Here is a 288,358-nt window from a genome sequence, read left to right as displayed (position 1 = left end):
ATACATGCATTTCAATGTAAATTCTGTTCCCAGAACAGTGTTCAAGAGATACAAATATCCACAGGAATTCCAGTAGCATATCTTAAGGGTATTCCTCTATATATTGTCTTTTATTAAGAAATTAATTGCTGACAAATTTACTAGATGTCATATGCAGACATCTTTTTATCATCTTTGGCTGTGTTTCTTGGTAGTCTTTTCTTCTTGACAATATCATAAAAGTCTCTAGGGGTGCCAATAATAATAATGCTTATGCAAATTTCTTGGCCTGAACTGAATGTCAGCAGAAAAAAAAAAAAAGACAGGTAAACACTTTGTTAGTAAAACACTGGCTTTGTTTTCAAAGGAAAACAATATAAAACACAAAGAAAAAAAAAATAAGAAAAACAGACTTAAATAATTATCTGTTTATGAAACGCTGAATCATGGGCCCACATATGCCAGAAACCTTGCCAGGTTATGTTTTCTATCCTGCTTGTCTGTTTTTTCCAGTAGGGCTTCAAGGACTGATAGAAATGAATTATTTCTCAAAATCACCAACTCTTTGGGCAGCAGATATGAGAAAAAGATTTATCACATGATAGCAAACCCATCTCCACTTAGGAAATTACAGTTTGCCAGCCCTCTCACCTCCACAACCCCCAGTCACTCTACGGGGCTGTTATTGCTCAAACACAGCCAGATCCCAGGGGCAGCAACCCAGCCAGGAGGTAGCTCTGGGAAAAACAAAACAAAGCAAAACAAACAAACAAACAAACAAACAAACAAAAAAACCACCCTTTGCCAAGCCAGGGCACCAGCAACCTGGTAATGCAGGTGAGGCGTGATTATGTGGTCAAGTAACACAGTGAATTTGTACACTCCTCAGACAGCTGCAGGGTTTTAGTAGGGCATGTTCTGCAAAATTATTGCTCCTGGTTTCTGGCAGATACCCAAGGAAAAGCAGTGCCTGCAGCAAGGTCGGGGAAGTACTGGATAGGAAAAAAACTTCTGAAACACCTCTGGTTAAAGTTTACTTTTATGGCACAAAAAAAAAAAAAAAAAAAAAAAAAAAAGCTTTTCTGCAGACTTGAGGTAAATCACAAGTCACTCAGCACTTCTTTTCCCATGAGGGCTCCAGGAACAATCAGTACATTTGCTGCAGGAAAGTATAAGCAGGAACATATTCACAAACAGTAGTTATAATTCCTGAAATGTCTCTGCTGCCAGCACGGCTTTATAACCTCCATATATTCAGTTTTTAAAGAACCTTCTCTTTCACAAGAGCCAGAATTAGTATGAGAATATTAAGACTACCTGGTGCCTATTAAAGCCATATGCAATCAACATTGTTGAAATAAATATGCAATAAAATCTGTTCTTATCTTCCTCTGTTGTGTGCAGCAGTGCTAGCTCTTACCTTATAATCCAGAAAGAGTAGTGGAAGTTCAGCTGAGCTAGACAGCTGTTGTAGAACATGGGATGGTATCTTGCACTGCTTTAGAAAGATAGCTTTCTGGCTAAATAATACTGACAGTGCGAGTTGGTTCTACATGGCCAAAACACAAGAATGGGAATAACCCATGGACACAATAAGGTTTTGTTTTCTTCAGTTTGACCAACCTGTGCTGCTAACACTCTCCTGACCCAAGGCTCATTTTTAACTGTACAGAGAGAAGAGTGTGCTAAATGAGGCAGGCTCCTGGCAGACTTAATACTAAAACCAGGGAATATAGTGGTTTACAAAACAGTAATCTAGACAAAGCTGGGAATTTTAATGTGGTTTTAATGGTTCAGAGGGGGAACATATGTGCTTTCTGTCCTATTCAGGACACAGGAGCATCCCCATAGTAATAGGAAAAGGCCTTATTTTTCCCCTTCTAACTTTTTTTGGAGTATAGGTAGGTTGTTTTTTTAGACGTTTCCCATTGTGATGCTTTGATAAAACAGGAGGTACTATTCTGCTCATATTTACCAAATACTCAAAAAAACTTCCTAAAATTTCTAAAGTACTCCTCTCCTGATATTCCCCAAGGGCTAAAGAGCTTTTAAGTACATGTCATTTAAATGTGTATTCCTATGACAACTATCATCCTTTGCCATTTGCAATTTTGGAGGACATACATGTAGTTTAGTTCCAGTGCCCCTGCAGAGAAGAAAAAAAATCTGTTTTTCTCTAGTTCTGAAGACTGAAACCAATGCAGCTATGCGGTTCTCTCGTGTAAGAGCCCATTTCTATAATGAACATCTGGAAAACAAATGAAAAACAAACAAAAAAAAACTTTCATCACTGTGAATGTATTCTAGAATAAGCAAACAGGTTTTATTTCACATGTTATTTTAACTTCACAAACATCATGGATTCAAAAAGTGAGGTAGCTGGAATAATCAGGAAAAAAAAAAAAAAAAAAGAAAGTGATGAACATGGAATTGCACAAAGATTTGGAGAAAAGTGGAAACAACCTCTTCACCACCCAAAAGTGCTGATTCCTGTTGTCTGGATTTTGGTACCAGAGGTGAACTTTCCAGCCTTGCATGGGAGGCCAACGCCTCGCCTCCTCCCTATGGACACCTCTGCCCACTCAACCCCTCTGAAGAGTCCCACTGCATCCATGCATCCACTGCTGCTAGAAGGCTCCCAAGATGCTCGGGTGGGGTCAGCCTGCAAGGACATCACCTCCAGGAGGTGAGCAAGGGGCAAAAGCTTGCCCCATAGGGCATAACTTCAGGTAAAGTTCTTGATGTGCTCTTGAGTAAACAGCCTGGCACCCACTGTGCAATTGCTTCCTATCTGCCTGCACGACAAGGACTGTGACAGTACCTTTGGACAGTGACCCAGGATCTTCCCCAACCCACAACAGATAACGCAAACACAAAGCTGTAAGAGATTACATTTCATTTCCTAGCTTCTGTCAGAAACTGAGATGAAAGGTAAACTATAAGTGCTTGTGTGTATATACACATGTACATAACCTCCATGCTGTAAGGAACAGTCAATATCTAGGGATGCTGGTAACTGCAGTTTCTGTTGCGTTTCTTAACAAAAGCACCAGAAAAGAGAGAGCACTGAAGCATAATTTTGGTCTGATGGGTGTAATTACACACTTACGCTTTTTTTTTTCTAGTCAGTAGCTTTCTACCAAGTTTTAAAAGAGCTGTAAGTTATGCCAAATCAATAACACACAGTTGTGTATATGCTCCTTTGAAAAGTGAAAGAAGCTATCATTCCTGATCCACTTGGTGTAACTGAAATACAAAAAGTAATTGTGAAAAACAAATTGTGCGGACTGTGCAAAACCAGACTTGCTGCTATTAAATCTCTAAATGGTCTATTAATTTTCATTAATCAAAATTATACAATTAAGATCACAGATTTAATCGATTAGTTTTCAGTAATTAGGCTAATCCTTTCTGAGACCATCACAGAATGCTTTGAACAAATTATTACTGCAAATGCTGTGTGTGTACTACTCAGCTTTCCCACTTCAATCTTTTCATATAAGTTGACATTTATTAATTCATTAAAAAAAAAAAAAGTGCTTCAGGAGTCATGAATACTCTGAAATAACATGCAATTATCTTTCAGAAGAGGTCAAAAAAAAAAGTAGAAAAATAATCTGCTATTTAACATTTAATTAAAATGAAGCTATTTAATGAATTGAAATTAAATGTTAATTTAATTAAAAAGAAACTATTTTTAAAAAACATAAAAATTACGATACCCATATCAGATGATTATCCCATGGCCTACTATAACATTGTATGATTCATCAGATACAAAATAGTGTAGAGTGGAATCAATCTCATGCTGCCAGATAAACTGTCATGTGTCATACTGACACATTACTACATGCTCTCTTACTGCCGTTAAACAAATGTTCCTTTGAAACACAGTATAAACTACATTCAAAAAAAAAAAAAAAAAGAATGTACAAACGCATGTATATATATTTTGGTGGCATTAGTCATGGCTCAATAATTAAAACTAAGCTGAATTTTGCATGAAAAGAAGGAATCCACTTAACCTTCAATATTCTTCAAAAGTAATGTTAGCCTGAAAGCATTAGTACTGCAGTCTTGTGGCATAAGCTCATAAGAGAGCAAGAGAGATTATGCCAGGGATTTAGTTGGCCCTTAATTTATTTTCACTTTATTAAAATAATTTCCTTAATTTGAAGTAGGCATCCAAACAAAGAGAAAGATTTCCTAACAAAACAATGAAGTAGCTTTATATGTCTTTACCAGAAATCTTCCTTTTACTATATGGATCAGTAAACATGGCTTGCTAGGTTACAATTGTTTTCATTAAATATTAACAAATATCATGTTACCTGAGATGTTATTCACTAAACACATACTTTAGAGTTTTATAGGCAATAGCTATTGGATTATTTCTTTAAAACCATGCTTTTCAATAACACTCATTAATTTATGAGTAATGAATGTACATAATGAATGTACACATTCATTTATGTGTACATCAATGAATTCAAGAATAACAAAGAATAATTGGCTTCAATTTTTATTATCCTTTCAAATTTTTGCCTATTCATCCTCTTTTATTTCTGAATTCACTACAGCAACCTATTGAGTCACTGTTTATACTATACAGAACAGCTTACAATCACTTACCTCCTTTTAGAAAAAGCTTGTTTTTCTTACCATTTTCCTATTCAGTGCTTTTTCGTTGTTGTTGTTCATTTTAAATTTACTTGAATTGTTCATTTCAAATTTTCAGATTACCTGTATTCAGTTTTCACATCTTTTATGTCGTGTTTTCAAACCAATTATTGAAAGTTTCTGATTATATCAACACCACTAGCAGGTGTTGAAGCCCAGTTTGTTAGCACAATGATTGTTAGTAGATCATACCACCCTTGTGATAATTCCTGCAAGAAAGCCAGACTGTCTTGTTCTTATTCAGAAAGAAATAGAGGGTTTTTTTTTTTTTTTTTTTTTTGTCATAGATCAAAAGTAGTTTTTTAACATAGTTCATTGGTTTCGGAGTACAGATACGACAGTCCCTTTCAGCCTTACTTTCTGAGGTTCTGTTAATTAGGATCTGATTTTTTTTATGTATGCATATACATGGCTTGCTCATTACTATTAAATAAAGAAGAAGATCACAGAATCACAGAATTGTCTAGGTTGGAAGAGACCTCAAGATCATCGAGTCCAACCTCTGACCTAACACTAACAAGTCCTCTACTAAACCATATCGCTAAGTTCAACATCTAAATGTCTTTTAAAGTCCTCCAGGGATGGTGACTCCACCACTTACCTGGGCAGCCCATTCCAATGCCTCACAACCCTCTTGGTAAAGAAGTTCTTCCTAATATCCAACCTAAAACACCTCTGGTGCAACTTTAGCCCATTCCCCCTCGTCCTGTCACCAGGCACATGGGAGAATAGACCAACCCTCACCTCGCTACAGCCTCCTTTACTGTATTTATAAAGAGCGATAAGGTCGCCCCTGAGCCTCCTCTTCTCCAGGCTGAACAAACCCAGCTCCCTCAGCCACTCCTCGTAAGACTTGTTCTCCAGGCCCCTCACCAGCTTCGTTGCTCTTCTCTGGACTTCTTCGAGCACCTCCATGTCCTTCTTGTAGTGAGGGGCCCAAAACTGAACACAGTACTCGAGGTGCGGCCTCACCAGAGCCGAGTACAGGGGGACGATCACCTCCCTAGCCCTGCTGGTCACACTGTTCCTGATACAAGCCAGGATGCCGTTGGCCTTCTTGGCCACCTGAGCGCACTGCTGGCTCATATTCAGCCGACTATCCACCATCACTCCCAGGTCCTTCTCTGCCTGGCAGCTCTGCAACCATTCCTCTCCCAGCCTGTAGCTCTGCTTGGGGTTATTGCGCCCCAGGTGCAGGACCCGGCACTTGGCCTTGTTGAACTTCATGCAGTTGACCTCAGCCCATCGGTGCAGCCTATCCAGATCCTCCTGCAGAGCTTTCCTACCCTCGAGCAGATCGACACACGCACCTAACTTGGTGTCATCTGCGAACTTAATGAGGGTGCACTCGATCCCCTCATCCAGATCATCGATACAGATATTAAAGAGGACTGGCCTCAGTACCGAGCCCTGGGGAATGCCACTAGTGACCGGCCTCCAACTGGATTTGACTCCATTCTCCACAACTCTTTGGGCCCGGCTATCCAGCCAGTTTTTAACCCAGTGAAGCGTACACCAGTCCAAGCCACGAGCAGACAGTTTCTTGAGGAGAATGCTGTGGGAGACGGTGTCAAAAGCCTTGCTGAAGTCAAGGTAGACCACATCCACAGCCTTTCCCTCATCCACCCAGCGCGTCACTTTGTCATAGAAGGAGATCAGGTTCGTCAAGCAGGACCTGCCTTTCATAAACCCATGTAGACTGGGCCTGATCACCTGGTTGCCCTGTAAGTGCCATGTGATGACACTCAAGGTAATCTGCTCCATGACTTTCCCTGGCACTGAGGTCAAACTGACAGGCCTATAGTTCCCCGGGTCTGCCCTCCGACCCTTCTTGTAGATGGGCATCATCTTGTAGATGAGCCGCCAGTCAACTGGGACCTCCCCCGATAGCCAGGACCGTTGATAAATGATGGAAAGCGTCTTGGCCAGCTCCTCTGCCAGTTCTCTCAGTATCCTCGGGTGGATCCCATCCAGTCCCATCGACTTGCACACATCCAAGTGCCGTAGCAGGTCGCCAACCATTTCCTCATGGATAGTGAGGGACACATTCTGCTCCCCGTCCCCTTCCACCAGTTCAGGGTACTGGGTATCCAGAGAGCAATTGGTTTTGCCGTTAAAGACTGAGGCAAAGAAGGCATTAAGCACCTCAGCCTTTTTCTTATCTTTTGTAACTCCTTAAGTTCCTCCCCACATCCAGTAAAGGATGGGGATTCTCCTTAGTCCTCTGTTTATATTTTACTTCACATTTTGAACTTCTCTTATTTCACATAACTGAATGTCTGTGTACTCTAATACAACTTCTGTTAGCAGGTTTCCCTCCCTGGAAGCTAATCTGAGATAAATATTTAGTAGTTCATCTATCTTCATACAGGAGTAATATTTTCCCTGTCACGTAATTTTCTTATTTTCCAGGCTACTGGAAATAAACCATTCTAATGGCACTAGCCATTCAAACAATTCTAATTGCTAAAAGGCATTGAATTCACCTTCTCCAAGCATCACCAAGAAATCTATTTGCAATCACAACTTTATTTTTAAGGAAATACAGAACTTCTAGTGAGCATGGCCATTGCAAGACTTTAGTGCCAGTGGATTACATACAGAAACACATCTTATCCTAGCAATAGGATACTTTACCATTGGTGGCTATGCTGTAAAGCTCTACAATAACATAAATTTGCTCAAAATTCACATTGCAGTTACAAAAATATTCCACTAGATGCCGATATATTATAGTAGAAATTATAATGGCAATCAAATCATACCAATTCAGGTGTAAGAATAATAATATATTTTTTTTCATATATGTGCTTGTCCTGATTTGGATTAAGACTTCTACAGTTGACACTTCATCAGATTTGTGCTTCTTAACTGAAGGCCATTATGTCTAGTGTCATCTGGACATGGTCCCAGGCAAGCAGTTCCAGGTGTCCTGCCTTGAGCAGTGAGATTGGACCATATAGCCTCCTGAGGACCATTGCAATCTCAACCATTTTGTGATTCCATGATTAGAGAGACCGTCTAACTTTAGTAGGTCTGGTTCTGTAAATTTAGCAAATACCTGGTTAGATGATGCTCTGGAGCCTTCTGAACAACCCATCAGCCTGGTCAGTGATCCTTGGCAGAGCTGGAGCAGGCAATCACATTTCCATCCTTCACACCCATTTGATCGGCTGTGATCACAGGTGTACCATATAAATCATGATGAACTGTAGATACATGATACAGATAACCAGTGAATCAATGCTTGCCCAACGCTACTTACATGCAGCACCAATGAGGAAACCTCAGACGTTTTGTACTTGATATTTAGTAGTGATTATAAATTTTGATTCCATGATATCTCATTGTACTGGAAGATGTGCAAATTTAAGAGCAACTTATAACCTATGCTGATGAGCCTACACACACACACACACACACACACACACACACACAGAAAAAAAAAAAAGACTTAAAATATCCTTTGGCAATTTGAAGTATCCTGTTAACCTTACAAAACCATGGAGATGATCCTTATAATTTTTTTCATTCTACAAACTCGATTTCATTTCTGATACATGACTAGTAATAATGCAGTTGGGAACTATGCTTTCATTATAGACCAACATGCGAAAGCAAAAACGCTACCTTTATATTGGGTACATGTGAGGACTTTAAAGAGCACAATGCATATCAAAGTCTCTGGAATTGCTTGCTGACTGCCATTATTTGGGGATGCTGTATTGTCCCTAGCTAACCATCAGGACATTAGCGCTGCACAGTACTCAGCATTAATCAGCTGCCACTCTCACCCTCTGACTCCTCTTCAATTTCTGCTCAGTATTTTTCCTGGCTATGACACTGGCTGGCAGTGCCCTGGCTCTGGCAGCAGCACCTCCTTTATCTCAGCATGGGGTAGGCGGGGAGCACCCCCTCACTCTGGGACCTGGCTTCAGGCAAAGGGCAGCGCATCCCACCTTCCCCAGCCTCAGCTCCCAGCACATGGGCTGCAGTGACCTCCTGGTTACCGGGCGTGGGACTTGTGGGCTGCTATACAGAAATCAGTGGGACATGTACCAAGGCCCTCTTAACTTAAGTTGCTTAACTGGAGTTATTTTTAACTCTATGATTTTTACATTGGAATGCAATGGTTATCTGGATTTCAAACTCAGTGTGGTAAAGCTAGACTTCCTTCCTGCTTGGTGTTGTGCTTACTATCCACTGTGCCATTTAGCCATTGCAATTTCATTTTTATATCAATTCAGCAATTTTATTGTGATTTCACTACTTCTTATGTAGTAAAGTTCTCCTTCCCCCTTCACTTTTACATGAGTTTCATTTGAATTCCTTTGAATGAGAGCCCTGCACAACACAAATCAGACTACAGCCTCATTAATTCATTCTTAATAGTAACTTTCACAATCATGGTGTTTTGGCTGGCTCTGTAAGAGAAGTTTTAACAAGCAAAAAAGAAAATCTGCAGTCACACAATCCTTGGTAAGGAAAACCAAGATAGCAAGACAAGCTGCTAATGGATAGGTACTACTTTGGAAGTTTTCACTCTTATGACATAACATCAGGATCCTTATTTTATATGACTGGTACTTTCTTTCTCTTGGTATAAATATGTACTACACTGAATTTGGGACTCCTAGATTTCATAGATTAATCACCTATCATACATTACAATCATTTCATTTGCTTAGTGAGCTGCCAAAGTACTATTGATCATACTGTAGTTACACCTATATATATAATGGACATATTGATTATCTATAACTACTGTTGATATCCAGATATGCGTTGGGAACCAGAAAAGCTTCTCACATAAATAGACAAAAAGTCTACTTAGAATTTTTGAAATGCAATAGTGACAAACGTATTGCCTGGCAATATAGAGCAGATATGGAGATCTATGCAATACAATAATAAATAGAATATAATTTTGGGATAATATGCATAGTGAGAAAAATAAATACTGAAAGAAAAATCAGTATTTCAAACTAAAAGAATATTTTGAAACTTACTGGATTAGACTTTCTACTTTAACATAGGTCAAGTGCATAAACTAATTGCAGAAGAGTATTTTATAGCATCTGTAAATGAGATGTTCTGGGAAAGTGCACCCTTAGCCTCAGAGAAACACCAGTACTGAGGCTGCATTTTAGTCACTGGGGTAATATAAGTTAAACACCCTCCTTCACTACTTTTAACTGCTGAGTAGGACAGCTGATATCTCCCTGCCTACAAATAAATTATTTCCCCATGGATCTATTCTTTCAAAAAGATCAGTACAGCTTCTGGTTTCCCTTTGCCACTTAAAAAAAAAAAAGAGGTAGCCAATAACTATACTGTTATATTGTCTGACTCTTGGGCTCCTATGTTTTTTCCCCTTCTCTTTTTAAAGACACATGCTGAATATATCACTTATAATTTTTTTTGGCCTTTTTTAATAAAAGAACAAATAAGAAGATATATTTATCATTGAAAATGAATTTACTTTATGATTTCACAATATTTATACACAAATAATCTCTGGAAAAAAAAAATGTCTTGGTATTTGGCAAAAAATTTCTCCATTGCCAGACAGAAAGTTATTTTTACTTAACAATTAAGACAGTTGCTAAGATGCTTTCTCAAATATATTTCCACCCACACAACTACTCTGTCATATGATTGCTAGCATCAGAAAAGCGGATAATTGCAATGTACTGGCTCTTAGAGGATGTTTTTGATAAAACAAGCTGACTGAAGAAAAATCTCAATAGATTTTCAAATTGTTGGGTGCTAATAATTGGATGGATATTTTAAATGCAATTGAGTGCTATATAATGTTCCAGTTGTTTGCATTACCTGTTAATATTAGACTTCGATTAAGTTTTAGTCATGCCTTACTTTGTTCCTGAGCTCTCTTTATAAGAATCAGTCATAATTTATACAGCATGTAAACCTAACAAAGCAGCCTGAATTACAACTTTGTTCAGTGTGATTTAAAGTGGCACTGTGTACATACAAATGTCAATATTATTCTCTATATGCAAATATTCCCTTTGTTTGCACAATCCTCAAGAGTATCATGTTTCAGCATTTGGCTGCTTTTCACAGACCAAAGGGCAAAGTGGTGGAGCGACCTGCAGTAACACATATTAAGAGAAGCCTTTGACCAAAAGCTCTTCAGTCTTGGCAATACCAAAGTTACCAAATTTAGTCCTTAGTTATGCAGAGGACTATGTTTTATGTGTGTCACGTGAAATTTTCAGGAGTCAAATAAATGAAATGCTGCTTGTCCCACCCTTCTCCCCAACACGACGTTGTTCTAAGCACAAAGGAAGCCCTGCAACAATTCTGCCACAGGGCATGATACAGCAAGTGTTTGCATATCCGTACACACAGCCCTTCTCCCAAATAAATAAGAAAATAAGAATTTGCAGTAAAGAACATATCTGCCGTCTTAAGGATTTTATTCCCATTCATCCTTTCACCCAGCCTTTGTTCCTTCTTCATGCTGCCCATTGGATGCATTAGGCACCAAGCTCAGACCAAGACTAACATCACACACAAGGCAAAACTGCCATGGAGCCTCATGGCATGACAGCCTGCTTTGCACACTGTGCTGAGCAGCCAGCAGCCAGTCATTGAGCACAATAATTTAATTTTTGTTTAGATCCTCTTGAGTAAACGGTAAGTGGGGTACTCCTCTTTCACGCACACACACATGTCAAATCCTGAAATCCCCTTCCACCTCATGCCCAAAGCAGAGTGGTTGTTGGTTTGTAAAATATTTCTCTGATGTTCTGATGACATAATAATCAACAGTTTTCAGAGCAAAAATGAGACTCCTGTTGCTTAATGTTGTTGATTTGAAAATAAGAGTATTTCTATACTTTGCCCAACGTATACAATGTAAAAGTTTTCAGTAATTTCTCATTCTTATGTACCTATAGGTCTTCATGTGTGCAAACCTCTGCATTTGATGTCGGATACCTCTCTGACTCAGAAATCTCCTTGGAGAAGCTGTATGTTTATTCAGCTAGGTTCACATTCCTGGTATAGTATTCAGCTTGAAATTCATCTGTTCAACCAGCACTAGCAGCCTACCAGCTGGCCTTGTTCAGGGACACTGACTTGCCAGAGGAAGTAGAGGTTGCCCCATTTTAGCCCTATCATTTTGTTATACCTCTGGCTTTTCTTTCAGACCAGTTAATTTAGTCTTTTTTATTGCTGTTGATTTCAAAACCCCAAGTCATTCAGAAATCCACTATCAAACACAAACGTATTTTGTAAATGTTTTTTTTTTTTGTTGTTGTTGTTTTTTTTTATTTATTTTTATTCCCATGAGCACACATATTCCTACAAGGTCCTGGTCCTTAGCTTTACAAGTTCAAAAAGTATTCTTACCTTTTACTGCACAGCGAGGTGCATATTTAATTTCCAGTCATTCCCATCCCCCCACCCTGGTTTGCCTCCTGCCTCTGTTGCTTCAGATATACACCACAATAAATGTAGATGAGGAAAGGCTTTTTTTTTTTTTTTTTTTTTTTTTTTTTTTTTTTGGCTAGTTATCCAAACAAGGCAGGGCAGTGCGACTCTTTTTAATGCCATAGCAGAATTTTTTGGCACTGCTAATAATAATAATTCCTTGGTGTAGCACCTATCAGGTATATAGGAAAAAAAAATAAATTAAAAAAATGCTTTCTGACTGCAGTTTCACCGGATTAGAGCAGTTCCCCGGCTGTTCCGAAGTGTTTCTCTGCAGCAGCTGGCTTGCACGGAAAGCTATTACAAGCGCTTCAAGGATGGGTTTAGGCTGTGTTGTTTGGCAGGCTTTCTTGCTGACATTTCAAGACAGTTCTAGCTCCCCCTCGTGGATAATTAACAACAGGAAACGTTTTCCTTATTAACAGGCTCCACTAGTTACACATTGATGTATAACCTGGACCTAAAGTGTGGATGCCATTGAGATAAACTTTTATGTAAAGCAAATTAGAAGGACGTCACTCTCTAATTTCTAACCCTCATCAGCACAATTCCCCATTTTCCCATGATGATCTCAGCGAGGTTTTGGGAGGACTCTCCTCTCTCCTTTCCCAGCTCTGGCTGTGTGACACCCACCTTGCTGGCCACAGGATGGAAGATGCTCTTCTTGCTACTGCTCTGCGTCAGCTCTTGGCACCCAGCCAAACAAAAACTTCCTCCAGGAGAAACAAAATCCACTGAGCTCTTCTGAAGACAGTATTTGAAATTCTTTATTATGGTTCCTTTCTGAGATGTTTCAAATATTTTTATAGTACCTGCTGTAAGATAATAGATGATGCCACCTACATATAATACCCATTTCCCTGTGCTTCTTTCTGATTTCCATTCAGCTGTCCATAGATGCATAAAATATGAAGATGACATCACCTTGCTAAGTTCTCATGATTATTTGATGGTTAATCATGATCCCATGATTCTTCATTAAACAGAAGAAAAAGCCAAGTGAAACAAGGGAGAGGGAAAAAAAAAAAAAAAAAAAGCACCATCTAGACTCAAATCCTTACAAGGTGCTCCCATGTTGTGTATCACTGGTTAGAAAATATCTTGCTGCTTCATTTTCATATGAAGGCTTTGATATGCTATTCATATAAGGTACGAACTGAAACAGCATATCAAAATAAACAGCATTTTGTTAAGCTCAGAATTCTACCATGTGATGTCGCGTTCATCACTACATCCTCACAGACCGTATGTGGAAGTCAATGGAAAGTGATTGCATAACAATAGTGTTTGGTAGCACTTAAAATGCCATTCACTACTCCTGTTGTTCATTAATAAACTAAAGCAAGCAATTTTTATATCATGTAAATGTTTGGGTTTTGTCTATATAGTGGTAATAGGTATTCCAGCTGAAAAGTAAAAAGAATCACCCACAAGACTGCCATAATAAGCAAGCTGGGTGAATTTACACATAAGTACCCCTCAGAAGAGAGTTCCTTGCACTTTTCCCAGCCTACGCTGACTTTCAGTGAAGCAGAAATGTTTCCAGCACAGCCAGGTGCTGCACTTCACCTTCACGCCTGCAAATGGAGCAAATATGACAGCTGCTCCCTCAGAAACTGCAACCAAAATAAGTAATAATGATGTTCCTGGAGAAACAGTGGAGACCTTGCACACCTCCCCCATGAAAACGCACACACAGACCAGAACCAGTACAAAAATAATTCTGGTCTGAAACTTCTGTACTAGAGAAATCTGACAGCATGTAATAAACATCTTTTTCAAATTCATGCTCCTCATAAATTAAGGATGATACAGTGGCAATATATCTTCTCTTTCCTTTGTTATGTATTTTACTTTCACTTTAATTTTCAGAAAAACAATTATCCTTTGGAAAGGATCCAATTTACAATGACACGAATCTGCAGAAGCCCAAACAAATCTTTGTAAATAAGAACAACACAATTTTATTGCATTTCTTGTGACTTGTCTTTTCAATGTCTTATTTCATTATTTTGAGGGAACTCACAATCAGCAAATTCACATCCACCAGGAATTTACTCTCCTGTTCAAATGAACTGAAATAAATAAGTAGCAGACAACTGATTCTGCCAGTGTCAGTGATGCTCAGACAGCTAGGGTTCACAGCAGAGAACACCTGCACAGATTTTATGTTTATTTATTTATTTTCACTTGGAAAAAAAAATAAATGTATTATAGGATAAAACCAAAGCTAAATCAACCAAACAATATCTCCTTATTCTACCCTTGAATGTAATTCTTCCACACATTAACTATGCAAGAGGCTTATAGAAATGCCAAAAACAATGTACGTCTTGCTTAAAAATCTCAAAACTTTGATACAATCATAACTTTAGACTCATTATGCGCCAAGACAATATTTTATCTGTACACAAGAAATCAAATTATAGTATAATTGCCTGTCACTAGGCAACCATTGATTTTTTTTTAAGATGAGCAATCAATCCTTGGAGACAAAGAATAAACCAAACATAATAGTAGTTACCACTTAGCCCTTTAGATAATCCTTAAAACCAAGAGCCACTCTTTTCTCTCTTCTGAAAACTACTCTTTTTATCTCACAGCATCAAAGAACCATGCCAGGTACATTTGTGCAGTTTTTCTAAATCAGTCCCTGCTGTTAATTACATAGGGGATGTAAGGATGTTTGTGTCAAATAAATAAATAAATAAATAAATAAAAATTAAAAAAATAAAGTGAGCCTGTGAGACAGAATTTAATGTGTTAAATCTTTTCTAAAGCATAGGGCTGAGAGGTAGTGTATTGTTGGACCATTTTACCATGTCTTCAGCAACCTCCTAGCCAGAGAATTTTCTAAATTCCTAAACCCTTCTTCTAGTGGAAGCTGCTCTAGCAACTTGTTTTCTCCCTTGGTCAGCAGCCATCTTCCGGCATGTAGCCTGTAACCTATTTACATGCATTTGTTCCAGCATCCACCATCCTTTAGCTTATTTAGCTCTTTACAATTTTGTTCAGCTGCTAGATTTACGTACGAATAACAATCCCTTTCTTTGTCTTTATTTTGATGGGCAAAAGAGGAAGCCTTTTAGCTTCCTTTTGCACCAGAGGATCACCGTCCCCTTTAATACCAAGTGTCTGCATTGATTCTTGTCAGCTTTTATTTTTCCTGTATCCTTCTTCCACATCTGTGTTTCATCAGTGCCTTACGACTAATATTTCCTCTCTTCACAGGAAATATCTTTCCTGATGACCTGCCAATTATATCTGCCTTTTTTTTTCCCCCCAACTATACAACAAAGGCTATTCTCAGTAAGAACGAGTAAGATTACCTAGAACCCTTGACATGAACCCAAACATGTTATAACTACATGAGCCTGGGCAGAAATGGAGCAAAGGGAGACACAGGAAGAAGTGAGAAAGTTGACAATGATTATTCCTTAAAATAAGTCATACAATATAGCAAGAAAACAAAAACAAACAGTCCATCTACAGAACACTTTAGACATCTGTACCAGTGAAAGAAAAGTGGGAAACTTAATAGAAGAGCCTGAACATGTTAAATATTAAGTGTGATTATCTATGCCAGTTAGCATGAGAATGGATGGGATAATTCATACAGGCTGCATGTGCACAGAGTAAGTATGTTGAGAAGACAGCTGGGGTGGAGGAGGAGACAAGCTGCTGCTCCATGTCAGAGGACCACAGGCTCTGCATTTTGGCTCCACAGGGATAGTAGAAGGTGCTCAGCTGGAAATTCTCAGGTAAAGGTGAGAATAGACAGCACCCTGTCAGAAAAGTGACCTGTATAGTTGTCTGAAAATCTCTCTCCTAGAGCTGGGAAAGTAAAGAAAATTCTATTAATGATTTGGGAAGGCCAGCTTTGAAAGGAAAGATGAAGAAATCAGCTAGAAAGGGAGACCATCAATGTTCAGTAATGCTTCTAGGAGAACCAGCTGTGCATGCAAAGGCAAATCAAGTAGCAGAATTGTTACTTGATAGTTTAATATATCTAGGGGGAAAAAAAAAAAAAAAAAAAAGAAAGAAAAAAAAAAAAAAAAAGGAAGAACAAGAACAGTTGACATGAACACAGAAGATACCAGATTCAAGGAAAGGAAGATATTTTACTGGCAAAAAAAGTAGCACACTTTAAATAAAGAAAAAAAAATAAAGCCACTACACCATTCAAAAGGCAGAATAAGAAAACTTAAAAACTTAAAAACAGTTCAGCTTGACAAAGTCATGGGTCCTCAATAATTTGAATTTACAAAGCATACAGCAGGAAATGAATGAGAAGCAAAAACAAGTTTTGAAGCATGACATACAGAATGAGGCTGGGCAAGCCACAAAGGCAGATCCAATAGACAAAGAACATACAGGAAATAAAAAATACTCTATACACACATACTGCACGGGCAAAACTACAGAAAGAGATGGTACAGAAAAAGGTAATATTCATTCATTGTCTGCTTTAGAAGCATATCCACACATTTGTATTTTGCTTTTGCATTGTCTTACTCCTACTAGCAGCAGATCTTGCACATCTTCCTATTGAAATGCTTATTTCTCTGTTCCTGTCCCCCAAACTACCTTACCTCATCAAGATCATTTTCAGTATTTATCCTGTCCTCCAGCATGCTTTATACCCCTTCCAGTTTTGGCAACTCCACAACTCCTCCACATCTGAGAACTCCATCACATCCTCTCTAGCATCTAGGCTATTGAAAAAAAAATACATATTAGTATCAAGCCCAGAAAAGACCCTCAGACCCTCACAGGGCTCCCCAATACCTTTTTTTTTTTTTTTTTTTCAATACAAACTTCGTGGCAAGGTTTTTTGAAATCTGAATTCAAAGTCTTGCACTCAGCTAGCTATACATTTTCATTCCTCTAGCCTATTTACTAAATTAACATATCATAAGAAACATAACAAAAACCCTAATAATGCCAAGGCAAATGAAATTTGCTTCTCCCCATCTGTCCAAAAGACCCATTATCCTATCAAAGAAGGAAATAATATTGACTTGACAAGACTTTTTGACTGGAATTCACCTCATTTTAATCTTTTGAGTGTTTACAGGTGTTTGGAACTTTTATTTCAGCATTTATTTGAAAATCAGGATTACTTGACTAGTTTAGAGGTATGCATCCTCACCTTCTATTCCTCTTTTCTTTTCCTGTCTTCCCTTCTACAAAGATTATTTCCAAATAGTTCAGAGTCAGTAACAGAATAAGATCAAAAAAACAACCCCCTGTTGAAATTAAGACTGTTCACGTGATATCTAGAAGTTTGCATCTCACATACAGCAAATATTTAACATGAATATGTTAAAATAATCAGAAAAAAAAAAAGTTTATGTTTTATGAAAGAGTGTATCAAATTCCCTAGTTTAAAAATGACTAGAAAGAAGAGTGGAAAGAGAAAGTGAAAAAGATTACTATACTACAATATCATGTTTAGGCTAATGAAGGTCATAAAAAACACATTGAATGCCATAAAACTACATCTTGGCATATTTTTGTTTTCTTTCCTCATTTCTGAATAAAAGTACTGGCATAGTCAGGTGCTTCTAATCACTACAATTCCAAATGTAGACCTCAGAGTAGTCTGAGAAAGTCTTGGCTGAAATAAAAGATGAGAGAGAAATACATATCTCATGACAGATGTCTAGTCTTTGACATTTAATTTTTTTGTTCATGCCTGCTGATTCATGTCTTGATTCTCTCTTTCCTGGAAGTCTTTGCTACTCATTGTTGTACCTTTCACTCCTGTAACTTTTGAATAGGAACACAATTTTTATCCAGTGCTGACAGCTTGTCATCTTTCTCCCAGTAATTTATCATTAGAGATGCTTATCTTGTGGTATGTCCAAGACTGAAAGAATCTGCTTTTGGTTTTTGTTAAATAAGCTAAAAACTACATGTATAAACAACTCTAGTGAACGAGGTTTCACTGAAGTACTGAAATCCATTTTTGTTTACGCCTTTTTCTTCTCAGTGCAATTCTCTGTTCTTTAATCCTTTATTTAGAGGAATCTTGTCAGTGATAGAGGGAAATCCTTTCCTGTCTGATGAGAACTTGGAGGATTAGAGCTCAGGGTCACAAGGACAAGAACCCATCCTCCCAAAGCTCTGAAAAGAAAGGACAAGGAGAGTGTATCCCCTCTGATGGATGCGAATGGTGAACTGGTAATGACAGACATTAGAAAGACCAAGGTACCCAACAACTTCTTTGCCTCAGTCTTCACTGAAAGTCATGTTTTCCTGAACCTGTAGATGGAGACTGGGGGACCAAAGTCCCACCTACTGTAAGTGAAGAGCAGGTCCGAGACTAAACAGGTACAAGTCTGTGGGACCTGATGACATTCATCCCAGGGTCCTGAGGGAACTGGCTGATGTAGTTGCTAAGCCTCTCTCCATCATATTGGAAAAGTCCTGGCAGGCAGGCAAAGTCCCCAGCAACTGGAAAAATGGAAACATCACTCCCATTTTCAAAAAGGTTACAAAGGAGGACCTGGGGAACTACAGGCTAGTGAGCTTCACCTCTGTGCCTGGCAAGATCATGGAAAAGATTCTTCTGGAAGCAATGCCAAGGCATATGCAAGAAAAAGAGGTGATCTGAGACAGTCAGCATGGCTTCACGAAGGGCAAATCATACCTGTCCAATTGGGTGGCTTTCTACGATGGAGTGACTGCATCAGTTGACAAAAGAAGACAGACTGATGCCATCTACCTGGACTTCTGCAAGGCCTTTGACGTGGTCCCATACAACATCCTGATCTCCAAATTGGAGAGATGGATTTAAAGGGTGGACCATTCAGTGGATAAGGAGTTGGCTTAAAGGTCACACCCAGAGAGTGGTAATCAGTGGCTCTATGTCCAAGTGGAGGTTGGTGATGAGTGGTGTACCTTTGGGGTACTGTCCTGAGACTGGTACTGTTTAATATCTTTATCAATGACCTGTACAGTGGGATTGAGTGCATGCTCTGCAATCTGCAGATGACACCAAGCTGAGTGGTGTGGTTGACAGAACAGAACGAAGGGATGCCATCCAAAGGTACATGGGCAAGCTTGAGTAGTGGGCCCACACGAACCTAAAGAGGTTCAACAAGTCAAAGTGAGTACAGACTGGGAAAAGAAATCACTGAGAGCAGCCCTGTGGAGAAGGACTTGGGGGTTCTGGTGTACAAAAAGCTCAACATGAGCCAGCACTGCATGCTTGCAACCCGGAAGGCCAACTGCATCCTGGGCTGCATCACCAGAGTGGCCAGCAAGTCAAGGGAGGTGATTGTCCCCCTCTGCTCTGCCCTTGTGAGGCCTCACCTGGAGAACTGCATCCAGGTCTGGAGCCCCCAGTACAAGAAGGACGTGGTGCTGTTAGAGCAAGTCCAGACAAGGGCCACAAAGATGATCAAGTGGCTGGAGCACCCCTCATAAGAAGAAACACTGAGAGAGCTGGGGCTGTTTAGCCTACAGAAGAGAAGACTCTGGAGTGATCTCATTGCAACCTTTCAATACTTAGAGGGGACTTATAAAAAAGATGGAGAGCAACTCTTTGCTCAATCAAATAATGACAGGATGAATGGTAATGGATTTAAACTAAAAGAGGGGAGATTTAGATTAGGAGGAAATTCTCAATCAGAGGGTGGTAAGGCACTGGAACAGGTTGCCCAGAGAAGCTGTGGATGCCCCATCCTTGGAGGTGTTCAAGACCAGGTTGGATGGGGCCCTGAGCAACCTGATCTAGTGGGTGGTGTCTCTGCCTGTGGTGTGGGGGAGTTGGAACTACATGATCTTTGAGGTCCCTTCCAACCTAAGCCCTTCTATGATTCTATGATTCAAGCTCAAGCTTCTCTACTAAGAACTCTGATTTGCAAAGCGGGTGCACACACAGAACTTGTACAGGACTACCCTACTTCTTCTAGCTACTTGTCACAGTACTGTTTGACTTTCTTTCAGGAGTCATCTGCTCTACCTATTGCTGTTCCTCCTTCCCTGTTCTTTCTCCAGTGACAGGTTCAGAAAAAAAAAAAAAAAAAAAAAAAAAAAAAAAAAAAAAGCTAACCTACAGAAACTCTGGCCTTACATTATGCCACCAGCTTTCAAGCCTGAAGAATTGCTGAAATGTACCACACCACTCAGACATGACTCTATAGAGGCAAAAACTCAGCAGCTTGGAGTTTTATTCATATAAAATAATCCTCACTAATTATGCTAGGGAAAGCATATTAAAAATTATTTCATGTATTAGACCACAGTGATGGCATGCCACCTCTGAAGGAGACTAAATAAATTTAATAAATAATTAAAAAAAAACACCTGAGAGTAGAGTGGCTATGTGAAAGAGCAAATAAAAATAATACAAAATAAAATAATACAAAATAAAATAATACAAAATAAACGGTTTGTTCAGGCTTCTTTTGTTGCTTTCTTATTAAGGAAAAAGCTTTGGGTGGCTATATTTTACTGAGGTGGAGAGGATTATCCTTATTTAATATTAGAATATAAGTTCTCAAATGCTTTTATCACAGGGGCTGGATCTCAACAGAGCTCACTACTTCCATTTACAGAAGATCCATATCTGCCCTGCAGAAGCACTTGAGATACCATCCTGTAAGCACTTAGTGTCTGGAGCAGCGCCTGCAGAACATGATCAGCCAGCTGTCTTAAGGCCACCTACAAGTGCTGTGCAGACCAGCGATCCCAAAACTCTTCAGTGAACAAATATTTAGAGCATTTGTGTCTACAAAGATGCTTTCTTAGTACATTTTTCAAACCCACATAATAACTCTCTTGAAAGAGAAGTAAAGACTGAAAAAGGGCTCCAGAAAAGACCATTTCAACAGCAGTAGACCTTTTAAGCTCTACAAAACTTACACATGCATTATCCATACTTGCACACTCATACATATGCATACATGATTATAGATGTAATCAATCATAATTCATCAGGGCAATACAGACCTGGACACAAAACCATGAGAACACTATAGCACCATTCACTTTTGACCCTTCCTGTTTAGCAAAGGGCAAATGACTTCTGCTCCATCACAAAAAAAAATAAAATAAATAAAATAAAATAAAATAAAATAAAATAAAATAAAATAAAATAAAATAAAATAAAATAAATAAAATAAAATAAAATAAAATAAAATAAAATAAAATAAAATCAATGCAATTCCGATACAACAGTTCAGAACAGTTCGCTAAGCCCTGCTTTTGCATGTAATGGTTGCATTGCACCATATACAGAAAACAGAAGCAGATGCACGAGGAATAAACCATAAACCATGGTTTGCTTTGTGTATCTGGTTTGCTGTGAACTGCCAGGTTTTATAATTCTCTTGTGTCAATTATCTGGTGCATAATATGCAATTTCATGTTAAAGACTCTTTTTCAGTCCAGGTATTGGGTCTCTTCTACCCAACCACCTATTTTCACAAATTTTTCAGGAATTGCATCTTCATTGATGCATCTTCAGTTGCTGTCTTGCTACTCACATCAAGCAATTAAATCACCCAACATGGTGGGGTATAAAGGCGAAAAACCAGTGAGAGCACTGCTGGACAGACAGCGTTAGGCTAGGAAGAGGAGGTTGCAGTGACAGTGTAGTATGTAGGGAAGGACTCCTTGCACAATATATTTGCTTACAAGCTAAGTACTAACTGGCTCTAAATAAGCTCTCTTTAGTAAAGTACTGTCATCTATTAAACATTTCCAAAATTGGTTTAAGTTGATTACAGTTCTAAGGTTTGGAAAACTTGATTCTAACTAATCTTATTTATCCTATTGAGCCTTTGAATTTTTTTCTTCTGACCACAAGAGCTAATATCTCATTTATTTTTGGCAGAGAAAAGGGTAGATAATGGGTGTTGTTTGATTTCTTATATAATCCTCTTACTGAAAAGGAATAAGTTTTAAGGGAAAAAGTAAATATAATAGATGTTTTATAGTCTGAGACTACATGAAAAATATTGCTAGTACTCTGGCAGTATTGGTTGCTATTGGTTTAAAATCAACTGTAGAATAACTTAATAATATATATTATATATATATAAGGCATAACAGAATACTAGCAAATAAGAAAAAAAAAAAAAAAAAAAAAACAGTGCTTTTTAAAAGGCACTGAAGTTCAGCTTTGTCATATTCAGACAGTAGGTATTTTCTACGGTCTAACTCTGAAAGAAACTTACCCAACTACATGCCGTAACTTCCACATTAACGTATGTACTAGTGCTACAAAAAAGTCAGCTATTCATGTTCCAATAATTCTTGGTACATTCGGGAAGTCTGGTGTATTTGGAAGGAATTAGTATATGTAAAGCTACTATAAAAAGTCATCTAATCTGTTCATGAAGCACATAATGTTTCAGAAAAGAAGTTAAGAAGCTCCATGCAACAAGAGGCCACAGTGCTATAACCACAAACAGCCATAGCTATAGTTACCAAAACTAGTACAAGTACACAGCTTATCTGACTGTATTAAACTGGGTATCCATTAAAGACATAGCCTCTGCCAGTTATCTGCTATGGGGAAAGTTTCATACCTGCTTTAGTGCACAGATTTGCTGTGTGAAACATCAGCCACTTCAATTTACAAATCAGAAAGAAAATACAGCTGCATTTATCAGAGCACTGTATTTGATGTAATCCCCTGAACATGTTTTGTAGCTAACAAAAGGTAAACATGTCTGCACAGAATTTATGTTCACAGCCTGCTTAGACTGCCAAGTTTCAGCTGGTATGTGTTGACCAAAATCTGTTACACTAAACAAGCATTATGTAACACGTCTCTCTCAACCACTGAACTTGGCTCCTCCTACCTAAATTAGGAGATTGAAGATAAGGATTGGCAGGCATTCATAGTTTTAGAGATGAGGATGAGGATATATTCTCATTTATGCAAGTTGCTGAATTTAGGCAGCTTATTTGTTAAAGACCTACTCAGATCTTTCATAGCATTGAATTGAGACAACTCAAATATGATTTTAGTAAGATCAAAGCTGCATTCTGCAGAGGAGATGGAGGTCAAAAGCAAAAAGCCTATTTATTGCATAAATCTTTCCTTCTGAGCTCAGACAGTTTTTGTTCTAGCAAAGCATCTGAAATGACATGGCACCTTGTACAGTTATTCACCTCAATTCAAAAATACCAGATCCTTTAAGACTCTCATTGTTACTCAATACCTCGGTGGCAGAATTCAGAAGTTTTGGGCTTACTGACCTGTTAGACTTGAACCTCCACCGAGTATCATAAATAATTCTTCTAGTTTCTAACAGGTCATATCCTGTAATTACTTTTTACTTTGTGAAACAGTGAACCATTCAGTGAAGCATTTCTTTGCAAAACTGTAGAGCATTTTTGGGGTCATTTTGTCAGGGTGGGAGGCAAATGACCTGTTAGCTAAAAAATAACTGTATCTACGTACTCCTTTTTTCATCTCAAAGGATGACTGTGGTAATTCTGCACAGGTAGCCACATTGATTGTAATGACAGTAGCAAGTGACAGTGGCACTTAGACAAAGTAGTTAACTGCTGTGTAATTGCTGTAAAGTGTAATTGCTGTGGTGCATGCCATTGGATTCAGTCAGTATCACACTTACCAGTTCATCAGTTTATCATTCTGCAGATCAAATAAACCATCTTCCAACTTTGGCACTCTTACCAATACTATCATTTTTGCATATCTTATTCAGAAGTATGTACCTCTGAATCAATCTTTACTCATGTCCCTATAAGGACAGAAATGTGGTTGCATGCCCGATTGCACAGAACAAGGAAAGAAAAAAAATCTTCATCAGTTATTGAAAAGGAGAAAGGGTAGTGAGATTGCTTTTTGATACAGGACAAAATACATATTACAAGCAACAGCATGCAAATGTTTTCATCATATGCAACACCTTTTATTTTGTCACTACCTATGCAGAGCAATGAAGTACTTTTCAACAAGCCTTGCCATGTGCTTTCCATGCTGATCAGGAGCAGAGATCTTCCCTTCCCATCCTATTGCAAGCATCCTCAAACAGTGAGGAAACTACACTCTTAAACATTTGTACATGCAGGCAGAAACAGCAAACACTGACAAATATCGGCAAAAGCCAGCACAAACATTTTCTACAGCTGACAGATCATACCAAGTTTTAACTGGAACACTAGAAATGCTTGGTGTGGAGCCATGCCAGTTTTATTTTCCTGCTTGTGGGCAGACAGAGTGAACAAGTTACATACGTCTTAACAAGTATTTGTCTTCAGCACTTGTCTTCCTTTCAGAAGTCGACTATTCTGTTTTACTTAACTTTTCCTAAAATACCCTATCAATAATATTGTTAGTCTGGGAACAGACACGCCTTTATTCAGTTTAAAAATTAAGGGATACAAGAATAAAGCAGAAGCCAAGAAGCTGTTGGGTCATCAGTTTCACATAAAATTAAAACTAAGCACTACTGGTGTCCAGCCTAATGTGCTCTAGTCCACTTCCTCCCCTCCAAATAAAGTGTTGGACTGGAATCAAAGCCCTTTAACCTTATTTTTGGTAAAGACATTTTTTTTTACTAAAGAATGTTTTGCAAAATATCCTGATAATATTAAAAACTAGATACATCCGTCTTTGTGAAACATGCTTTATTCACTTTTCCAATGTGTGGACTACGTAAATTTGTTTTACATCCTCTAAATCTTCAGTGCTTATTACAGAGATTTCTTTGAATAATAGAAGTTACTGTGTGAGGAGATACTGTGTGACTCACTTACAGGAGTATTTCCAAATTTTAAGTGGACAATTTATCTTCAAAAAGCATGGCCACTGCAGGGAGCACCAGCAACCAGGTCTCTCCTTGTGATCAAGGTATCATATAATTTGATTCTCTTGGGGCCAAAGTATCCTCCATTCTTGATTGCACCTTCAGCTTTTTGAGACTGTATAGATTATAGCCTTGTGCCAGAAAAAGCCACGTGATCCACAGAAGAGTGCAGCAGAAACAACACCTTTGCATGCTAGGAACCCCTTCCCAGTCTTCCTCTTCTTCAGGTACACCTCACACCTGACTTACCATTTTGTTTAGCTGCTGACTGTTGTATCAACAGCACTGCTGGTAATAGGTAGCTTGGCACTCACCTCGCATAGCACAACCAAAGCCTGTCTCACCTCCAGAGCAACACGCCCAGAGCTGCCAGGCTGAGAGATAAGGGTGACTGCCACCCTCCTGCTCCAGTCCTCCTCCTGTTTGTCTGGTGCCCTTGTTCAAACTGCCAGTCAAAATTCAGAGATGTAATTTACTAAGCAAAAACCTATGCAGAAACTGACTGGGGTTGATACCCATGATGCCAGCCAGCACTACACGTACACGCATGTTAATGTTTTATTCTTAAGCAGTGACTTAGTGATAGCAATGCACGGGATGAGGGCAAGGTGCTGAGCAGTGACTCAGTCCCTGATAGACATACGTACTCCCAGGTGTTACCCGCAGCGTTGTCAGCACAGGCAAATCATGAACTGACCCCACCTCTGTCCAACTCACCTGTGTCTCACGCTACCTCCACAGATATCAGCAGGCTGATTAGCTCTGGCAGGCTTCTTAGGGAGAGATAGGAAATCTGGCTAGTGCAAAAGAAACACAACAGTACTCAAGTATATTCAAAGAGGATCCCCAATCTCTTTCTAATTACCATTGCAGAGAGAAACTCAGGCCCACTTTACCTTCTTGCTATTCATCAGTTTTGTTTTCTTTTGTTTCTGGTTGGTTGGTTGGTTTGGTTGTTGGGTTTTTAACACTGTTTTAAAGGAAATATGTCTGTCACCTTTATGATTTTCATTGCTGTAGCCTTCTATCTCCCTGTGCCCAGAGATCATGTTGTCACACCTCAGTTCCCTATGAACACCAGTCACCTTAGCATTCATCTGGAGCTGCTTTGTTCTCAGCACTCTAAGGCTGGCATACGAGGGCATGCATCCCTGGCATGCACCCCGAGTGCAGCGCTGAAGAGGGATGGAACGAATCCATGACTAATCAATTAATGTTTGTTTACTAGCTGTTCTGGCCCTGCCCTGTGTTTGCCTGCTTCCCACAGTTCTTCCTTAGGCATTCATCCAACCTTTGCTCCAGGAGTTAGTAGCAGTGACTCCAATCTTGACAGCAGTGAAGCTTTTTGAAGTGCTTCTAGAAAAAGAAGAAATTTCATCAGCACCAGAAGGATCTGGGAAGTAGGTATGCCATTGAAGCCTGAGAATCAAGGGTTGGAAGCAGGCATCCCATTTGAAAGGAAAGTGTCTTGAACACTGTCTGAAGCTCGTGTTGGAAACACCGCCTGGGCAGGGACCAGAAGGATGTCCTCCTCTTACCCTTACTTTCTTGACTGCCTGGATAGCAGACCATCTTGGATCTAGACAAGCTTGAAAGTTCACTGGAAGATGCAGATTCGCTGGCAGACTGCAAAGTGGTTTGCCTACCAAAAGTTACTGACAGCCAAAGGACTCTTTTTGGAGAAACAGCTAATAAGATACCTTATGACAGAGTGAATGAGAGGCAGGTTTCCAGCAACGTAAGCCTGATTCTAGCAACTGCTTTCATATTATTCCAGTATCCTTCCTCAGGTGGCTTCTAGATGAAAAGAGGATGCTTGTTACAAGGGGAACGTGGACTGTAATGAGTGTGAATGCAAAGGACAAAGAGGCAGAAGCTGATAATTTTTCAATCCGCAGAAGTGGAAAAGCTGATGATTGCTAGCACTTCCCACATACTCGGCAACTGCTGGTAACTTACACCCATATGTCAAAGTCCATGGAGACCTAGCCCAAGAGAGATCAGTTTTTGAGAGACGGAGTCCAACCGGTGGTGGTGACAGTAGTGCCCATGCGCCGTTATACCTTCATGTTGTACTTTATGCAGTCCAGCTTCAAGGAAAAACTTTCTGATATCGCAGCCTAAACTTGTTTCACAGCGTCAGTTGGGACAGACTTGGCTTTTTAAGACTTTTGTAACCTGGTCATGCAGCACAGGGTTTGCTTCTGCTACTTTACTGAGCCGTGGTGAGGCAGCAGGAGAGGCATGCTGTAGACAAGGGGTTCCAGGTCCCAGGCTGCCATGGGGACAGTGGGTTTCTCTGTACCACACTGAAACCTCCAGTGTTACTTTTTATGGTTAAATTACCTGTTTACCACCTCCAAGTGCTAAGAGCCAAGGTGTCTTGATTTATATAACAATAGAGATTTCACTTTTGCTTTTATTAGAATTAAAGCATTTGGTGCTTTCTTTGCATCTTGTCTCCTGAATCACTTCCCTAGAACTTCTTTTCCTGAAAATACAAACCCAGGAAGTTCCCGTACCTTCTGCTTGCCAAATTAATAATGGTGAGCTCTGGTTATAGCCTAGAGGCTCTTCCTAGAAAGAAGGAGAGTTTTACATGGCAGGGAAACGAAGGGGGCAGCAGTTCTAGCTTGTGCTCCAGGATTCACAGCTAGAAGAAGCTGTCCATGCTGCTCCTGAATGCCCCACTCCAAACCCACGAAAGCAAATGCTTGAAGGTTTGACCTGCCAGTATATATGCCAGTAATAGCTGGGGAAACCTTTCTGCCCAGGTTCACATGCTGTGTTATAAGCACCATTGGGTAGTGTTTACATTTGTACAAGACCATTCATAAGTAGCGTAGGTAACAAGGAATATTGGGCTGGAACAGGATAAGTGCAAGAAGGCTGCAACATAGACCTGAGACTGCTGTTTTGCTCAGAAGTATCCTATGTATGGGTACAACAGAAATACCAGGAATGCCTTAAAGGATCTTAGGAATATGAAAACATTATGGCACTGAGCTCACTTTCTAGGGTGCTCCTGAGAAGCAACTGAAGAACATGTGTATGATGCCATGATATCTATAGATATGACATCTATGCCATGACATGGATCTGCCTCCATGGAATATGCAACAGTTCTACAATTTTCAAAACCCACTCCTGATTTAGGGGCACAGGTTGCCAGTGATGGACAAAAACTCCCAGAGGCCCATGTTCACCCTGCTACAATGCCCATTCATCCATCCCCTTACGTGTCACAGCCACGTGGTCTTACCTAGCCCATCTTTAGTCAGTTTGCTCGCAGCCATGCCCTAATCTTAACCATACACAGAAGAAGGCACTAAATTGCATCATCTGCTTCAGAGGAGATAACAGACAACACTGGGTGTGACACACACTGACAATGACACAGCTTCTCCCAACCCATATAAAAACACATTAAATAAAATGTGATAAAATGGAATTCTGCCTGAGAAATGGCCTGTGAATTATGAGCATGATATTTTTCCTTCTAAAACTGTATGGCCCAGAAATTAAACAAATAAAACAGGGATGAGAAATAAGATGAATATTTCTTCAGCATTTCTAGAAAACAAGAATCTAAAACCTGCTGATCCAGAACACCTGTTTTACAGGACACTACCTCAAAAGAGACTCAGATCTTCAAAATGAAGTGGTACATTCTGGAGCATTTCCAAAATCAATTCTTATTAAAAATGTAGTAATTGCGGTGTGAGGGAAAGAGAGCTTGGGCAACCATATATAGCCTTGCTCATTCACAATCATTTTGAAAAATGCAACTGTTGAAAACTTCGATAACAATTTTTGAATATCATGTAAAAGAATAAAAAGGTACTGTTGGTCACTCATTTCTTCCTTTTAGTTTTAGAGTCTACATCACCATTTAATCCATTTCTGCAGATTAGAACAATTTACAGTTCTTCACATGTTTTCACTTCAGGTCACTTGACGTCTGTGAGCACCCATATTATCTCTACTGAAGGACAGAGCATAAACCAAAGACACCAAAAGTCCCAAACAGAACAAGCACACATATCCATTCACCAGTTCAAAGTCAGTCCTTTAAAATGTTTGAAATAAAACAAAAATTGTAGTATCTGCACACTGCTCTTATTATGAAATGTGCTTGCTACATCTTCAGGTGATATTTAAATGTACTTTCTCTGTTAAAAAATATATAAATAATAAGATGTTCAATTCCCAGCATGCGCTACCAGCTTTGATTTGCCAAGTGATGTTTATCGGATAAATTGCATTAACACTCCATATTTTGATGGTAATTTTGCTTCTTTCTTAACATCTCCCTCCCACTCTATGCACACATTTATCTCCCAGGCATTACAAATGAAGAAAGGCACATTTTTTATCAGGATATTCAGAAATAAATATGTGTTTGCAATATTCAGTGGAAATTGCAGACAGCAGCAAAAAAAACCTCCAAACTAGAGAATCTCTATTTTCAGCTGAGCTACAAACCTATAAACTAATATTTTGCTTAAAAATAAGCATGCAAGTCAGGCATGCTGAAATAAGGGCCAAACAGGCACATGTTTGCAGGATTAGGCCCACAAAATCCAAGTTTACAATAAGTAATCTGTTTTATTATTATTATTATTATTATTATTATTATTATTATTATTATTATTATTATTATTATTATTATTTGTTTGTATCAATTGATTTTTTTTTTATATCAGCCTGAAAGATTTATATCAATCTGAAGGAAAACAGATTTCCTCTTCATTATTTACTACCATGCAATAAATGCAGCTGCTTGGTAGTAAAGAGGTCATTTTGTAAGAATTTTTAAGTGCGTGGATTTAAGCATGCTGCTGGGACTAAAAAGCAAGTCAAGTAAAAGCTGTGAGGATGGGGAGGGTACAGTTAGCAAAAGAAAAACAAAACTGGAGTTCACAGAAGCCATAACATTAAAATTTATTTTTACCCTTGAAGAAGTTCATTAAAAGTCAGAATTTAGTTTTTTTGTTATGTGTGAAAGACAGAATAACCTTTCCTAAAATAAACATTATTCAGAGAAGTGATTATACAAAATGCTACTAATAAAACAAACAGAAAAAAACAACCGTCAGATGGAAAAAAAAAAAAAATCAGAATGCTTGTAATGGGACACACACATTTATTATTATACATCCAAAGCATGAAGAAAATAAACATTAGTTCCTTGCAATTTATTTCCAAGATTTAAGGCCCAACAGTTTTTCTTAGGGAAGACTTTGGTTCTACAAAATTGGAGATATTTTATTTTATCTCCTTCCACTGAAGTTCTTATCATGTCTCCTCCCTGCCTTCTTTCAACATCAGGAGAAAGAATCCCGGTTCCCTTTTGGAAAGAAAAAAAAAAAAAAAAGAGGAAGAAGAAGAAAAAGAAGAAGAAAAGAAGAAAAGAAAAAGAAAAAGAAAAAGAAAAAGAAAAAGAAAAAGAAAAAGAAAAAGAAAAAGAAAAAGAAAAAGAAAAAGAAAAAGAAAAAGAAAAAGAAAAAGAAAAAGAAAAAGAAAAAGAAAAAGAAAAAGAAAAAGAAAAAGAAAAAGAAAAAGATGGACAGGTTGTCTTGGGTATTAACTACATTATCTTAAGGATGGATGGCAAAGCAAGTCAAGGCAAGTCATGGCAAGTCACGGCAAGGCAAGGCAAGTCACGACAAGGCAAGGCAGGGAAAGGCAGGGAAAGGCAGGGAATGGCAAGGCAAGGCAAAAGGCAAGGCAAAAGGCGAGGCAAAAGGCGAGGCAAAAGGCAAGGGAAGGCAAGGAAGGCAAGGAAAGGAAGACAACAGAAAATTAGAAAGAAAAGTTAAATAAATGCCCTTTTGTACTCATATACATAGCATTATAAAAAAGAGCCATCACTAGAAAATATGTAAGTTTGCACCAATAGTAAAATATAAATGATTATATTTTTAGGAAAGCACTCTTAGAAACACAAAAACAAACCTACATGAACTCCCAATGCATTGACATTTTCATAATTTCAGTACAGGTGAATATTTGCAAAGACCAGTGCCACTACCAAAAGGAAAAATAAAAACAAACAAACATGACATTGTACTTTATAAAGTAGGAAAAGCAAGAGAAAATGCATTAGCTAAGCCCTCCTGCTCCAATCCCTTCTTTTTTTTTCTATGGCTCACTGAAGCAGAAGTCAGATTTGCAGTTTGCCGCATCTGGAATGTTTTTTTTTTCTCTCCCACTCAGCCTCCTCCAAGGCACTGAGACAGGCAGAAACCAGCTCGAAAACTTCCACTTGCTTAACAGGATGACTGCACCAAAGCCCGTCACTGCAACACAGGGCTCAAGCTGCTCAAGACCCATGAAAAAGAAATATCTCCTGCCTCATGGATGCTGCCCCAGAGTCCAGGAGCAGGGCCACATCCTGCCCCAGCACCCAGCCACTGTGAAGTCTGTTGCCCAGCTGGGTGAGCAGGGAGTGTGAGCACTGGGAAAGTTGAGGCTGCCCATTTGAAGAAGTTTGGGGATGTATTTCTGAGGCATTTTGATAATGCCCTCAATGACATGCTTTAATTTTTGTTTAGCCCTGAAGCGGTCAGGCAGTTGGGCTCAATCATTGTTAGAATCCTTCTGACAGAAGTATTCTAAAAATAAATAAATACAAGAAATGGAGCCTTCCCCTTGGTGAACTGAACCAGCATCCCTCTTCCTATGGGCCATCAAATAACAATCACAGCAACTCAAGAGCAAAGAACTTTAGCAGAGGGGCAAGCAGAGCCTAGAACCTTCCAAGTACAGGTTTGAAGCTACGAATTCCCATTCCAATTTTTCCCCCCCAGTTTCAGCGCTTGTCTTATATCCGAGGTGAGGATGCCCTGGTGGGGCACCAGCATCCCCATGCCTGCTGGACACCCTGCGCCTGCCCGGCAGCTGCTTCCCCATCAGCACTGCCCCGACCTATGAGATCTCCTCCACCTCTGCACTGCTGCCCTCAGGAGGTGCCCCCGTCCCACCGCTGGTTTGCTAAAATCACATTATTTGGCATCTTGTCCTTGGTGCTAAAATCTTTATAGGCATCTTCCTGTCCTGCAAAACAAGAAGATAAAATGATTGCTACCTTCTGTTGAAGAAATAGGTTTTCCATAGCTTGATAACAAAAATTTCCTGTGAGCTTCACATGTTTCCCTAACCCTTATCTTAATAGTTTTCCAGGAATATTTTCTTTTCTTTCCTAGCTTCCGTTGATAAAATTACCTTGAATTCTCACACACACCAAAAAAAAAAACAAACAAACAAAAAAAAAAAAAAAAAAAAACAAAAAAAACAGATAGCCACCTTACAGTTGAGTGCATGCAAGTCACAGCTCTGCACTGAAGCACAGTGTATCAGCCATTTCGTGTGTTTTTCCAGTGATTTGTACAGAAAAAGTAGCAACTGCAGTGCAACAAAATGGGAGTTCTGGTGCAACACAATTAGGTTGCTTGCTCTTGTTTAAATATATCAGAAGACTTGAACTTCCCAAACATGGATACCAGGGGAAGTTTTGGGTGCACAATAAACTCTGAACTGCGGTTCATCCAGGATCCTTTTGTGGTTTGGGGTTTGGGAGGAGATAGAGGTAACATACTTCTCCCCCCTCCCCTGCAGTTAGATGAGGATAACATAAGTACCAGACACATTAACTTTTAAAAATAAGTGCATTCACAGCAGTGGCCACACTTCCATGAGTTGCACGAAGTCATGACAACTATTGCATTTACATTTTACTCCATAATAAAATAAAAATGTTCTAACTTTTAAACTATCTTTTCCCAATAATAAAATCATTCATTAATGGTAGTGCAACTTTGCAAGCAGCCTGAAGTCCAATCTAAAGGCACAAGTAAAGATCTTCTCAAGCTGACAAATAACAGCTGTAGAAAGCCAGCAACATTCCCAGAAGTACTTAGTCTTACGAGAATGGGATCTTAACAAGAAATCATGTGCTTTGCAATCATGTAGTTATCCAGGAATATTGGTATTCCAGTGGATATCAATATATAATGCCAAAATAGCTGATTGTCCAAGCAGCAGATTTTACCAGGTCAGGAGACAATTAGATCTCCTTTAAAATCAAATTAGCTTTGAGAAGTTATCCTCAAAAAATGTACGGAACAGAACCATGAAGTATGTTCATCCATGAACAGATAAAATTACTGGTGCCTTTCAGTTGTTAGCAATGCAATTCAAAGTATCTTCTTTTACTGTTTTAAAAGTTATTCCAGAAAGGTGGATGAAGGAGAAAACTGCACACTTTTGCACTAATGCCCTGCATTATACTGCATCCTTCCAGAAGTCATTTATTTGGAATTTTGCTCAGTCAAATAATTTACATAGTGAACCTAGCATGTCTAAATTAAAATAGATAGTTCTATCAACTGCCACGGTATTAAAAAGAAGTAGGACACTTAATGTATGAGCAACTTGACAGGAGTGTTTCAGTTTGACTCTCCCTCCGAAGGTTTCACCCACCAAGCCACAGCTCTGTCCTGCTCCAGAGAGAGAGCTCGCTAGCTACAGCTCGGCACCAAATACATTTTGCAAAATGGGCAAACCACCATCACTTGGGCTCAGGTGAAAAAAAAACTTTTATAGCAGTCCCTCAAGACTCCTTTCATGAGTTCTTGATTAAAACTGGCTGGTAAGATGATACTTGGATAATCAGTCAAATTCTTTCTTTTAATATTTCAACTCGGTGGTGTCCATTCTTAAAAAAAAAATAGGCAATTATATTTGCTGAATATACTCTTCTGAAGATTTGTATATGATCCTTTTGCAGGTAATCTTTTCCAAAAAAATCCTTACTACATCACTGAAAGAGGTGCTTTGAAAACAAAATCCATATAATGATTCCAAACATTTAAAAAAAAAAAAAAAAAAAAAAAACACAACACAGACACACATAAAAATTAGTCAAACCTTGAACCCACACAAATACATCAAATAACATCTGCATCATAAGTGTATACCACGGTCTAGGGCTAGGGCCAAAGCACAGCTCACGCCACTTATTCCTCATTTTGACTAAAGGAAAAGTCCCACATCCATTCAGCACACGGACTCCTCATCTTACAAAACGGCAAGACAAGACCCTGCCACTACCAAAGAAAACAGCAGAACTGCTATTAAACTCCGGCATCACTATTTAGAGTCATCAATATGTAAAGCTACTATGCTGCCTTTTCCCATGAATCACAACGAGCTTTGAATTTAAATTGAAACAATTATCGGTCCTTCTGATGTTTCAGGTAGCCAGTAAACTAGCACAACCAAACCAGCTAAAGAAGTCTTCCCGTGTGTTTTACACCCTGACAATTTACTAACACCTGCATAAAATACCTCGTGTCACATGTGAGCACACATGTACAATTACAAGAAATCAGAAGGAGGATGTACCTGGAATAAAGTTGATCTTGAGGATATACTTTTGCATGTATAGAGCTTTATTCTGAAGCTTTTTCAAAACCTTTGAGTTTTTAAGTGCCAGACCACAAAAATAGTTAGGCATAAATTTACATTGCACAGCAGCAAATTTAAATGTGCACAGAGGCATGTCTGCAGACAACACTTGGCAGAAGAAGACTTAATAAACAATAATGAAAAGAGTGACAACTTAGGAAACATTTAAGAACAAGATAACTAAGCTATTAGTGGGGCAAAATCCTTGTCCAAATTCAAGATCTGACCCATCTGTCAAATACAACCTGCCACGCATTAAGGGAACAAGCAAAGCCAGATGCGTGCTCTTTGTATGGAGCTATGTTGGTACTCATCACCACCGTCCCTTGACCAAACAGTACATTAGTGGCATGAAATTATTACCAAAGTCAACTCGCTCAAAGCTGAAGGGGTGGAAAACATCCTCACTCTTCAATCTTGTCATAATACTTATAATGAAGGACTAAAACGTTTTCCACAGAAAACCTAATGAGAAATGTTTACCCAATCCAAAGCAGAGTGCAGTCTAGAGACAATCACCCTGAAAGTAAAAAGTGCTAAGTACTGGCACAGCACTTCTACATGAATGAAGTGGCACGATTCCAGTGAGCAAGAATGGGTGGAAAACATCCTGAGGAGTCTACACCTTTGCCAAGTCCATGAATTCATTCCTTGGTACTCATGCCCCACTCTTAGATAAGCAGCCTTACGAGAAGACAGAGGGGTTTTGGAGTCAGCCTTCTCTGCTGAGGCAGATGAAAAAGGGACAGAGACCTCAAACCACAAAAAGTATGTTGGTGGGAGGCAGTGGGAAGGGGACACTACAAAGACATTTCATACATTTCATTTCACTTGCAACAAAACATCACATTTTGCATTTATACCTAGGGAAAAATCTAGCTACAAGAGTGTCTGTTAGAGTTTGAGCTGAGTCTACACTACAACACCTTCCCGAGCCATTCACTGGTTTCAGTCAATCCTGCCAGATTTCTTCCAATGCTGGGGAAAATACAAAGCCCCAAGAAAACCATCCACCTTGCTCTCCCGAGCTGATGCCAGGCACCCTGGGTGAGCCAGCACCTGATGGGGAGCCCCTTGGCAGTCCCTCCTCCCGACCCACCCAGGCACCAAGCTCTCGGGAGAACGCTGGGCAGCCAAATCCTCCCACAGAGCCACTCCAGAATCCTTTTTTTTTTTTTCTTCCCTCCTTTTTTTTTTTTTTTTTTTTTTTTTTAGGATTTCCTCCCCGCGGATGAGCGGCTCTTTCCACGCGCACTGCCAAGGTCCATCCTTCCGTCCCTGGCCGCGCACCCGGCACTGGGCGTGTAACCGGGGCCCTATGTAACCCCCCGCCGGCTCTGCCCCGCCGCAGCCGCCGCCCTCGGGGAGCCCCGACGGCCTCTCCCCGCTCCTCGGGCTCCTTCTCCTGCCGGCCCGGGACCTGCCGCCGACCTCCCCCGGGATGCCTCCTCCCCTGGCGGCCGGCCAGCCGCCCGCACCCTCCTCTGCGCGCTGAGGCCGCGGAGCCCTGCGCCGCCCGCGGAGAGCCCGACGGCAGCTCCGGGAGCAGAAAGCGAAAGTACCTGCGGCCGGCGGAAGCCCCATGGGAAAAGCAAAGCCCAGCCGAGCCGCAGCCGGGTCTGACAGCGCCGCGCCCCCCGACGGCAGCCGCCCGGGGTGCTGAGCTCCCCGCTTCTCCCGCTCCCCCCCCCACTCGCGACTCCGCTCGCCCCCTGGCTCGCCCCCTGGCACCATGGGCACGACGGCGCCGCCACCATGACCGCCGAGCCGCCGCCGCTGCTCCCTGCCACCCCCCCGGCGGACCATGTCCCATGGTAAGGAGCGCAGCGCAGCGCAGCGCAGCGCCGCGCCCCCCCCCGCTCCGCACCCGCGCACCGCTCACCGCTCCGCCGGCTCTGCCGCCTCTTCGCCTCCTCTGTGGCTGCGCGGTGCCGCCCGGTGCCCTTTTATCCCCGCGGTGACGGCCCCGGGGAAATTCCCAGTTTTGCTTTTCTTTTATTATTTTTTTTTTTTTTCCGATTTTGTCCTTAGAATGAAAGTAAAAGAGCCCCGTTCCCAGCCCGGCCGCTGCCGGGAAAGCGGCCGGAGGAGAGTGAGGGGGGTGAAAAAGGGGGGTGAAAAAAGGGGGTGGTGGTGCTGGGGGAGCCCCGCGGAGCTCCGCGGGTACCCGCGGTCAGCCCCGCGGGGGCGCGCCCCGAGCAGGTGCCGCGCAGAGCCGGAGGCTGCAGCCGAGCCCCGCGCCCCTTGCGAGGGCCGGGGGCGGGCGGGCAGAAAGCCCCCGCCGGGCCGCTGCCGTCGAGGGTCGCTGCGGGTGTCGGGCGGGCGAGCAGGGGCACGGCTGCCACCCTATAACGCGGGAGGTTTTGCGAGGGGAACCGGCAGCCCTGGGGAGCGGGAGGGTCGCTTGCACAAAGCAGAGGAAAAGGGGATTTTTAGGACCATAAAGAGGGGCTTTTTTCCATTTGGAAATACTGGAATGCTGAGTCTTCCCGGCTTTCCTTGGAGAATTTGCTGGGGGTTTCCACATAAAACTTAGGAGCTTTTCAGGAGTTTGCTGAAAGAGTGGGGTTTACCAGCAATGTAAGATTCCTTTCTTCGGAAGAGCTAGCCAAATGGCCACTATCAGCTCTGCTTCTTGGGAAGGTACTAAATCAGCCCAAAGCTGCTGGAACTCGTTAAGATGCTCATCTAACAGAGGACTCGTTTAGGAACGTCTAAACTGGTTGCATTGGGATCCTGCTGTGGGTCAAGGGGCTTGGTGAGTGTGCAGCATCCCTTTCAGAATTAACTGCTCTAATTCTGGCATTTCCTCATTTAAAAGATTTGCCGCCTGACCAATACAGAGAAAGTAAAACGAGAGGAAGAGAAGTGATTTTGCAGTTTTCATCTGTCACTCCATTCTTACCGGAAAAAAAGAAAAAAAGTTTTAAAAGTGATGGAATATGTTACAGTGACTTTAATTTAGAAGGTTGTTATTTGTGTCTCCGAAGTGTCCTTCTGAAGCAACATAGCTGAGTTGTTTGTATCACTTTTTTGGAAGTGTGTATTACAGTTCCTTTATTATTATTATTATTATTATTTATTTGTACTGGAATCAAGAGGTGCAGTGGTATGCTGGAAAAAATGTTGTCCTGTAATTGACTTTTAGCATGCTTCTGCAACATCTTTTTGATATCACAGTCGTACAAATCCCTGTCCTACAAACTGATAATTCTCTTGGAGTAGAGGTAGCTAGCATAGAGATTTACAAAAGTGAAGCTCTGTGGAAGTCAGATCTCCATCTGGAGGTCCTATCTGCCTTGCGTAGGCACTATTTTTTTGTATTTACTGCCTGTAGGCTAGATTTCTTGAGATCCTTATAGACAGGTCTGATGATTAGTGTCTGAAAAGGTTAGATCATTCGGTCTTCAGCCAAATTAATTTCCCATCCAAAATTGGCAGGCAGCTTGCCACAAGAAAAAAAAAAAAAAAAAAAAAAAAAAAAAAAAAAAAGAAGGAATTGTATAGGTGAAAATCCTCCAGTCCTGTTTCTAGGACAGAGGTGCCTGTTTCTAGGACAGAGGTGTACATCATAGCATGTTCACAAAGTACTCTGTCAGAAAAAAAGGCTTTGGTAGGCAGAAAAGTGATACACATTCTTCTCTGAAGCAGCAGCATGCAGTAGGGCTGGGCTGGGCTGTGAGGGACTTTCTATGAACAGCAGACAGTCATGGCGTGACCCTGGTTCTTGCATGTTGGAGGTTATGTGGCTCAGTAAAGATTACGGTCAAGTTTCACTGCTTTCTTCTTTGAAGCTGTGCAACCAGAATAAGTATTTTAAAAGCATATTCAGGGATACATATTTTACTTTCATCTCTAGTGTTCTGCGGTTATTCAAAGTTTCTTTCTGAGTCTGGAATTCACAAGTGATGCCCAAGTCCAGAGATGCCCAACTCTGAGTGTCTGGCTGTGCCCAGTGCTCCCATCCTCACCAAAGAGGAAGGCAAGAGGATGTAGGGTCAGGGCATTCCTTCTGCCTTTCCTGGCAGCTCTGGTGTCTCTAGTTACCCTGTGTAGGTTTGTTGCTCTTACTGAGTAGCATAGATGGGTAGAAACAGCTCATAATACTGCAGAAATTTGCTTTGCTGAAGGTCTTTGATCATCCTCCAACACGTTTTTTTTTTTTCCGCCTACAAGCTTCCATCATCCTGCTCAGTCCAGCTGTAGGTCAGTGCCCAGATACTAGCTTCCTATTAGCTTCCTCACTCCCAACATTAGGCTAGTCACAAACAGCCTCTAGTTACCATCACTCCCTTCAGGTTGACCTGGTATTTTGGTCCTTTCTCTCTTTGCCCATCCTTTCAAAGCTCCTGTTTTCCTGGATGTCATGCAAGGAGAGAAGACCAGTGGTTTGAGCAAAGAAGGATGGTCCACTGAGGGGAGAAACAGCAACAATGAGGCTTGCTCCAAAAGATTGCAAAAACTTGCAGAGAAAGTTGTATTGCTACTTTGTCTCGTCTAACAACTAATATGGGTTTCTACATCCAATTAGTCTGTGTCATCATTGTTTGTGTCAGAGTCTGTGAGAATTTGTAGGATTCATTGCAGGAGAATTCACTAATTTAGGTGGAATTCAGCTGCAGACACTTAAATGTCTACATCTGTTTCACTAGGGCACTCGTTTGTCTACATATGTACCGATAGGTGGTTATGGCCCCATTATGGTCAATAGAGAGACCTCATCAATGCTTTCTACAAAGACTGGAGAGGAATTCAACCCAAGTTGACATGAAGTGGCTGGTCAGCTTAATAGCTGAAGGCTCTCAACCACACTGGCTAAATCACCCTTCAGTGTGAGGAAGTTTTAGACACTCAGCTAGAGTTTTACTCTGGAGCTGAATCTTTCCTTTGAGGTACAAGTCATTTGGTTGTACAGAGGTTCCCTTTAAACTGTTTTAACAGATTACAGAATATATTTGTTAATACAGGATATACTCTATGGCATGCAATGTGTACTTAACTGCTCTTGTTGTAATCCAGCCTTTTTTAGATCTATCTTTCGGGTTCTGCCACTACTCCTTGTTCTGTCACCAGTGAATTCATCTAGTTGTACAATGGGAAATAAAACAGTGGAGATCCGTGTGAAGTATGAGAATATACTAAGCCATGACATCGATGAGCTGGTAGGTAATAGTTTTTTGGCTTACCTGAAACATTAATTATTTTTAGATGATAGCAAATAATAAAACAAACAAACAACAAATAACCAAACAAAAAAGCTCTAATGTTAACATTTGATAAAAGACAAATGTAAAATTGCATGTGGTACTGGGTTTGTGGCTTTATTTGAGGACATGCTGCCTATTTGCTTGCACAAATACTGTGATACATGTGTTTGTGTTTGTACACCAAGTAGTTAGACACAAGTACCATTTGGACCTAAGCAGTATAATATACTTAAAACAACAACAAGAGCAACACTTCTCTAAGGTAGTTTTATTACTACATGTCTTTTATTTTTTTGTCAAGAGAAAAAAGCATTCCGTAAGCTGCAATTTGCTCTACTAATTGTAGGCTTCTTGACTAAAGTTTTAAAGTCCATTGAATACAAATGAACAGAGGCACAAAATTCAAGTCGCCGATTTTCAAAACAATTTCTATTTTATACTCCAGCCAGTGAGCCCATTCACTGACCATTTTAAAGGTAAAACCCTGCTATTAAAACTTTAGATAAGTAGGCTTGTTTGGATATTTATGTGTATTGAAACATTTTTTATGGAGAGTGACTGAAATCTTTCATTTTTCAACTGTTTAAGACTTTTGCTTAATTAACAGATGTTATTATCATTTTAATAGTCCTAGATATTCATATCATTATCATCATAATCATTCAGCATTACTAAGGTACCTTTCTAAAGGTTAAGTAGTAAATTATTACAATTGTAGTTAATGTAAGTGATGTAAAATTCACCCTTATTACAATAGAAGTTTATTTCTATTTTACCTATCAATACATTTTATATAACCAACAAAGAATCAAGTTTTCAAGATAGCAGCAGAGAAAAAGTTAACTTTCTTAGTTGCAAGTAGCAACCTCTCCTCCATCATGGCTTTATCAGCCACAATTATTACAGCTATACAAATGCGCACTGCTAGAGTTTACAGATTCATGCCCCAAACTTACCTTCATCAAGAATTATTAACAAATTAATCTGCCAAGAACGCTTTCATGGGAGAAAGCACTTTCCACTCTTGGATTAGCAGAGGCATTTCTATGAAAAGGGGATTTTTCTGACAGTTTGTCACTAAAGTAGAACTCACCATTCTGTTGCAGTCATAAATCAAGATCTGTTTGCATGAAGTGTGAGTGATAGATGGTGTTTTTCCAAAGGTGAAATCGAGAGCTATTATATTTCTTCACACTTAGCATCCACTACCATCATTCAGAGCATTATGCTGGTGGCTTCCAACCTTTCTTTACCAAGACGCATCAACCCTTCCCTGAAAGCGAAATGCCTTTAGGTTCAGGGAAAGATCATTTAATCTTCAAAAACATTCTGATCATGTGTGTGATAATCTTGAGACTACACAAAGAGAAAGGTACTGCTTTTCTGTCTTCTCTGTAGAGAAATCACATTGTCCTCAACAAGGCACCAAAGACGGGCAAAAAATCATGGCCATGTTAGTACAGATAGCATCTTTAGTCTGTCATCATTTTTTTTTGTGACAAAGACAAGTGTTTCCTGGATAACAAATAAAAAGCTCTTGGTGAGCAGTTATCAAATAGGTGATCTATAAGAGGTACCAACATGACAGGAAGAAGAGCCTCTGGGAAGCAGATTCTGCTGTCTTCCTGCAGTGGAGAACCATGAGGCGCTGTCCTGGTTTCAGTTAGAACAGAATTAATTCAGTTAATAACTGAAACCAGGACAGGCACATCCCATCTCTGCTGGAGCTGCAGGACCAGGGAAGCCAGGAGGATGTTTTCTGTTTTAATAATAATAATAATAATAAACCTTCAAAATATTAGGGATGTTGCCCTTGGATCATAGCAACTCTTTACTAGGAAGTTTCCTGCAATTGTATAGGCAAACTCAGTAACTTTCAGTCCCTCAATGTGATGTTTGGACACAGTCATGGACATGACTAGTGGGTTCTATACTAGACCTTCAGAAATTAATTTGATTTTCACGAATGTCTTTTTGAGGCCAGGATTTCTCTTGAGTTGCTTTAGCCACAGCAAATAAACTGCCTTCAGAAATGGTTACTACAATATGCCACAGATGGAGTCAGTGACTTCTTAGTGGTTAGAGAATGAAGCCACAGATAAAACTGAATTTCAGGATGATTTTTTATTTTATTTTATTTTATTTTATTTTATTTTATTTTATTTTATTTTATTTTATTTTATTTTATTTTATTTTAATCTTGGTGCTCTATGACTGCAGCAAAATTTCAGTCTGTTGTGGTACAAGTAGAGATGAGCATTATATTCATAACGCTTTTTTGTGTCAGTGAATATTTGGCTCCCTAAACTCCTGGGTTTGGAAACCCTTCCTGTAGAAAGTGCTGTTCATCTTGGATGAGCTTCTGAAATACAGGCTTTATGCAAAAATCTGTAGAAAAGCCCTGCATATGAGGTTGGCTAATGTGTTCGTTCATATGCACACCTAAATGAGGACAGCAAGTATAGTATTGACAGGAGCTGTCTTCTCTTTTAAAGCTTTTTTTGGTTGCATTAAGTTATTTGTGTACAGGCTGAAGAAGAAACAGAAGGGTTTTGTTGAGTTAGATTCAATTGTCATCTGGATGACAACCATGAATGCAGAACAAAAAGCAGAGAGAATAAACTACTGATAAAATATTATGGCCACACAAAGGGAGCAAGTGTACAGTCTTTGGATTATCTCAAAATACATATTCTGTTAATCCATGTTAAGTTAATGCTAGAATATGCCTAGGGCTTTTTATTAAGGCAAACGTTGACAAATGTTGTGTTTGATGTCTGTGGAAGATTTAAATATTCCTGTAGTTTTTTAAATGCTAAAAGACCAAGTGATTCAAGGGAATATGAAGGTTTAAAATGAATAGACTTGCATCCAGTTCTGGGCTCTGCATTACAAAAGAGATAGAGAGCTACAGGAGAGAGTCCTGTGAAGGGTGATGAGCAAGGGACTGGAGCATCTCTCCTGTGAGGAGATGCTGAAAGAGCTGGGACTGATCTGTCTGGGGAAGAAGAGGCTCTGGAAGGATCTCATCAGGAGGGATCTCATCAATAAATACCTGAAGGCAGGGTGCAAAGAAGACAGAGCCAGGCTCTTTTCAGCGGTGCTCAGTGGCAGGAGAAGAGGCAATGGGCGCAAACACAGGAGCTTCCCCTGAACGTAGGCATGTAATGTGCAATGAATATAGCACTTCTTTACTGTGCTGGTGACAGAGCATTGTCAGGGAGGCTGTTCTACCTCCTTGGAGATCTTCAAAAGCTGCCTCCATGTGGTCCTTGGCAACCTGCCCTCAGTGTCCCTGCCTGAGCAGGAACTTGGACCAACTGACCTCCAGAGGTCCCTTCCAGCCTCACCCTTGCTGTGATTCTATGTGACTCTGTGAGTACCTTTGCAAATTGTAGCTGTAATTGGGGTTTTCTTTGCTTGCTTGCCAAGGGAAAGCTCAGAACTGTACACTGACCCTGCTACAACAGAGATCTTACAGAGCAATTTAGTGTTAAGGTCACCAACTATAAGTGAGAAACTTGGCTCATTTGATTAAAAATACTTTCGTGATTAAACACATATTATATTTTACAGGTAAATATGTCTGCAGAGTATCGTGACAGGTGCTGCAAGAATAAAAAACATGAACATAGCAAGGTGTTCTTCTGCAATGATACTCAGGTAAAATTTAGCTTCTCAAAAATTACTTTAGAGAATACGAACCCCAAAGGATTCTTCGTACAATCCACTCCCTGAATAACACATTGTGATAGTGAAGAATGTAACATTTTTTAATTGTCAAATCATGGTGTTCAGGAATATTCCTTTTAGGAATTTGGAATCATAGAATCTGTCCAGTAAACAGATATTTTTTCAATCGAATCATTAAACAATACCACATCAGAAATCTTTTTTTTTTTTTCTACTGCAACAATTGCTTTAAATTTGTAATACAAATTAGTACAGAACGCTGATTGTATTTTGACAGTGGAAGAAAACAAAATTTTTCCAACATCTGTTTTTGTTTTTCTACAGAAATCATGTTAGCTAAGGTTTCCACTTACAATCTGAGAGCTTAAAAAAAATAGTCTGGGCAGATCTTAAATAACTGAAAGCAATTGTCCGTTGTAGCTGTGGATTTTATCATGACTTGGTAAAAGGACCGAGTTCAAAAATTGGTCAGCATTTTCCTGATTGCGTCAGCTGCTTTCATTAAGGCTATGATTTATCCCTAATATCCTTGCTAATATTATTGCTAGTATTATTATTGCTAATTACAAATTGATGTTTTAAATATTTTGAAGAGATGGCAATTGGGTCAGATTAGTCATGATTTATTGGAACAGACTGTTGTTATGCCATATAAAGAAACTAATGGTTACTGATGGAGCTTTTGTTTTAAGACAAACAAACACTACATGGAATTAACAGTGCACAGACTTTTCAACAAGTTTTTTTTTTGTTGCTCTCTTCACAGGAAATAGAATCACTACAGAGTATGGCATGCAACATGCTCAAATTCTTTAATAAGCAAAAAATCATCAAAGAATTTAGATGGAAAGCAGCATTAGTCTCATGTGGGACATTACAAGTTCTACAGTGCAAATGTGAAAGACATAAAAAAGAAAAGGTGAGTGTTAGTGATGGTCTATAGTTTGCTGGAAGTATGTGCCTTACTCCTCAGAGCTCTTCAGCACAGATTATCACATCTACCTCTCAAAGGTACATCTATCATGCACATGTTACATGCATGACAAATTTTGCTCTGTATAGCATGTCTTGTAACAGACATTAAACCTGGTGCAAAGACTGTTTAAGTCAATGATCTGGATGTCTGTAGTCAAGATATGTAGTCTGGTTTAGTAGTGAAAGACTTCAATTAATTCTCCAGTAAAAGACAAAGATCGCACTTATACAAATATTGCCTTTAACTTCTATATACATAAAATCACACTTGCTACTTCACATTGGATTTCTACCCTGAATTTAATGTTTAAGGTGGCTTATTTCAACAAATAATCAGTGGGAGTTTCTCTCCTTTCCATAATCCCTTTGATTATTGATCTTATTTTTATCCACTATATCTCAAACTCAAAAAGAGTAGTTAGATATGAAAGTATTTAGATTTTTAGTTATTGGCAGCATCAGCTCTTTAGTATGTCAGTCAAATTTAGTGCAGTGCCACCAAAAAGCTTTGTGGTTGGCTTACATAGGTGGATTGAAGGCTACATTTAACTCTTTTTTTTTTTTTCTTTTTTTTTTTCTTTTTTTTTTTTTTTTCTCCATAATATGGAGAAAGCTATAACCTAAAAACCAGATCTTCAAAGTAATCATTGGTGTCTATATTTTGCTTAGACAACTCTGGTGAATCTAACATTTGCCTAACCATAAAAAGACTCCTAGTTCAGTAATAGAAGTGAAAGAGTGTCACCTAACTCCGTGGATGCCTGGTTTTATTTAAGGAGCAATTACATAAAAGTCATTTGGTAAAAGTCTGTGACAGTCTGTAAAAGTCTATAATGTCTTATAAAAGTCCATAATATCTACTATTTCAACCTGGATAAGAGGAGGCTCAGGGAGGATCTTATCAATATAACCTGAAGGGTAAGTACCTGAAGGGAGGATGCAATGAAGATGGAGCCAGGCTCTGTTCAGTGGTGCCCAGAGCCAGGACAAGAGGCACTGGGCACAAACTGGAACACAGAAGGCTCAGGAAGCACTTCCATACTGTGTGGGTGACAGAACCTTGGCACAGGCTGCCCAGAGAGTTTGAGGAGTCTCCTTCCTTGGAGATCCTCAAGAGCTGCCTGGAGAGTCTGCTCTGGGCAGGAGGTTGGAGCAGGTGATCTCTAGTGGTCCCTTCCAACCTTAACCCTTCTGTGTGATTCTGTGAAGTCACAATCATAGAATGTGCACAAGAATCCCAGTCTGGTGAGACCCTGACCTTTAGGGCCAGCATCAGGAACGGGACTGTTTGGCTCCATCAGCCTCAAGGTACCACACATACGGGCAAAGCTTTTGAAGTTTGGCTCACAGTTTAATTGGCTTTGTTATTCGTGTCCTTAAATTAATTGAGAATAGATTTTAAACCGCTGACAGAAGATGTAGGTATTCTCAATTGCACAGACTGGTTTCAGATGCCTTTACTTGCAGAGCATTAAGGCTGCGCTCTCCCAGATCAGCAGGAAGTGGTGGCAGTAGGGCTGTGTTCACAGTGAGAACTGATGCAGGCTGGGCCCCACCACAGCACATTTTGTGAGGAGCCCAGCATTCTGGCTAAGTTACCATGTAAGATACCTGCATTATTTATTGAGGTGTAATGAAATTAGTTTGCTTTAAAATACGTCTGTATAAAAAGAATTAACACTTCTCAATTAACTCAATATAAACTATTGTTTTTCAGGTTTGCACGCAGATAAATACACATAATAAGGAAGATAGAGAAACAGGTGAACAGTCAAAAAAGAAATGTAACCACGAATTTTGTGAACTGAAAGAGAATATATCTAGCCTTCGATCCTGCTGGAATAAATTTGAAAAAATAATTTCCAGGTGATTCCAGATGAATCCTGCTCTTTTCTATCAAAGTGGCATTACTTTGTATCTTTGCATTTCATATGCATCCTTTGAGTAACTCTGTTCACTTACATGAATACCGGAATTCAGATGGAAAGCTACTGTACTTTGATCCTGGAGAAGGAATAAACAGAAACAGCTAAACCAAGCTGCTGAACTCCAAGAAGAGGAAATAGAGACCAGTGTTTGAAACAAAAAACTCCAGAGAATGTTGTGTCCCACCTTCACACTCTGGAAAGTACTTCGAATTTTCTGATCTTCTGAGTGACTTTATAATACCTTCCTATGAAAGCAATCCAGTTAGACGTCTACTGCAATTTATAAAAAAATCTTAGAAGCTGCAGGCCAAAAAACAAACAAACAAACCTCAAAACAAAAACAGTATGGAAAACCAGCTGATTTCTTTTTTCTAACTGTAGAAAACACATCAAGAACCAAAACGAACAATTTACAAAACAAGCAGCAGCTCCTGAGTTTGTTCTGCTGATGCAATAATGTTTTCAGTGTGAGCATCTAATGGGCTTGCAAATTGATTTAGGTCTGAAAAATGGGAAAAAGGTATACTATTTTAAAAGCCTTGGAAGGGTAGTGATTTTTGAGAGATGTAGCACACTTCTGCTGGCTGAAGCAGAGGCAAGACAGTAAGGCATATGGAAGGCGAGAATTGGGGTGCCTGAATGTAAGTTTGCTCAGCTGACTGGAAACAGCAATAGCGTTATGCATTTGGTTATTGGAGTTAGCTGACAGAGGACCTAGAATTTCTTACCTTCAGATTGTGATTTCTTATATGCAATCGTTTTATATAACGTGTTTAATGTGTTAGAAAAACGTGACTCAAAATGTGTGAATACTTTCAGAGAATAATATATTGGCATTTAACTAATAAAGTGTTCATATTTAATTTTGGATAAATAGAGGTATTTTTATAGATGTTTATAACTCTTTTGCAGTTTCTTACTTTGATATAACTCCTTTGATAATAAAATATTTGTCTTCTATGGAATTGGGCTGTTGGCTTTTTGAGTGTTATTACTCTTTTCTTAGCTTTTTTTTTTTTTTCCACAGCTGGTCATTAAAATCACAGTGGCTTTTGTAAGATCCAGCTGCATGAGTTTTCCTATTATAAAGTATCTGTTTCTTAATTGCTTATAACCATATAATTTAGGTACACAGTTCCAGACCAGCTGTCCACCTTGGACTAAATATTTTGTGAAATCGTCAACTAAGCCTGTTCTTTCCTGATTCAGAGTGAAATTTTTCTGTGGAACTACTCAGAGAAATCTTTGCTATTCAAAACACAAGATTGAAAAAATGTTGGGATGTGCTTCAAACAACTGTATGTACCTCCTCTGACTGGAGTAAAATCTGCTGACTGAATCCATTAAACCCAGTGTGCCCTATTGCTAATGGTGAGGGATCTGTATCTAATCATAGCGAGGAAACTTCTTGAATTTGTAGTATCTTTGAATTGGATCTTTGTAAATATGTGACTGAGATTTTCAGACTCTCTTTAGCTCTTGATGTAAGGGATTGCAACTTTAAATTCAAACAAAAAAAATAAAATAAAAACAGCCATTAAAAAAAATCAGCCCAACCCACAACCCTTTTATGTAATAGGAAAAGGAAACAGATTTCCCAATGTTGTACTGCAGCTCAGAGAACACAACTATTGTAGGGACTTCTGAGGAAATCACTTCTACTGAAAGAAGTCCGAGTTGGCTGAGGAATGACTGAAGAATACCAACTGTGTTTTGGAAACTCAGGAACAATTGAGAGCCAAGATTTATTTCCTAATAACTGCTATCACTTGGCAAGGAAAGGGCAGTGTGAGTTAAAAGAAAAATACACAGGTGCAATATTAGTTACTACAAAATTGAAATCACAAAGTTCAGTTGGCTTAAATGACTTAAGCAGCAGCTCACAAATCTTGAGGCCAATCAGTTTCTGGCCTATTTTGAGGAAAGACTGCACAGAGAGAGATCCAGAACAGAAATTTGAATTGAGTGGTTATGAAACTGTGGTTTTCCTGATTGCTTCTCTTAATAAATATCTTGCCTGCCTGATTCTTCCTGCCAAGTTTCTTGAGTCATCACTTTTATGTAAAGACTAACTGCTAAACCCAGTGATTTGTGCTCTTTGATTTGTTCCTTCTAATTGAGAACCTTCCCCAGCTTCCACTGAAATTAGGGATGTGGTAAAACCAAACTGCTTTGCAGGAGATGGGATAAGGGACGTTGCAAGGTATCACCACCACTCCTACCTCCCTTTCATTTTTTACCATCTTTTTCTTAGTTTGTTTTAAAATTATGACACTGTAAAAAAGGAATATGAGTAGGTCACACATACAATTTAGAAATTGATGGAATTTATGGGAAGGTAGCAAAAGAAGCAAGGGAAAACAGGTATTAAAATTAGTGAAAATAATTTTAGCACTGTCGTTATGAGGGACTGTGAATTGAGCAGATTAACCCATGTGGGCAAGATAATGTTGCACATTTGAATAATTTCTAACAGCAAGTTAGGTGCTCTGCTGAGAAGAATTTCTGGTGTTCAGGAAATAGATCAAGGAAGGTCACTGGTTTGACATCTTACTTTACACTTTTAAACTGCTGAAGTTCCTCAGCTACAGGTCACTCCTGGCTGATTTTAATTTTCCTTCCAGTTTCACCTCTTCAGCTTTGTGCTGAGCAACAGAGATGGTGGCTTTATGATAGGATTCATGAAGCATCTGCTTGGTTCTTCCTTTTTTTTTTTTTTTTTTTTTTTTCCTTTTTTTCTCCTCCTGCTATCTGACTGGGATAGTTCATGATAAACTAAAACTTGGAAGCAAACTTGGTGGCTGGCTATCATGGAATCTCAGCAGTGATAAGATTTTGCAGCCTTTTGGCACATGAGTTTTATCCAGAATGAATGGAAAATACATCTGTTTTCCTCTGAAGAGGGTGTGGTAAAGTAAACAAAAGAGACATCAGGAGGAACTTACCCCTAAAAAGATGATAGAAAAGAGGAACTGGTCTCTACTCAGCCCTATTTAGCCAATAAAATGAGGAACCCAAGTCCTTATTACAATTTCTGGTCACATAAGTGAACTTTACAGGAAAAATATAACTTCTTCTTTTTTTTTCCTTCTTAATCATTTCATGAACAAAGCAGTGATTGGTCCTCACAAAGCAGAACAAACCTAGATCAGGTTTAGTTACAGGTTATACCTTTCAGCCTAATTAAAAATAATAATAATAATAAATAAATAAAACAATGACTTACTACAGGTTATCACAGTGATAGGCTCTATATTAATTAAGCACTCCATATAGTTGGGAAAGGAATAACAGAATTAAATTTACATGAGCAGCTCTTACTAACTTAAATATCTGGTAAAGGTTATTTTTCAAGGTGACTAAGCAAGACAGATCTCACCTTGCAAGTCAATGAAAAAACAAAAAACAAAAAACACACCCTAACCTTTGAAATGGATAACTAGGTGGTTCTCTACAAACCACTAGGAGTAGACTTTCGATAAGTTCCCCCATTAGGTATGGTTTCCCTGAGACCAAAGACATGACAATATTTACAAGGTTAAAATGATTTTACCTATCCCTATTTTATTTTTTAAAGACAATTTCACATTTGGCTACAAAAAATGCATGGATTTCCAAAAGTTTTATTGGCATATTTTCTTTATTGTTAACAAGTGGCAAATTAGCATCAGGTAGTGATTTACATTTATTAAAACAGAACTGGTGGTTTAAAATAATATATCAAATAAGGTGGAAACCCAGGTGTTCTGAAAAAAAAAAAAAAAAAGAAAAGAAAAAAGAAAAGAAATACTAGATGGTCACAAACACAAATATTCAGTGTACTGAAGGACAAGGCAAACATAATAAATGTAATGCTGACAAAATTAATCACCTCAAATACATGAATGAACACTTCATTTAAAAACATAGAATATCAATAAATAAACTTATGAAGATATATACTAAGTATCATATGAAGGATGAACACCTAGAGAGTTACAGCAATTATATAAAGTAAGTATTGTAACAGACATGGAATACTTAACACTTTACAAGATCAGACCCAAATCCATCTGCACTTCTGCCAGAAATCCAAATACAAATATAGAACAATGAAAAACCATGCACTTGCATTTAGACCTTAAGTTCACTATTCAACAATATCAACCTGAATATTTGATTTACTGTCTCAAAAGCTACTGTTCATATTGGAGAAAACTGATTTCCCTATTGATTACTTTTGTGAGAAAGTACTAGCTATTTAAAAGAATATATGAATAGGTTGTTTTCTGGAAACATGAAATGGGGATAAATAGGATCCTCCAGAAAATGGGTATTCTGAACAATACATATACAAAAAGAAAATAAAAATTCCCATTAATATGCAAGATTAATCCCTTATCTTGTGAATAGTGGAAGGAAAGCAAGGACCGAATAACTGCTGAATACAGCTAAGAATCTTTTACTTAACATTTCTTCCAACAACACAACTAGGTAACTCAAACCTTACTCAGCAACTTAGAAAAAAGAAATCACAAGTTGGAATGAGCTGTACTTATTCCAAGGCAATATAAATATTTTCACCAAAGTCACCAAAAACAATTTCAAAGATGGAAATAACACTGTCTCATACAATCCCTATGATTACCTATAGCTTAGTCATACTGAAAAAAAAAATAAAGTCGTAACAAGTACTCTCACAAAACACAAATTTCTGTCAAGATATAAAAAAGATTTGTTCATTGCACAGATGCAAAAGTCATGTGACGGAAACCAGCAGTTCTTGAGAACTTTATAATATGTTGACAATGCCATTTCATTTTATACTCAAACTACTTACATAGCCTACATCAAGGTGCACTGCTATATCCTTGATCCTTAGTGTTTAAACTACTGCAACCATACCTCCTCTCGCTGACTTTGATAAGCGTGCATCATGGAACTGTTCTTTTCACACGCTTCAGTTCAGACACTAACTCTTAGTTGCAATGGTGAAGTAAGAGCTAGTCTCACCCAGATGACAGAACTTCCATGATGGGTGAAGATTAGCTCAGGTCTTAAAATACATTTTGGATTTCCTAGCCTGTGTACCTTGCTACCTGAGGGTCAGTGTTAAGAGCACCATGGAGAGCTCCCCAGGCTTCCAGGCTGCCTCCCAGGCCAAGCAATCCCTCAGGTCAAGCTTTTCAAATCTACCTGTGGGAGGCTAATGGCTCTTCAAGTCTCTTTGGCAAATTTGAAAAATTCTGCCTAGATGTTCACTTCATAGGTATAAGTTGAAATGATGCTAAAGTTTGCTCCTCCTCCTGCTGCCCACTTTCCTGTAGTGGTGTGGGAGACTAAGAGTCTAACTATCTGCATAACCATACATTTACGTTGCTGTGCGGTTAGAAATACCTTAGATTGTTTTAGACCTGGAAACAGTATTATACATAAACTTCTGAAAGGTATATTATATAAATCCTAGGCCTTCTACTACGCTGCTTTCACCTTTGACACTAGTATATTTCCATTGCACTTGCATCACTACAGGCCCAATACTCCTACACTCCTTTCTGTTACGTAGACTGCCCTAGTAAATCATGTATTCGCAAAAGCAAAATAGGAATGCATACACAGTCAGCCAGGACCACAGCAACAGCCTTCTTGCTTTTTTACCACTGACCTTTTTCTTTTTCTTTTTCTTTTTCTTTTTCTTTTTCTTTTTCTTTTTCTTTTTCTTTTTCTTTTTCTTTTTCTTTTTCTTTTTCTTTTTCTTTTTCTTCCTTATTCCCTTCCCCTCCCTATTGTTTTCTTCTTTGTTGATTGAAAGACTCTTAGCAAGCAATTTAGGAAGATATAGTGGCAAACAACAAAAGAAAGTCTGACATATGATCAGACACTGATAGTAGGTAACATTAAAATCATGTTAATAAATTTCACTTTCAGTATACAGCAAGTACATCAGTCAGCTGTTTGGGGCTTCACAATCCCCTAGTAGCATTCAGTACAGTTTTGTATTAACTCTGCTTTAGTGAAACCACTTTTTATTTGTATAACAAGAGTTCTCACAAAATACATGTGCACACACACAAACACACAACTGGAAAGACAGATGGTAAATGAAGCAATAATATCATCATAGATTTACACATTAAATCTAAGGAATTTAGGCTTTTAAGTTAAATATCTTTCAACAAGGCATCCAGAAGATGACACTAGCTAAGTTTAGACTCCTCAGTGAAGTGCATCAGGGCTATATAGTTTATCTAGGTGTTCTATCTTAACAATTATCAAAATTTTGATTCTTGAGGCATTCTGGAACACTACCCTTTCAGCATCTGTATTCATGATTTTTATTCTCATGAAAAAGCAAGGCATAAGGGCAGTGGGAGGAGGAGGGCACAATGTTTTGGACCTAGGTCTTGTTAATAAATTGAATTCAGGAATTTCTTCACAAATGTAATATACCTAAAGATTCAAAATTCGTAGTCTTTACTGTCTCCCTTACCTGTTTATATTTTCCTTAAATGCTATAATCAATTTTCCATATTCAGTTCTGCAGGGCATTATTAAAACAAATCTACTGGCAAATAAATATTTAGATGGAATAACTGTGATCTATTCTGATAATGTGTGTAATGTGTGTACTGTTGTTAACAACACCTGACATTCAGTGACATAACCAACTGAAAGTAGAAATATGCCAGCTTTCTGGTAGTCTCACTATACAGTAAAAAACTGCATAGTCAATTATATTTTCATTCTCTGCTTATCTTTACCGTAGATTCTATTGCATACACATTACCAAATGTTACTATCAACAGTCATTTACACTTCAGTAGATCTTTCTGTAAAGCCAAATTAAAAGTTCAGGAAATCTTTTTAAAGTTTTTCCTTCAGTTGAGGTTAATCGCCTGTCTAGTTCTTGCCATAAATCATAGAAGCATAAAAAAATATAAATATGTCACTCAAGTAATTTCCTAAATGCTACGTTGGAAGCAAAGAGTTACACAAAGCTCAAAAGGCAGAAATTATCGTTGTTGTATGTGAATTGGTTTAAAATTAGGAAACCTAAATGGTCAATATTATTTTTCAACCATTCCATCAATTCTTGAAAACCTGTAATATATATATTTCCTTAAAACATTTCCCTTGTAGAATGCATTTTCAGTGAAGGGTGAAAAGCTTTTTTTTTCCAGCAGAAACAAACTGGAAATTCATCAAGTCAGATAAAGGAAATGATTCTTTGATGAATTCACTAACCAATCAAACCTATGCTAGATTTCTATCTTTTCTGATGGACACTTACAGCTTCCAGTAATTCAGTCTGCAGACCTCCAGACCTCAATGGCCCAAGTCCAGGACAAATTTTCGAAAGCAAACTTATCTATGCTGAAGATGCAGGATTGTAATTTTTCCAAGTACAAATATGAATGTGCCAAAAAGGATCCTAGAATCTAAATTATGCAAAATATAAACTGGCTAGGGTTTGTCAGGTCTCTTATTAACAGCCATCCATCCTATCATGCTCAGCCATCAACTTCTGTAAATTACAATAATACAAGACTACACTGAATGAAAAGATAATTTCTAGAAATAATTTTGTATAAAAAGTATAAGACAATTTCATATAATTCATATTGTATGAATTATATTATTTCTATGGAAATAGTTCTGAAATATCAATAGTTTACGGCCTGCATGATGACTACATCAAGCCTCTTAAATCTCTTATCCTCCAGGACTAGAACCTGTTTTGGAGATGCACGTCTTAAATCATGGTTTCTCCATAATAGGCCCCATTGACAGTAATCACATGTTTTGAAAATGCAAACAACATTCAAGTTGCTATAATGCAACACTGCAGCAGATTTTGCAAAAACTACAAAGAAAGTATAAAAATCAATTCTAACGGTGAGCTCAAAGTAACCATTTCTGACAAAAAGAGTGTATTGTGGGAAAGGCACAGTTAAGGTCTTTCAGATTGTTCTTCCACGCATAGCTAAGATGATGTCAGTATTTCAAAATAAAACTTCACAAAACAAATTACTACATTCAGATACAAGTTAAGTGATTCAGCTTGTGAATGGCTTTAATAGATTGTGTCATTTATTTTAAAAGAATGAAAAAAACAACTTCCAGGGCCTGACTCTTCTAACCAATGAACTGATGTGAAGTCTGCTACTAACTTTAAGAGGCTGATTTCAGAGCCCATGAATATACAGAATTGAAGAGAAAAAAGGTTAACTCCAGAAATATGGACCTGCTGTTTGCACAGGGATAAGTATAAAAGCAGTTGCTACTTATATCAATTTCTACTCTTCTAATAGCATACATTTTATGGATGTCTTTTTGTATTGGATACGTCAAGAAGGTTGTTTTTAAAACAAGTTCAACACTTAGGTACAGTAACTACAGATTCTCCTTCAGGAGACAAGGGAAGAAAAAAAGAGTAGGACTTTTGGAAACCTTTAAAGACAAAAGCAAAGAGCTTTTACACATGCTAGTCACGGTGAAGAACACAGGAAGACAAAGACAACTATTTCATAACAAAAGGAACTGATATAATGAGGATATCATATTTCTTCTTATAAATACATAAAAATATTAACAAGTTCTAATTCAAAAACAGAATGGGGAAAGCTGCACAAATTTTGTTTTTCTTATATGTGAATGGAATTTTCAGACTTTCCTCTTTGAATAGTTAAAAAAAATCATTGGAAGTAATTGTAAAGTCCAGTTAGGATATTACTGTGAAGTAATAGTTTAAATAGTTTGAAGGGATCCTGTCTTTTTGCACTTTTAACCAGAAATTTCTAGGGAGTTATTTATGTTGTTTTCATTTAGAACATAGATAACATGTACTTAGTATTACATATGAAGGAAATGCCTCCACAAAGAAACTTTTGACACAGAAGTTTTTCATCGTTAGTTCCCTATGGGTGAGTTAACCTACATAAGTGATTTAAATAATGCCTTATCTAGTAGGATTATATAAGAAAAGTAACACTGAACCACTTCCACAACCTAAGTTAATTAACATGTTTTTATACTTTAAAATATTTCCAGCAGAGATTAAAGAATATTTCCATGAATGGCACAGTTTAAGGTACCTGCTATTTTTATATACAGTATATATATTTATATATAAATTACTACGTAACCGGAAGATTGCACTCAGAAAATTACAATTTGATGTTTCAACACGTTTGCAGCATGAAGTCTAACTGGAAGGAGTGCTCTAGCTTTCCATGCAGCAGTACATTGCAGATGCTTCCAATTTCTCTTTTTCTCTTTGCTGTTAAGTATGTGTTCACACAACCATTCTTCGAATTCCACACTCACAGCAAAACTTTGCCCATTCCACTGGATACCTTGTTCCACATTCATGGCAGAATTTAGATAACTGTACGGGTGAATTTCCTTCACTGCTTTTTGAACTTGCTCCATTGACTGAGTAGTCTCCACTGTCATACCCTATTTTACCATCAGGCCTGAAAAAAAAAAAAAAAAGATAAAAAACATCCACTGTAACTGAGTTCAGTATAACTTGATGCAAAACTATTTAAACCCTTTTAGGGAATTACTGCTATTGTTATTGTCATTTTCATGCTTACACTTTGCATTTATTTGCCCTTTACCTTGTAAGTTTACCCAGATTCCCCAATTTTTAGCAGCACAATTAAGTGTTTGAGTCACTAGTTAGGTTAACCAGGTAATCTGGAAACATAAAAATTAGCTTGTCAAAACAGGAAAGGCAAATAGCCTAAAAAAGAAATATAATTTTCCCCCTGCTCTTTAAAAGGGCATGTGCTGGACAATTTCTTTTTGTGCTGTGGATGTAGATTTCATTTAGCTTCAAGTGAACCACTGGCCATTTGAATGATCATTCACCCAATTTGTCAATGACTAAGAGGTTTTTGACATTTCTAAAAGTCTTCTGTGCCCATCTTATCTGAGAGTGATATTCTATTAGATGGCAAACAAGGAAAATACATTCTCAGCATCTAAAACGGGACAGGTAAAATTGACCATGAATTATCCACTAACTGCAGAGAACAGCATTTTCCCCTACTTATTTTGCAGTGAGTACTCCCCTTAAATGAAGATTCTACTGCTGGCAAAAAAAAAAAAAAAAAAAAAAAAAAGCTACCTTGAGTAACTGTCTGAATTACTTGTTTTTCTTTTGTTTGATAGAGCACCCGTGCTCATGGTTCTTGCCACACTAGGAGGGGTTGTCCGTGCTTTTGTTACACCTCTAAAACAGAATAAATATCCAATTAGTTATATAAACACAAATTTACGCAAGGAAAGGCATTTTTAATTTATATACAAAAATTAATTTAACAATACATAACAATCAATTCATTGTATGAATAATACAACTTACTTCCTAAAATACAGAAAAGCTTTGCCATGAACTTGCCTGCATTGGACTAAATATGATTCAAATCTTACACTGCCAAGCTAAATTGCACAGCCAGTCCCTTCCTGTTTCACTTTTTATCACACCAAAATACGGGTAGAACCTGCACTATTGATCATTTAGTATATTCTAAGGTCTTCTTTGACAGACTACAAGTCACTTTATAGTGTTGTCAGGGCTTTCAGAAAAATACAGGGTACCTGAATGCAATGCAAAAAAGAATTTACAAAAGATACCATATTTCCAATATTTTGTGACAAATATGAAACAAGTAACATTTTCTTAATAGCCACAGACTTGACATAGGACGCATAATTCTCAGCTTGGCAGACCTTCTTTCTCCAAAGCATATGTATGGGAGGGGGAAAGGAGGGGAAGGAAGGTCTGTCCAGCTGGACATTAGGGCCTAGTTTTTTTCTAGCTTGCCACAGTGTTTCAAAGTTGGCTTCAATAGTACAACCACAGAGCTGTGAAAGCTACCTTCCTCAAGACTCATGGGTTTTATAAGTCATTACGCAATTAATAGCACGTCCTAAACATGCAGAACATTTTAGTGCTTGTTCTGGTCAGTGGTAAGAACACCAGAATCCCCTGCAAAATCTCAGAAGTACAAGGAAAAAAGATAGGAAGGGGCATTCTTTTATCATCAGTGATCAAGGACAGAATTTTTCTTCATTGCTCAAGAGAATTACCATTCACCAGTATTTATTCTTGTTTGGCAAGGCATCGGAATGACTATGACATCTTGTGCCTGACCACCAAGTTTTTCTGTTCACATTCTTGAACGCTGATGCATAAATGAAATTTAAGTTGGGACAATCTCATGGACATTACGAAATATTAGAACAACATCTCACAAAAAGTTAGTCACCAAGAGCCCAATCAGCAACAAAAACCCCAATAGTGATTTTTTCCAGATGAACCTAACTGCTCCTTTCAAAACTATAAACAGCTTACTCTTGGCTTGCTTTTCAAAATATACAGAAAATTATTCAGTTCCAATAACTTCAAATACAGCAATGACACAACTGACGATCAGTGTCATAACTCCTGAATTTGAGACGATTCATTTCAAAAAGCCCATTTTCCTTCATGTTGTGAATATAAGTTAAGGATGATTTTTCAGTTCCTTCCACTAAGAACCAGTCACTTAAACACTTCAGTGGAAAAGTGATCAAATGATTAAGAATAAAAACGGAAACCGGGAACTAAATTTAAGAGTAAATCAAGTGAAAATTATATTTAGAAAACGTGTTCAAGTTTAACAAGAATGGCTTTTACTTTCAACGGGTAAAGTGGAACTACCAAAAATTCTGTCTCACTGGGCAGAACACCAACTTTCTCCTTCAGTTCTCTTTTGAGCCCTCTTACCTGGCAAAGAGATTCTAAAGATGATTTTATTTAAAACATTGTGTAGACTGAAAAACACTACATAGGTTTTAATTCTGATATAACACTAAAAGTCATGTCAGTTTTTCAGAAGCTACAGAATTACAGGATAAAAGTTCTAAGTGTAACTTACATTATGATGTTACAAGGACACACAACAGTACAGACACTAAAAAAACTATCATGCATTATTTCCTCCATCTCATTTTAGATTGGAGGCAGACCGTGCTTTAAATACTGGTAAAATTCATTAAAGCTCAATAGTGCAGAAAAATATACTGGACTTTTACTTTATTTGTTATGGAAGCTAGAAAAATGTATAAAAATGTATAAAAACTTAACTGCAGACACAGAAATGGTAGATCTCATGAATCAGTGATGATCAAACAATGTGGACCAGAATTATGTCCCAATTCCTGTTTAGACAATTCCAAATAATTTAAACCAAACTTTTCTAACCTATTAATGAATCACAGTTTTCTTCAGATTTCCGAATTTGGAACCAACACACTACTTTTTCAAAACTGAGAGCATTAATATCTTAAATTGAAATCTGTTCAGGATACATCTTGAATCAATTATTTCCTACATAATGAAAGGAATATTTATAAAAAAAAATGTCCTAGATATTTGAAAGAAATTGACGTGAAAAATAGTCCACTTCTCTTTCCTGTATTTCAGCTGTTCACTTCTTTAAAATATGTATAATAATATACCCTTACTCTACTAGGGTCTCTAAAAAAAGTCAACTGATACTTTAATAATATATGTATATTAGAGAAGTTTCCCCAAAATCAATGTCTTAAGAATATAATTTGAATGTATAATATGACACATAGGTTACCAGTGAAACCAGGAAAAGTAAAAAAACACAAACAAACAAAAACCACATTGAAAGTGCACTGTTTATCCTGTCTGTTGAGCAAGGCAGTCACATGAAAAGTCAGAACTTTACTAAGGTTTAACAGGGCATCCTAACTCCTAAATACTTAAAAATAGGTTTGCTTATACACAGATACATTTTTCTTTCTAAAAATGCAGGGGAAAAAAAAAAAAAAAAAAAAAAAAAAAAGACCTATTTTCAGACTGCAATAGAAGCTTAATATTAGTATTATAGTTAACTGCAATGATTTTTGCTATTTCAACAAGTAAATCAATAGCAGAAAGCTGCCACTGTCTACAACTTTATGCACCCCAGATCTGGACTCTAGAATTAGCATCAGGTTTAGTGTGTATTTTATTATAAATCTTGAAACTGGATCCATAATTTGCAATCTGATCTATGGAGACAGATGTCTTCCAACATTGCCTGACATTCTTGATTATCTCCGTTTCTGCCACTATAGCTTGGTCTGTCCAACTTCTGCTATTTCTATCCATTTGTCCAGTAGGTATAAATACAAAACTACATACATAATTATGTATTCTATATACTATATAATGTATTATATATATGTGTGTATAGTTGTATACATATGTAATTATATATAACATACATGTATATATACACCTGTTCAAAGTTGTATAATGAGAAATAGTGATGGAGCCTGACAGCAGGTGAAGCTGTCACAGTGCTATCTTTAATCCTTAAAGTTCTGACATACCTTTACAGACATTTATTATCCTGTCGCAATTTCAGAAGAATTAAGACCGAAGGTGACCTCTCTTCCTAAGCAACTTATGTTATACATCTAGTTGAATTGCTACTGCATGCAAAATTGAAAGCTTAAACAAATTTGTATGAGAAGCTTACCTTTGCCATTCACACACTTGCAATTTGGTTGTATTTGCAATGAAATATCAACATATCAAGTTTGCTTCTTAGACAAGGCATTTTCAGATATTCTTGATAGCTATCACCATCACTCACAACTGCTGATACTTCAGTGCAAAATCCTTAAGTATGTCTCCAATGACTAACGACATGCATACCAAAGTCCAAGAACCTCTACTATAAACTGTCACCATCTGCATGGCTATGCTGAATTTAACAATGGCTAGTAGCTATTCGCATTTGTCCAGTGCTGTCGGCACGTAATATGCTGAACAACCTCCTTCAAGGAAGACATGTTCAATCCACAATTCCAGTGGTCCTTTGAATAAGTACAACATAAACAGTGAGGATGTGAATAGGAGATTAAAGGCATATACTTCTAAAGAAATTCTGTCAAGAAGAAAAGTCAAGTCCCTGCTCTACAGACAAGGGATACTTGTAAGCACGTTTAGGAACTCACCAACCAGAATTTTCAACATCTTAGTAACGAATTGTAATATGAAAAATTGACCTATTTTTGAGGGTACACAGACAGGATTCATGACTAACCAACTATAAAAAGGAACACACACACACAAAAACTCTCTCTAAAAAGCTACCCATTCTCCTTTATTCCTTTTGCTTAAAATAGGAATCCAAGTTCAAACATTCTTGCCTTGTCTACAAAATATCTCGGCTTTGGTTACAACACTGCCACAGCATTACAAGATTTAGACATGTTTCTATCTCTTAAACCACTGTATTCCAAATATGGGCTATATAATTGGAATTTATAGAATTTATTTTAGTAATTATTCCTAATTACACTTCTGCAGTATATTTTGAGGTATTATTTATGAAGAATCAGCCCATTTGAATTTGGCACCTTCCAAATTACATGGAAGTGTTAACTACAATACAACTATTTCCTTTTTAAAAGACTGGAACACCTTTTCTTTCAAAGCAGCTTTGATTTTAATCTTCCATCATAAAGTCCGTCTTGCTTACATTCTCGGACTATCATAGCTATCTTACAAAAGGAGGGGAAGTAAATATTTGACTTTAAAAGCACAATAAATTCCCTTTGTCATAAAACACTTGCCTGTAAGGCAAATATTTGTACCTTTATCAGTGGTTCTACAGGCTTAAATGTTTACTTCAGCTCTGCATCATATAACTTCATTTTCATCTCAGGTTTACAGGCTATATTACTCTTAGTCTAGAATCAGTGACAGAAGAAATCAAATCTGAAAAAGGGGTTTTCATCATCTTTCCATTCCCACAATGAAGCAGTTTACCTAAGAGATACTTATACTAATTATATTCCCACAACATCTATACTGAAGACATACTGGGTAGCAGGTATCTTTCAAGGTCACACTTTTGCTATTCAAATGGTTTTGTGGAATGTTTCTGTAAAGCATAAACCAAGCAGATTTGTAATACCACTTTATAGGCAGTAACTTATTTGGTCTTTTGATGGTATTGTTTGCTTTTTCATCAATGTCATAAAACCTTTGCATATCTATATACAGAGAGAGGATCTCATCAATGTGTATAAATACCTGAGGTGTGGGAGACAGAGGGATTTGGCCAACCTCTTTTCAGTGGTTTGTGGGGACAGGACAACGGGCAATGGCCACAAAATGGAGCCCAGGAAGTTCTGCACCAACAGGTGAAAGAACTTCTTCATGGTGAGGGTGACGGAGCACTAGAACAGGCTGCCCAGGGAGGCTGTGGAGTCTCCTCTGGAGATATTCAAGGCCCGTCTGTAAGCCTACCTGGGCAGCCTGCTCTAAGGAACCTGCTTTGGCAGGGGGGTTGGACCCAATAATCTTTTGAGGTCTCTTCCAACCCCTACAGTTCTGTGATTCTGTGATCTCTTCCAGTTTGCAGTGGTTGGCCTAACTTGTCCATCTTACTATTAAAATAAATGAAGGGGTACTCATAACTTACACAGCAGTCTGGCAATCTCCTTATCACCAAAAACAAACAAACAAAAAAAAAGTACTTACATATTTGTATTTCCAGAGAATTCCTATTTACTAAAAAAGACATTTACCCGGTACAAATCAGACTTTAATAATCGAGCAAGCAAATGGGGTGCGTGTGTGTTCTTACATTAAAAAGAATAATATTTCATAGACTTATAATTGTATTAGGTCTCCAAAATATATATTAAAAAGCAAATAAAAAAAATGTTGCTAGTTTTCCTTACAGTCTGCACAGCACTCTCACATTTAGGCTTTTTTGTTTTAAGAATACCATTTCTAATGTCAAATTCATCACACTGAGAAAAGGAGGCTCATATTTACAACATACACCAACTTTATTAAGATGTCAGTGTTGCGTTAAGGGGTGTAGCTGATTAACTGTTATGGGCCTGCTAGGATTCAGGGTACTGAACTATCACAATCACAGAATTCACCAATAACACATTAACTGTTAGGGGGCTGGTTGGATTCAGAGCAGTGAACTATCACGGTCACGGATTCACCAATAACATATAACCACCCTTACTCTAGTCTCGTTTAATGAGAGCTATCACTGCCAGGAACAATGCAATCAAGTATGATTTATTACAGCAACAGGTACACAGGTTCTTTGGATTGCTGGCGATAGTGACTGTCTGCAAAAGCAAGCTAGTATGCATGAAATACACAGGTGACACAGGTGTTACAGGTGTTACAGGTGTTACGGGTGTTACGGGTGTCACAGGTGTGCAGCCCAGAAATTAATGTGTTAAGAGGATTAAAGACTCTAGAAAGATTGATAACCAAGTGTTCAAATCTCACCCAAAGGCGTCCCAATGGGGGGGAAGAGAGGCTCAGCCTGCGACTGGTCCCAGGAGTCAGGAGGTCCTAAGGATGTTGTATTCCCTGGGGATGGTATCTCCCCTGACCGTGGTATCAACCCTAACATCCCCTCTCTCTTAGGCCAATTTATATTATTTTCTATCTTTTAGGTGGAGCTTGAGTGACTCTAGTCAAGCATATCTTAGTTATGATTGGTAAAAAGTTCTCCTGTCTCCGTTTAAAGTAATAGGCTCTGAGAAATTCAGAGCGCATGCTCAGTGAGGGGTGGTCGCACCTTGGAGGCGGGTAGCTTTTGGAATGGAGGTATGTTTTGGTATTATAATGATATTATAATGAGCAAAAGTACACCAGCGTACAGCATTTGTCAAAACATGACAGGTCCTTGGCTCAGAGTAGCAAAAAGTGCAGCTTATCAGTTTCGGTGTGCACAAGAACAACCGAGTCCCCACCTGGTCACAGAGTCTAGCCGTGGTGTCTCCACTCTACTCGATGCTCCGTACTGTTCCTTAGAGCCAGCACACCAGGTTTCCCCAGCGCGATAGCATCTAAGGTTGGAAGCCTAAGGAACACTCACGTAATGCAGCTACACCCTACCCTGAAAGCCTCTTCAATGCTGTACAGTTTCTTTAAAATGTGAATGTTAGTTTTATTTTCCTAGTTACTTTAGGTAATTGGACCACAGGCAGAAAGTAAAAGAAGTAAGTACAAGTCTTGTGGACTTTAGGGTTAACAAGAAGAAATATATATTTTTTATATATATATATATATATATATATTTTTTTTTTTTTGTAAAGGCTTAATGTTGTGCCAAAGGAGACTAATATGCCTTCCATTCTCTTTTATAGAGGTTAAAAAAAAAAAAGACTAGAGAAAACCTGAAAGAAAAACAATTGTTTTAATTATCAAAACACCCACTCACAATAGACAAACAAACAAACCAAAAAAAAAAAAAAGACAACATTATCCCTCCCTCCCACACGTGATCGTAAGAAAAACTGTATCTCTTGAGAAATCACAGCTTATATGAGGAAGATCAGGACTTCATGTGAAATTTTGCATTATTATGTCAATACAGTAAACTTGCAAAAATTAAATTATATCTTCACTCCCATCTTGGTAATGTAATAAAATGTTTCTTCTTATTGCCAAAAAATAGTATATAAGCCCCAAGTGAAACATGATGAAACAATCTGAGCATTTTTATTGATCTTTCTGAAATCAGAGAACTATAAACAAACAAACCAAAGTTGATGGAAATGTCTAGGCAGCTGAAGATTAGCTTTTCTACAAGTTTTCTACCACTCAAGGGAAGTTATAAGGAAAACAAATGAACAAAAACAATAATGAAAAAGCTATACTTTTATACCAAGAGAAATAACTTTCTAAACTTACTGTGGAGTTCTCTGACTCTTATTATATAACCTTAATAAACTGTAATGCCAGGAAAATTATTAAACAGCTAATTACTGTCAAGGAAGCTCACTATTTTTGATATAGCTTTTAATATCTAAAAAAAAAAAAAAAAAAGGAGCAAAGGAGCTTGTGTACCTCCAACATTTATATCATACAACTTCTCATGTTGCTTCTGCAATAACATCATATTAAAAGTCACTGAACCTATAAATTTTGCAAGGTAGTTTGGGTTTTGGAAATTTCTTGGGAACCTTGCAATTCATATTACATCTGTAAAGAATCAAAGGAAACCTCCTCATAAGGAACAAAATTCAACAACACTAAATGATATTCCTTCATTATGAAACCAGAAGGGAACACCGAGATTTCGGTCTGACAATTTAGCCCCCAGACAATGTGGGACATCAGATAAATTCCCCTACTGTTCCTCTTCCCACTGCTCCTCCCAAACAGATGTTCTTGTTCAAACCAACTAACTCCGGAAATGCTTAATCAATTCCTGTTTGACCAAATACATATTTCCCAAGGATTGAGAAGCAGAACCAAGATTTTTGACACTGCATGACACTTACTCCTACTTGTCATGATTTTCTTAGTTCTTTCTGAACTTTAAATGATTAATGTTATGTGGAAACTCTGGGCACCCTCAGTGTAGAATACTGTAGACAGTAACCTAGCAGCAGTCACGACTGCCAAAAGGAAGAACTGTAGTATCCCTTCCACACTTAAAGACACACACAGAAAAAAAAAAAAAAAAGAATCTCCTGAAATGCAAATACCACTATAACATTTATTTACCTTTATTTCACTGAACAAAGCTGTGTAAATTATAGTCTTATTGAAAGGAAGTGAACTACTCTAAAGATATGTTGTTTTTAAAGGCTGTACATGCTGTATGCAAACATAAGTGGAATTTAAAATGTATTGGCACTGGTTAGGTGAGCAGTTCACATTGCACTTCAGCTGTACTGGGTATGCCACTGACAGACATGACTCTCAGTCATGGGAGTGGGCTTAACATCAAATAGTAAAATTCATCTGAAAAAATAAAATAAGTCATTTCTAAGGGTACACTTGCCATACTGAAAAAAAGTAACAATTTTCCAAGCCACAATAAAAGAAATATTACTGTTCACATATGAAATGTACAGAGATGAGAAATTAATCTGTATGTGCAAAAGATCTCTGGCTGGCCACAAAGAGTGTGTTTTTGCTATGGAAAACATGGGCAGGGGGGTGGAGTCTGTCTGTTTGCTTAGCCTTAGGAAAAATTGGGTAGGCTCGTCCTATCCTCCTGAAGTTCAGATTATTTCTGACAGTTCACAAGAACTGCCCTAGCCCTTAAAAAATGCAATACATGCTGCTAGATTCTGTGCTCTTATAAAATATGCATCTAACTTTGGATTTTAACATCACTCACTGTCAGAATATAAGCCCAACAATTTACATAGAATTACCTTTTCTTTTCCCTATTCTTCAACATGAAAAAGATGAAATCCTGTATTCACTCAAGTGAATGGAGGTTTTCCTACTGATTGCAATAGAGACCCATTACTCTTGCGCTCTCACTTGCCTCTCCAGGACGCAAAAATGACACAGTGTGACCCTTATGCCACACTTCCATTCATATTTATTAACCAGACATGTTACCCTGTTCAGGGAGAAAAAGAAAACTCTTCACAGCTGAGCTCAGCTGACCCATCCCGACCTACATGTACCAACTCAGTCTCACTAATGCTAACCTAGCTTATGCTGATGATGTTGTAGTGTAGTCCTTCCTTTACTTGGGGAGAAAAAGAAGAGAAATAGTATTCAAAAAAGGAAGTTTATATAATCTGGTTGCATTTCTATTCCTATAAAATAAAAATTAGTAGTGTAATATTGGAGTTGAATTTCATATTAAAACAAGCTACAGAATTTTTCCTTTATAAAGCTAAACACTTGAAAGACCCAGTTTGTTTTAGCCTTCACCTTTAACAGAAGTGCATCAATAGCTTTACATGCCCGTCACAAGTTTCAGACAGCAGTTCAAGACTGCCACCTAAAGAGCAAGAGGAAAACTGCATGCCTGTGTATTTTAATCACATGTGGTCGGTTGTTACATTAGCCAGCAAAGTTGTTTCTTGTCTCTTCACATATTCATCACAATGAATTGGTGCCACGATTCTACAGAAAGGAGCAGTGTTTGATTAAACTGCCCACCTTACTAATATCGATCTAATTCATCCTTGACATTGCACGTTATAACTGTAATTCTATAAGCTTTACTACCTCTGTGTCAAATTTGGAATTACAACAATCTAAGCAAAAAATTGAAGATTTCACTTCATACATAAAACCCCACAAAATCAGGGAGTGAATATACTTCAGGAGCTCATTTCTTATACCTAAGACTAGAATTCAACCAAGTCAAAACAAGTATGTAGGAATACTGAATATTAAAAACAAACAAACAAACAAAACAAAACAAGTAAAACAAAACGAACAAAAAAGCATTGTCTCTCAACGTTCTGAACACCTGAAAAACTGCACTTACAACGGGATATTTGAAACACCACGCTCAGTCACTCAGATCATTAGCAGCTCATAAGGAAGAGCTATTTTCATTCTGACTTTAGGATACTGACTGTTAGTCTTTCAGCCCCTACTCTGATGGAATTTTATCAGAGTATAAACGCTGTAAGTATAAACGCTGGAGGTATTTCAGTAGAACCCTAAACATTTCAAACCTCCCTTTCTCTCCCAATACTGAGGGTGAGAGGATTAAGGCCAAAATTGTCACTAGCAACCAAACTGAGACACCTAACTTTTCCATGCTGTTGGTACTCCTACATCTCTTTGCTTCAACAGAACTCATGACAAATTTATTCTCAGAAGTGAATACAGCATAGCCAAAAGAAAGGGAAAGAATCATAAGGTCTCAGAATGCTTAGGAAAGGGACACATTAAATTGCCTTCTATCGATGAGAAGGCCAGTTAGTATAATGACCAAGAAATCACATGGACTGCTTAGCAAAGACAAAAAGATGAGAAGTTTTTTGCTGTTGTTGTTGTTTTGTTTTGTTTTGTTTTTAAGAACAGGGAAGTGAGAAGGACTGCAGGCAGAACACACTAATTGCATTTATACTTGTACTGGGTCTGACTGAGACGTGGAGATAACTTTCCCTGCAGCAGCCCATACAGTGCTGTGCCCTGCATGTGTAGCTAGAGCAGCACTGGTATCACACCAGTGTTGTGTCTGCTGCTGAACAATGGCGCAGCATCAGGACTCCCTCCAAGCCCCAAGAGCCAGCAGGCTGGGAGTGGGCAAGAGGTGGGGAGGGAGCAGCTGACCTAAACCAACCAAAGGGATATTCCATGCCATATGGTGTCACACACTCAGCAATAAAAGGTGGGAAAAGGGAAGGAGAGAGGGGGCTCTCGTTATGCAGACATCTGTCCTCCCAGACAACCGCTACATGTATTGAAGCCCTGCTTCCTAGGACATGGCCGAACATCACTTGTTGATGGGAAGTAGAAAATAATTTCTCTCTCTGTACTTCTGTGCAGCCTTTGCTTGTGTTCTTTTTTGTTTGTTTGTTTGTCCCCTCTTCCTTTTCCCTTTAATTAAATTATCCTTATCTCAGCATACGAGCTTTTTTTTTCTTTCCAGCATACTTTCATCTCCGCCTCTTCTGAGGAGGAGGTAGGATAAGGGTGGTTGTGGTGGAGCTCAGCTGCCCAGCAAAGTAAAACCACCACAGTCTTCCACCACAGCCTTTTTTGGCACCCAATGTGGGGCTTGAGGAATTTGAGATAAGGATGATAGTTCAGAGAACTAATGGGCAAAACATGGACTGGATGTTGTTGATGAATGTAATAGTTGTGAAGAATTTAAGAAAGTAATACTTGTGAAGAATGTGTTGTAGTAATGTGGTGAATGGACAAGGGGTAGAGTTAGTGTAAATTGTCAAATTTGTGATGGTAATATGTCTCTTACAGCGTGGGGAATTTTTTCTTTTTGATGCAAATGAACTTTGTGAAGACTATGATGATTATGATTATTCTTAAATACACTTTTCACAGAGATGAGCTGTGGGTTTACGTGGCAAGGTTTTGGTAGTGGGGTGGCTGCAGGGGTGGCCTCTGTGAAGTTGCCCTATGTTAGATAAAGGCCAGTTTCAGCTGGCTCTAAAGGGACCCACTGCTGGCCAGAGCCTAGCCAATAGGCAATGCTGGTTGTGCCTCTATGAGAGCAAATTTAAGAAACGGGGGAAAAAAAACTGCTGGACAACAGCAGCTGGGAGAGCGAGGACTGAGAAGCAGCCCTGCAGACCCCAACGTCAGTGCAGCAGGAGGGCAGGAGGTGCCCTAGGCACAGAGCAGCAGTTCCCCTGAGGCCTGTGGAGAGGCCCCTGGTGGAGCAGGCTGTCCCCCTGCAGCCCATGGGTCCCACATGGAGCAGATCTCCACGCTGCAGCCCATGGAGCAGGTGGATGTGGCTTGGAGGAGGCTGCGGCCCATGGAGAGCCCCCGCAGGCGCAGGCCCTGGGAAAGAGCTGCAGCCTGTGGAGAGGAGCCCACGCAGGAGCAGGGGGCCTGGGGGGAGCTGCTGCCAGCAGGGAACCTGTGCTGGAGCAGTTTGCTCCTGGGGGATGGACCCCGTGGGACAGAGCCTTGTGGGAGCAGTGCTTGAAGAGCTGCTGCCTGTGGGCAGTCCCCGCAGGCTCAGTTTGGGAAGGACAGCATCCTGTGGGAGGGACCCACATGGAGCAGGGGCAGAGAGTGACCATGAACGAGCAATGGAGACAAAGCATTAGGGACTGACCACAGCCACCATTCCCCTGCACTGCTTGGAGGGAGGAGGTGGAAGAGGGTGGATGAGAGGAAAATGCTTTTAGTTTCTGTCTGTTTGTTCTTGTTTCTCAATGCTCTAGCTTGTTAGTGATGGGTAATAAATGTCTTTAATCTCCCTATGTTGAGTCTGTTGTGCCTGTTACAATACTTGTTGTGTGATCTCCCCATCCTTGTCTCAACTGTCAAGCCTTTTTTGTGTCTTTTCTCCCCCTTCCCTGTGAGGAGGGGGAGTGAGAGAGTGGTTATGGTGGAGCTCAGCTACCCAGCTGAGTAAAACCACCACACTCCCTCACAACGATCTGAATCACTTCTACCCAATTTTACTGTTCTGAAGGGAAGATATAGGAAAAGACAGCAGCAAGAAGAGAAAAGCAAAAGTTTGATGCAAGGCAAGGAAAACCAAAGGTCTCACAATACAGGACAAAATAAAAACCCTTTTCCTTTTCCAGTTCCAGCTCCAATGTGTTTCTTCATCTAACGCTAAGAATAACATTCCTCTTTGATTTCCAAGGCTTTCATCCTGACCTCTCAGTGTCTCCCCTTCGTTTTCCACAGTTCTGATGTTCACGAAATGTCAATTTAATCTTCACCATGCCCTGTCCCCTCTGCTAAGACTGCTGTTCCGAACTCTTTCTACAATCAGGAAGGCCACCTTGCATAAGCTTGCTGTAAGGGTATGAACAAGGAGTGTTTGCTCCTTTATGAGTATCTAGTCAAGGAGCTTTTCCAATGCAACAAGGGATAATAAGAAAGGGAGGCAGTGATAGGAATCAAGTCTGGTGAGTCACATTAACTTAGTAGAGCAGGTGAGAATGTAGGAATGTTTATTCCAGCAGGGTTATCTGATTAAGGACTTCTAAGTTGGTAGACAATCACAAGAAACAAACTTCTCAGTCAAACTATTTGGTGGGCTAACAAGCTACAGGCACCACTTGCAGGAAGGATGAACGTTGTAGCTGGTAAGAATCACAGGGCCCCAGACTGGAATGATGCAGGAAACTGCAGAGCTCTGCAAAGGCATAAGGGACGTAGAAGGAGAAGAGCAAACAGGTAGAACAAAAGGGGAATACATAGGAAAGAGTATAAAAGGGCTGGCTGGCTGCATGTAAAACAGGGCCAGTCACACTTGTCTGGCCAAGCCCTACAACTGAATCATTAAATCTTTTCTTAACTCTGTATTCACACTATTTTTCCTGTGTGTGTGCTGCAAGGCAGGCCTGGGATCTGGGCAGGGATATTGGGTGTACAGAGGGGCCAAGCTGGTACTCAAAGGATCAATGAATGTGTGTGTTTTGAACCTTGACAGTGCTTCATGTGTGCCTGTACTAGTAAACTCCCTTCACTACCAGCCAGAGAGGAGGAAGGGATCTTGGCTGCCTACATCTGTTTTACGTGAGTCTCGCTGAAGGCAACCCTCGGCTGGGCAGCCTGTGTGAGCAGCTTGTCAACGTCCCATCTCTGTGTGTGCCTGGGATACAAGCTCAGCTTTACTGCGGGTTGAACCTGAAACATGGAAAGCTGCAGCTATACTCCAACCCAGCAGGGCAGAGATTTCAGGCCCACAGGTGACAGGCTGGGCTGCAGGTGACAGGAGAAGCAGTCCTGGGCCAGAGCAGCTGGAGGAGGCAGCCGCCGCCTTTATTCTTTACCTCACTTAATGTTTGCCTTTTAGTAAAACCATATCTCATGGTTAGGACACTTTAGTTTATTGGGACACTGGAGAAAAAACCTCACAGACATTCACTCCCTCAGGCCTGCACCTCAACCACACAGTTTGAGTGGGCAGAGCAAAGAAGCACAGAACTGCATCCTCATGCTACATGGTGTTAGGATTGAAGGTTAAGAGCTGTAATTTGCACTTGTGAATAACTCTTAAGACTTGAGAGTGATAAATGAAAAATCACAAATTTTATGCAATAACTAAAGCTGTTCATCCCCATGAGTTATTTCAGAATGTCTTTTCTTCTTCACAAACTTAAGCTGCTGTTTTTCTCCATCTTATACAGAGTTCATCCAAATTGATACTCATAGTTTATAGGAAGAAATCATCTCCAATCACCAATGATATAACTGCAATCAGTTTCTTGTTTATTTTTATGTTTTCTCTCACTGCTTCTTGGGAATCCTCAATGCTCTTCAAGCTTCCTGAAGCCAAGAAAACTTTACAGAATATCCTTGCAGGGTTTCCAGTATCACCAGCAAGTGAAGAGAGGTGATCCTTCCACTCTACTCAGCATCAGTGAGGTCGTACCTGTAGTACTGTTCCCACCCAGTACAAGAGAGACCTATACATAATGCAACGAGTCCAGCAGAGGGCTACCAAGATCATCAAGGGACTTGAGCACTTTCCTTTGAGGAGAGGCTGAGAACTGAGACTGTTCAGCCCACAGAGGAGGCTCAGGGGGGATTCTCAATGCCTATAAATACCTGAACAGAAGTGCAAAGAAGACAGAACCAGTCTCTTTTCAGTAGTGTCTAGAGCCAGGACAAGAAGAAATGGGCATAAACTGGAACACGGGAGGTTCCGTCACATTATCGGGAAGCATGTCTTTACCATGCAAGTGATAGAGCCCTGGCATAGGCTGCCCAGAGAGGTTGTGGAGTCTCCTTCCTTGCAGATCTTCAACAGCTGCCTGGTCATCGTCCTGGGCAGCCTGCTCTGGGTGCCCCTGCTTGGGCATAGGAATTGGACCAGAAAGCCTCCAGAGGCCTTAAACACATTACCCATAATTACCAGTCTTAAATCCGCAATTTTAGGGAATTCTAGTAATGTACATCTACCATTTTGTGTTGCTGTCATAGAGCACAGGATTCTATTGCGTTACTTCTACTCATTCATTGGTTGCCTCATGTATTTTAAGGAGCAGGTAGGAGCGAAGGTGTGCATCCTTTTGTGTTAAGGGGAAAGATCCTGTCACAATTGGCTTGTGGTCCATGGCAGAGACCTCTTATTTTATTTTCATGAAATGAGAGAAGTAGTAACTTGGTAGTATGCCTGGTAGTTTTCTCCTTTTCTCTTTAAGTCCTTCCACTTTTAGAAAGAAAAAAAAAAACAAAAAAAAACAAGACTCCAACCATTTTTGTCTGTTCTATAACTTGCTATTTTTCATATCTAGTTTTATCACTTTACCTCCTTTCCTGTTATTTTAACATTACAAAATGCATCTTTGCCTTCTCCAATATTCCTTAATTATTAATTGCATTTATAAATAAAGGATGAATTCAAACCACTGCACTTTTGAAGCTTGCAGAAAACAGAAAGAACACATAACCCACAGACACTTCTAAAACTAGCACAACATAAGTATAAAATAAGCTACAAAAGACAACGTTAAGTAGGAACGTACCCTGCTTGTGGGTTCACCATTCCCAGTGAGTTTTTATGCGCTGGTGATAATGTCTGAATTTTGCTCCCACTGGACCCAGACGAAGACAGTGCTTTACCTGAAGAGGCACCTTACAGTTTAAAGTAATAAGGGAAATACAAGAAAGCATAAGATCCTGTTACTGGAATGATACTTTTAACAATATATTTATTGTAAAATTCAAAACAAGAGTTTTAGAAATATTATACATTATACACATATAATACATACTTCTTGTATTAAAAAGTAACAAAATACTAGCACAAAACAAGTATGTTTCCAAAAGTGTATAGCAAATATGTAATTGGGAAAAAATATTCTAATAATTGAATCTGTTTCTTCAGAAAGAAAAAGGAAAGAAGTCTAGAATAAGTAAATGTACATACTGAACCTTATTGTATCAGAAAAAAGAATAAATCTGCAAAATATTTTTATAAATTTATGATTACATTCAGCGTACAAATTTAGTAGAGAATACAGCAATAGAAAAAATCTGATGTAAAAAGACCAGAAGTAGATACAATCATGCATTACTTCACAGAATGATTTTGCAGGTGAGCCCTACATGCTTAATAGTCTTGTTGGATAGGGGCCAATCTGTGGCCATTCCATTTGTTTACTTATTTTGCAAACAAATGCTTACAGTTCAACAATAAATTTGGATGGGGCTTTGGCCAACCTGTCTAGCGGGAAGTGTCCCTGCACATGGCAAGGGAGTTGGAACTAGATGATGTTTAAGGTCCCTTCCAACCCAAAGCATTCTGTGATAGACATCATATACATAGTTAAAAAAAAAAAAAAAAAAAAAAAACAGGTTACGAAAAACATTGATATAAAAATGGTATCTTTAAAGACAAAAGCCATCTTATCCTGTCATGAAACACTAAGCTCCTCCTGTGAAATTTTTACTCCTTCATTTTAAATCACTGGGCAACACTGTAGAAATCCTTCCAGCTATTATACAATTTTCACAACATAGTTTGATAGCTAGTATTTAGAAAATAAATGCAAAATTGCTAACATTAATTTCTTACCTACAACTGTTTTGCTAACACCACTTGGCTGTGGTAAGCGTGATGATGATGGTGTTGATCCTGCAGAAGGTGCCTTCTTAACTGCAGCAGGCTTGTACTGTAACAAAATACAGCCTAGAAATTTAAGCAATTAAATCAAACTATCTATGTAACATGATAGGTAGTTATCTTAGGCATGCTGAGAAAGCAAACTATGATTACTTAGTAACTAACTTGTTTCTGGTACAGGGGTCACACAGTTTCTGCTGGTCTGGTTTATTATAAAAGAAATTATACTAGTAGGAAAGATTGTCCAACTTACTGGTTTTGTTTTTTTTTTGTTGTTGTTGTTGGTTTTTTTTTCATTTAACTGCATGTTTTGTGTTTTTTTTTTCCACTTTTCTACTGCTTTTACTTTTTTCCATACATATCTCACAAGCTTATCATTACCACCTCATAACTTGATAATTTTAAAAAGAATATTCAAGGGCAAAATCATTTTTGCCTGCTCTCATGTGTGCTCTCAGCCAGTCCAACATACTTCAGAATAAAGTGCAAGAATCACTGGACTAACTGCTTTTGTCTGTTTACTCTTCAAAGCTTCCAGAAAAAGTTTCGCCACCAACTGAAGACACACACACTTTAATCCTTCATTTGTTTTAATCACAACTTAACTATTGCAATTCTTACCCTGATTTGCTTGAATTCTCTAAACCTCTATTTAGACAAAAATATAATAATTCTGTACCTTTATTTGTTTAGTTTGGAGAAGAGAAGGCTCAGGAGAGACCTTATTGCTCTCTATAAACTACCTGAAAGGAAAGTGTGGGGAGCTGGGGGTTGGCCTCTTTGCACAGGTAACTAGGGATAGGACTAGAGGGAATGGTCTCATGGTCTCGAGTTGTGCCAGGGGAGGTTCAGGTTGGAAACGAGGAGAGATTTCTTCTCAGAAAGAATAGTCAGGCATTGGGACGGGTTGCTTAAGAAAGGTTGGATGTCGTACTTAGGGACATGGTTTAGCGGGTAATATTGGTGGTAGGTAGACTGTTGGACCACATGATCCTGGACACCTTTTCCAACCTTAATGATTCTATGATTTTTATTTGTCCACTTAAGGAACAGTATTGAACTGGATTCAGAAGACTTGCACAACAGAAATTAAACTCTGTCAACAAAAACTACTTTTACGCTTCCTGCTGCTACCCTTATCTGTCATTTTCACAATTACACTTCCTGCTGTTACCCTTACCTGTCATTTTCACAAATCTCCAAATTACATCTATGACTGTTTTAAGCTTTTCAACTGCTGCCATCTGATTTACAAATCTCCAGTTGCAACTCTCATATGAAACAAAACACCTCTTCCATGCTTTGATTCTAATAAAAGAAAATTTTAGTGTCTAAAACAACAACGTTACACAATAAAATAGTTAATTTAAGGGCAACAAACTATTAATGAAGTTTGATTTTATATCCAATGCAAATTACAATTTAAGAAAAATGTTTTTGTTCACCTGAGTTCTAGTAGGAAGCTTCCCTTTGGTATCAGCTGCCAGTTTCCCCTTATTAGTAATACGTGCTGCTTGTTCCTTACAGAAATTGATGTGTCTGTCGGCTGCATTTTCATTAAATCTCCTTTGACAATATGGACACTGAATGTAATCTTAAAAACATAAAATCCTAACATTAATAATGTGTTTTAACAAGTGTCATTTAAAAACAAACAAACAAAAAACACAAAGTATTTTAAAGACTTCTGAAGACCAACATCAGCCCCAAAGAAAATCAGTATCGCTTAAATCTGAAAACGAAACACGGATTACTAGGGAAAAGATTACTGTCCACATGTAACACACCAGGCTGATGGATAAGAAGGACAAGAGTGGTTGAGAATCAGAAACAACTTATGTAAAATCAGAAACGCATTGAGAGATGCTACTGAGCAAGGAAGGTGACCAAAGAGGTAGGTGGACATGGCTGGGAATTCAGCTATCAGGAAGTAGAGAAGAGAAGAGGTTTAATAAAGAATCACAAATACAGTTCAGTTTGTTCAAGATATGAAAGTACGTTAAAACCTTTCCCATACAGATAAGCTAAAGAAAACAAATTATCTTTCCTCTGGCAATTTTGAAAGAACTGAGTAATACCAACTGAAATACTGGAAATGACCATTTAAAAATAAATTAATAGAACCAGAAATATAACAAGATGACCTGAATCAAAGAAAACACAGCCAAAATTAGGAGACAGGATAATTGGTGTCTGCATTATTTTTTCCCCCGAGATAAATTTAGTCATACTATGAAGAGTAATGCTTGCAGGAAATATTAACTTTGGGGGGGAAAACAAAAACAAAACGAAAGGCTAAGTATTTAAAATCCTAAAAAATCCCTCATCTGTGGGTTGGAAATGTACCCCTTAAAACATACTGCCTGTCAACAGTAAAGTATTTGGACTGCAGTTTCAGATAGACATTTTACTGCTTAGAGATATGAATTTTGAATTAATTCCTCAGAATATGGTATTCTAAATCATAAACATCAACTTTGGAAGAGCTGAACACAAACGCAGCAGTTTAAATTAGTATGTTCCCAGGTGATTTTAGAAATTTATTAAAGAAAACAAAGATTCAACAGTCATTGCCTCCAGAATGAATTAGACATTATACAATCCAAAATAAGATTGAGATTACATGTTACTACTCCATATACAGCTGATCTAGTTTAAATAGTTAGCCCTTACAATAAACAAAATTTCAAATAGGTCAAATGTTTAATGTCTGGCAAACTATGAATCATGACTCAAGAAGGCCACGGGAAGAACACAGCCTTCACAGAAGCGATGGCATGGGAACCTCATATGATAACAGCAATCGTTTATTTTTACATAAACTCCACTACCGTCAGAACACTCAAACATAAACTGTACCTTAATAGATGGAAAGTCAGAAGTAAAAGAACTAATAACCATGATCAAACTATGACAGGCCCAGACAGAAAATAAAAAAAAGTAATATTAATAAGAAGAAATCCATGAAGCAAGCAACTATGGAAGCCCCTAGATTATAAAAAAAAGGCCATTTGTAACTAGGGCAGGGCTGAATTCCCACAGAAGACCTCCAAAGCCCACTGAAGTAAATAGATCAGACAATAAAGGATTAACATGTACTCTTAAGTATGAGGATTTTATGTTCATCCTCTGTAAAATGCTTAGCACCAGACAGCCACCTGGCTATTACAGTTGCAGTATGGTTGAGAATGGAAGTGGTATCTGGAGATATCTGGTCCAACCCCCTGCTCAAGCATGGACACCTGGAGCAGTTTGCCCGGAGCCAGACAATACAGTCAGTACAGAAGAACTGTTAAGATTCAATATAAGCATTATACAAACTAATCAAATTAAAAACAGGCAGTATACATATACAGCCAAGTTCAATGTAAATAGGGCTGAACGTTCTCAACATCTTCAGGCTATTCTGCACTATTTCTATAGAAAATCCAATCCAGTGGCCTTCTCTGATGGAGTGACTGCATCAGTCAACATGGGAAGACCAACTGAATTATTTTATGATTATCCCTAAGCAGATGCTGTCTTGTGACTGGCTAGCATCCTTTGTAGTTTTCAGTACATTGCAATGAAATACAATAATCTTTATGAACTCACTAATACTGTGTTCCAAAAAAAATCCATTTCAATTCAAATTTTTACGAATTGTTTAAATTACAAAAAAGTCTTTAAGAAACTCAATTGTTTTACATACCAGGGTCATATGATGGCGGAGGTGGTGGAGGGAGTTTTCCACCATCTTTAAGATTAAGTCCTTTGGCTGCTCGTATAGTTGCTATGAACTCCTCATGCTTTCGTCTCCAATTGGATGGTTTTTTGGGAGGTTCTGGCTAAGAAGCCAAAAAAGAAAGAACTTAATATGTTTGAAGTTCTTACTGTATACATCCTTTATTTTAATACATAATATTATGGTTAAATTTCTTCCAGATCCTACTTGATTTATCATAAATTGCCAGCAGAAACAAACCTTATTATAAAGCATACATATTTTGCCTAAAATGTTCACATGCAGAGTAAACAACCAGAGTAGTTTACATATAGAGTGTAACATACCCGTGGCTTAAGAGGTTTTACTGTGGGAATGTCAGTTCCTTCTGCTCTCTGTCGGCTGGAATCAAACGTCTTCCTTTTCTTTGCAGAAGTTTTTTGGCAAATTGGTCCATGCTTTTTCTATAAGCAGAAGAAATAAAGAAAAATGCAGAATTTTCTCCTGATGAGTACAATCAGACTGCTTTCACTCAAATACTTATGCCAACCATTACTTTTTGAACAGAACTACAGGAATTCACAAATGCATATACATGATCACAAAAACTCAAGAACTGAGGAAGAAAAAAAGGGAGGCACCTGTAAATGTTCCTTGCAAATAAAAAACTGATGGTAGGTAGGCAGCATTTGCATTTTAGGGGCAAAACAGATCAGAGTGTCTGAAATTCATATTAACATTAAGGACAATCCATCTTCTATTGAGACTGAAGAGGAGGGCATTCTGAAGACAACTAGCAGAACACTTCAATTACTAGATAAGATAGCATGATGCTCAGGCTTACATTTGCAGAGACCAGGAATAATTCTGTGGGGCCAGAGCAGATACTTTTATAAGGACCCTAATTTTCAGAATATGATGGGATGCTGAAATAAAATTCACCTTCTTTTAAGGAACTTAAGAATTCCAGCTGTCTCGGTTTTTAAGTATTTGAAAAAACAAACATCTAGATTTACTTTATTTAGCTATACTAACCATTGCTTAACTCTTGTTAACTTATCAGACCTGGAAGCCAACAGTACTCATGCTACTTACCAGTGCTGCTGGAAAGAAAGTCCTTCCACAAATCCTACATGGCAACAGATCTCCAGTCTGCACTGTAACCTCACCTTTAAAAAAAAAAAAAAAAAAAGGAGAAAAAAATGTAAAAAGCATACTTCTACAAGAATGTTTAAATTTGCAGTAAAAAAAAAAAAAAATCTTCCTGGATTGCTAACCTCAGCTGTCACTGTAAAAGTACGCATTCTTTGAACCATGCAGAGGCTGTGCAGATCAGAAAGGGAAAGCTAATATGCAAGTCCTTACATACTTTTCGAAGCAGTCAGGCCCAGTAACAAGTTGGCATGAATTCTAATGATTTACAACATGACACTCTGCACTTTTAAAGAGATGTCTGCATATCAGCATGCATATGACTGATTCACTGTGTGTCATATCGACAGCTCAAACAGACATGGAGAGCAATGATACTGGATATTTCTGGGTCTTTGAAAGAGAATCACCTGTTACAGCATCAAATGGAAGCCACATCCCATTACTTATTTCTATTAAGTTAAACTATTTCACTTGCTCTTCAAAAGAAAAATTCTTGAAGGCTCTTTTTACAATCCACTTTATACGGGTTATTACTGATGGTTTACATAAGCATTTCAGAAGTGGCAATTCAAGCACTGGTACAAAAATGTAAACATTATACTTGACATACAACTGGTTTATAGAAATAGATAAAAGACTAACAAGCCAAAGTATCCGAGTCTAGGCAAGCAGGTATATTCATATAGTATGCATTAAGCAATGGAATTGTGTAAGAGATGAAAACTGCATAGTTTCCAGATGACAGGTATCTACTATATTTAGTACTGTACAAGAGCTGTAGAAATATTTTTATACCATGTGTATACATCTATCAAGAGGCAGTAAATCTGGATCAAGTTTAAGACTGGTTAGACTGAGTACAGAGGAAGAAACTGACATTTGCAGATGATACAGCTCTCTCTATTTATCCTGGAAAAACAGAAGCACTTTCTATAGACTTGTACTTCAGGCAAACTAATGGTTGAAACTATAAAAGTTAAGAACATCGGGAAGTTCAAAGGTTTGATCATTTTTTGTTCCCGATTCCTCAGTGGAAAACCATTTTCCAGCTAAACATACATACTTGTCAATTAACTGTAGAACCAATCCTAAAAACAAACAAACAAACTAACTAACTAACAAAATGTTGCAAGGCAAGCAAATGCAGATTCAGGCAGCCATGGTTCCCCAGAAATACATTTTTTTCCCCAAATTTGAAGGCTAAAATTGAATAAGATTTCTGGTACTAATACGTAACTATTACATCTATTCCTGTCTTTTTCAATTACTCAAATGAAATACATTATCAGTATGTAAACATGCATGATGTATCAATTGTATCAATATAGTACAACAAGTTTTAAGAACAAGTCATACAAAATGCGTTCTGCAGTTTAACACATTTCTGTTCATACCATATTTTCATTATTTATACACCTTCTCCATGTAGACATGAATAGGCTCCTATCACACCGTAGCAGGACTGCACTGACAGCAATTTTGAGTCCTAAAGCTGAAGTCATAATTAAACTTCCTTTTCTGTCATCTAAATGCAAGCATATTTACGTGCACACAAGTAAGGGGAAACTAGGAAAGAGAAGACATTGCAGATAAATCTTGATTTCCTTCTGTTCTTGCATCTGACTTATATTTTCATGTTAGCAACACTTAATGGGAACTTCTTTTTTCCCCTCTCTATTTTAAATAATCATGTCTGAATTTTTTTCCAAAGGCCTCTTTCTTTAAAAATCTCAAACACGAGCACATTAGTCACAAGTAGTAACATGCAAGTTGCTCGTACATAGTTCAGATGGCTGGAACCTGCCCTCATCTTTTTTTTTTTTTTTTCCAAGGGTGAAGTTGGAATGGCATAGGCTTTCCTCAATTCTCCCAATCAAAAAATACAAGGTATGTACTCTTAATAATGCTAGCAGACATCACTGCAAAGTCTTGTTAAAAAGAAGAAAAAACACAACACCTTTCTATTATCACATTATTCTAATTTAATTCTCAGCTTTGCAGAAATTACCAACAAGTAAGAGATGTATTTCAGGGAAATACAAAGTGATGCCACTTGCGACTTTAATAAAGTAGCTGAAATAAATCACAAATAGTGATCTTAAAATCAGGTCCATAATACAAGTTTAACAATTTGAAAGAATTATTTCAAATATCTGCCTTAGTAAATGAAGAATGGATTTCCACCCCATTCTTCTATTCACTCAACTCTGGAATTCAAGTTTGCATTTAAAATCCCCATGGAAAAAAAAAAAAAAAAAAAGGTAAAAAAAAAGAAAAAAAAAGTAGTGCTCTAGGTGATCCTGCTTGGCAGGGGAGTTGGACAAGGTGATCTTCAGAGGTCCCTTCTAACCTCGGCCATTCTGAGACTTGATAGACGCTCAGTGCTCTAGCAGTATTTACACACGACATACCAACACGTAGTAAGGAAAGCAAGTTAGCACTCCCTGCAGCTACAGTTACAGAGCTGTACTTCCCTGAAGCATTCCATGCTGCCAGGCAAAGCTATGTTTTCCAGGAGCTGTTGCTACTGCCACCCCTTTCCTCCCCATAGTACAGATCACTGACCCAAAACCAAAAGGAAGTTACTTTAAAAAAAAAAGTTGAAGCTGTACTGAAAATGGGAAGCCCACAGTTGCTTAGATCCGCACACTCATCCCTTCATTCCTTTCTCATTTTCGCCTTCTTTAAAGTAAAAAAAAAAAAAGAAAGAAAATTCATAAAATCTTAACATTTCTCTCTCCTGGGCTCCAAGTCTTCCCTTACAAAGAGGTGAGCTACAACAACAAGAAACGTGGTAATTTTAAAACAAAACATGGGATTGAAATTGTTAAAGTTGGAAAAGAGTTGGTAGAAAGCTTTTTTTTTTCTGAAGACATTCATGTTACATACCTAATGCAGTCAGTCTGTATACTCGTTACACAGAAGCTATGTAAGTAACGAGTGACACAAATGAACAAAATAAAGGAGAGAAAAATGCTTACACATTTTTTCAGTTAAAAGTTACTATTTCATACACTAGCAATAAAGAGGATAATCTGGCACTTAGGGACATGGTTTAGTGGGTGATATTGGTAGTATGGCAATGGTTAGACCAGGTAATCTTGAAGGTCTCTTCCAACCTTAATGATTCTACGATGATTCAAAATAGTAGTGTGTAAGCAATTACAGTTGGCCAATTTCTTATACTAGGACTGAGTTTCTGTATCCGAGTAATTTTCTGTTATTACAAGCAACATTGTGTGGTAGGTACCACCCTATTCATTATTATTATTTTAACTGCAAAACAGCCATTTTGGTACACGGTAACTTCTGTGCGCACCTACCTGCTTACACCAGAAAGCACATGGAAATTAGGTCTGAAGATGCATCTTGCTTCTGTTCTTTTCCATAAAGAACAGAATGAAATTACCTCAAAACCAGTGCTAAAAACAAACCCAGAAAACAAGATAAGAGGTGGGGGGCAGTCCCTGTCACCGAGGGGCAGCCTTTCTCTTTCCTCCTGTAGTCAGCTCTGGTGAGACCACACCTCAAGTGCTGTGTTCAGTTTTGGGCCCCTCACTTCAAGAAGGGCATCGAGGCCCTGGAGTGTGTCCAGAGAAGGGCTAGCTGCGAAGCTGATGAAGGGCCTGGAACACAAGTCCTATGAGGGGCCACTAAGGGAGCTGGGGTTTTCTAGTCTGGAGGCTCAGGGGAGACCTTATTGCTCTCTCCACAACTACCTGACAGGAAGGTGTGGGGAGCTGGGGGTCAGCCTCTTTGCACAGGTAACTAGGAACAGGACTAGAGGGAATGGCCTCAAGTTGCACCAGGGGAGGTTCAGATTGGAAATGAGGAGACATTTCTACTCAGAAAGAGCAGTCAGGCACTGGGATGGGTTGCCTAGGGAGGTGGGGGCATCACCGTCCCTGAGGGCGTTCAAGGAGAGGTTGGATGCTTGGGGACATGGCTTAGTGGGTGACAGTGGTGGTAAGGGATGGTTGGACCAGATGATCTTGAAGGTCTTTTCCAACATTGATTCTATGATCTTTTTCATTGAAATTAATTATTTTTGGCCATAGTTTTCCAGCACAACTATGATAACAAAAAAAAAGCAGTAAGAACATAAAAATCTTATCCTGAGTGTTTTTAGCCTGATAAAATGAAAAAGGAGTAAACAAAGGTAAAAAAATGTATAGCTGAAAACTTTGGGATTTCTAGGAGAAAAAAATGAACTGATTTATTTCTTTTATCTCCCTAATCAACAGTTAGAAGAAACAGGTTGTATTGAGATCACTAATAACTTCAGGAAAGTATTCTCTGAAGTGGCAACTGAAAATTTAGCAGTGGATGGTTGAATTTAGAAGTCTTAGAGAACTCTTTTCCTGATATGCCATTCCTCAGTACATATAAGCCTCCCAAATGATAGCAAATAAGGATAAATCATACGAGCAACAAATTTGCTAAGGAGCACTAGCTTACTCTTCTAGTACTTCATACGTCCTCCGGGTTGTATGAGGAATACAACCCTGAAGATGAATCAGGAATTCACTAGCCAGCTTCATGGCTGTGCCTTGGAAATCCCTCCTGCCATGGCTACTTTCCAATGCAGAGATTGCCCTTATTTTGGTTACACAACCACAGAAGACCCAAAAACCAAGACCCAGCAGCTACATTTCCCTTTCCTTTCCCCATTTGTAACATCACTTATCATGAGCAGTTTACATGCTGGTGTTAAACATGAATAAATTTAGGTAACTTAGAGAAGGACATAATTATTACCGTTTAGATAAACACACTTCAGGAGAAGAGAATTAGGTTCAGAATGGTTATGTCTATACCAACTCAAGAAGTATTTCTGTTGAAGTGATGCCAGCACTATGATGCACAGTTTTATACCCTACTCTCCTACTGCCTGTCTGAAACCAGCTCTTAAAAAGAGAGTTCAACTTACTAAGATGTTGGCTGTCCAAATTAAACAAATTGACTGGGAGTTTTATTACCAACACTCTTTACTTAATTCTCAGACTCTTACCACCTGTATTTCTGAACTCCTTGTCAGAGCTCTGCCTCCATGAGCTAATTGCTGAGTACAATGATCTTTCATTTTTTTTCCTAACCGCTTGTGGGGAAGTTACTGAACGCTTTCCTTTTGAATATGGTCACCCATATAGGGCTGTGGGGCAACATATAAGGTTGATCTGATACAGTCAAAGCTAGCACAATACTAGCTCCTACTATCAGGTTTTAGATTTAAGAAGTGTAAACAGACTCCACACCTGGAGGGAGCAGAAGCCTTCAGTACTGCTGAACAGCTATTGACTGAAGTTTCGTCACAGTTTTCTCTTTTGGAAAGCTTCGTGTTCCCATGCTATGTCTGTGCTTAGATACAAAATGCAGAATGCTCCAAAGAAGCAAGGCTGCAGAGATTAAAGCAGCGCTTAGCCTTAATAACAGCATTTTGTCACATTGTGAAAACTGTTTGACTATCCTTCAAAACCTTTAATTTATCTGCAGCAATGACAGTACTAAATGTCTTTGGTCAGACAACTGTGATGTTCAGAACCACCAAGCCTCACTGCGGTCAAACTTGCAGAAACACTCCAGCACAATTTCCAGCTTTAAGATCACCTACTCAAACCCCAGTGGTTTATAACTGTTGAAAGTCAGTAGTCAAAGAGTGCTCGCCAAATTTTTCTGCAATTTTTCATTTATTACTTTTAGCACAACTCCCATCCCATCTCCAAAAGCAAATCATTTTTTCCGCTTAGTTCTGTACACTTCAGGTACAAAAAAGTTTCAGTGCACACCAAGCACCCTCAGTAACTGCGGAACTGCATCATCAAGCCACAGCATCTACGCTGTCATTCTCCAATCTATGTCCTCTAATCAGCACTGACCGGGTTGTATTTTTTTAAATCAACACAGTAACTAACAGCATTCATCACAGAAAAGACCGGTGACAAATAGCATAAACAAGACTCATCCCCAAAAAATACTGATGCAGTGATACAGGTAGTGAAACGCTTGTCCAAACAGCTTAGTACACAAATTTTAATGAGCACCGAATAACAAAAAGATTCATGTACAAAAGTATAAAAAAAGTACACCAACGGTGACTGAAAACAGGATGTTCTGTAAGTTTTTGATATTTTGATAAAGTTATTTCTGAGGTAAAAAAAAAAAATGAAAGAAAAGGACATCAAACTGCTTAACAATGGGCAGTACTTGCAATACATTGCTGAAGACTGTTTGATGGGAATGATTTACCCACCAAGCCAATCCTTCGTAGTCCATGCTAGTTTGTAGGAAGAGTCAGAGAAAGGAAGAGGAAATCATAGTAAGCTCTCTTCCTATTTAAACTTTTTGTATACTTTAAAGTTTTTATGCAATCGGGTTGTTCACAATAAAGAGCAAACCAATCTACTTCTGTCTAATTCTATCTGCACTTAATTTTAGAGAAAAGACTGATGAACTCTTCATCTAATTCTGTATTGACAATGGAGTTTAATCTTGTGTAAACCTGTCACTTCTGCTTCCAAAAGATAACAAAAAGCAGCAAAACTTCAATTTCTTCAAGCTGAAAAGCTTCAGTAAAGCTTTCATAGTACCTCGTATGTTTTTATGTCAGCTCTCCAGCCTGACAATGCAAGTATACTATATTTGTCAAAATTGCTGTTATTGCACTGAACACAAGTCTGATGATGGTAAGTTCTGTATTACTGCCTTGAAAATACTATCAAAGAGAGCCCCACTGCCTCAAAGTGACAACCTGGAGGAGGATTCTATGAAGAAGTTATTTTTGTGACTGAGAAATGAATTGCACGCAGTCAAGAATGGTTGTAATAGCAGCACATGCACAACTCACATCACGGTGTGTTTCCTTCTTCTCTGTCTACCCTGCCTTCTTCCCTTCTTTGTTCGAAGTGTAACTTCTGATGTGAAAACATGCTGATGTCATACTAAGTATCCTTAAAAATAACCAGCTCTCCTGGATCCTCTTCTGTCTAGGACTGTATCTCATGGGATTCTTCAAAGCTGATCCCTAAACAGGTCAGAATCACCTGAAGTCCAGGTTTGTGATCCTGCTTTTTGCCCCACTCACTCTTTTCAGGATCTTTCATTGAACCACCTCATGGTCCCTCCTGCAGGCAAGGGTGCCCCAACTCTCACATCTTGAGCAAACACTTCCTTGTTTGTGGCTGCGAGGTCCCTCAGGAGTGCCTCCTTTTGTCAGCTCCTTGATCACCTGGGTCAGGAAGTTGTTAGCAACACACACCAGAAGCATTGTGGACTGTTTGTGCCCTGCTGTGCCACCCCTCCAGCAGGTAACAGGGTGGGTAAAGTCCCCCATGAGGATCAAGTCCTGTGAATCTGAGGCTCCTTCCAGGTACCTGAAGGAGACTTCACCTTCTTCCTGACCAGGTGGCTTGTAGCAGACACACACGACATGTCCCACATTGGTCTGCCTGCTAACCCTGATCCATAAGCTCCCAGCTGGCTCCTCGCCTGTCCCACAGTAAATCTCCACGTACTCCCGCTGCTCTCCCACATAAAAGGCAGCCTCCCCGCTTGCCATCCAGCTGGTTCTTCCTGAAGAGCCCGTATCCAGCCACCGCAGCGCTGCAGTCGCAACCACCTGCGTGTGATCCCAGAGAGACCGTAGCCCTGTAACTGTGTGTAGACCTCCAACTCTCCCATCTTCCATCATCCTCCCTTCCATACCACTCCCCACGCTGAGTGCTCACATACAGGCACTTGGGAGAGGCACTCAATCATGTCACCTAACCAGAAAAAATCTCTAAGAGCTTCCCCTGTAATGCATACGGAAACACAGCAAAGCCCACAGCAACTAAATAGCGCTATTTGATCGATTTGACTTCTGAATACGTTATTTGGTCTTCTGTTAATGAGCTTTAACATCAACCACTAGCAAGCACGTGACCTGCAAAAAATCAATGTATGGTTAAAGAATTCTGTTTTGGCATCATGAGCTCACTGCCCTCCTGCATTCAGCTGCAAGCACCATGACAGCAGAGCCAGACTGGCCTTCTGGCTCTGACCTTACGCCAAGGCAACTCAGAGCAGCTCCTACTAACTGCACGCATTACTACTACTCAAAAGCACTTGGACAGAACAGTCCCTATCTAAGTCTGCCTGTTTATCAGAATATTGCCTGGTTAACAGACTACAACAGTGTGGTAAAAATAGTGTTGATAATAAGCTCCATCTATAATAATAATAGTACTCAGTATATTATTTTTAAGGAATTTCTTTAAGAAGTAAGCTCTCCTCCATCACCTGTTGAACTCAGCCTTAGAACCAGATTTTAATGAAATGAAACAGTAGCTTTTGATAATAACCACATCATAATGTGCAGGTAAAATACACTCTTTTTCCCACTTCATTTAACCCATTGAGTTCAATGGCGAGATCACGCTAGTTTCTGCAATTTAAGTTAAAAATGCACAGGGATATGATCCACTAGCTCTAAGATGCTAAAGAAACAATAATGTGAAACAGCCGAAGTCCTGTATATGCATTTTACTTCCCTTCCTTTAAAAATGAAATATATTCTTATAACACACTTCCCCCATCACTTCCCCTATCACAGAAGCCTACATTTAGTTTTCAGAATTGTTCTTCAAGTAAAACACTTTGTTTCAGTTTCTACTCCTAAACAAATATTAACAGAAAATATAATTGCCTTGGAAAAAGTAAAAAATGTCCACAGTTATTCAGCATATTAAATGTAAAAATTAGATCACTCAGCAGAGGTGCAATTATCTGTAAAAGAGCAGTTTGATGCAAAGTCATAGTTATAATTGTGCTTTAATAGCTACCAGAGTAACAGATTCTTAAAAATACACATACCTTTTAAAAATATATATACCTTAATAATAGTTTTACATTTCAAAATGTCTTTAGTAGTTTCCAGCTTGCTTATTTCAGAACAGTACCATAAAATTAATTCTGCCTGAAACACACTTTCAGGAAAAAAAAAAAGTAACAAAAAGGCAGAAAGCTCTCTTAAATGCAGCTTCAGAAAATGGCTGCCAAAGTAAGGACACATCCAGAGAGGCAAGACAAAGATGTACACTAAAGGGAAAGCAAACTCACGTTAATATTTTGTTTTCAAACAGAAATAATTTCCTGCAGTATGACAAAAAAAAAAAAAAAAAAAAAAAAAAAAGGAAAGGAGAGTGGGCACTGGCTCTTTCAGAAATTCTGTGAAAGCAAGCATGTATGAGTAAAACCAAGCACACAAAACCCCACAGCAGAACGCCTGAACCATCTGGGGTGGGGCACATCAGCCACAATCAGGGTAAGCAAAGTGTCCAGAGGCAAATGCTATTTCAGCACAGGTCCCAGCTCCTGGGAGACAGTGCTGTACAGCAAGCCTTATTCTTAACAGACCTCCAGGGCACACCCAGATTGCTCAGAGACTAAATGCTTAATCACAGCAGTCCCTGCTTGGCACCCGCAAGGGAAAGCTCTGGGCTGGAGACTGCAGGCTATTTCCTGAGCAAGCAGCCACCCGTCCCTTTCCAGCCACAACCAGCCTGCCCCAGCTGCAGCAGCGGGGGCTGGAGGTGGCCACTGGGGCTGGGCAAACACAGTCACTACCTACCACAGGGAGCTGGACTTTCTCCCTCGGACACAGCTGCCCCGTGCCCTTTATTCCTCAGGCAGCAGCAGCACTGACCGGCTGAGACGGGCTGCGAACAAGTGTGAGAAGAGGCATTTCGTCAGCTCAAGCAGCTGTTGTCGGCATCCTCCCAGAAAAAAAACAACAGACTGGAGAGCAGTCAAACATGCCGATGTGACAGTGACAGCTTCTTCCCTGCCAGCCAGCAGTGACAGCCACAAGCACATGCTAGCCCGTCAAAATTGGTCCTGCCATTCAGCACGTGCTGGACTGCCCAGGACAGGGCTTTTCAGCTCACCTTACTGTATTTTGCAGGCACAGAGAGTCTACCGCTCTAAGCATTTTCACCAGTAAATTAAATTAAAATTGAGATACAGCCAAACACTGAGAAGGTGACAGAGTAACAAACGTCACACTAGGAACATGAGATTTAAGGTTTGAAGTATACATCAGACTTGTCAATTGTAATGACGTGTGCACACTAATTCCTTTTTACAAAGCTCACAATCCTAAATTTCACTTTCAGTATCAGTGTAGTAATACAGCAATGCTGGTATACAGAGAAAATAATAAAGCACACTTTGAAAAAAAAAAAAAAAAAAAAAAAAAAAAGGTGAATTTGGAAAGATACATTTAAGTCACACAGAAACTTACTTTGCTATTTCACTGAACATTTAAACTTGCACACTGCAAGAAAAATGCAATCACAACATCAGAAATATTAATCAGCTTTTAAATGTCACCAGTGCACATCCACAAACCAATTAATACACAGTCAACTCTCCACATTATGGAAAGAATTGTTATTAACTGGGTAAAGTTATTTCTTATTAGAAGCATGCTTGCACAATCAGAAATAGATCCCACATCTATATTGCTGAGCTTCAGAAAATTAATGCACCAGTTCTGGAAGGCTGAAAGCCCAGGCCAAGCATCCCCAGCCTGAGGGGGCCTTCCACAGTCATAAAAACATGCCAGCAGGCTGCAGCCAAAAGCCCAAGTCCTGCCCCCCACCGTAATTACATCCCTCACACTCAGAACTGCCAGCACCAGCTGTACAGATCAGCTCTGGGAATTCATTTTGCTAAGCCCCAACCCAAGACAGGGAATGGGCAGAGACAGATTTCAGGAGCAGCCCATGCTTCAACATGCAATAAATATGACTGTGGAAGTGTGCTCCTAAGTACAGACTTAATCTAAAATGGCAACCAGCAGCAACATTCTGCTGATGCCAGTAAAGCAATAACAACAAAAGCATGATGTCCAAGTGAAATAATTCATTATTGCTATTGGCTTTGCCTTCATTTTCCTTTCTTGAGGCTGCCTCCCTACACAAACCACATTCAAGCCCAATCTTTGTGCAGAGACAGCTTAAAGTGAAAAACTGTGCAAAAGCCCTGTTTACTTATGTACACTGCAGCTCAAGCAACACCGATAAATCATGTTTTGAAGAGGAAAAAAAAAAAAAAAAAGTATTTTGTGTTTTGGCAATGTTTAAAGTAAGAAAAAAAGTACAAACTGACCCACAAAGATACAGAGAATTATATTGCTCAGTTTCAAGAGCTTTAATACTTAAGGACACTGAATAACAGGGTGGGATGCGAGTCTTCACAACCAAAGGTCATCTCGAGTTTTAGAAACGTATTATTACCTAAGCTATTCTTAAATTAATCTTGAGTGTTCAGAAAGAACATTCCACATCCCGGAAAACACCATTACTTTGATAAGCCCAGCTTCTGAAAGTACTTTGAAGAAAAGCATCAGAGAGCAAACATGAGTTAGCTCTACAATTCAACATTCTTCCTCCTACCACTCCCTGTGCCTACTGAAATACAAAGAGAAGGTAAACCAGCTCCAGAAGTCAGAACAGTGAGAAATTCTACCCCAAGAACAACATTTCTCAGGCTTCCACTGTAACCTGTAGATCATTTTTCTTCCCACTGTCTGTTATGAAGGTACCAGAGCTTATAAAACACAGCTGGCATAGCTGGCCTTGCTAAGCTAGCTCACAGCCAAACCAATTGATTGATGAGCTGCAGATGATATGCAGCCCCAGCTGCAGTCAAACACATTGCTGACTCAAAATTAAAACAGGCTTTCCCTTTCTGGACAGGCAGCACAGGATTGTCATCAGTCAGAGACAAAAAAGGAATTATTTGATACAGCACTGGACACTGCCTTTCAGATTTAATTAACAGGCATTAATAGTAAGCAAGGCATAAGAGTAAATTAAATAAGAGAGAACCTTTTTGGATTTGAATGCCAAATCATGTCCAGATTTATTGCCTTGCTGAAGTCACTAGCCATATGAACAGTCTGACTGTGAGCTCTATTAAGGAAAGAAGACAGGTATTCATTGAGAATTACCTCTGTTCTCCAACTGCGCTAGAAGGGACACAGAACAAAGGCCAGCTGGTGCTGCCTCCTATTTAAACACTCAATTACCTTTAGTGAGGCACAGGGCGGAAGCCTTAATAACTATTTTGCGACAGCTACTCAGAACAGGCCTGCATTTTTTTATTTTTTTATTTTTTTTTAATATGGCTAAAGCAGCTCATAAAGCACCATAATGACAGACCTACTGACATGTCCTGAAGGCGAGCTGCAACTTCTGGAACCCCAAACCGATACCGACGGATACTCCGCAGAGCAAGGACCCCTGAATTCACCTGGCACAGCATAAAGTTGCTCATAGCATCGACAAGCACACAGACAGCGCACTGACCGCTCCCCCAGCGTTATGAGCGCTCCCTGACACCCAGCTCAACCCTCCGCCTGCAGAGATAACAGGGCAGCGGCTCCACGAAGCCCCCCCGGACCCCAGCGGCCCGGGGGCTCCCTCCCCACCCGCGGCCGGGCTGCGGCGGCGAGGCAGGGCCGGAGACAAAGCGGGGCCCTGCCCGCCGGGCTCCGCGCGGGGCCGCCGCCCCTTCCCCTGCTCGCCACCCCACAGCCACCGCTCGCCGCCCGCCTCAGCCCCTCACCTTCCAGCCCCTCCATGGCGCAGCCCCGACCGCGGCCACCGGCGCCCAGCCCCGCCCGGCCCGGCCCGGCCCGGCCCAGCCCAGCCCAGCCCGGCTCGGCCCGGCCCAGCCCCGCCGCCGCTGCCGTGGCAACGCCGCCAGCGCCCGGCCCGCCAACATCCGCCGCTGCCATTGGGCAGGGCGGGCCCGGCCCTCGGGGCTGACAGACAATTTTTTATTTTTTTATTTTTTTAAAGCGTTATTTATATTTAAACCTTACCAAAATTACCATTGTCTTTATACACTTAACAGCCATTTCTCTGGTTGTTCCAGACGAGTCAGTCCATACAGATTTTCTTGTCCATAAAACCCTGGCCACTGTCACAATCACACCTGGGAATGTAACTCAAAGCCAAACAAATACATGAAAACTTAAATTCCACCTGAGATTTTGGCCACGCTGTCTTCCCTGCATTGCCTTAGCACAGGACACACATCCATGTGCTGCATGCCAAACAGCCAGCATGCAAGCCATGATAAACATAGGGTTTAAGTCGCCCTTTGAGACAAAAAGCTTGAAGATGTACAGTAATGCTACAATTTTTCATGGTAGTTGAGAACCATGCTGAAAATACATTTCAAATTTGCCTTTGATCTATCATGCTTGTAAAATTACAGGCCCTGCTAGAAGGAACTAGTTTGCCACCATGTTGCAGAGTCCTAACTTTTGCAAATTATCTATTAAAGCTTTGACATAAAACTTAAATGAGCCAAAGTTTGCCATAGCTGCCTGCTTACCTAACCATGATGGTAGCACTGCAGAAGTTCTCTTCCTTTCATGATATTTTCATATTTGGACTGCAAGTTCAAAAGAAGAGGCCTAGGATAATTTCATCTTTCAGCAGGAAAATTCTTTGTAATGAAACCATAAGCATAACTTTTATCTTGTGTTTGCAATTTAGTGAAGGGTTTTGTATGAGAGAAGTGTTTGGTTTACTTCGATTCCTTGTTTCTCTTTGAAATTTGTGGTTATTTTTATTAGAAATTAGGGCAGGAGGTAACTTCAGCTCACCCATCTTTAAGTGTCTTCAACGTGGTGAGCTAAGTTAATTGTTAGATTTCCCATTATATCCAATAAAGTTTTGTCTCTGTAGTTTATGCAGTCTATGGGAAGGAGGGTGAGATCTGTCTAGCCAAACATAACGCCTGTTTCTGGAGGTGATGAATCACAGCCTAAGCTCCAGCCAAGAGGAAAATTAGCCTTACTGACTAATTCAGCACCAACTATAAAGTGAACAATTGTTAGTGTCACGTGAGTAGCTCAGTAGACAAATAAACACCCATGTTAGAGTAGTGAAATCCTAACCTAGATGTCTTCAGACTGAATCCTGTACTGGAAACAGACGTACTGTTTAGTTTTGCTCTGCCAAGGTGCCATTGATCTATTTCATTATCTCATTACTCATCTGAGAAGTGAAGGAAATAAGATCTGGCTTATAAAGCTAGTGGGCAAGTGACGGTGCTACTGCAAAGTTAAGAGATTCTCTGGGCTTCTGTGGCTGGTGTATGAACATCCATTGTGCAATGGACAGCATATCTTAAAAGACTTCTGATGATGGGTCTTTCAGTTGTTGTGAACATACGGGAACTGATTGTGAACATATGGGAACTGGTTCTCTATTATCATTGCTACTGTGCCACATGAATGCCTTCATAAATTTACCTTAGTTCCATATTGAAACAAACAAACAAACAAACAAAAAACAACAACAACAACAAAAAACACAAGCCTTTGCTATTTTGCTGTAAACCTACTACTCCATGTCTCTTCTACAAAGACATTCCTATAATATTCAGGATTTCTTATCTAAATTCTTTGATAACTTTATTAATTGCTAGTTTGCAGTATGCATTCTTGTGCCAATATGGGTTTCTGGCTTACATGTTTTCCTCATTGTTTATCTCTTTCATGTATTTATAGGCAATTAGCATACATTCTGTTTCAGTATTTGCCTTGTTCAGCTAAACACAAAGTAGAGCTCTTCTAAGGTGTCTTCATAAACTGTGTTTCCCATTTCCACACTCATCATGTTACCTTTCTTTTTTTTCACCTATTTCTCATTAGTTCGTAATTCGTATGTGATCAACACGTTAAACCATCCCTCAGAGGTGATCTTACTGTATCACTTAGAGTTTTCACCTCTTCTGGGAGTATTTGTACTCAATGCATCTCACGTTACATTTGCTATGTTATTGTAAGCTTGTAGGCACCACATCTATATTTAGTTCCTTTACCATATCAGTTCTTTAACAGGGGCAGCAAGGGTAGGATTTTTTGCTTCTAGACAGTCATACAGTCTGAACAGTGCCTGTTCAGAATCTTTGGTATCTCTGAGGAAGACCAAGTAAACATAGCCCAAAGTGCAGCAGCCACATCTTTCTCAATCATACTTTATTAGAAGAGTTGAAATATAAACACTAGCATAGACACAACTAGACATGGACAAACGCCAGGAGGAATTCCAAAGAAGAGAGATAAGAGTTACACTGTGGTAAGCTCAGACAGGAGTGTAGAGGTACCACCTTAGCTTCAGATTCAGTTTCCAAAAAGGCTCAGGTCTCTTTCAGTAGGTCAGTCATGAAGATTTCTCAGCTTTAGTTGATATAAAAGAGAGGGCTGCTAACAGGAAGAAGTCCTGAGTTTGTGACAAATTTGTGAAGGCCCAATTTCCCTACCAACTGGGGGCATAAATGCAAATCGCAGCTTAGTCTGTATTTTTGGTTGCATAAGGCAACACTTTCAAAAGTGACAAGAGACTGGGAATTTCAGTCTGAGGTTTGAAAGGGTCCTGAATTTCAAAATTCACAGGGAAGCTGTGATACCAAATCTTTCTACCAGAATCTGTCAAGGCCTCTTGAGGAAGAACCTGAGGACTGTATGCACAGGTCCCAGGTACATTACTAGTACATGAGGATGTCTCTTTGCTGCTTGTGTGTGATACTTGTGACTGATCACACAAGGAACTCTAGTCCTTTCTTTTGTGCCGGCCCTATTTGTCATGGAGATCCTCATGTGATAGAGATAACCAGATTATGATCATCTAAAAGGCACATATTAATCACAGAATATATTTAGTAGAATGCAATGGGAATAGGATTCTGGGCCTTTGAACAATTCATATGGGCAACAGTCACCCCAGGTAAAGAAAGCTGCAGGAAATGAACTGTGAGTCTTACAAATAGTTTGGGCAGGCCAATAGGAGCTGTAGAATAAATATGGTTTCCTGTATATTTTAATATGGAAGATCATCTAAAGTGAAGTACTCAAAACTCGTCAGTCACTTCAGAAAGTACAAATCCTGGGATCCAGAGTTTGGCAATACATTGTCCTAGATCTTTGCAAAGCTTTGCAAATCCTTCATTTTGGTCAGAAGTTTTATAAAAGGACTAAGTCCTGTAAAATGATCAGAATTTCATTGACATTTCAAATGCCTTTCTTCACCATTCTAATCCTTTTCATGATGACTAAGATCTTCATAGAAAATCAAAACCCGTTCACTATCTTTCATGTTAATAATGAACATTGGATAAAGAAGGATTTCCCAAAGTGGCACTTTAATTAATACACTTTGCACTAAAACTAGCTTCTGGGAATTCAGATATGCTTGCACAGGGGGACTTTAAAATTTAAATATTCCTAATAAGCTTTTTCTTACAATTAACATTAATTGAGGACTGCAGACAAGAATGATTACTCTCCTACTAAAATAATTCCTCAATTGAATTACTACAAGAGTGCCTTTTGTTCTTCTTTTGTGGATTATAGTCCTGATTTATATTCAGAACTGGAGTATTGTGATTTTGCTATCAATCTTTTTAGAAACCCAGCCTTTTTTCAGTACTCTTTATGGTTTTGTTTGCTCTGGGACTCCCACATCAGGAAGAACAAGACCAGAGGCCACAATGAAAATTGGTGAGCATTGCTGGAGTGAACATATTTTGCTCATGAATTCCTCAAACATGAATTGCTCAATGTATAAAGCTGCATCTAAACTTGAAGCATTAGAGCAAATGAGATGTAATAACGCCCAAAACACCAATAAAATAACAGTTTAAATTCTGGAATGCCATGCTGTTAGATATATTTTGTTGAACCAAGTAGCCAGTAATAAGAGGAGGCCAAGGACTGTGACTTTATCTGGGGATGTAATTCTTCAGTTGGATACCAAACGACAAAAGAAAAACTATTTTCTTCCGTCAGGCTGTCTATTGCTGGAGAAATGCCATATGTTCACGATCAGTAAAACAATACCACCACCAAAAACAGTTGTCCTCTGATGACCATCGTTTCTCAGCTCTTCATTCTGACCCTAGTGCTGGCCCAAGTGTTGATGTACTCAGGTGGTTTGGGGATTTATCCAGTTAGGACTGGGTAAGTGACACTCAACCATCATCTGTTCTGTGCATTTCTCTGATTACCTGCATGGCTAAGTGAACTGCTGTGCCAGCACAGGGAAGGATGTCTGCATCAAATCAGAAGGGCTAGCCAGAGACTTAGGGGAAGACAAAACTGACACTTCCATTGGTAGTTTGTGGTGGTTTAAAAAGAAGATAGTATAGAGGTTTTCTCAGGCAATAAGCCTGCAAGTTTCTCATCTCCTACCTCAGATGTTACATATTCTTCCTGATCTCTTTTTTTGTTTCTCAAAAACAAAAATGGCCCTTCCCCATTAAAATGCCACTCTTTTTTTTTTTTTTTTTTTTTTTTTTTCTGATCCAGAAGCACAAAAAAACAAAGTAATTGAAATACAGCCCCGTGTGTAGGGTAGGGCTAAGCTGTATCTAAAATGCTATATGAAACTTTAACAGGCCCATTATACAATCAATCTCATAGGACTGGTTTTTATTTTAATTTTTTTAAATGATTTTTTTTTTCCAATTATTTTTTTTCACGGTTTTGTAGCAGCTACTTTAATAGTTGAAGGGACAAAATGACAAGCAGGCATTTCCGTTTCTTGCTTCTCAGTCTGGCTAAAATACAAACTGTTGGATGTTACCTGACAGATGAATGTTTAGAGGCTGGACCAAAACAGCAGCAGTGGAAAATCCTGAACAGTTAGAGCAGTAGCAAGTTTTAGAGAAGTAATTTTCCCAGACTGTGCTTCTGCCAGACATGTTCTCTTATCAGTCTTTCTGCACTCCTCAGAGTACCACCCAGAGCAGAGTGGAGAAACCAGAGTTTCAGAATACAGCAAGACCAAATATTTGGTGTTGAGAGATGCAGTTCAGGGTATGGTGTCATTCTTCCCTAGATACAATAATAGTTTTCTTCTCCTACGCAAGATGTGCTTGTGGTGTCTATAAAGCTGGTAGTGTAAAGCCAAAGTTTCAGAATTGAAGAAACAGGAGGATTCTTAAGTTCTTTGTTTGCAGATTGCTTATATTTGACATATTTTCTTATATTTTCTCTTCTAAAACAGGATTGCCCTCTCACTCCCTCAGATGTACCTTTCTATTTCAAAGAGCTTTATTTAGGCAGTAAGCATATTTATTTATTTTTTTTACAACTCTGCATTTTTACATTCAACTTTCAAATAACACAATACACACAATTTTCTATATAATCTCTGCTTTTAAATTCTGTTTAGAGACATGGTTAAATTTTCATAGCCTATAGTAGCTCTGCCATTTTCTTTTTTCTATGTATCAGCATCTGCAATCTATGTAACAGTCTTCAAATGTTGGGGTGTTTGTTAGTTTTCACAGTTCTACTAGCAGGGTAGTTCTTAAAAAAATGAGTGGGAAAATCAGAGTGCAGAATATGTAAGCCAAACAGATTGACTTTTGGTAAATCCCCTGCACCATTTGTGTTTTATTTCCAACACACTTCCACTGCTGAGCTTGTTGCCTTAGGATATGATCTTGTTTTCTAAGGCATGGCACGAGCCAGAACTGAGATTACTGAGAAGAAAAGCAATGCTATAAAGCTGATTTAACAAAGCCATTTTATATGAGTTTCTGTGAAAAGCACTTTATGTGTTTCTGTTCCTTAAGTGTTTGCTTAGAAAACTGACTTTTCTGGGAAGACATGTAAAAATTGGTTGCATTTATGTATTTTACAAAGCAATTGCCCACACAGATGGTGAAATATTCTAGTCTTCTGGAATTCTCCAAATGTCATACAAGGCAATTAAAGTTAAAATTATATATATGCATTGTGGCCCTGTGGATAGAATGAGGTAGTTTCACCCTTTTATGAGATATGTTTTAGTTGATAAGTTAAACTGGGCACTTTAATCCTTGTTTTTAATTTTTTTTGTTTGTTTTGTTTTGTTTTGTTTTTGTTTTATAGTGTTCTTTTTTTCTATATTCAAAGGAAAATGTTGTGTTAAATCACAGTAACCAATGATAAAATCATTCAGAACTGGACTTGGATTTCGTTCAAAACACATATTTTGCTATATTTATTTATTTATATATTTATTTATTTATTTACCATTTAAGATACTCAGCTTCTTGCAGTTTTCTGTCCCAGAATTTGATCTCAAGATTCTTCTATTCTTAGACAAAAAAAAAAAAATAGAGAAATTATACTGTGCATATCATCCCTCATCACCTTGTGCTATGTGACTAAATTTACACGTTCACAGTTCTTCTCTTTAGGAATGTAGTCACAGATTTGGTGGTAAAATTCCCTCTTAAAACAAAACATTTTTACATAGTGCTTTGGCAAAGAAGGGAAAAAATAAAGCAATCATCTAAAAGCACATTTAGTTTTGTCATTACATTGGATGTGCTTTCCTTATATTGAACAGGAAGAGACAAACCGATGGATTCTCCAGGCCCTCTCTAGTTGTAGATGACCTCCTGGTGATTGTCTCTCATGGTATTTTTCCTTTCAAGGCTACAATCTCACTCCATATATGTCTTTCTATCCTCTGTCCTTCTGTCCTTCTGTCTCTTCTTCTAAGAAACATTTGATACATTGCCATGATGAACATTCCTTCCATTTTATAATGATTTGTGGTTTGTCTTGTTTATCCAGTTTCCAGATATCCACATTCACCATGATGTTTTTCAGTACTAAGAAGTACCATTGAATACACCTACTTATGGTGCAGGGTGAAAGCTGGTTCTTCAGCCTTCCTAACAGCAAATCAAGGCATTGCAATAAACTGCCTTTTAGGTGTAGATCAAAATACTGAAAGCTACCAAGAAACTGACAGTCAGTATGGTGACTTTTGGTCTGACCTAGGTTGAGATGGCTTTTTCTGTACAAGTCAACTTTGCCATGTAGTTAGACACTTGGATAAAAAAAAATAAATAAATCACTATATGATACAATACTACTGATACTTCCAGATTCATATGAATATTTACTGAAAAGTCTTGACACATTTGGCACAGACTAGATTTTACAACAGTATTCATGTTGCTCATGAGTGACTTGAGTAATTCCTGTACGTTCTAATATAAAGAACACATACAATGTTGCACTTTATTTTTAAATTTAGATTTACCTTATGGTGTGGAGTTTTGTTTTCCACAACTTTATAAGAAGTCACCAAATATACATGGGCTACAGGAAGAAACACAGAAATATTAGTCAATGCTTTCATTTTGGGCAATGGGTCCACCATACCGATGGCGTTATATTGGACCAATTCAACAATTTGTATTCATTTTTCATCATAGATATCAGTAACAGGAGGGACTCATGTTAGTGAAAAATAATTTTCAGAATGTATTCATAGATATTTTGTGTCATTTGATCAAATTTTAGAATTTAGAAGTACAAAAATCTTTGACTATTTGTTTCACTGAAGAGTATTTGATTAGTTGTAGCTTAAAGTCTCAGTCTGTCCAGTGAACTGCGAAATTTCATATTGATTTAAAAGATTTACATATATTGGTCTTGAAACTGAAATCAACTGAGGATTTCTATTTTTATTCTGTACTGTAAGACATTGAACTCAGAGCCTGAATTAAACTGATCTTTGGTCTAAAATATTTAGTCTAAAAAATAAGTATTTGGATATAGAAGCTACTACTTACAAAAATAATGGCCAGCAGTTAAGGAGATTTTTTTTGATCTCAAAATATTACCGAAGTTGGCAGTGTAAGACTCGGAAAGGGGAAATGAAATCACACACAAAAAAATCCACATGCAGTGTTAAGAGTCGAAATTATATTCCCTGACTCCCACTCTGTGTCCTGGCATCACAATCATCTTTCTTTTTGCATAAAGAAAGATGAATCTTTGTTGTAAAATAAAAAGTTAACTATGTGAGTTTGGCATTTATTTAATTCTAAGTACCAAAGGAGATTTTGAGAATACAACCCTACACATTGGTTGTAATGCTTTTAATAATTACAAATCCCAAATGTGCATTTTTGGATATGATTTTTATGTGTGTGTAACAACTCCTAAGACGGTACAAAATGTTTACAGCTCTAGGATACTGACTTGTTACAGCTCTTGAAGAAAAATCACAACACAGTATTCTTACCTGCAGCTCCAGCTGCCTTCCTTTTCTTCTTGGGACCAATTCATCTGTTTTCTGCTGGGTTGAAATTCTTGCTTTATTCACTATCTTAATTAATTGCCTAAATTCATTACTGATAGAACAGAAATACATTGTTTAACAGTGCCTCTCAACCAACAATTCAGGTAGAAACCCCACTGAATTCTATTACACCTTTAAAAAGCTTGAAAATATTCTCTTGTGTTTCTTTCCTGACTTGACTTTCTCTGAATCTTTCAGGCCCCTTTTAGGTACTGGAAGGCTGCTGTAAGGTCTCCCCAGGGTCTTCCCTTCTCCAGGCTGAACAACCCCAACTCAGCCTGTCTTCACAGGAGATGTGCTCCAGCCCTCTGATCACCTTTATGACCCTCCTCTGAACTTGTTCTAATAGGTCCGTGTCCTTCTTGTGCTGGGGACCCCAAAGCTGAGCACAGCACTCCAGGTGGGGTCTCACCTGAGCAAAGCAGAGAGGGAGAATCACCTCCCTTGACCTGATGGCCATGCTTTTATTGATGCAGCTCAGGATACAGTTGGCTTTCTGGGCTGCAAGCATTGCATTGTGAGAGATTTGGAAAATTTGGGGAGAGCAGAGTCAGCAAAGACTTGACTACATTTATCAACTTTATTTCCTGCTAATTAAATGAAGCTAAAACTGCATACAAGTGTGACTTGACCTTGTGAAAGGAGATTCTGGGGCATGTCAAAGTACCCCAGCTTCTCACATCAGTCCAGTGTCAAATATAAAAGCATCATGTGTACTTGTGATACATGGAGTCTGTTCAACAAGGCTTTGGGAGCTAGGGCTATTTGCACTTCAGATAAATATGTGACTATATAGGTTTTAAAATGCATGCAGTAAATGCACATATATGCTGAGTTTTGCTTTGGCTGAGTCACTGTCAAGCAAGTTCCATTGGTGTTCTTACAAGTCAGCAGTCTGTACACCTACTGAATTTAGCCTTTAGCCTATACTTAAATGTAGATACATCCTACCTACTGACCAGTCCTACAATATCAAGGCACATCAAGGCTTGGTGCCTCATTCCAAACAAGTCCAATAAAGAGTGTGGTAGAGTCTGGACATACCCTTACATTAGCATTTCCATGCTAGAGCTACAGTGAATTTGGGGTGGATATATTTCTTTTAGGTCATCCAGTTTTCCTACATTCAGACCCAAAATGTATTGTAGTTATAGTCCAGACAAACATCTTTGGGTAACTTGGACCTTGGATTTGAACTACCACTTTTAGCTCTTCCCAATTATGTGTTTCTATATAAGTCCTCCATAGAAACCTCAAATGACATTTCCATCAGCCATGTTTAATCATCCATTATCTTAATCAGTCATTTTTTTGTGTATTCTATAGTTGGGTGTATGCCAGTTCAGTTAACATGCCTGCTGCGTAAACATCTGGTAATTGCTAACAAAATGATTTTTTTTTTCTGTAAACAGAAACAAAAATTAGAACCACTGTTAGTGCTGTCACTAACATTCTTTGAGGTAATTGTTTTGTTTTTTTGTTGTCGCCATTTGATGTACAATTACTGTGTAGATAACACAGTAATTACTGTGTGATATTTTTGTATAGTACGAAATATACAAAAGAATGTATATATACAAAAATATCAGCTCTAGCAGAAGGGTTGAATTCCCTGTCTTATATCTATGTGGATCCTATATGGATACAGGCATCTATGGGGATATGGATACTGGACACTGATTGGCATGCACTCCATATCCTTGCAGTAATACAAATTACTGTATCACTTGATATATTAATTTGCAGGAGCTCTGCATTTTTCTTACTTGCACCTGCATAACTATTGAAAAGACATATGCACACCCTTCAATGCAAACTCTCCTTTTTTGTTTGCTTAAAATAATATATTGCTTTCCAGGTCCCATCAGAAGCCTTGTGTTTGCAGTTTTTGAACTCCAGCTACTCCCAGTCTGAGAAAACACAATATTAATATAAAATACTGTTTAGTTATGAAACATCCACAATATTCCTACGAATCATTAAAGCACTATGAAAACAGCAGAGGGGCTGAATTTGTATGCTGATGTGGCACAGATGACTAATGTCCTAATCCCGGTATCAGTAGTTCTTTGGAGAGTGATACTGACAGGAATAAGGCTTTCTACAGGTGTAGGAAACAACGATCTGATTGTAGGATTTGGCAAGGAAATTATTTTGTCTTCATTTTCAGAAAGACAGGTACTTCCTTTTCCAGTAGTCATTTTTAGCTACAGTTCTTTTAAATAAACAGCAGAAAACAGAAGAATCTTTTCGTGAATGGAAGCACACGTCTTAAGGTATAATTAACTTTGTGGTCCAGTTGAATGCTAAATAATAAAGCCTGTAGAGTACTGTCCAACCATGAAGCAACCCTTGGTGACTCAATATGGACATGCACTGTCATCAGCACAGTAAAACAAGTTTATTCTGCTGCTTTCTTACAGCAACTCCCTAATTCCAGTAATATTAATACTAAGATGTTATTCCATGCTTCAGAGTAGGTGAGAAGTACCGGTTTTATAAGTCTTGATCTCCCTGTTTCTGGCTATTCATCTATTTGCCACAAGGCAGAACAACAAAGACAGAGATTTGGTTTGCCTTTTTTTTTTTTTTTTTTTTTTTTTTTTTAACAACATGTTACCTCTGTGTAAAAGAATTGAATACATACATATATATATATATATAGTCAAAAATACAGAAATGCTATGACATTAGGTTAATATATTTGTTAGAATTTTATTTTATTTTACTTCCTGAAGAGTGAATAACAGAAAAAATCATAGAATCACAGAATCACTTAGGTTGGGAAAGACCTCTAAGATCAACCTTTAACTTAGCACTGCCATGTCCACCATTAAACCATGTCACTGAGCTCTACATCTACACTTTTTTTGAAGACCTTCAGGGCTCAGCCACTTCTCTGGGCAGCTTGTTCCAATACTTCACAATCCGTTCAGTGAAGAATTTTTCCCTAAAATATTAGAATATTAATCTATTATTTGAATCTGCCTTTAATTCTGTAAGAAGGCCTTTTTTTTTTTTTTTTTCTTGTTTAATAATTGAACAAATATTATTTGTATTTAAAAGATGTTGACCTCAGTGCTTGACTTTCTGGCTAAGGAAGGTTACACCCATGTAATTGGTATAGAAAAATGTGACCCTTTGTTATTGGTAGATGCTAACACTCTCTTTTATCCTTTTCTGTGTTCAGGACATGCTTCCAAAACCCTCAGAGATCTGACCTCGCATTCTTACAGTTTCTTACACTGTTCTTTCTTCTTCCAGCTGGAATGCAAACCCCACCTTCATTTCAAAGATATTGCCTGAAGAAATTGTACATAAATGCCCATATGCTTTAATCAAAGATGAATTCCTAAAGGCTAAATTGAAGGTTAGGAAACTCGTAAGTAGGAGCTGAGAGTGAAACATAATAATGTGGACAAATGCCAGTACTGCTCTTTACCTAATAACCCTTCCAAAATTCTCGACTGGTCTTGATAGAGTATTTCTTTTACCTATTATGCAAGCTATTATAATATTATTTTAAACAACAAAGACATTCTCTCCCAGAGCTTTTTAAAAGTGCAGGAAGGGATTGCTACACAGTCTTGTCCTGTTTCTACACTGTTTAGTTAACCAGTAAGACATAATTACTTAGTGAAGTTAATTATTCTGTTTGAAAATCTCACTAAAATGTGCTGAGAAGCATATATCACCAAGTACAATTATTATAATTGTAATATATATATATATTAATTAGTCGGTCCTTCCAAATTCATTAGCTGTGAGTCAGGAAATGTGAAGGTAATAGAGCAGCTTTTTACAAATTAATACTTACAAAAGTGTCAATGGCAAAACCTGTGCCACCAGAGGGGCTGTGAAGTCTGGTGTCTGCAAGCCTACACCTTGCGAGGACATGTCTGGCAGTGCTGCTTCTGCTTTCTACTCTGGTTCCTAGAAACTGAAGTTGCAGTTGTTTTGGGCATTTTCAAAGAAGGTACAGAGCAGTGGCATACAGGAGCAGCTTTGTAAGTATTCTTTCCTTGGTGCAATACAGTCAAGCAAAATGCTATGTATTAGACTGAGATGCCTTGAAAATAAGCGTTTATCTTAAAAGAGAATAAAAAGAAGAGTCAGTGTCATGACCCATGACTGCCTTATTAGTTATCCATCCACTAAGTAACAATAAAGCACACTATGCAACATTTCGATGCGTATAGCTACATAGCATGCTACCGTCTGCTATGTGACTACATAAATGATGACTACAAATGGCTTTTTAAAACTCTTACAGTACCTTGCTCTGTAACTCAGCCTTGCAGGACTTAAAACATGAGCTGGGACAAAGTGAAATGTACATGGGGGAAAACTCATTTATGGTTATTCAGGAAAACAAAATTCCAAATTAACTGTATAATTCTTGGCAGATGCTTCAGTCAGGGATGTCTGGCTGCTTCACACCTACCAAGGTGCTGCAGCAGAAAGCCAAAAGCCTGTGTGCTGCTGTTGAGGTCCAGATGCAGCAGAAGTGGAGAGGACACATTCTGCACCCAGCAGGATCAGAGATAAAATTCAGCACTTCTAGAGCTGGAGTTGCTAACAAGAGACACTTCAAAAAGAAGAACTAGGCGGGGAAGTCTGAGGTAGGGTATTTGCAGAAATGCTAAAATAAATAAATAAATACATAATAATCTAATTGTTCTACTATATTTTTAATAGTACTGTAATCCAGAAATCAAACCAGAAACATGTTGTATGTCAGGTTTTCCAGATCTCTGCACACACTTTCTAACTGTGTTCTCTGACCTTGTGAATTTCCAAGCGTCCTCTGTCATCACTCTGAAAGCATTCAAATTATGAAGTATTCCTCCAAGAGATCTCAACTAACTACTATGACTGTGTTCAGCTGGGAAGTGTTGACAAAGTTACCTTCCACTTTACATACGCAGAGTTAAGAAGAAAATGTCCCGCAGTGTACCAGATACCATATCTAAGAAAGGATCTTTAAGGGTCTAGCAAGCGTGGGATGAACTCACCTAGAATACAGCACTGAATGTCTAAGTTGGAGGACCCAGACTTATGTCCTTGTGCCCCTCAGCCCCACATAGAGGCAAAAATTTTGTGTTTACCAGCTCAATGTTCCCTCTACCTTGCTGCACTGTGCAGATGACTTCCATTAGAAGGAAACTACATTTTCTGGCCTAAAAAGCCTCTGTTCTGGGTGATAAGAAAGTCAGGTGTTCTGCAGTAAAGAAAAGATGAGGGTGAAGGAGAGAGGTAGCATCACCCAGTTTCATGGATTTGTCAGTCACCATGTGAATATGTCCTAAGGGTAAAACTTGGAGGCATGAAGAAGATGTCTGTTACTGATAAATACAATTATATTAAACTAATTACATGCCATGTAATAAAAACATGCATACAGTGATTTTATTTTTTCTCTTATGGAGATGACACAATGTTTCTATTTAGGTAAATATTTTGTGAGGAAGTCTGGCAGACATGATAAAAAAAAAAGGAACTCAGTATTGTATTATTTATTATACCTTAGTATATTAAATGTTCATTATTATTATTGTTAGAATTAACAATCAATTATCATCTAATATACTGAGGTATAACAATACAATAATAATAATTGTATTCCCTCCTCATAACTCCTCAAATAGTGTCTCAAAGCTTAATAGCAAATAAATACAAAGGGAATAAAATAATCAAAGTTTTGTCTGGAGATTTTATGTCAGCTTGTTTTTGTTTCCAATTTATTCCTTGGTCTTCTGAACTCTAAGAACAATATGCTATTCTCAGATGGTGCTATCTGGCTGTGACACTGTAAGCAATAATGATACTGTGTTCATATGCTTCAGGAAAGAACTGAGCTCTGAAATATATTTGAAGGGTTCTGCTGAGGATAATTTTTTAGGATAAAAACATTTTGCATATGTGGTGGTTTTACCCTGCTGGGCAACTAAACTCCATTATAGCCACTCTCTCATTCCCCCTCCTAAAAAGGAAGAGGGAGAGAAAATAAAATGGAAAGGGCTCAAGGGTTGAGATCACCACCTACCGTCACAGGCAAAATAGTCTCAGTGTAGAGAGATTAATGTCATGTATTGTGTATCACTAGCAGACTAGAGCAGTGAGAAACTAAAATCAAATTAAAAACACTTTTCTTTCCCCTCATCCACTCTCTTCTGCCTCCTCCCCCTGAGTGGCAGAGGTAAACAGTGAATGGGGGCTGCAGTCAGTCCCACACTAGGTCAGAAATTGTTTTGTTTTGTTTTGTTTTGTTTTGTTTTTTTCTTAAATCTGCTCTCACAGAGGCGCAAATTGGCTTGGGTCTGGCCAGCAGTGGGCTGGCCATACCTAACATGGGGCAGCTTCTAGATTCTTCGCACAGAAGCCACCCCTACAGGCCCCCCCACTACCAAAACCTTGCCACATGAACCCATTACAGTGGGGTCTACAGAAGGCATGTGCTGACAACTGAGCTACATGAGTTTGTGAAGAAAATACACAGGGGGTGCTTCAGACCTGCTTGTAAGGGATGTAAATCTCTCCCTCTGGGCTTGGGGGTGCCTTTCTCTTCTTTGGCTTGACTGCTCATATTAAGCATGTAAATCTCTTTCAGTACTTTCCTTTGAAGATCAGCTTATCGATCCTGCTCTTTTTACTCTTTTTCCTTTAAGAAAACAACCAGTGTAGTTTTGGAGCAATTGTCAGGTAGTCTTGTGATTAGGGTACTCACCTGGGAGAAGGTGAAGCCTTTCATTTCTTTTTATGTAGTGGGGAAAACCTTTAAAATGAGGGCTCGGAAGTCTCTGCACTAGAATAGTCTCTTGCCTAGAAGGTAGATGGTGGAGATTCAAAGCCTCAGGCAAAGGATAGGATTTATTCTAAACCTTTGATGTCACGGGGGTCAAAACTTTAATCTTCAAACTGTTGGAAAAAAGGACTGGAGAAAGAGGCATTTTTGTTGCAACCTTTGATAAAATGGTTTCCTAGGAAGACCAGTATTACTGAATGTTAGAGTAACACATGGTGTACTGTCATGATCATCTGGTCCTTATTTTGTTTCAAGCATGCTTGACATACTTTCTTCAAAAAGTAAAATGCTGCAAGGCTTCTGTGGCTTTCAGCAGGAAGGGGTAAGAGATCTCACCTTCAACCACAAAGAAACACAGTATCCAGACCTGCAGCTTTATTCAGATGCCTTATTTAAGGTTTTGAGTTTTGGCCTTAAAAGGTCAGCTGGGAAAAATTATTTTATTATGAATAGTTGTCTAAAAGAGAAGAACCCAACTTTCTGGAAGAACGAAGATTTTAGGAGGCAGTTCTTATCTCAGTAGGCTGATACTCAGAACTCGCATTTAGAGCTTAGTCAAAAGCAATCTCTGGGGAGAACTCTTCCCTCCCTTCCCACCCCCCAACATTTATTTCAGCTTTCTGGTAAGGAAAAATGATTATGTCAGCTTATGGCTAAAAGATAACTACTGAAAGAAAGGGTTGACTATTTTAGTTTAGTTTAGTTTAGTTTAGTTTAGTTTAGTTTAGTTTAGTTTAGTTTAGTTATTTTTTATGTGTGAAGCTTCACGGGTATGTACTACACCTTTACTTCATGTACTTCCTAAATGGTGCATGTACTTTGTACTTCCTAATGGTGCAGCCTGACAGACTAGTTCATAGAAATCGCAGATTTCAAAGCCTAAGCTGTCAAACTACAGCATAAAAGCTTTTAAGACAAAATTGCTTACTTTCCTGTGATGTATCTGAAATAGGTGTACTATCTTTACTGCAATATACTTGGTAACATGATGTTACATCTCCATAGTACACATGTGATCATACATACCTTTGAATTAAATAGTTTATCTTTTTAAACAAAGACAAAAGGAATCTCAGCCTGCCTGGAGTAGTAAAGCATTGTAATGCTCGTGAAAAAACGTGTTCTGCTTTTCCTTTTGCTGAAATTGAAAAAATAATGACTGAATTACAATGTGATTTTAGCTGGTGAGTCAAGTGACTTTTCCAGTTGGAGAAGTTGTGCTGTTCAACTCATTAAAGATGACAAAGATATGCAATACATAATGTATATCTATAATCTCTCTATATATACAGTTACATATATATGATAAAGATGTATATGAATGTAGCTAGTATATCTCTAGCTATATCTAATAATCTTTCTTGCATCTAATATCTATATCTAATCATATAGATAATAGATTAGATAGATATAGATATAGATATAGATATAGATATAGATATAGATATAGATATAGATATAGATATAGATATAGATATAGATATAGATAGATATAGATAGCTGCAGATGGATAGCTGTTGATGGACCACAAGATTCAAGAAACAAGTAATAGGAAAGGGAGCCTTTCACTCTTCCGAACTCATTCAGCTCTTAAGCGGGCAAAACCTATTACTCCTGGCTGAGTAGTAGAACAGATTGATGTTCTTAGTTGGCAAACCTCCATATAATGTAAAAACCCTCACTGAGATATTTCTGAAACTCTTCCTAAGTGTTCTCCGTGCTGTAGACAAAACAGAAGAATAACAAAATCTGAATTTTCACCTTGAAGCTGTTAGATACAGTGCAGACACTTCCCTGAAAGAGTGTGTTCCTTGTGTGAAGATAAAGTTCAAAAAGGATTTTTTTTTTTTTTTTTTAAACTAAAAGAGGCCCTAGTGGGCTAATCTTTAAAGTATTAAAAGTAGATACCTCAGACTCAAAGTCAATGTATTCAAAGTCTTCAGAAAGTGGAAAATAAAGTAAAAAGGCTGAAATTTACCTACAATGTATTCAAGAAAGGAAACTACAAACTGTGCTCCTCTCATTTAGAGTCTCAAGTGAGCTGTACAGTAGATCTTTGAGACTAGCAGAAGTCTTTTAAATGAAATATATATTTTTGTATTTTTCCGTATATGGTAAAATGAAATGCATGAATGAGTATATATTCCAATGCAATTTGAATTGTAATAGAAGATGGAAGAATAGAAAATAGAAGTATTTCAATAGTTCATTGACTTCTAGGATTTAAGGAAAAATTAAAGGATTTATAGAGAAATCATACAGTTTCTTTCGTAATTCTTCATTTCTTCATCAAAGAAGATGTTGGCAAAAGATCTGCAGTTTTCAGGTAAAGTTTTCAGGTGCACTGGTTTAAAAAAAAAAAAAAAGAAAAAAAGGCAAAATACTTTATCACAACGTGCTAGATTGCTCTGGGAATATCAATAGGAACAACAGGAACATTACAATCTAGCAAACAAAGTATACCGTATAAGCAGAGGTTTCAAAGAGTCTTGAAACTAAGAATGCAGAATAGAACAAACTAAAGACTGAATCCTAGCTTGTGGTAAAATCATTCTTGTTAGAAGTACTCTTTCAGTTTTCTCTGCCCATAGAAATGGTTGTGGCCAAGTTATCCACCATGACAAGTACAAACTCGCATGGTGAGTATTGAACATAATAGGTTAAAAATAAAACAATTGCTGTCTGCAGTGGGGCTATTGGTGTTCAACTCGCTAATGCATGATTTGGTAGAGAAAAGAAGAGCAGAACAAAACACAGAAAATCAATGCTATTGAGGAAAAAAAATATTTACTCATTTTTTGTGGGGATCATATCAGGGACAGATATATAGGTGGCACAATGACAAAAATAGAAGTAATGACAAAAGAAGTTATTGACAATACAAGTCAATTTACAGCACAACAAACCATTCTGATGTCTCCTGTTGTTTCAGGGTTCTGTAAAGCATACCAAGAAGAGAGGAAAGTGTCTATATGAAGATCTTGGAAAAAGCAGAGAAAAATGTCCATATCTGGTAAATAGCCAGGAAAAAGATCACTTTACTCATATATAAAAAAATGGATTGGTAAAAAAGTAATAGATTATACACAATTATATTGAACCCCCACACTAAATACTGTATTCAATTCCAGACATTGCCAGTGATCTATTTAGTTATGATAGTTGATATGTTATATTCACTTTGCAGAACTATTCAGGTCTTAAAATAGTAAGGAACATGGTGGTGAATGGAAAGAAAATATGTTTCAGTATGACATACATCTCCCTCCTCCTTCTACTGTGGAAGTGCAGAGAAATGTAATATGAAATACAATATTCTCATCATGACCCTATACATCAAGTAAGTGGCACAACCCAGTCAACAGTTTTATCATACATGAAAATGATTTTCCAGTTTTCATATAAGAACAATTTTCATGTTCATGTGCAATATCATTGAAGGTTTAAAAGTAGAGACTTGTCTGCTACTACTGAAAACACTTAACTGGAAGCTCAGTTGCATACTTTTATGTGCAATATGGATGCTAAAGTGAGCAGACTCCAGATGCCTGTTACCAGAGATATTAATATTCTTTTTTTGACACCTTGCATGCCTGCTCAAATGAGTGTCTTTTTGGGGTACTGCTCTGATTACATCTTCCAAGATTTTTTTTTTTCAGCTCAGTAGATTCCTATGTGTTGAGTAGTAGTTTCTGTGTGCTTATCAACTGCAACTGCATTGTAAATCATCCTTTTTCAATCTATGCAAAGCCTCATTCACCCAGGGAGAAAATGCAGTAGCTCCCCTTTACATATTTCACAAGTTCAAGTGTTATATTCACCGTGTGGCTATAGTGAAACTGGTGTGTATTTTTGAAATAGCTGATCCACTTTTGATATGAGCCCTTGCTATCTCACTTCATGCAAAAGGATAAAATGAATAAAAAATTAAGATGAAAAGACAAATTTTGTGAATTTTCTGATTCTCTATTCTGATTATAAGTGTAGTGGCATATTCATGCCAGAAACGGAAGGCTGGGCCAGATCGTCTCCCCAGAGTCTTTTTGCAGAAGACAATTCAGAGAAACTAATCTAGATTTTTTTTTTATTTTTTTTTTTAATTATTCCCTGGAGAAACCTCTGTCTCCCTGTTGACTGGGCACCCATGCTGGAGGTAGGAATTAATTGTTTTTGAATTGGGGCAGTTTATTTAATGAAAGCTCAGGGCAAAATATACTTCCTTAATTTTCCTTGTGATTGAAACCCTCACCAAAGATGGACTTGCTGAATCTGCTGCTGGTAGTCACTATTACTCCACATGAGCTTTATACTAGTCTATTATAATAAGTCTATTGACTTTGATAACAGGAGTTTTTCTGATATTGCTTTATAATCTGTACAAACCAGATCCCCCCTTTTTAAAAAAATGTGTTATTTTTGCAGAATGTACTGAGCACAATCTACCTATTATTTTTTGTATTTGTGGTGTAGTGTAAACCTCAAAGTAGTTATTTGCTTCTTTTCTAGCTTGAATTTAGCTGCTCAGTTCTTCTCATTCACTCACATTCAGCATTCTTGTGAAAATGTTTAGCAAACTGGAATATCTACTGGATAGTCTCAGTTGCCCTAAAGAAATAAAAGAAATGGAGAAAAACCAACATCCAGTTTTAATGTGGGACATATAAGTCATGTTTTAAATGTCTTCTTCACTTCACAACACATGAGTAAAAATCACAGAAGTATTTCAAAGAAACAGAATAATGCTTCAGAGAACAGAGCATGAATATTTCATGGAAGACAGCAGGGAGGGACAAACAAGAGCTTGTGAGCTCTTGGGAAAATGATGACTGGCCTCGTGGGTAGCTGACATGAAAGCAGGTCTCCTGCCAGTCAAACACTTAGAGAAATATTATGTTGGGATGCATCTGTGTCCAGTCTTTGCATCAACATAAATGATACTTAGACCACTACTAAATAATAAATTCAACAAAGACAATGTCTTCAGAGAAATACATTTACAGGCAATAAAAACAACTGGCAATTACATCAGGTATTTTATCCCCCAAATTTGGTAAAAGAATACTGTTTAGTAAAGGGTGTGGATTCTGCCGTATTGTTGAAAATGGGAACTTGCTTTGCTTTGACATTGTTAGGCCAGTAACCAGTACAAAACACACTAAAAAAAGGTATGTGCGTCTATTTTTTCCAGTCCTTGAATATTTTTATATAAACATTAGGATTGCACATAGCTTTCATCTGGGAGATTTATTGTTTTCAACTTTCAAAAAAAATGGAATAAAAGAAAAAGGAAAAGGGAAAGGGAAAGGGAAAGGGAAAGGGAAAGGGAAAGGGAAAGGGAAAGGAAAAGGAAAAGGAAAAGGAAAAGGAAAAGGAAAAGGAAAAGGAAAAGGAAAAGGAAAAGGAAAAGGAAACAAAGTTTTAGGGAAGCATGTGTTCCCAAACAATGAGTATCCACAATTGATAAGGTAACAGGTTGCTACGTACATTTAGGTATGCCAATAACTCCATTGCAGAAGGCTGTGTGTGTGGCAGAACTGTGCTTGGAACAGTTAAACAGCAATTTCTATTCTTCGGGTGATAGAAATGTAACGTTTTGCTATGTTTGCAAGTACTATTGTATAAGAAAATACAATCACTGGCATAAATGATAATATTATGATCTTCTGGGCATCCTGAGTTAGTGAAAGAATACATATTGAAGAAAATGTAATTTTCTATGTGCCTTTGTCTCATTCAGACTGTTTCATAATCCTAAAAGTTATTGGCCTAAAAACTTACTTTTGAAGAGGGAACATGTTATAGTCAGGGTAATGAGAAATTTGTTAATATGAAATGGAATTTCTGATGAGAATGTTGCCTAACATGGGGTCCGCTGTAGCACCAGGTCATTTTTCAGACATCAGGAGAAAAGGTAGCAAATAGTTTTACTCACCAGAGTTGTGGCAATACTGACGGCATGTTATCATAAGCAAATATTTTGTGGTTGAGATGAATGGACAATCCTGTCACTGACAATTTTTAGTTTGACATGTGTTGCCTTTAGAAAGTAGTTTAGATTTTAGGCTTCTCCAAAGATTCTAATACCTGCCAAACTTTCTTGAAATGTGGTGGCATTAACTCTGAAATGAAGCTAGAAGCTGTCAGAGAATACTGTGGTTTAAGGGTGATCTGCTAGAGAACTACTTTGGACTGGAGGCAGTAGGAAGCTTTCTTCTTCTTCTTAGCTGTATCTGTATAAACGTGCAGTGGTGTTGGTGGAGTGAAGAAGCTTCTCTCTGAAATTTTTTAACTGTCTGTTCCATTTTAGGCATTTGAGTTTGACAGACCATCTCGGGACAGTGAAGTCCTTTGTAAAAGCATTTTAAAATGTTCTATTTCCCCCTTTGAAGAAAGAAAAAAATAAAATTCAGATGTGAGACTGTCACCAGCAGGACACAATTTGGCAGGTATGGTAGAAAAGGTGGTAGGACTCTCAATTGCTGCTTTATATTGTTAATCTGGAGAAAATAAGCTTTCAAGCTTTCTGAGACTTCTGTTCTTGTATATCAGAGTAACAAGCAAGTGTGTATTAGCAGTCTTTTCTGGTATCATGCCTGGAATTAGTGATATAATTTACTAGCACATTGTGTCCTTTCCTATCTTCCAACACTAAGCCTCTTTGTGAGGAAATGGCAGGCTTGTTTAAAGATTACTAAAATGAAGTGGCTCCTTATCCATCTTTGCATATGATTTTTTTCTATTTTTTCTCCAATAAAAAGCTCTTGTGTTCCTTTTCTCCTTGAAGCATCCTGGGCTACTTATGGTAATAGCTACCAAATCCCTTCATTACTGGCCTCTTTAACATCTAGTTGCTTGGCCCTGTTCATGGGATTAGTACCAGGAAAGAAAGGTCTATCAGAAGCACCCTGTCGTGCTTTGGAATCTCCCTTCTTGTTCTGAATTTGCCTTGATGATATTCCTGTATTATTATTAATTTGTTTTTCAGGAATTCCAGTAAGCACAAACTTCCCACAATTGTCAGAAGAGCATTCTCTGCTGTACTGACTTCATTTAATTTAAAACTTATTTGATATATACTAAGATTCATATTTTTTTGATAGTACAGGTCACCAGGAATGTACAATTTTGACTGTGCTGTCAGATTGGTGAGCCCAGGCTGGGATTCTGTGGGCTGTCCTTCTAGCAATCAAAGGCTGCATGAAGACAAGGGAATACTGCACTCCTGATTTCTGTTCATCAGCTGGAATCAGCTGCAACGCCTGCTTTACAACCCGAGGTTTATTTCCAGCAGTTATGGAGATTAGTTTTGAGGGGTATGGATGGTTTCCTGGGAAAACTCTGAAAAATAATATCTCTTTTAAGAGGCTAAGGACAAAAGTCAAATGTCGTCGTTGTTCATTCCTCCTCCCTCCCCCCCCCCCCTTTTTTTTTTTTTGTTTTTCTTTTATCTTCTCTCTCCTCAATGCCTTCATCTTCCCAGCTCCACCACGGCTGTTCAGACCTCTGATCTATATAGGTCGGTTTAATTTCTAATCCTTCTTTTTAAAATACTATCCAGTGCCACCAGGAGGTGTCCGTGTGCTATTTATCGGTTACTTTCCATGGTGCTTGCATTTTTTTTAGTTACTTTGTTGAAGGGGGCTCCATAACAACACCACAGTGGTAGGAGCTTCTGTGGAATGTTTATTATTATACAGCATTGGTGTTTGTACTTCCAAACAAATAAGGATATCATGTTTGTGCTTGGAGAGAGTGCTTAGTTCTTTCCCTGGCAGAGGAAAATTATAGATGAAAAATACCTGTTAAGTCATCCTTTTTTTTTTTTTTTCTTTTTTTTTTTTTTTTTTTTCTTCCTTACAGCATACACTGTTCTTTGAAATATATTGTATAATGTATTGAGGATATCATTCTGTTGCTAGGGAAATGATGACTATAATGAGATGTTACACAGTCTACATTTTGACTGCATTGCAGGATCAAAGATGATGCTGTGGAAATGAAGATCTCTCAAGGAAACATGTAACATGTCATATCTGCATTTGTGTGCAACTTCTATGGTTAGTAAAAAGAGATGAATGTGTAAATAAATGAATAAAGCTAAATATCACAGCATTGTTATGTTGCAGATCCCCATTTTTTCTTTGATATGTAACTGGAAAATATCTAATGTATTTTTGGTGTAAAAATGGGAATAAAATATGTAGAGAGGTGTAGAGTTACCTTTAGGACATTATAAATTACACCTACCTAAAGTAGAGCCAATATTTATCACCACATGAACATTTACAAACATACCTTAGAGTAAATCTGATTTCATTTAAACATCAGATAGGAAAAAAAAAAAAGTTGATAAAATATGATCAGCCCTGTGTATAATGTTGCCATAGCTTCCATAGCTTCAGATCTAGTTGACAGTCTCCCTTTCTGAGCCAGAAGTTATCATTCAGTGTGTTACTACAGTTGCAAGCACTACCTGCAGAAGTGCGTAATGGGGACATGCAGGACTGACACTTTTTTAATGCCTGCACAGTCAGATTGGCTATTTCTGCTTTCTCTTGCATCTTGGAATTAACTTGGTTTGATAAAGTGCATTCTATCTTTGCTAATGAGAAATCAACTAGTCTAAGAATGGTTTCCAAATACAATGGTTTGTTGTATGGGTCGTGGCCAAACTTCTTGTTTTATCTAATTATTTGTCAAATTTAATTTAGTGAAAAAGTTAACATTTCACTGAAAATTTGGCTTTCAGGGTACCTGAATAAACCTGCAACTCTGCCACCCCACAAACCCTTTCCTTCCTGAATTTACCTATATTCTTGGTCCTTTCTATTTGTAACTGTAACACCCTTCCACCAAAAATGTATCATGGCTCATAAAGAAGTTGTTATTGGATGCCCATCAGAAAAGGCAGACCCAGAAAGTTTCCGAGTAGGTCCTGACACCAATGAGTCATAGATGTCCTGTTCGATAAAGAGAAATATTAAAGCAGAAGATAGGTATCATTACTGTACGAGCTTTCACAGTGTGTGTTCCTATATCAATAGCCAGTTAAATAACTGAACTGAGAGGAATGCAGACAGCAGAAATCATTTTACAGGCAAATGAGTTGACTGAACTAGTAGAAAATGTGGTGAAACTCTAATGAAAATGAATGATAAAGCAGACTTGGTAAATACCTTGATATACTTGCAATTTGTGGTCCCATGTGATAGCAGAACTCTGTTAAGACAAATGTATGGTTCTGCTGATGCACACAGTGTGATACTGAATTTCTTTGCCCAATTATATGTATCCTCTTATAAATAAATAAATAAATAAATGAATAAAATGAAAGTAATGAAACAGACCTGTCAGCATGCTACATGATGATTGCTTTCTCCTTTGCTGCCTTGGAAGCCACGACCTGTTCATACTTAAAAATTGGCTCTGTGCATGTTTGCAATATCCATGTTTAATGAACACAATGAGAGTTAATTTACTTTCTACTGCAACACCAAAGATGTAGAATAAATCAACTCACCTGCAAATATACAGTGTTCAGGCAACACTAGTACTGATTGAATGGCATGTAGCTTTACTCCCCTGATACTGGTTTGCAGAGCTGTTCAAAATCAGATGTCCCTACAAATATCCCACTTCTGTCTCTCAGATGATTATGTCACTATTTGCTATAAATTAGTTGACTTTTATTTCCCCTCTCATCCTTTTTTTTTTTTTTTTCTTTTTATTCCATCTTAAAAATAGTGATTGATTTGTCAGGATATATATATATAAATGAAAGCAGATTTAATCATTAACTGGTTAGTGATCTATACAATAGATTTATTATTTAAAAGATACAAAACACTTACTTTCTGCCTGCTAGTGAGAGAAGGATTTTTGCAAACATTTTTGTCTCAGACATTCTGGAAGCACTCAAGATGATCTGACTTGGTCAAGTCTGTATTGGGATATCAGCTGTTATAGCTGTTACACTATACTCATGGACTAACACCAGATAATTTCTTAATGGCAAATAGGATTTAATATGTATACTGATGCTAATTTGAAAAAACAGAAACAAAAACAAAAACTTACTTAAGAACCTGCAAACTAGACATCACCAGCATCGGTCTTTTTATATGACACTGAAGCATAATGCCTGAAAATACCAAGAGATCGTTTGCACATGCACACATAATGAGTTGACAAGGCTTTCCTGCATCCATCCTAAGAACTCAGCAGCTCCAATCCATAATGCAAACATCAATATAACAGGGTAGAGCATGAAGTTCTGCTACTTTCAGAAGACTGGGATGCTTCTTGACTTGTGCCGTCAAGAAGCTTTACTCTCTGCTTTTAAGATTCGTTCACAATTTGTTAACTCAGAATTAGGCTTGGTCACATACTTAGGAATCGATTCAGTACCCTGCTATCCTCTTTGACCAGAATATTGTGTTTGACTATTATTTACTCTCAGCAAGATATTAGCAGTACTTAACATAAATGATAGGTACTAAACATCCGTATGGGCCATCTCTGTCCTTAGCATTCAGCATAGTATCCTTTATCATGATAAAAGGTCAGAAAGTCAGCCTGTGAGCCTGCAGAGAACAGTGAGAAGGTTCTGGCTACTTTAATTTCTATCATCTTCCTAGGTGTTAAAGTTTCTGCCTTTCAGAGACTACCCTGCATTCTAAATTGTCCAGGAGTCTCTCATTCTCTTTCATCAGAACCTGTTGATACTCACTTGTCTCCATGGCAAGAGCCTCAGAATTATGTCTGATTCTTTTCTAGTGTATGGCTGAAAATCTGAAGTTGGTTCTGATGTCAAAATGCCACCTAAAATTGAACACTTTTCCTGTTTGAGCTAGAAACCAGCACAGCATGACTTTCCACTGTGTGATAAAGGAAGCTCTTTTCTGCATTGGTTTCCACCTGTCTTACTATTATGAGATGTTGTCCTCCTAATATTGCTGGCCTGTCTTCCTGACTTCATGCTTCCTTCCTGGATCTTTTGCTTCTTTGGCATTAAGAACTTAGTGCATTGATCAAAATAATAAAGAGAAGCATCCTTTCCACTACAAGACTTTAGTCAGTTAACTATACAGAAAATCCAATACAGTATTCCATATCCATCTATTTCTCAGGTATTATTTTACTTAAGGGAAGCAAAGAACAGAAAATTAACAGGGTACAATGAGAAGCAGAGAAAAACAAATGAACAAGTCAGGGCAAAAATACAGCAGTTTAACAGGAGTCTACTGCTGAGGTAAAAGCAAACTATCAAAGTTCAGCTTATATTCCTGTGCTCAGATTTGACCGCAACTTCTATTCTTCTGTGAAAACATCATTGATGTTTCTAAAACATTAAATATAAACATTAAGCACACCTGGAGTTCTTCAGTGTTTAGGAGGAAGAGATACATACAATGAAGTCACAGGTTAACTATTCTGGTACTCACTCCCTCCTGGACACCAGATAATTTCATTAACCATTTGCATGAAATTTAACTCCTCAGGAACTGCCACTCATACCAGGGTACATTTTTTCCACTTGAAACTTTAAAACTATGAAAGAAAACAGTGACAAGGGAAATACCAGGGACAAGTAGCAGATATACTGGCTGATATTTATTTAATAATTGTTGTATAGAAGATCACAATGAACTTTTGGCTTAAAATTATAATTTGATGAAACCATGGTATCTTTTAATAAAAGTTTAAAGCCCATGAACACACTAAAGGCAGTAAATAGAAAAAAATGACAGTATCTCTGCCCAATTCTAGTTTTATGTCCACTATGTTTAAAGCAGATTTAGAAGGTAAAACCTCCAAGTATGGTTGCAAACATAGTCATAAAATTTACCACGGGCAACTATTTTTTTGGAGTGATGATTCTGTCAAGGGGAAGGAAACACTGAAAATATACACCTACAGAGACAGTGAAGTAAATAAACAAAAACCAACAACAATAATTAAACAACCAACCAACCAAAAAAACCTGTAAGGTGTATTCCTTTAAACTGATAGTCCAGACCTAACTCTGCTGAGTTTATTTAGCTTTTGGACAGATTTTTCTAGCATAATTCTGGATTAAAGAAGCATTTCAACATTTTACCTATCATGAGAGCAGTAAAATACGCAGAAGTCAGATTGGAAGGTTTACTGAAAAAATTACTAAAAAAGGGAAAATAACACAATCAAAGTCTGATTCTACCATTAACATCCCTGTTATGTGGTGCAATTACACTGCAATAGAGATGTAACTATACTTGAACCAGTGCTATTGTAATTGCTTGAGTAGTAACAGTACTCAAGATACAGTAGCATAATTTGGAATGGACGAACTCCATATATAAATATTCAGGGGGCTCTGAAGGATGTTACTGTGCTGGTAAAATAAACATTCCTAGGATCTGTTCTCCAGCACTGAGAATAGGCACCAAAGAACGATCTTTACCTACACTAACAAAGAGGACCTCCAAAGCAGAAAGGTCACATGCTAACTACGTATTGAGAACCTTCTACAGTTTATGAACAGTCCCAAGCCCTGAAATTTTAGCTGGCATGGGTCAAATACATGCTAGTGTGTTTACTTTAATAATGTAGGGGCATAAACAACAAATTCCAGTGGCTAAGAACATTCCTTAAAAACTTTATAGAGCTGTGTATTTGAACTGGATCACATGAAGTTAGCCTACTTTTAGATGCTGCAGAAAAAACAAATAAAGAGAATGAGCAGAATTCAACTGATAAAGGAAGCACTCATATACTTCTCAGGGAATGAGGAACATAAGTGGCCTTTTGCTCTACTAAAATTAACAGTGCTATTTTCCATCATAAAGAGATGCATCAAAAAATAGTGAAGGCCTCCATATTTGCTTTGAACACAAAGGAAAACAAGAAGAGAAACAGAAGGAATAAGCAGGTGGAAAGCAGAGAGGAAAACCTGAAATGTATTTTATTTCACAACAGAAAAGACTTAGGAAGAAGAGAAAGAAAAGTATGTAAGGAAAATGAGGAAAGACAACACTTTAACGTACTGTATTACTTATTCCATTATTAACTTTTTCCATGAAAGTTTATTGATGGTGTTTCATGTATATAAAACCCCAAGATCTTATTTCCTTCTGGTGTTAGTGTTAGATTGATGCTAACCAGCAATTCAGGACAAAAGGACGACCAGTTCTTTTCTCTGATCAGGTTGAAGACCTGATTCAGGAGCAAGGTAGAGTTGGGCGGAATCAGTAATAATGTGTTAACTTTGAAAGGAACACCAGGAGAAACAAATGAATAAATAGTTCAAGGGTAACAATATTTTCAAAGCAAATGGACAACTTCTGTTACCAAGAATATAGGGCACTTGACAGCTAATAAGACAGCAAGGCATTCAGCTTCCAAACTTTAAGAGGTGAGAATTAATATTACACTAATGAACCACAAGCATACTGCTTGGTTGTTTTTTTATTAACATTAATAAATGAGCTCATAATACTGATCAGAAGTGTTTTGTTTTTTTTTTTCTCCACACATCTCACAAAAGAATTTCATGTGACAAATACTATGATACATATGGTAGAAACAAATAACTGTGGCCACAAATATGTTTTGTTAACTGATGATTAATATATTCAGGAAGCAATCACACTATTCATTAGTAAAAGTTTACAAACATTAAAAAGTGCATAACATTTGAAACCAACAACAACACAAAAATATATATAATATATATATAATTATATATAAAGAAAGTGACATCACCTCCCGTTAATAAAAAGAAAAAAATTCTTCTGACTTTGCAATTGGTGCTTATGTGATTGCCATGGTTTACTAGTCAGTCACTCTCTTTTCTCACCTCAGTCACACACAAGTATAACTTCCCCATTTTGCAGAGTTCAGCCTCATGTATGGCTTTGTCTGCTGGGGCAGGGGTAGGAAGGAAACCAATCAGCATAGCTATGGCAGAATACGTTATTAATTTATAGGTTATTAATTTATAGGTTTTAAGTAGTCCCCTGGATGGACAAGCTAACCTGGTATTTCAATAAACGTCCAGTTCAGACTGCCATTTTGGAATAGCTGAAATAGGAAAAATCTAGTATTTTGGGTGCTAGCTTCCAACTCTTTCAACGTCCTTTTCCACAACTCGACCAAAAGGCTCCTGGGGCAGCTTCTAGCTCTTGGCTGTGCCTGGTACATCAGTAACAGGCTAGTGGATGTGCAAGCTCAACAGCCTGATTAACTGAGGCATAGCCAAGGAGTAGAAATAGGTAGTTCCCCTGGCTGGATCTGGTTGAGGATCCACTATTTGGACTATCCTGCAATCTTAAACTCATTCCAAAATAGATAATTGGCCATAACCTATGCCACTTATTTTCCCATGTGTATACAAGGACCATCTTTAACAATGTGAACCAGAAAAATCTCTAGCACCATGGAATTTGTTTGAATTTTAACCCATATAAGGTTATAAATGTATTCTTAAAACTACCATTACAATAAAATACTTGGACTAACATTTTAAAAAAATAGCTTGGAGAAAGATTAAGAAATTGGGAGTAAAATTAGAAAATGGGGAAGAATAACATCAAAGATTCAGTCTGAGTCTCTGATATGCAACTAACTACAGGCAAGTGGCAAAAATGTACCAAGGACACAAAACACACCGAAGTATTCACATTAATGAATCGTTTTGAAGGCTCATCTAGTAACAAATTAGAGTGTTGCTGAGTCATTTAGGTTTAGGCATAATCAATTTAGCGGTTGACGTTTTAAATCTATCATGTGCACATCACCACATTATGCAAAAAAAACAGCCCTTTCAAAACGCGTGGTAGAAAAATTCACAGTAACAGAAATATTCTTCATAAGCAGTTGAGAAGGGGCAGTGTGGAGCATCTAAGTCGTACAATACAAAAACCATTGTAAATAACAGAGCTGTAAAACAGACGCAAAGTTCTAAAAACAGTGCTTTCTTTACAGTTCTTTTAATGGGTGAACACTTTGGCCAGAGAATTTTAAACTCTGAGGATCACACAAGCCTTTGCTTAAGATACACAATTAGATCCTCTGACGTTTCAAAGGCCATTTGCTACAAGATTTACCTGTTTGTTCTACTTTCTAAAAGTGTTCCCATCAAGTAGTCATTATGAAGGGATCCATCTGATGACACTATCCCAAAAATCAATACATGTTCAACCATTGCTAATGACAGAGGTAGAGAAAATTCTGTCTTCTGCCACAGCTTGTACCCCCATTTTTAGCATTGTGTTGACTGGGTTCCAGCAGTGAAGACACATGCACTTGCTTTTCCACCAGCTTGCTCATGGAAACAAATTTGTTCCAGCATGCTCTTGTAGCCTGAAAACATCCAGCAGTTGCTCCAGTCGGTCAAAGTCGGATGTCAGCTTTCTTGCTTTGCTGCCTCCCCTTGGGCCTCCCCCGTTTGCTCACTTGGATTTCGTTGTGCATCTCCTTCTCCTTCTAAAAGATACAACAAAAGGATGAGTGATCCACCCTAGAACAGAGAGATCTTGCTTCCAGAACCCCAACTGTTCTTCCACCAGTCTCAAAACAAAGTAAATCGACTGAAACAAAACAAAAATCTTGCATTGAATATAAAACCTTTTACTGCTACAATACTCATACTATGACTTCAAATACAAATCCCTAGCTCCATCAGCCGCTATCCTACACCTAAAGTGGTTATAAATGAAAGAAGTTAAAATATTTGTATATTTTTGACGATTTATTTACTGTGGTACTATGACAATAGTACCACAAATAGACTAGAAAAGCCTCCTCACACCAAGTTTGAACAGAGTTTACTAAAAAGAGGTATAGCTTCAATAGGCGAAGTAGTTTGCTAAAGCGCTGTTCATCCTTTGCCTTTGTTTACAGTGCCATGCCCCAAGGCTTTCAGCCCAGCTGTCTCACTGCAAACCACAGAACGATCTGAGGAATAGAAAACATCCCACAATGACACAGTGAGCAGACAACTCAAAGCCTGTCTACAGAAAGCTAATCGGTGCCTTGACAATGGTCTGTAAATACCTACATGCAAAGTACTGTATTGTACCCTATCTTCTGCCTAATGATTAAAGACCAAGCAGGTCCAGATGGCTGAAAGCTATGTACTAATATGCCACAGATCTCTGAATGCTACAATAATTAGGTATCAATACATAACAGTAAAGAAATCATTTTAAGATTTAGATGTACCCTGTATCTTGGAGGAATTCTGAATCATTTGCATTGATCTGGCTTAGCACAATAGTTAAGAAAAGACAGTTCCAAGGACAAAGTTGCAAAGAGGTCAAAGAAGAGGCATTATTCCTCTTAATTTTTAAGTCTCTTTCATAGGTTACTCCACTATTCAAACCCAGGTCTTTAGAATAAGGGCAGGATTCTCAACACAGATATTTATCATTTCCTCATTTTAAATTAAACTCTGCCTCTACAGCCTTATTTCTGTGTATAGAAACAAACCCTCTAAATACCTTCTCATTTTTACACAGAAGAAATAGGATATTGGTAATGGAAAAGAGAACAATGCAAAACACTCAGACTTGGTAACTCTGTTTTGAGCATGGACTGAATACTTATGCTGCAAACTGCCTCTGAAGTTATTGGTTATTACTGAATTCAATCTGATGAGAAGTTGTATTGAAGGTTGATTAACCCACTAAAACAGTGATGTTTGTTCTGTTTGCTGAGGGTTAAGTTATAAATAACAATTTGCTTCGCAATCCATGTTCTCAGAAACCTCTCCTTATTTCTCCTTGTCTCCCACATTACAGAGGTTTCCAATAGGATTGATCTACACACTGTGATTTCCTATTGGATAGAAACCCCTTTTGCCCAAGTTGTCCAAGTACTTTTTACAAAGCCTCTTATACTTGTTCTGATACTATAAAAGAACAGATGAGTGGAATTTCATTTTTTGATTCCTGTTTGCCTGCTCTATCCTCTATTGATACTGACAACTACAGAGTTTTGAATACCCCTCATACTATCCAGGCAACTCAAGCTTTCCTGAAAGGATTTTTATTTAAAAGCAAAACAAAAATACAAACAACAACAACTCAAGAGAAAAATACTTGCATGTATTTGTGCTTAAAAGAAAAATCATCCTGGACACAAAGTCTAGATATTTCACTAACTAAACATTAAATGTAGTGCACAAAATTTTAAAGAAAGCACTAGGATTTTAATCTGCCAGTTCTTCAAATTTACTTCTCACAAGTGAGCTCTTATAAACTCACTGAAAAACTCACAAGTCTACATCTATTTAATCTACAATACACTTTCTTGGTACTACAAAGTTTGTTTTCTGCTGACAGAGTTCCCTTGCTAAAAAACTTAAAATAGGCTTGGAAAATCCAGAAATTGATGAAGAACATTCTGGAACTATTCTTCCTTCAAAACATGATTGCTGTAAGCTCTTAGAAGTAAGAGTTGTGATTTTAATGCAGCATTTTGATTGCAACAGGTATTATTAAAACAAAACAAAATCATGCCAAATAATAAAATATTTTTAAGCCATAATACAGTTGTAAGAGTTGGTTAGCTAGCAACAGTTATTAGTTCTGTTAATGTCCAGCTTTTTTTTTTTTTTCTTCTCTCAGGTTACACTTCAAACATTTCTACCATGATCTAAAATCACTTTTAATGACAAACTTCTGCAATCAGTCCTTCATTCCAGTGTGGTACTGTAACACTTCCACTATCCCCATTTTATGTAGATGGCTGGACCATCACAGCTCTTACAAGGAAGCCTCCTTCCCACTTCTGCACTGAATGTGTTCTCTGGCATATCTTCAGACACCAGGAAAACTAGCAGCTTGTTTTAGAGGTTAGACTTGCAAAGACTGGTCTTCATTCTTCGTTATATTTTCGCCTTACTACATTTTTTAACTATGATCACCTCTAAGATTGTCTGAACATAAAGTTCCTTGGAATTGTACTGTATACCAAGAGTGAGAGATAACCAGGTATCTGGGTTACCTGGTGATTTCCATACTGAAATCTTTCTCTTCTTAGTCAAGACTAAGGATAAAGACATCCCATGATTTTTATTTATTGCACTTTTCTACTCATGAGATGTACACCAGGCTTCTAAGTTCAGATAAAATACATTGCCAAAGAGAATCTGAAACCTGTATTCTGAAGTACACGCTTTAGTAGATATGTTCACTCCATGAATATGAATATTAGAAGGTTGTTAACTTATTATGGACAAAGAACACTGGAATTGTTGTTCTGAAGTGAGAATATTATACAGACATTATATGCAGTCAACTCTTGTTTATCTTTAGTTGGCTTATCACTGAGGGGATCACCACCACTCACTTCAGGTATCAAATAGTGCATGACAGAAAATTCATTGTCTTGGAACAAGGCCTCACTGCCTATTGTTTTTCAAAGCTGTTTCTGGTCTTAACAGGAAATGTACCTGCATGCTTTTCAAAGTGGATACACTAAATATGCTTGGGTAGCTTAATTTACATATATTTTATAATACCTTTTTTTTTTTCTTCTTTATCTGCATTATTCTACTCTGTCATTAATCTGTGCAGTTGAAAATTGTGCAATTGTGCTTGCATTTTTGCAAGAAGATGTATATAGCTGTAATAAAAATAGGATAAAAAGAAAAAAGAATCAAAACTTGGTATATGTATTTGTATAATGAGGTACCACTTAGCATAAGGTGTTTGATTGACATACACCTTGAAAGAAATAAGATGTAACCCCTAAACATTTGTTTTTCTCTTAATCCTATCAGGTGTGATGCAAATCTACATCCTGCAAGCCCTAACATGATCTGAACTGGAATTGGGGATGCAAAATGTTTTTCATCCTCTCTTCAGTTTGGAAGGACATGACAGGATAATACAGTAATACTCACAGGAATGATAATGCAATGCATTTTCCAATATTTGTGGTTTGGAGGCTTTTGTCTGGCACCAAGGTGTACTAACAATACAAACGTTAAGTATATTTTCATTGTGTCTAATTAAAACTGCACCGCCAAAGAACTATGCTAGCATTTTTGTGCATCTATCACCTAATGTAACTTTATGAGCAACTCTGTATATGTTTCTGCAATGATTAACAGTTACCCAAGCTGCAAAAGAGGTCTCCTGAAAAGATTCCTGAATTATGTATTAACATTTAGGATAACAGTTATTTAAACCATTCTCAATGCTACAGAGCTAGCTGCATGTGCAAAATGCATACTGACATATATTACAAGTACAAACTGACATTCTTTTTATAGCCCACAAAAGAACACAGTTCTGGCTAATAATCAATCCCAACAGCTAACTGAAAAGTAGGAATTGTGTATATGTTTGATCTTGTCCATTTAGAAAATAATTTTGATAAGTGTAAATTTGAGACTGAACAAATGAAGCAAGGGGGAAGGTTGACACTATGCAAGTTAAATACCACCTACTTTGTGTATTTGTCCAACATTTTAGACATATCCCCACATTAGAACAAATAGACACACATACATGCATGCTCATGTATTAATAACACTTTTCTTTTTAAACAGAAAGAAAAACAAATGCTTTGCACAACTAGAAGCGCATGCATCTAGAAGCTACAGGCCCAAAGCTGGCAACACCAGAAGGAATGACCTAGGATGTATGTCTGGTAAAGCCAAAAGAGAACCACCACCCAAACAGCACCACAACCACCTGAACATCTTACTGCCACATCTGATTTTCCAGTGATGAGATCACCTCTCAGAACTCTTGCCCTTTTCTCTCAGACAAATATGTGTACAAGAGAGGACGGCTGCTTATCAACACTGTATTTTTGCTGTGTCTACATTCTTCTGCTGTTATTAAGTGTAAGACTCCTTTCCCAAAATCTGAAAAGGCCTTTCAAGAATTTATGAGATCTGTTCATTAACCTCCACCCAAATAACATTATATTAAATACATAGCCATATTACTATTTTTATTTAATGTAAGGCCCTTCACCATACACTGTCCCTCCTTTCTCTCAGCTGAAGGTGTACAACCAGCTAAAAATTTTGTTAACATCAGAGGTTGAGTAAGATTTAGGACTGCATTAGTGCTAATTGCCTTAAAAGAAGGACAAAGCATCAACATAATCTGGAAACAAAGATACAAATGAAAGAAACATCAATGCATTGCTATTGAGCTGTCCTCTGGCAGATGAAAACAAAACTAATCTCTGCAAGCATTTAAGCAGACACATGGCATCTTCTACTGGCTTCAAACCAAGGCGCTTCCTTTAAAGGATACTATGAAAAGTTGGGTATTAATTAAGACTTTGTTATTTTCTTTGTTGTACTTAATTTTCTATGAAATTTATCCTAACATGGACATGCGCTAGGCACTCACTGCACAAAGTGTTTTCTTGTTTTACTAGTATGTTGCGTTTGCAGATAGGTTCCCTTTTACGAAAACTGGACTTCTTATTGCAGGCAACCCCTGCTCATATTAGTTTCAGAAAAAAAAAAAAAATGTTGTTGAGGGACAAGTGAATAACTCGTGCACATACGCCATTTTTTGTGTACTACTTTTTTCATTTTAAGTTTTAAATAAATACATTAGCAGACCAAAATGTACTTACCTGCTTTGTTTATATCAAGCTCTGATAACTTTAAGGCTAGTTCACTAGAGTTCCCACCTGGAGAGGACACAAGTATGTCATGGAGTGCATTTCTTCTACCTGTTCTTCCTGAAGCAATAAAGTCTGCATATGTAGATTCCACATCAGTCATTGCTAACAAATATCCACATAGCAGTACCTGGATGTGAGAAAAGGAAACACCAACACTCAGAACACCAGAAAAACAGATAGTATGAAAGGAGAATAGAAGAGCTAGAGGGGTCTCATTGTGGAATAGACTGGGCATATGCAGTACTCAGCAAAAGGAGATGCCTCAATCTAAACATTTGGAGAAACTACAGCAGAAACGGAGTGAAAAGAAAAAAACATCTGTGGATTTTATACAGTCCGTATTCAGCAGTACTTTAAACAACTTAATTTATCATACTTCATAAAACACTGGTGAGTACTTTATAAAAGCAATGACCTCAGCAACATAATTTCTCTATAGAGTTGTCTCTGCTTTTAATATTAGCTGGGAACTAGGAGGTAGGTAGGGGGTGGAACAAAGTTCTTTTCTGCACAAAAGCAAAGCATAAGGATTAAGAAAGTACAAATCAGTAACACTTTGCATGTAGACCTGCATGCTAGTGCACAGGCACACAGATGTTTTGTGCATTTTCCTTTCCTGTAGTACAGTTAATTTCAGCATTGTACATACACCCCTTCAGACTCAACGAATTTATTTTTGTGTGGTTGCTGCAGCAAGGTGCATGTATTACCATAAGGTTACTGTGATGAGTACAGACAGGCTAATCAAGTGCAAGAAGAGCCAAACTAATGCAGGATTAAAAAGCTAGGCTCTGTAACCTAGTTATAGCTCAGAACCCTTTTTCCACTGGAAAATAAATATTTCTCATGTCATTATGGAATAATGTGATGATACGCCTTCATGTGAGCTCTGCCAAAGATACAAGGAAGCTTGTGTTTCACCCTCAGTAAGAGAAAGATTTGTAACCCTGCCGGAACATCTGCTATAGCTCTAACCTGCTACATTTATTTATTTATTTATTTATTTACTTATTTTTACCCCCAAATTATAGAAGCATAACTATAAACCTTGCAGGGAGAACACTCTCTTTTGCTGATCCCACTTTTACTGTTAGTTCCATTTGCATTCATCTAAGGCTTTCTGCAAAAAAATAGATTACCATGCTTCAAATGCAACATCCCTCACATTTTATGTTTGGATGTAGGAGGGAGATCAGGGAAGCTTTCTGGTAGCGCACTACTCTGAAGAAAAGCAGCACTAGGGAACCATGGAACAGAAGCAGCTCCCCCACAGCTATATGCTGCCTTCATTTCTAAGCAGTACTTCTCTGTTTTTTTGTACTGCAGAGAGAGAAAATGGCCATAAGGGAAACACTGCACGCAACTGCATGCAGTGAGAAGGCTTAGCTGTTATTTCCAGAGAAGCTTAATATTTACATTTGCATAGAGTGTACAAATGTTTTTATCCAGATCCTACCATATGCACTCGCTGGACACTGAAGAAGCCCCTAAAGTCATCAAACACTAGCAGCAGCAAAAGATTTGACTTTCTTTCAATAAAAAGACAACTTTTTTTTTTTTTTTTTACACTCTTGTTTAAATAGATACATGACAACAGCCAACTCATTCCCACACTTAGTTCTGAACAATCTTCACAAATTCTGTCCATTCTTCATCCTCATTCTATTCCTTACCTCCCCAGCTTCAGTCAGCTGTCTGAGGGTGTACAAAGGAGTTGTCTGAGAAGTCAAAAAAGGATTCTAAACCGTATTTTATTTAGACTAAATATAACTATATCATATATCATTGCAAGAGTGATGTATTTACAAAGAAGTTCGGGGCTATCACGCTTTGGTGTCCCATGTCAAACACCGGATGGCCAATGGGATAATTTTTCTCCTATGAACAATCAGTATGAAACAGGAAACTACTTTAAAAAAATAAAAAGCTAAAACCTAACAACAAGCATCCAGGGAAGTGAAAGAGGTCAGCATTGACTGAAAGCATGCCTGACAAACATAAAATGGTGTGGCGCCTCTCAATTAACAAATGTCTTCATGAGCATGAGAGTATGCACATTTCTTCCTGTGCAGTGCTCCCTTTTTGAAACACTGCAAGAATACTGAAGGAAATGAGACATCTACCATTTGTTCTTCCCCCGAGGCGCAGCAGACACCAAATATATCAACGATGGGGTAATGAAGCACATAACATCCAAAAGTGAAGAGTAACAGTGAGGACCTGTTCCCTGAAAAATATCGTCCAGCAAGATCAGAATGCAAAAGGTCTGAAGTGAAACTTACTGGAGGTATCTTTGCTCATTCCTGTTATTGCAGTGGGCTTGCATAAAAGGCGGTACAAGACCTACAAGTCAGCAGTGTGCAGCTTGGATTTTGTCAGTAGTAATAGCATGAGTCCAAAGTCATCACTGCTACCACTCCTGCCAAGTTACTGATTTCATTTAGTGAGGGCGAAAAACAAACAAACAAAAAATAGAAAGAAAGAAACAAGACAAAACCCAAACCAAACTAAACAAACAAACCCACCACAGAAGAATATTCTTTCATAACTTTGGCAGCTGCGTATCAGCGCATCAGGAACAGAATGAGCAGAGAAGTCTATGGCTGAGATGAAACAGGCTATACAGCTGTAAGGGCAGCAAAATGAGGAATTCTGTACTCCGTGAGCAATTCCCTGGACTGTACAAACTTTGCACTGCACAGAAAACTCTTCAGAGAGATTATATTCTTCATGAAACACTCCATAAAACTAGGAGAGCACCTGGGGAATTCTCAGGCTTGCTAATTTAATTTTAGCCATGAAACAAGCTATAAAGCCATGCAAAAATGTGCTTGCAAAGAACCTTTATTTTAAAGGCTTGTTTTCTATAGGCTCAATATGGCATTACTAACAACATTCAGATCAAAAAAATAATGTTACCAAACACACATTTATTAACACTTCCAAGTTTTCCTGTCTGCATCTTCTCTTAAATGTCAAACACCATTCTGTTATGTATTGGCATTATCTTGAGACATTACTGCATAAATATGGAACTCCACTGACATCAGCCGAGAGCTCCCCTTCCAGTGAATGGCGCAATGCCCAGCAGTCTCTAATACATTCACTGAACCAGTCATTAAGGAATTACCATTCACTCCAAAAAACCTTTTTTGTTTATTCTCTGTGGAAGGAACAGAGTTTGCTAATAATTCTGTGAAACGTAATTTGAATTTCATAATTTTATTGACAGATACTCCTGCGTAAAAGATTGTGGTCCTGGTCCTGTTATTTCTAGTATTTATTTATTTGAAGTTGTAAAAACAGTATTTTCCTGCATGGTATTGAACTGAAACAAGAAGGCTGCAAACTTTACCGCTTCTGCCAACTGAACTAGCAAGCTAAAGAAAGCAGGAACTAGAACAAGAAAGCAGTTGTGTGAGCATAAAAATTAATGAAACCTGCTACCACAGGGTTGGAAAACGTGGTGAGTGGTAAGATACCATCTGAAATCTGCCACAGCTGTGCTTTCCCTTTCCCCCAGCATTCTGCATGACAGAAGTTTAGAATTTGAACTGCAGCACTGGAGATTTTCATATAGTATCCTTCTTTTCCTCAGCTTCCTAGTTTCATAAAACTTTAGAAATATGTGTATCTTTGACTTCTGTCAAAAGGAAGTCGTGTTGAAAATTTCTTGCAGGCTCTTAAACAATTATAGAGGATGAGGAAGAGGAAGAAAATAAACAGGCATAGCATGATCACAGGAGACTTGCTGTCTTGGATTTTAGCCTGTGTAATAAGATATCTGTTATTTTTAAAAATAACAAGTAAACCTGCAAAGGACATACTTCTATGTCCTACAAATGTATAGCTTTTACTGGTAAGTATCATGAGGAGTGGAATTAGTAACCGGAGAACTTGGGAGGAGTAAGGAAGGACGACAAAAACAGTGTAATTTAATACACACAGAAAGAATCAGAATTTGTGTTTTCAGAAAGCTCCCTGAACACTCCACAATCCAACTCCTGTGTTAAGTTTTCCATTTCCATGCTATATATAACACATCCACCAAGTTTCTTAAGGTAACTGTCAAATTTCTGCAGCTGTTTTCCTTCTTCTATGTACTTCAGCTCTGTTGAAAGAACAGTCAAATCTAAAATTTAGTGATAGCTTTCACAAATTAAATCCCAGTTTGACTAGATCCCATAGTAACTCAATGAAACAAGGTTTTACACGGTGACGTTGTTATCAAGAGTTTTGAAGTGAAAGAATTATGTGAGATACCAACATAAATTAAAATAGAGCCTCTGTAGTTTGTGGGCTATAGGTACCTAGGGTGGTTGAATTTTAATACTTTTAAAGGACTAACTACCTAGAAGAACTACAAATGCATTTAATAGAAAAATATAAATTAGCAAGGATATTTTATTTTAAAAAGGATGACAATAAGAATGAGCATTTGACACATGGCTTGTCTAGAGGATTGTCATATGTTGCCCGCTAGCACAGGGGGGCTGCCATTTTCTTGGTGAAGCTGCAGTGTAAGACTAAGAGGTACAATCCTTCAACGTTTACTCCTCCTCTTTCTCCATACGTGCTTAATGATGGGGTTGAATAAGGGATTTTCAAATAAAACTCTCTCAGGCTTTGGCTGCTAAATGTTGTATCACGATCAGCACATTATTTAAATGTAATTATCTATATTCAGCTTTCATAAGAGAACAAAAAAAGCCAAGAGAACTTGTCATTTAATAGCATGTCTGTTTTAGAGAAGGTGTATAATTATGCTTTTAAAATAAATTTTGGTTCCAAATCTAGCCTTAGCTTAGAGACAGGGCTCTTTCCAGTGAGGAGATAGTTCTAATCCCCAGCACCTTGCACACTTTAAGATTCCCATCTAATTCATGGCCTGCTATGTTGAAAGCAAATGAAACAGAGCAACAATTAAATAGAAGTACACTTTCTCCATGAGAGTTTATATATCTTGCTATAGAAGAGCACTGTTTTTGCACAGACACACAGTTGAGCGACCAGTGTTAACTCTTGAAAGCTAAAAAAACTTTTAGTCAGAGGGGTATCACGTAAAGGAAATATGAATTTCCATGCCACCTCATGAGCTTCTCTTGAAGTTTCCCTTGAATTTCCATTTTCCCTTGAGTTTCCATGAGTTTCCCTTCTGGGAAAGTAATGTTTTAGTATAGCCTGCCTAAAGAAGTCTACAGAACAATATGCCAGATATTTCAATACTCTGTGTATGCTTGAACAAAATCCATGATGCCCATGATCATAAGGACTTGGTCTCTCATCTACCACTTAATTTCAATTCGATCTTCCTTTCTGCAGAAACAAGAGTAGATGCAGCAGGACTTTCACTGAAGGGAAGAAAGTCACATGGGTTTTGTTCATGAAGCGTCTCTGTATCTTCCTAACCTTGCCTTTAATGCTGCAAGCAAGTTCTTTCTCTTGAACACACAAGTGCTAACCTGCACAGACAGTACATTAAAGGTATTGACCAACACAATTCTCATTAGAAAACACAGCTGAGTCTCTGATATCTGTTCTTTTCAAGAACTTGTTATAACACTGTAATGAGTTTTTTTTGAAACAGCCACATCTTCTCTATTCACTGCTACATACACCAGCATCTATATGGCTTTTTGAGGAAAAAAGAACAAAAAACCTGAACTGTCTTGATCAGTAGTTGCAATTTTTTTTGGTCTAGACTGCTGTGAACCACTGTAATCCTTACAGGCAACTTTCACTGTTTATTATTATTTTTATTTTTTTTTTAATTTAGCCAACTTTTAACTGAAAGTCTAATAACAAAATAACACTGTGAATTACCTGCAGACTATTATGAATTTTTAAACAACCAGTTTATTAGCAATAATGTGGAAGCCACTCAGATAAATGATTTGCTATCAAAGTTAAACTTCCAATTTTTGACAGAAGCGTAGTACTTTGGAAGGGACAAAATGAAATTTACTGACAAATTTTAAATGCCTGTACATACATATGTAGGCAGGTACTTATATGAGGTGATTCATTCAATCCATAATAAGCATTTGTTTTAGAATGAATGCAACTTAGCATCTTCAATGTGCTTATCTCTTCCTACTGAGTAGAAAAAAAGTCCAATAGGTAAGCCAAGATCTTTACTACCTATGCAGGTTAAATTACATTCATTCTACTCGAGATGATCTAAAAGAATTCTTATGGTCTGTTGAGTTTTTAAATGTTGCACATTTAAATGCTTATCCACAAATGACCTATCCCCCTTGATATCATTTTCCTCTGCAGTTATACACCTTGCTAGTTGTTGCTTTATTAGTATGCTTTTAAATTTCACATGAGAATAAATAAATAGACTATTTGATTCTCATTGAAAAAAAAATCAAACAACAAGTGGTACACAGCCAATATGCAGCACACTGTTGTGTACTTCTCCAGTTAAATGGGACCTGGCTGTGCTTTTTAAGAAATAGTTCCATGGTGCAAGAAAATGTCAATTAATTTATGAGGGTTGAAACATGCAGCTGAATTGTAGATTTGAATAGCTGAAGATTCCAAAGTAACATCCATCCACTATAGTTGCTGCAAATCCTAAAAGTCAACAATGAAACTAGCACGAAGATTCATGATCTTTATCTAGCTACAAGCCAAATAACAGACCGCCTCTGCCATACTAACATATACTCAAACTGACCAAATACCTAGCTTTGCTATGCAATGGTAAGAACTAACGTGAACCTTGCTCTTTGTTGTTTTAAAATGTCAGTAAAGGTAATGGTTAGCAAAAAGATATTAGCCAGCACTGCCAACAGTTATCTATGTATCTGCTGGGTTGGGGAAATATGGTGGAATTACAAAACTCATGATATGGGTGTGAAGAATCAAACTTCAGGTGGGAAGATACCATCCAAAAGGGTACTCTGTCTGAAGGACAAGGCCAGGAAGACAAAAAGCAGGTGGAGATGTAGGGATCAGCAATTGCCTTAGAGAACTGAGAGTTTGGTTAAAGAAACCAGTCAAACCTGAACAATCAGGAAGATAGCTTCCACCTTGGTAGATCCCTCCAGCTACCAAGGTTCCAAGAGGAACCTTGGGCTAATTTGAGTCAAGGACTTCACACAGGGCTGCTGATTTGAATGAGGGGACTGTATGTATTTTAGGAGAGAGGAAGCAAGGGAAGAAGCTTCAGACCTCTTACAATAGGAGGATAATGTGGTCCGGTGCCTACAGTATTTAAAAATAATTCTTTCTATGGCATCCTTCTATTGCTACTCAAGAAAAAGACTGTTTTTAATATCATGAAGCCTATTTGTTATGAAAACTGATATTGCTCTCCTGCTCCTGTATGACTCTGTCTTAAAAATACCTTGATTATCCTTCCCTGGAATAGACTAATTCCACTTCTCAGCACTGGACAACAATCTAACATACTTACAGCAATATACTGTATTTCCAGAAAAATACAGTATCATTCCAATGCCGTTTTCCTCTAAGACAATCTCATTCAATATAATTTTAGAAAGCCTTCTGCCTTTTAATCTCACTGCAAGAGATTTCACTTAATAGAGTCATCCTTCTTTGTTACATTGCTCCCATTCCCAAGTGAATCAAAGTTTGCATTTTGTGATGTTCTGCATTCTGACAATTTGATTGATGTGTTTACAGCATCTTACAGTATCAGCTTGTAGATAACATAAGAAGAAAGCATTCAGTTAGAACAACAAAAAGAAAGTGTCTAAATACCAGCATCATGACAATATTTAAAACAGATTATGCATTGGTCCTGTGTGGAATGGAGGATGTATTGACGCTTTTAAGAGGTTTCTTCCAGACCTATTTACTCTGATTCTTTAATGTTTCAGTGCAGTGTTTAGTCTAGCTAACAGTATTCAAGATACATAAATGCTCCAGTTCATAAATCCTTAAACTCTTTCTTAGTATTTTAAAAAACAGTCCCCTTCCAAGACACTTTCCTCAAATCTTTAATACATTAATCTACTAGAGAGATTTGTTATATCACTAATCTTTTCAGCAGGTTCTGGTGCAATAGCTCAACTGCATGTGACTACCTTTTAAAATCATGCAGTCATGACTCACCATCAAAGTATGTGTTGCAGCATCCAGAACAGAAGAGCTTCAGCTTATTACTGTATCTTCTAGGGCAGTGATAAAAACAGCACTGGAAGGAAGGAAATTTGTCTTTTTGTTGGCACGATCATCCACAACTGTATGCTACCAAATATTAAATACTGGCTCCTTTATTTGCTTTTAATAAAAAACAGATTACCTCTTGCAAAGTTGCTAAACTACAATGTGCTTCTGCTGAGATCTCACATTTCACATGCAGGCTTGGAGTTTGCCAAGAATACACTCAATGACACCGTACTTCTCAGTATCTGCTGAGATAAATACCATAGGCCAACTTGGAGACCTGTGAACGTCAGACAAATAGTTTTTTAATAATAACCAATTTGTGCCACAATACCTTAATCAATATTTCATTCAAAGCTTATTTCATCAACTTCTGGCTTGTCAATAAAAAAAAATCCAACATCTCCATGCATTTTTTTTTCTTGTGGTAGGCATTTAACATCTACTTTACATTTGAATTAGCTTTCCCAGCCAGCAGACATTCTGCTGTTTTTTAATGACTATCTAGAAGCTACAAAAAGAAAAAAAGAAAAAAAGAAAAAAAAGAAAAAAAAAGCCCAGTTTAGCTGACAGCATTTCAGTTTGACTTAAAAGCAGTTCAATTTATTATTTCTCCCACGGTACGTTCACATTCTATATTGCATATCACTTCACTTCAGTCTCCCTTAGTCTCAGCCTTACATATTTCAAGGTTTCCATCATTTCTGCATTCTGCTCCCATGTGTCCGCTGACTGCTTTGGAGTCTAAGGACTGCCTGCTTCTGTTGCTATGCAACAGCATAGCCTACTTAAGGCTTCCTGAAATAATCGTCTCACATGCGCTTTTTTTAGACTTGTTTCCAGCAGGAATACTTTACTCTTTCACTATAGTGGTCCACTGATACTATTGCCATAAGATTAGATGACGGTCACCCGGAAAGTTTTGCTAACTACCTTAGAGGACAGAAAGAACGATATTGCTTACAAAATTGATGACGTACCTCCTGCATTGGCCCAGGAAGGTGTAAATCTCAAGCATTGCTATATTCTTGCCAGATGTTCTCCAGGTGTATTAGAGCCATATATATCTTCACTGGGGTAAAAATCCTAATTGCTTTCTTTTTCCTACTCTATTTCATTCAAAGGAAAAAAAAAATTGCTACCTACTGTAGAATAAGTCACACGACAGGAAAAAAAAACACACACACAAAAAACCACCGTGCTTGTATATGAAGTCCATTATAAATTTAATCAGATCAAGAGGAAAAACCTGTATGCGAATATTCCAAGTTGTCATTCATTACAACATAAGCTGATTTCAGAAATCCCTAGGGCAAGACTCCACGTATTTAATATCATGTGACGGATGCCATGCAGTGGGGCTGCATTTGCTTTTTGAGGTAACATTGTGCTGCCCTTGAGAAATTGTCCTGTGAAATACTAAGTTTTTCCAGCCTCGGACGGCATTTTTCTCATTATGACCTTCTAGTGTTGCTGCTGCAAGGGTAAACCAATGTGTTTTGTTTTCTCATTGCTGGCTCGTTTGGGAAGCTTAAGTTAATTTATTTCTGTAACAATATGTAGAGCAATATAAACAGAGGGCTCTTGTTAAAGCCTTGTTAAAGCATCAGTCAGTCAACCCAAGAGGGCCAAATGCACCAGGCTGAGGGGACAAAGGAAGGTCTAATAGTACAAAAGCGATTTTATTGAAAGGAAATATCTTACGTCATACCTTTTTTTTTTCCCTTGTCTGTTTTAGCATGCTCAGCAGCAGTTATGTCTATAGAGAGCTATGTGTCAGGCCAGCACTGATGCAGAAAGAGGAAAGATGCTTCCCAGCCCCAGAGAAAACAAGGTATGAATTAAGGTCCCTGCAGAAGCAAGTCTGCCTGTGGTCTTTTAAAGGAAAGTGGGAAAGAGAGCAGCAATTTCCTACTGTTTACAGTACCTTCAAGTCTTAAAGACAGCTTTTTCTTTTAATAAAGTTCCGTGGAAGGCACAGGAATGGCCTTCTCAACAACAAACACATGAAGTGGTAAACAGCAGTAATTTTCCATATGCATATGCATAGCCACAGACATGCAGTGAAGCCAAGCTATTCAAGAACATGATTGTGCAAGGTTTAGTGAGCATGACTCCCCCTGAGTGATGTATTTCAAGTGTTTATTCTTTAAAACCACTGGTATTAAAAAGCACATCTCAGACTCAAATCAGAATCAATACTATTTTGAAAGCCAAGAAGTTGAGACCTGAAGAGCAACATCTAGAAGGATGTCCTTTATCATAAGCAGTCTCAAACCTGAAAATGATGCATGAGCATCTGGAGGAAAGAAGGGCATTAGCAGGAAAGTCCTACTAATATCCAATTTGCATTTCCAATCTGCATTTTATATTTTGTAGTATTTATAGGCATTTCTGTTATAGGACAGTTTATAAAGAATTTCTAACATAAAAAGACAAAAGAAAGTCCTCACGTTTGCCATGGTAAGTTTGAAGACAGGAACCTTAAAAATAACGTTTGCAAGTCCGAGTGCAAAAGAAGAATCTAATTAAGCAAAGACAGAAAAAAAGCAAAACAAACAACAGCCCCTCTTCCTGAAGAACCCTTCAGATCCAGGAACATTTTGAACAGTTGCGACTGAAAAAAAAATCTGCATTTTATAGAGCAAGATCCTCTTAACAATGATGACAAGTTTCTGTGTACTGGTACCAGATGGAAACTAAAAAAAAGCTTGCATATACTAATATTTCATTAGCAAATGTGCTGCATTACAAAATCTGTCCATGGCACTCTGACTTAAGATATATTTGTAGACGCCAACCCAGGTACCCAGACAAATATGACACCCCACAGCAACTGAAGAAAACAGAGGCCCCACAAACCACAGCTACATAAAAACTCTGTGCTAGTTACAGCTTTAAATATGAGTGGGCAATATTGCTTTTGTCCCCAGTTTCAAGTCAAACTAAAGCTCAAGTAACTTGAGTCTTGTGCCTCCAGTGCCCCAGTTCTTCATCTAAGAGAAGAAAGGCCTAAATGAAGGAAGAGGTGCTTACAAGCAGGGATGGTGGAAGCATATAAACAAAGTAGAACTTCCTTGACTCTTGCAGAGCTCAGTGATTTCAGCCAACTGTAACAAAATACTCAAGCACCTTAATATATGGGCCATTAAAAAGCAGTGGCACACAGTAGATATTTTATACTCATGCCAATAAAAGTTATCCAACTAAACTAATAAATTTTCTGCAGCCCAAGCTCCTAATTCTAGCTCACAACAATTTCACAGTAGTTGCTGAGTACTTAGAAATGCTAAAAAAGCCTACAAAGAATCTGAACATGCAATTCTTAACCAAGTGCATAAAAACAATAAATATAATGAAGTGCAAGGCATGTTTTCTGGATATGAGCCAAGGCATAAATATATAGGTATGAGCAGAGACTGAAGAACTTACTGCTGCACTAAGTTCCCAGTTCATGTTGTCAGAGGACATGAATACTTTCATACTTGACCTGAGACCATGTAAGCACAGAATCCCTCCTTCCTTTCATCTACCTGTTGGTGTAGGGTGGATAATGAAAGAAGTACCAGCTGTCTGCTTACAATAACAATATATACGTGGGCAGAATATTTCTAAGGACTTCCATTTCTGAAATCCTGGCAAAGGGAAGAAAACCTCTCAAAAATAAGAATCACCCACAGAAGTGAGTTCTTGGATACCATTTTTTTTTTTTCCATAGGAGTCCGGTTGTCTGTATAACCTCAGAGATAGAGGGTAACTGTATAAATGGGTTTATGTTACTCCAAATCTAAAGTAATAGGAAAATACATAGTTGTTAAAGTCACTACAGAAGCACAGCCTTGCATTGTTACGTAAAAAATAAGCTTTAGGAATAAGAGAACAAAAAACAACAAAAAAAGGAGTAACGGATAACCAATGAAGAAAAAGAACAAACAAGCAGACTGTGGCAAGTATATAAAAATAAACCTAGATGGTTTTTAAGACTGAGCAGGAAGAAACAATCAACATCAAGTGCCTCCTGGCAAAGAGTAAGAACCACCTTTTATAACTACTGTTCTTTCTTGCAAAGACTTTGGGATACTGACAACCAGCTGTAAGCCTCTCCCTCATTCTAATTAAAACTGTCTATCTTTAGAGCTAGATGAACATGCGAAGGTTCATATCACCAGAGGAAAGCAGTATATACCAGTAAATATTCCTAAACAAAAATTTGAACTGTAGTATCAAGGATTTTCTCTATCAATACAGACAAGTATTAATAGTTTTGTAACTTAACTATGTCTTGTACTTTAACTATTAAATTTTTATTTCACATCAGGTATGTTTCCCTTTTTGCTGGTAACATAGCCAAGAGTCATATAGCCCTTCAAAGGAGTTGACTGAACTGCAGGCAAAATTTAGGAACTGTAATGCTAACATCCCCAAGCGAACATTTCCACTCATAGAAGTGGAACAGAGAAAGTTGCCTTGGCTCCCACCTAGCTCTCCCTACTACCATGCAGCACTACAGCAAAAGAAAGAAAAGCAACTGAAGGGAATTGTGATTACAGGGAGCCTTTCACCTTCTGTTAAGAGATAAAGAACTGTATTTTGTCACATACTGGTCTATTCTCCTTGATCTGTATGTTAACAGCCTGCATTCAGCTTTCTGACTGGCAGAGACCAGCAGCTGCCCCATGTCAGATCAGAGCCAGCTCCAGACAGCTCCAAAAGGGGCCTGCTTTTGGCCAGGGCCGAGCCATGAGCGATGCTGGTTGGAACTCTGAGAAAGCAGATTTAAGGAAGGAGGGAAAAAAACGTGCTGGGCAACAACAGCTGGGAGAGACAAGTGAGAAAATGTGAGAGAACCAGCCCTGCAGACCCCAAGGTCAGTGCAGCAGGAGGGCAGGAGGTGCTCCAGGCACCAGAACAGTTCCTCTGCAGGGAGAGGCCCCTGGTGGAGCAGGCTGTCCCCCTGCAGCCCATGGGTCCCACACGGAGCAGATCTCCACGCTGCAGCCCCCCCGTGGGTGGAGGAGCCCCCGGTGGAGCAGGTGGATGTGGCCTGGAGGAGGCTGCGGCCCATGGAGAGCCCCTGCAGGAGCAGGCCCCGGGCCGGAGCTGCAGCCCGTGGAGAGGAGCCCACACAGGAGCAGGGGGTCTGAAGGGAGCTGCTACCCACCCATGGGGAACCCGTGCTGGAGCAGTTTGCTCCTGGGGGATGGACCCTGTGGTACGGAGCCATGTGGGAGCAGTGCTTGAAGAGCTGCTGCCTGTGGGCAGCCCCCACAGGCTCAGTTCAGGAAGGACGGCATCCCGTGGGAGAAACCCCACGTGGAACAGGGGAGTAGAGTGACTGAGAAGGAGCAGTGGAGACAAAGCGTTAGGGACTGACCACAGCCCCCATTCCCCTGTGCCAGGGTGGAGGTGGAAGAGAGTGGATGAGGGGAAGCTGTTTTTAGTTCTCACTGCTCTAGGCTGTTATTAATTGGCAATAATTGCCTGTGTGACATTTTTTGTCCCTTCTTAAAAAAGAAGGCAGAGGAGGAGCGAAGAAGCGAGAAACAGCAGAAGGAACCCTAAGGTCAGAGAAGAAGGAAGAGGAGGAGGTGCTCCAGGCACCAGAGACGCCCAGTTTTCCTGTGGGCAGCATCAGCTTGGTGGATGGGTCCATCTGTACCCAGCAGTGGGGCTGTTGTGGATCTGGCTGGAACCATCTACATCCAGCACAGGGCAGACCCCAGCCTCTTCATCACAGAGGTCACCCATGCAGCCACCCCATTACCAATACCCTGACACCTACACCCAGTATACCCACAGACAAAATTTGTATTTATCACAAGACACTATGCAGATATAAATGGCCGTGACAAGCACTAAGTAGGCTTTCCAGTGTCTCCCTTAAACTTCCCTAACTTGCTGAGACTGCTCTTCAGTCACTTTCTTTCCTCTTCAGACTAGGAAATCACAGGCACATGGTAAACTCATTTGTTACACATCCCTAACACCACACAGCTGATGTGCGACAATCTCATGCCAAGCAAAGGCTGTGCGTCAGGTATGTTAATGCCATGAGCAACAACTAAGGCATTATCCTCTACACACCAGACTTTATCACCATATACCAAGAAATTCTCAATTACCGTCATGCTTATCTTATAGCCATGATTTCTATAAACAACAAAAGCAACTTGTTTTTCCCAAGATTGAAGCTGTTGTTTTACATGGGAAAGGATGAGGTACCTTTTCTCTGACATTTTCAGGTTTCTGTACCAGAGGAAAAAAGGTGGAAGAGAAGTATATACTAGTTTTTCAAACCTGTATGTTGCTTCCAAGAAAATATTCAATATAGTAACAAAATTATATAATTATTATTATCATTTTATATCACACCACCTTATTCAGTTGAATTAATGCTGGTCAGAAGAGCATGAAGTACCAAGAATTCAAGCATGTTACACGAGGTGATATGCTTGCTTGTAGGTTAACTCTAACCATTTACAAGTTCAGGTGAATGAACAGCGTGTAGGACATCTCCCATTAAATTTGAAGATACAGTGCTAACTCTAAGACCTGTTCACACTGATGAAAACACAGTACAATTTCAGTTGAGTCAGAATTACCAATACTGTAAAAAAACATTAAGGGAACAAGGATGGAGGGGAGACATTTTTCTCTCTACTACCAAGCACTTAATGCCCACTTTTTCTAACATGACTATATTGGATTAAAAACTTCAGTGAATATGTGCTTCATCATCAACCTTTAGATAAGTAGATTTTAAACTTTTTGCTCAATGTCTTTGAAATATGCCATCCTAAACTAACACCAAAAATGATCTCTTCTGCCCTTATCCTAAACAAATCTTTCCATTACCTTATAGCTCAGCCCTGCTACCTATGGCCTTCTCGTGATCCAAGAGAAACAGCAACAGTATTTTCAAACAAATAAATCTGTTGTTTGTGTAACAAATAATCCATATTTATGCTTTCATCAGACTGCAATGAAATCAGAGCTGAACTAAATATGGAAAAACCATGAAGCATCTTCATTTTAGAAATCTTTTCAGTACAGTGTTATTGAAATAACCTTCAGGTAACAGTTCTTGGATATAGACTGCTCAGCCTCAGTGTCTTTCTGCTTTAAATCTTTCTTTCCAAAATGCTCCTCTTCCCCCTAAGCAATTTGCTCATTCATGCTTTGTCAGGAATATCTTTGACTTTCGGAATCAGGCAATATTTTGCCCCTTTTATATTTTGCCTCTCTCTTCTTGCTCAGCACCCTACAGGGATTATTGAAATACTACTACTCAAATATTAAAAACAATGAAAATTTAAAACCTCAGTTATAACTACTATTATATTTTTTAAAAAAAGTACTAATACCTGAAACACAGAAAGTAAAAAAATATTCAAGATTCCATAGGCTAAGTGAAATAGAAACCTCTCTTTCCCCTTAACTGACCTTTGGATGGACATACACTGAACACTTTTATGTGAAACACAGCTGAATCCATGTTTCAGCATGTGTCTCCTTTCCACAGAGCTATTTAACATGATGTCATTACTGGAATAATGATGTTGTATCTAGACAGCCGTGATCTACACGTGCCAAGAAATTTTCTGGGAATCACAACAAATCATTTAGTCATTTGATACATATACCAAATGAAGCAAACTTATCTGTAAAGTCAAAGGGAATCTGACTGTTTACTTTAAACTTCACGTTATGTGATATGACGATTTCTTAGGTATGTTAAAGATACTACTAGGTGAATTATTATTCACCTCCTGCTTGGTATACCTCAGTATACTGGTTAAGGGACTACCAAAACCAATGGGTTCAACTGAAAGTGAAAGAAAACTTTATCTTTCCCACTAAAAAGTAAATACAGAAGAATTCTTTCTTCTTTAAAAGTATACAAGTAGTTTGCAGAGAGTAAGTGTAAAAATGCTCGGAGTCTCTGAGTCTGACAATCGAAGACATAACTAGAAGACAAAAAAATTAAAGCAAAGAGCTATGCCATTCCTGAATAGCATAGACAAAGACAGCCATCTTTACACACCTTAGGAATATAAGCAGAAAGGAGGTTTATGTTAAAACCAAAAAACAACCAAAATAAACCCCAAACCCAAACAACAACCAAAAAAACCCCTATACCACACCCACAAGGAAAACAAACAAGTAAGGGAAAAAAAAAAAAAAGCCACAGCCAAACCACAACACTCCTGCTTATCACGCACATAACCCCAAACAAAAATAATTCTTCTTACCCCATGAAGCCTATTTGAGAAATCTTCAGTTGACTTTCCAGTTAACTGATAACTTGAATAAAATCAACAAGAACAAACAATGAAAAAATACCATACAAAAAGCATATAAACTACATAAACTAAATCAAACAACCCTCCACCTCTGATTTGATGAAATATAGATGGTGATCAGGTTGCCAAAGACAAACTGTTTTAGCCTGATTATTAAGCATGTAACCAAATACTACAGTGATCTCTATTACTGCATAAACTTTCTGTGAAGCTGCATAGCATTATACCTTTTAGATGTAACTACAGAAGCAATCAAGTATCACAGAACTAAACATTACCACTTTGAGACAATTTTTGCTCTGCTCAGATTTAGATTTGTTTATTTCTTCTGCATTTCTTCTTGTTAATCCTGGGCACTCTGAAACAACAATAATAGGACAGGATCTCTGTAGACAGAAACACACCTGATGCTAGATTGAGAAGGTTCTTAGAAATAGGGGCTGACAAGATACATCTAGAAGAATAAGTAGCTTTTAGTCAGCTTACGTCTTTCATTAAGAAAACTACTCTCCTTACACTAATAGAAGGGTGAGTATCTTTTTCCTCAAGACACGCAAAGAAAAAAAAAACAACTTCCAAGGGTATTGCTGTGACAAACCCTCAAAAATACTGTCTTAATTACAGTTAAAATCAAGTAGATCAGCATAGAATCTAGTAGCTATAATCCTATACTATTTTTCTTCCAAGGAATCAAGAATCATTAACAATTAAAGACAAAAGATGAACTAGAGTTCCTTACAATTAGACTAAAAATCAGTGCTCTATAAAAAGCAATTATTTTATGTTATGACACTATGGACCATACCAGCAAAAATAAGTTATTTTCTAATTCTTTATCCAGAACAAGTATTTTTCAGTAGCTTTCCTTAACAAGCCCGTGCAGTAAGTTGTTCACCTTCAGTTTATTAAAGGTGAATACCCTTCAGTAGAGGAAGCTACAAGGTCTTCTGGAACTGTTCTGGCACCTTTCACAAACAAACAAACAAAAATAGCCATGAACTTCTACTCTCCTTGCTTGATTTTTGTTGTTTCTTGTCCTACACCAGTATTGTTTGAAAGCTGAATGATACACAGGTATTAAGTGTACTCTAATTAATTTAATTTACTTCTGAAGGTTGCTTTAGATTTTCAGATTTCAGCATGTGATGGAGCTTTTCTTGAATATCTGTGTGGGTGGACTTGATAGAAGAATAAGTTTAGTTTGCAATGCCTGTTGTCACATTATCTGTATTTTTCTGCACCAGCAAAAGTACATTAAACAATGACAAGCTCATTAATACAGATTTCAAAATGCTTACTTGGTTTGCTTCCCATTGTCTTAGTATCAATTTCACTTGACATGGCAGCTTAAGTAAAGCAAAAACACTCTCTTCACAAAGATGTTTTACAGGTCCAGAACACCAGCTTGCCATAGAAGCATGCAAACCACTTTGCCATGGCACTTGCATATTGTTCTGCTGGATTTAGAGGCCTTCTGTGGGGGAGTCTAACTGAACCTCTGTATCTTGCATGATCTACATAATGCATGATCTAATGCATTGCATGATCTAATGTACATATTCCTGTAAAATAAACATCTAGTGACAAAACAGCTTGTTTTGCATGTGGCACCTAAAGCTAGCAGGTCTTCCAGGGCTGTTCATCTATTTTACTCTAGAGGCAATCAAAAACAACAAAAATAATCTGGGGAGCAAGATTCTGAAGCAGAGGTTTCCTGTTTTGCAGCAATCATATGACAGCCAGGCATCCTCTAATCTGCAAAAAGGCACAGAACCAGGAGAATAATTGTGCCTGTACACAGTAAACCAGTTTCAACTGCTGATGAAGAATCAGTATGCTGATGGTTCTGTCATCTGCTGGGACAGAGGATCAGGTCCTTTGAGCTTGGGGACAGTCTGCAGGACAGGTCTCCTGCTTCCTTTATATGGGGATACTGTATTGAAGACAAAAAATGCCATTCTCTCATTCCCTGTTTCCATGGAGAAGGTATTACCTTAAACTTAAGTCCCAACCCTGAATCAGGACTGCTAGGCCTCTACAGGCACACGTAGTAAATCAACAAAGTCTCTTTGAATCATAGAGAAACTTTGGCTGGAAGTGACATCTGGTGGTCATCTAGTCCAACAAACCCCAGCTCCCTTTCATGCGGTTAGAATTTCTCTCATTGCAACTTGACCAGTGACTCTTTTGTTGAGCACCTCCAAGAAAAGTCTGTCTTCTCCATAACTGCTCCTTATATATGACAATTTCTTCTCCTTGTACTGTCTTCCCCAGATTGTAGAAAACCAGCACCCTCAGCCTCTCCTTGTACATCATGTGCTCCAGCCTCCTAATTGGTCTTGGTAGCCATCACTAGACTTGACTTGGCATGTCAACATACCGCTTTGATCCTTGGGGGTCCAACATAGGCGACATTATTTTACATGACACTTCAAAAGGCATCTGTATGCATGTCTTTAAATAAAAAAAATCTATACATACATACATATATATATATATATATATATATATATATATATATATATATATATATAGTGTCACTTCTCTTGATCTGCTAGCTTCACTCTTTTTGCTGACGAAGTCCAGCTTTTTTCCTGGATTGAGAGTCCAGATTCGTTAAAAGCAATGCAGAAAAGCAAAGGATATTAGTTGACAGAAATATTATTTAATCCATGCTTATTACATTTAAAAAGTTGTCACTATCATCAGCATCATGACAGAGATGAATCTAGCCATCTACTTACACATGGAACTGAGTCTTGGCACAATGATCCCCTTAGTCTGGCCAGCTCTAGAGTTTCTTGATCCTGATGCATGCTTCAAGTAACTAGGAATTTACATTTTGAACACCTATGCAAAGGTTTATAAAACCTTTTTTTTTAGCTCTGTTGCTGGAGGGCAACAGCCCAAGTTCAGACTGTAGTTGACTCTCCTTTGCATCCTGGTGCAATTCAAAATGTTAACATTACAGGCCAAAACCATTAATCTACAAAGGCTTAATCTACAGCCTTAAGCCACCATGGATGAGAGTTTTAGCTCTTCACAAAGCAATCTGTCATCTCAGCTTGTGCTCTCGGGCAATGACTACCTCAGTCTCTGCTCACAGGCTTACATCTTACATATTCAGACTGCCTGCAAGAACCAGTCACTGGAAGATCCAGCTGTGAGATCAAGACAGTTTGTTTTAAATTACAGTCTGTGTAACCAGGCACAGTAGAGGCCACCTTCTCTCTTGTAGAAAGACCTGTTAATTACTTTGCTGTCTTCATTCTGCTGCCATTTCTTGTCCTCAAGGACAAGCTGACATTTACCTCTTTCTTTTTTCCCCTGCTCATACCTCAAAGTCTATTTCTCTTTTGGAAAAGGGGACCAGTGTCTACTGCTCCCCTCCCCAGATCCCAATATTCAATTAGGAACATGCCCCTTGATATTTTTAAGCCCAGAACACTGCTACAGATTGAGTAACCATTAAGTTTTGATTAATTAAGGCTGCAGAAAGTAAAAGTATAATCTGATACAAAATTAATGCAAAGCGTTCTCAGGATACCAGCTTTAATTAACTTTACTGGAGAAGTTTTGCTGGTTGAATTCTCATCAGATTCTACCCACGCAGTCAAAAACATTTAATTTCTCAAGAGAAGATGAAGATTTGCATATTTAACTCCTAAATTTGCAAGAACACACAAACTTTGGCCTTGAGCTTGGTGATAACTGGAAGGGACACACTGCTATGTATTTTACTACCAATACATCTACATAGTCTATAGAATAAAGTCTAACATATGCATCTTATCTACAAACTGGATAACATACTACAGGAGACAGAATGATGATTTCCATTATGAACTGGAACACAAGAAACAGTCTTAGGAATACACACGGCAAGCAGGCATTGAAATAAGATTCTGTTTTGAAATCAATTTTTGAAGTAGTAAAATAAAAAAGCAGTAAGAAATTTCATCTGTTAGCATCTGGAAGAAGGTACATACAAAATGCTTCTTTGCAGTGAGGTTTCCTCATTAGTATATTGCAATTATGAACTTTTAAACCTTTGAGTTTTTTTTTTGTGTTTTTTTTTTTTTTTAAACAAACAAACCAGAAGATATATAGTGTGAAGCAATCACTCTGACATACGGTCCAGAAGCACAGAGCTGACCTTCATCTCTGTCCTTTGTGAGAAAACAAAAAGAAAGGGGAGGAGTACCAGAACAGAGTGAGCTGGAACAGCTAGAGGCTGAAGACAAAGAATTCCACAAAAGCACCTCTCATACAGAGCTCTGGCCACAGCAGTAAAAAAACAAATAGTTTATAAATTTGTTTGTTGTTGTTTTATGTTTGTAAAAGTTGCTTCCCAGACACTCTTTGAAAGATCATACTCATTTTAATTGCTGACATTTTTTCCTAATTTCTTCATCTTGTGTTTCTCATGCCATTTTCAATAATTAATTTGAAAGACCCAGCCAGAATCCTCTAACTGCAACTTATACAAGAGGTTCTCTTCATGCTACTAGATAGCACGCATATGGCACAGCTGGCAGTCTTCTGTTTTCACAGCAGTCAGGTTTTCATTTCACCTACTGCAAGAGAAATAGGGAAGATAATGCGACATTAAACTCCCCTCTTCATCTTCAGGCAACATGCTGATGATGTCTGGAAGAATGTCACTCTGTTGTAGATGGAACAAGGAGTTGCAATGGAGAACAGTCTGTACCAAAGTTCAAAACTCAAAAATATATTTGAAACAAAGTTCCTATTTTCCAATACAGAGTAGAAAGAACCAAGACACACAACGTAATTACAAGGGATTAATTAGGTATAAAGCATTAAAATGAGGCAAGCAAAGTAATGTCTCATATGGAAAGAAACAGAAGTGCCCTGTTTCAGTGTTTCAACAGTTTCAAAGGTTTCTACCAAGAGAGGATCATTTTGGTGGATTTATTACATGAATTTATGATGAACATGAAGCCAGATGGTTGTAAACAGATTCATAAAGGCCAAATTTCAACATTTTTACAAGCAACCTTAGAATTCTGCTTATTCTATTGGTTAAACAGAACAACAACAGCTAAAAAAAAGTCTTGAATGTCACAGAAAAAAAAAAAAAAAGGGCTTAAAATGGATTTTTCAGAAGCTTTCAGGCCACTAAAGCACTGTCCTTCCCAGCTTTTTATTAAACTAAGGCTCCTGTAAAATTACTGGTAGGAGGCTGCACAGATCTTTCATCAGCTTTGCAATGTAGCCATCAAACACACTTGGAAAAAGTGTGGTCTATATTAAACATACAAAGTTAAAAGAAAAAAGAAAAAAAAAAAAGCATGACATAGAAGCCTTTAAGATGGCCTTGGAGAACGTTTAATTCTGTTTGTGCTGTCCTTGAATTCATCTAACAATTAAACATACTTAGCAAGCCCTATAAAGACGTCTGTTAGGATACTATTGATATATTTGCTACATTTAAACAACATCCTGGATATCAAAGCTTTTGAACAGCTAATTCACACTTCTTTGGCTTCAAAGTTTTATTTTAAGAGAAAAATGGAGTGTCTGTGTGCCAAGGTAAATTATCAATAAGAAAACAATTTTAACATTGTGAAACAAATACAGAAGCTGTACAAAATCATGCAGCTCTCCAAATATTCAGAGCTCAACTCTCTCAGAGTACAACTGAATTCTGTTTCAACCTTCTGCTGTAGGAAAAACCTCCCTCTGCTTTTCTTTCTTAGGGTGAATTGGGAAGTCAGGGAGAAGAAAGGTAAGTAAGGAAACACCTAACAATATTGCAGACCATCGCAGAGACTGAGCAAGAAAGGGAATACCATTTATCACTCAGCAGATATTCATCAGGTAGGTATGCTTTGGTATTTTCTATGCAGGTAAAGAATCCTGTAACTACACCATTTTTTAGAAATCTTTTTACAGTGAACCTAGAAACAGCTGCTTCATCTGGGTCAGCGCTGATCTAAATGCAGCCACGGACTTGCTGGGAAGACATTCATCACACCTCTATGACAGGCACAAAGAAGTTACAGTGAGTAAGACACAGGTGTGAATGTAACATCTATATTTTGCTTTAACTATCTGCCTGGCATCTGGAACTAACTAGCAAACCTGGCAGATAACGTGGTAGAGGTGTTTGAGTTGGCAGACACAAAGTGGTATTAACCACAGATTTCACTGAATGAAATACACTACTAAGTCTACTTCCTTTACCCAAACTTGCAACCTCCAAAAACACATAGAGCCAGCATATCACATCCTCTTTCAATCCTAGAACAGATTGGGTTGGAAGGGTCCTTAAACATCCTCTAGTTCCAACCCCTTGCCATGGGCAGGGACACCTCCCACTAGATCAGGTTGCCCAGGGCCTTGTTCAGCCTGGCCTTGAACACCTCCAGGGATGGGGCATCCACAGCTTCTCTGGGCAACCTGTGCCAGGGCGTCACCACTCTCTGAGTGAAGAACTTCCTCTTAACTATCTAAATCTCCCCTCTTTTAGTTTAAGCCATTCACCAATTCCTGTCATAGTCTACCCGAGCAAAAAGTTTCTCTCCATCTTTTTCATAACTCTCCTTTAAGTATTGAAAAGCTGCAGTAAGGTCACGCTGGAGCCTTCTCTTCTGTAGGCTGAACAGCCACAGCTCTCTCACCCTTTCTTCATAAGAGACGTGCTCCAGTCCTCTGACCAACTCCACAGCTCTCCCCTGGACCCACTCCAACTGATCCACATCCTTCTCGTGCTGGGGGCCCCAGACCTGGACATTGCACTCCAAATGGAGCCTCACAAGGGCAGAGCAGAGGAGTACAATCCCCTCCCTCAAGCTGCTGGTCACTCCTCTGGTGATGCAGCCCAGGATGCAGTTGGCCTTCTGGGCAGCAAGCACTCACCGCTGTGCTCATGTTGAGTTTTTCATCCATCAGAACCCCCAGGTCCTTCTCTGCAGGGCTGCTCTCAATGTGTTCTTCACCCAATCATGCCTGGGATTGCCCAGACCCAGGTGCAGCACCTTGCACTTGGGACTTGTTGAACCTTATTAGGTTCACATAGGCCCGCTTCTCCAGCTTGTCCAGGTCCCTTTGAATGGCATCCCTTCCTTCTGGTGTATCAACTGCACCACTCAGCTTGGTGTCATCTGCAAACTTGCTGAGGGTGCACTCAATCCCACTGTCCGTGTCAATGATAAAGATATTAAATAGTACTGGTCCCAGAACAGATCCCCTGAGGGACACCACCCTTTGACAAGGCATTTTTTTTTCTTTTTTTTTTTTTCTTCACTAACCATCAGTGATTGGCATTACCTACAGTATTATCCTCCAAAGATTTAAGTAAAAGTAATATCATGGTTCCTACTATTTTGCCTGGTATCAGACTGATAGACCTTGGAAATTTTAAGTCATTCTATTTATCCATTTTGAATAAAGACAACATTAGCTTTCCTTTTCTTGGTAACTGTTATTTGTACTGTTCCAAAATAGTTGAGGGAAGAGTAGAAGAGCATGAAAGAACGAATGGTGGGCAGTTCCATTTAAATTCGGGTGGCACTGCTGTTTTTGAGCAAGCTGTACCCAACAATGTGTGACAAACAAATTCCACTCTTTTTGGTAGCTTGTATAAACATAGCTACAGAAACAGACTAGCTAATGGGTCACAGATGGCCCTTCCATTAGAAGATTAGAAGGATGCGGTAGGAATTCCACAGAAATGAATGGACTTCAAAAGCTTTTAAGAAATATGCCTTTGGAGATAAAAATTTCTTTCTTGCCTGATTTTTCTGCTAAGAAATTTTGGAAAGGACTCAGAATTATTTCAGTGGATGATATAAAGTATCTTGTCATAAAGGCACTTCAAATAGTCAAGACTATAAATGACAACTTGGCAAAGACATTTTAGCTCCCTCACAGCACCTGGCAGAATGTTTGGATGTTGAGATAAGCCTCACATGTGTAAGTGTGCACTTTTCCTTTGGCTCAGAGTAGATGAGAAAGCACATCCTCCTCCAAGCAACTGCAGAAATAAAAATTACTTGCCAAACCGGGTATTTTCCATCAGAAGGCTAGGAGTAATCCACATCATCTGAAAGGTCCTGCTCCAGCAAACAAAGGGGCTGGAGTATTGCTCAGTGAAGTAGTAGAGTGACTTCTGTCATTCTGAGATGAGAAGAAACTCAGAAGAAACAAACAAACAAAAAGCTTGCCTGTAGAAAAAGTAGCATAACATGCTGGTCAGTGAGACTAAAAAAAAAAAATGAGATCCCAGTAACATTACAGTTGCATCCTCCATGACTACTTTGCAGATTTGTCATAATTAAATGTCAGGATGAAACCGAGACACTCCCATTCTCTCCATCACCATCCCAGTTTCCATGGAAAAACAGGCATCCACTTGAAGTAGGTGTGTTGTGGATGATCCAAGTGCAGACAGTGAGGCACTCAGATGGGTGTTTTAGACCTTATTCCAGTCTCGTATTCCCCTTGTGTTAAGAGATGCAAGGATTTTCAGAAGGTAACAAAGGATCCTTTACGTGCAACTGGTTATTGTCAGGTATTGCTGTGTTCACCTTTCCTAGGTGAAACCAAGCAAGTGACTACAAAAGCCAGGGTGTTTTCATCAAGTTTTATGAGGGGATCTTGAGACACTCAGTAAATAGGAAAGGAGAGACAAAGAAAATGGTCGATGTTCAGCTCTGGTTAGGTTTTGAACAATAAGCAGTGTGTGAAGGAAGAAGACCTGGATTAAACTTGTGGGTAGTCCCTTCAGTTAATGGACAAGCGAGCAGTCAGCAAGGCCTTACATGCAATTTTATTTACAGAAGCATACAGATAACTGACTTCATCTGTGTCTCACTCTCAGATGTCATCCATGCCACCTTAAATAACCAACAATTCTGATCAAGTGTCTAAAACCACACACTGGGTAGGAGGGAAGACACCCTTTTCATAGACAGCTGGCCCTGGGGAGATGTATAACAGTTGCTTCATTCAACATTTTTTCTTTTTCCTATCTTTAATAGGCTTCTTCATTATTTCTCTTTATATTTGATCACATGTAAACTTGTAAACTAAAGACCTCCAATTTAATGCTTTTAATAGATGAAAGAATTTGAAGAACCTTCTCTTAAAATTTCTATGTTATATTTTAACTTCCCTCAATTAATGCTTTTTTCTTTTTCTTGCTTCTAGCTTTGAAACACTGCTCCTGCAAGGAATAAACACTTTCACGTTGCTATTTAATCCCACTTCATCTTTTCATGCTTCCCTGAATACTTTTTCATTTGGTGATACTTCAGCTAGGTTAGATGCAAACAGCCTCCTCACCAAGTGTAAGATTTTGACTTCAAATGATCTGGCTAGTTGTGGAAAGCAGTAGGAACCTAAAAGAAAAAAATCTCTAAGAAAGCTTTAAGCCAAAACTTTAAGACAGAAGCATCTGACTTACATATCTGACCCAAATACATACAAAAGCAGAAAAGAAAAAGAGAAGGACAGCTATAGAGCAGAGATCACAGCCATGTTTACTTTGGATTACTCCAAATTGAATAGAGTGACCCAGCAACACGTCTCTCCTCACACTGTCAGGTGTGGAACACTCATCAGTTCCACAAAGAAGGCACTGCCTATGGAGGGGTAGGGAGAAGAAACCTCACCCATTGGACAATAATCAACATAAATACTAACGTGTACAATTAAACTTTTTAGTCCAACATTTGACTTATCCAGAAAGACTCTCAGTAGATCCACTCTTGCATTCCTCTGGTGACAGTTAACTCCTCTATTTATCTTTTCCAACCAGTCCACATGCATGCCCTGACATACATTAGAATCTCTTAAGAGAAACAACCCTTGGTAAAAATGAAAGCCTAGTATTTTGGCCACTGTTAACAGAAATGGCAATAACTTTTGTAAATTACTAACACATAGCGGGAAACTGATAAAGTCAAGGTGCTAAAGCATAAGTTCTCTTGAAATTTGCTCAGTGCCTAATGCTCAAAGAAAGCGCAGCATTCAGTGGTCAGCTCAGATCACAAAAGCTTGGCAAGTGGGGGCAAACTGCTCAGATTCGTGGCACCTTCTCTTTTTCCTCTCACTCCTGTGGGAAATGAATGCAACATACCACCACATGTGGCGGTCATTTGGGTGCTGATCCCAGAGCAGTGCTTCAAAAAAGTTCTTCCTCCTAATTTTGTGCCTTGCAGTTTGTTTGAGCAATCAGATGCATTTTCAAGTGCTAGTCTCCAAAAAATTTACAATATAGTAGTTAAGAACAAATATTTATAAAATAGTGTGCTGCCAAGATAGTCCCAACTATAAACTCAAAAGGCTTATCGACAAAGTAAAGAATATACTTGGAAAATGAGTATCAGTGCCTGGCCAGACCAAGAAGAGGGGAGAAGGTGGAAGAACATAAATTATAATGAAGGGTGGACTTGAAGAATCAAATAAACCTACACAAAATACATTTGCATAGTGTGCTGTCCCACTGGAAACACTGCTTAAGAAGCAGAGCTGCAGTCAGTAACGGATGAACAGCCTTCAAAATTGCTTACATGAGGCATAAAAGTGACAGGAAAGAATTTTCTGCTTGGGAGGAAATAGTATGGTTCAGTGTGCTGCAGCAGTCATCAGAAATCAGTACCTTTTTCTGGAGATTAGCATAAATAACTCCCTGCAGTTCTACTGGCTATACGACTGGGGGAAAACAATGTTTAAACTACACCTTTCATTCCCTGCTTGTCAATGAAAGTGGAAATACTGTGAAGTGTTTTGAGGTCTCCGTGATTAAAAGTATATAATACATTTCCCCAGTATCTGAGAAAATGAAAGTAACACAAATTATTCTTCTTGCTCTTTGGTTTGTAAGGTAATTGTTTCAACATGCAAAGAATGTAAAATTGAAAAGTATCCACTTCTGGAGTGACAACTAGCTAGTGTATCGTACCATGCTAAATATCTTCATGCAACTCCTTCCTTAAGCACTAATCAGCATCATCAGTTTTTGATATATTAAAAGCTTATTACTGTATCCACATGCAATGAATGCGAAAGTATTAGTGAGGAAGTGATGTCACATGCTTATATTTATTTATTTATTTATTTATTTATTTATTTATTCTTATACACAGTATCTGTGTTCCTCTGGATGCATGGCTATCATGTTTGTCTTCTATAAATACCCTCGTGCTGTATGTGTCATGGGGGTGGGTATGATACTTTCTGTGGAAGCTGTGCACCTCATTCACCATTTATCAGTGTTTCTGCCTCTGTAAAAATTCAGTAGAACATTGCCATTGCCCCAGACAGGCCCTTGTAGTATCAGACATGGTATAGCTATAACAATTACACTCTAAAAAGGACATGCAGGGCTGGCAATGCCCTTTTTGTACACTGTCACTCAGAGTGAATGACACTGGCATTATAGAATTCTATTTTATGCCTTATAATGTTTCAGCTGCCATTCAACAGATCAACACCTGTACTCCTCACAGGCAAATTTACACACCAAAGAAACATTCAAGAAGTCCTCTAGTTATTCAGATAACTCAGGGCACTTCCTATTCATGGTATTCTGCTTGGAAAACGTTCTGGTGTTTGCCTAAGAAATGAATGTTAACATTAGTTGCCTGTCTAGAAGCAAATATATGATAAAATACTCTTACCTCACTGACAAAAAGCTCTGGTATCCTTAGGCTTTTAATGCATGCTGTAATCAAAATTGATAAGCCATGTCTTTCTCAAGTCACGCAGCTTCTATATTCATGCGTACTCCATTCACATTTCTTATCACGCTTTGACTCCATGAGACCTTACAAATAACAGTTACTTAAAATGCAGCAGTCTATTCTTAGGCTTTATTTATTTATTTTTCATTAATAAAGTGTTTCATGTTATGTCTGCCTTTCAGAGTACGTTTTTTTTTCCACATGCTCCAATTCTCATATGCGATAATGGATCCTATTCACTCATTTCCAGCTCGCCATGTCTAAATTCACAAACATCAGCCCAAATCCGTAACCTGCCATCATCCCACTATTTTAAAACATAAGAAATATGAAACAAAGAAATGGCTGAACTTCTCTTGTTCTGTAATGCTACACACTGCATTTTTTCTTACTTACATTTTTAAGACACACTTTTTTGATATTTTTATGCATTTGTAAGAGACACATTTTGAGATCCAGCTACCAACATCCATGCCTCCTGCTAATGACACTCAATTAATTCTTCCAGACTCATTGCAGACATATCATTGCAGTGATCCTACAGTGAACTTCATGGGGATGCTGGAGATCAGTTCAAATGAAATGCAGAATTAATAACTGTAGGGAAAAAAAAAAAAAAAAGAAAAGGAATAGAACAGAAATAAAAGTCACCACACCACTAAGTGGAGTTCCTACATTGTTACCAGTGCCTAACAGAAATAAAGTTGTAGTAAGCATATAAATAACGTGATGAAGAATCAGATATGAAACAACAGTTTCATACAGGAAGAGTAAATAAACCAAGAAGACTGTTTTTGAGGAAAAAGACAATGTGATAGATAAAATGAAATCATGACAGGTGAGAAATTTAAAAGGAAATGCTTGCTTAACAGTTCTCACAACATGACAATCTAAAGGGCACCAATTAAATGATTAGGCAACAAATTTAAGGCAAAATGGAGACTCACACAAGCACGGCATCATATGCCTGCCACACTATGGAGGCTAAGAACATAAATCAGAGCAACTGAACTCATTCAGTGAGGACACTATATCTCCTGCAATTAAATACAGTAGTGCAAGTATTACTTTGAGCTCACAAAACTGTTAATCAATGCTGAGCACCAAGTGCTGGAAGACTCCATCAGAAGAATGTTACTGAATTTATGTATTATTTCTCCATTATGTATTACTTCTCCAAGCATCCTTTACTGAAAGTTTGCCAGCAGTTTTATTCCAATAGCACGTTTCTATTATTACAGGTTAGGTCTATACTGATATAATGCACAACTTTTCTAAATGAGAAGAGGTTTATGTCCATCCTAGACAGTTTGAGCAGACATCTGACAGTTAATATTCTGGTGTGAACAACTATTTTTGTTTATTTACTAGCTATTCTAAACCGCACCAGTCAATGCCATCTGTCAAGCACCATGGGAAAAAAGTCTCCATGCATATTTCATTTAAAATATTCATAAAATAAAAAAGACACTCACTAATAGTTACTAAGAGGTTTTGCTCAACTTAAATAAGATGTATCCTTCATTCCTTTTCTTGCTATGTATTTTTTTGCAGTGTGTAACAGTGTTTTCTTGGAATTCATAAACAACATACAAACATCAAGAACTTACTGCACCTTAAGCAAGCACTTCAGGAAGTTTGAAAGCAGCACAGTCTGCTTATTCCGATCACCCTTTTAAATTTACATCTCAGTGAAGTGAGAATGGTAATAAAATACCACTTAACATAAATAGTTCTTCTTGGCCCCCTTGTGGATAGATGATTGATTTTGAAGTAGAAATGCATCTAATGCATTTTTAATTTCTACTTTGATCAGGTTGAACAACAAAAAAAAGCAGCAGCAAGCAGCAGCATTGAACTACAACTCTGGAAACTCTTTGGAAGAAAAGTTAAGATTCCAAGTCACTTGTAAGAAAATACAGAATTGATGGAACATTTAGGTACATAATTTAGTCTAGTCAGTTTAGAAATTACTTTTCCATGAAAGGAAAAAAATATATAAAATACAATAAGGAGATGATCAAGTGTCAACATTTCAGTTTATTCACTTTCCCTTGCTTTGGTGAAGACTTTGTTCTTGAGCCTTGGCCTGAAGGAGTTCAGACTAACTGAGCTCAAGACTTCTGAGCGTAGAGAAGTTGTGTACTCATACTTTTTGCAGTTCTTTGTGTTACTCTGGCATTCAAATAGCAGCAGTCATTTTCACGTAATACCTTGTACGGGACTCACTGACATGTTTCTCACTGGGGATCACAGCTTTGAGTCTCCCATTAAGTTTGCCTCTGTCCTACCTGTGAGCAATCAACAGGTTAAGTAGAGATGCTGAACAGGAGCCAATTTAAGGCTGCTACTGAAGTAATAATATCCTTTACCAATATGATCCACAGTATTTTAAGGGAGGTTTAACATGTACTATAAACAGTATCATGGAAGGACCATTAATAAGCATCTGTGCTATTTTAAAACAACAGGTGGTGAGATCGTTTCACCAGAGTTATGTGCTCACCATATGTGTAAATGGAAATTCTGTAGGAGGTAGAAGGCAAATGAGTGAATAGTTAGCAAATACATATATTATATATTATATAATATATATATAATTATATAGATATATTAAGATGTATATGATCTCATTAAAGCTGCAGCACATTTTACAGGCTAGCTAACAGCTGCCAGGATAACTTCAATGTATCTTTGAGTCTTTTGGAACAGTTTCTAGAACAAAGATGTGACAAAAAAGCAGTCAGAGAAACAAAGACCATATGTTGGAGTTAGACCTATTTGCCTATCACTTCTGATGAATCACGGGGACATTAGTGCAGAAAGGGATGCATAACTGTGCAGAGACCAGCATGTTGCTTTGAAGTACTTCTGAAATGGGACAGGTTAAACTGCCCATGAATCCCATAAAGCTAAAGAACAGCAACATAGCCTATTTTAAAACTGATTTTAATAATGGTTAGAAAACAAAATACATTCCACTAGAGACAACTACACCTGGGAAGACATCAGAATTTGTCCACTGAAGTTCTTCTCCAAAAAGGTTTGGGGAAAAAAACAACAACAACTTTACACTTGGTTCACCCAGGGTAGAAAGACAGAGGTACCGTGGAATCATTTTACTGCCAAAGAAAGTCAGGCAGCTCAGAAATGCAGTATATTGGCAGCACGCTAGGGAGCACAAAGAAAACCAGTGTAACTCATTGGTTCTTCTGCAAACTTTAAGGGATGAAAAATGAGACTGCCTGATCTGGCATTTGGCTAGGACATTTCCACCAACACTCCTATAAGAGATTCCGTTTTATGTTTCTTTCTCCCAATAATTTTATATTTAAAGACATGGATACATACTGGAACCACACAGTTCTTATACTATAAGATAATCTATTTTATTATGTTAGACACTTTTTAAGAGTATAAACCCAAAGACTGTCTTGAAACTAGTGTATCAATGCATCATGAAGTTAATGCAAATAAATGGATTCATGCTTGTGTTGCGTTCACATAAACCTCTCTTGAAGAGGACCACAAATCAGATTGCTCCTGCAATAAACATATACGAACTCTGTTCTACATTCCAGATACTAAATTCATGGCTTCAGTATCTTGGTTGTGAAGTTCTGATGTAGGTCAATTAGGTCTGTGTACAAAGGTACTTAATGCCTGTCTTGTTCCCACCACTAGATATCAATCAATTGAACTCTTAGTTCTCCTTAACAATTGTTACCTTTGCATTTGACTGACCACTCACATGCAGACTTTCTACTGACAGTAATTAAAGACTCCAGCAGAAGATTTTACTATGCAAGTGGGTTTGGATGAAATTTAGATAAAACTGATAAAATTTAAGTCAATACCTGGCATTTAGTTCTGATGGAACTTTTTTCTCATCTAGAAATGCTAGTTACTGCACATACAGGGCATGCATTTCAAGCATTAATACATTTGTTGTCATGAAGAAACAATGGTATCACTACCTTTAAAACACTCCTATTTGCTCATGTAGAGTGTGTGTTTGTATGTATTATATATAATTTAATGTCTGCTTGCTCACACTCTGCTCATCTTCCTTTATTTCTTGGACTCTAGGGAATTCATAGATGGAGAAAATAATTCGACTGAAAGCCTAGCAACAACATAACTGGACTGTTACCTGCTTGATCTAGAAGGTGCTTACTTCAGTTGGTTCAAATAGCACTTAGAAATATCAGCCTCAAACATTCTCATAGTAAGGAAAACGCATTAACTGAACTGTTTCATTTCAGCCTTGGAAAGGAGCATCAAGCCTCTGTAGCTTCAAGAGCATTCAAGGTTACTAGGTTTTCCAGTTTGTTCTCCTAAGGAAACAAGCTTTATGCAAACATATCCATCTGGCCCCTGCTCATAAATTTGGTTAAATGAACCTGCTGGTTCAAAGGCTGGCTGTGGCCTAGAAATCTCAGAGATAATTAAGGTCTTACATATTTGCAGAACTAACCCAGATGAAGAAATCCAAAATAGCAGACCCTCTGAGGAAAATGCAGCTAAGTCTCAGCTGCCACCCAGTCTGTCTGGCATCATCCAGCTGGGCAACTGTGCTGTTCTTCCAGGCAGTGGGGCTCTTGCCCCAGATCAACCACAGCAAAGATCCTTTTCTTTGCCTGGTAGAGGTAAGGAACTTACTGTAACAAAAGGAGTAAGAGGAGTTAAGAAACAAGTTGATTTACACCATTTAACTAAATCCAAACTGGTAGTTACATATGTACTTTTCCTACAGACACATGCACTCTTGCATTTGATATGATTATACCGTCTGTCTTTGGAGTACACATAAACAACAGCAAGTTTCCTGTGTCAAACCAACCAGATGTATGTGCACATCTATAATAATGACTCTTGGCCAACTAGTCCTTCTTCCCTGGCACCACACTGTTTTAGAAATTACTGACATCCTTTTGAAACCCTCTTTACATTTGCCAGGAAGCACAAACAGCTATATTTACTGTGGTAATGTTTTGTCAACATTAGCAAGTACTCATACTACCCCACATTTACAACAACAGAATGTGAAACCCTTACTTGATGCTCTCTTCAGCAAAGCAATGGACTCAATATAGAATGGGTGGACTAATATGAAAAGTATGTGAACTCAGCTGCATGGTTTCTTTTTCCAGCCAGAGGCCATTACAGCAGAAATCAACAGATGACTGCAACATTGCAACTGCTGAGACAGACAACCACGTTCTTTTCTGACAAAAAAAAAAAAGAAAAAAAAAAGAAAAAAAAAAAAAGTAGAGAGATGATAATTCAGGCTCCCAGGTGTTTTACAGGAACAAGGTATATGTTTGGTAGATGAAAAGTAGATTTGATGGAACGTGTTATTACTTTTTCTGGCTTGAAATGCATACAATGGATGTGCCATGGAGTGCTTAACGGGGTTTATATGGGGCCATAGTTAATGACTATAATAGCTTATACAGGGTCATACTTAATGACTGTTGTTCACAGTAAAGATCTGTCTGTTGAACTGATTTCTGACAGTGCAATTCACCAGTCACGCTTTGTTTCAGCCTTGTGAAGCCTCAATTGTCCTTTATATGCATTTCCTGCCTCCGTAGCCATCATTCGCCTTCTGCTTACCCAGCAACAATACTGAGGCAAACACATGAATTTAAACATCTTCCCAGAAATAACGACAAGAGACCAAGCATCTAACTGCCTGTTACCTCCATAGGTATCATTTTTATCATTCCAGCACTGTGGCCTGGGGCTTTGGCCACGACCGAGGAACCCACAACTACATGAGCTGCTCAACGAGCGCACAGCATAACAGGATCCTTTACAATGAATGTGTAAGTAAATAGACATTGAACAAAGTAACTTTCAGGTTCCGGTATCCTGCTTCCTTTTCTCATTAGTACCTTATCCTTCCTCTCACCGGAGGCACAATCATTCTTTTCGCTTCCCAACCAAACCATATAAAGCCATTAACCATTACCACATGCAAACAGAGCTCATGCTAATGATCTGCCTATGCATGCCAACCCTGGCCTCCTGCACTGACATGCCATCTCTTCAGCATCCTTCCTGAGAGCAGAACAAAGGAAAAACAAAACCAAAACCCAACAAACATACCAGAAAGGGACACAGGCCAGGCAGATTTTTCCCCTTTCGCTCAACTCCAAGCGACTACTCGTGTACTGCCAGGACCCGTGTACATACCACGAGGAAGGCGCAATGTCAGTGGCCAAGCTACACTGCTGTGTGTACTCCTGTTTTCCCACTTAGATGTTGATACGATGGCGACACAACTCATTAATTCTTCCATTTAGCCAACGAGGGCACTGGGAATTTCGCCGGCATTTCTCATCCCAAACCTCCCACCGGCCGGCACCAATGGAAAAAAACGAACGGAGCACGGAAAGGAGCCCGTGAGGAGCCCGCAGCACCCATGTCGGTGCGAGGGCCGGTTCTCCAACTTCTCCCACTCTCCCTTTAGTTCCCTGCGCGGAGAGCTCCGGCCGGGGGTGGTGTACGAGGCAGCTCCGCTCCCCTCATCCCCCCCGGCCCTAAGATGTCTCCCTGCCGCCGGCGGGAGCAGCAGCAGCAGCAGCAGCAGCAGCAGGAGGCGGCCCGGAGCTCGGCCCCGCACCTGCCGCAGCCCTTGCGACCCCCACACCCCGATCCGTGCCGCCGAGCAGGGAGCGGGGCAGAAAGCAGAGCGTGAAGGAGACGGAGGAGGCGGCCGCGGCCCCCAGCTCCCCGCAGCCCCCCGCAGCCCCCCGCTCACCTTTGCAGCGACCGGCTCAGCGCATCTTCCCCCCTCCCTGCCTCCCGCTGCTGGCTCTGGTGGTGGCGGCGAATCGGGGCGCCCCGCGCAGCCCCTCCCTCAGCTCCCGCTGCCTCTTCACCCCCACATCCCGGTGCCGGCGGTGCCGGCGGCAGCTGCTCCTAAATTCACGGCGCTCCGGCGGCATGAAGTCATCCTCTCCGCCCCCTCCCCGGGCCGCCGCACTCCGCTCTCGCCGAGGACGGGGAGGGGGGGTTGAGGCCGCCCCGCTGCATCCCCCCCCCCTCCCGGCTCCCTGTCCCTCAGCGCCCGGCCCCGCGGCACCGTACCAGGGCAGGGCAGGGTCCCGCGGCGCTGCGAGGCCGGAGCCGCGGGGGGAGCCTTCCCCCCGGGGTGTGCGTGTGTCTGTTTTTCAAGGAAAATCCGCTGTAATCCCTCGTGTGGGCGCCCGGCTCCCCCCTCCTCCTCCTCCCGCCGGCCTCAGGGCGCGCAAGCGCTTCGCAGCCTGCGCCCCCAAAAAAACGCCTTGCGCCCCCAAAAACGCCTTTCCCTGGGGGGCCGTGGGGAGCTGCTTGGCTCGGGGGGTCCTGCTCCGTGCAGGGGGTTGGAGGGTAGAAGGAGGGCCTAGTCCTCCACCGTCCTGGTTCAAGGTCACCAGGACACGCTTCTCCCTTTTACGAGGGTGTCCTGATATTTTTAAGATCCACCAGTAGGCAGCACATCTATTTTTGTTATTTATAGAGCGCCGTGCGTGCACTGGGGAGCTGGCAGGCTTGTACAGAAAGAAGGCTGGACTACAGCCACAGTTTACAACCCCACGAACCAGCACGGCCGTGTCACTGCACAAACAGCACCAGGCGGTCCAGTGCAGATCAACAGATAGGTGTGTGGCCAAGTCACTTGGCCCGAGAGCTCTTGGCATTGCCCAAGCCAAGCAAACAAGGAGAAATCCTGATGGAAGAGCTCCCAGGGAAACACAGATGCTGTGAGCACAGGTGTTCCCAAAGCACTTGGTCCTATTGACCAGGTAGCCAGTGTACCAGTGAAGTTCTGGAGTAGGCAGGAGTTGGAAGCACTGCTGTTAGCCATGGTGGTAAAGCCTGAGACAGGAGCAAAGCTCTCAAGAGGAGCTGCTTCAACAGCCCCAGGAATAGCTAGGAAGGTTGTCTGTAGTGGCAGAGGAAAGCAGATAAGGGGAGAAGAGTCTCATTAAGGTAAGGATCTTAATCTCGGTCTCTCAGATGAAATGGAAAAACTAAGAGCCCGTGTTCCTGTTTGGAAATTCCTTGTATTTATATTTCCAGTGGTTATGAAAAGGCTTTTAACTGTGCTGGGATCTTTGATTTGATTCCCAGTGCCTGTGCAGTTCCACAGTTGCACTAATTTGGGGCAGCTCCTGTTTACTCCCTGCCTTGAGACTATTATATTGATTGGCATTGTGGATCTGAATGTGCAGAACTGGCAGCATTTCAACACTGATGCTTAATCTCTGTTTACAGTTTGTTATGTGATTAAGGGCTCATCTCCGCACACACAGGAGCGCAGAGGCAGGTGGGGCTGGCCCAGGCAGCCTCAGCCCCATGGGGCTATAGGGACCCAGCACCAGCAGGCAACTGAAAGGATTTCTGGATCACCTCACTGACTGCTGGGGCAGGGGAGGTTATGGGGTGCATAATAGGAAAAACGTTTGGGGAGTGTACAAAGTATTATTATGGAGTGTTTAGGGGAAGAGTGAAAGGCCAGGGGAAAGGGAGATACCAAGGTGATTTGGAAAACGGTGAGATGAGGGGATCAACAGTGTTAGTTCTGTGTAAATAGCCGGCTGGTTAGTACGCTCGTCTGTCTGTGCCCTGCATCTGATCACTGCAGTCTGTCCTGTCTGTTCATTAAACTCTATTTCGCTAGCTGAGAGGGCTTCCTGGTCTCTGTGTGTATGAGGTGTAAATGCCAGCAATGGGAGTCAGACCTCAGGTCATAGGGACCCATGCCAGAGAGGACAGTGTTACACGTCCCACACCATCTCTGTTTGCATGAGTGTTTGTGTCTGTGTTGAACTGAGTGACTGGCCAAGTGCACATTCATAACTTTACTGTATACATACATAGTGTGTTTTTGCCTATCAGGAATGCATGCTCAGACTTGATGGAGGAGAGGATGGACCTCAGAACATGGAGCCATGGCAGCCTTGCTTACTATCTGGTTCAGCAACTAATTCACTAAATGATTAGTGTCCTATAAAATACTTGATCTGTGCTAAAATAAGAATTAGTACTATTTCTCTAGTAACACTAAATTGCAGAGTCAAGAGAAGTAAATGCTCCTGGCCCAAGAATATTAATTACTACTGTTCCACATGATTACAAGAAAAGAGGTAGGACACAGGGCAAACACATACAAAATTTGATTTTAGTAGAAAAACAATCATCTAGCAACATTCAGAGAGCCCATACTAAGGGAATATAATATTGGATTTACTAATCGTGGACTTAGTTTCAAATAAATGGAAATATAAATTCAAATGATCATAAACTAAGCATTTTAGCTTTAAAAGGGTAGTCTGCAGGGAAATAAAAAGAAGAAACTAGTTAGTGAAATCAGTTGAAAAACTCAGTGTGGGGAAATCTTGGGAATTTTTCTAAGATGTGAAAAGAACAATGTGTAAGGAATAACTCCAGACAACTGAAAAGAGAGTGACTTCAAACAAGGTATTAGAATTAAGCTGTCAACTCACAAGTGAAAAGATATTTGTGGCTTAAAGGTTAGAAATAACCAGGGTGATGTGACGTTTGCCAACACTTGAATTAGATTGTTAAAATAAATACTGAAATAAATAGTAAAATGTGTATCACATGTAAAAATATAAAGAAAACCTGAAATGAAGAAGCTGAGCTCTCTTTCAGTGAGGATGGGGTGAAAAATGTACGCTTTGTCCCTCAAACTGAGTAGTTTGCTTTTCTGGTAATTGCTGGCTGGAACAAAGGGTGGAGCAAATGGAATAAATGTTTAGAAATTAACGTTACTGTTTTCACAGTGAAATTAAAATCAAAAGAGTGTCTTCAAATCAGAGGAATAAATCTCTGTCTAAATGTAATGAAAAACTAGTGTACAAAATCGCAAAAAATGTTTATAAGTCAGGGTGGCACTCTACTCCTTGGATACTGTCAGACAGTACCAGTATTTAAGATATGAGAAGATAAAAGACCTAGGGAACTTTAGTTACTTTAGCTAGATGTTGGCAGCATGCAACACTGAAATCTGCTGATGCTTTGACTATGGAAGCCATTTTGATAAACTGCAGAAAATAAGGAGTGGTTAAAAGTAGGTAAAGTACATGTATATGTGTAATAGACCAGGAATGTGGAAGATGTCAAAAAACAAAACAAAACAAAACAAAATGACTGTTAGGAAAAGATGTCAATCTGGAGAAAAGTTAGTGGTAGCATTTCAAAATGAGCAATCTTGGGTTTTATTTTGTTTATTATTTTCAGTAGTGGCCTTGGCAAGTAAGTACCAAGAATTAAAAAAAATACTGGCAAGAATTAAAAGAAACCTTATCAATACAGAGTGGGTTTGGAATAACCTACTAATTGGTTGAGGAGTGAAATCACAGAATTGGGATGATGTCTTAATAGCAAAAACACAAAACATTTTAACTATACACTAGAGAATCTTTGTCTAAAAATTGCAAAGGAAAAGAAAGAAAAAAATCAGAAGTACTAGATGATCATTGGATGACTCTGAGCTAGTGGTGGTATAAGATTTGAGAAAGCAAAATGTATTTTTAGCAGATACCAACTGAGGCTAGTATAGATAAGGAAGTTTGCCGACTGGGTTGTATTTCCCAGTCTCTTGGTCCACCTTCAGAGTAGATTAGCTCCCATTGACCTTTCATGTCAGTGATACCTAGGCATATAATGCATCAAAAATCTGTGCACTAGATTGTATAGCAGTATTTAATAATTTATGGGAGCTATTTAAGCTCCTCTGTAAGGAAATACTTCTTCATGCTTTTGCTCACATATACTTTGTATGTAAGTGTATGCCCACCTATGCACATAAGACTTTTTACAAGCATTAGGATGTTCAGGAAGTTCTGAATGAAGTCTCCTGGGCTTAGCTTTTGCTTGATATGAGTGGTAAAAATGGTTCAAACCACAAGGGTTGGTAAAAGTGGATCTGCTTTACAATGTATCTTGCTGATGAAAGTTTATATTATATGGAGAACATATGAAGATACAAGTACCACTGCACATAAGCATCTTCAAAGCTTATAGTCCTCAGATTAGGAAAACTGATTTTATTGAGTATAAACAAGTATAAACAAGAACTCTGATCACCTGTCTGAAAAAAATCACCCTGATTTTTTTTGATCTAAATAGCCTACCTCCTACCAGCCTGCTTATGTGGCAGTTATCCAGGGTAGGTTTGGTTTGTGGGCAGTTATCCAGGGTAGGTTTGGTTTGTGTGTGCCAGAATTCTAAAGATTTTGGAGTGTATGCAGTGCAAGCCAGTAAACTTTGTTTGTTTGTTTGTTTGTTTTTATTTCCCCCAGGAGAATAGATAATACTTATAACCAGTTTATCATACTTTGTCATAAGCTTTATTATTATTATTATTAAACTTGTACTACATTTATTAAACTGAACTATATTTCATATTAAACTAAATGCTATACACTTAAATAACAATTGATTATTTTTTTTTCTTGGATTTCTTCAGACTATGTTTAAAAGATAGGAATACAATGAATAAACAGTTCTTAGGAAATTTCACCAGTTTTTACAACACCTGTAGGCAAGAATGTTATGTAATATTCAGAAAATGCCAGGAAAAACAATTGCCAATTGTCACCAGCAATGTAATATAAGATATCAAACAAGTTTTTACAGTTCCTCTGGAGAACATTGGAAGTGCAGCCCATATTGTGTAGCAAACCAGTTTTACTGGTGTTGTTGAAGAATAATGTAAAAATGCATTGTATGAACTCTTTAACTGTGCCCAGTAAGTTACTGTCCTTCTGATCCCTCTGACACCTCCTAGATGAAATGATTTCAGGTCCCTGAAATAAAATTATGCGCAAAAGAAAAATTGCTGTAAATTTAGTGCTAAGAAAATGCAGTTTTTCTTTTATGCTTACAAGAAGGACATCGAGGCCCTGGAATGTGTCCAGAGAAGAGCTTCAAAGCTGGTGAAAGGCTTGGAGCACAAGTCCTGTGAGCAGCAGCTGAGGGAACTGGGGTTGTTTAGACTGGAGGAGGCTCCAGGGAGACCTTATTGCTCTCTACAACACCTGAAGGGAAGGTGTGGGGAGCTGGGGGTCAGCCTCTTCTCACAGATAACTAGGGATAGGACTAGAGGGAATGGCCTCAAGTTGTGCCAGGGGAGGTTTAGGTTAGAAATTAAGAGACATTTCTTCTCAGAACGAGCAGTCAGGCGTTGGAACGAGTTGCCCAGGGAGGTGGTGGAGCCCCTGGGGGTATTCAAGGAAAGGTTGGACGTGGTACTTAGGGACATAGTTTAGTGGGTAATATTGGAGGTAGGGGGATGGTCGGACCAGATGATCTTGGAGGTCTTTTCCAACCTTAATGATTCTATGGTTCTATGATTGTTTTATTCTGTTTCAGCAGGTATTTAAAAGCAAATGGACTAAGTTCTCTCTCCAAGATCACAATTTCAATTCCTTTTCATTCTTTCATTCACTCTTTCTTTATTCCTTCATTACCATTATTGCTTATTATGTTTAGTTATGCTTTTAGGTAAATGAACATATTTTGTACAATTGTTTGTGTTTATGGGATGTAATGTGTATTGCAGAAATTTTTAAAAGGGACACAGAAGTAATGTGACATTGAAAAAGAACAAAAGAACATTGCAAGACAAACTGCAGTGTCAGCAACACTTTCTTACAACCAAAACCATCATCAATAAAATATATTTAAAATAGTGATGTATATCTGCAATCATTTCCAAAATGGGGAGGGGGGGGTTGTGTGTGTGAATGATTCGGGGATTTAAGTAAATTCTGCCTGATTGCTTGATAATTCTATCAAAACCATATGAATTAAAATGAAAACAAGTCATGCTAGAGCCACTACATTAGTTTCTAATCTTCAGCAGGAGGAATTTTAAAGTAAAATGATCTGCCTCTGAAAAGATTAGAACAACCAAACTCTGGTTGCAGACAGCCTCTGCCACTGTCTCTAAGTCTCCTTCTTTTAATGCTGGCTGCATATTTTCTTAGACTAGGATTGTCAAATTTTCAAGGCAGCGATGTCAGTGTTTCAGTTTGTACAATGTTAGCCACTTCCAGAATGCACTTACAGTAATTTATGTCACTTGTCTCTTTAATATGATGGTTTGACTTTTATGCATAAGACCAGTTCTGCCCTAAGTTACAAGTTGTTTCAGCTGAAGGTAATGGAAGTTGTACATGTACAGGGGTAGAGCCTGGCCCTTAGCCTCCTGACGTCAGTGGGAACAGATGTGTTCTCCTTTTTTTTTCCCCTTGTGGCTTCAAGCATTGTCTTAGTACAAAACAGTCTGATTTTCTTAACGCTTTAATAGCAATGATGCTTGTTTTTTCTCATTTTCCACCATCAACTTCATTGCTTGATTATACATTTTCTAAACTTTGTAGGAATAATAGGCCCATAGTAGCATTTTCTGTGCTTAAAAATGCATTACTGACATTGTAATATAAAGCATCCTTCCAAATGGGAAGAACAGCTCATAATAATATAATGCTGTTACAGTGTATATGCTATAAAAAAGAGAAATTAAGATTGTACTGTCATTCTCAGTTCTGGCATTAGCCATAATTCTTTCTCAGCGCTTGACTTGTCAACTGTAGCTTTTTCACATTTTCAGATATAGTACGTGGAAACTATTATTTTAAGGAAAAAAAAAAAAAAAAAACAACACACAAACAACACAGTCTGTCAGTGACAACTTGGATACCAACATAGTTTTTTGGTATGCTTACTTATGTGAATGGATATTAAAGAGATGTAGTGCTTTGTCTCTGGATTCCACAACTCTTTGTCAACAGTAGAAGAGCAAAAATTGGAGGATCTTGGCGTACATTGTTCATGCCCTCTTCTAATGCCATCTTTGCATCCTCCTCAACATTCAAACTAAGTCCCACCTTCAGGTTTTTCATGCCAGTCCCCAGAGATGTTAGTCACTAAGAATCTTCATCTTAATCTGCTAACCTAGTATTCATTGTCTTTTCTCAGATTTTTCCACCCATTGCCAGACTCTGTGTTACATTATGTCCCATTTTACTCTTTGTTCAGGTTTCTCTTTCTCTTCTACATCCTGCTGCTTCTATTTTTTTTTTTTTTTCTTCTTGAATTCCATTTTGCTTTCCTTCCCCTTTGTCTCATAATGTAACTTGTTCTTCATTCCTTCTGCTGGTATTCAACAGAGGTCCTCTCCAGATTGTGGGATTTTCCACTTCCTAAAAATTCATAGTGGAGCAAATATATTAAAGACTCTGTAGTTAAGTCTCACTTCATCTCTTCCCAACTGCCAAATGTCATTTTGGCTCATCACCATACCCCTCCATCTCTTTCTGAAAAGCCTGAGCCAGCATACGCTTCTTCTTACCAGAACCCTCTCCTAGCTCATATCCCCTCTGCATTTTGAACTCCGCAACTTCCTTTTCCATGCATCTGAAACCAGATGGAGTAACAAAAAGAGAACACAGAAAGTGAAACCTTTGGATTTCCAGAAGTGGTACCCAGGTAAGTAGTTAATGAAAAGTCCTACTGACTCTGCTGTGGGGTGTGCTTTGTGAGTGGTTTTTCCTGAACTCCCCAGTTCTCTCAGAGCATATGTAGTTTTCAGACTTCTAAGGATATGAATATGTCTTAGTCTAAGTGGTTAAGTTCCTTATCCAAACCATGTGGACTAATGAGCAGTCATCATATTTCTTTTTACCCAGGTTGGATTTACCCTGACAATATTTGGAAAAAACAATTTTTCTTACTGACATTTAAGTACATTTTGAAGCTGGCACAGTACTGAAATTTGTAGGTCAAATGATTAAAGTCAGTAAATTTACAGCAAAAAGAGTCTAGTCCAAAGCAGTGAGTAACTCTTATAACAGGTAGGCCCTTTTCAGTATATACCTGTGTGCAGTGGCTACCATTTCATTTTTAGTTTGATGTCCTTCTGTCTTACTAATACTCTCTGGAGTTCAGCCTGCAGTGACATCTAGCATGTAATGTACAGCCTGTATTTCATTGACTGCCCTGGTACAGATTTAAAATTATGTAAAATCTTAATCTTGATTTTCTTCCAGATTCTTTCTTTTATACCTGTTTTAGTGATCTGGAGTCAGTGAGTCAGTGAGTCCAGAAGTTTATCACTGTACTGTCCTTTAAAAAGAGATTTATCCAAAAGATTGTCATCTCAGCTTTTCAGTTTGCAATGCAGCAGAGATCATCCTGCAATGTATATAAGATAATTAATTTAAATTTAATAAATAAATAAATAAATTACTACGTGTGCAGTGCATAACAAGGAGGAGAGAAACAAAAACCATGAGAGTGGCCAAAACCTGGTGCCTTTGCAGATACAGAGAATTTGTCAGCAGAAATGAGCCAGAGTCATCCTATGTATTTTAGGTTATTCACTTCCGAAATAGTTGAAAATAGCCAAGAAACAAGGAAACCCTATCAGCCTGACCAAAGAAAATATAGCTTTTCCTAACCCCAAATCTAGCACATCCCATGGCCAAGGTATTAGACAGACTTCTCAGCAACATGCCTGCACTTCTAAAACGTTGTCTAAAGCTATTTTTGAAACTGAAGAAGGCCCATTTTCATTCTCTGTGTTAGCTTTGCTTTCTGTTTCCCTTTCTGTATTCCTTCATGTTCAGTATTCTTTTCAGTCCAGTATTCTATTCGGTTTTGGATAGTGTCTAATCTTAATTTTCTAAATAACAGAAGCCTGTGGGTTTATTGTCATTTTTTAATTGTTGGTGAGTAGGTGGCAGTTAAACATACACAGTTCTGATTTTCAAGACACTTGCAATTCTCTGTTTTTTCTTTGGGTACCAGCTATCAAAACTAATTCTTGGTCCCTGCATTTGGGTTGGTTGGTGGTCATCCTTAGGACTTTTTTTTTTTCATTGGTTAAGACATTTGCCTGTTTCCTAAGGGACCTTTTAATTTTGTACAGATCTGTATATTTCATGATATGTTTTTTTTTCAGTAGAAAAAAGATGCAATTTCGTTACTGGTAAGTGTTGTGCCCAAAGCTCGTCAGTGTTTTTGTTTAATGATGTTGGGGGTGTTGGGGCTTTCTGCTTAAAACTTAATAGTTTCTTCTCAAATAAGGTACTTTAGTGATTCTGTATCAATACCAGTGAATCTTTACATCCAAAACACTTAATTTTATAAAAAGTAATTAGCTTGTAATTGTTTTGTTTTAATTTTACTTTAATTTCTGAGTGTATATTGGAAAAAAAATCAGCTGTTCCTTGTGTCTATCCATTCAGAAACTCAAGGCATCTATAGTAATCCCATATTCAAGTCAATCTTCTGTTGTGGTTGAGGATTTCTCTGAGTCTGTTTATGATCCTAGAGCAAACTCTGTCAGTCCTGAAACAGAAGGAACAATAACCTTTTCAGATAACTCTCTCAACAATAGGGTAATAGGCCATTTGTTGTGTAGGATGGGAAGAAAGAGGAGACTGGAAAAATAGTTCAAATTCCAGCAAGAGCTAAGTGGAAGGTACAGTTTTACAAAAGCCTCCTGCAAACACTTTTTGCAGTCAAAAAAAAGAGGATTAACTGAGAAGAATTTGTAAGGCATTTAGTTGCTGTTCGAATGAGCTCAGATGTTACAAATGGGGGAATAAAACTGTAGAATAGGTTGAACACTGACATTTTATAATGTGTGGAGTTTCATTGTATAGATAGGAACACTTAGACAAATAAAATTGTATAAAATGAGTCCTGAAGACAGGCAGTGTCTTCCAGAGTAGTATTAAACTACATGACGCTGGAGCAGCAGAGCATGCACCATTTCCAAAGAACCTTTGGCCAGTGTATGCTAACTATCTCAAGGCAATAAAAGATTACTTAAGTGGATAAGTAGCTGGATAGCACAGACTTGTAACTTGCAATTTGTAGGCCAAATGTGTTTGACCTCTACTTTTATAACTCAGACCTCTGCAGCTGATTCCAAGCACTACAGTTTCATTCACTTTAGCCTTGTAAGCAGCTATACTTTTTACCAGTCTGAACAGAATATAATCCAAAATTAATCTAAACTACCTCTTTCTTGAGACTGGAATTTTACTAGAAGTGTCAATAAAAAGTGTCATTTGAATTACCATAGCATAAGAAAGCTTTGATCCTAGATCAAGTTCTGATTAGACTAGGCACAATACAAAAACAGGCACAAAATGAGACATGTCCAAGTGTAGTTTATGTTCAAATGATCAAGATGCTGGATAGCAGAATACAGCTGGGTAAATCTTTCTTGATCTTCTTCAACAGACAGGAATCATAAAACAGGAGCAGCCTGGACACTCGGTTAAAAACAAAACAAACAAACAAAAAAACGCATAAAGGGAATAGGAGTTGGCTATGAGATAATCCCTTTGGGATATGATATGTCTCATCTCAGATCTCAGGCCTAGAAGCTTTGCATGTGAAAACACAAATATGTTTGCACTGAAACTGTAAAAAATGGCCTGCAAAATGGACCAAGCAGGAGTGAGAGTGGATCTCATCATGTTGACTAAGAAACAGTATTTGATGAAGATCATTCTAAAAGTGGGTAAAGCAGCTTGATGTAAAGAGATAGAGAGTTCTATGAGTGCACAGAAATTAATTCTGCAATCGGTGTGACAAGATAGAAGGTTCATTGTAGTAACAGTGTTGAAACTTTGTACAAGCAAGGCATTTGCCAAAACCAAAAAGGACACTGTATTAATCCATAGAAATTCATAAGAATTTAAATGAGATCATCAATTGCAAGGCTAAATAGAAAAACAAACAAACAAAAAAACCAACAAACATTTTTGAAGTATTCTCTAACATGGAGACTGACTTGAAATACTATATATAGAAAGACAACAGAAGGAGAGTTAAGGACAGGACTCTAGAAACCTGAAGGCAGCAGTTAAGACAGATACTTTAAAGACCACAGTAAAGGAAGTGAAGTAAAATCAAGAACACTGCTTCAAAAATTGAAGAAAGAACAAGACTGCACAGTCAGCAGGTTAAAAGCCAGTAAGGAGTAGTGGTTCTGAGATTTTAGTAGAATGGTGGGAGGACAGAGTAGAAACTTAGTCTTTCCATTATTATTTTTTTTTTTCCTAAAAATGTTCTTCCTGTGGTTTCCTAAAGCAGTTACTGTGAACAGCAATATTATCTTTCAATTTTTAGCTTGCCCTATATTCTGAGTTTTGAGGGTTTAGAAGATACTATAGAATCAACGAATCATTAAGGTTGGAAAAGACCTTCAAGATCATCTAGTCCAACCATCCCTCTATCACTGATATCACCCATATATCTCTCTATTGCCATATAGCTATATAGCATGGCTTTTCAGCTGAAGGTCATCCTTTTTGGGGAAAAGGCTCTCAGTTTTTACATTTATGTTATTTCAAATGTCTCTAAGAGACTTTAGGTCAGAAACCACCATTTAATTATTGTATAAAACATTTTCTGAATTGAAAGTGCACCCAAAATGGAATATATCTTTGCAATACAAGCTTTTCACAATAGTTTGTGACAAAATGTTGATGAAATATATCAAAAAATGAGAGATTAAAGACAATCCTTTACAAACAGCAACAGCAACATTTCTGTACCTTCTTAAGTGTTTAGTGCTGGTTACCTGCAGATGTTTTTTACATATTGTATTCTTTCATTAATTTTGCAGCTACAGCAATATTTATTATGGTAGCTGGTTACTTCTGCTTTTAATTAAAAAAATAAAAAAATCTGATACACCAAGAGAGTTGTGAGTTGTGATTATCGCTGCAGTTTTCACTGAGAGAAAACTCTGTTGGGCAAAGTTTTAGATATTATCTAAAACCTTGGAATAGACAATGAATCTATATCTAATGAATCTATAGAACCAAAACTATATGTTCATATACTGGTGTGCAATGCAAAACACGCATTCTCACAATCTAAGGTAAAATATGCACGAGATTGATAATCTTTGACGATGACAATGATTTCTTGTGGTTTGAGGAGTTTTCAAAAGTCATCTGGACCCCTCAATGTTCTTGATATACATACACATGGCATTAAGGCCAAGATCTGAGTCACCTGGATTTTGCCTTATTATGACCGTTGGTCTCTACATTTTCCTCAAGTCTGACACGGATAAATTTCCAGACCCAATTTATCCTCCTTGATCATCCTTAGAATGTCTTCTATGCTTAAAATTAGGCCATGGGAATACTCAGAAAAAGCGATCACTGGGAACAGAGATGCTTTGCTTTTGCCTAAGCCCTATTCAGTCTAGAGTTTGTGTTTGCTTGCTGAAGTTCTTGAGTAACTCTGTCCTACAGCTTGGAGAACAGCTAACTGATGCTTTCAGCTCTGGTGTCATTAAAAAACATGTCACAATAGTCACCTCCTGCAGGTATACAAAGTGATGAGTGTATATCTGCTGTATATATAGGTGTTTATTTGATATAGTCTGAACCTTCAGTGCAAAGAGGGACAGAAAAAGGAAGAAGAAATCTTTCATTTCTGTATTACAAATGGAGACTGGGAGCACACTGAAAGCAAACAAGCAAGCTCAAACAAGAAATCTGCAACAAAGCTGTGAACTGAACTGACAATCTTGAGTGCCTTAACCATTGTATTTTCCATTAAGTGTGTAGTGTTTGTTTTTTTTTTTTAACACTCAAATTCTTATCAGATGACTCTTTTTTTTTTTTTTTTTTTTTTTTTAACTTTCACCCTAAATTCTATTTTCATTACTGTTTAAATTTGAGTTTTTTTTTTTAACAGCTGCTGTTTTTGCAGCAATGAAAGTCAATATTGTGGAGCTGGTCTTAATTTCCAGATGGAGAGCATTTATTAAAAAAAATATTATTGAATGCTTGTTCCTTATGACATGTAAAGCTGTTCAAACAACATTCTGAGAGAGAGGTGATAGCTTTGATAGCTTTGGGAGGTGTTTTTTATAGAGTAAGTTTATAGTGTATTGCACCACTCATCTGAAATTTCAAACAGAATTTACAAAAAGAAGGTAGAATTATAAACAGTATTATCTTCTACTGAAAACCTGAATTTCTGGCTCCTATAACCACTTCTTTCAACACAGATCATGTATCAATTAGGGAGACTCTTGCTTTGAACAAGTTGTAGTATATGATTAAGTAGTATATGACTAAGTAGCAGGATAGATTTATTTCAACTATATTTTAAGGAAAATGCACTCAAACCTGAATAATACATTCTTTCATTTTACTTACATTATGTATGAAGAGTTTTAATTTTAGTTAGCAAATACCAAGAAAAAATCGTTTGATTTTATTCAGTGTAATGAACTTGTAATACAATATGGTATGATTGTGTTGTCTCAAAGCACAGCAAATCAGAAGGAAGGTTGCCCTTCCATATGGTTGTTTTTCCTAATGAAGCTTCTTCCATAATTCAAAGATTATTCACCAAAAAAAATGCACCTCTTCAACATTAGCATACATATTTAGGCTGTCACAGGAAGTGGAGTCAAGCCAGAATCAGTCCTGATTTTTATAAAAGGTAATTGGGATTCACGTTGTTTCTGTTTCTTATTTGTTTGTTTTATTTTTGTTTGTTTTGTTTGTTTGTTTTTCTTTTTTTTTCTTCTTTTTTTCTCCAGTTTTCTTCAGCCCACCAACATAGGTAGATATGAAGATATGATGATTAGGTGTGAATTTAAAGCTTTGCTGAAGTTTCCTCAGAGGTCCACCAAAAATAACATTAGGCCAAAAGTTTATCCATGTCTGCTTGTCTCTGTCAAGTCTTTATTGACTCTTCACTATTCCAGTTCTAAATTGAATACAGCCTCGGGGAGGGAAACATTTATATAAGAGGGTTACGGTGGAAGAATTTCTCTATTGATCCTGTGTATGAAAAAAGAGCCTTGGAACCAAAATGCCTTAAACTAATTAAATATGACATTCTTCTCCTTGAAGAAGACATATTCATCCAAAAGACAAACCTGCAAGCTCTCTCCTTTGACAGAGAATACCTTCAACTGAGAAAACTAAAACTGAGCAAGTTAAAAAAAAAAAAAAAAAGTCCTGATAGAATTTGTATTATGCAATATTTGTGTACCTGTTTTTGTGAATAAATTGTAATCTACATTTGTGGAGGGATCACTCCCTGACTGTGCTATTTATCATGCATATCCAGGTTTGTCTTCTTACATTTCTCTATTTACCATTCAGAGAAATAACCGTTTGGGAAGGGCTGTTTCACCTGACTTCATAGGAAAGTCATAGTCTATTTTAATGATACATGTAGCAAATAACAAAGACACTTAGAACACTTGTATTTTAGACTGTTTTGCATTAATTTATGGTGTGCCATGTCACATAAGTGACTTCAATGATTCCTAGTATCTCAAATGATGTTAATTTGAAGCAGCAAGATGTTAAAAACCTCTCACTTGTTCTAGGATAGGTAGCTGATGTATGTGGCTATTCAAATCTACATTGTGTGAAAGACCATCATGGAAGAATTAAGGCAAACATTTAATCAGAAAGGCTGTTGAAAATCATCCAGCTGACTGATAAAATTTGGAAATACAGCTGGTGCACTTAATCACACAAAAGCTAAGTTTATCACTTATTCAGCATTCTTTGTCTCTAACAATGCCATGGAAAAACAATAGCGTGTTTTTTTCCTCTTAAAATGGACTGGGCAGCTCTATTTCTTTCCTCCCTTGTTTGATTTACAATATACGTATTGTCTGAACACTTTGCATGAAAATTTTTACAGTGCATGCATTGTCTTTGTCTTGAATGCTGTAGGTCCAGTGCTTTACCATTCTGAAGGTTTTACTTGCATCAGAATCTCTGTTTTATTGCTAACCTTTGTATATAAACTGAATGAAAAGAAGCAAAATAATCTTGGAAAACACATCCTGTTGTCTGGTAGCAACACACACTATCAGTCTGTATTTTGGCTAAAGATTTTTTTTTTTCCCCCTAAATTAGCTAAAATAGCTAAAAAGCTAAATTAGTAGTTTGCACTAACAGTATGTCTAACATACAGCATAAAAGAGAGTAACAGAGAAGATTTAGGAGGTATAATAGTCATTTTGGGGACATTTTTCCACCTTCAGCAGGAGTTGTTGACTCCTGTAGGTATGCCATATATAAAATGAATATGGCAAAAGAGTTTATATGAGCTTTTTTTTTTTTTTTTTTTTTTTTTTAAAGCAAATTTAAAAGCTAGCACTATACAAAAAAGTGAAGCTTTTTTTTAAGTCTGTAAAAAAGCAAGATAGAAAAAGAAGATAGAACTGACCTAATGATGCAAAAATGCTGGGGGATTTATAAAAGATCAGATTTATAAAAGATTGTGACTTGTCCCAGATTCCAAATACAAAGAAATAGCTTCTGTTGAAGTAATTAAAATTTGCCGAGCAAAGAAAATTTGTCAGCCCACAAGAAAACTCACTGAGGAAAGTTAAGTTCTTGGCTAGCATAAACATGAGAGAATATAAAAAAATAAAGAAGAGGGAATTCAAAACAAAAGGGGAAACAAGGATCAAATCTGGAACCTATGAAAGTCACGTTGTACAAACCACACCAAGTAGCATAATATCATAAAATCTTTATCTCTGTAAATTGACAGCATATCTAGAAAGTATTGCATCAACTGCAAGAGTCAGCAGAATGTATGTACCATAGACAAAGAAGCATCTTACACTTCAAAAGAGGTCTTCAGAGGAAGAGCAACAGTGCAGCAAAAGACAATTAGAAAACTAACTTAAAAATAAATAATGTTTAATTAATAGGTCCGTGTTGCTAGAAAAAGCCCATTTACCTCAGAAGGATATAATGTGTGTAGTAAAAGATGATAAAATCACCAGTTTTAGCTTAATGTGTTGAAGTTACAACAATTATTGGAGCATATAAATGAAATATATAGATATACGTAATATCCAAAATGGAAGGAAAAATTGTGATGAAAGAGATTTGTGGTGGGGGACAAGTAGAGAATCCCAACTTTTAGAATTAAAATATGACAACCTATTTTGGTCTCATTAACAAGACACACTCTTTAGAAAGCTAAATAAAGATAACATAGAGAGAGGCTAGCTGCTGCTTAATAACAATTACCACCTTAGAAAATTTATTAAGTTCTTATAGAAAGTAGTAAATGCTAGCACAATTTAAAAAATAGTAAAATACTGCATACTTTATTATTATACTAAATTAAACTTTCTAACATGCAACAACTTTAGCAGTTTTTCTATCATAAGATGACTCTGTGGTGAGTTAGGCATATCCTTTCACCTTCTTGTCTGACTAAGCCCTTAAAATACTTATATTCATAATTATAATTACATTAATAGTCCATATATGTGCACTGTCTGTAACGGGAAGTAACAAACATTTAGCTAAAATCTCAAATTGTGGTTATTATTTGATTATATTTTTTGAAAGCTAAAAACAAAACAAAACAAATATAGTTGACTGACTGTGAAGATGCTGTTCGTACAAAGTATGGCTGGCAAAACCCATCCATTCCAGAACTCATGCTCTCAAGAAGGTTTCCCTTTTTGTAATGCAGAAAGTAATGGATAGATGTGATAGTCTGACTCTTTTGGTATTCAAAGAAAGAGTAATAAATTAGTGGATTCCCTAAGTAATGTCAGCAACAAAACAAAGCTCTTCATGTATAAACCCAAAATTCAGAGTAGTGCTGTGCTTATAGTGACATTCTAAGCTCTTTATATAATTGGCAAGAGTCAAAGTTGAAGGTGTTGAAAAGTGGAAGCCTGGAGATCGATCCCTACACAATTACAGGAAAGCATATGATGTTAAATTTGTGTAATTTTCTTGAACATTGAAGTATAATGTGCAGTCTTTTTGTTGCTATATCAAATGAAAAGTGGTACTGAAGCAGCTCTTAAAGGCCTATGCACATGGCAAAATCTGTGGCAAAGTCAAGAGATGATAATGATGGCAGAAAATTGTCTGGTTTATATGGGCTGAAAGCAGCAATAAACTTGTCCTTTGTGGTAAAATATTTTTTCCGCATCTCTATCCCTATGATCTATTGAGCTAGTGGACAGTGTTATTAACAAGGAAAAAAAAAAAGGCATTTTAAAATCAGATTCCTGATCTATAATTAACTTTGCAAAGTTAGAATACAGCAGTAATAAAGTGGCATTGACTGATACTTAATTAATTCACAGAACACTGAAAATCAATTTCTGCATGGTTAGAAATTGCTGTTTGAGCCATGAGGATCTTGCAGAGGTCTCAGAGTCTTCCAGGCAGATGGAAAAAAAACAAGGAGCTATAAAAAAACTGAAGAACAGATTTTATTTAAAAAGTCATTATGGGAAAAACACCATCTTTTTTTTTTTTCTTCTTCTTCTTCCCATATATAAAAGTCCTATATATACAAATTGCTATTTAAAAATTTTCCCAGTTTTAATACATTTAAATACTTAAATAAAATCAAAGCATTTAAAGTTCCTTTCAGCTATAAAGAGGCCTGCACAACACTTCTAGGTATCCAAAAGTAACAAACTAATGCAGCTCCCATTATCTTGAAATTTTGAAATGTATTTTTACATCTTTGACAGGATGAATTTATGAGTCGGAGTCTGTCTTGCTTTGCAGGAAGTGGACTCTCTTGAGGGACAAGAGGCCTTGCAGAGGGATGTAGGTAGATTGGAGCACTGGGCAATCATCAATGGCAAGAAGTTCAGCAAAGGAAAATGCCAGGTCCTGCACCAGGGATGAAGCAGTGCTGGACACAGGTACAGATTGTGTGGTTGGAGAGCAGCTCAGCAGAAAGGGGCTTGGGGGTGCTGGTTTGCAGCAGGCTCAACTTGAGCCAGCAGCATGCCCTGTCAGCCAAGAGGGCAAATGGCATTTTGGGGTGTATTAAGCACAGCATGGCCAGCCAAAGGTCACAAGAGGTGATTCTCCTGATATATTTACCATTGGTGTTGTCTCACCTTGAATATCACATGCAGTTCTGGGCTCCGCAGTATGAAAAGGATGTTAAGGGCCTTGAAAGTGTCCAGAGGAGAGCAACAAAACTGGTAAAAGGTCTGGAAGACATGTCCTGTGAAGGGAGGCTGAGGACACTTGAGTTGTCTGGTCTGGAAGAAAGGAGGCCGAGAGGCAACCTCTGCAACTGCTCTCTGCAGCTTCCTGAGGAGCAGAAGCAGAGAGAGGTGCTGGCTTCTGCTCTCTGGTAACAGAGGACAGGATATGCAGGAATGGCTCAAAGCCGTGCCAGAGAGGTTCAGACTGAACATTAGCAAAAAATTTCTTCACTGTGACGGCAAACAAACACCAGAACAGATTTCCTAGAGAAGTGGTTGATGCCCCATTCCTCTCCGTCTTCAAGAAGCATTTGGATAATGCCCTCGTTAATATGCTTTGCCTTTTGGTTAGCCCTGAAGTGGTTAGGTAATTGGACTCAATGATCTTTGTAGGTCTCTTCCATCTGAACAATTCTAATAATTCTAATTCGAATGATTCTAATAATTAGATGGAAGTGAACATTCATTTTCATTTGCCATTAATTTGCAGACAGAATATCTCAAAGAATTCACATTGACACTGTAAGACAGAGATAATAATTCTCTGTCAAAGTGCAGACCAATTGAATGTAGTGTGCTTTTTATTTTTCCGAAATTCCAGCTTTTTTTTTTTTTTTAGAAAGTAATCCATCTGACAGTGGATTTTTTGTTTTCTGTAAGCTTTATTAAAGTAGAACTGTCAGAAATTATATCAATAGCTGTAGAGGAAAATATTTTTTCCTAACTGTTTTTAATGAGTAACTTAATAATAATAATTAAAAAAAAAAAAAAAAAAAAAAAGCTCTGTTTTACTAAGAGGTAAGATTTTAGACATCAGTGCTCTTAGAAATCACAATCAAATGATTCATATGAATAACTCTAAATGATATGATGGTATACTTAGTTGCTTTTGCAGCAGCCACCCTGTGAGCATCTGCATTTTCACATTTGTTTTCAATAACCGACAAAACAGAAAACCAACATCGTTGTTCCTAGATACTATTCTAGAACTATTTGAAGGATTTGCATTGCCTGCATACGTCAAACAGTTCCCTGTTAGCAATAGAGAAACTGCTTCATAATTTTAGTAAAAAGTCTACCGTATGTACCACACAAAACGTCTGTCAGTAACAAAAGAGGAAAACATTGTCTTGAAGGTATATCTTCCATTTAGTGCATGACTGAATAACATTTTACCAACATCGTACTTATGATTCATAGGAGGATAAAGTTTAACCAGATTAAAATAAATAATACCTTGCTCTACCTTTAACTATTATTTCTATGCCAGTCTCTATAGCTGATGGATATTATGTGTAAGTCCCAATATATATCTATAATAATCTATAATAGATGATATTTAGCCTATGATAAACATAAAAAAATAAATGTTTACTCACAAACTGTCTGACTGTATTAGGCTATCCCAGCTACAGCTGTGTAGCAATTCTGTAAAAGAACCTTTTCCAATGATTGTTTTAATTATTTTGGTAGAAAGTTCCTAAAGAAAGGTAAGGTCTTTTAGAGGTGTATGCACATGCAATATTATTCAATATCAAGCAGATTGCACTTAATATTAAGCAACATATTTGTCTGGATAATGAAGGCTGGCTAAGGTAGCCTAGATGGAGTATCTCAGAGGAACCTCTGACTCAGCATCATTCATCCCCAGTTCTTCGCTTCACTAACTGGATTTTCCAGATCTTGCCCAGTTGTGACAGTGGAGAGTGGGAGAGAAGTAGTCTTCCCCCTCAAACTGTGTTCAGAAAATCCCTTGGCACACACACCTACTCTTTATTGTGAGCCCAAAGTGAGACCATCTCTTATGTAGTTCCAGTGCCCGGTTTTGAAGTCCTTTGATTTTTCAGTTGTTTAGTACAAGACAGTGAAGGCTGTTCCAGGAGGTTCTCATCATCTTTTAAGCCTACAGGCTTTTTAAAGCTTTAATCTCTATGTGATACTCACTAAACATTTGTAGTAAAATGTACGATAGCTTGTATTATCTGTCTTTACAGTGATTAGTTAACCTTTCCAGATTTTCTTTTTTCTATGACAGTTTCCTTACCAAAGTTACAACATAAAAACAGAACCTTAGAGCAAAATCAAGTTCTAACATGCAGAGTCTCAAAACAGGAAGCCACATCGAGGATTTTTTTTTTTTAGGTACAAGTTTAAGACAGCAAAAAAGAGGACATCTTTTAAAGCTGTGTGGTTGATTTTTATTAAGGGACTAGGTTTCCTTAGGCTGATTTACTCTATTATGATTTACTCTCTATATATACTATATATATATATGTGTATGTGTTTATGTGTATATATATATATATATATGTACACTATACACTATACAGCATCTGCTAGTTCAACTAGTAATAAATATGTAAACATTCATTATTTGTTTTGATTAGTTGCATGAATTTAAATAAGCAGGTAAGGAAAACAGGGTGGAACCATAATTTAATTATCTGTGTCATAAACCAATTAAAAGTAGGTGTTCTGTTTTGCTAAAGCTTATGTTAAGTAAAGCTCATCATTTAGGATGTGGATAAGTGAAGCAGCTCTCAGGCTCTGGCTTGTGATGACGGCAGAGCAGCACAAATTAGGTAGAAACATGGGAATAAATAATTATGTTGAAGGATCTAGCAAAATAAGAGCATCTAAGCAGAATCAGAAAGTAATGCTTCAATAGAGGGCAGTCCATTTAATAAACTATTTTTTAATATTTATTTTTGCTTCATATTCCTCTTATCAGTCAGTCATCATTATTCATCATTAAATATACTTGTTTTTGAAATTGGCATAAACTGTTTCGTGGGCTTTGCTTGTTTGCTGATGGGTGAACAGCACAGAAATATGTTAGGCAAATGTTAGTCTTCATGGGCTTCTCACTTTTATCAATAAAAAATAAAGCTTTGGAATTCAGTTAATTTGTATTTTTCTCATACGAATAGAACACCTTGCACAAGCATCAATTAGGAAGTAAGATATGGCTAAGTCAAAATTGCACTAAATCTATTCTGTAGTAATATAACACTGAAATAAGGCAAATATCATTAGCATGTGAACAGCACTTTATATATGTTTGTGGAATAAATAAAATTAAGATGATAAGATTTTCAATTACAGTCTTTTGTGCTGAGACACATAAAAGCTGTTATGTACCAGCTGCAGGTTGGTTTATAATTTTCATCATTTTTCTTTTCTAACGAGTTGGAAAAAGTAAGAGAAAGAAATACAGCAACACTGAAATAATCTGGTTGGTTACACCTGCAGTAGTAATAGAATCGAGTTGGGGCTTGTTCACTGCACACTGCTCTGTATGGCTAAATTCTTCCTCCACTTCTTGCCCAAGCAGGATAGTGCCAGCCACTCTGCCAGTTGAACTGGTACTGTCCCTGAACTAAGCGTGGGCACAGTCTGGGAAAAGACTAGCTTTTCTTTTTTTTTTTTTTTTTTTTTTTTTTTCATCCAAATTAATGCCAGCATGCCTGCTAGCTACCAGGCACTGTATGTGGTTGCAGAACAGCACCAAAGCTATGCCTTGGTCATGATGAGCGTTCAATAGCCAACTTACTATTGAAGGGCTACTTTCTTGCCCAGAGATTTTACAAGTCTGAATCATCAGGGCAGGCAAAGATTGACTGAAGAAACTTCTGTGGAAAGCATTGTACCACTGTGCATCTGAGGTATCAAAGAAATGTTCCTGCTCGGAGCTCATCTTGTGAGTGGTTGGCAGCAGGACTCAGAGCTCAAAGATATTGCAGTGGTCATTGTGTAGCAATATCTGGTGATTGTTATTTAGCACCAGTGAAGGTCTTGGGTATATATAGAGAACAAGGTAGTTTTCATGACTAAGAGCATTCTTTTGTATTTAGAGTTGGGGCAAGTTCACAAGAGTTGTCCTTCTTTGGAGGCAAAATTGAAGGCTATAATATCTGGCTATATCCAGATTGCATACCTCCAATTCAGAATTATTGGATTCCATCTTAAGATAGTGTAGGCTTACATTAGCTAACAATCTAAAAAATTCACACAATATTTCTTGAAATATCCTGGAGAGGGAAGAATGCTTTAAAACTATGAATGCTAATGTATCAGTTTTGCTAAAAACAGTGATATATTTCTATCACATTGCGTAGTTGCTCTATTTCTCCAGAACAGGTACACAAAAATATACATGCTATCAATAAACCAGAATACAGAAATAACTTGTGATTAAGTATTTGATGACATTACTTGAAAAAGTCGAAAAGCATCATACTTTGCATTGAAATTATCTAAAAATTAAATCTCAAGTAAAATATTATGCAGGTAACAAAATAGCTTGTTATCAGTATTGTGAAAACCTTATTAGCTCCCAAGTTTTGAACACCTTTTCCAACTCTTCCTTTGATTTATTATTATTATTATTATTATTATTATTATTATTATTATTATTATTTTAAGTATAACAATACGGAGATAAAATGCCTTGGGAAGTGTCTGATTTCACATTTCACAAGCTAAGTAGAATTACGTTTAGTCACTCAATAGAGAAAATAAATCTTGAAAGAATGTTTCAGCCTGTTACAGTAGACCATAGTTCTGCTCAGAAAAGATTTCACTGCTATTTTTATTTGAGCAAGTACTGGAAAATCAGATTTGTAAGTTAGAATGCAGGATAAATGTATTTTGGGATGATATGTTTTTGTAACTTTTGAAAAGAGTAACAGTCTTAAAGAATCTGTTAGTGAGTGCTTATTTATAATGCAATAGAGACTGTATTATTCTCAGTACTATGTAATCACCTTCAAAAACAAGTTTCTTGCAACAGTAGTTAGCTGCAACATTACTGTGGATGAAATCCACAGAATCTAAAGGGTATAGGCTAAACTATGTCCAGGCTAACTATCTCTATTGAAAAACACAGCACAGCAGAAATGGGTTTTTAAAAAAAGTTAGAAGTGGAGTGTGGGCCTTGCAAAGCAATTCCGAGAGACCGTGTGATTGAATTAACTCTGTGAGGCAGTGGCTGGAGGGGACTTTGGAATGAGAGCAGAGCAGGAGTGTTGGTTGAATGGAGTGGCAGAATCAATGGGAAATTCCACATAAGTTAATTAAAGAAGAAAAGATCTATAATGTGTTTTGAATGAACTTCTGACTGATACACAAACCCTTCACTTCACCCTAAGCCTCCTACCATCTGCAGATTTCATAAGGGCTCCCTCAGTTCTGGTGTTCAAATTGTAAATTCTATGATAAGTATTGTTTATGTGCATGTTTTCAAACATGTTTTGTCTAAACTATGGTTTTAGCTAAACGATGATTTCATAACTTGCTTTTAGTAAAGCCATCAGAGATATTGCCAAGCTGCAACAGAAGACAAGATATATGACATCCACTGCTCCTCCAAGACCATGCACAAGGCCACATGTTCTATCACAGATGAAAATTATGTTGGTGTGACTTTTTTATCTTGGTAGCCCAGCTCATTTGCTCATTTGCTCTGTGCCTTTCAAGAGTTTACAAATTGTTTTGTTATTTCAATATTTTACACTTCTGCAGTGAGCTGGTTAATCCATAATGTTTTGGCTTCCCCTCTAACTCTGCCCTGCTTTCAAGAGCTCCTGCATTTTTCAGTTTTCTTCTTCACTTTTTTTTTTCCTTTTTTTTTTTTTTTTTTTCCTTTTCTTCTTTATAGGAACATCACACATTTTCTATTTACAAATACCTTACATATGTCAGGGCAAATCCACCAGGCATACCCGACTGAAACCATCTATTATTATTATTTTATTTTTTTTTTTTAGTGTTCTTTTAACAGTTCTTTTTGAATTCTTGATTGAGCACATATCCTTTTATCACTGATTTTTATTCTTTTAGGCAAAATTGATTGTTAGCTTTTTCTCCCAAAGGTTGACTGAAATGAATTTCAGATCAGATTGGCTATACAGAAGAAAACTTTTGTGTTTTTTGTTTGTTTGTTTGATTGATTGATTGATTGTGTGTGTTTGGACACAGCTCAGAACAGCCTAACTGCAAACGTGAGAAATTGATCCCGAAGAGCAGCGTTTTAGTAGAGGACACTAAATGACTGCCCTCAAGTGGCAAAATGAGAGTAATACCACTTCTGATATTTCTGCTATGCAGCTAAACGCCTGTATCTGCTTAAAACTTTTTTTTTTTTTTTTCTCTCTCTCTCTCTCTGTTTTTTTTGTTTGTTTGTTTGTTTGTTTTTTTTTTTTTTTTTTTTTTTTTTTTGTTTTTTGGTTTTTTTTTGGTTTTTTTTTGGTAGAAAAGATTCAAGGATTTAAATTGCAATCTTAGTCAGGGACTGATACCTAAGCATCCCTTTTGAAAATAAGCGGCTAAAGCGGCTTGGTATGTATTTTTGAATGTGTGTGTTCCCTGTAAAAGCAGATATTTCTCATTAGGCAGTGTTAGTTTTCTTGTTATAGTTTTTCTGTGCTATTTTGTTTCCTTTTATAAAGTTTATCAAGACATTTTAAAATTTATGATTAATTAAAAGATTAAGAACTGTAAAATTAATCTAAGACTAATTAAGAAATGGGTCTTAAAAATGTAATTTTGTGGCTTTGGGTTCTATTTGGTATCACTGGAAATTCCGAGCAGGTATCCAACAGTTAAAATATTTTTCTTATTTCTTCAGATCTCCTACAATAGCAAGGGCTTTGTGCTATAGAATAAAAAATAATTTTCACTGTAGCTGCACTTTGGGCCCTGTTTTCAGAGCCAGAGACTTCATTCAGACGTATTCAAACCACAGAGAAGCAAGAAAACTAAGGCCTCTGAGAACTTATTAAACATATCCCTCTGCAATTTTACCATCCTCTCATGTTGGAACTTCTGTGATCTGCAGTTAAACTATGATCCAGAGTTAATAGCAAAGAGAATAGAAAGTTCAGGCAAAATATATTGGAAGTCTGGAGTTAAGACTGGTGATGATCGGTCTGTGGAGTATGGTAATTGTGGTAATGATGCAGTGCATCCTTGTGAGTGGAGATATAAATAATTCATACTGTTGGGGAACTTAACTTTTAATTGCCTTTATTTTTGTCATAAGGAATCATATGTGTTGTTTGTGTGGGGTGGGGAGTGATTCTGGGAGGTAAAGCAGCACGATTTCTATCTTCACTTCTTGCTTAGGCTGAGGACTGAACATTCCTCATTTAAAGAAGTTCTGGAACTGAGGTAATATTAGGAACATATAGGTGAAATGAGATCTGCTTTAACCGTACCATTAGAGAACTTCTTCTAATGAGAACATCTGAGAAATATTTTGACTAGACATATGGTACATGACATACATTTTGCTCTTCCTCCTATTCAAATGTCAAGCTAGAAGTGCAAATAATATTTTCTAGTAACTAGAGTTTTCACTTATAACTCTGTAACCCAAGTACGCAAATACTGTTCAGCTACTGAAATTACTTTGACTGTCTTACTTTCTCCACCAGACCTACAGCCACTTCTTCTCAGTGTAGAGCACTTCACCCTACCTAGAGGCCTAAACTACCTGAAGCTGTTTCGCTTGAGGTGATGAAAGGGGACATCCCATGGGGAAGTGAAGGCTGGCCCTGTTTGTGTGTAATATCTTGACTCATGCCAGATTTAGCATGTGCTATAAAGTGATGCATCTGCAAATTTTATATCTACAGTCAGTCTGAGCTTTTAAAACTGATTAGCAGCCTAGAAAATTAAACTGATAAAGGGAAGAGACTACATAAATTCAAAAAAAAAAAAACAAATAGTAGCTGCTACAAAGTGAGTTGCCTCCAGTATCTTCCAAGTTAGTGAATCAAAGGCAATACTTGGAATTTCAGGCCCTGAAAGATGATGCCAGGTTCACATAAAATTAGATAGGAGCTGGAAAATGTGAAGTATAAATGGATAGAAAATTGGTTTAAGATACTTTACACCACTGTGTACAGGCAAATTGATCTACAGCTAATTTTAACTTTTGAAGATATTATCTTCTGCTTCCTAGATAAGTCTACTTGGATGCTAACGGTCTAGTTATAAAGAGGCATGAAGGACAAAAAGTGAAATTATTATTTTTGGAGATATCTAAAAATCAATCAAGCAGCCCTTCATAATGAGTAATATAATAACATTAATAATTAATAGCTGTGTGTTGATTTGGACTGTAAACCTTTGTTACCTGCCTGTAAACAAACAAACAAACAAACAAACAAAAAATCCTATAATCCTCATTTCTATCTCTAGCAAGGCCTAAATTATCTGCTTTATGACTTCTTGTAAAGTCAGAGATAATTGCTCTCCATTCCAGATGATGATGAACATAGTTTTGGGACAAATTCCATGTGTGGGAATGAGACAGAAGAAACATTTTTTCTTCCTATTTGAGTTGAAGGGAAAAATATATATATATTTGGAGAGTTTTCAGAATCTTAGAATAATTGAAGTAACCTTGGCAGAAATTGACTGGTTTGCATGCCCGTACTGGGGCAATTCAATACCAATGATGCAAGCAATTTTTCATAATGATAATTATTGCTTCATTTTTTTAAGTGCTTCTACATTTTTGTCTGTGTATCATTATATAAAATATGATGTTGTAATGGTAAAGTGTAGGCTGTGGTTTGACTTGACCACACAGGCTGTAAAAGTTAGGATGATCCAGACATAGAAGTAACAATTCCCAAAGAGCCTCTCTTGTATTAAGTCAAATCTTAAAAAGGAACAGAAAGTCAAAATAAAGTGTACTAAATCTAACCAGCTTTCTCTAAATTGTCTAGAGACAATCAGTGTGCATGAAATTTGATATATATGGAAAATGATATCTTTATAAAGAAGTTGGAGATGCATTTAAGCATCTGTATCATTTTCTTACAACAGCCTGTTCAGAAACACACTGGGCCAAATCCATTTGCCTTTTTCTCAGGAGAATTTCAATTACATTCAATGAAACTAAGTGCAAAAATAAACTGAACAATCTGTAGCCTAATATATGTTCCTGCTGCCATCAAAATGAAAACAAAAAAGCTTTTTAGCCTTTCTATTTTTTTACTTGCATTTCCTGACTTTGGACTTTCAACTTCATTTCTGAATGTTCATGCTGAATTAATTACAGCCTATTTTATGATATATCCTTGGAAAGAAAGACTATAAAACGTTAATAAGCTTCTAATGTACCCAAGTGGGAAAGGACCTCTATATACACCACAATGCATCAGTCTGCTGCACCCATTTCTGTCTGCTGCACAAAAAAAAAGAGAACCCTTTACTGAGTCTTGATGACCATGTTCTGACAAACTCACTTTCTTAAACTCAGAAAAGCTGGCAAGATTAATATATTACAAAAAGTATCTTACTATAAAGTAAACTACAGCTACACATAGTTCTGTGCATTATTCAGTAATGCAAATAATGTATGTTAAAATGATGCAGTAATCTTAAATAATGGTACTTTTCTGAGATTGTCTGAAGAACTGAATGAATATTCACAGAATCTCAGAATCACAGAATTGAAGGGGTTGGAAGGGACCTCGAAAGATCACTGGGTGCAACCCCCCTGCCAAAGCAGGTTCCTTAGAGCAGGCTGCCCAGGTAGGCATCCAGACGGGCCTTGAATATCTCCAGAGAAGGAGACTCCACAGCCTCCCTGGGCAGCCTGTTCCAGTGCTCCGTCACCCTCACCGTGAAGAAGTTCTTTCACCTGTTGGTGTGGAACTTCCTGTGCTCTATCTTGTAACCATTACCACAAGATTCAAGTAAAGATGAAAAAAAAAAATACATAGCAAGAGCTCCAGTAGACTTTCACAGGAGTGGAAGAATACACCTGAGTTCCCTATATATTTTTCTTTTTTCTAAAACTTCATTTTGATTTTATCTGTAGTCCTAAGTACAAGATTTACCTTTACTTGCCTTGTGTTACAATACCCAGCTATTGCTTCTTACAGTGCTCCGAGGTTTGCTATTGCTGTTAAACCAGAGGGTTCAGAATTAAAAGTTAAATGGGTTGGATTAAGACTTTTTTTTGACCTTTTTTTTTTTAACCTAAAAAACAAACAACAGCAACAACAAACAAACAAACAAACTAGTTTTGACTACTGTTTTCAGTTATACATAATAATAAGAATAAATAAGATCTTTGCTTAAGGATCTTTGCAGGAAAGAAGAACCTTGGGGCCGCTTTATTTTTTATTCCTTCTCCAGCAGCGACATGCAACCTCCTCAATCCTCCCTACATAAATGGTGTGCAATACCAGTGAACGTGTTCCTGTGCCACAGCTACTGCACAGTTGTTGCCAGGATGGTGCACTGTGCCATGGCACTCTCCTGGCTTCTTTTCAGCCTTTTCAGCACTTGGGTTTGATCTTTGGAGTTTCCATGTAAAAGTCTTGCAGAGGAAGAGGGAATCAGAGATAGGCTGCACAAACATGAGGCAGAGGAGGATGGCAAGCGAGGAACTTATCTTAGTGTCAGCAGGAGATGAGCACTTGGAAGACAGTGGCTCTGTTATTCAAAGCAGAGCTTTCAAACCGAGGCTTTGTGTGTGTGTGCATGTGTGTGAGTATTCTGAGTGTTAGTTATGAAAAAAAAAAAAAAAACAATAATGAATAAAATCTGAAAACCTCTTAAAATACTACCCTTCTCCATAATAAAAACTTACAGGTTTCTCAAAATAAACCCTCAAGTTAATGTGTACTCTAACTTATTACAGCTATAGTATAGCCCAGTTAAATTAAACGTTCTCCTCTTTGTTTCTTTATGTACAGAGAATATTAAAATTTAGAAAACTTAAAGGTAATTATTTAGCTTTGAAGCTTTCTCATGCACCAGTCTTGTGGCAGTTTGGGAAATGTTAACAGACAAATAATAAGATTCTAATAAGAATCATCACTCAAACATTTTGCCACTTCATCTTAGATCCCAGCTATCCATACAATGCAGAGGAAGCATTAAACACCAGTGGTTGGGTTCATACCTACCAGTGCCCTGAGCAAAGGGTCAGCTAATCCAGTCAGCAGGCATTTTGCAGAGAAGCTGATACCCTGCAGGTATCAGCTAGGTTGGGATTCAGGCATTTGCTTTACGCTCTGCTCCAGCTTTCTTATTCAGGAGGGAATATCAGCTGTAGATCTCACTTTGACATCAAAATTGAGTTCACTTTCTCCTGGTTTGTGGACACCTAAATAATTTTCATTAGAGGTTTGAGACCTACATCTTAAGATAAATCTCTTGTAAATAGAGTTGTATGTTGTTTCTGTATATGAGCTTATTATTCCTAGCTATCTGTTTTGGACTCTTTAAGAAGCTTCGGGTCTTTCAGGTTGAAAACCACAGATAAAAATTAAAGACCTTGCTTAAAAATGGAGATGTTTAATCTATGTCTACATCCTACATGAAGACTGCATTTGAATCCAGTCTCTGGTCTGCCAAGTTTACTGCTGCTGCTTCCATGAGCAGGCATTCATCTCAGCTGGGAGGAATTAAGTTTATTGGAGGCTTTGTTTAGTTGCCTATTTGCTGACATCTGAGGCAGTGCACTTTATTTGAGGTATCTGCATTGATGAGCAAGGATGGCACAGGATTTCCAGGAAGTTCCAGCTCTTCTGGAGATGTATCTACGATCCAGGAGAGGTATCTGAGGGCATCTCAAAAGGCACTAAATGGCCATCTAAATGATCTTCCAGGTTGTAAGGTCTTCCCATATTTCAGCTCAAAACTAAAATATGGGATTTAGTTCTGGACTGAAATATAATTGTACGAAGTTATTTGTTTGTATCAGTCCTTAGTATCTAGATTCTCAATATGGCTAGTTAAGATTTAGGGCAAACTTCTGTTACTCAAATGTAGACATTACCAGAAATCCCACACAGACTTTCTCTTTCTACAGAAGGTTGCCTGTGGATTTGTGTTACATTTGTCAGAATCATGGAGGTATTTCAGAAAACTTGTGATGTCTCTAAAGTAACTGCAAGTTCAGGCCTCTGAATTGAGCCTTTCTGTCCGTGTCATTGATGGAACCTGCAAAGTGACTGTCCCCAGAGCAGATACTTAGCTTATGGACAATGATGTTGAGTTACCTAAAATAAAGTATCTATGTCCTTTCTTGTGAGGTGTCTGAAACGTATTCCGTATATATACACATACATATATATACACAACCCCCAAAATAAAATAATGAATATGGGATTCGAAGTAGGAGTGCAGTAAATCTTGCTATGTATTTTCTCACCTCACTTCTCATGGCCTCTTCAGAGGCTTAGGAGATGGGGCTGACAGCAGCCACAGTGTCTGGGATGTCTCTAAGGATGGCATGCCAGCACAGCTAGGACTGCAGTGGGGTGATAACCCTACAAGCCACGCTGCAAGTCCCTGAGTCTGTGTACTGTCTTTAGCTTCATCCCAGGGAGGCAGCCTTCACTGTCAATTTTTATGTCTTTTTTTTTTTTTTTTTTTTTTTCAACTCAAAAAGTTGAAAGGGCTCAAATTGATGTTCTCCAAGAGATTGCCCTGCACACCAGGGAATCCTTTTAGCTGGTGGTGAAAGTGCCACTCTTCTCCTGTTGAACTTGGAGGGTATGGCTCCATATCATGGTGATGAGAGCAGCCAACTGGAGGGGGAAGACCTGAGTTCTGCTCTCTGCTCTCTACTTGCTATTTATTTTGTATGAATAGACATTCTCCTTCTTTGTTCTCTGCCATTCCCCTCTCTGCAAGTCCATATCCCAACCTCACTGGGATGTGCCTCTAGATGGTGGAACAGGTGTGCTCCTGGACAATGGGCCTGGATCTCCTCATGGCTGAAAAGGGCTGGGGACCCTTCTTATTTGCATGTGAATTCATTAACTGTGAGGTTATGTTATGAAAGTTGGGAGCTCTGAATTCATTCCTATTCCCTGTGCCAAGGCGCCATGGGTGCAGCTATGCATGGTGCTCATCTTAATGCTATCAGTATAAAATAAATGTGATCTGTGAACTTCTATTTGTTTGGATTCTTTGGAATTCTCATATATTGACATCTAGTTTCTGGGTTAAAAAAGCAGTGATAAATGTAATAGGTGATGAAGATACCTTAGTTTAATTTGCAATAAATTCACATTAATGCAGCCCTCCTTAATTCATATAATCCTTATGTCTTTATTCTCAGCCCTTACTTTGTAATTTCTTAAAACTCATGTATACTGTGGTAAATGCAAAGTTGGCATATATTATTATTATTATTATTATTATTATTATTATTATTATTATTATTATTATTATTATTATTATTATTATTTTAAGTATTTGTAATGTCTTTGGAATAAAATAGTGCTTCTCTGCTGTTGGCTTTATGTATACATACTTTTTATAAATTTCTAAAAAAAAACCAAGACTGTTGGATATGTGCTTATGAAGGCTATTTTAAAAACACTCGGTATCAAAGATAGTTATCTGTTTTTAGTGTATTTGTGTACTTTGGCCTCATGGTGGCACAGTCGGTTAAGAAATCACCCCTGTTCCTGCAGTCCTATGTCTTCCACCGAGTTCTCAGGAGTGGCACATACATATTATGCTGGAAAGCGGTATTTCCTGCTTCATCCTCTACAGACAAAAGAAAAATTTTCTGACTCAAACACTTTTTTGTTTGTAAGTGAAACGCTAGCTTTGATAAAAATGCAATGCCAGCCTAAAAAAGCAACAGCAAACCCATCTGGTCTGCCTTTAAAGGCACTGTTTGAAGATAGCTCAGTGAATATATTAGTTAGCAACAGCTAGTATTTGGTTCAAGACCCATGTTTTGATCAATTGCTGTTTGTATGATTTCTGAAATAATAGGTATGCAGGATACAGAATAAATATCTAAGCTGTTCTGTTAGATGCCTGGTGTTTCGTAACAGTTTGACTTTGGCAAAAGCTTGACTTTCGGTCTGCCCTGGAAAAACAGAGGTCGGAGACTTGTTTTGTTACAGTCAAAGCCAAGCCAAAATCTTCAATGATTTTATGTGTCTAACACTTTAACTTAAATTCTTCAAGTTACAAAACTTAATTGTTTGGGTTGTTTATCTCAAATTATTAACTGACTTCTAAAATACTCACTTGAAAAGGTTTTCCAAAGTATTACAGTTAACGTGGAATTTTAAAAGATTTCCCTTGCTTTGTTAAACTTTGAATTTCACTGTTTGGGCAGATAAGTGCTGACACAGTTATTCAAGTTTTCCTCGTTCCTGGCTCATATTACTCCTGGCTATATTGATGGAAGTTTTCCAGGATAGATAGGGTCCTGATCTTAAGAAAGCAAGCCAGCTACTTCTTATTAACATTGTGAGGAGCAACTATCCTTTCATAAAGATTCTTCTGTATGATTAGGACTTCAGAATTTTTTAAAAATAAAGAAAATAAATCAGTAATGCTATGTTATACTCAGCCTTCAACTAAGAAAATAATAGTTTTATATATATATATATATATATATTTCATCTGAATCAATTTTCTTATGATCTTGTATAGATGCATTATCTTAAACAGACTAAACCAATCTCATAGAGTTTCTTAGACTCTTCGTTTTCCTTTTTGGGGACTCACTTAAAAGATTTTTGCTTGGCCAATGCCAGAGAGACATTTTTACTCTGGAAACTTTAACAGGAAAAGCTGGTATGCTTCTATCCCCAAGAAGAGAAAGGGAGAGAAGAGGAGAGGAGGAAAGACGTTTTGTTGAAAAGACCTTACTTTTAAAAACAGAGAAGCAATCTGGTGTTTTTGTGGTAGATGAGGAAGCTGAGATTTGGATTGAGGCTACAACAGGGATTTGTTTTTCAGCTGTTTCATGAAATTCAGCTTTTATTTCTCTGCATCATAATGCACACATACAATGTTTTTTGCTGAACCAGATTCTCTACTTTGATTCTGTATGTGTATATGAAGGTGGATACATAAAAAGATCAAGTTTTGAGCAAATCCTTTTCTTTGCACGCTACCCATGGCAATGCATATAGACTTCAAGCTATTTCTCAGAGATATATTTTGCTCAGAGAAGAACATTTTGCTTTTCAAATAAGATGACGAGTAAACAAAGAACAATGAACCTGGCTAAGGAGTCACTCCATGTTCAAACTGTGCCCCATGGCTGCGTGTCATGCTACCACCCCTGCTTTAAGGATCTTATTCTGTTCTTCCATGGGACCTCTGCCTCCTTCAGGTCACATCAGAGTGCACTGAAATTTGTAGAAAAATCCTCATTGACTTCAGTGGGCTCATGATCAGCTGCTCCGTGTACCTGCTAGACAATGAAGAAGGCTGAGCACATTGAATTGTGCTGAAGTGCTTGGAGAGGGGCTTTGGCAGTGTGCAGTAAATAAACTGTACAGGTCAAATGGAGTATCACACAGCTTGTGTTCACTGAGCACGATGCATCCTGGGCACCGAGTGAGAAAACAAGAGGCTTTTGTTTTAGTTAAGAACAGTAGTCATGTACTGAGAAAGGCTATACTCACATGCAGAAAGGGCAGAGTTAAGGTTGTGTGATACATTTATTGTGAGTGCCCCCTTTTGCAAAGTTAATGTTTGTTTTTTTTTTTTTTTTTTTTTTTTAAATTCCTTTGCTGTCTGAAAGTTCTGTAAAGCCCTTCTTTGTCAAAAGTTAGTGTGACCTCATCTAAAACAGATTGAGTGTCTTGAGTAGTTAGCTTAGAGCATCTTGACTCGTAAAAGGGGACAAGCTTTAAAAATAAAAGAGTAAATTATTAATGTTGTGTCATATGAGTCTAGACACTGGTGTTTGAGTAGGGCACTGTTGTAGCAATAAAACTTCATCAGAAGAAGAGCATCTAGAGATCACAGTCACTGTGTTTTCGAGCTCTGCTCCTGAGTGTGAAAAAAGTGTACTGTCTCCTCTGTTAAATAATAGATTGTTGATCTGTGGATACTTTTTCAGGCATTTGCTGCATCTAGATGAACCACCTTTTGTGGTATAACTAAAATTGGAAAGTTGTAGAACTGTAAGGTGATGACTGTCTTAATAATTCAGCTTCTCATGGCAACCTATAATTAAGATTTCCTCTGGGAATGATGGGAATGAACCCTTATTCCCACAGAATGTTAGGCAATGTTTAATGAGATTATTCCCAAGCAAGAGATACTGAATTTCAGTGAGATAAAACAAACAGAGAAGCATTTTTTTTAATTATTTTTTTTTTTTCCAGGAAAATACCCCCAAATATGGATGCATGAGAACCATCATCCAATATAGCATATAGGGAATTGGTTTGTTTATGGTTTTCTTCCTGATTTGGGGCAAGGAAAAAAAAAAAGGGGGGGGGGGGAGAAAAAAAAAGCCTGATCTCATTTTGTTGTAAATTGAGTATTTTTATATACAGCAGGTATTCTATTCCATTAAATCCCTAGGCATTGTGCACAAATGACAGCAAAGGTTTGGCTATTGGTCCATTTCCAGACAAATCTTGTATTGGCTGATATTCACTCAACTTATATAAAGCCTTTAAAAATAGGATACAGAATGTAAAATGTTCAATCAAAATATGTATAGAATACCTTTCCTAATGCTCACAACTGTCATTACATTTCAGTTATTCGTATTTGCAAACAGGAGGGAATCATCTGAAAGAAACATTTCAGCACCAGAAACTGAAGGGAAATAAAAGCTAAATAATAATAATAATAATAATAGTAATAGTAATAATAATAACAACAATAACAATAAACTCCAAGTTTTGGAAAAAAGCATCTTTAAATCCATTCTATTTCAGTTTTATTTTCATGTCTTCCCTTTAACTAAATTAATTTCCACATGCTGTTGCAGAGAAATAATGTCACTGAAATCCAGGCAGTCCTTCCTTATCAGTCAACAGCTGTCCCCAGATGCAGCATTTTAATTTTGAAAGGAATATAAGAGCAATACATTTTCACTGACAACCATGCAGCAAACAGCCCTCATTCTATAATAACTTGTCTAAGGTGTTTCTATTCATAGTTGCTTTCTGCCTATTTCATGTAACTGAATTTTATATTCACCCCTTTTACATTGTTTAAAGAGAAGGTTGTCCATTTCTGTTTATAATTTAAAAGCTCATTATTTTTGCTGGCTTCTTTTCTCTTCAGTGCTGCTTCTTGTTTGATGTGTTCCTGTTGTCCTACCAGCAGGAATTCCATTGTAACCAGACTGCTGTGCTCAGTGTTCCTGCTGTTTTCCATTTTAATTGCTATTATTATGTTTGCCCCTCTACTAGAAGACTTGGTAAATAAAGTAGTTACTGTACACCTTAATCTTTGAAAATATATAAACTGTAATAAAAATTCTGCTTATGAACTCTTCATAGATTCATAAGATCTCTTCAGAACAAACCGTAGATACTTTGTAACCCAGAATAATAGCACATATTCGCATTGTTCCTAAGAACTTACATCTCTTTTAACTACTACATCTCAATTAAAGGAATGCTCTCCAAAGGAAGTTAGCATGATTATTGTGAGAGAGACTCTTTAACTGTCATTACTTGTCATTCATGCACTAATGTCAATGCAGTTGGTGTTTCTAATTCTTTGTACATCGAACTCTCAGAAAACCATTTCATTAGATGAGATAATGCTGCTAGCTATGTCTTGAAAGTGTACTGTGAGGGATTTGAGTTAAATAATATCCAATTTGTTATGATATTATCTCTAATGTTTTGTTATGTTAAAATATACTTGGAAGAGGAAGACTTTTCTGCATATTTCTGACTAAATTTAGCCTTGTTTGGCTGGGCCTGAAATAGAGAGCATTGCTGTAGCTCCAAAGCTAGAAAATGGATTAGGGCTGAGCCAGAACTGTCATTGGAAAAGCCAGCTGGGGATTTGCCCAAAAGTCAGGTCATGATTTGATTCTCCCCAGTATAGACTAGGACCAGACACAAAACTTGGGTCAAAATCCAAATTTTCTCCAAAGGCCCAATGTATTTTCAGTCAGGCTTTCCTCTTTATGTTACAGTCACTTGTCTGAGTCTGCTGGTGAAATCCATGTCAGACACAGCACTAGGAATTCCAGCTGCTGGAGTATTCCTACCTGTGGAATTTGGGAATTTCAGCTACCCTGTCACCATGACACCCCTGGAAAACCAGTGCACTCGGATGATTTTGTGCAATTAATCTGATCACAGATTTTGTGTTTCAAAGCCATTGCATTTAGGATTTGGAAGGAAAGACAGTGTGCCAGACAAAGGGAGGGTTCCTTGTAAATGCAGCTGTCTCAGTCTGGAGAATCGAGCCAGGGCTGCAAAAGCCGTCTGAGAATCATCTTTTTTTTTTTTCTGGTACTGACTCCACTGTGATGAAGCAGTCGTAAGACTGCAGTTAAGGTTTTCATGAAGATTTTCAGTTTCACAAAGTAAGGATTTATTTTTATGTTCTAAATTGTTCAAGAATGTTGAAGCCCTGTATACAAGGATTATTACTTTGAAAGTGCTCAAATTTCTGTGCCTTTTGTTTTTTGTTTTTTTTTTTTTTTTTGTTTTTTTCTTTCCCCTTCTGTTTATAGTCCAGGCAAGCTATGATAGATATTTGTGAATCCCTTTGCTGAAAACATCATGAGAAATTCGAGGTCCCAAGTACCCAGCTAATCAGATACTGCTTCCAGTATTGCCTGTAATTAAATACACTAGAATTATGCACTCCTGAAATGCTGTTTTTACGTTTAAAGCAGTTTTTCTTTATATCTTATTGCATTTTAAACCTGCTTTTTTCTCCACACTTTTTAGTTATGCAATTGTATGTGCAAAATTCTTGAATACAGTGGCATCTGATTCATACAGACAGAGATGCAGGCACTTAATTTAAGCATTATATGCATAAATATGTCTGATCAGTCATTTGTATGAATGGTTACTCCATTTATTTACAATTGGCAGTAATTCTATGTGCAGATTAAACGTATACTTTGAATATAACAGACAATGAATAACATAGATGGGTTGCAACTGAATGGAGGTTTACTCAGTTATTCATTGCTTTGGTCCATGCTCTGCTTGCTATGTATATTATTTTATGAGACTGAGGTATGGAAGTAGTTGTGTGTGGGTGAGTAATATTTTCAGTGAAGCTGCAGGCAGTCCCAGAATGAACAACCATTATAAGCTCTGTTTTTTCAGGATAGGTGACCTCTTTACACTACAACATAGAGGGCTGTACCAGTAAGACAGGACACCCTCCTTGAAGTTAGAAAGTGTAAATGTTTTCTACTTGATCACTCACTGCGGAACCCATGAGGTAGCATCCAGAAGGAGTCAGCTGTCAGGTTTATAATTACTTGTTCTCCTGCAATTTGGCACCTATTGTTTATTCTTTTTGTAAAATAGTTTTTGCACATTCTGATGAGGTGGATTGAACAAGAAGATTAATGGCATAATCAGATCTAAGCAGTAAACAACCTGTACTATGCTTGCACCTGATTTTGCTGCAGCTGGAGTACTTCTCTAATAGGCCTGGATGCTTACCAGGAAAAGAAAGTAGAATTGTTTTCCTGCATATTTAGAGATCCATTATCTCTGGGAGTCAAGTAGCTCTTCAGAACTGGAGTTCCAATAGAAAAAGGAGAAGTCAATGCAAAAAAGATTTTTGCTCATCTTCCCGAAGAAAATTTCAGCAAGTGATTCCTTTGATACTGAGCTGTGAAGTGTCTGGATAGTGGCTGTGGGGAAGATCCTTTGTTTCACAGCCTTAGGAGAAGGGTAGAGGAGTACAGCAAAACCTTGTATCGAGAGATAAATCATGCACTACAGCTACCTGTACATACGCCTGGTGAATTATGGCGTAGTTCCTCTGCAACCTTCTATGCAGTCTGTTTCAGCAGCCTGTCTATTTTTCGTCTCTTTGTTGTGGGCTAGGTACACTTCTACAGCATCTCCAAGTGTCTGTATGGTGGCAGGCTTAGTTTTCTGTCACCCAGAATTACAAGTGCTAGCTACAAGCTGTAGTCTGACTGTGTGGAGCTAAATGATCTTTAAAACCGAATAGGCTCACAGACCTTAAATAATTCCTTTTCTTCATTGTCAGCATTCGCACAATGCACTCAATGCACGTAATGACCAGATATGTACAGCATGCTCTGACTATAGTCACATGCCATAACCATGTCATGATTGTGTTCATTTATATTGTTTTAACAAAGGCCATTGCCCCTCTATTCATTTTATACCTGGCTGCATCTTCTCACTTAGTCAAAGGGATCTTGAGGCCTGAATCATTTATAAAGTATGTATCTGTGCTTTTGGTCAGTTACCTTAGATTTCACTGGCTGCCTATGGTAGCGTACAACATATAGTAATTCAGGAGTTTGTGGTGAATTTATTATACTTGAAAATATTCCCAAGCATATTTGGTAGAATGGTCTGAATATTAATGTCTCTCCTGAGTCAGTACAATTCCTCACTGTTCTGTTGTTACTGCTTTCTTTGAAATTCAGTCAACAGTCCGCAATACCAAAACAACAAAAATATGTGCACTTATCTTCAGGCCATTAAAATCCTACAGCTGTGTTTACCTTCCTTTTTGTGCAAGGAATGAGTAAAAAGCTTTCAATCAAATGCATTTAAAGAAGAGGAAGGACAGGGGAACTCCCTCGCAGGGATTAGACGCTGCAGCCTTTTCTGGCACTTGCTGCAGAACAGAAACATCCTGTATAATGTTAGCTACTCTTTTCTTTCCTACTGAAGCAGTGGCAGAATTTCTAGCACCTCCTGCTCAATGGGTAAAGGGCCCATGGGTACAATTCTGCAATCTAATCATTCCAGGTAATTTGCTGTATGGATGGTTGGGTTAAGGCAAAGGGTCCAGAACTTGAATTCATTGCAACACCCAGCTCATTGTCACAACTGGAAAAGAGATTCATATTTTAATCTTAAACTTTTGTCCTTATGTATCAGTGATTCTTCCTTCCTATCTCCCACACCGCATGTAAAGGAAAATTGTGTACATATATTGTCTTAATTTTAATTTGGTTGATTAAAATAAACAGAGGATCAAATGTGTGAATGAGAAGGGAGAGACATAGTTCTCTGGGCTGATCTTTTGAGTTAATACCTATATAATCCTGCAAAAGTATAGGCTTACATACTTACATACTTTACATACTCCTTTCAGTACCTGAACTATTTTGATCTAGGCATAGATTTATTTATTTTTATGTTTTTTAAAAATATTTTTTATTTTTTAATTTTATGTTTTTTAAATATTTTTATCAGCTCAAAGGAAAGCAAACTGTCTCAAAATCACATTTTGAAAACTGAAACAAGCAAACACTCTCTCCCCACCGCCAACACATACACACACACAAACACACACACACTCATTACTTGCTAGGTTAATCGACTACAGGAAAATTTTATTTATCAACAGTTATTCAGCCTATTCCCCTCTCTCACATTTCCCAGAAAACAACAGAAAAGCCTAACTTCTCACTGAGCAATTTTTGGAAGGTAAAAGAGGTCACCCATTTCTCTTTTCATTTTCAAATCCCAAGAGGAGATTTTCAAGGATACTAAGGGCTGTTAAGCACCCAATTCCCACTGAGAATCAGACAGAATTGGACGACTGACTGCCCTTTGTGTCTTTGATTTATTTCCCTCTTTGGTCTTTACTAACAACAATTTTTTCTCATTTGGAACACACTGATTGAAAACATCCAAGGTCAAATTCATTTTGCGGAATTCTACTGAAGTCAACAAAGACACACACCAAGATGGAGTTGAGTCCATCTGTACTTTTAGCCTCTCATTAGTACCAAATCTTTGTTTTCTATCTCCATTGGATTCACTTGGCAAAAGAGAGAAAAAACAAACAAACAAAGAAACAACTTAATAAATGGTTAAACTAAAGTGGGATGAAAAAGAAATTAAAATATTTGTTAGAAAGCTTGTTAAAGAATAAATCTGAGCATATTTTGCTATTTGCAGGCATATGTTTTTGTCAAATGTTTCATTTGAAAATTTTACAAGAAAAATATTAGCTTCTTGCTTAACTATTTTTTTTCTTTTGGTTCCTTTTTTTCTGCATGACTCTAGTTGGTTGATAAGAGTGGAATTCATCTCACATCACCTTAGAAGGCTGCAGTCTGGCTGTCTACATTTGAACTACTTTTCCTAGGCTCCATTTATAGTCTAAAGGAAGACAAAGGCACTGCATGACATAATTAATCTGACCTATACTAAATAAGATGTGAGGAATAACACCCTATGTGTACTTGTTTTTCTCTACTCACAAGAAGGGTAATCCAGCTGGCTAGATCAGATTTACACTGTAGGAGGCTACATTTGATCAGATGAATCCTCCCTGCTGTCATACATTTCTTCTTCCTTCCAAGGCTAACCTTGTTCAATCTGGTGTGATTACAGTTTGTTTGTATGATAAATTGTGTTTGTGAACCTTCATATGTTCCACTCTTTTGATGTTTGTGCATTAAAAAAGACAAATTCCAAATTCATGAATATGATGGATCTGGTGATATAAAATTTGATACATTTGTCTGTCTAACATATTATATTGGCCTCTGTCACAATAATATATGAGCACTTTAGCCATCCCTATTAATTTATATACTTCATTAAAAATCACTGCTCTTTATTCAAGTGTAGTAGCATTGTTCAGATGTAATATAGAATTATCTAGGTCAAACCAAAATACATTTTCATTCCTATCAAGAATATATAGAGAGCTAAGTGGAAGGATTATGGTTCAGGAACTTGTAGCATCCGTCATGGTTATGAGTACTGGTTCCAAGTGACTGGAGACTGGTGGTTCACATCAAACCCCTGAGATCTCCCTGAACAATTCCTTCAGAAGTGCTATTACCTGGGATTTGTTAAATCCTGCAGAACTTTCCAGATTTCCCCGTAAGGTTACTGAAGTTGCTGTTCAGCATTAGTATGTAGTTCAGGCACAGTGCCATACTTTCTGACAGCAAATCAGAATGAAATCACACCGCAGCTGATATTATCCTTTCAGCTTAATTCTCCATGATCTCTTGTTGCTGTGGTACCTTTCTGCTTATACTGTTTTCATATCTAATCCTTCTATCAAATCCTTGTATTTTAAGAGAGGGTTTTACTCATTAATTGCCATTCTCCTGTGATTGTACTAGTAAGTGCAGACAGGTTGGGGAAATGAATTTGTCGAGCTCTGACACAACCAAATACAGTTTAAAAAGTTTAATTTTAATGATTTAGGCTTCAAATAAAAAACTAGACAACCAACACTTCAATCACTAGGGGTGTTCACTGACCACAGTATCTGAATTATGGCTAAAAATGAGAGCTGTCTACCTGGTTCATTTAGATTTTTGAAAATATCATTGCATGATGGAGGAAATGGAAGATGTATGTGACTCCTTTCATGTTTACCTAATGTCTCATATGTCATCATTTTCTCACTTTGATCTTCTCTTCAACTAAATGTATTCAATCTTTCCTCATAGGTATTATTTTCTAGACATCCGTTGATTCTTCTCATTCTCTTCTAGTTTCCACTTAGTCTGCAACTTTTTGAGGCACAGACCCCATGAGTGGACACCAACTAAGACTTCCCAGTTCTGAGTGGAGTTAAAGGACTAATTTTTTGAGTTTTTGGAGGTTGCAGTTCTATTTATATATCCTAGTATGGTGCTTCCCTTTTTTGCAATGCGTTAACATTGTTGACATATGCTGAATGTTACCCACTGTAAAACCAGTAGTGCTTTTTTTGAAGCAGAGGCCAACGACCAACATGCAAAATGACTGTATGGACACACAACATTTGCTCAAAGTCTAAATGATGAAGAAGACAGCTATTTTGTGCCTTATCTCATAGTGCCAGGCCTTTTAGTAATCTTACAGTGGCCCTAAAACCTATATTCTTTTTCCAACTTCTGAAGAGATATTGCTCTAGCATCACGAATAGTTGCGAAGTTGAATCTTTTTGATATGATTGTCATTGACACAGCATTTTTCAGAACTGTTTCTCCAGTTTCTCAAGATGAATTTTAATTATAACCTCAAACTTGAAAGTCTTGGCAGCCCTTCCCGTCTTTTTGCTATCCGCAAATTTAATTATCTGCAATTTTAATAAATATGCTCTTTATTCTGTCATCCAGGTCAATGAATATGACAAGAGCAGACCCCCATGGATACATGTTTTCTTTTATTTTGATCATAGAGCGGTTTGGGTTGGAAGGGATCTTAAAGCCCATCTAGTTGAACCCCCCCTGCCATGGGCAGGAACGCCTCCCATCAGACCAGGTTACCCAAAGCCCCATCCAGCCTGGCCTTGAACACCTCCAGGGATGGGGCATCCACAACTTCTCTGGGCAGCCTGTGCCCGTGCCTCACCACCCTCACAGTAAAGAATATCTTCTTTATAGCTAATCTAAATCTACCCGCTTGTAGTTAAAGCCATTCCCACTTGTCCTATCACTACACCCCCTGACACAGAGTCCCTCCCCAGCTTTCTTGTAGGCCCCCTTTAGGCACTGTAAGGTCTCCCTGGAGCCTTCTCTTCTCCAGGCTGAACAACCCCAACTCCCTCAGCCTGTATTCATAGGAGAGGTGCTCCAGCCCTCTGATCACCCTCGTGGCCCTCCTCTGGACTTGCTCTAATAGGTCCATGTCCTTTCTGTGTTGGGGGTCCCAGAGCTGAGCACAGCACTCCAGGTGGGGTCTCATGAGAGCAGAGCAGAGGGGGACAATCACCTCCCTTGCCCTGTTGGCCACGTTTCTTTTGATGCAGCCCAGGATGCAGTTGGCTTTCTGGGCTGTAAGCACACATTGCTGGCTCATGTTGAGCTTCTCATTCACCAACACCCTCAGGTCCTTCTCTTCAGGGCTGCTCTCAATCCATTCTCCACACAGCCTGTATTTGTGTTTGGGATTACTCCAATCCATGTGCATGATCTTGCACTTGGCCTTATTGAACTCCATGAGGTTTGCACAGGCTCACCTCTCGAGCCTGCCCAGGTCCCTCTGAATGACATCCCTTCCCTCCAGTGTGTCTACCACAACACACAGCTTGGTGTCATTGGCAAACTTGCTGAGGGTGCACTTGATCCCATTGTCCTTGTCACTGGCAAAGATTTGTTAGGCAGGTCCCTAACCTTTTTTAACCTTTGTTAGGCCTCCCCCATCTAGTGGGTGGCCTCCCTGCCCATGGCAGGGGGGGGTTGGAACTAGATGATCTTTAAGGTCCCTTCCAACCCAAGCTGTTCTATGATTCTATGATTTTATGGTATAATTCTGTTAAACAGTGCCGGTCCACAAACTGACCCCTGAGGAATACCACTCGTTACTGATCTCCACTTGGACATTGAGCCATTTACCACAACTCTTTGCGTGTGACCATCCAGCCAATTCCTTACCCATCAAGTGGTCCATCTGTCAAATCCAAGTCTCTCCAATTTAGAGATGAGGATATCATGTGGGACAGTGTTAAATACTTTGCAGAAGTCCAGGTAGATGTGTTTGATGATGAACTACTTATAATTACTTTGAGTACAACTACAGTACTGAACACAAAGCAAGTCATTGAAAATGAGACCAATGAAGCAGAAGCAATTACTGATTAATATTTTGGCAGATTCTGTTGTAGTTAGTTTCTTATCTTCATTCTTGGTGTCACTTTTTGTTTTGTTTTGTTTTGTTTTGTTCTATTTAAATAAAATACCAAACAAAAGAACTAAACTGCTTGCTCTGTGAAAAAAGGTACTGTTAAGAGAGGAATCACTGTTATGATACGTGATATTTCTACTCTTTGTATAAGGCAAATTGCCAACTCCAAGTAAGCTAATTTATATATTGATCAAAAGAATTACCACTTTGAGCAAAGGCATATTTCTTGCTAGAGATATAAAGCAAAGGACTCAGAGCAACTCTAAATTAATAATGGAATGGTGTAATGAAGATTCTGATGAGATTGATAGACCTGTTATCTTCGAGGAAGCACAGTGATACTGAGTATCCCTGGAATACACCATCACCCATGTATAAACCACAGTTATTATGATCCTCTTTGGCTTACCATGTGAGCTTCTGTTTTTAATGCTTGACGTTCTGTTTCAGTTCACGATTTAGGCCAGGATTTTCATGTGTTTATACACAGACACAGAAACAAACACAGAGACACATGCATACATAGAGTTCTCAGGGCCCAAATTTGGCCTTTTATTGGTATAGATGAAACTCCATTCAAATTTCTGTAGGCTTACATATTTGTAAAATGGAAGCCAAAGTTTAGTCTGCAAATAAATATGTTAATCTACAAATAAATAAAAAATAAAGTAAAACCTATGAAAAACTTTCAGATGAAGCTGAGCAAAGAACCCCGTCTCTTCCATTGCTTATAGAAACCAGAGTGCAGATGTTCAGCCCTGACTGCTTATTTGCAGTGTTACTGTTCAGGTCATGGGTGACCATCTGTTTCCTTTCACTTCATGACACAGCACTTGCCCTCCATGAATCTTTCCGAGTTTCCTTCTGATATGATGGCAAAAGAGGAATGAAAGAAACACTTATTTGGACAAGAGGCAGAGAAGCTTGAATGAATAATATTATTGTAGTAAAACAGTGTGATTCTTCTCTCTAGTTTCCAAGCATCCCTAGCAGGACTGTTAACTACTTTCCAAACAGAGAGAAGAGAGATACATAGCCCTGTAGTTGGTTTTAGCCCTTGTAGGACTCTATTTCTCCCTATTGACTAGTTTGAAACCTTTGGAAACTGATAAATAGAATAGTTGTAAGTGCCTAAATTAGCTGCCATAATATGAGTACCCCTCTAAATGTCCAGACTAATGCTTAGAGGAGAACAAATGTTTGTCTAAACTTTGAAACAGTAAAACATTGGCTCTTTCAGAAGGCTTAACTGGCATGCAGTATAGTTTCATGAATCAGAGGTCTTTTCTGTAACACAGATGGGCATTTTTCAGATTAATTCTAACCCTATATTATGAATAGTTCTCTTCATGAGTAGGTCTGGGTTTGTTTCTACAGGGAAATAGTATCTTTTCTTTTTTGAACAAGATACTTCTAAGCACAAGTAGAGAGAACAATGAGACAATGTTGAAAAGAAAAAACAAAATGCAAAGTTAACCACAAATTTCCATAATGAGGAAACAAACCACAATGTACTCTGAGGTGGTGCCAGCTAGTCCTTCACTGGTTTTCACTATGAAATAGAGGGCAAAATAAGAAAAGTTAAGGACCTTTCCAATGATCTACATGTCCGGTTGATTATCCCTATGACCCAACTTCTCTTGTCAAAGATATGTATGCAACACTGTTGCATGCAACTTCATTCATGGGAATGAAATGACAGCAAACTTAAACATCCAGTGCAATATGGTATGCAGGGAAGCTACCTATTATACCAGTAATCTGACTGTCAAGAGCCTGTTTAAAATCCCAAATGTAGCAACTGTCTGGAAAGATGGGTTTTGTTTCTTGTATTTTCAGTAATCTTATTACAAAATGTTAAGTTTATAGCGGAGCTACTGTGCTTAAAAGCTCAGTATTTTTAATGTTTTGAGTCAGATTTATATCAGCATAACTCTGTTCTGCCTTTGTTCTGGCTGCATGTGCAGGACAAGAATTTAACCTATTCTTTCCTATAAATACTTGTTCTAACTAAAAACGTCTTGGATATGTAATATCCAATTTAACTAAGTGGCTGCAAGCTCCCAGCAATCTTCCAGCTTAGCTGCATATAGTCTTAGGTCTGTGTTTGACTACACCCACTGACATGGGAGCAAATGAACTCAGATTTGAAACGATTTAATTCCAAACTGAGTTCTAAGATATTGCCATATTTAAGGCAACTATGGAACCTTCAGGCTAAAACAAAATTAGGTCTTCAAGTTGATTTTGCCTACCTACACAAACAGTCGATCTAGGTAAATACCAAAATGGACCACATACTTAACAGTGTGCTCAATCAACATTTCTTGGGACTTGACACATACAAATAAAGATTTCTAAGGTATACTGTTGCAGTATACCTTGGTTTTACACCAAGTCTTTGACTACCACACACCATACTTTTTAAAAATAAAGTAACTATGGAGAAGAATCAATAATTCCTTTGCTTTCCTAATATATTTATATATATATGTATATTCATTTAATGTAAAAATGCTTTATCTCAAATAATACCTGGATGCACAGGAAATATGCTTTTCAACAATCCCCCAAATTTTGACAAATATTTAGCCACAATGGGAGTGGTTGTTGATTAATATTTTTATTGGAAAAAAAGATCTGAAGGAAGTTGATCTTCAGTGGAAACTTGTTCACCACAATTTTCAGTAGTTATCTAGATCCAGCTGAACTTTCTGAAACTATGTATAGCCCTGAATGTCACTGGTTCTATTTTTGCATTTATTTATCTAGCAACTTCTTTCTTATTTGTAGAAAACTGTATGAATCACAGTATCTTCTAGTTAAATAGTATCTCCAGCAGAGAGATTGGTCTTGGTTTGATCTTCATTTGTTACATTTCCATGTGATTTTTGCTATTACTAAGCCAAGAAATTAGTATTACTATTACACAGTTGTGCACTGGACTAACTTTGAACTGTAATCATAAATATGGTGAAGAACAGTAACAAAAAGAGAATCTGTTTTTTAATCTCTGCGTACTTAGAGCTGGAGAGAAGGATCTCAGCACTTTGCAAAATTGGATTTTGCCTCTTCTAAAGTCCTACAGCTTTGTGTCACTGTAAATAAATTATTAGCCCTCATTATTATTTAAACCACCAGAACAGAAAGTAGATGCCTAAGTGGGAAAGAAATAGTATTTTCTCTTTAATTGAGGAGCATTTGGTACAGATTGAGTCCAGGAATTGGACTCAATGATCCTTATGGGTCCCTTCCAACTCAGGATATTCTGTGATTCTAGATCATTTGCATTTGACTGGAATTTTTATAAAAATGCAATGAAACACCTATAGGAAATTGGGAAATTATTCAGCAATTTAATAGTTTTAATGCTCAGGGTGCTTTTTCTCCAAATTTTCTCTTTTCTTTATTTCATTCTATTAGTCCTCATTGCACAGGTACTGTATAAAAGTTATTCCTTTATCTCTTTGATATTAATGCCATTTAAATAGACTGCTGCTATGTTTTCAGCTATCTATCCTACTGCATTACATTATATTTCTCTTTTGCAATAGAAGACACAAGTATTCAAAAGTCAAAAATGCAGTTCAGGCTGCATATGCAACTTTTTGTCATGCAAAATGTAGGTAGGACAATGCACTTAATGACATGGTCACATTTTATTTTTTTTTTCCAGAGGTTGAGTCAGATCAACAGAATCCATTTAAACAGGTAACTTTGCAGCTGAAATTGATAGTTTAAGTTCAGGAAAACCTTATTCAGTGTTCTGGGGTGTATGAGATACTTAAATATATGTATTCTGAGGCAGAAACATATGTCAGACCCTGGAGATGAGCAGCTAGTTAGACTCACTGAGATTATATCTTCTTACTGCATGGGTGTAAGGGGAAGAAGATCCTGCTGACCACATTTGCCTGATGGCCTAGTAACTCAGTTGTTTGCCAAAGGACCTCTTTGATCTAGCTCCTCACCGTAAGAAGATTTTCACTTCCAGCTTTTGTATTATAGGAGGGCATCTGTACCAACACTCCCTGGAGTGATCTGACCAAGACTGAGCTTCTCCTTCTATTAACACTGAGATGTATTACAGCCAGAAAAAAAAAAAAAAAAAAAATCTCATCAGACCAGATAGTAAGGACCCTGGTCCTGTAAATAGTTTTTTGGGCATTTGGCCAACAAGTGTCATATGGGTTCTAGTCCTGCAGTTTCTTTTATTTCTCATGTTTTCCTAAGGCCAAATACTTAAACTACCCTGGGAGCAAACTGGTATCTAAGTGCAGGAAGTGATTTCAGGCACTTGGCATGTGGAACACTGAGCTGTGGCCATGAAACAGGTGTTTAAATCCAAGCAAGACAATTTAGGCACACTGAACCTGCCTGACAGAGAGGGATCATGCATCTTCATGTTCCACATATTGCTTGCTTTGAATCCCAGTCCAGAGATGCAATTTTTCTTCTAGGCAATGTAAGACACAGTTGGATGTTTGACTCAGCTTTGTGAATTCCTTGTTTGAATATGCCAAGTATATAACTTTTAAGTATTGTAGCACTGAGCATTATGATGTCAAAAGCTTTTTATAGTTTTTTGAGTACTGTAGTGAACAACACTCTAAATCATGCTTCTAGAATAATGGAAAAGTATTTTCATTGTTTGGCTTAATGTATGGTTCAAAGTCTCTAAATTTGTTCATTATTTGTACCTTGTACGTGTAGGGACTCTGTACAGGCAGAGATAGCAGACAGTTTTCTTAGGCTGTAGTCTCTGCTACCCAGGTTTTCATATCCATCTCTGTCTTCTTGTCTATTTTTTCCCAGTCTCCATGATAAATCAATTCTAGTTCATTATAGTTAACCACCAGAACGCAGGGCATTCTTGGGATAGGACATTCATAATTTAACTATTGCAAAAGCTGGAAGAAGAGTAAACTAAGAAGAAACAAAGGAAGGTCATTGAATGGTGTTTTGGAGACTTGACTTCTGGTGGTTAACTATAATTCATGAGAACAATCCATCTCCTTTTATTCAAGCATTCCAAAGCTCTTCCACTCTTCCTGATGTACATTTACACATAACCAAAATGCAAGTATTCCCTCTTACGTCTTGAGACTATCTATATTGTATGAAATACACGAACAACATCTGGTCATAAGTGTGACCCTCCTCTCTTCTATCTCTCTGATGCTACAAAATGTGCTGTGGTCACACAACAACAATAAATAAATTAAAACAACAACTTTCATTTTGTTTGAGTGATATAATGTGGGAGAAAAGGGATGTGGCACATGAAGCATCTTGAGATTCTCCATAAGAGTCCATGTGCCTAGCCCCAATTCCAAAAGGCTTGGCATAGCTGATAGTGTAATTCCCCCCACCTTGTAATCAGAAATGGTAGATATGTTTTGTTCCTACTTCTCTAAGAAATACTAGCTTGAATATGAGCTGTGAAATTAAGTCCAAATGACTGGAACTTCTCCAAGTTATATATGTCTGCATCCAGAGACTTACACCAAGAAGGTAGCTTTAGTAGTGCCTAGATGCTAACTACAACTTTGTTTACTGGTCCTTCCTTATAAGTGAATTCCTCCAAAACCAACTTAAAAACCAAACATTATTTTTCTGTTAAGGATGTGAATACTATAAATATGCATCTCAAATTTGTGTTTTTCTATTGCCAAAGCATAATGCATGCTCTTGTTTAACTGCTTATTGAAAAATTGTGTTGGAGTATGTGTGTATGTGTTTGAATACTTGAGAAGGTGTCTCTGAACGGTGCAAGATCTATACTTCCCATGAAGGCTCTTTCCATCTTGTTTCCATAAGCATGGGCTGTGTGCCACAGAGGAGCTTTTGACCAAGAAGATTGTTTGCTCTTTCGAGAGCAGTGTGCTCTCGAAAAGCCTTCTGTAAATAATCACTACATATGTATGGAAGCTGCTTCCTCTGACAGTGTAGCTGCAGAAGGCAGCTAGCACGGTTTATACCCAGAAGAGAACTAATGAGTGGACAACACAGCTCCCTAAAGCTCCAGCAGTTCCAGCCTTACCACCTCCCTGTCAGATTCGTATTGGCTTTTCTTACTGTGGTACCAACTTATGTGAAGGCAGCAGCATGAAGAATTTGCACCGCAAGCTGAATTAATCTCTGGTGATTCACGCCACTAAAATAGATGGAATTATTCCTGAGAAGGTACACAGGAAGCAGAATTACAAGCACTAGAGGACTCTGGAGCTGTGTGGACATGACATATTTTATATGAACATTTAGTAGAAAATTTAATTACCTTCAGAATTGAAACACAACTAGCTTAGGTAGTAGGCAATATTAGGAAATTTTCTCTGGACTTCAGAGGAAACCATCCAATCCCTGCAGGAAAATGGGGATTACTTCATGGTAAGCAGCCCCAATTTTTAGCCTTCTTAAAGCTATTCCACCTCTTAAACAAATAAAAATGCAATTGTGTTGGAAATTCTGGAAAGTGAAAAAAAGGAAAAAAATTTCAAAAAGCTAGAAATAACATTGTATACAAACTAAGGACTCACTTTTCCATGCTCTTTTAATAAGATTTTATCATTAAAAATAGTTCACCTAAAAATAATAAAATAGTAACAACCTTATTGTAAAATTCCCCCCTGCACACACCCCAACTTACAATTGCCTATTTATTTTCTTTTGGTTATATTATAAATTCCCATGGGAACATAGATCTCTTTTTGATTTCAGGCAGGAAATATCATTCTGTCAATATGCTTGTCTAACATACACTAAGTCATTTTTTTTTTCCAATAGGTGACATTTTAACATTACATTTCATTTATGCAAAGACTACAATATTAAGAAAACTTAATGTAATCATTATTCCTGTGTGAGTAAGAATCCAGATACCAGTCTGGAATGAATTTTTCCAGCAGTGTTAAAGGTAATAATAGCTTCCTAACTGCTGATGCTTAGTTTTTGGCCTTTCCCACTTGTGGTTGTTCAGCTTCTCGAGTAGCTGTGAGTAGCTTTGTTTTTCTACTAGATATTGTAAGTTTAGTGAGGACTCAGTCCAACAAAGCTCTTAAGTAAAACTTAAAGCAGTAAAAAGATCCAGTGAAACATTTACTTGAATTTATACATATGCTTTGCCCTTTTTTTGGCTGACAGCCTGTGTCCTAGTTGGATGCTTTGTTCCTCAGCTTCATTGGTGGGTCCCAGCCTGTGAGAAATGTATATTCAAGAAAAAAGACAAATACTTAGGGTGTTCTTAAGTATGTCTGGCAAAAATCTAGACACAGAGACATACTATGGTAGTCTATATCAGGATGCAGGATTGTGCAAGCCATTACAACCACTGGCTTATGCTCCATATCAGACTATAACATCGTCACCATTTCCCAGCCTGTGGGAAAGATATTTAAAAGGCCTAACTTATAACATAGGGCTTTATACAACATTTGAGTTTAATGTATGGCATATCTGAGAGACAAATCATAGAATCATTTAGGTTGGAAAACACCTCTAAGATCATCAAGTCCAACCACGACCTTAGCACTGACAAGTCTACCAAATGTTAAAAGAGGTACAAGAGATTGGGTTTATCTGCATCATAGCTAGAGACTGGCATAAGCTTTTGGTAAATAAAGAGAGGAGTTCCTGTACTGTGCTTTTGGGAGTAGTTGTCCATGTGGGTGCCACATATACAGTGTGGATCTTCACTTGGTCCTTCATTTTTTGTAGTATCTTAATTGACACACTGCAAGCTCAGTGACTTCAAGTTCTGTTTGTACTTCTGAAAGTGTATGTCTAGGGTCAGGAGTGTATTTTCTTTGAAAAACAAACAAACAAACAAACACTACTTTCTAACTTTTCATTTAGAGATGGAAGCAATAGCATAATTAACCCTTACATTTAAGTATGTTCATATAAGTGTTTGTGCACTGGGTATCCAGGCTGCTATTGTAATCAGTTGTGATTGCCAAAACATCCCCAGCAGAGCCTGAAGGATCTTTCAGCTGCCATTCATTCGGATATTAGCATCCTGTTAGGTGAATGGTGCTCTACACTTCATTGGCGAGGAGCTTGATTCAGCAGCCCTCAGCCTCAGGAGAGACCCAGCATGCTCCCAGCTCAGGGATCTGGACTTCAGCCTACAAGGATTGAACAGTCTGGCTTGCTCCCAAACCACTGCTCTACCATCACCTTCTCTTACAGGAATCTTTGGGTGTTAAATTAGTTTTTATTTCAAGAGGAAGGAGGATTTCATACAGTTTTTGTAACATATGTTTCAGGGCTACTAGCTGTGGCCAGGAAGGATTTTCCCCTCCTTTTGATGTTCAGAATGGTGTCTGGGTTTTATGTTTGCTGCCTTTTCTGGAGAACAAAGTGTTGCAGTGTGGGCAAAAAGTGCTTAAGTTCTTATAGGTATCTGAGAAGCGCTCAGAGGTCTGACTGATATGTGTCATTTAGGGTTAAACTGATCTCTCGATTTTGATTTAAGAGTGTTTGCAAGGTCAAGCTCACACAGACCTATTGAATTTTGCTTCTCACTTTAACTGTGGGCCAGAATGCACTTGACAGTGCTTTCTTGGCCAGTTTCACTTAACAGATTTTCTACTATTGCAATGACTCAGGACATCCGTGATGACTGTAACCATAAAGCTAAAACAGCAGCATATTTACATTGTCTTAATTGTTGGAATGGTTTCTGCATGGATCATAGCGTCTGTTACCTTATCATGCTGCAATTAAAATACACTGTGTACAGCAGGGAGAGCTCTCGGTACTTTCTAAAATCCAGTTCCCTCTATATTATTGTAATTTGAATCAACAAAATATTAAGTCTTCCAAATTATTGGTTGCTTTTGAAGATCTTAGGTCATTATTAGTTTCTATTTATAATGCTCCAAACCCTCCCCCCCCCAAAAAAAAAATAAAAAAAAATCTACTGGAATACCTTTTTCATTACAGAATCATGTTTCTTTTGGTAATAAATATTTTTCATTAAACCATAGACTCATATGCACAATATTCTCATACCCAGATGTGTGTTGAAAAAGAAGCTGTTAAAGATTTTTATTTTTTTTTAATGGAGGTTTTGTGACAGAAAAAAAAAACACGTGAAGGGTTATTGCAGCTTTAGATTTCAAGTATTTACACAGAAAAGATAGGTATGAAAACCAAAACAAACACAAGCTGATCTACATAAAGAAGAAAGCTTTGTTTTTCTCCAGGACTTGTCATTGCAGTCAGACCATGGCCAGTTTATCCATCACACCACTAACAAGAGCAGTTAGCTTAAAAATATTTTATTTGTTAAGGAAGCTTCACAGTACTGTGCTGTACTACATGATGCACCACATGAGCATTCATTTTGTGAATTGTAACATTATTTAAAAGCATTATAAAAAGATCAACTGCCTCCTTTTGTTCTCTCTTGACTGGTAATTTTGTACTGTCTGCTGAAATGGCAGCATTGGTGGCTGATTACAATGCCAATGTCAAAGAAAGATATATCAAAGAGATGCTGCATCCTAAGTTAAAAATGCTACCTCCATTACATATCTATTTGGTCATGTATATTGCAAATTTTTTTTTAGCATTAAATAAAACTGGCATTGTCCAGAAAGCATGTTTTTTTTTTTTTTTCCATTTACTGTTTGTTGTTTTTTTTTTTCCCCAGTCATTTCTTCTCATACAGAATGACCGAAATATTTTGATGCTAATAATGCCTTGACCATTTTATTCACAAAAAGCATTGCAATTGCAGTCCCTCAGCAGTGAGTGAGTTATCTTGAGCTTAAACTGGAAGCAACCACATTGGTATATTGCTATTATTCTCTTACCTCTCTTCATAGAAAGCAACCATTGAAGTGACCTCAGAATTTCAAGGGTCACATATTGCATTTAACACATTATCCGCCTTAAAGATATTAAAAAAATAGAAATGTTGCGAAATATTGCTTAATTATCTAACGTATCTCTGTTGTGTCCAGTAATTTTGTGCTGGTTATGGAAATTTAACTAAGCTCCCCTGTCCTTCAGTGGTGAATAGTGTGAACAGCAACTGAAGAAAATAATTATAATTGTTAAAACATTCACCAAAAATAATATACATACGTATAGGAAGAAATTCCCTTCTCCCTCTTGCCCTCCCCCCAAAAAAAGCAACAAACAAACAAACAAAAAAAACAGTCCTACCAACATATCTAATACTATTTAAAATTTTATTTGGCAGTTTCACCAAAAATGACCAATAGTGGACAAAAATAATTTTATTTTTTTATTTTTTTTTTACCCTCGTCACATCACAAGTTATTTTTCTTATTTGTAAGTAAAGCAAAGTTGCAAGGCCACACATGCAAAACAATCACTTCTCCATCCATGGACACCCACAACTCTAAGTGTCTTGTAAATGTCAATGAATGTTATTAACACAAGCAACTTGCTGTAGAAAGAACAACTTGAGTAGGACAAAAACCAAACCAAACCAAACAAACAAAAAAACACCAGGAAAGACATACCCATGCAAACAAAAAACCATGAGATCAGCAATGCATCCAGTCCAGTCATTCGTATGCAGAAGCTTTCTAGATAATAATTGCATTGTTCTGAGTTTATTCAGGAAAAAAGCAAATGCAACTTGTGTGAGTCTAAATTTTTAAAGTGACATAGATCCATCTCTGAAACATGCATGATTCTCACATGTATATTTTGTTAACTTAAAATTTTAGTAAGAATGGATTTTCTACCTGGCTCCATTGAAACCAATGGTAAATACCACACTCAATCTAAAGATGCTAGCTTTTCTATCATCAGTACTATTTTAGAGCATATTCAGTTGTGTCAAATGTGTTCCCATTTATGTTTTGAAATACTGGCTGAAAGCTGTGCTGAGGTCTAAACAGAAACATTTATCCCCCCTCCTCTTCCCCCATATGCACACACACAATTTCCTACACCTCCTATTTACCACCCAGAGAGAAGGATCACATTTCCACTCCTCCCCTGCTCAGAGAGTATTTCAGAAGCTTTTTGAAAAACTCTTGACCTCACACATATGTACCATTACCACAGAAAGCTCCTTTAGTTTTCCTCTGATACCTGCTTCTGGGTAATCTCATACGGAACTATAATTAGGGTAAATAAAGAATGCTGTCTGTAGAGAGCTATTATTTTTCTTCAGATATTTTTGGGAATGATTATTAACAAAAGGTTTTAGTAAAGTGCCCTCCCTCCATGCTTTATAGCAGCTCTTACCTTCACCACTTCATCTGAAACATCTTACTTCTCCACAGTAGCCAGGCTGTTCTGGACAAGGAATATGCATTGTTGGAATGCATTGTTTTTGTATGTAGTCAGTTTTATAAGCATGTGTGTGTTTTCGGGGCACTTGGTTTATGAGTACCAGCTATTCTGGGAGGTCATCTGGAGGAGGTAGTTGATGGAAGAACCTCCAGCACTGCAAGTACCCGATATTGCTGGAAATTCCCCTTATATTAAAGATTCACGGAATCACAGAATCACAGAATTTCTAGGTTGGAAGAGACCTCAAGGTCATCGAGTCCAACCTCCAACCTAACGCTAACAGCCCTCCACTAAACCATATCCCTAAGCTCTACGTCTAAACGTCTTTTGAAGACTTCCAGGGATGGTGACTCCACCACTTCCCTGGGCAGCCTGTTCCAATGTCTAACAACCCTTTCAGTGAAGAAATTCTTCCTAACATCTAACCTAAAACTCCCCTGGCTCAACTTAAGCCCATTCCCCCTCGTCCTGTCACCAGGCACGTGGGAGAACAGGCCAACCCCCACCTCGCTACAGCCTCCCTTGAGGTACCTATAGAGAGCGATAAGGTCACCCCTGAGCCTCCTCTTCTCCAGGCTGAACAAGCCCAGCTCCCTCAGCCGCTCCTCGTAGGACTTGTTCTCCAGGCCCCTCACCAGCTTCGTCGCCCTTCTCTGCACCCGCTCAAGCACCTCGATGTCCTTCTTGTAGCGAGGGGCCCAAAACTGAACACAGTACTCGAGGTGCGGCCTCACCAGAGCTGAGTACAGGGGGACGATCACCTCCCTCGCCCTGCTGGTCACGCTGTTCCTGATACAAGCCAGGATGCCGTTGGCCTTCTTGGCCACCTGAGCACACTGCTGGCTCATATTCAGCTGACTATCCACCATCACTCCCAGGTCCTTCTCTGCCTGGCAGCTCTCCAACCATTCCTCTCCCAGTCTGTAGCTCTGCTTGGGGTTATTGCGCCCCAGGTGCAGGACCCGGCACTTGGCCTTGTTGAACTTCATGCAGTTGAAGTTCCCCACAAGTTCTGTGAAAATCCATGATTCCTTAGAGAGGTAAGGCAGACAGAACTGAGCTCTTACATGTTCTGCTTGACATACAAGCAGATGGGTGAGCCTGCAGATGAAGATGCATTGCTGTCTTGTCCAATGGATATATCAGAGGGATGCAGGCATGATTATCAGCATGTAACAGAGGAAGGGGTTAAGAAAGAAACCACACTATTGGGGGGGAAACCAGGCTTCATTAGTTTTATTGCTTGAGTTCCTTTTTTCTATCACTGGAAGGTAAATGAAAGTTTTCTTGAAGATAAATCTAGATTTGCTAGGTTTTTAATTTTTGCAGGTAAAGAGGGAGTTTACTTCTCTGGAATGTATCTTAACCCAAATTTCTGGGGTAATTCCACCTATTTTAAAGGGAACTTATCAGTTTTAGAAACTGTTAAAAAAGTTGTACAGAAGAACTGCATCAATAATTTGTGAATGATTTTGTTTCAAGCTGGCTGCCGTATCGTACAACAGAACAACAGAAACACCCAAGCTAGTTTCTTCCAGCTTCTGACCTAATCTCTCTTTATGCATGTGAATACCGTCTCAAGTCCCCCTACTGAAATAACCCAGATTTGCATGACCCCTGAGTTTATGCCTTCTGGATTTTTGACTATTTTTGAAAAGAAATGTATTCAACTTAATAGTCATTTTCCTTTGTATTCTTCAAAATGAGAAACTTCTTATCCAACAAGGCCTGAAGAATAACTCCTTCCAGAGGGGATGTGGCCAAGCATTTTCCTCCTTCAAAATGGCTGTAGCTTCCTATTCTCAGCAGGTCCAAGGCTTCAGGCAGCCCTCAGAGAAGATGGTGACCCCTGTTTCAACATGGTCACCTCACTTCTTATTCTCAGTGCTCTCCGTGGAATGAGCTTGACAGCCCTGATCTAGGTGGAATTTCGACTAAGCTTCTCAAAGCCTGTATACCTCCAGGATGCTGAAAGACAACACACTCATCTGCCTACACACAGAACTGAGGCATTACAGCACTGGACAACTCTGATTGATTGAATAGACCCTGAGGGCAGGACCCTATTACCAAGCCAGTGCTCAGAACTGATTAACCCCTTAGCCAGTGTCAAATACAGTACATTGCTGTAAGAAGACTATAAATCATAGGATAACTGTAGGGTCAGGCCTACTGTGGCCCCCTTACATGTCTTGCCTAAAGCCTACTGTTGATCTTTCTAAACAGACTATGTTAGTGCACTTCTGGCAGAAGGAAAATGGCAAAGGAGCTTCCCGTCTAGGGCTTTAGTAATCAGAACATTTTGCAGCCTGTTTGTTTTTTTCTCATTTCTCTTGATCACAGAGAGGAATGCTTTGCCTGCTAGACAAGGTGTATTTAGATTTTGGGACAGTCGTAGCAAGAGATTTTTAAACTGTGTCGATGCTCCTGTGCCTTTGAAAAGTTGTTGCCTGCACTCCAACGATGACAGTCATTTAGCTTAACTTCATGTCAGGATGTTCCTGAGAATCCTTAACCCCACATTTCTGGTCACTTTTGGAAAGGGCAGCTCTTACTTAGTGCCTTACAACTGGATCTGACAATGGATTTTGGTATCTTAAAAGCTAGATGCAATGCCAGCAATGCCCACTACCTCCTTGTACAATGGAGCTTGGTCCTTAGGCACCCTGTGGAGGCTGTTGGTAATGTTACTGAGAATGAAAATCAAAAAGTCAACTAGTTAAGGAAGGACACACCTGAAGTTAGCACAACTGACAGCAGACAGTGAGAAACGCTCTAAGAAAGAGTACATTTTTAGTTGTCCTCAAGGTTTAGCAGCCTTGCTCAGGTCTCCTACTGGAAATTCATGGACATCCTCTCCTGAAGGTATATTCAAACTCTCTTTCAGAAAAGGAGCAGGATTTGCACAGCTGAAAAAGAGGGAGGAGAAGGTCCTTGTGACTGTGCTGGTGCTAGTGTTGGCACCAGTTCTCTTTCATAGAGCAGCCAAGTTGCTAAGGCACTTCCCTGGAAAGTGGGAGCAGGTAGAACTCTTATTCCCATATCCACAGCTGTATTTTCCATAATATATCAATAATATAGATGAGGAATTAACTCAGGTAGGGACCAGGGTTCTCCAAATGTGTGTCATATTTCTGCTTTCTCTCTCTGACCCACTGAATCTTGAATTTGCTTTTTGCATGTTAGCTGTGCAAAAGACAGTGGATAATGCACCCTCTCTTGAATAGTGTAGAATATGTCTTAGCAGAGAGTACTGCATAGGGCATCCTCTTGGGAGGCAGAAGATGTAATTAGAATATCTTCAGACAGAGAAGAGGGCTGATTCCAAGTCATCCACTTCCTGGATGAATGCTTAAAGACAAGTGCCTGCATTATCACCTCCTTATGAAGGAAAATGAAAATGGCCCCTCATCTAACAGCACCTATCTTTATCAAGAGAGACATAAAGGGCAAATTTTTCAAAAATGGGTTAGGCCCAGGTCCTCAAAGACATTTAGGCGTTTGATTTTCTTTGATTGTAGGGGGAATTAGCTTCCAAAGTGCCTTTGAGGATCTGGACCTTACAGATTTAAGATACTCAATGTCATTTATCAAATGTGGAATCAGTAGGAGTCGGGCATCTAACGAGAACCCCACAGTCTATATGTTTCTAAATTATGTATGCGCTTTGAAAATGCTACTCCTTTATCATGCAGGAAATCAGAATAGATGACTGATGATCCTTTCTCATTTTAAAATCCCTTGCAAAGCTGGCTAAGAACATGCGAGCATTATGATGGACACATCATAGTCATATATATGGCATGCATCCTGAAATATTTTATATCTATATACACTTCTGATGGACAGCCACCTTCCTTCCAATATGGCATGTCTTATGATAGACTGCTTTTTAATTATTTAAATTATGTCTGGATTTTTTAATATTTAGATTTTTCAACTATATATATCTCATGTTTTAAAAGAAAATTCCATGTCCTTACATTGATTGCCCATATTTTCTGAAAGTGCAATATTTCAATATTGATTGACCTTAAAAGAACCAATTCTGTGAATAATACCTCTACTGTCTATTCAAAGTAAAGGCTTATGCCATTTACCTTGAGTTTTATTTTTTCAAGGCTGATATGTAACTTCCTTTTTTTTTTTTTTTTTTTTCCTTAAAATTTTCTGACCATTTTACAATACAGTTTCTAAAAACAGCTCCAACTCTTAAGTTGGCTTTATGTTAAACATTTGTCTTATCTCTCACTTCTGAAGTTTTGGCAGTAATTATGGCTGTAATTATGTGCTGAGTATTTCCAAAGAGGTCAGATTTTTGTTTGTTTTTATGTTTATTTGTTTTGCTGTTAGATGATATTTCAGCTAAAATGGTCTTGGAATTTCATGGTCACTTTGGAGTTTTTTGAGGTCCTTTGCTCCAAGCACTGTCAGTATCTCTCTGATAACCTTCACCACCTTCTCAATGTTAGCCTACCTTTCAGTGATAATTAAAGATAATTCAGCATCTTAGAAACTCACATAGACTCCACATCTGATACCAAAAGGAAAGCAAAATTACACTTCCACTATTCTACTCGTATTTTATCCTTCTTCCTCTCTCTCTCCCTCTTTTTTTTTTTTTTTTTTTTTTTTAAATATTGTTTCCTTCTCTTAAGTGCTAAGGTGGTTTTCCACCTTAAGGGCAAGACTAGGTAAGTTCCCTATTGTTAACATGTGATTCACCTTCTTGGTCTTGGGTCCCTTTCAGACATAACAAGCAGTATAGACAGGCTTTATCTTGTTTCTTATCTCCAGCCATTCTGAGATGAATCTTCTTCATGAAATTGCTCTATTCTTAAGTTTCTATAATTCATCCACTGCTTTCAACCCTACAACCTCATGTATGGCCTAGCATGTAACTGGCATAAAAGAGAGGATGAAGTATTTAGGAAATAGAAAACACTGACTAAGAGGAGAATTATTATATTTAAATATCACTGAGGATATAAAAAATATCAAAAGGAACACAAAAAGGAAATACAAAAGTGATGGAATATATCTATAGTACTAATAGGACTAAGTGGTATCTAGAAGAGTGGTTCTTTTAAAGGGAATATTATAGCATACCTTTAAATTTATAACTAAAAGTCAAGAAGGACAGCAAAAATGTAAAGTCAGCATAGATGCAATATTAGTGAATTACAATTGCATATTCTTTAATCTACATTTTACATCCTTCTAATTCTCTCTTTCTCAGTAAGAATTTTTTATGACTAAAACATAAACAGGCCTGTCTGTAGTGGTTTTCCACCTAATGAAGTAAAAAGGAAGAATTGTTCAACCACAACCTGCAGCACTATAGGCTGAGATATGATGTCCATTAGGATACCATGCCATCCTTAAGAGCAGCCTATTTTAAGCATACTTTAATTAAGGACCAACATAATTTATATTTATGAAAGATGATTGCAAAGAAGAAGAAATAGATATACTGTTGGTTTTTTTTTGTTGTTGTTTTGTTTGTTTGTTTGTTTGTTTTCAGAAGATCTGTCAAATGTTCTGAAACATTTTTTTTTTCAGAATGCAAAAATGGAAAAAGATGAATAAACCCAAATTTATGAAGATTGCATCGTAAAAGTAGAGTTTGTAGAAGGAAAATTTGGGCAATAAAAATTAAGCTGTGTCATTTCTTGTATGCCAAAGTTGTTAAGGAAATGAAAAGGGTGTTAAAATTATTCTGAGAAAGAAAAAATCCTTGACAGAAATAATCCTTGAAAGAAAACATATCATTCAGAAAAAGGGAGAGAAGGTAACATTAGTAATGGTTAAAAATTATTGAAATTTACTTGTCCTTTGAAAGATCTTTGTTAAGCAAGAAGCATAAACAAAAGCTCATATAGCAAGCAAACGATGACATTTTCAAACATAAATTGATAAAGAACAGACAAAAGAGTACTTGAAAGAGTGGAACACTTACAAATTGTTCAAGCCAACAGGTAGTAAAGTAATTAGGAGATTCATTTACTCTGCCACAGGCAATTATCGATGATGTGGCATGAAAATCTGGGTAACTACCAAAACACCATAAAGAAAACAAAGTTCAAAAGGGAAAAAGAGCAGTGATTTTGGCAATTATTTTCTGAAGATTCTCTCTGTATTGCAGAAACGTAGTGGAAAAATGTTGAGAAAAACAAACCGCACTGGGAGTTTGGTTACTCAGCTGTCCAGAGAACAGGTCCCTTCTTAATCCTCAAGCCAACTTCATTCAAGTTATATGAGCAGGCAGAGGAGAGAGTGGCAGAGAAACAAACTGAAAAAAGGAGAAATAATTTTCTGCATTACCTGTGTCTTAGAAGAACTGCCTCATGGAGAAGGACAGAGTAACTGCCTTCACTCACAAGGAAAGTGGTCTGCAACTGAAGCAGTACTTTCCTTATGGGAAACAAGAGCATAAAGGTGTAACCTGATGTTCAGGAACCTGAAGATCTAGAGCAGCAATGAGGTTTGACGATGACACGTTGAGAGAGAACGATGATAATATTTAGCTGTGAGCACATGTAAAATGATGGCTGAAAGAAAAAATATGACTGAAAGAAAATCAGTGGGAACTTGAATTCTAGTTAAACCTTTGGCATAATGTCTCATGAAATGTTATTCTCCAAATTAGTTCACAGCTTGAAATGTGACTGCAGAACTATAAAGCAAGAAAAAACATAGATTGCTGTAGACTGAAAAGGGAGGAGCTTAGTGAAGGAAGACAGGAATTAGTTTTAAGTTCTACTTCATTTAACATCCTTCATATTGATTTTGAAGTGGGGTAATAGGTCTATTCATGCAATTCATCAATGGTACTAAACTGGAAAGTGTTGCTGAGAAAAAAATAAAAGAAACTGTAAATGGAGCTAGAAGGGTTAAAATATGGACAGACAACAGGTAAATGAAATTCAATGTGGAATAAAAAAACATTTATCTGTCTACAGGAAATATAATTCAAAAGTCAAATATTCACAGAGACAGTGAAACCTGGAAAGAAATAACACTGCAGAAGGGCTCATGAATGATTATGGAAAAAATAGGCACAAATTTGCAATGCAGAGTGACAGCACTAAGGTTCAATGCAATACTAGTCAGAATCTGCGGAGGTGGCACATCACAAAACAAAAAAGATAGTTACAGATATATATTGAAATAATATATAACATTTAGATATCTATGATATTAATGTAGTTTAAAACATCACATAAAATATATTAAATATAGAAAAAATATATACAAAAATCCCTTTAGTTTGTCAACCATATATTATTTTTCTTTTATGCCCACTGTTTGCAGTACTGGCATTTGGAACTGTTCAGCCTTTGCCATCTGGCAGAACAGAAATGGATGATGAAGACAGGAATATCTTGAACCTCAAGCATTCCCAGTTTATACCATACTGGTCAGACTTTGCATGATTCATAGGAGCGAAAAGGAGAAGCCAGTCCCAAGTATCCCTTGGTGCATGAAGATAAGATGCATGGGTGAGGAAGTGTGTTCATTGTAAACAAACCAGCAGCTATTCCATGAAATCTTGAAACACATTAGTAAGTGCTGAATAGATCATTTATTTTAAGATTCAAAACATTGAGAGTAATTTAAAAACTGTATAAAATAGGAAGGAACTAATTTAAAAATAATTTGAAACACATGTATATGTGTGTGATAAATAATTGGTTTGTGTGAAATATGGAAAATATGTGCAATTGTAAGGAAATAACACTCATAACTCATGAGATTTCAACTGGCCAAAACAGTATTACAAGGCCAGCAAAACCACTCACAAGGGGAAAGAGCAAAATTCCAGTAACGGTTAAATGAACTATTTTATTCATTTATGATTGAAAAAAACCCTTCACTAAATATGACAAACTACATCCAGGTAGCAGAATAATTCATTGTGCTATGGAAAAAGAAAATTATACACCCTGTTGGTTAATTTTTTTAAGCTTTTTACCCCTCCAAAAGAAAGAGAGTGAGAGAGTGAGGAAGAAGGAAAGAAAATAAATAGTTTAAAAAGAAAATGGAATATTCCTCATGGCAGGCTTTATGACTTGCAAACAAGTGCCCCAAAGCAACAAAAGCTATAGATTTATTCATACTAATAGCCATTGGAAGATTTTGTAAGTCTCTCAATAGTAAGTGACCCAGAATTGGTGGGTGTAATACTACTGCTGACATTTCAAAATAGCCCTTTACATTTCATTCAATATGTCTCTGAGTTATGCAAATGACTTTCAATGTAGTTTTTCCCTTTCTTTATAAAACAAACACACATGGGGTAGTCTTTAGACTAAGATATATGCATTCTATAACCACCATTACAAAAGTCTATCATCTGTATTTTTAGGCAAAGCTTAAGATTCTGAATGCAAGCTACAATTATTAGCTTTCTACCTGTACCCTGCAAACAACATTCTCAGAGAAGCTAAATTTATTTATCTAGATATCTATATGCATATATAGATGCTGTATTCACTGCTTATTTGCTGGTTTAGTATCAGTGATTGAGTGCTCTGAAGACAAGGTTTACCTTCAATCTTGGCAGACAGCTCCATTTTTAACTCTCCACATTGAAATGGAGGACTGAGAAAACTCTGACAGAGTATCTTATCACATCCCATATTTTTACCATTCTCTAGCAAAAATATGTCAATTCAATATCTGCTTTTTCCCAAAAGGGTCTCAGAAAACCAGAGATGCAAACAGTGTTTCACAGTGCTTGATGCCATTTCCAAAAGTAGCCCTTTACAGGAAAATTCTATGACATGAAAATAACATAATTAAAACCTTATCAAGTAAAGGAGTGGCTTTCTAGATGAATAACTGGCCTTCTAGATGAATGATCAGGTCAAAGTTCTTAAGAAAATACTTTCAAGTTTTATTCAGTACCAATCTCACATTAGTGTAATTTCACTTAAGACAAGTATCATGCATAAATTTGGGCAAATGCACAAAAATGCCCCCTTTTGATAACGTGAAGAATATTTTGGAATCATTTATTCCTTTTAATCCAGGGAGAAGGATAAACTCGTACCTTGGACTGAAGTGCAGCAATTTGGAATCCTTCTTATATTACAGAGTATCTGCACTAGAACACTACTTTGTTTGGACAAAAAAATCACATTCAAGTATAGTGGTTTTAGTCTGGGATAAGCATTCATACATTTTAAAGAGAACTGGAAAAAAAAAAGAATGGCTTCCTCTAATTATGTGGCTTGATCAATGTATGCATTAAAGACACATTTCCTAATGTATTATGAATTCAGATGGGTGAGAGAAAATCAGGCTTAAACAGCTTTTAAAAATAGCCCAGAATCCTCAGCAATTTCCCCCTACTCACCTCCTCCGCATGCGAATGTTAGCAAAATCTAAAATACTTCTTCAGTTCTACTAAAAGAAAGCTGTATAAGAGATGGTTTAATAAAAAATATTTTCTGGCTCCAGTTGCATACAAAATGCCAGAGACAGTGTCTCAAGCAATGTTTATTATTTGTGTTGTCTTCTGCAGCCAGCTCTTTCACTGAGGTTTTGTTCAAAGATTAATTCCGACAGTGGAGAAGTAAAGAAAAGATTATTACTCAATCTCAGGGAAGACTGAAATTATTAAAGCAGAGCAGCCGCTAACCTGCAGGTCCCTGGATCTTCTGGAGTATGATATGATGATTGATAACCTGACCTACACTTCTTGGATCACTTGGCAGGTAGAAATATAGCATCTGCTCTATTGTTAATGCAATAAATTAAACCACTTTCAAACATTATTTCAATAAATTAAGCCCATAGATCTGTAGTAGTTTGCATAAACTATGTAAATAAGTGCTGTGACTTACGTGTTGCTGTGTGGGCATAAATTCACTCTACTTCTTTTAAAAGGGAGAAGTTGGATATGGATATTTAAGATGGCTTGTGCAATCATATTAATCTTTCTACTTCATATTTCACATTTTTATGAGAACTTTATTACTAAATAATATATCTCCATGTTCCCTTTTGTAGCTATGCTGTCCATTACTTGCCTAAACTACTTGCTGTCATTAGTTATAGCAGTTTTATGCTTCATATACTACACAGCCTCTGATGGCTGTCTCCCTAATAAATTCTTCATCACCTTCAACATGACCATCTGCATTGCAGCTTCATTAATATCCTTTCATTCCAATTTCCAGGTGGGCAATGTCTTGCTTAGTTAAAGCTTTTTGTAAATTATTAATTATTGCAACCAAGAAACCTCCTCCCTGGGCTTTCACTGGTATCATGAAATAGTGATTTCAAGGATATTACAGAAGCGCCGTTCATTGCTGCCTTTATCTGTTAGGTTAATGAGGATCATTCTGCTCGAACACAATGGATCAAAATCTGGCCTTTGGTGCACACAGATATTTCCCATTGATTTCACCGAGCTCTTTCCATCTGGAGCTTCAAGCTTAGCAGCCTATTAAAGTCGCATGTGGAGTGCAAAGCACAGATAGAAAAGTTTACCCTGGTAAAGCAGGTGAAGCAGAAACTGAAGAAGCCTGAGACTTGAAAGAATGTGGACCAGTACAATCAAAAAGTGAAAAAACCTTAGGCCACTGGGCAGGAGATTCAGGGCAATCTCAATTTCCTGACTGCATAGAAGGTTAAATACAGCTCTACAGCAGCCAAGCCTTATGTTACTTGATTCCTTAGGAAGACCTTCTGTTGGCTATAATATCAAATAGATTATTTAAATATGAGTACCAATACCCACAACATGTGTATTCTGTAGCAAGCCACGGACACTTACCATCACTTCTTGTAGCTTAGAGCTTTTGAGCATTCCTCTAACCATATTCTGCAGCTGAGTGCATATGCTATATTGGCTGTGTTGTGACAGGACAACTTCCTTTCATCTACCACTTTGGAGTCAGTTTGGTGGGCTCCACTAACCAAGGAAGTGCTTTTGGACAGACTGAAGTTAACACATAAACACAGAGTATGTTGCAAACTGAATGTGACCTATTCAGCATATACTGAATTGAATGGCTTATATAGTTCTTCAACATATGGTTAGGATGTACCGCAATTACAAATGAGGAAGGCACAATTTATCCTGCACCCTTATATTGCATCACTCTCACTCATTGTTTTAATTGCTATGTCTGTGTGTGCCCTCATGTATGCCTGTATGTGCATTGACTCTATGTATACATTTACATTTACTTTCTTGTATAAATGTATTAGATGTACCAAGCAATATTTTACAGCTGATTAGTAAGGTAAAAAACAAAACAAAACAAAACAAAACAAAAAATCTAACTTATGAAATGATGATTTAAAACTGCCTATAATTCCATTCTTCTTTCTTGAAATTTTTGATGTTGGTTTTCCTTCTACTTATTCAGACAGTGATCCAATACTTTACTCAATATACTTTATTCACACCTCACCCCATTGGCAGAAGTTTTCCTCATATGCTTTTTTTTTTTTCTTTTTTTTTTTTTTTCTCTTCATATTTTTGTGACTGTGATAATACTAGCGAGATGCATAAAAATTAATTTATCTTTGCAAAATGCAGTCCAGTATCAAGTTAGAGCTCTGTGGGGTTACTGGATATGCAGACAGTTTATCTTTAGGAAGTATCAGTGTTTGAGGATGCTTTGTGGGATTGAAATCTATAGACATTTTGGCTGATGAAATGGAGAAATTAATGTAGGTAAAAAAAAAAAAAAAAAAGACTTTTCAGAGACTTGGCTATGTTTGCCCAGGTGTTGCAACAGCAATCATATCCTTGTCAAAATGGTCAACAATAATGCTGAATTTTAAATCTCCACTTCAGAGTCTTTGCAAGAAAGGAAAGGTTGCGAAATTATTTTTATAGTGGTGAAACAAATTGCTCTTTTACCTTATGCATGCAAATAGCTCGTCTGGTGTGGCTGGATTTTTTTTTTTCAATATATCATTCCTTTTTATACCCATATAGGAAATCATTAAAGTTTGACAAAGTTAAAAGCAATTTGAGGCTTAGTGTTTAATACAAAGTGCCAGGGAGCTTCTCAGGAAATAGGTGGTTCTATGAGCCCAACATATATTATGTCTGCATTCCTACATGTGCACAGATTTGGAAGCTTTGCAATACAATTCCAATTCAAACCCTGCTCTTTTTGCTTTTTAAAATCTCCTTTATTCTATGGCTTGCACTGTCTCCCTCTTTTCAGTGCATTCAAACTTTATTTTTTTTTTTCTTCACATTCTCTTTTTTTTGTCCTCATTCCTTCTGCAGTAACTCATTTTGTCTCTCCAACCTGAGAACCATTCAGGCACTCATTTATATTCAACTTTCAGCACTCAGGCAGATGCCCAAAACAGACACTGTTTCTTGATCTGCCATCTCAAAAATCCCAGAGATGCTGGCTGGTATGTGACACCAGAAAGCAAAGCAGTGGTTATCCACAAGCCCCAAAGCTATCCCCTAAAACGAAGAACGTAAGAAATGAAGAAATGTAGCTTGTTGAGCAGATAAGAAACTCTTTGCCTCAGAAATGAAAAGGAACAGGAAAAGAATGGTTTGATTTGAAGCGAAGATAGTCCTGAGGTGATGAGAGAAGCAGACTTGAATTAAATGTGGACATGTAAATTCCTGCTGTAAAAGGAATTACAAAGGACTGCGTTCTTGGAACAGGTCAGTAAAACACCACTGTAGGACAGAGGGAGCTTTTAAGCCAGGCATGCACCTGCCAGGGATTTGACCAGGTCTACTATCAAAACCTCATATTATTCCTAAAGTAATAAGCATGGCTTTATATTACCATTAATTAAAGACCACTTCAACTAGGTGGCTGGGTCTTGCAGACCCAAAGAGTAGCAGATTCATATAAGTTTAACCATACTGAATGTATTCATTTGGTTTGCTTAATTTATGTAATGAAGTAACTTAATTCTGCACACACCCAAACCCCAAACTTGCCTTTCTTAAGTGTTCTTTGTTTTTTTCCCCCGTTTTTTTTTTTTTTTTCCATAATGTTAATCCATGGTTTAGACAGACTGTGAGGCCCACCTACTGCGGAAACCTTTTCCCCAATATAATTGCTAACGGAGGCTCCAGAAGTTTGAGAGAAATGAAAACAAAACCTTATTATCCAATAAAGAATCATTAAAAATTCAGCAGCTAACAGTTTTTGGCTGACAAAATTGTTGAACACACCAAGAAGCAGAAAGCAAAATTGCCTATTTTCTGATCACAGGCCTAATTAGAAATGAATGGCTTAACTGTACCATTATGTGCCAATGACTGTGACCTGCATGGTATTTTCATTTCTGAATCTCTTTATATAAAGAATTTCCTGTGAGATTTTGTTACTCTCTAAATGCCTCTGTATGGTATTGACTACAACTGAGGGCCAACTTTTGTTATAAAGAAAATGTCTGGCTTTAATGGTGTGGAAGTTGAATGTACATATATATTTTTTATTGGGTCAGGTTCTAAGACTGGATATCCCAAAGCACCAGTCTTGTGCTATTTTGTTTTTATTTTTTATTTTTTTTCTTTTTGACAAATTCATTTCTACAGCTTTCAGGAACCAGTTGAAAACAAGACAGTAAAAGGTGGCGTGAGAATAGCAGAACTATAGGACTCTGCAATCTACCTCAGGAACTGAAATGCTGCCCTGGCATACTCATACATACATAAACATGGTTGCCTCTCTGACACCACCATACTCAGTGTAAAACAGGGCAGAATTAAGTTTTATGAGCTAGATTCTTTCTCATGTTAACTCCTCTGAAATCAACAGAGTTCTAAGAGAAAAATTGAACCAGCCTGTTTAACGCTTCTGCTCCAGAAGCCTACGCTTACTGTAGTTTCACGATCAGCTGCCCCATTCCCTTCCATGGGTGAGCCTGAGACAAAGGTCTTGCTGTTGAATAAAGCTTCATTATATCAAAGAGATATCATAAATAATTTAGCAGAGTTTATCATAATTGAAGGTTTCTTCTCACAAGGGATTAAACTGACCTGGGGGAAGATTTAATTCACACCTCTGGAGACAATCAGCTGCCAGATCAAGTTTAAGGCCTTTGGAAAGTCCTTATTCTGGAACACCAACCTGGCAGACTTGCCCCTATTCTAGTGAAGTGGTATCCCGACTTCACTAGGTGTGGGATTGTGCCAGGAAGACAGATTTGTACATGTGAGTAATGTGAGTGTTAGGAAAACTGCCTTTTTCATGCAGCTTGGTCTGGTGTTCTGCTCTGTTTCTGAAAAGCATTGGTCTTAAATAGGCCCTCAGGTACACTGAAATGATTATTAGTGGCTTATTTCACAATAGATGCTCCATGGCTACAGAATTTATGGAATTACACCAACCATTGCAAAAATGGTAGAAGTTTTAAAAAGATAGAAAATGAAATGTGTTCTTTCACCAACATTCAAAACTAAGAATCTCTGAATTTCTTGTCTTATTTTTTCTGTTTTAACCCGTGATTAACTTGCTTAAAGTCTTATTACACAAATTACAAATTTCTGTCACAAAAATATATTGCAGAATTTGATGATTCTGATCCAGTAACTCAACCTCTCCCTGTAACAGCATGGTGTTACACTTAAGTCACCGGAAAACACCACTTCTTCCTGTATTGTATTGCCACCAAATCATAACACAAGTGGCTTTTTTCCCCATATATTTTTCTGTACACATATACATAGTACATAGTAAGGCCCAGCTTTGTGACTTCTCTGACATATAAATAATCCAAACACAGAGATAGCCTTGCTGTTTTCCATCAGACACCTGACATGAGTAATGACAGTTATGTAAGTAACTGTTTTGCATAATAAACGCCTATGCACATTTGTAATAGGCAGTCGTCGCACTGAAGACAGCATTTCTTCTCACTGGTGTTACAGCAGTTGCTGCTTCTTACTTTCTGCAGCTGTGCAGATTCAGATTTATTGTGAGACTATTCTCTGTTATCCAACAGCACAAAAAATCATTAAATAGGTCAGGTACCATTGTTCATGAATACTCAAGGTGACATGAAACTACATAACTTTGTGATCTCCTGTTTTATTAAGAGCTAGCTACTTCGTGTCTTTTATGACAAATTAAATTACAGCCTACTTTGACTTTGGGCAAACTCTAGCAGAGATCTGATGAAAAAGTTATTTATTTCTATTAAACAACTAAACAGAAATTTTTCTTTTGACCCTATTCTAAAGAACTATGTTACAAGAAAATGTGGAGTAAAGAGGGGATAGAAATCTATTGGTTACAGAACTTGTATCACCAGCTCAGGTGTCTTGGATGTCACCCTTATGGTCTTCTGATGTTACTTCAGAAAGATTGTACTGTCAGCAGGAAAATGGGTCTTTTTGAAAAGATTTTCTCCTTTACCAAAGGCGTCTTATGAGATGTTAAGCTCATTAGGAAACCAGAAGAAAATCCAGCTGAACTTTTAAGTCTTTTTTTTTTTCTTTTTTTTTTTTTTCCTTTTTTTTTAACTTTTGGTCATTAAGAATGTGAAAAGGGGCTTAGCTTTTTGAGCAGCTCCAGGGAAAGACAGGGAGGGGAAAAATGTTGAGATCTTATGACTACAGTTGTTAATATACAGTGGTGATACTATTCAAGCTGCGATAGTTAAAGGACTGTCAGCACTTCCATTTGAAATGCGGTCTTTTTAACATTTATTTTTCCAAAAAGAAGACCAGTGTTAGTTGATTTTTAGCATACAATAATTCATCTGGTGAGAAAATTCTCTTTGTGACATTTCAAATAGATGGTTTACATTGTTCATGATAGAAATAATTCAAAGTGTCCCAGTCTGAGACATATTTTTGCATTTGTATCCAGCTGTCAGCCATTTATCTGTGTGTATTCATATGTAGAGATCTATGAGAGTATGTTTGTATGTATATATGTGAGCATATATTGTTGTACAACCCACATGAGGACTGCCCTTATGCTTAAATGTTAACATAGGCCTGATTTTGCCACAGGTTATCAGCACCTTGCAGGATAAAGTCTCTCCCAGTGTTCAATCAACAGGCCTAGGACGAGCAGTTCTATTGCCAGGTTGAGCAAGCAGCCCATGTTTTGCACAGAAGTCTCTGCTTTAAGATTACATCTTTTTTTCTTCTGTGGTATAAAATGTGCTCTGCAGATAGAATAAGCAAGAACATTTTCCTTTAAAAATTCATTGATATAATAAAGGGGCAAGAGTCCTTCAAAAAGAAGGAAAAAAGTAGATCCATCCCTATGTTTTCAGGTGCAGACAATGAACAGGCAGAATACTTACAATTGCTGTAGTTCTACATAATTTCAGAAAAAAAAAATCATTTACTAATCACTCATTTACTAACAAAACACTTAGATATATAAAGAGCTATTATTTCCATTTTACAAAAGAAATTATTGTGACAGGGTACACAACATGATGTATCAAACAAAGAACTATAAACTTATTAACTTCTAGGTGATTTCTTCCCCTCTTTCAAAGGTTAAACTACAGTGGCAATGATAAAGATTGGTGAAATATTGCAGAGTGTTCTGTTTTCAGAATTGTACTTTCTTGGGTGGTTAAGAGGTATGTACCATGATGCAGAATGTGTTTCACTAGCTTGTTAAGAGCATAGTCTTTGTGAAAGACAGTAATGAATGCAGATACTCCTCAGAAAACTGTTATCTTTGAGCCCAGAAAGGGACAGGACCAGGAGCCACAATGCTGGTGAGTGATGAAGTGTGCAGGAAGCTCAACAGAATCTTGCTGCCAAAGGATTTGCAGATGTGGGACTCAAAGGATATTGGCCAAGGGTGAGGTAAGAAAGACTATTTCCACTCATTGTAATGGATCTATGGAGACGGTCCGGTCTGTACAAGAAAGCTCTCTGGGATTTTTTTTTTTCTTGTTTAAGGCTTGGGTTGTATATATGAACACTACAGTCTGGACACACAATGTCCTGTGTGTTATCTCCGTCAGAATGGAAATGATGAGAACTGAAAGACAGATGCATGCCTCATTGTAGGAAGTTAATTTTTAATTTGTTTGAGCTTGTTTGCTCATTTTCAACCTTTTAAATATATCCTATTATCCACTTAGCCATTTGTCCTTTTAAATGAATGTCTTGTCAAAAAAAGGCATTCTATTTTCATGATTTTTTTTTTTTTTTGTGGGAATTACACAAATCCATGCTTCTCTAGTTTGAAGATCATACACTTTTATCATAATTACATTGTCTGTAAGGCCAAAAAAACATAGATAACTGAGTCTGATCATATGTAAATACTGCACTTTTCTCACTTTCACCCATTTGGCCCTGTCTGCAGTTTAAACTTAGATGGCCAAACTATTTTCAAAAAGTCATTCTGTCTTGATCTGAGGAGATGGAGAAGTTATCAGTGTATTTCTAGATTTGGTTCATCTATTAATTACTCCCACTGCTAAACAGGTGTATAACGATACTTGTTTTTTGATTCAGCTTTGCTGAGACCCACTGGCAGGGCTAGGAATTTGAACAAGAGCTTCTCTGTTTGGAATTTGTGATATTGTTCCCCAGATTTATTATCAATAATGTTGAATAATAATATGAATGCTGAGGTTACAGAATGTAAAACAAGAAAATAGAAGAATGTCTCTTGTAAATTTGGAAACAGAAAATGTTGCAACACAAGTACTTTGGTTATTGAAAGGGCAGCAGTTTTGTGTGTATGATCCTATAGTGTGATGCAGATTTATTTGCTATGATAATACTATTTAGCTTTTCTGCTTTTCTTGTCCACATGATGGGGAATCTTGGTATAAGAGGTAAACAAATTGAAGGCAGAATGCTATGCCAATGCAAAAATGAGACCACAAGAATAAAGCTGAAGTTCATGGCTAAACCATGTTTTACTACTGACAGATTTAAAGACATTCCTAGCCACAAGCATTTAAATACTTTGTCTGTAATCAAAGTTTTTAAATACATACTAAAATACTGATTTAGGTGTATATCAGTGCCTTCAACAGCCAAGAGAGAGAAGAATGATTTGGGTTGGAAGAGACCTGAAAGATCAACTAATTCCATCACCTCCTGCCATGGGCAGGGACAGAGATTGTTTCAGGCATTCAAGTAAGGTGAAACAATTATACAATACATTATACAATTATTAAACACATTATATTACACAATATTCATTTTGTATTATACAATTATATTTTATTTTTATTTTAAATTATTTTATATAATTACACATATTATACAATTATTATACATATTATACAAATATATACAATGCAAAGTTATACAATTGTATAATTGTATGATTGGGTTATAGAATTTCAGTTAAGTTTAATACCACCCTTGAAAAGCAAGATTTAGGCAGATATTTCTAGTTTACTTATTACTTGTCAGAATTTCAGTTGAATTCATACAATATAATAGTGACCTGTTAAAAAGACAAATTAATTTTAACTCTGGGCTAAGAGCTACAGGTGAGAAATATCTGGCTGATAGTGTTCTCTATTCCTGTATAGTGATGGTCACTTTGCAAACTATTGATCTTGTTGTCAGTGATCTGATTCTCCCTTTATATCCTCCTTCCCACATTCCCCCAGTGTTAAAGGAAAAAGAAGGTAGAGAGAGATCTTTTACTCTCTGGAGATTTCACAGTTCATACTTGGGCAGGGAACATGTGAAAACCCTTGAGCACTGTTTTACATATGGCCCTGACAGCAGTAATTGGGTCCTTTATTCTAACTGTTGCTGTAGCAGAGCAGTAAGGAATTGCCTAGCATTCCTATAACAACTTGAAAACTTGCTCCTAGATCTACAAGTGACCCTATGGTGTGAGGCGATGGGAAGATATCCAGATTTTAAGCAGTTTTTATTTGTATTCAGTTGAGTGCCAAGCAAAGAGTCAGGCAGGTTTTTTTTTTTCTTCTTCTCTCTTTTTTTTTTTTCTACTTTTTTTTTTTTTTCTTTCCCCAAATATTTCTCTCAGCCCAAGATGAGAAGCTAAGTCTCATACTCCATTGTTCCTTTTTCTTCCCCACAGCAGCATATTTTAAAGATGGAAATTCAGTTATCTGTATTTCCTTACTTTTGTCAGTTTGGGTCATAGCCTTAATGTTACTTAAACAGTTTCTTTAAAGTAATGGAGCCCTTAATATAGACTTAATAAAGCAATGTAAGGCAGTATGGATTTCCTTCTGTCTAAGGTTCAGAGGCCTTTATCTGAATAATACATTAGATACTTTTATTCACCGGTGAGGCTTCGTAACAGGAAAAACTTTGAAGAGAACGTCTGTCCTATCATTAAATTGATAATAGACATGTTCTTTACTTTTTATCCCTTTTGTAGCACGTCTTTTACCTCTGACAGGTTTCTCTAGGAATTAAACAGGGACCATACGATACTTTTACCAAGCATATAACAATGTGGTCTCATAACTTGTTGCAAGCATAAATAACTGTGGTGAGGAAAACCTTACAAAAAGGTTCTTTGACACTTGCATGCTACATGTATTATTGTTATATATAGTGCTGTCATGTAAAGTAGAATATTGTTTTAATATATTTTTTTTTTCAGTGTAATAGGGGTACATAAACATTTAAACTTTAATTCAAAATGACTTGTATGAAATATATGTTGACATTAGTATAACAAATTCAGATTCAGTGATACCTATATAAGTGAGTTGAATATCTGTGTACTTTTTTTTTAAATGGGGGGCTTCTAAATATTTTTTAATAAGCCAAAATACGATAATGTTTCCAAAGTAAGCCAAAATAATGATAATGTTGATAATTATATTTAGGTATAACAGAGAAAGCAAATGCAACTGTTTGACCCTGAATATCATACCCTGCATCTTGTTTTCTTATGTATGCATATGTAATCCCAGATTTAGAGATCTTGCAAAGATCTACCAAAGTGCCTATTATTTGTTATCAACTCCTGTTAACTGGTTTATGCTGTTGGAGAAAAATGAGCATGTCTTGGCCTTTCTTGTTTGTATTCATAACCCATTTTCCCCATTTACCTCATCTCACTCATCTCAGTTTTCTACATCTCAGTAAAAGTTTGTTTTTTTTTTACACTAGCAAAAGTTGTTTTTTTTTTTTTTTTTTTTTTTAAATGGAGAGCTGCCAAGAATGCATAAGATTCTGAACCAAGCTGTAAATGGTGTTTTCACTAAACATTTGAGACCAAAGTCTCAGTTGGTGTACACAAAAACAACTTCAGAAAGCTGTTTCGCATTTGCCATAAAATCTGACCTAAAAGGCTTAATGAAAGTGAATATTTGGTTCTTCTGGTTGTGTATTAGCATTAAAACTAATAATAGCATATAGCATTAGCATTCACATTAAAGCTAATAATAGCTAATAATAATAGCATAATGTGCATTAAAGTAAAAAAGAACTGATTATGAAAAGAGTGTAAGAACCTGTCCAAATTCCTTGTCCAATCAATCAATAAAGAAAAGAGAAGATAAAAGAGAAGACAACAGGATATTTCCAGGTTCCAATTGTGACAGTGACAAGTTCTTGAATGGCTTTCAGTGGGAAATAGAAATTTTGCAAAATGTTTGTGAAATGTCTAATTTATATACATACATATAAAAATATATATAGTAATTTAAATGGCAAAATCCGTAGGGTCTGTTATACTAGTATAAACCCAGCTTAGGTTGAGAGAAATGTGTGGAAATTTGCAGTATTTGCAAATCCTATTTGCAGTAGGAGGGACAATTTTGAACAACTCTCATGTCATTTATAGATATGTATTCTCATCTGAACGTCTGATACAAAGTGTCTTGAGTTGTCATATACTACTGAAAATCCAAAATTGAGTGAATAACATTTTGCAAAAGCTAATGTTACTGTTTTTGGAAAAAATAACATTTCTGATTTATTCTTTTAAAAAGAATATAAACCACCATAATTTATGGTTAATAATTATTAAAAATCCTACAGTTCTTTCTGCAAAGAGAAATAGCTCCAGATATTTTGAATGTTAAGTTGAAAAAACAACAAGCATATTAATGCAAGTAAGGTATATCAGCTGCCTTATTCTGTTCGCTTTCAGCTATAGCATAAAATGAGTGAACTTATTAACTGCAAACTATGAGATTGCATTGACCCCAGCAAGCATTTTGTTTTATTTACTGCTTGTATTTATTTGTACCTTTGCATAGTGGACTAAATAGTTTATCTCAGCTGCAGCTCTGTACTGAAATGCATAAAGCAACAATTGACTTATTATAAAAATTAATATGCATTATTGCTTTCAACTAAATACTATGCAAAAAATTTTGGGCCTCTCAATCGGTATTCCTCTAGAATTGTATACTTCTTGTAAAAAATTTTCAATCAGAAAACATAGTTCAATAGTTTCAACAATGCAAATAACTGATACATTCCTTTTTCCCATTCATCAAGTAGCAAGAAGTGAGAATATATCTTGCAAAAGCTAGGAATACACATTAGTCTGTAAGCATTTATCTTTCCGTGTGTAATGAATAATTGCTTTCTGCTTTTAAAAATTATCTTTGAACTTTAAATAAAATTATTTTATTAGATATATCATGTTAAAGTAATCTAATTGCTTCATATTTCAGTTTTGATCAGTTCCCTTCTTTTAACTTAATTGAACACTCTTATAATTCAAACAGCAATGTTTCTAGATCTGATGTTGGCATTACACTTAACAACTAACTTTTATTCCAATGAAATTATTAGTGAATGAAAATGGAGGTAAAATGGGCTATCATTAGTTTCAAAGGTAATGAGCTTGATTATTTACTTTTAAATTTGAGCCAGGTAACTTAATAATATCACTAATTTTACAGCAGATTCATAAACATATGTTTGGATGGGAAGGTTCACAGTCTTTCATACATTGTTTGAATGGACATCAAGAATACCCAGAAAACATTATTAGCCTCTACTGTTTCAGCTGTGAAACTAAAGCTAACAAAAATATTGGATAGATTGTATGAGCAGTTTTATAAGCACCCCCTTGAAATAAGTGGATTAGCTAAGGGAGAAAGGGAATATAAAAAGCCATTGCCTCCTTGTAGATCTCCCTACTTTGTGAATCAGAGGAAGCTGAGCTCATCTGAGATATGAAAATGAGATACAAGAAAAACAACATGGCTGTACTGAGTATATTGCTGAACTGTTCAATACTTCCTGATGAATGAGACTATTATTCTGGGAGTTCATGACAAAATGCCCTTCCTTTGTTGACAAGGGGACTTTTCGTTGAAAATTCATATTCTAATATATATATACATACATATATATATATATATATATATAATGTTGGCTAGACGATTCTTGGCTTGTCAGTAGAGAATAACTTTTGATCATGGTGTGGATAAGATCTGGCTGACACCCAGTCCCTCTGGGAAAGAATATGTTTATTCAAACAGAAGACTGAGCTTTCTGGAAGAATCATTTAGACAAAGCCTTTTAAACATGTCACTGCAAGGAATCCTGCTCTCTACCCCCTCAGTCTGCAGCTCTGAACTGCCTAGCATTAGTGACCATAGCAATGCATCAATGATGTGTCAGAGTGGTTAATTTTGCAACCATACAGGGCCAGAAGTTCTCAATACAGTTGAACAGATAACAACTAAAATGCACATAGAAATAACGTGAAAACACTGTCAGGAAATTCCAGAATTTGATTCCTTGTAAACAGCAACAGAGGAAGTAAAGATGGCATTAAAAAAGGTTGTGTGCTGGGAATGAGGTTCCCTCACTCCCAAGTCAAGGGGTATATTTGACCTTTCTCATATGGTGCTATGTTTCCTGTCACCTGCGTAATCAGCAAAAGGACATGTCATTTCTCAGCACTAAAACACGGGACAAAATAAGGGACTTTTTCTGATCAGAGGACTTTTTTCCTACCACATGATAAAAGGTTTGCTTCAAGGAATGACAAATTCTTATGGGTCTAATGGGACGGTTTAGATAGTTTAAAAATAGGAGGAGTTAGTGCCTGCTTCCCCTATATTTTTTTCAGTTTCTATTGCATTATAAATACTAACTTTTATTCAGCAGTGGAAGTTTCTGTACTGCTCAGTCTCTTGTGACTGAAACTTTTAAAATTCAGTTTCAAACTAAACAACTGAGCCCAGTTAACTATTTCACAGTTATATGAAGCATGTGGGCTCATTTAAACTTTCTGCTCGTTTAAATGGCTGAAGATAGAAACTTGGCTTAGCTTTTCATTCTCAAAGGAAAACCAAATACAAATATGGAAAACATTGGTTGTTTCAGAACTGTGAGCTATCTGCATTTTTGCATATTGGTGTTAGTTTACTATATATTTTTTTTTCAGTGTGTTTTAAGTCTTGCTTTGAAAGTACTTTTACACCAGAAAAATAGTGCTTTTTTGCAATATTTCTAGTTATGCAGGCATTTATTAAAAACTTTCTTATTTGGTGAAGCAGCAATTAACAATTTATTTGTTACTGACCCTTAAGTTAAAACTGAGTTAATTGAATCCACCTTATTAATGGGTCAAATAAATGGAGCTCAGTTAAACCTTGTTATTTATAGAACAAATCTTTCCTTTAGTTTTACTTCCCTTCAGACTACAGAGCTTTGCTTTGCGTCGCTTTTGTTTTTTAAGGACATTTGAGATAGGGCATTGTGAAAAAAGCAGTGTCATTTTAGGACAGATCATTTCTCTTTGCTGCAGCTTTAGCAGTGCTTTTTCCTCTCTTACCTGCTTTTTAGAGAGGGAAAGAAAAGTTTTTTTCTTGTTTTTCTTTCCATTCGCCAGATTTATTTAGTGATCACAGGAAGTTTAAAATTTATGAGGAATTTGAAATTACCTGTTAAATCCATACTTAGGTGGGGTATGAAGCCCTAGTTTTTAGAATTTCTTCACTATTAAATACCTCATTATTTAATTGTAATCTATATGGCTTTTAGGCCATACTCACACATTGTTTTTACTTCCAGATTTCACTCTGACCTGGGGCAAATCACTTAACCTCTCTGTGCTCCCACTTACTCATCTGCAAAATGGGCAAAATAGAATTAACCTAATAAAGAATCACATTTGTCTTGTGCATTATCGTTAATGGGGATGTGAATCATACTGGTGGAGTGCTTTGATGTCCCCTGATGATGCTGTAATCATGAAACTATTATTTTGTATTTGGGCAAAATAGCTGAAAATGGATCTGCATAAATTATGCAGGAATAAACTATACATCTAAATAATTGCATGCAGTTGTTAAACTGCTAGTGACCTATAGAGAGATTTCTGAAGCTTTTCCTATGTGTAGATCACTCACAGCTTGGTCCTTGCTGAGTTTGGTTGTTCCACCTAATGTTCTCTAATAATAGGACCTAAATCAAATGTGAACCTCGTTTGCTCCTCATCACTGACTTTCTTTAGCACCGTTAAAAAGTTTTCAGTTCATCCCATTTGGAAATAGACCCACGGTGGGGCAAGGGGCCTGAGGGAGAGGAGAGTGTGATTTCAGGAGGGGACAGCAGCGAGGAGGATCCTGTGAGCATTCTCAGAGGTGTTTGGTACCAGGGAAGACACTGTGGCCTCCTGCTGACAATGGCTCTTCCATTCCTCCTGCACACACTGCTACAGCTGCAAGCCTTCCCCACCTCCGCTTTATTCCCATGCACATTCAGACACAAAGGAGGGAGGGATGGGAGAGAGGCAGGCTTTCAACTTACCCATTTGAGATGAGAAAGGGGGAGCAGCCAACCATTGTTAAAAGGATCAGGGCTCAAGTACTGCTAACCTACAATCATACCATGACAGTTGAGAGACATTGAGAGCCTTCCTTCCTTCCTTCCTTCCTTCCTTCCTTCCTTCCTTCCTTCCTTCCTTCCTTCCTTCCTTCCTTCCTTCCTTCCTTCCTTTCCTCCTTCCCTCCTTCCCCCCTTCCCTCCTTCCTTCTCTCCTGACAATAGTTAATATTCTTACTTATTTATTAGACAAGTACAATTCTTCTATCCTGTCACACAAATCAAACAGCAGTATATATCCAGAGGGTTAATAGAAGTAAAATAATGAGGATTATTCAGATTATCTTGCCTTCCCGGGCAGTTTAGCACTTTTGCTTTTATGTGAGAAACTTGTTTTTTCTAACTGATCAAGATATTGAATAAGCTGAGACTATTAGTAGAAAGTAAATAAGATGCAGTTAACACCCTGGTTTGTGTAATTCTGTTTTGTTAGTTACCTGCAAACCACTGACCACAGAAAATTGCCAGCTGGGTCATTCTTATGGAACAGGATGGTAGGGGAGTATGTTAGTAGGCATGAGAGCAAAAGTTATTTTGTCTGTCCTCTGTATCCAGGACAGCGTCAGCAATACCAGTCTTGAGAGATGCCTATCTGTTCATAAATTTTCCAATGTTGGAGTCTCTTCAGCTTCTCCAGGTAATTTGTTCTCAGTCATTCACTATCTAGTCCTTAGAAAGTTTGTCTTAATATTTAATATCTTACTATTTATTTTTTGCTTATGTCATTTATTATGTTTAAGTGCTGTCTAGTATAGAAACATCCTTCAACAGAAGCCTGAGCTCTGGCCAGGTACTATATCAAGTGAGCAAAGGAAAGCAAAAGGCATCTAATCACCTGATTAGGAAGTAGGTACTGACACACCACTGCCTTCAACTGATTCATTTCCTAAATACCTTCCTGAATTGGACCATAATTATTAAACTCAGTTGATTACCACTAATCATGATTTTAAAATCGCTTTTAGTAGCTAGTCTACAATACACGTAGAAACCTGTCCTAAATTAGGAAATGTCCTTGACAGAAAGATTTTCACTGAGATAGATTTTTCACTGAAAGAGAAATGGTGTCAGTGTGACATCATTCAAAATATTTTTTTTTCTTTTTTTTTTTTTTTTTCCATTGGAGTGAATCAGTGCAAACAAAACTTTGGGGCCTTTGCTTAATTCTGTCAAGTTCTGGATATTGTTGTTCTTCATAAAGGCCCTCTTTTCCTGGAGGGAATTCTGAAAGGAATGAAGAATGACCATTCTGGTGCCAAAAGCACCCACAACAGGGAAACCTCCTTAGAGGTGGAGGGTGAAGAGTGGGAAACAATACAGAAAATCCCAAATATCATGAAGAAGCACAATATGCTTTCATGCGTACTTTTTGACTGTTTGAGGGAGACAAGGCTAAGGCATATTGGCCTAGTGTCAGGAGATTTCACAGCTCATCCCTCATTTTTAATTGAAAATCCTTAAACAAAAAGCTGGGCATACAACGTATTTGCTGGTTGGCCTAAAGATGGAGGATTATAATCATTTCCTCCCAGAAATTTGGGAGAATTAAAGGAATAGTAAGTCAGACCACGGTAGAACTCAGCTGTTTTGTGCACAGCAGAGAAAGATCTGTCCTACAGTAGCTATTGACTCTGGACACGTCAAGCAAAGCACCCTCCTGAGTATCCCCTGGGTCACACAGCACTCAACAATATGGGAACACACACCTACTATTTCATGAAACAGAGAAAGTGAAGACAACAAGTTCCAAGCCAATGAAATTGTTGATCACATCAAACTGCACACAGTCATTTTGCTACTATAACAGTTTCTTCCCCACCTTACTTTGGGGTTTACTTTCTCAGGATTTTATTGGGAGCTCAGGTAGTGTCCAGTCATGCTTTTGGGGAGTTTCATGAGGATTTTGTCATGTATATCAGTACAGATGGGCTGCAATATCCCTTTTACAGGTAGAATATGTGACAATGTACTGGGTGTCGGTGTCCCAGCGTTGGCACTGGCAGCTGCAGGGTGGCTCCTGTGAAGAGAAGTCCCTGTGAGGGGAGGCCTCTGTAAGGAAGGGTGGCCCCATGCCAGACACTGCTGGTTCCATCCAGTTCCAGACATTGCCAACCACCCCTTCTGTGGCACAGCTGCTAGTGGCACCTGTAAGAAAACACATTTAAGAAAGCACAAAAAGCGCAGGATGTAGAGAGAAAGAGGGAACAGAAGGGTGAGAAGCAGCAGAAGGAACACCAAGGTCAGAGAACAAGGAGGATGAGGAGAAGCTGCTCCGTGGTGGAGCAGATGTCCACACTGCAGCTCATGGAGCACCACCCTGGAGCAGGGAAAAAGTGTGTGGAGGAAGGATCAGTATGCACAGACTGCCACAGACTGACAGCTACCCCTGCAGCCCACCCATGTGCTGCCTGGTGCCTTGCTGAACGGCCTGGCTGTAACCTGCAGTGATAGCAGGGCAGGAGAGGAGTCAGCAGTGAAGGTCAAGCTGGGACTAGGAAGGGGGTAAGGTGTTTTCTCTGTGTGTTTTAATCATTGTCTTTTTACTTCTCAATAACCAAATTATAAATTAAATGTATATAAATTACTTGTCAAAAGTTAATGTTCCCCAGGTTGACTCTCTTTTGCCTGTGACAGTAATTGGTAAGTGATCACTCTGCCTTTATCTCAACCCATGAGCTTTCTTGTTCTCATTCTTCCTATTTTCTCCCCCTGTTTTCCTGGTGGCAGGAATGACCAAGCAGCTGGGTGGGAATTGGTCTGCAAACTGGGGCCAACCCATCACAAATACAAATACAGAGTTAGGAGGGTGGAAGTCGTACTGTCTTCCACTCTTCTGGGGGACCGAGCAATCCCTGCTACTTGTCAAAAACATCTGCTTTGCCCTCGGAGAATTAAACTCTGAGGCACTGGAACACAAGGAAGTGTTGATAACAGCAACTGGAAGGTACCACCTGGACAGAATTCTCCTCTTGTCAATGTGAGAATAGTTGCTCCATACTGGTGATTTCCACTCAGACTGTGTAAGCACCTGCTCTCTTTTTCATCTTTGAGGGTAGTAAAAGCACCCAACAGAAGCAAGGTTTGCAGTCTCCTATTTCTAAGTGAGCACTACCTTTAAACATATATGTTGCCCTTTCATTTCCCTGTTAACTCCTTCCTGACAGCAATCAGTGAAGGAGCTCTGTGAAGGAACTAAGCCTCATGAGCTTCCATTATGTGTTTCTAACCTATAACATAATTTGAAGAAGACATTATTGATGAGCTAGCTTAAGTCACTGTCAGTTGTGCTGCCAGAGGAATAGCCTGCTCATGGGCCTTGCTTTACTGCTGTTGAGTTTTGTGTTGCTCTTCTTGAAGATGGGGCCTTTGCCACACGCTGAATTCCTCATGGCCACATGCTATGCAGAGGGCAATGTTAATTTTTTCTTTCCTTTTTTTTTTTTTCTCTCTTTTTTTTTTTTTTATTATTTATTTGTTTATTTATTTTTCATGAAGATACCAACAGAAATACCATTAGGTTATAGGCTGGAGTGAAGTTTAGATCTCAAGAGTGTGAATCCACATCAGATGAGAGAATCCTTAGGTTCTCCTCCAAAATGGAGGCTACAGCTCTGAATTAAAATGGCAAGAACTTTCATCAAGTTCTTCTTGTGTTTGTTCTTAGAAAAAAAAAAAAAAGTTTGTATGAATTTCTGTCACAACACTTCTTGTTTCACTTAAGATCCTGGACAATAGTGCAGCAGAAAAGATTAGCCTACATGACTGCAGCTTTAACTTTCTTAAAGCTGGTCCATGGTTTATAATTTCTTCTGCAAGAACATCTCGTACATTTTTTCATTGTAACATTTGCTGGCCCAGAAACAACCTCTTTCCTCTGTGTATTTGCAAAGCACTGTTGTATTGAAAAACAAAATTTCTGTTCAATCACTCAGTATTACAAAATCTGTTTCTGAAGAATGGATGTTTAGGCCTCAAATGCCTTCAACAAAGTGCATCCATTTATTTAGCATGTTCTTCCATATTCTATAATAAAAGCACAAATGTTTCTGCCACACATTTTGTTGATGAATCTTTTGGGCTTATAAAAAATACTTTCACTTCCTATTTAAAGTGCAAACTGCCTAAGCTAAATCCATAAATCTCATTAGGAAAATGTAATCATTAACTGATATTGTCATATGGCTGGCCAATCTTAACTTCCATTGTTATTATTTTTATTTTTATTATATATTTTTTATTTTTTATTTTTAACCAACTCCTTAAAATGTTGAAAGGCAATATGAGAGAGTATGAGAAAGAAGATACCAGGTTAACAACAGTCTTTCCATAAGAAAAAATAATTCCTGTTAAAATGAGCAGCTGGTTTCCTAATCCCTCTGCATATATTTGTTAATGTACCTGGAACCTCAAGATACCTAAGCTGTAATTTGTCCCAGAAAGCACACTTTAACAATAAATTTTCTTTTTGTAATAAATAGTCCAATAGGCAGTTTTAAATAACATGTTTGATGTTGATGCCTCCCAGTTTATGTGTTACTTAAGGAAATATATTCAGCGACAAAGGAAAGGCACATTTTGAAAATGGAGACAATTAAAACTTCTCCCCCCTCCTTAATGCACTTCTCCCCATCTTCTTTCCTATTCAAAACTGCTTCTTTGTTTACAACTCCAAAAGGACATCTCTTTTTCAAATCTTCCTTACTGTTTGTTGAAAATTAAGCATATATTTATGCTTAGAAATGGATATCAGAGTGTATCTCTGAGAATCAGAGATGTTTTTGTAGCATCATAGAGCTCTGAGTAACTGCAGTTCTGCCTTGACTGAGTCCACGCTGTAGCTATTTGCAGTAATGCACATTTTAAGGAAAAACAAAACAAAACAAAACAAAAAAACACACACACACACACAAAAATTGTCTTCAGTAGTGAGTTTAAAGAACCTAAGATAGTACCAACCAGATCTTTCTTTTTTCTAAGCTGTGGCAGTTAGCAAAAGAGAAGTAGACAGGTCACTGACACTCGCATGTGCAATAGCTAAAATCTCTCCTTGGATGCAAATTCCACTTGTCCACAATAATCTGAAGTGCTGGTTGAAAGTGAGTTGAACCAGAAATAGAAAGTAAAAATAAGAATGAGGTAGTCCATCTGCTGAAAATTATATCCATTCTTGAATGATGTAACTCAGACAGAAAAATTTGTTCTTTTTCTCTCACACATTTAACCTTTAACTCCTCTGTTCTGTTCGGTTCCATTCTGTTCTGTTCAAGGAATGCAAATGCCGCCTTCTTTCTGGAAATATGGGCTTCACAGGGCTGCCCCACAGCAATGATTATCAACTTTTTTTTTTTTTTTTCTTTTTTGAGTTGTTACAGTCTTTGTGCAATGCTTTTATGTTTGATGTGTTCTGACCAGTACAGGTTAAAGCTTAAGCTATATCTTTGCAGTACTCTGTGTAAGAGCAACATTTCAATGTATTATAGCTAAGCGTTTCAAAAAGCCGTGTGACCTTTCTTTTTCCCAGCACAAATATACAATACTACAATACACATACCACTTCTGAAAAAAATAAGCCTTTTTTTTTTTTTCTCTCCAGTAGTCTAACAGAAGTGGTCTCCATGTTGTGATGATGGACTACTCTTCATCTCCCTGTGTGTATAAATACAGTGCACTGAGAATCCAGGCTTTTTAGCTGTGGAGCCCTGAACCACTGGTAGGATTTCTACTGTCCAAATTATTGAAATGGTTTTCTGGGAGATACAGGCCTTCCATTCAGTCAGAGGAGAGGCAAGGGCTAGACACCTAATGTTGTTATCAATGATCTTTCTAGAGGCAATAGGTTCACGCAGGATTACAATGCAGTTTGCATAGTGAAGTCTGGGTTTATTGAGCTCCAAAGATCTGAAGTGCTGATTTCTCACCATGGTGGGCATAAAAACTAGGTAGGCAATTGTGTGTTGAGGTGCACAATTTACGTTCAAACAGTTTAAGTCAGCTGCAAAAGGAGGGGCAAATCTTAACAGATATTTTCCTTTAGTGGATTTGAGTGCAGAGGTGCAGACCTCAAGAGTTTGAGAGAAGCTCTTTCGTCAAAAGAACTTCTATTAAATATACCCCTCTTTTTTCTCTTTGTTACTTGGCTATGTTCTTTTCTTTCTCAGGGAGTGTAGCCTGTATCTCTTGTGGAAACAGTGATTCAAAGGACAGCAAAGGAAAAACTGGACATTACTGAAGAAAGCAGATGACGTAATTAGGTCTGGAATAAAAAAATGCATGTTTTGGATATTACACTAATGCTTTCCCAAACTGCTCTCCCCTCCTGCCTGAATTCAGGAAAGTCAATGACATCTATGCTTGCTTAATTGTAAAGCTTCATTATTTCCTATACCACAAAGTCTGCTTTTTGTTTTTATAAGGGCTTGGCATAATCTTTTTTTGTAAATGCCAAGAACAATGCCAATTAGCCTGTGGGTAATGGTGATCAATTGTAGTAGAAAGAAGTCATCTGAAGTCATACAGCTGTTTGTGTACCTCCTGGATTTGCCTTGTGCAGAGCAGTGCTGAGTTGTCCAATGCCTCCATCATGATGAGCAGTAATCTACCAAACTGTCTATAGCTGACCATCAGGAGAACATCCAATTATCCTGCAGCATCAGAGGTATGATATATGTGTGCATATATATAAACTGCATTTTGCAACCTGGAGACACACAGAGTATACATCATCAAGTTGCTTTTTACCCTTTTCAGTACTGGCTGGCATTTTCTGAATGGAAAGTTTAAAATGCACATTCTTCCAAGCAGGACAACCACAAAGCAGTTTATTTTTGCAGCAAGTATTTTTGGAAATGGAGCCCTTCCCTTTCACATTCCTTATGCTAATGTTCTTTAAACACCAGTTTAAACACATACTGCCACTGGCTCCTTCTCTTAATTAAACTTCCAGCATTTCTAGACAATGTCCTACACTTTCCTTACAGTGTGCTGCACATTCTTTTATCAGATATTTGTACCCTTACTGGAACACTCTGCTTGCTCCAGAATTATCTGGCAGTCCTGCTTCAGTCTATTTATTCCATCACATGATTGTTTTAGTGTTGTTTGAAGCACTATTTTGGAGCCAGACATAATCATATTATACAGTTCCTCACCTTATTAACTGACAGAGAACTGTTCCCCATTAGACAATTGATCCTGGGCAGATGAAGCCATTAAAAACAGTACTAATTAGCTGAAGAGTGGAGACAGTAATACAGGCTGCATCACTTCCTTTCATGCTTAGGGAAGTTCATGTTCCAGACAAATAATAATTGATATGTAGTCTTCCTTAATTGTGGTTGTTAACAGCCAGTATTATAATGACAGGCTGACAATCTCTGTCTAGCCTATTGTATGTTTATTTCTGAATCCAAGAACCACTGAATAACGTTTTTGGTTTAACTTGAACTTCACAGAATATACTTTAAATGTCACTGTAATGAGAGTTGGGCAGCTAACCTTAACTTATGAGTTATTCCTTACATGTCTCCAGGTGTCAGCTGTTTGTCTTGGAAGACTGGGTGCCCATAATTACATGGAATTATGGCGTGATACATTAGAATAAAAAAAGCAGACAGTTTGAATAGGAATCCAAAAAATACTGCATTAGATCCGTAAGCAAGAGCACTAGGCATCTAACTAAATTTCAGTATAGTAACTGTAGCCGATAGGGTTAGAAAATCATGTAGTCTTTAAACAAAAGAGTGCTTTGATTTCCTTCTCCAAAAAGCGCGTTCTGTTTTTGAAGATCTACACGCATATATTCACATGCATATATGTGTGCATGTGTACGCACATGTCGTGCATATATTACATTTATTACAGGAAGTTAGTAGCACTCTCTATAATTTATTTTGTAAAAACATGTTCATTGTTATCCTCTATTTCACTCATGATTATCCAAAATATTTTTTCCCGAGCTAAAAGTTGTAGAGGTGGAGTGATTTTTCTTTCCTTCAGGTACTCTGACCAAATACTCAGCTGTCCTAGAATTCAACTAGAAAACATTCTCATTAAAATCATAAAACTTAGTTTCATCAGAAGGAATTAACACCTGAAACAGCAAGCATCAAATGCCTTTAGTTGATAAAATTGCTTTTGATATTAAACAGTTAACAGCCATTTTAAAACTATATTTGAACTTCAAAACTTTATTTTCCTTCTCCATCTGTTTTCCTTAAAAGAAAATGAACCAAAAAAAAAATGGAAACTTTCCTTCTAAAAAATTAAATGCAATAAAAAGATGACAGATATCAAAATTCTAAATATTACAGCTCTGACAATAACTGGCTAAATATATAGGGTTTCTTTCAATTTCTTTAATTGTTCCTGTACTTACTGCTCTTCTGTTATCAAAACGTCCTGTATTTTTGGGTTTGGGGAGGAAGTTTGTGGTTTCAGAATAGTGTTCTGACTTAGTCGCTTTGGATTTTATTGCTGACTGTGAGATCTTGCATAGGTCACTGACAGCCAAATCCCCCTTGCTTTATTTATTTGGATAGTCAGTCCTATTAAAGCCTGTCGATGAAATTCTGGCCACACCGAAGTCAGTGGCAAGACTCCAATTAACTTTAAGGGAATGAGGATTTTCTGTTAAGATTCTAGTCTTCTGTATGTATATAAACAAGCAGTTAAGCATAGTCCTATCTTGCTTCTCAAGATGAAGTTTACCATATTACTAGTATTCAGACACAGGATATGTGACAACTTCACCACACTCTATAGATTTCAGAGGAGGGGAAGAGCCTGACCCTCATTAACATCCTGGCATGTCTCACAGTCTATCATTCGTATGGTCTTGATGGTTCGGGCACTTTCAGGGAGGGTGCAAACTTTCTATTATTCAGACATCAAGAGATGCCTAGATTTAAGTTCTTCTACAGTAATATTTCTTACCTCTTTAATTTCTTTGAGAACTTTAGTATTTCCATTTTTTTGAGTTTTTATTACTTTTTTTCCTGCCCACCCTTTATTACAGTGAAAGTTTTGTGTGAATCAAAAAAGCCAAATCACGCCCTTTAACTCAACAAAGTCACTGTCCGTTTTTTTCTCAAGTTTACAAACTCCATTGAAGTCAGTGGTGTGACTTTGACTTGTGTGGATTTTGGATTAGGCCTATATGAATTGTAGATGCTGTTGGGAGAATTAGCTCAGCAGTGAAGAGGGAGAAAGGATATGCGGGGACAAGAACAATGACTTACGACACTACACTACAACACAGATGGTTGTGATTCATAATATTGGATGCATCCAGAGCCTTTTTTTTTTTTTCCTTTGGAGGGAAGACACATAGAAATATTTTGGACACAATATGAGAAGGCTACATGCATATAGTCACACATGCATGGTCATAAGAAACAATTCTCTTATAGAGAATTCTCTCTAATAGAATTGGGATTCAAAACCCTGCATTGATTTTTATAGTATTTTCGAGATGCCCTTTGTCCTTGAAGTGGGAGAATGGCTCTAGGAGTGAGTTTCTTTGTCATGAATACTCACACGTATCACACTTTTGTATTTTTGCATGCCAAATCCATCTTTCTCAATGTCCATTTTTTCTGGTTTATGCCATTTAATTTATTAAAATAAAACCAAATATTATATGGAAAACTGTTGAAATCAAATCAAAAGTTGTAGCAATCTAGTGCAAAATCATCAAAGGCCAAAGCACAGAGGCATTGTGATTCAAAGAAACAGAAGACAATGGGAATGTCTCCTGATGTATGTTCATATTAGGGAATACTTCTGGCTGTTGACTAAATGGAAAAATATCACATCAGATATAATCATTTGAAAGTCCTACAAAACTAATGAGTTAATCTGTGTAAGACACAGTCCTTTCACAAAAAGGACTGGGGAAGGATGGGAATCAAGAGATGGTTGCTGGAGCACAGATAGAAGAGCACTGTGCCTGCTGTGGTAAATAGTTGTCTGTGTTCTTGTTTTTTTATTTGGAAATGGTAATACTGCTTGGCAATGGTCAAGTTTTTAGAGACACATTTATAAATTAATACAACTCAGGAAGAATACTAACTGTAGTAAGTAGATAATTCATAAGTATCTTCATATCTGTATCTATGTCCATATATATGATAGCAAAACTGGATGTACAGTTTATAGTGATATAACAGTAGTAGTAGTAGTAGTAATAATACTAATGGACTTTAGTAAGTTTGCTAGATCAGTTAGTGTAAGTCCTGTTACCATCATTAAGGTCACAGAAATGATATTGGTTTATACCTTTAAAATGGACCTGGTGACTTAACTTGATCATTAGAAGAAGCCTTTTGTATGTTTTAATATATATTAATTGTCTTTTTGCCACCCATTACGATTACATTTTCTCAGATGGAAAGATTGGGGAGGAAAGAATGCAGAGTATTTTCATTTTTTACAACTTGAAAAAAAAATAGAGGGGAAATGACTCAGTGTAATTAAAATGTTTTCCCAATGACAAGGGTCACAAAAACCTCAGACTTGTGTCTGATATATGGTCTCACTGTCTGGGTCGAACTTCTAGGGTTAGTTATTTCTTTGGAGGAAGTTCATTGATTTGAGTTTCCCTCAAGATTTTCTCATATTTTTTCATATGTTGTCTTTTTTTCCCTCTTTCACAGTGTTAAGCTTTCTATTGTATAATAGTCTCCTTTCCGACCAAAATTAACTGAAATCAATGAAAAAAGATAGTTCTTAAAAAAAAAAAAAAAAAAAAAAAAGGATATTTCTCAGACTAAGACAACCACTGGATCTAGGCCTTTCACTTTCTCTGTGCTGATGGTGTTGTTGGTATTGATGGTGTTTTCAAGCTGTCTATCAAACTGGTTTAAGTCTTTTAACACATCATTTCTCACTGTCTGTCCCCCACTATTTCTCCTCGTTGTCATTCAAATTGTTCCACTAAGAGAACAAATACATGCATGCCATGAAAACTAGCAAGATGATATAATGAATGAGTTACAATAAATGCCCCCAGCATAAAACAATTATGTACCTGCTATTGTCAAAAACATTCAACATTCCCTTTGTTGAAAAGGAAACAGCTATAAATTATTCACTGGGGCACTGCAACTCTTTTCTTTTTTCTCTTTCCTTTTTTTTTCTTTGCTTCCAATTAATTCTTCCCTGAACATCCCTAGGTATTTAGCTGAGGGTAGAAATTTACATGCAGAGAATTTTAGCTGTTTCTTGGGATTGTCAGACTGAGTGTCCAAATTAAAAATAATTAAAAAAAACTTTACCACATTTTCCTGTGTATAATCAGAGCTCAGTTATAAATAATATCATTCAGGATTGGTATAGGTTATATGTATTCAGGGGTAAATATAAGTGGTTGTTTAACCCAGAGACCTTCTCATTCCCAATAGATCCCCAAGCTCCACTGTCTTCAACTCTTTCACATTTCAGAATTTGCTTCTTCCTGAAATATTTACCCCAGCCTTGAACTATCCTTATTTCATTAATGACGTTTTTTTGTGGTTTATCAAAAGATAAAGTTTTCCTGAAGATACAGAATTCCTAAAGATTTTTTAAAAATAATGTTTTAAAGAGGATTACTGAAGGTGAAGATTGAACAATCGTGAAAGCAACAAAGAGAGAGATTTTTATATATATCATTTTTCTGCCAAACTATCTTCATGCACTGAGTCCCAGAGTAATGCCAACATGCAAAATTAATGTTCTGTCCTCACTCAGGAAGCTGTGGGATGAGGTCCAAATGGGGTCCTTGTTCTCTTTATTGTCATAAACCTAGAACATAACAGTGCATCTGGAATAATTACAGAAACAACAACAACAACAACAAAAAGATAAAACATCTTTTTATTCATGGTGTGAGCCAAATGAATGCCTATTATAATGATTCCAGATGGCACTAACATGTGCACTCTGGAAGCCCTAAAAGCCCTTTGTATTTCTGCTTCTGATAAAAGTCTAGACCTTTTGCTTTGCCTTTGTGCCCATGAATGTAATTCTCTATGCAGAAAGAGGGGTACTTGGTGGGATTTGCCAATTTGTAGCTTTCCAAGTTTGAAGGACACATGCTGAAAGTGGACCATGCAAGCTGACACAAACGTATATCTCCATCTGCCTCTCCAAGCCAGAAGACGGTGGCAGTTTGGGCACGTGTCCAGTGTATGGTTGTAACTGGATTTTACAGGCCAGCTGTAAATGTTAGACTGGACTTTCTGTGGTAGCCTAAGGCTTGACTGAGGAATGGTCTAGGTTAAATGCACATGGAATGCATGAACCATGCCATTAACCTAAGAGCCCTGTAGTAGCAGAGAAAAGCTGCAATTACTTCCTAGCAAATTCCAGTCTGTTCGAAGTCATGCTCTTTTGATTCACAAACAGCATCTGAAGAAGAGGTGAGAGGCACTGATGATGGCAGAGAAAAGCCAGTTTGATTCAGTGAGAGAGACCCTACATTCCTTATGAGCCAATAGTCCAAAATCCCAAGAAAAAGCATAGAAAATGGGGATGGCTTTGTTTTCCTGGTTTTATAAGAAGGACAGTTTTTACATTCTTTCTGAAATATATTGTTTATTTGATATATACTGCTTTGATATATGCTGTTTTGAACCATCAGCATAACTGATGGTTCACTAAAAGGAAACCCTGTCCTCTAAACTACCAAAACCTATTAGACGTTATTCAGAGATGTATGATACAAGCCTGACTCAACAGACACCTGTGTTTTAAGTCCCTTTGTAATCCTTTGTAAGTGACACTGTGTGTGTAAGCTGAAGTGCAGTCAATTTATAATGGATGTTACATGAGGTGGTTGCTTGTGATACCGTAAGAGTAACCTCAGTGACCCAGGGGGTTTTGACTCTGTTGTAATTACAGCAGCTCTAAGAGCAGTGAAATTTAGGGAAAGATTAGCCCAGCTGCTGTACTTTGCTAAGTACTCCTCACTGCCTGCACCAGAGCTGTCCTTTACCAGTTCAGTCGCAGTCACTGCTGGGAATAGAAATTTAGTAGAAGTTCTGGATGACGAGAAGGTAGCTCCTACATCAATGTCTCCATTTGGTCCACAAGGACCTCAATCATAAGAGGAAGTGGCATTAAATGTGCAAAGAATGGAGTAGACTGCTGTGTCTGGTCGCTGTTTGCTAAGTGATATTTTTTAAAAATGGAAGAAGTACTGATCGCATTTATTTATTTTATTTTATTTTATTTTATTTTATTTTATTTTATTTTATTTTATTTTATTTTATTTTATTTTATTTTATTTTATTTTATTTTATTTTATTTATTTTATTTTATTTTCCCCTGTTTTCCTAAAGGAACAATCCTAAATATTTCTGGGATTTTTGTATGTAAAGAGTACTCAGCTGAACAAGGAACATTTTCTATAAAGATGTGTAACCAAAGCAAGAGAAATGAAAAGTTACATTGATAATCTTCTTCCTCATCCAGCTGAAAATAGTCTCTGTGACCACTTATGAATCTGTCCTGAAAATTCAAATGTTTGAAAATGGGAGAATAACTTACTGCTCTTTCCAATTTCCCCCCCTTCAAGCATATTTGACTTTACTTCAAAGATAGTGTTTGAGTAGATGAACTCACATATTTCAGCAAATAAATTATTATGTGAAAATGATTGGTCTAGTTCTACTCACTGATACTGTTAACCATCACAATACTGACTAAGAATTACACTCATTAAGAATACTGATTAAATAATTTGAATACAATCATAGGAATGCATTCTTTTCCATTAATTTTAAAATGGCTAGTTTTCAGGAGAACAATGGGTATTTGGAAGCTCAAATGGATAAATGTTTTACGCTAAAAAGAAAAGACTTTATGAGCTCCATTTTTAAGTGTTGTTTATATTTATTTTGTGTATTTTATATCTGAGAATGAACATAGAAAATAAACTAGTGTACCACTCATCAATTTAGACTAAAATGTAGAATAAAAAACTCAATATTTCTAGAAATGAAATAGTGTTAAACTTTTACTTGCTCAAGCCAATATTCCATGCTTAAAAAAGTATATGCTGCAATTGGTAAACAGATTCATCAAATTTACTTTCCAAGACTCTTCTAAATTCCTCTCTAGTTGTGCACAGCGTGGTAAGAAAAGAAAAGACAGAACAAGAGAAGCTTTCTCCAGACTTTGGGTGGGGTTGAACTAACTTTCTGTGTATGCAAGACAGCTCTGGCAACTTTACACGTTATTATTAATACAAAAGCTGTTTGGTCATGTTGGCTCCTTGGCCCTTTGCTTCTTTATTTCTTCGTAAGGATGCCTACATGTGAGTTTTGTAACCATTAAATGTAATTAATAGCAGCACATTGCTAGAAAGTCAGACATAATTGATTTCTTATTTTTTCTGTGCTAAAGATCAAGGGGCTATATCCTTCTTCTGCCATTATGCATGCAGAGCTATAGGAGAATGGACCCTCTGGGACAAGTCTAATATCCGGTACACTGCTGTCTACCAGATCCTTATTATAAAAAGCTTTCTACTGTAGCCAAGCTGTGAAAAAGCTCATGCTGTAGTGGCTGCAAAATGAGCAACTTTGATTACGTAGTCCCCATCAAGAGTAAGGTTATAAGTTAGCAAATTGAATTCCTGAACAAGACCTATTCATCAAATAAATCTGAATAGCAAGTGTTTTCAAGGAGATTACAACACATTTTGGGGCTGTAAGAAAAGATGGTGTGTTTGGTGGAGAGTTTTCTCTTGACTGTATCTGTTACTTGTAAAAATTAGTGCTAAGTGATTTTTTCCAGGAATATTAAATCAAATGAATTTCAGAAGGACCACAAGTATTTAGGAACTTAAATGGGTGAACAGTTTGTGCCAGAAACAGAACACATTTTATTTTAGTACTTTCAAACAGGCAAAGATTAAATGATTCATTTTGAAAACATTAGAACAAAACCTATTTGCTTTTTCCATCAAAATGATCTTTTCTGCTTTCATATCGAGCTGAAAATAAATAAAAAGACATGTGCCTCATTTTAGAGGGCTCCAACCTGCATAAAAATCCTGGTTTAGTCAATGTCTTCATTAATTTTTTTTTGAAATTGTTGATTAAGAGAAATCTAGAATATTTTAAAAGGTGTTTTAAGGAACACGTTGTTAGGACATTGGTACATCTTGATATGCTCATAATGCCTGCTTTTTAATCTGCTTGTAATCAGGAAGAAGCAGGAGGCTGGTGTTCTACCTTTTGTAGCAACCAATCTGAAGCAACCTATTGCCCCGTTATTATCTTCTGTAGCAAAATTTAAAAGTTTCAGGTATTCTGACAGCAAAGCAAAACAAACTATGTTGGTCAGCATAAGGATGAAGAAACAATGATAGCAGAAGCCATCCTTTTTCCATCCTATATGCCTCACTAGGAAGAACAGAACAGTATTGCTTGTAGCAAAGGAATTGTGTGGAACAGCTATACCGTAGATCAGACCTGTAAACTATAGGGATCAGAAGTTCCCGGTGTTTTCATATTGGGCCCTACCCTGCTGTGGGGAATAAATATGATGACAGTAAACTCCCTGCTCTGGCAACAGGTACTGGAACGGAAAATAAATTCAGATATTAGGTGAATGATAACTTTAGATGATGCATGGAATAAAATAAAGAATCAAGAAATATTAAAGAGCTTTTCCAAATGGTGAAAGAAGTGAAACCCTTTCCTTCTCAGGGAGAGTGTTTTTGTGTAAATAGGCATAAACCTGTGTACATGAGTTTTCCATTATCTGAAACAGGTACAACAGGATGGCCTTATTGTAAGGGCCGTCCCCTACAAGAAGAGATCACTGGTAGGACTTGAATTGCAAAAATCTAAAGTTGCATTCCAAAAGTCTGTTGATGCCACCGACTAGAGAATTACAATGCCTCAGTGTTGGCCTTATGTTACCTGTCACAGTGTACAAAGTGTGCAGAAATTTAAGTGATGTAGCACGTGATTAATCCAGAAAAACACAAAAATGCTAGTAAACCAAATGAGGACTCACCTAAAATTAATTCACAGGAAAACTCTGAAGACTGATTTCTGTCTTTCATCCATTACTTCTGGGAGCTGACTTTCAGTACTCTCTGGAATAAACTGATTTATTCCTCAGCATTTCTGGATGAGGGGATCAAGTGAACCCTCAGTAAGTTTGCAGATGACACCAAGCTATGTGCGTGTGTCGATCTGCTTGAGGGTAGGAAAGCTCTGCAGGACGATCTGGATAGGCTGGACCGATGGGCTGAGGTCAACTGCATGAAGTTCAACAAGGCCAAGTGCCGGGTCCTGCACCTGGGGCGCAATAACCCCAAGCAGAGCTACAGGCTGGGAGAGGAATGGTTGGAGAGCTGCCAGGCAGAGAAGGACCTGGGAGTGATGGTGGATAGTCGGCTGAATATGAGCCAGCAGTGTGCTCAGGTGGCCAAGAAGGCCAACGGCATCCTGGCTTGTATCAGGAACAGTGTGACCAGCAGGGCTAGGGAGGTGATCGTCCCCCTGTACTCAGCTCTGGTGAGGCCGCACCTCGAGTACTGTGTTCAGTTTTGGGCCCCTCGCTACGAGAAGGACATCGAGGTGCTTGAGCGGGTGCAGAGAAGGGCGACGAAGCTGGTGAGGGGCCTGGAGAACAAGTCCTACGAGGAGCGGCTGAGGGAGCTGGGCTTGTTCAGCCTGGAGAAGAGGAGGCTCAGGGGCGACCTTATTGCTCTTTACAGATACCTTAAAGGAGGCTGTAGTGAGGTGGGGTTGGCCTGTTCTCCCACGTGCCTGGTGACAGGACGAAGGGGAATGGGCTAAAGTTGCGCCAGGGGAGTTTTAGGTTAGATGTTAGGAAGAACTTCTTTACCAAAAGGGTTGTTAGACATTGGAACAGGCTGCCCAGGGAAGTGGTGGAGTCACCATCCCTGGAAGTCTTTAAAAGACGTTTAGATGTAGAGCTTAGGGATATGGTTTAGTGGGGACTGTTAGCGTTAGGTCAGAGGTTGGACTCGATGATCTTGAGGTCTCTTCCAACCTAGAAATTCTGTGATTCTGTGATTTCCTCAAGACTCTCAGCATTTCCTATGCCTCTGTATATTTGGTGCATGGGTTTCTGTGAATTCCATGCTGAAGAACAAAGGACCAAGAAAAACCTCTTCAGTGGCATAACCTGCTGTGACAAGCTTTATTCCTTGCAGAAACTTACAAATTGCCGTTTTCAGATATATATTTACCTTTACCCCCATTATTCCAGTGAGAAGGCTGATTACTGTAGCGATTTAGAAACTTCTCTTCTCTAAACTAACTTTATTTCTGATCAGTTTGTATTTATTTATTTCCTTTATTTGATGTTTACTGTCATTGCTTATTCACAAACAAAAATCATATTGCCCTTCACTCCTCATTCTGGTGGCCTAACAAGTTCAGTTCTTAATTTTTCCCATGTAAGGTAGAGCTGTGCTGATCATTGTGATGAATGTTGAGTGTACCTGTTTTAGTTGTAATTAACTGTTTTAGATGTTGATGTCCCAAATGGTAGCTCTGATTAGAGTGATTTTGAAAAGAAGAAGCTATACAATGAGAAATACAAAACTTAAGATGGAGGGTTTGCCAACCTACAATGGTATATATGTGCATAGTTTTACTATGCTTTTATGATTGTCTTCTCTGGACAGAGCTTTAATTTTACACATCTTTGAGACAGATCTCCTCTTTGACACTGAGGAAGGCTTTTTGCAACCACTTTAGCCACTCTCTAAAAGCTCATTAAACTGTTAATTGAATCCAATTCATAATATAAAAACCTTTGTTTTCACTACTGTGTCAGTCGAATAGAACTTTAGCTTTTCCTCGTTGCAGATTAAAAAATGTGTAGTCACCGAAGAATTGATTAGAGAGGCAACAAGGAGGGAGCAGCTTTTCATTTTGTCTCATGGACTATGCTGGAAGGAACAGTAGCTTCAGACCCTAAAATCTTCTGACTACCTGTAGAAAGGTAAGTGCAGAAAGAATGTCAAGCCAATCTATTCCTGAGGCAATTTATCTCTTTGTTGAAAGGTTGAAATAATTTAATATAGTACTTGTTGCAGAAGGGCCTTAATTGATATACAGAGGCAATATATCTCAGTGCAACAATTCAGTCTCAACCTCTGATAATACCACGTGCTGATGTGGTTTATTTTTGTGTTATTTATGTAGTGTGTGTTCTGCCCTCAGCTGGGCAGCATGATTTTCAAATATGACTTTGAGAACAAAAGGTTTGAGAGCAACTTTGGGAGTGAGTTAAAAGGGACAAATCAGAATCTCTGGAAGTTTTCTTCCCCAGTGAATTGCTTGTGAACTGTTTAATCATCCTGCCTGACATCTCTTCATTTATTTTGATAACTGTCCACAGCTTTTTTATAGAACTCCTTCCTAATGTTTTAATACCATTTTAGTGAATTTCTGTTTTGCTGTTTGCTTGCACAGAGTAAATCTCTTTGTGTGGAAGACTTGATTCTCTAATTTGGGAAGGGAACCCATTATCCCAGGATAAGTCTTCATATTTCTCTTAACAAATGAGCAGAATACTTGTATTTCAACCTTATCTATTCATCACAGAAAAGGAAAAAAATGCTGTCTTAATGCCTTTTGGATGACCCATCTTTCTTATGCATTACATATAAGGCTTATTATATATTTGTCTGCACTGTCTATACCTGGATATTCAGCAAAGGTTATTCACAATAATATAAAAAATGAATAGTTAGATATCGGTACTGCATTATTCATTATCTGAGTGTCTTATCAGAAGAACAAATGCTGTACATAATAAAGGATATTTTATTTGCTTTGAAAGTAAGTACTTGTTTCAGTTTCAACTAAAGCAGGCATGAGGGAGAAGAGCAGTTTACAAGCCTAAGAGAGAAGAATAGTTTACAGATTTAGCATTTCTTCAGATTGTATACTGCAGTCCTACTCACAGCATATATCTCCTCTAATTTTTAGAATTACAGCACAACATCAGGAGAAGTTGAGAACTAAGATTACCCTATAACAATGTTTTTGTTCCAAAGAAATGCATCGCATCAAAGAAACTGATGATAGCAGAGCCAAAACAATATGTGTGGTTTCAGATTTTGGTACATTTAATCCAAAAAGAGATAGCAAATGCAGAGTTTTTGTCTGAAACTGCATATTTCCATAGATACTATATGACAACTGACGAATCTTAGCCATCAGAGGTGATTTGGTAGAAATGATACAGCTGGCAATACTGCTGTCAAGAAAGTGAGAAAATAAGGTCTAACTTGTAATCTCTTTCCCTTATGTGACTGCAGAGGTGTGTATGGAATAACATTTTTATTAGATGAAAATGTATCTAGGTTGCAAATATTTTGATTGTGAGACAAATCTCAGGGTTTTCCTATGATCTCTCAAAATCTTCCCAGACATCGTTTGCAGGATGGGAGTAATAAACAATATGTGCATTGGCTAAGAACATTTACTGGCAGAGATACACTCTAGGGGAAAGAAGAGCATGCCTTTCAGATTGTCACTGTACAATCTCTAAGTATACCGATTGGCAAAATACATTAAAAAAAAAAAAGAAAGAAATAGCATTTTTTTCAGACATTTCTACACTAAAATTACCTGCATTCTGAAGATAAATATATACAGTATGGATTCAAGCTCTAATTTACATCCAGGTAGTTCTGCTGAGGTTGAAAATAGGGTTTCCTGTTCTTACCAGAAAACACATCTCTACACCAAAGAAAACATATTTGTATCAGAGAAAATAAAAGGCAATGTATTCCATTATGGATGATTAACAAAAGGTTTATTTTGAAAAAAAAATAAAAAATTGACAGCAACCTCCAGATATATTCATATTTTAAGTGCCTCTTAATAGAAAAATACACTAAATCATTTTATATGTATCCATGAAGCAGTTGTGATTTGTTGTATAGCAAGATGTATTCTGCTCTAATCTGCTGTGCTGTAAATGAAGTTAATGGAGTTAGATTGAAATAAAAGCTGCAATTAAACCAAGGAAAAGTAATTGAAGGAAATAATGTCGCAACATTGTAGTAACAATGCAGGAAATCTCAGTGAGAAGCCCAATAGAGGCAGCAGATGATTTTATTTTAAAATCAAATAGAAACAAAAATGTTTGTGCTCATCCGAGCTCACAGTCTCATACTCACATGCTCACAAACGGCAAGATGGTGGTATCCAGGTAATCAGTCTAGGAGAACAAGGGAGACAAGAGAAGCCGTTTTTTTTAATAATCCTTTTCAAAACTCTTGGATTTTTCTTAGACTGGTAACCATATGGTAACCACCTTTTGCTTTGGATGAACCTTTTTAACCTTCTAGGCAGTCACCATGATAACTCTCTCCACCCTGACCCACCTCTGTGAGCATCGTGGTTTACTTCGTTCTTTGTGTCCCCACCTGGGTGCCTTGTGGAGCTCAGCCTAAGTGTGTGCTAGGATGACACCTGTGGGTGCCATCTATGCAAGCTCATGATATAGGCCCTTTCCTGTCTTTTTCTTCCTGGTGTTTCCACAACTGTATGTACTCAGTCATTGTCCATTCATACTAATCTTAATTCTCTCTATATAATTAGATAATTAAAACTTAGATAGATAATAAAATTAGATAATAAAACGATGTCTATTCTTTCTGATGGCTGAACTCCATAAATTCATGTAACTTGAATACTAAATGATTTACTTTTAACACTTCTGTGGTTCTTACTACATAAATATTTAGAATCCAGAAGTAATAATTTACACTTTTCTTGCTCAGTGCTTTACTTTTAGGCAATATGAATAATGAGATGCACGACCACAGTCAAAATGAAGTGAAACTGTCCTACAAACTGTAGGACTTTCATTTGTAGAATGACTAGTACGATGCAGCCTTATTGTAAATGAGAAATGGAACCCTATTTCTATTTGAGAATATTCATTCAGAACTCAGTTCTTGTCCACATTTAACCTGTCCTAACAATGTGTAGGACAAAGTTGAAAAAGAAACTTGTAAGACTTCAGAAAATCTTCCATCTGTCCTTAAATTCTTTGCCAAAGCAGAAAATACCAGTGATATTTCAGATATATCTTGTGCCAGAAGACAGTAGCTATCTTAGCATTCCCAGGACACAAACCACTTTTGAGATTCTTTAAAATAAGCTAAAAATACAGAGAGCATGACTGGCAGCATCTCTTTGTGATGTATTTAGAATGTATTTGTGATGTATTTGTGAATCAACGATGTTTGTGATGTGTATGGAATCAACAGTAATGCTGGAACTGAGATCCTTTACTTTTGAAAGGATAGGCAAAGAAATGGTACAGAAGGAGATCTCTGGAAAGCTTCTTATGTCTCCAATTTTCTTCTCCTTTCTCGATACACCACTCTCCAACACCCTGACTTTGTGGGCGTAGTATAATGCCAGTTTCCTCCCTAGTGCTCCCCAAGATACATAAGAAACTGTGTTGCGAATGCATGATAAACCCTACTGCATTTTAGAACGTTTTTTGGTCCCTGAAACTGTAGAGGAATGAAATTTCATTAAACAGATGAGAAATGTCTTACTATTATTATGTTGGCGCAATTGCTGCTTAAAGATCTGTAAGGCACACCTGTTGAACATCAGACACCTTCTAAATAAATAAATAATAAAATAAATAAATAAATAAAATAAAAAAAGTCCTTAAATGACACTACAGTTTCAGAAGATCCTTTAGGTGTGCTCCAGGTCTTAAGATTCAATGCAAAAGTTGTTTTTTTTTTTTTTTTTCCAGCTGTATGCATTAAAATTTATCATCAGCCATGTGACTAAGGCTGTCATAGTATAGAAACACATATGTAAATTAATACAAACATTTTTTTGGAGTAATGCACTATTAATAAATACTTGCTACTGTGCCTGCTCAGTATATATGTGTGTGTATGTATAATCTGAATATATTCATACAGTAATCAGTACAACTCTGTTGTAATTCACAGCTTTAAATAAATAATTATGAAAATGGAAGCAAATTAGCCTTGAAAAGGTAAACAGATTTGATGTTTTTATGTTGCTATGTCATTTAAGGGACTGTGTTTGTTAATTGAATACCAAGTTTATTTTATTTATTGCTAAATTGATTGCTTTTACTTTATAGCTTGTCATGTAGCATCTCTTGGAGATGTTTCAGGAAAAAAAAAAAAAAAGTAAAGGGTAATTTAAAATCAGTTAGTTGAATAAAGAATAATAATCCTTTTTTCCTGTCTAGAAAATAAAGTTCTGGAACTACGAAACTGCATAATTCTGAGAAAAGTGATGGTAGTCACACAAAGCAGAGAAAATGCATCTGATAAAGGATAATTGTATAATTTTAATTTACTGGATGACTCCACTTAGATCTGTTGTGAAAAGTCAGATGATGAAACATAAACACCATCCAAACTGATGTCTGGTATCATATCTGTAAAAATGTGTGTTGCTTTAAGAGGCCACTCTTCTGTTCCAGTGCTCCCAGAGGTTGATGTTTTTTCCACATGTGATATAACCTAAGAGAACTAGCTGATCATAAATTGTAGAGTGGAAACAATTATTTTCAGTATCACGTGTTCTGTAAGGTACAATGTCTGAATGTCTGAATTTTGGAGGGGCATTTATCTATGAGAAAAAAGTAGCTTTTTTTTTTTTTTCCTTCAAATCTCTTCATGCAGTTTATTGTTTGTGAATTATTGAAAAATACTTTTACAATTTATCATTGCAAATGCTCGTATTTAATGCATTTTCTACAGAAGTTGTCTAGAATAAACTTAGAAATAGGTATGTAATGCAAAGGATAGAAATGAAATCAGATAGAGTCAAATATGCAGTGAAACTTCCCTTCCACCTCCTCCTTAAAAAAAAAACAAAAAAAAACCAAACGGTTATACAATAACATGAGTAATCTAAAATAGCATATCTGTGCCATGATCTGGCCTTACCTGTGGTAAGAAACCTTAATAAACTGTTATTCCAGATTTCCAGGATTGTGCTTGAGATCCAGCTCTAGACTTGAGGTTCAGATTGTTAAAATAAATCAGTCTTAAGGAATTTCTACACTGTAAAAACACAGGTTTATTCATCCATTGGTCCACAGTAGGATGTGTGTGAAAAACATAATGTGCTTTTAATGGAATCTGCATATATAAACCTTTCAAATATAAGTAGAAAACAAAAATATCTTGTTTATATTCCTAGATTAAATCTACATTAAAATAGAATCAGAATTGAGACAATGTATCAGTAAGCTAGAGTGAAATGCATTAAAGGAATGCTCTAATTCCTCTGAAAAGAGAAGGGATAAATTTTGGAAATTTAGATTCAAGGCAAATCTTAATAGAAATCTAAGCTGCAAAAGGACACAGCTAATGTACTCAGATAACCTTAACTCTGCCCATTAGCAATCCTTTTAAACTATCAGGCAATTATTTTTCTGTAATTGTTTTTGCACAGTCCAATTAGATGAAACCATTCCTGTTAGATTGTTTTCATTTTTATTTTCTCTTGTAGTGTCACTGCAGTGTGAAATTAATGTTCTCTGCATCTCTCTGCATCTTAAGTCTTGTTTACACTCTGTATTGATGACACCAATTCAACTGAACAAATGCTGGCAGCACTGACAAAAGTCTTAGAGAGGTTGCTGACTGCCAACATCATTTCAGTACTGCCTTAGTTAGGCTTGCTCCCAGCTGGGAGAGCTGGCATGGTGTTGAAAAGGGTTTTTATTGTCTAGATCAGAGCTTTATACTCTCCTACATATAATTGCTGCAAGATGTCCTTTTTAGATAGGTGTCTTCAAAGTTTTTGTCAGACTAGTGATAGATAATGTTGGGTCTGAGACAATTTAAATAGTTTGTGAAACATAAGAAAGAAAAACCATTGCATGTTTGAGTCTTTGGAGGTCTTGGGGCTAGGTATAATCTTTGGAAAGGAACATGATCATTTTCTGGTCTCTCTGTTTTTTCTGATATTATATTAGTATTTCCAGGAGTCCATTAAGATTTCACATTCAAGGTTTTGAATATTTCCCATTCAGACTATTCTACACACCAAATATGCAAGGTATACTGTACTATATTATATTTAGGCTTATATTTAGGCAGGATGCAAAGTCAGTTTGATATTTAGTCATGGGCAGATTAAATGTGTAGCAGTAGCCACCTTACAAAAAATTACACTGCCTCCTGTCAGCAGTTTGGCTAAACTGTTCCCTGAAATTCCTATTACAACCTGTTTCCTACCCACGCTGCTCATCACCCAGGAGTGGAGCCTCCTAAACGTGGTTTGGCAGTTGGCTCCTTACTTCTCATTCTCCTTAACTCCACTATCCACTCAAGTTTATACCACAAGTTCCTCTCCCTCTGCACAGAAAATCTAGTCTGTGCTTTTTCCTTGCCCGTTGCTCTGCCCCAGAGCAGTTATTATGGAAAGGACAATATGCTTTTAGATAGGCAGCGTTGTGTCACACTTCTCAAAATGAACTGTGAAGGATTATGCAAATAAAAGAAAACAGATCACACAAAAATTTACAGACTTTTTTAGGATCAAATTGAAAATACTTTCTTTTTTCTTCTTCTTTTTTTTTTTTTTCTTTTCTTTTCTTCCTTTTTTTTTTTTTTTAGTTAATATTATTATTTGTGTGTGTGTGTGTGTATCTTTGCTCCCTGGGTTGATGTGGCACAGGAACAGCTGTTTCATTGATATCGATGAATGCCAAAACTGAAAGTACTCACAGGAAAGTTTTCATTCTGATATTCCCTGTGTTTTTTCATGCTTTCTAGTTGTTTGAAGCTTCCTAATTACTATCCTTTTTATGATATGGACCTTGATTTAACACCAATAACTGTACCCTAAAACTTCTAATTCCACTATTTGTGCTACAGACTTTAATTTGGTTGCTGATGGAGTGATGTGAGTAGGTATGTCATAATAAAGCTAACCATAAAAATTATTTCAATGGTATTTAAACCCATTTTCCTAAACAAAGGTAGAAGACTAAATGTATTTTTCCAGCATCTAGAATTAATGAGTATAATTTAACACGAAGTTCCAGTAATTGTAATTAAGTGGATTTGTGTTCTGTGTCCATATGCTTTGACTATACCTGTCTCAGTTTCGCCTTATGTCTCTTACTACTTAATTTCTCTTTCCTCATGAGAATCTCGAGTTTTCCTTCATATCCCCAATAGTCCATCACAGTATCCTCATCTACCTGGAATCTTGCTGCCTGTATTAAGGGTGAACAATGCCAAGCTGATTTTGAATCACATTGTCCTGTCATGCTGATTGGTGAAAGAACATGCATAGCTCTTGAATTCATACTGCTTTTTAAAATTTGTTTCCTCATGCAGAGCTGCTTAGGAGTCCACCCAATGCAGACACGGTTTTTCACAAATCTTGTCTAAGCTCCACAGCTTAGAAATTTCTAAATTCCAGTTAAGTCTACCCAACTGAAATCATCCACTGAGTTGAAAAAATCATGATGAAACTGACAAACAGACAGACAGATGAATGGCCATAGTCTTGGGGAGGAAGCTTGATTCTCCTCACTCACCTTTAAGCATAACTACACTTTTTGTGTGTGATGAGAGGATGGATGCATGATACGGTTCTGCATCAGCTTAAATCAGCTAAGCACAATGGCACCAAGTAAGGTGATCCCATTGCTAACAAGTTGTTCTTGCTATGACCTTTTGTTGTTGTCAGGTAGCAGGAAAGAGCTGATCCATCTGGAACATAATCGTCTGTACAAAAGAAGAAAAAAAAAAAAGTACAATTCTGATCTGCTAATTGCCATGTACACTAAATCATACCTTTGTGTGCCGTTGAAAGGTGTTGTGGCAGACATAGATACTAGTCAGGGAATAACTGAGAGCTTTCCTTGCTCTAGTCTGTATACATCTGTTTCCAGCCCTTTCTGGAGCTCCCCCGCAAAAGTCAGTTGTCACCAAGCATCAAGAGATACAGATATATCTGTACATGTATATTACACACACATACATACATACATACATGGATCCCATGGGTAGGAACTGGTATCCAGTCTTTAAAAGGATGATTTTTTTTATTATTTTTTTTAATCAGATTGTGGTAAAAAAGTACTAGTGCTTTCTGAACTGAATCCTCACTTTTGCAGTCATTGTAAAGTAGAAGACTCAAGCTCCTGGGTGGGAGTGGCAACTGCAGCTCACTTTAAAGAGTTGTGTCAAAGCATGCGTGAGTAGCAGAAGGGAATCTGATTTTTTGGTGGAAATGCAGGGTGAGGGGAGATGGAGAAGGAGAAGGAAGGACTACAGTTTGTAGTTTGTAGTTGAGAGACTTAACTGGATGAAGGAAGCCCAAACATCAGAAATGCTTGTATGTTTTACATGTAGCAGACTTTGGATAACAACAGCTTCTGAGCAGCATTTGAATTGCTATAACTTCTTATTGAAAGTTTTATATCTTTATATATTTGGAAAAAATTACATTACCTTAAAAATTGTATTTATTTTTTTTTTTTTACTATTCAGGAACTGATTGCTTAAACATAGATATGCAAAATGAATCTTGTCTTTTAGTTTGATAAATTTATCTTGATAAGTTACAACAGAAAAGCAACTCTCATTAGTGGTGCATGAAGAATAAAGATTGTTTCCAATACTTGGGTAAAATAAGCAAAATAAAGAAAATCTCATATCTGATTAGCAATTTTAAAGCTCCTTGTTATGTAGACCAATGATACAGTGTGTCATGCCCCAGATAGAATGACCACACAGGACAGAGACTGCTCCAACATGTGATACGCTGCATTTTATACTGTCTAGGGGTTGTTCATAACTGTGCTGCACTTTCTGTGAAATTGGCCTGTACAGTTTGCTTTGGTTTCATGCATGAGTCTGAAATATCTCTCATTTTCTCTCTCCTTCTGTATTTATTTCTTTATTTAATTTAAGACTTCACACCTTCTCTTCCCTATAGAAGGATTTGTGTTGGGTTATTTCATGACTCAGGTTTTCTTTAGCAGTGACAATCAAAAGGAAGGAAAAAATAGAATGTAATGCAGATCTCCCCTCAACTGCCTCTGTATCTGCCTTTAAAGAAATATTTAAAGCTAGTCTTACAATTGATTTTTTTTTTTTTAAGTAGAAACAAAGTTTCTTTGTACAAGGGAAATAAGCACTAATTGATTATGTCATAAATTAATATATTATCTCCAGATTCTTGCTATTAACTCCCCTCACCCCTCTCACCCCAAAAGTCGTACAAGCTGCATATAGCCTCTGGGGAATTTAACTGATCTGAGGTATTTATACATAATTTGAAAACACCTGCACTTGCAAAGTTATTCAGAAGTTCTTGAAAGCATTCAGAATAATGTTTTCAGAGTGTGTAGTGCTTAGCAGGTGCCAACTGAGGCAAGTCATACAGGTATTAATTTGAACACAGTTCACCTTGTTTGTTCATTATAGTAACTTGCTATAAGCCAAGGTACATGGAATGCATGCTGCTTTAAGTGGAGTTAAGGCCTAATGAATTGTACATATGCATACTATCCTAGACCTTTTTCCTTCTAATCTGTGCTCCAGCCAATGACTTGCAGATGTTGTATTTGATCCTATCATATATGAAGGCCAAAAGTAACTACTTTGTGTTGATGTAATTCCAAAGTCAGATGTTTTCCTTGCTTGCAATATTATTAAATCTAAGAAGGGTGGGCACGCTAAGAATATTGTTAAAGGTTATTTTATTGCAAGAACTAAATATATTTAAAAATACACTATATTTGTATGTATGTATACATATGTATCAAACAATAAAACTTAAAGAGTAGATATGCAGATTTGTACCTAAGTTTACTGGTTTAAATCTGTACACAAGTACAAATGAGTTACTAATGTTCATAAAATCACAGGATAGTTGAGGTTGGAAGAAACCTCTGGAGATCATCTGGTCCAAACTCCCTGCTCATCCCCACTTAAAGCCAGTTGCCAGGGACTATGTCCAGATGGCTTCTGAGTATTTCCAAGGATGTTAACTCCACAACCTCAAATAATGTTTGCCATTGTTCTTTTTCTCACAGAGAAGCAGAATTAGTAAAATATAATTAACTGAAAATAAGGACAACTCTTCTTTGCTGCGTAGCTTCTGCAAGTCCTCCCATCTTTCTGTTCTTGTCCTCTTCCTTTTCGAGGTCTGTGTTTAGATCACAAACACTTTGGAAAAGGGCTGTCTTCCTTATGTTTTCATAGTGCTTAACAGAGTGAGTCATATGGTCTCAGTTCTTTGGACAATACTGATGCAATAGTAATGGTCAGATAGGAATATTAAGCCATAGGGTCAAGACCTAAACTATAGAATTTGCCTGAGAACAGGTAAGCTCCTTTTCATTGCTCCATCTCCCTGGAGTCTAAAGCCACTGAATCTGTTGTTCAAATGTAATAGGGCCAAAGAGCAATCCCCGGCCTCAAAATCAAATGGTGTACGCTGGTCTTTGGCCATACTGCTCCGAATTAGCTCTCACTAGAGTATGCATTTGTACTACCAAGCACTCAGGCCTGTGGCCATCTCTCACCCTAAGAAATACCACTTTTTTGGGGGGTAGTTGTTTTAGTCCAGAATACTGAAATAACTTGAGGTTATATTGGCAGCCTATGTCAGGGTCAACTTTTTTTTGCATAAAGGTACACACCATGGAAAGTGGTGATGTGAGAGGGCAAAAATCCTGTTATGATATTTCTAGAGGTGGTATCATCTGGCAGGAAAAAAAAATATCTGGTGCAATCTCACAAGGGATAACTGTAAGGAGCAGCTCATGGCATGAATTATTCTTGCAAAGGAGGCAAGCTTTCACCAGCTTTAATTTCGCATATATGCTCAAAGAATGCTTAAATGCCTCATTACACTAAGTACATATGCATTAAGGATATGTACAGTGCAAAGCACACTAGACCCAGTTGCTTTCATCTAACAGCATGGCTGCTAGTCCTCTATTAGAACTCCTGAACTATTTGGCTACACACCAGACACCACCTTCCCGCTTACTTTCTAGGTGCAGGAAGGTGGTGCTCTGCTGCGTCATGACCCAGTTTTAGGTAGTGTGCATGTGCATGCACACACACACAAGCTGGAAGTCTCTCTCTGTTCCTTTGATCCCCTTTCTCCCAAGACTATCCCAGATTCTGGGAGTTGGTGAAGTTTGCTGTCCTCTTGGTGAGGTGAACATGCAGTTTCAGCTTTGATGATTATATAAAAAGCTTCAATGTTATGTTCAGTGGGGTAATTAGAAGTTTTATTTTAAGCAAAAGACTGAAATCTCACTTATCTCATGCCCCAAAATGAACGTACTTAAGGACCAAGCCTTAAACACAACATTCACTGTCATGTTGGGGATATCATCCCAGCTTAAGATACTCCAGAGTCAAGTTTCTGTCCTAGAAATACTTACATTTGAAGGGAGTATTCTATGTTTGAAACATAGAATGAGTATTCTAATGTTCATATGAATGTTCATAGAATGAGTATTCATTCTATGTTTCAAACATAGAATACTTCTTATAGCAAGAATTATTTTTTTTTGAAGATGAAGAATAGTGTCTGAGTTGGTTATATATAGTTGACTGACTTGGAGGAAACCCTCATAACTACACAGCAATTTCAGTTATAAATGAACAGGTATCTAGATCTTAAATATAAAGGGTATCTTGGGATAATTATTTTTGAAGTCACAAAGTAATTATTTCAAAGAGAAATGTAGCTTTAATATATATATGCATTTATGTTTCTTACTGCTAAATACTTTACCTGCATTTGTCTGCATATTTTTTGGTGTGGGACATTTTTTTCTTTAACACATGACTTTGTTGTGAAACACTAAATAAGCATAAAGTTTACTCTGAGCAAAAATCCAGCTCTGATATCAGCAGCATTCATCCAATTCTTCACATTCAACTGTTCTCGTGTGTGTAAATATCATTCATCATGGCAATGTTCATTACACTGGATTTACTTCTTATAACAGAACAGTAATAATCTTGCACAGTCTTTTAATAATTACTAAAACTTGTATCTAAGTGATGGAAGGGTGCACTGTTCTTTGCCAGTTGCCCAAAAGATGTCTTGGAGACATGGACATGTTGTCACTATAAGCAAATATATAAAATTTACTATGTCATATTGTGCTTTTCTTTAAAAACAAAACAAAACAGATAGTATTAACAAGAATATGTGTTTTTCTGAAGCAAAGCTACCAATATGTGAATGTCCTGACTATTTGACTTTGAAGCTTAAACTAGTGGTATATCAAGAAATACATAGCAAAGGTATATGTATGTGAAGTTGCTTACCCCACATAACATCTTTCCTTGATCTGAGGGTTAATTTATTATGAAGAAATTATAAAGAAATGTTACAACATCCCTCTATGTCTCAACATTCTTTTCTGCCAAATGGAAAACATGACATTTCTTTCAACCTAATTTGAGATCTACAGGTAGAAATGGCAGCTAAAGATTTACTGTTCCTGAGGAGTCAGAGGGGTGCAGCCTCTATCATACAATATTACAATAAAAAAGCTTACTCAGAATAACAGCCTATTTGCAATTCTGATTGGTCTTTGTATTTTTAGTGACTTTTCAAGACCCTTACCAGCATAGTGTGACATCTACATGTATTGTGAATGGTGTTGAGACATTTGGGGGTTACTCTGTGTAAGTGCTGTTGTATGTTTTGAGCTAGGTTTTCACCAGCCTAATAAAGATTTTGGTGGACTTTTATTAGCATTCAGGGCTTTATTAGTCTTTTATCTGGCTGTTGCTTTGGCCTTTCCTTTGATTGACTGTGCCTATATCAGGAATGCTATGTCAGCTAAAATACTCATCACTCCTTAATTGTAATGCTGCCTTATAGTGAATAGGGGTCCAGAGAACCAGTCAACTACCGTTATAGCTAAACTCAATGCTTTACTATAAATAGGTCCATGCCCAAACTGTTTCAGGTTATGTAGAATGCTCTTGCATCAAAATGCTGCTTTTTTATTTGTTAATGCGGATATTTATCATAACAGTTGTGCAATGCCTTTGCTTTCCAGAAGCATTGTCTTATAATGGTCTGTGGCTTGGTGGGGATGTGGGTATACTTTCAGAGAAGTAGCATAGATTTTGTAGGTATCTCAAGTCAGAAGTGTGGGTCTGATTGTTTTGGACCTTTTCTATGTCCTGCCGTACTGTACACTTTTGCCCTCTGCATATGTCAGTCCCATCACCCAGGCAGAAGGACTGCAATCTTGTTATGTATTTGGGTCAGAGAGGTAGTTGAGACATACCATTTAATAGTTAATTGCATAATGTATTTGCTGTAGATTTACTGATCTTAAAATTCTGTAAGCTTTATATTACAGCTTATTGTACAAATCTGTATTAATATATGCTCCAAGGGCTGTGTGGGAGGTGGTACATTCAACTTTGTAAAACCAGCTGTTAAACCTGTTACAGTGAGCTGATACTTATTTCCTCATCACCTCTTCTTACTGCTACTGAGTCCTCTGGACTTCTTCCAGGACTTCTTCCTCCCTCCGTTGCTAGCTCTTCCTCCCCTCTCCCATTGGTGTCGTGCTCCAAGTCCCATGTACATTCGGGAGAGCACAGCTTCTGCTGGTCCCGTACCCATGGTACCAAACTGGTTGAAGAGGCTGCTCTGCCTCCCTGCATCTTTTCTGCCAGATCCACATATTCCCAGATACGCAGCAGGGATGCCAACTGGCTTCCAGATTGATCTTTTTTGTAGGTGCCTCTTCTAGGCTTCCCTACTGAGACTCATGATTAGCTGATGTGGACCCCATTGTCTGCTTTGTCTTGGAAGAAATTGGTCTTGGCAGAAGCACTGTCATGTGTTGAAATGTCAGAAAAACACCATGTAATCATGATTCTATAGGTATAGGTTGTATGATTTGGATGGAGGTACTAGTTGACTTTTGTCAGTATATTTTTATGACCTTACTAAGTAGATACAGATAATGAGATAGATTATGTTATTTTAGCTGTTCTTTGTAAAACTGAGAAATACAGATGAAATACATTTTTATACTGGATATTTTAGTAAATGGTCTTGTCTTACGTGACCTAATACTGCCTGGCTTACATTGCAGTGTGACTGATAAAAGGCCCTGAAGCAGGCTGTCTACTTAATAACATGGTTGAAATTATCATTGTCCTATGATCTCAGGAACAGCACCGAGTCATGTAGTTCTTCATTCTTAGCTTCATGCCTGTATTTCCTCTGTGTTGTCAATGGGACACCTAGATATTTATAGAATGGTTTGGATTGGAAAAGACCTTAAAGTTCATCTAATTCCTACCCCCCTGCCATAAGCAGAGACACCTCCACTAGATCATGTTGCTCAAACTGGCCTTGAACACTTCCATGGATGGGGCATCCACAGCTTCTCTGGCCAACCTGTGCCAGTGCCTCAACACCCTCATCGTAAAGAATTTCTTCCTTATATCTAATCTAAATCTACCATCTTTAAGTTTAAAGCCACTACTTCTTGCCCTATCACTCCACCCCCTCACACAGAGTCCCTCCCCAGCTTTCCTGGAAGGCCGCTGTAAGGTTTCCCCAGAGCCTTCTCTTCTCCAGGCTGAACAACCCCAACTCCCTCAGCCTGTCTGCATAGGAGAGGTACTCCAGCCTCTTGTGGACTCCTCTGGACTCACTCTTATATGTCCATGTCCTTCTTGTGCTGGGCACCCCAGAGCAGAATGCAACTCCAGGTGGGGTCTCACAAGACCAGGGCAGAGGGAGACAATCACCCCTCTCGCCCAGCTGGCCATTCTGCTTTTGATGCAGCCCAGGGTGTGGTTGGCCTTCTTGGCTGCAAGCACACATTGACAGCTCATGTTGGTGGCGTATCCACCAACACCCCCAGGTCCATGTTCTCAGGGCTGCTCCCAATCCATTCTCTGCCCAACCTGTATTTGTGTTTGGGATTGTTGAGGACCTTGCACTTGGCCTTATTGAACTCCATGAGGTTTGCACAGGCCCACCTCTCGAGCCTGCCAAGGTCCGTCTGGATGACATCCCTTCCCTCCAGCATGTCGATGGCACAACAAAGCTGGTGTCATTGGAAAACTTGCTGAGGGTGCACTTGATCCCACTGTCCATGTCACTAACAAAGATGTTAAACAGCTTCTGTCCCAACACTGACCCCTGAGGAACACCACTCATTACTGATCTCTACCTGGACATTGAGCTGTTGACCACAACTCTTTGAGTGTGACCATCCAGCCAATTCCTTACCCATCAAATGGTCCATCTGTCATTTAGGTCTGGGATTTGCTCACCTACTACTGTGTTGTTGAGGCACGGTGGCTAAATTAGCCAGTGGAAATACCAAAGCGAATGGCAGATTAGAAGCACTTTGCTGTACCTCTAAATCCATACCTATTAGAAGTTATTTGCTTTTGCCAAATGTGCATTCAGGTACACAGTCATGTACACATATATCTGAGTGTAAATATTTATATGTTCGTATAACCTAAATTTGCATTCACTGTCGTATGGTCTTTTTTGTAACAGTTTTTGTTAGCTTTTTCTGCAATAATTTGTCCAGTCATCTCTTGAACTAATACGAACTTAGAGTACTCTTTGCTTCTTCCCAATATCCAGGTTAAGTTGGATTGCTTTCACTTCTAACAGCTGGCTTGTGGATGGTGGCAAATGCTTTTGTGTGAAAACCTACTTTCTTTGTATTTAGTTTTATATTTTGCATTTCTTTTTAAATTTTGAACCCATCACTTGCTACTTTTCTTTGATCTCCTTTAGTTCTTTTATTGAAATGACACAGTCAATGATATGTATTGGTGTGGCAACATTAGGCAGAACACAGCCCTCAAGAGGCTGTCAAGACAAGTATATACCATGACCATGTATATTACACACTGTTTGGTGTTCTTGGAGGCTATCAGCTACTCAGAGGTACACAAGGAGTGGGTCTGCACAGCCTCACCATGCAGGACGTTACAGCTCAATGACAAATCAAAACCTAACTTTGCCAGTGCATGCCAAAAGGAATTTGTGGCATCCTTAGCTCATGCTGAGCTCAGCTGGCTGCAAAGGGTGTTACAGGTATCGCAGTGGTGGGCACCCTGAGCCGCAGAGCACTCCTAGTCCGTGTTGGAGCAGAGATGTACCCTGAGAGTGTGAGAAGAATTCAGTTTTACCTGGGTGCTGCAGAGAGGATTGTCTTACAGCTCAGCTGTTTTTCAAACCTTGTTACTTTTTTTTTTTTTTTTTTTTTTTTTCAACAAGCTTGTGCAATCCTTGCTTTAAAGCCCTTAAAGCAAGGGATTACTCTGGAAATGCCAAAACAGGATGACATATAGTGGCATTTGCAGACAGCAGGAGAAAAGGTTGTAAATCATTTGTTCCTGATAGTTTGATATTTTCTTTATATTTAAATTACAGTCACTGGGAAAAAAAATCAGTCCCATGCTGCTAACTTCAGCACTAATTATACCACATCTGGATTTGGCCCAGCCAGCCCATAAGCACGTCAATGCAATGAGATTAGATGGGCATAAGTGTGAAGCCAGGTATGGTACTCACAGTTCATCAGTCTTCTGCCATTTGCACTAGACAGTATCAATTGTTAGATCCCACCCAGCCCTAAGCTCATTTCTGTAATATTTACATTGTCAATTTGTCCACAACACCAGTGCGCTAGAGCAGAACTCCCAGAACTAGCAGTTACCATATACCAAAATTGCATTTATTTTTTTTAATTCTGGCACTTAATAGGCAATGCTTTTCCACATAAAAGCTAGAGCATTTTAGTAAACAAGCACTCTAAAATAAATGTGCTAACACAGAAAGGGAGAAAGAGAGAAATGCTAACCAAATTTTTCTTTCAAAGCGATTCTTTCTTTCCTTGGGGAACCAGGCAGCTCTAACAGGTGGAACATTATTAGAATCCTTAGAAAGATAAGATGGTCACAAATTTGTCCTGCAATATGGTGCAGGATAACCAGAAAAATGGGATCAGTCAAATTCTTACATTGTTTGACCTCAGGAATTAAGGTGAATCCAAAGAGAAGTAGTGCTAAGATTTTAATATTTAGCTCTGTTTTGTATAGGTCACTTTTTTTTTTTCATTTAGCACAAACTATACTTTACTCAAAATTTGTGTGATTAATGCATTGATTTAGCTTCCCAATGTGCACTGCTGCTAGGCAGATTCAGATATTATTTATTTTTATTAGTTTATAATATGTCAATTTTTCTTGCTTATCTGTCAGCTCCCACAAAAATACATAAATCAAAAATATAGCAATGTGGACACTAACAAGGCATAATTATTGTAGGGTCTGTCCCCTTTTAAAGAAAAATACAATTACCTACCAATATGTTGCTGGGATTAGGTCAGAATTTGCATAATACTGACTCATATTTTCTTAACAATTTTAACATCAGACAATAGGTTTTGCAAATCTATATTCCTTTCCTGTTTTTCAGTTTTATTTTTCAGGCTAAAATAATAAGAAGCTCAGTCAAAACAAGATAATTATTGCAGTCTAACCCCACAGAAAACTTTAATTACTCCATGGCATGTTTCTAGGATTAGGTCAGATTTTTATAAGGCTGATTTTTTTATTTTTTTTTAAATAACAATAGGCAATTAAGTCTGCCAAACTGTAATTTATTACAGTTAAATTTATTCATTTTTTCCACGGATAAATATTTAATAGAAAATAACTCAATCACTGCAGGAGATTAAAGAAGATTTTTACCTCAATATAATCTTAGAAAAACAGCAGACAGTTTTCTGTTCTTGGCTGTAATACCAAATAGCATCAAGTTAAATGACAAGAGGAAAATAGTTGAAAATTTTTAACTTCAGTGAAATAATAGCTGCTAATGTATAGGATTATAAACCCCCCAGTAGCAGACTATGTAACAAATAGATCCCTCCTGAAATACTGAAAACTATGGTTGGGATCTAGGGTTAAATAACCGTGATATATTTATAGAGGGCAAGGGATCACCATAAAATAAAGCAGCAAATAGTAAAGAAGTCAATGTAAAAGAGAGGCCAGGGATTTAGGGTATAGAGATCATAAATTTTCATCGATATAAACAGTCCATGTACCTCAGGAGCTGAGTTTTAGCTATAATTTCAGGTCTGACCTATAGGCTTTTGGTGTTCACAGTGCATGCACGATCAAGATGCCATCTGAGGAGGTGAAAAAAATGTTTCAGATCTGTGTGATTTACTCATTTAATCATCCCCAAATCCACCCCAAACACAACAATACTGTGTCGAATATCAGTACTTGAGCAGATTTTATTGTCCCACTAAATTACATTTAATTCTTACTATAACATCTCATATAAACAAGAATAGTGAATGATTTCCTCCCCAGTGTGTTCTTCGGGAGGCAAGAAAAGATTGTTATATGGAATGCATAGATCTGGAAAAGGTCACCTTTTCTCTATCCCTCAGATCTCCAGAACGTGCACAGATACTTTCGATTGTAACGGATGGATTTCTTCTTCTGCTTTAAGGTGATATTTTCTGTTTTAAAATAATAATTATGAAACCACCACAAAGAACCATTTGAGGCTTTTAGCTTTTTACTAATTGCTCTGAAAGAGAATTCTAAATGATTTCCAAATGACTTAAATGATTTGGCTAAAGAGCATCTTATTACAAATGGGCTGCGCTGAAAACATTGTGTCAGCACTAAATGAGGCTTTTTTTCCCCCCTGCTTTTCTCTAATGGGCAGATCAGAACATGTAAAGCACCCTCCCTGCAAAGACTTTTAAATGGTCTTTGGACCAAGCCTTTATTTGGACAACGTTTTCTTTTTAATGGAGTTTACCACACTGCAATATTTGCCATTACAGCTGTCCTTGCAGTATTCCCTATACTGTGAACCTGAAATCCTCCCAGTAATGTGGGAGATTTTAACACCAGTTTGCAATAAATACCCACTCATGCAGATGACTTCAAGCCTGTCAGTGGCATTACTTTGGTACTGATGACAGCTAGCTGAAGAATTCCTGACTTGGGGACTGGTCCAGTAACCCTTAAGCAAAGGAGAAATCCTTACACGCATGAATAATCACGTTAGTTTCATCAAAACCAGTTGCATAAATTACACAACCTGAGTAATAGCCTGCAAGGCGCAACCCAATGCCAGCAGACCATTTTACCCTCCCAAAGCTCAGATTTATGCCAGCTTTTTAGAAATTCTGTGATAATAACGACAAGACCTTTCTCTTGTGCCAGCCCTAACGAGATAACTGAATGACTTGTAAAGGAAGAGTGTTTGTTGTAAGTACTGTTTTTCAAATACTAAAATATCTGCAAAGATGTCAAACAGCTTTGCAAACGAATGCTCGAGCTTTTATGCGGAGCCACTAGGTTGCACTGTTGTATAGAGAACAAGCAAGCTCCTTCGCAGTGCTGCATACAAACAGCCTCATGCTGTGCAGAATCTTGTAAATACTGTTTTACAGTTTTCACTAACAACAGAAGTATATGAGATCAAGGGAGGAAGACTGGCATTTGGAAATCTTTGCTTTCTCCTCAAAGGAAGGTCCAGGTCCTGGTTTTAGTTAGGTGTTTTTGTTCTGCATAAGGTGCCCTAAAGATAACCATATTTTTGAATTGGATTTATTTATTTATTTGTTTGTTTCTGTGGTGAGGAGAAGCTGCTGGGGGACAGGTTTAGAAGGGGGATCCAGGCTGTTATTCTTGAAGAATTCATGACTTGACACGCATGTTCCTGGAGACCCTTCCAAAGCTGCCATGGGCTTTCCTGTGTACATAAACTCTGAACACGTGCTTCCCCTTCCCTCCCTCATTTGGCACTGTTCGATAGCCCAGACAACACAAAAGCACACATCAATTACTTCCCTATGTACATTACACACTCTGGGCAATCACAAACATTATATACTGTTCATGTGTGAACAATTAATTACAGTTATATTATTCAGTCATTCTTTCCACTACCATTGTCCAAAGTAAATTTTTCCTTTAAGTATAATATGGCTTTAATTTAGGAAGCAGGGTTTCTTTAACCTATTTGACATTATGCAAACCATCTTAAAGGAGGTTTCATGCTATTTCCACTCTGTCTGCTAACTTAGCTCCCCGCCCAAATGTGAGCTGTGTTTTATCAAGCAAATTACTTACAGAGGATTTTGTTCAAAAAGACGGTGGGTTCATTTCTTTGCCCATATTTACACAGCTCTGGTGTAAATCTTTTTGTATTTTGCTCTGTGGATTAGCACCTCTCTCATCCTCCCACTACCCCTCTCCTTAGGATAGTAAACTGAGACAATAGTAATGAGGAGCAGAGCTGATGACTCTCTGTGCTGAAGCTCTGGGAGGGAATAGGTCATCCCAAAGGACCTGAGTCTGTGCTCAGTTAGTGCAGTTGGCCTGCTACAAGTCTTACATTTGGGAACTATCTGCTTCAGGTTTTGACTCTTTCAGTAACAACTTTTCTGCCTGCTAATTAAATTTCTTACTGCTGTAACACCAGAGAAGACAAGCAAGGTTCTCTTAAAAGGGCACCTAGATGAAAACAAACTTCACTGATTACAAGAACATGTGTTGCATGCAATTAACCCATTACTGGGTCGTGGAAAGGAGAAATCTGATCTAAGGGAAAAAGGAAGAAAAAGAAGGCGAGTTACTTAATAGATTGAAACAGAATTTTATCTACTGGTCTTTTTAATTTGGGGCTGAGAGGTGTTTTTTTTTTTGTTTTTTTTTTTTTTTTTTTTTTACCAGTGATCAAATATCAAATACAGTTGCCTCTTCTGCTTTCAGTCAGAAGCTGATGATTCTATTTCATTTCACCTAACACTAATACAGAATTAATATTTTTGTACAGCAGGATCACAGAGACACACAAGCTTTTACTGTGGAAAAAAATAGAGGTGAATTGATATTGCAAATATTCTGCATTAGGTTTCTCCTGTATATTTAATTGCAGTTGTTTACAGATACACGTGCCATTTCATGAGTATTTTGTAGTCGGGCTAGTTTGGCTGCGTATTTGCAGAAAGTGAATTTGCAGTTGTATTGGCAAGTACTCTCACATAACAATTCAAATGTGTAAGTGTTTATCTTCTAACTGTAAGCTCATCCAACCAGGAAACTAACTATAATCTCTCTGACCAAAAGCGACATAGCACTGGGGACAGAACGGTGGGTACAAATCACAAAAGTGATTTGTGCTCAGCTCTGAAATTTAAAAATCTGATACAAAATAAAAGTGTTTGATTTGGCATAGCATCAAATACGATGTGCCTGAAGAGTAAGTCTAATGTCCAGTGTGAATCATGGGGTTTGTTGTAATGAAACTACATACAAGGGAGGATATCTGATCCCATGGAATTTTATGTGTTGGTGGCAATAGAAAGGGGGCAATAGAAAGAGGAGATAGCAAAATTGTAGCTGTGCAGTTTCCAAATGGAGGTACTGCTTAGTCCGTAGGATAAAAGAAGGTTTCTACAAGTCATATTTTTATCAATAGGAGCTTCATGTGAGTGCAAGAATCTGTCTTAACTCTTTTCTTTATAGGTACAGGGCCTTGGTTAGAAATAGTTAAACATCAGTTTTACTGCTGCATCCACACTGGTCTTTGTAGATCTATGTTTTTTATACTCTGTTTGAGAAATCATTCTACATAAGATTAACAATAGTATTTTCTGCTCTTTTCTTGGTAAAACACTACTCACCATTTCTGTATTCTAAATGTTCAGTAAATACATTATTCTTTTTCTTCCTTCTACTAAAATTCTTCCTTAAAGCAGGCTGTATTTCAGTGGCCACACGACTTTCATAGTTGAATACATTGCCCTAATACAAATACAGAAGCAGAAATAGCACATGTGTTCACAGCCATGTTTATTCAGGGATCAGGCAGATGTCATGGCAAAGGCTTTGTCTGTATATACTGTACTGCAGGAGTCAGCTGTGAAGGACAAATCGGAGGTGAGGAATATTCCTTTCCATACTCAAATGAAACGTCTGTAAATAAGTTTGTTTGCTTAGTTAATACATATGTGCATATAATGAAAGATTGTATTCATGGCATGCTTACCTCTGTACTGTCCTGTTAGCCTGGATCCTGACTGTAAACACTAGATAGACTGTAGTCTCTGCACATAAGGTCTTGCACTGTTTGGAGCAGGTCCAGCTGTTACTGCGAGTTAAAAATGTGTACACCTGGTGGGAAGGACTGAGATTTGAGCTCTGGCTGAAAGGCAATGTGGATGCAACTGTGAGACCTGACATACAGCTTTCAAATGAGTGTAAACTTATTCAGTGCTTCTCTGTGTAAACAACCCTCGGAAGAGAGAGTAGAGGCACACACAAGCACACATGCATCTGTTCCTTTTCTATCTTTTAAAAAAAAAAGGAGAAGTGAAGCAGTCCAGCCCACACTGGTCTAGAATTTGTGCTAATTAGTCTCTAAAAGCTAATGGATGCCAGCAACGTATGGGAAACACATCTCAGAATATAATGGATATGAGTTTGGACAACAGCTCCTGCATTTAATGCCGAGCATTTTTTATATAAAAAGTGGAACACATTTATGAGAAGTGGATGCAGGATGTATATAACTAATTATAGTGCAATTAATGCGACAGATCACATCCTTTTTCTTCTACTTCCCCAGTCATTTTGATATAGTTTCTCCTAGCTAAACTAGCTGCAGCTAGTTTATATTTATTATAATAACTCTCTGTATCTCTCCTCTTCATTTTCTTTTAGTAGAAATAATCAGCTGACTGATGGTTAGAAAATTAGCCCAGGGAACTCTCTGTAGTTTGCACTTATTTTCTCTCTCTCCTTGTGTTAAACTGGTGAGCAAATTTAACCTGTGACTCTCAGATGCTCATCATTAGACAAGCACGTTTCCATCTCATTTTTAGTGCAAGTTCTGTGTTAGATGTGAATGTATTTTCATATTAGAATTCAAGGGGGCACGTGTATGTGTGTACAGTACTGTGTATATTATGCATACAAAGTTATTGTTCAAAAGATTTCTATCATCTATTCCCTTGTAACACTTCTATACTTGAAACACGGTGCTGTAATGTGCCTGTACCAATCAGAAAACTGAGCGATCATAACCTTTTGCTTACATCTAAGCAAAAAATATTTCAACTGTCGCATCAACAGAGTAAATCCCATTTTACTGAGTATACTCAGAATATAAAAATGATAAATGCTAACAATTAGATGTGAGTCATGTGTGTTTTGCAGGGCCTTAGAGTCTGAGCACACAGGATTGTGTAAGCCTGACCTTCCAGAGCCATCCACAGTATATAGGGAAGAGCTATGTAAGCAGGTTATGGAAATGTGTGATTAACCCTTGTCAAGGTGGCCAGGCAAATGAATGCTTGTTGGATTTCTTGTTAATAACTAGTAGGTCTCATGCACTTAAATATTTATTCTCTCTCTGTACAGTACAGACCTAGAAAAGCATTATTGTCTCAGAAATTCTATGAACAGTTTTTTTCCTTTAAGATTGTGGCAGTACAATAGCAGGCAAAGATTATCCCTGAAAAGTACGTGTTCCTCCAAGAACCAGAACTGTATTTCCAGGTCTAAAAAGGCTTGACACACAACTTGACCTGAAGAAGGCACTCCTCAGGCATGCTACATAACTATGACCAGTTATCCCTCTTTGTTATAAAACAGACAAACACCAAGCTCTTCAGACACAGGTAGGAATAGAGAGGACTTTGTATTTTATTTTTTATTTGTCTTTTTTTCTAGTGTTCTCACATGGCACTAGCTTGTTCTGCTTGTGACCATCAGCAGAGTGGAAAAAATAACTCGGTCCTTAGCTTAAAAAAAATCTAGACATCAGGTACTAGGTACTGATTGACAAGAAGAAGCACATTTGATGGAAGTTAGGGAAAAACTGTTGAGAAATGTGCCTGCCTCACATGAGGGAACTTAAGATTCCATCCCTGGATCCTGTTAAACTTCCTTTATATTTTTATTACCCACAGGCTCATTTTGTAGAAATTTAATAATGCAGATCTTTATGTTTTGGTAATTATTTGCTGGAAAACAGAATGATTCTTCTGTCGTGCTCCTCTTCTGACTGCAAAGCTGTTTCAGTGTACCATAACACGTTAACAACAGAATTAGGGAGCTGGCCATGGAAACAGGGGTTTGGATAACCCATTTTTTTTCTGGCCTGGCAAGATTTTGCTAATTAAGCATTTCCTTGCATTTGGCCAAGGGAGAGAAAGCTGTATATATTCCTTCCTTTCCCATAAACAGCTTCTTGGATCTTCTGTGAATAATGTGATTCCCTGTACATAACTTAGCAAGCAGCAACAACACCAGTATGATAAGACTTCTCAGTTTTGCTACTGTCCACACATGCTTTTGCTTTATGTTTCATTATCCATGCTTGATCCATAGAAGAAACAGGAGTCGGGGTCCGTTCTGATTGGAAAGGCCTGGGTCACAATGTCGGGATGCGTGACTTCAGCTCACTCCTAGCCCAGATGGCAGATGTTCTGCTGTGGGCTTTAAGTCCTGCCTTAAAACAAAACAATAAAAATAAAATAAAAATGAAACTTTAAAGAATGTCTTTAATTTCACCCTCTGGGACCTGCCAGGCAGTGAGCAGCTGCAGAGGCACTTGTGCCGCTGCCTGCAGGCTGAGACAGGGATTACCGCTGTGCAGGCACCAGCACATGGGTCGGCAGCTTGCTGCTTGGCCTCTGAGCACACATAAGCAGAAACCTTGGGTTATCACTGCAGCAGACCACAGTTACTTGCAACCGGCACAAGGACAGTAACGTTCCCAGGCTTGAAATTACCGTTTCCTCCCAACTGTGCTCCAGTGTGAAATGAGATAGGGTGTTGGTATGTCTGGCGTGGCAGATCCTCTGTGCAATGGCTGACAAAAATGCATACAGTGCCTACGTTAAACGACCGGTTATATCCTGAAACAGGGATTCTTCAGGCCATTCAGGAGTTTTGTGGGACCATCAAGAAAATCTTTTACGCAAAACAGAAGTCCACCTCTATTTTAGAATGTGTCTAATCTCAACTAGAAAAATCTTGTCAGGACAGAAAATAAGTTTTTTTTCATAACATCTCTCCTCCCCCTGCCCCTCCCTCCTGTAGTGAGCTCCCCAAAATCCAAAGACATTTTCTGTCCTGTGGAAATTAAGGTGCATAGCTAGTGGGAGTCAGGCTGTAGACAAAGAGGTAGGATTTCTTGTTAAAAGGCAGGTAGAGCAGAGAGAAGAGGCTTGATATGGACTCCAATTTGACTTCCCAGTGATGGACACATCTTTTTCATTAATACTTACATATGAGCTAACTGCATCCCCTTTTCTAGATGTCCCTCATGCTAACGTTCTCTACCAATGAATATAAATGACTAATCTAATCAGTTTCCCTTAACCACCTCAACATATCTTATCTTGAAATTGAAATGCCTACAGCCAAATTTATTTCAATACTGACCCCTACCACCCTCTGACATACCTTATTGTGAAGCCTAATATGCCTTTTCTCGTAGCTTTTATTTATAGGCTTTATTTTCTATTGTGTGCTTTTCTGCACCTCAAAAAATACAGGATGCCCTTTTGAATCTGTAGTTCGCCTCCTCATTTAACAGGTGCAGTCTGAGGCACACAACAGTGACAGGATTTGACCAAGCTTCCACAGGATATTAGTCAAAAAAATCAAGCTTTCACACACCCAAATCTGGTATCTGGTATTTCTCTGTTTGGAAGGAGGCCCAGCGTAACAATGAATATGGAGTTATAATGTTTGCCATTTGGTGGGAAGCTCAAGGGAACAAAAACCCCTTAAACATCAAACGTACAATGGTGGGCTATAGTAAGTGTGCACGTGTGTGTACGTGTGTGTATATATACCCCCAAGGTATATAGGGGAATTTATTATTTAGGCAGAACCGCATGATAAAGTGTTCAGGATGAAGCAAACACCTTTCCAGAAGAAGTAGTATGAGGAAGAGCTGATGAGGACTTTGGATGAAAAGGCTGTGTACAAATGGAAATCCCCCTACATGGGATGAGATGGAAATACCCTCTGGAGTCTTATAAATACTGTTGTCAGACAGTGTAGCATTAATGGAGATGTTGTGATCAATGCTCAAGTAGTGTGTGGGGGGGTGAAGGGTAATATTTCCTTATAAAACAATATGCTATAGATTATATGAATTAGAAAGATTATTATTCTGTGATTTATCTTTTCTAAGAACACTGCAAATTACATTAAAAAATCAGATTTCAGTGACAAGATCTATTTTCCATGAAGCTGTGTTGACTCTGATTCTACTACTATTCCTTAATTCTTTAATGGCTTCATTTTCTATCAGCATTATCATGACTTTGAAGAAGACTAATATTGCAGCAAACAATTCACCTCTGGTGTCTAAAAAACTTTATTTTTCTTTTCTGTGAAAATGCCTCTAAGCTCTAAAAAAGTGTGCTTTTTTTGGCCTTTTTTTTTTTTTTTTCCCCCAAGGAAAAAATGTAGTGGGAAGCTTGGGAATATTTTCTTGTCTAAATTCAGCTTGTGGGGGCAGGCTTCCAGGGCCCTGCTAGTTATCCCAAAGCCTGTGCTCTAGCAAGGTGAGACTTTCAGCCTGAAGAGATTTGAGACTACGTGTTCAGTCCCTAAGGGAATAGGTGTACATGCTCGATAAACCCCTCTGTGTGAGAGCCGGAGCCATGGACAAGTGTCCCCCAAGGGAAAAGTTTCCTCCAGTTCATGTACCCCTGCTTAGTGTTAGAAGTTTTTGAGTGAAGATCAATAACGTGGAACTAAATGTGGGGAGTTAGCTTTGTATCATGTTTTGTTCTCTCTGCTGCAACTCAAGAAATCATAGTGTGGAGCCCTGGATGTACCAGATAAATATGGATTTTGTGATAATTCACTCTTATTAAAAGAATCTGTATCAACCCCCTGCCCTTCTGGTTTGTCCAGTCTAATTTGGATCAGTAATCAGAGTCTGAATTATGGTTTGTGCTGTTGTTTGGGTTTCTTTGTCTTTATTCACTCCTAACACTTCCAGTGCATAGCTAAATAGAGCCCTCATATGCTGAAAGCATTTGGAAAAGCTCATACATCATTCATCCAGAGAGGAGAAATGAAGTAAGAAGGAAAGGAGTGTCTTTGTTTCTTCACAAGGACTGAACAGATTACTGAGAGACTGATAATAAGGTTACCATTTAGACAGAGACATTATTAGAAATGCAAATTCAGACTAGGAAATACTGAATATCTCTCATTTCAGAAAGTCATTTTTCCCCAGATTTACTTAGGAATTTGTTAGAAATGTAACCCCATTAATTACACTACTGCTTCTTATGGATGGCAATGACAAAATGCAAAAGAAGAGCTTGAGCTCCATTTTTTAAGGAACACAGCCATCTTTTCATCCATGTATTCAGAGCTCTCATTCAGGAAAGATGCATTTATATCATCATATGGCAGAGCCTTGGCAATAATAACATCTCAATTGCCAGAATATACTTACAATGGGTGGCTCTGGCTCTGAACACTCAATTAAGTGCATTTTTTTCTTGCATGATCCCTGTGGTACATTAAGTTTTACTGATATCTAATAGCTTCAGAATCTCTAAGGGAACTGGCCTTGATTTTATTAACCTAAAAAATTGAAGAACAAAAGGCATATATTGCTGACAGGTTAAAAATGCCTTAACAAAGGTATCTTAATTGCTTTCTTATTTCCCTTACTATATGCTGTGGTAACCTCCACTGCTCATTCAAAAGGATATTATTTTTGGACTCAGTAATTTTCCATGAAAGATGTCTTGTTAGGTCTTGTTTTGTTGTTGTTGTTGTTGTTTGGTTTGTTTTTGTTTGGTCAAAAAAGATTTGAATAAAGTTGTCGATTGTGTTAGAGGTGAGCACCTTTCCCTCCCTCTTCTAAAATCCTCTGTCTGTCTGCCTCGCTCCCTCTCTCTGTCAGACTGACTATTAAAGCTAAAGTAGTGTGTAGTGATACATACGTGATAACCAACAACTTTGGCCTTAGAGCTTATCTGTTAACGGTGTCAAATGCTATCTGATAATCAATATAGCTGCTCTTGTGTTGTGTGCCCATGTTTCTGGAGGCGTGACTGTTTGTTTGCAGGCGCACGTTCTGCTTTCTATCCTTTTGCCTCTTGGTGGTTGTCAGCCTCCATATCTGTGTCTTTCAGCAGGTTTCATTAAAACCTGTCTGTAGCAGTTGGAAGAAACCTGCAGCTTTGGAGGATCCCTGAGCCTTAGCAAGCTGTGTAAACTGTGCATATCTATTTGAGACTAAGGGTCCCACAAAAGAACCTCCAAACTTCTGCTCTGTCTACTAGGGAATCGTGGAGGAATGAGATCTGTTTAAATGCATATGCTGCTGTTGTCAGTTCCAGTGACTTCCCTACAGCAGCCTGCCCTGCTTTTTTTTTTTCTTTTTTTTTTTTTTTTCCTTATCACACACCTGTTTTACAGCATACAGACTAGGAACCCTTTGTTCTCTAGGGATGGAAATAACACCAAGAAGTTATCCTGGGATAAAGGGATGAGTTGTAATCTTGCTCATTTTTTAAGATTAAAATGAATTGGTGTAATAGTAAGACCATTTTTCTGTCTCTTTTTTCTTTTTTCTTTTTTTTCTTTTTTTTCTTTCCCCTTTTGCAGTTTTAAGGCACATCAGCATAATTGCGTATATTTACGAAGGTGAAAATGTGTTATAAGGTTTTGCAGTGATAAATACTTGGCAAGGACACAGTCATCTTAGAGGAGGCAGTTTGAGTGTCAGGGGAAACATTAGGTATTTCTGATATCACACCTCTGTGAGGGTAAT

General features: G+C 37.9%; 3 protein-coding genes across 5 annotated transcripts; 1 reads left to right on the top strand and 2 right to left on the bottom strand.

Moving 5' to 3' along the window:
* Positions 1-36,192: 36,192 nt before the first annotated feature.
* On the top strand, positions 36,193-46,323 carry IL7 (interleukin 7; the record flags this gene model as incomplete). The annotated part of the gene is made up of 5 exons (XM_084281559.1): positions 36,193-36,202; positions 39,408-39,550; positions 43,172-43,258; positions 44,055-44,207; positions 45,981-46,323. The coding sequence occupies 5 exons, from the start codon at positions 36,193-36,195 to the stop codon at positions 46,131-46,133; spliced, it is 546 nt and encodes a 181-aa protein (XP_084137685.1). The 3' UTR covers positions 46,134-46,323.
* Positions 46,324-49,852: 3,529 nt separating this feature from the next.
* ZC2HC1A (zinc finger C2HC-type containing 1A) lies at positions 49,853-90,925 on the bottom strand. The gene is made up of 9 exons (XM_084306867.1): positions 90,700-90,925; positions 78,031-78,104; positions 77,283-77,399; positions 76,924-77,059; positions 74,678-74,826; positions 73,185-73,281; positions 72,133-72,241; positions 56,306-56,410; positions 49,853-55,646 (listed from the first exon to the last, which is right to left on the bottom strand). The coding sequence occupies exons 1-9, from the start codon at positions 90,869-90,871 to the stop codon at positions 55,466-55,468; spliced, it is 1,140 nt and encodes a 379-aa protein (XP_084162993.1). The 5' UTR covers positions 90,872-90,925; the 3' UTR covers positions 49,853-55,465.
* Positions 90,926-118,975: 28,050 nt separating this feature from the next.
* On the bottom strand, positions 118,976-162,051 carry PKIA (cAMP-dependent protein kinase inhibitor alpha). Of its 3 annotated transcripts, XM_084306912.1 has the most exons (4): positions 134,972-135,094; positions 134,782-134,863; positions 126,643-126,820; positions 118,976-121,515 (listed from the first exon to the last, which is right to left on the bottom strand). In XM_084306912.1, exons 2-4 carry the CDS (start codon positions 134,782-134,784, stop codon positions 121,436-121,438), a joined length of 261 nt encoding a protein of 86 aa, XP_084163038.1. In that variant the 5' UTR covers positions 134,785-134,863; positions 134,972-135,094; the 3' UTR covers positions 118,976-121,435. The 3 variants fall into 3 exon arrangements, with proteins under 3 accessions (XP_084163038.1, XP_084163040.1, XP_084163039.1); XM_084306914.1 differs by lacking the exons at positions 134,782-134,863; positions 134,972-135,094 and adding an exon at positions 161,951-162,051; XM_084306913.1 differs by lacking the exons at positions 134,782-134,863; positions 134,972-135,094 and adding an exon at positions 161,622-161,767.
* Between the last annotated feature and the right edge of the window lie 126,307 nt (positions 162,052-288,358).

Source organism: Netta rufina (genome assembly GCF_964035555.1).
Source record: "Netta rufina genome assembly, chromosome: 2".
In the NCBI taxonomy this organism is placed as follows: Eukaryota; Metazoa; Chordata; class Aves; order Anseriformes; family Anatidae; genus Netta; species Netta rufina.
Note: the sequence above shows the minus strand (reverse complement) of the source record. Positions and strands in the feature narration are given on the sequence as shown.

Excerpts from the sequence above, each read along its gene's own strand:
- ZC2HC1A (XM_084306867.1), bottom strand. The coding sequence starts at position 90,871 with ATGGCAGCGGCGGATGTTGGCGGGCCGGGCGCTGGCGGCGTTGCCACG. Across the intron at positions 77,060-77,282 it reads TAAAACCTCTTAAGCCACGG|CCAGAACCTCCCAAAAAACC; the intron begins GTATGTTACACT and ends TTGGCTTCTTAG. Across the intron at positions 55,647-56,305 it reads AATTCAGACAGTTACTCAAG|GCCTGATGGTAAAATAGGGT; the intron begins GTAGCTTTTTTT and ends TTTTTTTTTCAG.
- PKIA (XM_084306912.1), bottom strand. Across the intron at positions 121,516-126,642 it reads GCTTGATATAAACAAAGCAG|AAGGAGAAGGAGATGCACAA; the intron begins GTAAGTACATTT and ends TGTATCTTTTAG.